Genomic DNA, 239,563 nt, shown 5'->3' with positions numbered 1-239,563 from the left:
CAGCGTCATCCCATCCGCCATGGATTTAGTTTACCGTATTTTGCAAGTACTTAGGCAATTCGCGTAGCGTCGGGACGTTGGATAGAACGGTCTAGTTTTCCTGGTGATGTGTATTTAACTAAAATATTTACTGCTTACTACAAATATTGGATGTAAATAAAATAATTATGGCGAATATTAGTGCTATATTTTTACTATTAAAGTGAAAAATTATGGCCTCGACCGACGAGTTTAAGGGTCCCCGGCAAGCTCAGTTCTCCATTCAAACGTAGTAACGCTCTCACTCTAAAACTTTGTACTTACAATAGGATAAGTAAGGCATATCTATGTCTGTAATTAGTTTATGTAGCTTCAAATACCATACCGTAGTTTAAAAAAAAATACAGTGAATTTAAGTTTTTCATACAAAACTATTTCTTTTCTTTTATAAACTAATTACAGACCTAGATCCTCATGTCATTGTATGTGCAAAGTTTCATTACAATCCAATACGTAGTTTGAAAATGAGAACGAAACTTTGTTTCAATGGGAAGGTGAAATTCGGCCAAGCTTGCCGGGGACTCTTAAGGTCTAGTTTCTGCCTAAAATACAAAACAACATTTAAATGTCTAACTGTTTAATTTTTGTTGACTGTGACAAAGTAACAGTAACGTGCTAATATGTTGAAAAAAGACGGTTCGAGCCTGTGGTGCCTGAGTTTTGTGTATTTCCTAATATTACTGGATTTGACGAGCTACATACAAGCCTATGGACGTAAGTAAAATTGTAGCACTTTTTTTTTAATTAGATGTACACTCGTCGCTGACGCATGTGATCAATTCAAAAACATAAACAGGAAATAGCGGGAGAGCAAAAATATGATAAATTTGTTAACTGCTTGAAAAATTATTTAACGAGTAATTGTTTTTATTCTATACAAGAATATTTTGATTGTAATAAATACCATAAATAGACATATAAGTAATGCATAGCTTAGGTAGGTATTACTTTTGTGTAATGTTATCTCTGTGTTTAATTTACATATGTATTAGTTTAGAGTAGATAGATAAAATTGCAATACCCTTACAGGGTGTCATGTTGTGATACATTATCGATTAAGAACATCTGTAATTTTACCAATGTGAAAGCAATAAATATATATATTATATTATTATACATTAGGATAAATTAATAAATGTAGATATTAGGTACTAATACACTGCACAAATATTATCAAATATTTTTTATTAATAATGGAACAATATCAAGTTAGATTCTTATCGGAATATTCGGAATTAGCATAACGTTCTAAATTTAAATGAATTACCTAAACGAACCTAATAACCAGGGATGTTACAGAGCTCCGGTTTCGGTTCCGTTTAGTCGGAACTACCGATTGGTATTCCACATCCGCTTCGATTCCGATTCCGTTATTTTTGAATCGGAAGTTATATCGGATGTCAAAGCTTAGCGGCATCAAAAACAAACAAGTCATCACCTACCTCTTATTCTCTCATCGCCCCGAATTTTTAATTTTAATAGACCTTAATACCCTTATGTAATGTTAAATATGCGTTGTAATGTTATGTGTAAGTTTGCTTTTGGTTCTTCTTGTGTTATAATGTGCCACGATAAACTATTTCCATTTATAACATCTCTACCCACATCTCCTTAGGCTCCGATTCTGGTTCCGGTTCCGATTCCGGTTCTGGTTCCGATAAACTAAATTTAACATCTGGTTCCCGCATTCGGTTCCGATAAAACCACATCCGTTACATCCCTGCTAATAATCTATCTGCAACTGATGCAGTTAAATTTAACTAATAATTTATTCTTTAGTTTATTTTGACAAATAATTTACTTTCATCCTCCCAAATAGTGAAGTCCTATAAATACAAATTGACAAATACAAATTGAATCAAATTTTTAATTATTTTTTCAAAACCAAATCTGCAAAAAATACTCGGGGAACTAATTTGCACAGTCAAGTGTAAAAATATGGGTGCATATAACTTACTCAAAAATATGTCCTATAATTCGCTGACATAAGAGCTATATAGGCTATGGGACATATTTTTGAGTATGATGTACCCATATTTTTACACTTGACTGTATCTAAGCAAATTCCTGTATAATTAACATAATATAACGTGAGTTTCATTCAGGTAATTTGCGGCGTTGTCTGTACCCGGAAAAGGAAAACACATGTTTATTGATAAATAAAATAACATGTAATACGGAAAACACCGATGACAAATTATAATTACCTATTTACAATTAAATGTTCTAGTCCACAGACGCGCAGGGTTGCCGTTTAAAGTTGACCTTTGTGCATTCCAATAAGTTTCACTATAGTTAGGTAGTAGTGTTTTTTACATACTTAACGTTTTACAGTTACAATGGGTTAACATATAACCCTGTTCCCCTAGGGATCTGAGCGACGGTCGGGTAAAAATATTGCCAGTGGTGTAAACGCGCCCTTAATTAGATTTAATCGGTCATTAGTTACCAATCCTATCACATATTTTAATGAAACACAACACTTTTGAATTAACAAACACTCGTTCAGATGAGGAAAACGTACTAATTAATATACTTACTATATTAGTAGTACCACGTAGTACTAATATGTCGTTGAATGGAGGTCAATGATTGATAAACCGAACTTTTTCTTGCAAAATTCTACCTTAAGTTCATGATCATAAAGTCTACCATAGTCACTTACATACATAGTTACAGTATAATAAAATAATTAGTTTAAATGTCAACCTGTGTGTGCATAATATCTGAAGGAATAGGCAAAACAAATATAGGTATCCCACTATTCCTGCTGCTAATGTAAACCGTAACACACCATCGCACAGCATCAAGGTCATTGTGCGACGAACCCATAAGTAGAGCGAGAAAGCGATATCTCTTACTCGCTCTTACATTACTTTAAACCATATTTATTATTCATAGAATATGCAGTTAGTATGAAAGCTATACAAATGTCAAATGTGTAGCGGGAAGGAAGTGACCGAAAGAGAAGCCAAACTAGAGGATTGCAATTTGCATCTCGTTTTGTTTGTTTGTTTTCTCGTTCTATCTAATGACATCATACCTCCCTGATCACTAGTGCGCGTGAGACAGTCACCTAGTTTGGTCCTCTCATTCGAACTGTTTTCTAGTCTCCTACGATCAACTGTTTTGGCAGTGATAAGGGTCAATTTGGATTAGGAAGAAAAGTGAGGGTACTATCGGGTACGGACAATGTACATCCGTACTGCCAAGTCAGTGCAAAATAAATGAAAGCAGGTAATGGTTTGTACGCATATTGTCTTTATTGTTGAACGGCCACTTATTATGATTATAGATTAGGCTCAGGTAGGGTAAACACAAGACACGGGTAAAAATAAGACAATTTATTTAACACTCATAAACTTATTATATTTCATTCCTATTCCATTTAAAAAGAAGTCTACACACAAGACTTCTTTTTAAATGGAATAGGAATGAAATATAATAAGTTGTTGAGTGTTAAAAACTTTGTCTTATTTCTACCCTTGTCTTATATTTATATTTACCCCACCCTGACCTAGTCATATGTAGTTAAAACATTGAATACATCCAAATCAATAGACAATGAGGTTATCGCAGGATACACTTATCTACTCTTTTTTTTTGATGTTTGAAAATTATATATTGATGGTAGGTATACTTGGTATTATTGTAGGTACAATATATGTGTCACCAACGGACCTATTAGAACTCGTTTTCCATCGGCTTGCCTATTTTGTGAAGAAGCAAGAAAATGGACATGGACATGTAATTTTGAAGTTCCTTAAGTTTTTTTTTTTGAGCTGGTGAGGTGATTCCCAGTTCTACTATAAAAATATGTCACAAAATACATCAATATCTTTAAACATTTATCCTTTCTTTATTTTAACATTTATGTAGTACCTATGTTACCTAACAGGTAAATAATAGTAAATATTACCCAGTTCGGTATTGTTAACAAAGTTACTATTTGGCTCATTGGACGTAGTTAAACAAAAAGGATATATCCTTTTAAATTTGCCATTTAATTTTTTACCTTTCTTCTTGATAAAAAGTCCAAATTCTATTGACAGATCCTTTTACGTAAATTACGTTCAACTATTGACTAAACATCGCTCAATAACATTTAGTATATCATCAACATTTATAACATCAATATTTAAATTCGTTACTCCATTAACATCAAGCCGCGGGCGACGCGGCCCCTACTAGTATCAAGCGGTGGTTGCGGCTGTGGGCTCTATTGCAATCATTGCACTATTATTAGTAATTGTTTGTTTGTTTGTTTTTTCGCTTTTGTTGTTTGTTTGTTTTGTTTTTTCTCTTGTGCATTTTTTTTTGCTGGTAGTGGCAATAAAACACTTTTTATTTATTTAATTATTACTACGTATAGAACCGGCACAGAGAACCAGTATTTTGCGTCATGATGTTTTGAGCGTGAATCTCGCGACCTAAACGCGTAAGCGCCATGAATTTTTACGACGCTTACGACGTTTTGGTCGCGTGATACAGGTTGTGATTGCGACAATTTCAATTGTTTGGTATGGCTTCTCTATATTAATAATAGTTCAATTAATGCAATACTCTATTTTACTGCTATACAGTAATGCATAACATCAATTTTATGTAGCCTAATACATCAACATTTTATTTACCTATAGGCATCCTCTGCCCTTAGTGCTCACGCTTGTAGCATTATGCCGCCCGTGGCGAAAAAACTGTGATTACTTGAACACGCGGTACATTTGTAATAAATGTTTTCTAATAATTTTTGATTTATTTTATTCTAAAAAATATTACGATATGATTTTTCCATTATTTTAAACAATAAATCATGTTGAGTACGGGCGGCAAAATGCTCCCCACGCGGAAAACCGCGACTATAGTAAAGACTCCAATAATGAGACGTATACCACAAATCCTGTAAAATAAGTACCTATTTAACATCAGTTTTTTAAACACTGGCAAGTTTAACCATAAACATGTGCTTAACGCGGGACGCGGTAGAACGTTTAGGTACAGGGTACAGGTGTCGGTGAAATATCAAAAATACTAAAAATTTTCTCTTAAATGACTCATGATTGGTGCCATTACTAGTACTCTAGTGTCAATCACGTCGGACGGACTGTCACTGCAATCATCAATCATTAACGTGTCATTTTCCGTTGTTTCTTTCTTCCGTTTTTCGCAATATCTCTCTTTTTCTCTCTTCCAGTGTGGCGTGACATTGACATCTCTTGTCTCTATCTAACATATAAACGTCAAAATGCTAACAACAAACATTTAACAGCTGTTACATTTGGCAAACGTTTATAAATAGCGCCATAAGACATTAAGCGAGACAAATTAATTTCGGCTATCCCGAACTACTTTGCCTGTTGGCATATCTTCTTCCGAGAGCCTCTTAATTACTGAAGATTCCAGAAGTTTCCTTATTTTTTTTAATCAGTAATTAGGAAGCCAAGCTTTCTCCTTTTAAGTCGGATAAGTTCCAGGTTGTATCCAACTATGCTTGCTTAATGCGACCAAGAGGGTGCTTATATGCTGCTCTTTTGTAAACCTTGTTGCGAAGCCGTAAGGTCTACTGGTGTTCATTTTTTTTTGGTGTTACATGGAAAGGAATAGCTCTTGGCTGAATAGTTTTCCCCGAATTCGATGATCATCCACGGGAATTGACCCTTGAATGGACAAAAATGATAGAGTTAGATGGGATAACACAGAATAAATACCTATAAAGACCGTGCGTGTTGGAGGTTCTGTCATCTCGTGACCTGAATCGAAAGCGAAAACAATTTACGCTTCAAGCAGGTGCTGCCCCCTAAGTACACTTAACGCTGGCTCTTTTTCGCATAGTAGGTTCTGCCATGGTCCCTTTTGTTTGACATAATTATTGAAAGTCATAATGTAATGATTGTCATATTATCATTAGTCATAATTCTGAAACCGTTAACTTTTCAGGATTTTCCTCAGGTTATCCTATAGGTTAGGTTAGGTTAGGTTTGTTTTATGGCAATCCTGTAAAGTTACGCGTTTCTGAGAAAAACCAAATTATGACTAACGAAAATGTGGACAAACAATACATTATGACTTAAGACTATATGGGAAACAATAGAGACCCAGGTTCTGCCATCTAGTGGCTTAAATCTAAAACTTGACATAATGCTTCGCGCCAATGAATAGGGAGCTTCTGTGCTGCCGTCAACAGTTCATGCACGCTCCCTATCGTAGACTCCGAACTCCGACCACATAGGAGCGCCATACTTGACGTAGAACTTGGCATGAAAACTTAAGTGTGGTGTATTCGATACAGGTGGATACAGGTGCCCAAGATATGTCATTTTGTACGATTTACGAGTGAAACTGACACTTGGGCACGTGTATCAATTGTGTTATACATTTGAGTGGTAACAACAATAGGTACTTAAATAAAAATATTTACTTGTCAAAAATGTCTTTCGATACGAGCATTATTAAATACTCATCAAGATAACTAACAAACCCAAACACACACAATGAGATTGCCCTGTTTTATCACAGAGTTCATATGGCCACCTCCGGTCTCCATCATCAGATCAGCTCGATGGTACCATAATAAGTATTTGACACCCAACTTTGAATTACGGGAAGTCTAATTTAGCTTGCTAGATTTGATAACATACAAACTGAGACAATGGGGCAGATGAAAGTAAATAAAAGCTTAATGTAAAATGATAGAGTTATATGATTTAGATTTATAGATTATAGATCTACCACTATCTCAGACGGTTCGAAAAGAAGTTATGAGGTGATTTTCTATTAGAAGGTAGCCGAGGTCTAGGACAAAAATTAGCATAAATATACTCAGGCACAGCGACCTTGTCAGTAGAAAAAGGCGGAAAATTAAAAAAAAAAGTGTGGTTTTATGAAACCACGATGCAAGTGAAACTTTTTTTTGGATTGTAGGTATTCAACTGAAAATTTACGTTATATTATTTGATTTAGGGTATCGAAATCGCGTTAATCTTAACTGAATAATTACCTTACAAAAGCTCGCCCAACGCCTATGTGATTCAGCTACTCAACACGGAAGGGCGCTGTAATTAATTTAATCGCTTACTTATCATACGCGAGTCAAGGACTAAAGAAACCGGTATAAGTAAACTCTCCGATTACGCATAGGTTGTTAAGGATCTCACGGTCACGTTACACTGGAGTTTTCGAGTTGTCTACACGCTTGCGAGTAGCCAACCGTTGGGAATTGTTTGACGGAATCGTGGCGTCCGTGACGTTCGAAAACAAAAAGTCGTATGTAACTGTAAACTTCCTATTATGGTATGACTATGTGCCATTCACCGTATCATTTGACAGATAGAGAGTTTGACGTATTAAACTTACCGTATTTAAGGTTAATAAAGTCTACTGTCCTTAAAATGTTGTATGAAATTACAAGCAAATATCAGCCTTCGTGAATTAAGTATTGTAAGTTGTAACCTATGAACTCTAAGTACTAGAAATAAAGTAAAATTTTACTTATGTTGTAATTCTGTAATGCGACATGCTAAAGACGGACCTAAAAATTTGAGGCGATAGAATAAAAGTTTCACTTGGCGCGAAGAGTTGACTTCCCATAGAAAATATGAATTTCGCACCTTTTTCTACTGACAAGTTGGGTGTGTTTCAGTATATAGTTTCATAATACAAACCAGATTCACGCAGCCAAGCCTTCAACCACTCCCAAGTTACAATCATAAATTCTTACCAACCGCCCCAGTTAAACGGCAGACCTATAACAGTTCACTTTGATGCATGTGCGCAAAATGTGTCATTTTGCACGAGTCCCGAGTGAAACTGACACTTACACACGCATTTCAAATACGTAACTTTATCGCATATGTATTATAATACATTTACAAAAGACATTCGCGATAAAATTACAATTAATAAAAAAATAGAATAATTTTTAACCCTTTTAACCCTTTTCCAGGCATAGCATAGTAGTACGATTTATCGACCACATACGGGCCAATATAATTTCAACTTTAGCATTACGATTTAAGGTTCAGATTAAATTGCACTTTCGTGAAACTTGAGTCGCCTTGAAAAGATTCATACAAACTGGATATATTTGAATTTTTAGGGTAAACCTTGTAGATTGGTGCGTCCTGGAAAAGGGTTAAGAATCTAGAAATGAGTCTTACCTCCTCATCGTCCTCGACATACGTGCACTCAACTATCAATCGCAACTTCTTGTTTCGGACAGTACGCGCATTTGCCACCTCTTCCACTATGTCATTCGTTATCCCGTGGCAGAAGGACAAGTCGAGCCACTGAAACCAAACAAATTTTACCTTTTAGGTATTTATTTATTAGGCACACGAACCTTATTACATTCAATAACATAGGCAGATCGAGCGAATTTAATACGTGCGAGCGAGTTTAATAAGTATCTCAAAAAAACAAAACAGTTACACAAATCACATAGTCTGAGGGACCTTTGCCTTTTGTCTATGCAAGTGACTGCACTTATTATTGAATAAAAGATCAAGACATAACATTACGAAAATAATGATAAAGGTCGAAATAATTAGATAGGTAAGTCTATTATTGCAAAACTTCCACAACTCTCATCAGCGCTGGATCGACTTGAAAAGGGACAAGACTCACCACGAGGTTGGGGCAAGCCCGGACAATCTCCTCGATGTAGGAATTAAACAGCTGCGTATTGGAGCCCAGCTGCAGGCCTTGCAGCGCCGGGCCCGCCGCGCTGCACGCCGTTCTTGCCCCCCGGCCGGTAAAAGCTGGAAGAAACTTATTATCACTAGACCACACGGATCGGAGTTATGGCAAAACAAACTGTAACATGATACAGAAGCAAAATAACTTGAAAGTATAAAAAGATGTCGTACCGTGGTCACAGAATTTGATCATTTCATTAAATGCCATGGTAGAATTGTTAGGTATGGTATTATGGTTGGTGGTAGGTTAGGTTTGACTTTTTCATTATGTGGCCAACTGATCATTTTATGAATTTTTTTTTTTTTTTTTTATTGAAAATTTAACAAAAATTATAACATTATAAGTACCTTAATCTAATGTTCGCCAAACTGTGAAACAGTTTGTTGGCGGTGCGCTCTAAAATAATCTTAAACTAAATACACATCATGAAATGATCAATTCTAAGATCTCGCCATGACATAGACAAATGAAACTAGCATACATTTCACCCACCAATTTAATCATAAATCGTAAATATTTATTGGGGGACCAGCGGATAGAATTAAAAGGGGAATGCCACCTAACCAGGCCTATGGAACTCTCCGCGCGAGCTACCCTACCTACACCTAAGACTCGCTTCCCGCTGGCGGGACTCAAGCTAGCCAGTTGCAGTTGGTTACCACACGCGCTCACGCACGCACGTCACCGCGCTATGCCAAAGAAATGTCTTCGTCACGAACAAATAACACGGCTTTTAGTGTGGATGAATGCAGAAACAACAAAACAAATAAAAAATATAGTTTTTTCCTCTTTCGACGGATGAGGAAAAGTAAGTAGACATTCTCAATATAGGTACTTACACCTACTGTTATTATTTTTACGATAGTTACAAGCTACGTAGGTACTATTAAATTGTTTTAAAGATGTAGGTAATGTTTTTTACGACACATTTATAGCTAGATATCTACCTAGTGTTTGAAAGAAGCGTCGGCAACCCTAGCGTTGTGCCGGTGCGCGCGGTGCGGGGAGCGGCGCGTTGAAGGTATTGAAGGTATAACTCCATTGTATTTTTGTGTAGGTATCAAAATGGGTACCAATTTGCGTTTTCTTTGAGAGATAAGTATCTCTAGACTTATATTGACCGGGATATAGACCGTGATTACCTTTTGTATTATTTGTGAGCTCCCGATATTTCGACGCAGTTACATGCATCATGTTCACGGGTGACTACAAATAATACAAAAGGTAATCACGGTCTATATCCCGGTCAATATAAGTCTAGTGAAACTAACCGTGAATCATTCAAAACTCTAAGATAAGTATCTGTTCGTAAGAACTATTATATAATCTGTGACCTAACATAATCAATATGATGGTCCTACTCACTACTCACCCACACAGCGTTCTAAAAGCAGTTCATTGAGTTGACCGAAGCCACGGCACGCCCTCGCCAGCCACTCGTCCGTCACATTAGGGTTGAAGCTCACATCCAGCCGCCGCAGCCTCATCCTTCCAACTGCTTCGGCCCAATCGTATCCCAAGTCCAACCTCTTTTCCCAACGCATACACAAATCCTCTAAATCTGGCAACTGGTCTAACAATTTATGAACATTATGGTAGATTTCTTTATAACAATATATCAGTTCCAATTTCCTTAAATGTGGTAGGTATTTGACAGCGGAGAGAAGACAACGGAAGTACAAGCCCCTGCAGTCTTTAAATGACAGACGCTTTAGTTTGGTGGAGTGTGAAGATAGCAAGAACCTTCCAGTAACTTCATCGGCTTCCCAAACTAATAGCTCCTCAATGTCGTAGCTTGCCAGCCACTGCCTCACGCTTTTATCTGTCAACTGTTTGTTATAAATACAGCACGTATTTCCAAAATAAGCCTTAAGTACAAAGCAGTACACCACAAAAAGCCAAGCATGTTGTTGTGATTAATGTAATGTATGGTGTATTCTTACATAATTGCATCCTTTGAAATGTACTCGTTTCAGCTTTCTGAAGATTTGTGATGATCCACTTACTAACACATCATTGTGTACTCCATAAAACTGCAAAATAATAGGTACAGATGACTTTATGTACCATATTGAGGAAACAAATAGAAGTAGGTATTTTTATTTATTAGTTTTGGTATTTCCCTGTCCCAACTTGAATCTCATACTTTATGGTCAAGAGGACTAAAGTTTTAAAATAACTAATTTAGACTACTCATACGTACTGTAACATCTTTTAAATTGGGACAGCACTTCATTATAACCTCCATAGTACTGTTTACACAATCCGCTTTCTTGACACATGGACCCCATTTCTGTAGTAAATACTTAAGTATTTCTGGATTGTCTTCCTCTATCCTCAGTATGCGGTAGGTGTGAGAAAGCTTGTGGTTCTGGCCGTACCAGAGCTTGGGACGAGTACCATATTCTATGCTCATACCAACACCTGGAAAATATTTTTATGTTGATCATTTAATCTAATAATAAAGTGAAGTCAAAAAATATTTAGGGATGGGACCTGATGCTAAACACTTTTCTATCTGATTCCTAATGGATTATTAGTGTCAATAGATCTTTTCATAATCATAATCTTTATTGTTTGTGAGAAATGGGTTACATTGCCAGTATAACAATTTTACATGGACTCACCAAGACTACCTTTACAGGTATACAAACAAGCATTTCCTATGTACTCTTACAATGAGTATATTGAATCTTTATTGGATATTGTATATTTATAGACCACATATGTGTAGACATTGCCGTCAAATCCACATGAGATTATTATTGTTGAGAGAGCTCCACATGAGATTTTTACTTTTACTTTGTTTTGTTACTTGAATGGTCTTTAAAAATAGTACATATTGATATCAACTAACCGCTCTTAAGTAAGAAAAATACATATATTTTCACAAATGCCATATCACTACTTCAAATTGTTTTTAAAAGGGATAGAAATAAAAATATAAAATCACTCAGACTTACAAGGATATATTCAAATTGGTGGTTATTACTTTTTTCACAGACCACTATTTTCCTTAGAATTTTTTTATGTTTTTTTCTAATCAAAATCACAAGCTCTCTTTAGGAGGAAACAAAAACAAAAGAGTCCAAACATTTTTCATTCCATCCATCCATGACTGGCAGGGTAATCGAAAGGTTTAAAATTAAATAGTAAGTATGGCTATCACCAGCCTCTTGTAATCAACATGTAACTTACCCTGAAGGTACCGGTATATAACATCCTGCCAGTCTCGGCTGACTCGCTCAGACCTAATAATGTCATCAGTGTGCAGCCAGTCCAGTACGAGACGCCAGACGTCTTCATTAAACACGTCCAGTATAGTAGCCATCCTCTGTAAGTCATTTAATTACTCTAAGTCCGGTTTACATTCGCGTGCGAGCCACGAGCCGAGCTGCGAGCAGCGCCACGAGACGCGAGTGTGTAAACGGTGGGCTCATGGCTCACGGGGTAGAGGGAGGGAGGGAGACGAGCCAAGCTCGTGGCTCGCACACGAATGTAAAGTCCGGTTAACAATTTTACAATTATTTTTGTTTGTAAAGCCATTTAATTAATAAATAAATGTTATTTGACATACTTTGAATCATTTATTAAATTTATGAATAGCGTAAACTTTCGTATTCTTCACCGTTAGCAAAACTAGAGATGTTTTCAGCTTACCTTTGAAGTATGTTGTAAATTTTATATATGTATATAAAAACTTCTTTGTTTTCGGGCCCTTTATGTTACAAGCCCTTTATAATACGGACTTCCTTATAATATTCTTACAACCATAAAGACTGTTATAAATCGATCTTAAATTATGAAATTGTTTTCCTTATAAATCTCTTTTCCTTATTAAACCTGTTTCATAATTGCACCAGAATTCGGAGCACGTCTGCCAGTCCAGTTGAAAATAGATATTCACATTACGTTTCAGAAGTTGCTTATCAATGCAATGTCACTATTTACCGTTAATTAATATGTATTAGTATTTATTTATTGTCTTTTAACACAAGATTATTAAGTATGCTCGTTTACTTAACGTAACATAAAAAAATATATAGTATACGTATTACGTTCAAAACTTGACAAGTTACTCTGTCAATCTGACATCTGATCCTGATCAATATTAAAGTACATTACACACCGTGCGACGCATCCACAAGTAAGAGCGAGAAAACGATATCTCTTTCTCGCTCTTCTAGAAAGCGATATCTCGAGATTTGATCGACTCAACACGGTGACGCGTCACGTTTTAATAAATGTTGTTATGTGTTGTTACAGTCATAGGAAAAAAAACTACATATACTCTGGCACACCTACTTTGTCAGTAGAAAAAGGCGGTAAATTAAAAAAAAAAAAATTAGTTGACCTCATAGATAATTTGAATTTTGCGCTTTTTCTATTGACAAAGTGGGTGTGTTTCAGTATATAAAACATTTCGGATTTGGAGAGGCCATTATTGATTGCGCCTTCGCGAATTATTTAAAGGCCGTAGCTCTACATTTGGTGAGTGAAACTACTCCATACAATAGGTACTATAATGAGTAGGTAATAACAAAACAAATTATTCCAAATGGATTTTCCATTTTATTTAAACAGGCACCTTCGAAGAGTTCGAAGGTGCAAACTATGACCTTAAATATTGTTCGACAACCACAGTGCAATGAAAACCGGCAACATTGATGCTTGTAGCCACTTATAGCCATATGAAATGAAGGTAATTTCGTCGTCGTCTACGTCGTTTTGCGTCATTCACCATTTGCACTATATCTCGATGTAGCTTCAGTCTCCGAAGTCCAAGATTAGCCACGGGTACTTATCCTGCCATGTAACAAAAGTAGACAGATAAATATATAAATCATGCACAGGCTTATCTTTCCTATAGTATGTCAAAGGACTCTCATTTCAAACATAGACAGAGAGAATTATACTATCTTTGTCTTACACTAGTACTAGCACCCAGAAGAAAAGGATGAGTAGTTTTTTGTTCTTTATTTACTGACAATTTGGTTTGACCAACTAACTATATTATCTAATTTTACTTTGCGCGTAAAAGTTAAGGGAACACACGCAGAAAAGCGTGCAATGAAATAAAAAAATAAAAATAATGAGAGAAAAAATCAAACTTTTGTTCCCCTTTAATACCCCACGCACTGAATAACCAATCACTGATGAAGCAATCATCATCATCAAATTTTTATTTCATTGCAAGTATGAGAAAAGCACTATACAAAACTCGGCGAGAAACAGGGTTGCTGGCCGCGTATCTATCCGTCCGTCCGTCTATATTTACTTGACCTGCAACCCTTCGTTTCCCGGCCTCTATAGTAATGTACTATTTCAAATCCCTCGACCACGGTGCCCTGGACTATGAGACGCATATTTCTGTCTCGAACACTGCGCGCCTCTCCTAACCGCGCCACGATGTTTTCCGTTATACCGTGGCAGTAGGATAAGTTGATCCACTGAAAAGAAACAGGCTTATATTACAGGATTATTTCCTAGAAGGTCACAGGAAAACGATCATACCCAACCTTTTTTAAATTATAATAATCTGCAATCGAAGATTTATGAAAAAATAACGCTTATATTTTATTAATGTCACGATATCTTCAGCATATGGAATTTAGGGTCTCCGGCAAGCTCGGCTCTCCATACAAACGTAGCTCCGCTCTCATTTTAAAACGACTAGCTAGATTTCTCTGAAACTTTGTACTTACAGTAGGATAAGGTATATCTATGTCTGTAATTAGTTTATGTAGCTTCAGATACCATAGTTAAAAAAATACAGCGTATTTAAGTTTTTATACAAAACTTGTTTTTGCTCTATTTCGTTTGTTTTAGACTGGAGCTATGTAAACTAATTTCAGACCTAGATATACTTCATGTCATTGTATGTGCAAAGTTCCATTACAATCCAACACGTAGTTTTAAAATGAGAGCGGAACTACGTTTGTGTGGGAAGGTGCAATTCGGCCGAGCTTGCCGGGGACTCTTAAGAAGCCTCAACTTAGGTACTTGGGCTACAAATAAAAGCGTGTCAGATATTTATGTGGCCTTTGCTGTGAAACATGTGACTGCAGCATCTCTTATATAGAACTTACCACGAGGTTGGGACAAGACCGGACAATGTCCTCGATGCAGGCATCGTTTATCTTGACATTGGAGCCAAGCTGCAGACCTTGCAGCGCCGGGCCCGCTACGCTGCATGCCGCTTTTGCCCCGCGTCCGGTCACACCTGATTTAAATAATTTTCGTCATTTAGTAGCCACGCGGTTTGGTATTACAACGTAGACTCTCAAATTCAGGGATGTCACGAATGGCACATTCTTCACATTCGCGAATGCGAATACGAAAGTTAGTGCTATTATCAATCCTATTTAGAAAAAAAATCAGTTAGTAAGTAACTAAATAAAGCATAATATATGTTACCTCAGAACGGGATGTTATAAAGGGTTGAAAAATGCTGTCTATTGGTCAAAATGCATTACTTAAGAGGCCGTAGTCGATTTTGGAGCCAGAATTTTAAATTGATAGATTTAGTCGTTGAAATTATACACGTTTTGTTACGTAATATCTAAATAACAAGTATTGGTTTCTATTAGCACGTTTTCTCATCTTGCCTTTTAATAATAAGGTCGCGAGCGTGCGTCACCAGTAATATATGAAGAGAAGGGTTAGTTTTTAAAAATTCATTAAAAAATTATGGTGGTATTAATATACTATATATATTTTGTATAATTACAAATTGGTGTATAAGAATAGTTTTAGCAAATGTTGTAGATTGTTTAAGTATCAAAATTACGTTGAAATTAAGTCGATTTTCAGAGAAATTGTCACTTGTTTTGAAGTAATTTCTGGAAAAAATTGAATTCGTTTAACTTTCATTTCCTCGAACTCTAAGTCATATAACAAAAATGTAATCTGATAAAGGTCAAGTACAGAATATGCATAGTACAAATTTACCACTTTTAGCAGTCCAAACTTTACGAAATTTACAAATAAGAGCGTCAAAATCAGTGATTTACGCGCGTTTGCCTAAACGTCCTTCAGAAAAAAAAACATTACTAATTTAGTGAGTCCGTTTTCAAAAAAATTATCTGATAAAAGGCAAGATAAGAAGACGTGCTAATAGAAACCAGTACCTTGTTATTTCAATTTGGTAACAGTCGACGAGACAGGGCACAACCTACAGTACCTACTACCTGCGCACATTCGCATTCGAAAAACATTCGCTTCATTTGATGCGAATATTTAAAATTATGCGAATATTTCGTATATACGAATGCGTATATTCGTGACATCCCTACTCTCAATTAAAAGGCCAGAAGAACAGCAGAGCAGCTGAGGGTGGCGATCACAATAGGTCAGAAATGGTCACAATGATACAAAGGCTTAGGAGATATTAAAGCCCTTAAGGGCTTTGCAAACAAACTCAAACTCAAATGATGTATTTGTAAACATAGGTAACAGTGTTGGTCAAAAGAATAGAAAAAGCCTGAACAAGTAAAATAAGAAGATATTGGTATAGTCGTACTATTTGTAGCTGGCCCCGAACAGCCTTCAGTCCTTTGTCTATTGTTAAGTAAAACCGCACGTGCTACTACTGCAAAAAAAGGGTCAGTCATTGGCGTTTAATTCTAATTAGCACCTGAGCGCGGACTAGTCCAACGCTCGAAAAACCAGTGCAAGTGCGCTCTCCGATAACGCGCCTTTGTTACGCATCTCGATGACACATTTTAGACTAGTTCTATAGCGTTCGACTGTGGTTCGACACGCCGGCACTCAGTAACCGTAGAGAGACCACACAAGAAATCGCAAATTACTTATTGCAATCTCCATAGAGTGGTAATTCAATAACCGGTCAAAACGGCCCAATCATTTTTTATGCAGGTAAGTAGGACGTGCGGTTTCACTTACAATAAAGAAAAAATTATCCCTTAGGGCCAGAGCTACAGATGTGTAAAAGTTGCGAAAAGTTTACGTAAAGTTGGAAAAGTTCTCGAAAATTTCACAGGAAACATAAGAAACTCTCATTTTGGAAATGGAAAATTTCGATCCACATAAAAAAATATGAGAAGTCTCCGCAATTTTTCTACTTTAAGAAACTTCAAAGGCACATCAGTAGCTTTGCGCTAGTGAAACTTACCTAAACAACCTTCTACATGCAGTTCGTTGAGTCGTCCGAAGCCACAGGAGGCCTTTTCCAGCCACTCATCTGTCACATTAGGGTTGAAGCTCACATTCAAACGCCATAGTCTCAACCGTCCGATAGATTCGGCCCAATCATCTCCCAATTCCATCTTCTTTTCCCAACGCAAACATAAATCTTCTAATTCGGGGAGCTTATCCAACACCGAATGGACATTCTGAAAGATTTCTCTAGGAACATACACCAGTTCCAACTTCTTTAAATGCGTTAGGTATTTTGTAGCGGAAAGTAGATGACGGAAATCCAACGTCTCACACTCTTTAAAGCATAGACCCTTTAGTTTTGCAGAGTGCGGAGTTACCAAGCACTTTCCGGTCATTTCTTCAGCGCCCCATACTACTAGTTCCTCGATGTTGTAATTCACCAGCCAATGCTTGACGCACTTATCTGTCAACTGTTTTTTATTCATACAGCATGTATTTCCATAATAAGCCCTAAGTATAAAGCAGTAGAGACCACAAAAAGCAAAGCATTCTTTGAAATTTGATGTTTTAACATAAGGTGTATGAAGTATCCTTACAGAATCGCAGCCCCTGAAATGTACTCGCTTCAGCTTCTTGAAGGTCTTCATAGATCCACTTGATAATGTATTTTCTTGTAATCCATAAAACTGCAACATGAAATTTATTACAAATTAGGCCGAGGCATTTATTAAGTACACCTACATATTTCTTTATCTTATCAGAACACAAGAAACTAAAATATGTACATAGAAATTTCCATATTAAAGTTTTTGTATTTCCCTATGATTTTATTTGATAATATTTCCTGTCACTTGTAAATATGTATAATCAAAATAGCTTAGTTGTGCCATACATCACTGAAATAAATGATCCATTATACATATAATTACAATAGCTAATAGTTACCGTAACATCTTCTAAATCAGGACAGTTCTTCCGTATAACCTCCAAACTGTCTTCATTAACACAATCCGTTTTCTTGATGCATGAGCCCCATTTCCTTGTTAATTCCTTAAACTTCTGAGGATCATCTTCCTCCATTTTTAGTATGCGTTGGGTACGAGAAGCCTTGTGGCCATACCAGGGATACTCTATGCTTATACCAACATCTGAAAAATATATTAGTATATTTTTTAATTTGCAATAATTGAGGATAGAACGGATGCAGACTTCTGATTCAAAAATTAACCAATGTATAGCAATGCAACTGTGAAATAGCATAGCTTAGACTGTGACTGCAGTCATCTTACCCTGAAGGTAACGGAAGATTACATCCTGCCAACCACGGCTGACTCGTTCGGATCTTATAACATCATCAGTGGACAACAAGTCCAGTAGGAGCCGCCAGCAGTCCTCATTCAATATATCCAGTATAGTCACCATCCTCTAAAATTTATGAATTAAATTTTGAATGAGTGCCTATTATTTAAGTTGACTATAAAAATGTATATAATTTTTTTTGCAGCATTATGTATCCTTTCAAGGGTTATGGTTAAAAGAAAAGTAGGTAACAGTAAAATAAAATTTGTTATGTAATTCAATTTAATATTTCTTATAATATAAGATAGCTGCATCAATAATTTATAATGTAGAATTTTACATTAATTACTGTTGGATAAGCTGGCAAGTGGCAAGTAGACTTCTGCTTACCTTCACAATACTAAGTAGTAAATTTACCAAAAATCTTTGTTGTTTCCGTAATTCTTGTATCAGAAACTAGTACACGACTTTCTTATTGTAATATAACAAACAATTACAGTCTTCTTTATTGTTTCCATAAATTATAGCACTGTTTTCGATAACATATAATCCAAATATAATCTCGCAGACATAGCATTACGTTTGCATACTGCATACCTATGTACCAGAAATTAAATAAATGACAAAACTGAATTACTATATATAGAAATTCAAGTTCCTTATTAATCCCATATCATGAATTCATTATCATCGGTATTTATTATCACTCACATGTAAAAATAACGACATAAAAGGCAAAGAAAAATATGGCAAAAACTTTCGGAACCGGAACGGAACTTTGCTTTTTTTTTTTTTTTTTTTTTTTATCCTATCTGGCTTTTACTCCCCGCAATTTTGCACGGGGTGAATTTGCCAATGTCGGTTTTTGACTTTCACACGTGAGGAGAATGTTCGGTAGTCTGGGAGGTTGTGGTTGGGAAGACCTAAAAACGAATAATTGTTATGAACATCACAGACAAACACATGACGAATACAAAAATTAGTAGAAAAAAAGCGGGAAGTGGGTGACAGAACGTTAATAGTGCCAACATGAAGGAAGTGGAAGAGAAGAAAACGATATATAAAATAAATATGAAGTATAGAATAAAACATAAATAATTAGACGCATTAGATTATAAAAGATAAGACGCTATTTAGAGTTTAATGTTGTTCGTTTGTAAATATTTAATGAGTATAGAAGTAAGCCTAGTATCCATGTGACAAAGCAGTGAGCTAAAGCATATAGGTCGTGGAACATTTTCGGGTAATACATCGTACAGTGAATAACTACACCCTGAACAAGCAAAGAAGATGTGGTCCAAGTTACCCTCATCCAACCCGCATTCACACAATGAGTTCGCACGGACACCAATCATAGCCAGAAATAACGGAGTACATACTTTACCTAAGCGTAAACGACAAATGGTCGATATTACCCATTTCGGAGAAGTACGAAAACGATAGAACCACGGTTTTCGAGTAATTCGTGGTTGTACACAGCCATAATGTTTACCTGTCTGTATTCTAGAGGTATCCCATTGCTTCTGCCATGTATTAAACATATTGGATAGCGCACAACTCAATAAGTCAGTACCGTAAATTTCCTGCTTCATTACGTTTAAGTAAATTTACCAAAAATCTTTGTTGTTTCCGTAATTCTTGTATCAGAAACTAGTACACGACTTTCTTATTGTAATATAACAAACAATTACAGTCTTCTTTATTGTTTCCATAAATTATAGCACTGTTTTCGATAACATATAATCCAAATATAATCTCGCAGACATAGCATTACGTTTGCATACTGCATACCTATGTACCAGAAATTAAATAAATGACAAAACTGAATTACTATATATAGAAATTCAAGTTCCTTATTAATCCCATATCATGAATTCATTATCATCGGTATTTATTATCACTCACATGTAAAAATAACGACATAAAAGGCAAAGAAAAATATGGCAAAAACTTTCGGAACCGGAACGGAACTTTGCTTTGCTATGACAGATTGTCAAGTTGACATTGACATAATAAATCCACATCTGTCATTATTAGGGTGCGTTCACGACTCACGACCTAATTGTAATTTGGCAAGATCTTGCCTGTATGTGTGATTTTTTAATGTGACTTAGATCTTAAGCTAGCCGCGTAGTCTGGAGCGTGGTATTTTAGTTTTAGTTTTTAGTTTTTATTTAGTTTTATTTTATAGATAAGTTCGTTTTTAAGAAATGTATTGTTATTTTTTAAATAATAAAATTACAGTGACTTTAAGTTTTAAATTATTCTAGACAATACTAAAATGTTTATAGTTAAACACAATGTATTTATTGCACCCCTTGATGTTCACTCCAGTAAAAAAAGGCTTATACCTATTTAGCTGGTTGTAACAATTTTTTATTGTTTCAGATCCCACAATGGACTTCAGCAAACATAGTGTCGTTAAGCCCAAATTGCAGCATGGCAGACCGAAGAGAGAAATCACATCTATTACGGGTGTAGGTATAATAATAACCGGCACTGAAGTTAAAACAGTTTATTTTACTTAAAGAACACGGTTTATAGGGCTCTCCACACTCATGCGTTAGCGAACTAAGCTCCACACTCGCGTTCTCGGCTTCGCGCCGTGATTCGCGCATGAGTGTAGAGGGCCCTTATGATACAATACAGTCCACTATACTTTAAAATATATTTGGTCAAACCAAATTGTCAGTAGGGTGAGGGCACCTGGTGCCGCACCAGTCATGGACATGTTAAGCACAGCAGTACCCAGTAATGGATAGCAAAGTTGTAATGCCTTATCGCCCACCATTTATGATTACTAGTTATTTTGGCCATCAGTTAATACCTGAACAGTGATATTACTTTAAAAATATAGTGTCTGTTTCTTAAAAATGGAGTGTACGGGAAAAAAAATTCCATAATTGGTTCTTGTCCATTACTGGTGCCACCACCTTAGATAAGCACAAAAGAAACTACTCATCTTTTTCTTTTGGGTGCTAGTACTAGTGTAAGACAAAGATTAGTATTATTCTCTCTGTCTATATTTGAAATGAGACAGTCCTTTGATAAACTATACAAACTATTACAATTCAGCAAAGTTATGATCGGTCGTAGGGTCGGATACGCGCACACGTTTAAACCAAAAGATACCGGCTACCGAACTAAACTCGCACGTAGCGCTGTTAGCGTCTGCGCGATACAACAAAATGGCCGCGCACTCGCCCACTATAAGTTGACCCGCGGCTTCCGGGGTCTACTTAGACTGGCTTATACGGCCACTAGGAAAGATATCTCTTTCTAACGCACGCGTAGGCGTGCTGTCTCTGTCACACGCTATTCAACTACAAAAAATATGGTAAGCACCATTATTCCTACATTATAGATACACAACACAACTAGCTATCGCTACGCTAATAGCTATATCAATGATACTGCTTATGTGTATAATCTTTAGTCATTTATTATGTTCATCTTACAGACAGGAACCCATCACCGCGAGGTGACCATAACTGTGTGCATCGACGGCGAGGAGCAAGAATTAGAACTGCGGCTTAACGAAGCGCTGGTGCCACGAGGACACTCTCTGAGCTATCAGCAGGATGTCCGGACTATAGTTCACGTGCCGGAGAAAGAGGTAATATAAATCTAATTTTCGTTATCTGCTTCTCTTTCGCTCTTACATACTCATGCGATAGAGACCGATAACGAAATTTCGATTATCGTCTTTCGCGGTAGGCCCTCAGATGTACCTAGTAACTTTAGATCTTATTGCCTACGAACCCCCGTCACAGTACGGGACTAACGCTAGGAGGATGATGAGTTGGTATTGTTGGTGTTGGTAGAGGTATTGGTTGGTTGGTTGGCCTACGCCAAAGGGCCGTATGTCACCACCGTGGTGTCCGCTTGGTTACAAAATCAAGTTACAATTAACCCAGTGGACAAAACTGGTTGCGCCAACGCGGTGTCGCGGTGAGAGCCCCAAAAGTCATGTGTCAGCCTTTGGGATTCACATTTGGTGCGTTTGTGATTGCAGGAGTTAGACTTATGCCAGTATTCGGGACGTGTGAGCGGTAAGCCGGGCTCGTGGGTCGCGGTGTCAACGTGCGACGGAGTCAAGGGCGTCATCTACGACGGACGGCAGCTGCGGTACATCGAGCCTGCACACGGTCTTTTATGCATTCTACTTTATTACAAATACAATTTGTATTTTTTTTTTATAAAAACACCAGTCGTCATCAAGCTATGGACTGTCTTTTTCGGCTCATTTGTATAATTGTAACAGCAACAGCTTGATCTTTTGATATCAATCCTAAGGGACAATTACGCCAAACTATCAAGAAACTTATGTAGTTTATGCATGCAATGCACCGGAAATCTCTTAGTTCTCTTCTAAATTAGGTACTTTAAATGGGTCCACCGAATGTTGTTGGTGTAACCAGATTTTAATATTCAGGCCATGTGTATTAATTGGTATCAAGTATAGAGCAGATAAGTCTCGTATTCCAGGTGCCATAAACGGGGAACACTTCCTGTACTCGCACGAACATCTAACGAAGAAACACCGCTGCGGTTATGAGAGCGGCTCCAAGCATAACTCCAGCCACAACCCTCACAATTCTATGCTGTTTCAGCAAGGCGATGAGTTGGCAGGAAGATCCAATCGGGTGGGTAGATCTGCTCCGTGAAGTATGTGGAGTGTGTATAATACATACCTGCCATCGTCCATACAGTTAACTGACAATACATATAGTATCGTAGTATCTCCTTTAAATTTAAAATTGGCTAAAAGCTTGTGTACCTAATACATCCGCGCCTGAGCAAGGTTTCCTGGGTATCACAAAAGAAAGATAGGTATTGTATGGTATACCATTCTCATTGACATCGAAAACTAAGTAATACCTAGTTCACCCAAAGAGAGACCTCGTGACTCATAGATACGTTAATTTTGACCTATCTAACTCCTTAACCTTCTGCCTTCAAAATTGTATTTTATATATTATGAACTATTTTCTGCCAAATTTCATGAACTGGCTAAAATTACTCAAGATATGTTAACAATAATAAAACTAACAATCATGACAAGTGCACCCCTACATCCCTAATTGACAGTCTCACTTGGTGTTCGGTTGACTACCACATAGTTTGACACAACGCACACATTCCAGAACAAACGCTACGCATTTGTCGACGCTGTAGTCCAAGAGCCTTTCAATGCCAACCGTCGCTCGCGCTACCTGGAGCTCGTGCTGGTCGTGGATCACGGCGAATACCTTGCCAGCGGCGGAAACATACGCCTAGTCCATCGGCAGATGAAGGATTTGGCGAACATCATCTATTCCGTAAGACCAAGTCGTAAAGTTAGTGATAGATTTTGTTTCTGTATACATTCTGGCACTACCAAGCCTTTTTTTATTTTTTTATTTTTTTTTTATTATTTTTTTACCCAGGGGAAATCCGTTAGGGATCCCACCCGGCCCGGGAGAGGCCGAGTGGGTATGTCCGACTCGCACGGACTAAAACCCCTGGGGTGTTCCGACGCTCGCTTTTGGGCGGGGTTACGGGAACAACTCTGCAGACCTCCGAGACCCCGCCGGCGTTGCCCTTGCGGACCCATCAATTTGGGGCTGCTCCAGCAGCCTACTCCGCTGAAGGCACCTCGGAACACTTGAGGGCCTTCCAGCTCGGAAACCTCTTCAGGCGAGTGATGGGGCTTCCGACCCATCACTCGCAGGTTCTGTCACTCGCAGATTCTGTCACGCAGTTTCTGTTAGGGTGGCAGCATTCGGGCTGCGAAGGCTCTTCGCCGCCTGCCTGGCCTCCTTCGGCGCTGAGGAAGCGAGTTGGCGTCGTCCTCGCGCATTCGTTCAGCGGCCTCCTTTTGCGTCAGGACGGTGACGCTAAAGGTGGCCACTGCCGCCCATGGCACTACCAAGCCTATTGTATCATACGACACGATCCATTGAATTGTAGTGTTTTGTTTGTAATCTTGTTCATAGAGATAGTCGATAATCCGTTGGACCTTTCAAGATAGTTCTAACGACTTTTTACTACCGTGTTTTGTGGTAAACCTAACAATTGCTTTGTTTTCTAACGTATGTCGACGGGACAAAAATGAAAACGAAACACTCCCTATAACTCTAACTACATTATATTATTCCACTTTAGTCAAATCATTCTGATAATTTATTTCTACTTAAGCCAAGGGCATAGCCAGCCAGTGAACTAGGGGAGGGGGGCAAGTTTATATCGCCTGAGGCCGGGGGGAGAGGCCTCAGAGGGGCATACATTGTATGTAAAATTTGAGCTCCAGGTGCCTGTACCTGCCTTTACCCATGACTTAAGCCCTTACTTACTTATTTTGTCCCAGGTGTACGCTCCTCTGAACATTTTCATATCCCTGGTGGGCGTCGAGGTGTGGACGGAGGTAGATAAGATCACGCTGGACATGGACAGTCAAGCCACACTCGATAACTTTAACAAGTACCGGAGCACGGATCTCATCCACAGGATACCCAATGACAATGCTCATCTGCTCACGTGAGTTACAAACCTTAAAAAGTATCAAGATCAATAAGTAAGCCATGGGGACCAACCGCGAACATCGAAACTAGAAATTTCGTTAGCTTGTATAGCCTGCTTATATTTCAATGCTGTCATTATTATTTATTATATAGGTCTGTAACATTTCATCAAAACCTGGCTTGATGTAAAAGCCCCTCTACACTCGTGCGCGAATCGCGGCACGTAGCCGCAAACGCGAGTGTGGAACTGTGGAGCCTCTTTAACTGATTAGCGAACTAGACTCCCACACTCGCGTTCGCGGCTTCGCGCCGCGTAGTCTGGAGCGGGCTTGAGAATAATATACTATTTATTGAGTTAATCACGAACAAATAATCACGAATGAACGTAACCAACTTACTTATTGACGTTTAAAATAACACTTGCACTGCGTTTGCTATCAAAATTGTTGCAGACTTTTCTTGGTCTAACTCTAATAACCTAATAACTAACCTAAGATAAATTAATATTATTATTGGAAATAAATATTATATTAACCTAAGCCTTGTTACGATTGTATCCCAATTTGAATCATAATTATTTTTGTTTAATTCAGCCGGCAAAAATTCAACGACGACGTCGTTGGCAAGGCACACGTGGGCATGATCTGTTCAAATGAGAAATCTGCAGGTGTGGAGACCAACCACTCCAGGGTGTTTGGGATCGTGGCTATGACCATGGCGCACGAAATGGGGCACAACTTTGGCATGGGCCATGACGATGAGAAGGTATTTTTCAAACCTGCCGTATGGCCTATCCTTAACGGACATCTATCCATTCGCCGGACGCGTTGTGCTATCTTGCCGTTAATTAATCTTTATCTGTCCTTCTCAGTAGAAAGTGTTCAGAAAAAGGATAGATGATGTATACTCTGGCAAGCCAGCTTTGATAGTAGAAAAGAAAAATTTAAAGATCTAGGCGCGAAGTTTGGATCTTCTGTACTAATTTGACTTGACATAGTTGACTTGCCAGAGAACCCTTTAGATTACACATTAAAAATACGAGTAGGTAAACAAATACCAATCCCTGTAAATATAGGTACATAATGGAACCAACCGGAATTGATAAATATTTAAATTCGATAAGGTTATTTAATTATAGTTTATGTAGCTACCTATTTCCAGGATGGCTGCGTGTGCCCAGACAAGCGGTGCATCATGAGCTCGTATACCAGTGATTCAATTATTCCCGTGCGCTGGTCTTCCTGCAGCCTGAGGAATCTCAGTCGTTCTTTCGAAAAGGGCTTTGACTACTGTTTACGGTGAGCTAGCTGTGTTGTACTGAAAAAAAATTGAACTTATTTTAGCTTTATGGTTAATTGTGGTGTCCTGAAGACTATCACGTTTTGTTTGAACGGTTGCCCACCTCTGTCCTAGAGTTAAGCTCGCTCCAGACTACGCGGCGAGAAGCCGCGAACGCCGCAATTCGCGCACGAGTGTGGAGGGACCATTATATATTTAAATAAAAAGGCATAGCTCTGATAAAATTGTAATTACGAAATATTTTATCTACAGTAACATACCGAAGAGGCTCTTCGACTCACCAACTTGCGGAAATGGGTTCCTAGAAGAGGGCGAGGAATGCGATTGCGGGACATCACCGGGAGCGTTCACCCCTAAGGACAGTGACCACAACGCGTGCACCGCGTGCTGCAAGCCCGACTGCACGCTGCGAGCCAACGCCACGTGCGGCCACGGGCAGTGCTGTGATATTAGGGTACACTTCTCTTGTCTAAAAGCATACCGGTTTGCTTAACGTCCTTTGTCATGTTTCAAAGGTATCTCCAGTAGCATGCAGCCTTGTAAGTATATGAAGTCCGATTTAGACTGCTATTTCTCGGGCCCTATTTCGCTGCGATTTCATAGTCCGGGTCCCTGACTCATCCAGTTGAGAGTTGACTGCGTTTTCTCCTCACCTTAATCTTAAAGCCTCTCCACAAATTTAGTAGTAGGTAGGTAGTTGTCATTTTTATGCCGCGACAAAGAGTGCGGAAACTCTCCGAAATCCTGTCGGTTTGTGTCCATCCGGTGGCTTTCGTTCACGCCTTTAATCTACGGGGGTTTTTGCTGATTTCTGCCATATGTTGCATTTATTTCAGACATGTCGTCCCAAGGCGCCTGGCACAGAATGCCGCGCCGCGAACAGCGAGTGTGATTTGCCGGAATTCTGTAACGGGAGCTCACCATTTTGTCCGCAAGACGTGCATAAGATGGACGCCACGCCTTGTCGGAAGGGACAGGTAATTTTATTAATTATTATTATTTATTTATCTGCCTTTAAATCCAATATATTATCGTGATACTGATGAGCGAAGTAGAGTTTTGTTTTCGTATTTGACTGCTCCGTTCTTCCGCCTTATACCTATTAGCCATATCATTGTTTCATATAAGTATAGGTAGGAAACCTCATTTTTCCGTTGCCTAACCCATATTCTATCTGCATAAAACTTCCTACGCTCATTCCACAGCGCTTGATCGAACTCCAGCCGTCTTATTTAAAGTTAAAGTAGTCAATCAATTTAGTCAAAATAGTCAGGCGCAGCATGGCTTAACCTGAGTTATCACTAATCAGCCTCAGGCCTCTCTGGTTGACGCCGCACGCTTCGTAAATCGTACCTACAGCGTCACTTGGACAAAAGAGGCTGTACGCAGGCGTTGTCAACCAGACCAAGGCTTAACTCCGGGGTAGGCAAACCTTGCGTCACGAGTCGCATGCAGGTCTTTTGAGGCACAATTTTGGTTTTTCAAGCCACCCAGAAGATACAATTAGATAACGGAAGAGTATTTACGGCTCTTTGAGATTCTATAAACGGTGATTTCAATTGCGATTGGCATTTCTTCTCAAAACTTGTCTTAACTGAAGCTTTATATATTTCTCAGGCATACTGCGTGCGAGGTTCGTGCCGCACTCACACGGACCAGTGCCAGCTGCTGTGGGGGATCACGGGCGAACGATCCGACGACGCGTGCTATAACGAGCACAACGTATACGCCGCCGAGTAAGTACCCAAGGTTTAACCAGAACCAGAAATACCGCGGACAACCTTGTTCGTTCGTCTATTTGCCTCTATAGGGCCCTCCACACTTGCGCGAATCACGGCGCGAAGCCACGAACGTAAGTGTGGCGTCGGTTTCGCAGATTGTTCCCGACTTCGCGCCTTGTTCCCCGTTTTTTGTCGGTTTTTTGGCCCGCGTCAAAGGAGACGCGAAGCGCGAACTTACAGGACTCCACATTACACACTATTTTGGCCTATTATACTACATTAAGTGGCTAAGAAAAATCTCTGCAGACTTTTTTTGGTTTAACTCTAGAAGTTGCTTATATATTGCAACAGATACGGCAACTGCGGTTACGATCGAGTGTCGCAGAGGTTCCGCAGCTGCTCGCCACAAGACGTTTTGTGCGGCATGCTGCAGTGCACCCATCTCGGAAAAAATAAAATCCACCTCGGCGACATTTATACTGCGAGGATGATGAATTATTTCGCGCAGAAGGGCAGGGGTGAGTTATTGTCGTATGTCTTACTTAACAGCCGACGATAGGCCTAGGCCCTAGGCCACTGGCGTTGTTCATGTACACAGTACAGTACGTAATGAATAGATAGTGACGGTCAAAATGACCAAACGGAACACAAGTCACAACCTTATTTCTATGGTAACAAAGGTGTGTTACGATTTATTTGGCCACTTATTTGATCGTCACTATCTATTGTTGATTGATGCTGACTGTGCTGTATCACTAGTGATAGTATCAGTATTAGATCGAATCAATATATATGCAAACTGTGTCGTCTAGTACCTATGGTCGCCACTCGCACTTTTATCCTGGCCGGGTCGCCATGTAAAGAGACGCGTCAAAGCAAACAAATGCTTAAGCTGAAGTACCTATGTCTAAATATTGAATAATTTTCATGTGCTAATAATTTGCTCTTAAGGTGGTTCGACTAGGTTACCCAAAGCTTAAACCCCGCTATCTGGCGTCACTTTCGCAAATTTTCAGGTTTTATTTTTTTGTGGAATAGTGTTGGTATCTGTATACTTAAAAGTATGTTTAGCGCACTCTTTACATAAATATTGAACTATTATAATAAACATTGAATACTTCATTAGTGCAAAAAACACTTTTAAAGTCGACAGAGTGTTTCTGTCATGCTATTTCCTACTATTACTCACACATGCAAACAGTGTTTCCGTGATGCTTGTAGTAGACAATTTCATGCAGTGTAAGTATGCTGCAATGGCGTTGCGGTATGTTCGTGGAAATACGTGCAAGAGGATTCGGGTTCGAGACTGGTACGTCAGGGGTACTTTTTTTTGTCCTTTTTGTGTTATCTTATACCTTTTATTCTTCGAATTCTTGTCCGATTCCGATATAACCGAAATATATTTCAGTGATATCGGAAACGGCTCTAACGATTTCGATGAAATTTGCTGTAAGGGGTTCGATCTAGCTAGGTCTTATCTCTGGGAAAACGAGCATTTTTGAGTTTTTACTTATGTTTTCTTTTTCTCCCAGATATTCAGTATTATTAATAAATTAGTTTATAACGTTTTATAAAAATATGTGACGTTTTGAACTAAAAGGTACCACATTGTCGGTTGTCGATTAGGTTGATTTCATTTTGAAGCTTTATGGAAATATGACAACAATAAGTAGGTACCCGTTTGGTTGAAAACGCCACATATATTGAAAACCTGACTTTCACAAATCTCACCTTTTTGGGTTCTTCCAACTCAGAAAGGATGGAGAATACTGACGATTCTTAGTAGCACTAGCCCAAGGAAGTCCAGGTTTGTAAGTGTCAGGTATCAGTTTTTTTTTAAAGCGCTAAATATAGTTCTACAAGTAAAGCAATCCCTTACTGCCCAGCCTCTATAGTATTTATCAAACTGGAAGGGTACGATGATAGATTTCATCTCCATACAATTTATAACCTAATAATGCCAAATGTTGCAAAATTATATTGAATTGAGATCTATCATCGTACCCTTGCAGTTTGAAATAGTTATTTACGATACAAGTGCGGAAAAGAGAAAATTCGAAACGAGTGGCGACAGATTAAAACACGACCGCAGAGTGTTTTAAATCGACACGAGTTGCGAATTACCTATTCGCACGTGTATCGTACAACGTTTTACAGTACATATGGCCCTTTAAACTTTCGACATATGCATGAAAAGTGCTCTTTACGCACTAGGGCGAGAAAGTTGCACCATATGTACTGTAAAATACTTTTTAGTACATATGGTGCTACATATACGTTACCGCCCTAATGCGGTAATTAGTACAATACGTGCATATGTCGAAAATGTAAAGGGCCATAATTATGTACTGTAAAACGTTGTACAATACACGTGCGAAAAGGTAATTCGCAACTCGTGTCGATTAAAACACTTCCTTCGGTCGTGTTTCAATTTATCGCCACTCGTTGCCAATTTCCTACTTTTCGCACTTGTATCGTAATATACTAATAATAAAGTAGTAATTGTATAATAAAATTAAAACTTTTTTATATTTTATTTTTTGGATTCAAGTAGGTACAGTGAGTAACAACATTGCATGGCCTTCTAATTATAACTATTATAGAAAACGGGATATTTATCATGTTTATTTATATTATTTATTTCTCGATATTTTGGCCGGTCTTGCAAGACCAGTCGTTGTGGAGATCCCTGGGGAGGCCTATGTCCAGCAGTGGATGTCTTGTTGGTGTAGATGGATTCACACAACAAATGAAATAACATTTTTTCATATTTGTTATCCGTAGTTGTCCCTGTACCTGAAAGAAAAATAATATCATGATAGCACAAAATCTCTAATGTTATATAGGAAGAAAGATGATGCAACAATATGGATTCTAATAAAGTTATCATTTACTTACCTAGTAATAATTGTGTTTCTCATTCATAGACAAAATTCCATAATTTTCATCCCCAGGAAATGTTTTATTTTACTTTATTGCAGTGAGGATGTCCTGATTTTTTCTGGCTAATGAAGGAAAACATTTTATTTCCAAGAATGCCTCTTCATTTTGCACAATACCTAAAAAAAACCTAGAGTTAGTGACACATTGACTATTCGGCAACCAAAACAGTAATAATTACATAATATAGGTATTGTTCACTGCTTATATCTACCATTACGGAAGAAGTGAGAATTATTTTCTAAAAAGATCGGCACGAGAAAATTACAATGTACAATGAAGGAATGAAACTGTACCTACCTTACGAAACTTTGGTGAAGTCCGCTTCAATTGAGTGAAATTTTCTGGATTTTCGCGGACCAGAACACTGATGATTTTTGTAACTTGATTTAGACGTTGCTATCATTTTCAATTTATACAAACAAATTGATGTCACAATAAACATGACCCTATGTGTCAGTGTCGACACTGTCAAATAAAAATGCACTAAACATGACGGCACTGCAAATCCTGCCAGGTCGGCCAGGCAACGTCGCCAACGTCATAGAGTGGCAACGCCGCACGCAACGTATTTGTACACGACATTTGTGACACACACATACGTAAAATTGATGAAAAAATTACGTTGATTTATGTATGATTTCTGTATGAAACAAAGTTTTTCTATTAATTTAGCGCAAACGAATATTCGAAAGTAGATAAATGAGCAAATATTTGTGTAGTAATAGTGTGTAGTGCCCTAATTAAAGCAGATTGAATTTTGTATGAAAATCGAACCACCTTAATCTAAGTTTTATCTAGGTATGTTTACGGCTACGCGAGTATTTGCGGCGTAGTTCACACTATAGTTTTTTTTTCGTTTGTTTTCAGATAGGATGGTCCCGTGTCACACGGTGATTATCGACTTTGGCCTGAGGGACGTGGACCCTGGCCTGGTACCCGACGGCGCTAAGTGCGGACCCGATAAGGTACTTATAGCTAGTTAAAGTAGTCCGACATTTCTAGAGGTAGAGGTAAGGTAGGTACGTCCGGATCTAGAGGACTAACTGGTCCTGTGCGTGCTTATAAAAGCACAATTTACCAGATATGTGCCATAAAACTCATATTTTTCGTGATTTTTGGCCCTCGTCTGTGACATGTGCAACAATGTGCGTGCTGCGTGACCAGTGGTGCGACACTCCTCCTTTCGGCTCAGCATTGCTCCGAGCCATTATTAGGGTTGGCACAACTTGACGTCCCTTTGTGTGCACGACCACAGATGAAATAATTACTTGAATTTTGACAACCCTAAATAGCCGAAAGGGATAGTGCCATACATAAGAAAGGGACAGCACGATTCGTCCCTGAATCGCTGGCAAACTTCGGTTTTGTAGGAAGTTTCCTTTCTGTACGGTAGTATTATTATTTATTCTGTGGCGTGACTATGATTTGGCCCCACTTGGCGCAGAGTAAGCTTCTGACTTTATAAGTTTCTAACAATTTATTTACCTCCCCAACTTCCCTGCTCTTTTTTGGAAGCCTTTTGACACTGCGTTGTTTCCCAGTTATTCATTCGGAAAAATATTACAGATGTGCATGCAGCAGAGATGTGTGTCGGTTGAGCGAGTGAGAGAGATAGCGCAGCGAGCAGCGGGCTCTGTCTGCCCCTCCAACTGCTCTGGACACGGCGTGTGCAACTCCAATGGTATGGCAATTATAACTATAAAACAGAAGTTTAGCATTAAGAGCCAACAGGAGGTGAGCCCGGGTTCAATTTTGAGATTTCAAGTTGAATATCGCCGTCGCTCTGACGGGGGCGGTACCGCGTAGCGAGGGACTATTCCAGTGTGTGTGGTGCACCCACACAGACGCGAACGCATTTTGCGCTCCTCGCCGGCCTCCGCTGGCCGGCCCGCTCTACGCTATAGCTATGCATACCAAATACCACGCCACACACCACCCAGTTCTTTTCTTACTTTATTCTTCGATTTGAACTCGTTCGCTCGCTACCACCACTAAGCGTTTGCTTATTCCCTGTTATTGTGGTTAACTCCTTGATTTTAAGTAACTGAATTCAATATCCTTCTACAACCTGCAATCTAATTAACATTTCGAGGTACAGAAGGGTAAAAAAACATAACATAACATGGACATACAAGAAAACATTGTTGTATAAAACATACAAGATAACGGCTGTTAAATTAATCCAATTAAATATTAAATATAAACAAAAATATTAAATTATAGTCGTAAGTATTTTAAAAGTAAAACTCCCTTATACCTTGACTTTAAACAAAGTATTTTACTTATAACTTACTTGGTTCGTATGAATTAGTGACATACCTAATTAAAAAAGAAAGCTATAACTCCCGCGGGAACATTAAGGCCTTTTCCCTTCAGTACACCTGCATAGAATAAGATCTTTTCGAGCAAGTGTGATTAAAAACAAATTTGCCGCTCTCCGGCTACGTGGAATAGAAAAAATTAGCCTCAGGTTAGATAAAATATCATAACAAAGAAACATGTGACATGTGATATTTCTTACTTTGATGTAATTATACAGTTTTATTAATTGTCCGTTTTTTATTTATGAGTCAGATTTTGATAAAAATATTTGAAGAGCTAATTCTGGTCGGAATAAATATGAAACCCCAATTTGGGACAATAGTCTAGTCTACAAAACGTTCAAGGTGGTGAAAAATATAGTGTAAGCTGTTCGCATAAAAAAACCGCAAATCGATGTACAGGTTACCCGTTTGGTACACGTATACTAGAGGTCAAAACAATTTTTTTGACCCGCAGTTCCTAAAAAAAAATCCCTTAGGAGGGAGTGCTGAAACCTTTTTTTTATATTTTTTTTTTTCAAACCTATCGTAATCTTCTCTTGTCTATCATACGAAAGGGCTTTTTGAAGCGATTCTGAAAATACCACATCATTACATTTTAGCCAGTTTTAGGGTTCCGTACCTCAAAAGGAAAAACGGAACCCTTATACTTTATAGGATCGTGCGTCTGTCTGTCAGTGTGTCCGTCTGTCACAGCCTATTTTCTCTGAAACTACTGGACCAATTAAGTTGAAATTTGGTATACATATGTAAGTTTGTGACCCAAAGACGGACATGTAACGTAAACAAATGAATTTTAAACATGGGGACCACTTTTAGGGGGTAAATGAGAAAATTAAAAATAAAGTATTTTAAACTATAATAACTATATCGTGTTATATATCAAATGAAAGAGCTCATTGTGAGAATCTCTAATACATTTTTTTATAATTTAGGATAAATAATTTAGAAGTTATTCAAGAAAATAGGCAAAAAATGATCATTCCCCCCTTTATCTCCGAAACTACTGGATCTAAAATTTAAAACAAAAATACACAAAATAGATCTTTACCAAAAGATTACAGGAAAACCTATTGGAAATTGCAGTCAAGCGTGAGTCGGACTTAATTACTTAGTTTTTGATCCGACCCCTACGGGTTTTTTAAAGACATTTCACTCACGTTTCATATAAAAAATACATTGTTTAAATTTTGTAATGTACAGAACCCTTGGAACGCGAGTCCGACTCGCACTTGGCCGGTTTTTCTTAAATTGAAACAAAAAGAATTTTCAAAACATACCAAGTTTGGACTCCTCCAGTTACGATATGGCTGATTTTTTTTTGTACAATATACCACAAATGATACGTGATATTCTCATATCGAACCCCAAAAAAGCAATTTTAAAAATAATTTTATTTAGTTTTTTTTTTTTTCAATACAAAGTGACACAATCTACTTCAATACCTATTTTACGAGACTTATGGAACTGTACTGCAGATACGGTACATATTAATCATACAATGATACGTAATATCCATATATCCAACGGGAAATACCTCTTTAACCCTTTAACTTGACCCCAAACTTGGTATGTTTTGAAAATTCTATTTGTTTTAATTTACAAAAAAAAGGGATTTATTTAGGAACTGCGGGTCAAAAATTTTGTTTTGACCTCTTAGTATGCGTGTGCCAAACGGCTAACCTGTACATCGATTTGCGGTTTTTCATTGAAATTGGGCTTGTACGGCTGCCACTAATAGAGATACTAATTCCTAAAAATACGTATGATACCTCATTGGATTCGGAATGATGTCTAGAAAAATGTATTCGAAGCGTTAATTTATTCCCACTTAAAAAAAGTTCAAAAGCTATTAACAAAAAACGGCCAAGTGCGAGTCGGACTCGCGCACGAAGGGTTTCGTACCATTACGCAAAAAACGGCAAAAAAATCACGTTTGTTATTTGGGAGCGACATTTAAATATTTATTTTATTTTAATGTTTCGTTCATATATTCAGATTTGTATATGAAAATGTGAAACTATTATTTCTAAAATAAATTATTCGTCCCTAATTTACACAAAATTTATACCAAATTTGATCTCATAGATCATGATCAACAGATAGGTAGAAATAGAGGCAAACTGGACCGCAGAAGCCGACTTTTCCCCTTCCTTTTTGGGGGGTAGCCAGGACTTAATCTCGTAGCTAGTGCGTCAGCTCAGCTTTGTATGAACCAAGGAATAATAAATAGTATTAAACGATATCCCCTGAGGCCAAAGTGCATACTCACTTTACTTACTTCGCCTACTAAGAGGCAAATCGCGACTGTTATGGTTTATCGATCTTATCACATCACTAGATTATCGACATTCAATATCGACTATTGCCCGTCACTTTTCTGTCTGTGTACGTATTTAGAAACTTGACCCCGCCCCTAAAATTAGTACGATAAGGACAACTGCAGCTTAGGCGAAAAATCCTGCGTAAAAATCTCAAAAATCGAGGTTTTGTACTCGACTGTTTCCTCCTCCAAAACTTAACCAATCGTAACCAAATTTGGAAATCTAAATGATTATGAAATTGTCTGTGTCGGACTGTTTTGATTTTTTGGCTAATTGATATCAGTTTTGAATACCACGCCTCTCATTGCGGCATAGTCAGTGAGGCCATTTTTGGCCATGTTTGAAGGGCTCTAGCGCCTTAAAAAACAAGAATATCAAAAAAAGCAAAACACACCGACACAGATATTGACAATATTAATCTGTGTTGAAAAAATCATTGCTCTAGCTTCAAAAACCACGGAGGAAACAGTCGAGTACGTTTGTATGGAGAAATGACCACTCCTGTTGGCTCTTAATCGAATAGTATTCTATTCCAAAATGTCAAATTTCCTTTAATATTGATAGGAGCAAATAACTGAACCCGGTTCGAAGGACCATTTTCAAACAGGTTTTAGTTGCCGCATAGAAAACCGAGAATAGACGCATTACATGGGTTGAGTTTCTAATTATTTCATTCAAGAAACGGGTCCCATGGCATGGAATTAAACATCTGAATTTATTCCGTGGCCATACAGATTCCGGTGCTGTATGGCCACAAAACTTCTTTATAATAGTTACGTTCGCAGTAGATTGGAATTTGCTTCTGTAGTGTGGAATCCTCTCTTTAATGTCCATAAGACCCGAATTGAAAGACTCCAGAAAAAATTCGTTAAAGCACTGGAATTTCGAGTGGGTCGTAACTATGTAAATTACGCTTCCTCGGTTACATATCATAATATCCAGCCACTTTCACTTAGACGGTCCTGTACAGATTTAGCATTTTTATTCAAAATTATTAATAATGTTGTAGATGCCCCCGATTTATTACATAAAATTTGCTTTCGTGTCCCCCGTAGGAATGAACGTAGTTGTCGCAGTAAGGCATTATTTAGCATTCCTAACAGCAGAACAAAACACGCACGGCATTCGTATATTGGGCGCGCGTGTAGGCAGTACAATGAAAAGTGTATGGACGCAGATTTGTTTAGCAGTTCATTAGGCTTGTTTAAAAGAACTGTATATTCTTTATTAAAATAAGGGTGAAATGTTGCAAGCAACCCGATAGTAAGTACTTGTAATCTTAGTAATTTAAGTCTAAGTAAGTGAAAAATGTAAGTATAAGTCTTTTCTCTTGTTTATACATTTATATGCTATTGTATTAGTTGGTATACTATTGTTTTGATTATGTACAACTACTAGGTACTACAAGTTTGCACTATTTATCATTACTTTTTAATCGTACCTCGATATGTGAATTAGGAAACTATAGGTCTATAAAACATCAATTTGTAGCTATTAGCTAAGTTGCTTATGTTTACTTTAAGACTGTTTGTTTCTCAATAAATTAAAAAAAAAAAAAAAAAAATTGACTTACCTCTAGTATGCGTGTGTAATGGCTAAACTGTACATCGATTTCCGGTTTTTCTTAGGAATTAGGCTCGTACGCCGTCCACTATTATGTCCAGCCCCTGTGTGGTGCGTCAACTGTTTGGTTTTCGACGATGGAAAATTATGTTTCGTAGCCAAGCCCAAACACATTTTTTCTTTAAATAAGGGAACTGGCTCAATTGCAGGTAACTGCCACTGCTCGGCGGGCTACGCGCCGCCGCTGTGCGCGCGGCCCGGCGCGGGCGGCTCGCTCGACTCCGGCCCCACTGCAGACACTAGCAGTCAGTACCTTCTCTACCCAAGTCTCTACTTCCTATTCCTACCTACGTGTTTTAAACAACTGGTCACGCTCACTGTGGGCACTTTGATCGATGGCTCTGGCACAATATGATGCATATAAAAGTTCTGTCAGACGGGAGTACCGGACCGCGACCTGTTCGATCGAGTGGAAGGTACTATTAGTTATTCTGTGGTGGAAGGTGTTCCACCGTACATTCGTTAAGGATGCAGCTATAATTGAGAGCGAGAAAGAGATATGCTGACCTTACCAAGGTAGCGCGTGCTATTACTACACATGTTTGCGCAATTGCTTGCACAAGTAACCCTCACAAGTTACATGCACGTTGTTGCAAAAGTACATGGCCACTTTATGCGAAATGAGCGAACGTGTATGAGGAATGTTATGCGAAAGAGGTATGTCAGGATCGTAGCAAGTGGAAATCCGTAGTCTCTGCCTACCCCTCCGGGAAATAGGCGTGATTTGTTACGTAACGCCTTGCTCAAAACCCCCCTCCCACCCATGTAACGCATCGTAACGTTTTACAAGACCCCTTCTCCCCCCCCAAATTGCGTTACGTAATATTTGAACTCCTCCTGTAAGTGTATTGACTTGTAAAAGAGCCCTTGAGGCCTACTTGCAGAATATTTTTTTGAACTTTGAATGACCGACTACAATTGGCATAGACAAAAAAAGGGATAACCAACTTTATTTATGTTGTTTTCAAGCAAAAGGTGCCACATTGTCGCTTATGGTAAGGGACAATGTGGTACCTTTTGATTGAAAACGTTACATTTTTACAGGTTTATGGCGATTCATGGTGGCGATGTACGTGATCTTCCTAGGCATTGTCCCTGCAATTATATTGGCGCTGCTCCTCATCTACTTCTGTCCCTGCTGCTCTCCTCTCCGCTTCAAGATTTTCAAATCACACTACTCAAAACCTACCAACATTGGTTCTAAGTTTGCACTTCCTAATATTAACTCATTTAGGAAGTGGTTTCATGATAGTGATAAAGTTAATCGTGATAACAGTCAATTTAATGTGACAGATGAAAAAGTGCGTAAAATTGTTACTGTGAAGAATGAAATCAATGGTCACGAGTACACGGAAATATGTTATGTTGATATACCTATTACAAATGTAGCTAAAAGTGCAGTGCATGATCAATCGAATATAAAAAATGTTAAAGAACCGATAAAATTAAAACGTACTATAAATAACATAAATAAAGAAGATATTGTTATTGTTGAAAAGTATAATCATGCTCCTATTCATAATAAAACTGTGGCAAATAATGTAGATGTAATCAAACCTAAAGTTAATGATATGAAAAATATGTATGAGTCGCTTACAGAAAAATCTAACTCCAAGACTCCTAATTTTAAAGACTTAAATAAAGAAATAAATGTCCCGCAGACAGCAATTACAAAAAACGAAACCAAAATCACGGTCCATGAAAAACGAGCTTAGGGCGTTATACAAAATAACAAATAAATGTATCAAAAACGACTACAAGAACTATAAACTTAGAATACTAGAAAAGCATCTCACCCAAACAAGCAGCTTAAAAAAGGCTTATAAACAATTACAAACACACAAAACCTGGATTAAAAGTTTAGCAAACCAACAAACAACAGCTCATAACCGCAAAGAAGTCTTGGACGTAGCCACAGCATTCTACAAAGATTTATATAACACAAAAGAATATGAGAACACAAATATAAGTACAATCCAAGATCATACATCTCTGCAAAACAACAACATACAACAACAAGATGAATTAGAAAATATCACGAAGAACGAAGTATCAAAGGCCATCCAACTTCTGAAACTTGACAAAAGCCCAGGCCCAGACAACCTGAGCAACGAAGCCATAAAAGCCGCAGAGTCTCTCCTGTGTACTCCACTGACATTCTTATTTAACCTTATATTGAAAACTACAGAGATTCCAAGTCAATGGTCAGAATCAAACATAATACTGCTTTACAAAAAAGGGAATCCTAACGATGTTAACAATTATAGACCGATAAGTTTAATGCCCATCCTATACAAACTCTTTTCATCAGTTATAGAAAAAAGAATAAGCACCATCCTAGATAGACACCAACCACTTGAACAAGCGGGCTTCAGACGGGGTTTTTCAACAGTAGACCACATACACTCGTTGGAACAAATCATAGAAAAACACCAAGAATTCAACACACCACTTTATATAGCCTATATTGATTACAAGAAGGCTTTTGACACCATACTACATTCAGCCATTTGGGAAACACTAGAAAACCAACAAGTTCACAACACCTACATAACAGTAATTAAAAACATTTACATGAATAGTACCAGCAAAATACAACTTGACAAAATTGGCCCATCATTTCCCATTAAGAGAGGGGTAAGGCAGGGAGACCCACTATCCCCAAGAATTTTTATAGCCGTGCTAGAATCAGTTTTCAGACAGCTAGATTGGAAATCACTTGGCATAAATATTGGAGGAAAAAACCTGACACATCTAAGATTTGCGGATGATCTGGCCCTGTTTGCAAGAAGTAGTAAAGACTTAGAATATATGATGAACACATTGAACATAGAGAGCAAAAAAGTTGGACTTGAAATGAATTATAGCAAAACTAAAGTTATGTCAAATAGCAACAAAAATCAGATAACTATAAAAAATGAAAATATAGAGTATGTCGACCAATACATATACCTGGGACAACAAGTAAGCTTCAACCCAAATGCAAACGAACAGGAAATTGAGAGAAGAACTAAAAACACCTGGAATAAGTACTGGAGTCTAAAAGAAACCCTAAAAAGCGACCTACCTATCAAGCTTAAGAAGAAGGTAATGGATATGTGCATACTCCCAACAATGATCTATGCATGCCAAACATGGAAATTCACTTCAAAGGCCAAAAGGACGATAGTTTCATGCCAAAGGGGCATGGAACGGAGTATACTTAAAATAAGAAAAATTTACAAGATCAGACATTCCATAATCCGAGAAAAAACTAAGCTTATAGACGCACTAAGCCAGGCCCAGAAACAAAAATGGAGATGGGCTGGCCATGTTGCCAGACTCCAAGACGAGAGGTGGACTTTTCACACAACGGCCTGGAAAGGTCCAGACGGAAAGAGGAAGAGAAGACGGCCATTGGCACGATGGTCGGACGACATAATTAAAACAGTGGGGGCCAACTGGATATGGGAGGCCCAAGACCGAAGAAAGTGGCAGATTCTGGAAGAGGCCTATACCTCTTAGGAGGGTTCTGGAGTGATCATTAGATATTAGACATTTAGAAAAATTTAGATTAAGTTTCAACCCAGAAATAAAAGGCTTTTTTATTTATTTATTTTATTAAATAAAGAACTTGCAGTGCTTAAGAATAGTAAAATGTCACCCGTAAATAGACCTAAACCTGCTGTTAGTCAGAAACCTAGTGTAAGTCCTAAACCAGGCGTCAGCCCAAAACCTAACAGGCTAAGCCAGAAATAATAAATGCTAGTCTCGCTTCTACAACTAATGAGTTCCTCAATCAAAGGTCAAAGCTGTGAAAAGTTGGTATTAATGTAAATGTTAATAAATAATTTCGGCAATATAATTAGTATTTACATTAGTAGATTGTGTCACAAGGGAGCAAAATTACATATTTACGGCGAGGGTGGGATGTACATTGAATCCTGAACGAAGGAAAGGATTATAATATAATTGAATCCTGAGCGTAGCGAGGGATTCTAAAATACAATTAAAGTGTTAACACCCAAGGTGGAAATAATTTTGCTACATACTGTTTTTCACATCACCTAAGAGGACATTGTTATATGTTCCAAAATATTATTTAACCTAAAACAATTGTATGCAAAAAAGAAAAAAAATTGTGTCCTAGAACAGAAAAGTGTCACAAAAAACACAAAAAAACCTTCTTTCGAATAGGTGATGTGAAAATTTTTTTGGAGCTTGCTATTAAATTTACATAGAGATTATACATTCCTTTACCAGTAGAGGCTGTGTTTTCAGCATCTATATAACAGAACTGTTTTGTGCATTTAGATATAGCTAGCAGTATTTCTTTCTTTTATTACCTTTTCTTTTATTACCCCCTATCGCTCTAAAAGGTACCATCCCCCAATATCTGTTAAGACTGCATCCTCCAAATATAGACAGAATAGCTTCCTGGTTCGCGCGAGTCGAAGGCTAAATGAGCTATCGAAAGAACTTGATATCGATATATTCAACTGTAAAGTTCCTAATGTGAGGCATAGTTTGGTTGAGCGGTGTTTTATGTGAGCGACATTTCTATTAATGTAATGTTACTCGTAGATGTAATCTTTTTTTTTTTTTTTTGTTTCGTTTTCATTACGCGATGAAATGCATGGAATTTATCAACTTAGTGTATTGGCGCCTTGTCACTAAATATGTATTCTTCATTTGAATCTGATCAATTTTACTTTAGAGTGTTTTTTATCTGGAACTATGTGACCTCTGTTGTTATTGAATAAGTATACCTATAAGTAGAAGCCCCTAGAGGGGCTAATGAACTAAGTGTTCAAAACTTAGGATTATTGTAAGGCTTCCATCGCCATTAATTTTCAATTTGGTATGTTTTTTATTTTATGTTATTTTTTCTCTCTTTTTTGTACGCATGTGTGTGTGCGTAAGTGTTAGCATTAGTTTAAAATTGAATATTTTGTTACTACCTGTGAGTTCCTGTAATTGGCTTCCTGTTTTAATCTTGTTGTTTATTGTAAGTGTATAGCTGTTGGTTCTCCTTAACATAAATAAATAAGTATTTTTGTACGTAAGAAAAAACTATGCTTAGTATTGCACTCTTACCTACCTATAGAAGTATTGATTTAAATATGTTGTAAGGCAAAAAAACTTATAATATTAATATAATACTCATAAATGCATTTAACAATTAAACTCGTTTGTTTGTAAGTCACAGACAACAGCAGAAGTGGTTGCGAGGGCTTCATAATGTCTTGTATGGTGCAATTGAGTTCGCAACATCATTACAAGACAAGGCCAGGGGGGTGTCACTGCGCAGTTTAGGTATATTTGGCCGGCGCACCGCCCGAGACGGTGTATGGTAGTGGGCTGCCGCTCGGCTCGCACGATAGTCGTGTCACGTGGCGCTCGCGCAAAATTGTAAATAAGCAATGGCTTCGAAACCTAAATCGCGATCTAATCTGTATAAAAGATAATGTTCTGTTTACGGATGTCTGAATAAACGGAAGAACAAGGAAGCAGAAAAAACCTTTTTTTTAAATTCCGGACTATATTGACCGACATATTTTCAAAGGAATAAGTACTTCTAGGGATCCCTTATAGGGATAAGTCCGCCTTTGTACATTGTATATTTTTTTGGTGTTTTATTGTGTTTGTAATCTGTCTTATGTACAATAAAGTGTTTACATACATACATACATACTTCTGTGGCATACCTACTTCCGTGAGAATCAGACATACTATCTCCGGCTAAAAATTTTATGTTTACAGAATCAACGTTTGTAATTCCTACATATTTATCTTAAAAATAATAAATCAGTAGGTTACAAAAACTTGTCAAGTGACAACCCCGTGCCGACACTCGGAGCTCGGTCATAAAACTGCGGCGCGCAAAGAAGATTCAGGGTTCGTGCGCGGTTAAAAGTTTCAATTTTGCTTGCAGGCGGCGAGTGTAGGTATAATTTTATACCTAAATCTGGCTTTTGTGAAGGAGTGAATTTTCTGTACGGTAGTACTATTAGTTATTCTGTGACAAGGCCGTGTAAAAATATTTTTGGAACATAGGCTTGCCTCTAGCCGGCCAGAGGCCCATAAAAAGGTCTCCCGTTCCATTGTATTTTGAATCTTTAATTTGACAAATCAAAATTGCATTTGTCTTGGCAAGTTTTGATTCGTGGGTGAGGCCGTGTAAAAATATTTTTGGAACATAGGCTTGCCTCTAGCCGGCCAGAGGCCCATAAAAAGGTCTCCCGTTCCATTGTATTTTGAATCTTTAATTTGACAAATCAAAATTGCATTTGTCTTGGCAAGTTTTGATTCGTGGGCGGCTAGAGGTTAAAGATTTCAATAAAACAAAAAGGAATAATTATAAACCTTATATTGAAACTTATAAAATTACATCTAATGCATCCATTGCAAAACAACCACATGAAAATTGGTTGAAATAAAATTATATTGGAATCTCATTTTTTTTTAATTCACCACATTATTTAAATTACATTTAGATATTGATAGCGGGTTAGAAAATTGTGGCTTTTTGACAATAGATGACTTTGGTACCTTAAACTTAGTTTACTTTCCCGCAGCGGTGGCGAGAGGATTCCTTAGAACCAGGATGACAGAGTCTCCGCGGAGGAACATCTTGGAAATGAACTTGTCCTTGTTAACAGCTTTGCCCTGAAAATGATGTCACAATATGTTAAATATACATTATAGCCTTTTATTTACTTATAATCTAAAGCTACTTTGAGCTTAAAGATAGGATGTCGTAAACCTTTTAATTCAAAATGCAGGGCTAACTACCTAAATGCAAGGAAAAAAATAATCTTTCAAGTATTTCTTTCTAGCAACTAGCAACTTGGCAGAAAAGCCCATAACACAAACAAATTTAAATAAAAATGTGAAGTTCAAAAGCGTAAGATACATTCTTTGCCAGTTTTAGTCCGAGGGCCTATCGCGACAATCGAAATTTCGTTATCTGCCTTAGGTAAAACGACGAACGAACGGCAAAGTGGTTTGCTTTTTGTTTCAGTTTGATTTCTAATCGTAATTGTATCAACAAGTAACCTATGGTATATTTTTCTCGAGAACCAGACAAATGTACAAAAAATTGCTAGTAAATAATTAACATCCAACATAACCTCAAACTATTTCAGCACTTTAAGGACCTTACCCTAACTTTTTTTTAAATGAATCTGCTTACCTTCTTTCCTTTACCAGTCCTCGGCACTTCAGTCCACATTTCCTTTACATTTTCAAGAACCATGTTACAATGCCGGTCGAAGGCCTTGACACGGCCCAACAACTTTTTATTGTTCCTGCAGTTGATCAGAACTTGAGTATTGTTCTTCACGGACTGTGTTAGCACGGAGAGAGGACCTGTGCTGAATTCTTCCTCCTCAATCTTAGCTAACTCTTCCAAAGTCATCTCCGAGCGTGGCTTGGCCGTGGTTGCCCTTAAAGTAGGAAAGTCTCATGTATTAACATCAATTAAACAAAATTTATGGTTTAATTAATAAGTATAGTAGTTAATCACTTACATTATGATAGTTGTGGATCTAAATTTGTTGAAAAATACAAGAAAAATGCACAAATCAGAAGTAATCGCCTCGATAACGCGCTTGTTGTGTGCCACAGATAACGTAATATAATAACGTCCCGTCCCGCGTTAGTGTTGCCAGGGCTCTTGTCATAAGTCATAAAGAGCTTATTACACTATCTAATTTAGTGACTAACAAGAGGGACGCCGCTATACGTGAGAAACGGCAAGTGTCTTCATAGGAAAACTGCGACTATCGTCTTTCGTAAAGGGCCCTCCACACTCGTGTGCGAATCGCGGCGCGATGCCACGAACGCGAGGGTGGAGTCTAGTTCGCTAATCAGCGAAATCGACTACACACTCGCGTTTGCGGCTTCGCGCCGCGTAGCTGGAGCGGTTTAATGGGCGTACCACACCATCGCACCACACCGCGACCTTAGAGCAGTTTTAGGAATAGGTAGTACTGGCGTGGGCTTCCACGTTATCGCACCGAACCGACAAAACGGTGTTGCCAAGTGTCCATATTTCCATGTTTTTCATTTTTTTTTTTTGGCACGTGTGCGGCAGTCTGCAAGGTAGGAAGGATCGCACCGTTTTGACGGTACGGTGCGACCAAAGAGTATTGTAATGGTGCGACAGTGTAGAAGCCCACGCCAGTACTACCCATACCTATTCCCAGAACTGCTCCAAGGTCGCGGTGCGGTGCGATGGTGTGTTAGGCTTTTGAATGTAAGTATGGTCACAAGAGCCCTCTACACTACACTACGCGGCGCGAAGCCGCGAACGCGAGTGTGGAGTCGATTTCGGTGATTAGCGAACTAGACTCCACACTCGCGTTCGCGGCTTCGCGCCGCGATTCGCGCACGAGTGTGGAGGGCCCTCTACAGACTACTGCAGTAAAATAAAACAAAATATTTACGTTTGGAACTCAAACAAATTTATTCTAATAAAAATAACTGTCTTTTATCACGTCTTTGAATTAAGGCCCCTCCACACTCATGCGCGAATCACGGCGCAAAGCCGCGATTCGCGCATGAGTGTGAAGGGCCCTTTAAATGAATTTGGAAACTCAAATAGATGTTTACTTGACTTCGATTGTGGGGCCTTCGATTCTGCTTCTCCTAGGCTTACAATCCATGGTTGAAAATCCTGATAGATATTAATCTAGATGTTTAGTCGACTTCTTCAATGGTGGGACCGTCGTTCCTGCCTCCCATACCTCCCATGCCTCCTGGCATACCGCCGGGCATACCTCCTTGGTTGCCACCATGCATCTTGGTCATAACTGGCGAGCACACCCTCTGCACCTCCTTCAATTTATGCTCATACTCATCGACTTCCGCTAGCGAGTTATTATCCAGCCATCGTAGCGCCTCCTCGCACTCGCTGCGAGCGGTATTCTTGTCCTGCTCGCTCAATTTGTCTCCCGCGTCATCCAAAGCTTGTTTCACACTGAAGACGTAAGCTTCCAGTTGGTTCCTGGCTGCTACTCGCTTCCTTTGCTTCTCGTCTTCGTCTTTGTATCGTTCCGCCTCTGCTAGCATTCTGTCGATATCCGCTTGAGACAATCTACCTCTGTCGTTCTTGATGACGATGTTCTTGCTTCGTCCCGTGCTGTTTTCTTTCGCAGAAACATTTAAGATGCCATTAGCGTCGATGTCGAAGGTGACGTCGATTTTAGGAACACCTCTAGGTGCCGGCGGTATCCCAGTTAAGTCAAACGTGCCTAATAGGTTGTTCTTTTGTCATAGCACGCTCGCCTTCGTAAACTTGAATAGTGACAGCTGGCTGGTTGTCGGAATAAGTTGTGAAGGTTTGGGATTGTTTGGTCGGAATTTTAGAGTTGCGCTCGATGATTTTGGTCATGACTCCGCCGGCGGTCTCGATGCCGAGAGACAATGGTGATACGTCGACCAACAGAACATCTTGGATTCTTGAATCGTTCGATCCGCTGAGAATAGCTGCTTGGACTGCTGCTCCGTATGCTACAGCTTCATCAGGATTGATTGATAGATTCAACTGCTTGCCGCCGAAGAAATTCTGTAGAAGGTTCTGGATCTTCGGTATGCGAGTCGAGCCGCCGACGAGAACTACGTCTTGGATTTGGCTCTTATCCAATTTCGCGTCGCGTAGAGCTTTCTCGACCGGTTCTAGAGTTCCTCTGAACAAGTCGGAGTTGAGCTCTTCAAAACGCGCCCTAGAAATGCGAGTGTAATAGTCGATGCCTTCGTACAACGCATCTATCTCTATCGTCGCTTCGGTGCTAGATGAAAGGGTGCGCTTCGCTCGCTCCGCGGCCGTCCTCAAGCGACGCAGTGCTCTAGTGTTACCTCGCAAATCCTTCTTGTATTTCCGTTTGAATTCATCAGCGAGGTGATTTACAAGTCTGTTGTCAAAGTCCTCGCCTCCAAGATGGGTATCGCCGGCGGTGGCTTTTACTTCAAACAGAGAGCCCTCGTCGATGGTAAGGATGGATACGTCGAAAGTGCCTCCGCCGAGATCGAAAATAAGCACATTGCGCTCTCCTTTCAAGTTTTTGTCTAAACCGTACGCGAGCGCAGCTGCGGTAGGTTCATTAATAATTCTCAAAACATTCAAACCTGCTATAGCACCCGCGTCCTTTGTAGCTTGTCTTTGAGAATCGTTGAAATAAGCCGGGACTGTGATGACGGCGTCCCGCACGGTTGAGCCTAAATAAGCTTCTGCAGTCTCCTTCATCTTCGTCAAAACCATGCTGCTGATTTCCTCCGGCGCGAACCTCTTCGTCTCCCCTTTGAATTCAACCTGAATCTTAGGCTTCCCACAATCGCTGACGACTTTAAACGGCCAGTGTTTCATATCCTGTTGAATCTTCGGATCATCAAATTTGCGTCCAATAAGTCGTTTTGCGTCGAACACCGTGTTGTTCGGGTTTAGTGCGACTTGGTTCTTCGCAGCATCGCCGATGAGTCGCTCGGTGTCCGTGAACGCGACGTAGGATGGTGTGGTTCGGTTGCCCTGGTCGTTCGCGATGATCTCCACATTTCCGTGCTGGTAAACCCCCACACAGGAATAAGTCGTTCCAAGATCGATTCCTACAGCTGGCATTTTTATTAGATTATTTTAACTTCAATAACTTCTTGACTTGATACAAGAGATATGTCGTAATAACTCGATAGGTTTTCACCACTCAACTTCGTTCGTTCGCTTTCGTGTTTAGTTTTATACTGAGTTCCCGCCAACGCGCGGTGGCTTATATACCCCTCGGTTAACGGCCAATCACGGCCCAGAATTTTCTAGATTTTTCTCGGCAGCTGTTCGGCGGCCAATGCGGTCGATGCCGGTTCTCGACTGTTCGGGGTTGTAGAGCAAGGTAGACAATCGATTTGCAGTGAGTATGAAAAGAACGGCTGATCTTGTAGTAATACCAGGCGAATAAAAAAAACCTAACTTTTGAAAATATTTTGAAATAAGTTACATTATTCAAATTTATTTAAGGTAACAAATCAAAAAGAATAGGATAGATTCCAATATTGATAATGTGCCTAGATTGATTTCAATCAGTGATATTGGATTCTGTCAGATATTATACGTGTACGAGTGAGTCTATGTAAATAATTTTGTTATTTGTAATGAAATAAGTTTTCTTCCAACACAAGACTTCATATAATGTTTTATACTCCAGGACTCCAGTAGCAAACAAGCATACAGCTCGCCTGGTAGAAAGAAAGTGAACATATCATATGGATGTTTGAATGTTTGCAAATTCAGCAGTGACACTTCAAGCGAATTTCTGATACTTTATAATTAGGTAACAAGGATTCATTGTGTTAACAGGATAATTGATTTTATTGACTAAAAGAAATGTGTTAGAGTTCTTACTCTTCTACTCTCATAATGCATAGTAAATCAGTGTTTTAATTATTATTTGTTTACTTAACACGTGGGTATAATGAAAATTAATTGTGGTATAATAATTGGATACGAGTATTTCATAGTAGGACAACTATGAAATACTCGTGATTTGCAGAAATTTTACTTTTTAGTCTGGTAACACCGACCCATTTACGTCATGAATGTTAATCTCCAGCGACAGTACAAGATAGCGCTATCTGTGTTTACGTATGTCGAAAAGAGAATGCACCCTTCTCGATAACGCGGGAACGCGGGATTTGCAGTTTCTAGAAAATTCTCGAATACAAACTATGCCTGGGGGAAACTTCGGGCGCGGCGGACGCGGTGTTCTTTCCCTAACTTTTAATTCCTTTACGACCTGACATTGGCTAACCTAACAAAAGCCATAACAAGAAAAAAAAACTATGCCTGTGACCTAGCATTACGTCTTAGAATTAATTTCAATATAGTACCTACACTACATGTGTATATAGTTTGGCGAGGGACTGTCTCATTTCAAACATATATGTACCTAGATAGAGAGAATCATACTGTCTTTGTCTTATGAGTATTGTTTTTAGGGTTCCGTACCCAAAGGGTAAAAACGGGACCCTATTACTAAGACTCCGCTGTCCGTCTGTCACCAGGCTGTATCTCACGAACCGTGATAGCTAGACAGTTCAAATTTTCACAGATGATGTATTTCTGTTGCCGCTATAACAACAAATACTAAAAAGTACGGAACCTTCGGTGAGCGAGTCCGACTCGCACTTGGCCGGTTTTTTTCTTCTTATTCACTGACAAATTGGGTTTGCCAGATTGTTTAATATAATATTAGGACATTAATACATTTACAACTTACAACGGCGACCGAAAATGGTTGTATGGTAAGGCAACATATGCCCATAATGGTAGAAAAAACTCCGACAAAACCAAGACAATAGTGATAAGAACATTGGTACTTATTGATACTTAATTAATAATTACGTACCTATTGAACTCTTGGACTATAGTTGAGTGGCTTGGTGGTAGTTAAAGTATGTCAATAGGTCAGTGGTTGGATAGTTGGCAAAATAAAACAAAAGATAAGTTTAAATTTGGTGTATTTTCAAAAACATCCGCGTCACTTGGAACCAAAGAAAGACTTAGGTTATAAAGTGACCATTATTTACATTTAAGTAACATTTCCTACAAATGTGAAATGACTAAACGTCACTTGCACCATCCGACTAACCCGGGGTTAACTCCGGGTTAGTGGGATGGTGCAAGTGGCGCAAAGTGGCTTAAGGTCAAAGTAACTTAGTGCTTTTTTAAACAATATGTGAATGTTTCACAGTCTTGAGTATAAAATAAGCTTATTTATTATATTATAATCAACCAAACATCACGTTAGCTGTCAAATTGTGAAACGCACTTATTTATTCTTTGGTTGTATTTATAACTAGTTATGTACTTTTCGAGCTCACTTAGCAAAACCTATGGAGAAACAGAAGTAGCACAGACTTATGATGTTATTTCTGTTTCAACATATTACACAAAAACACTGGGTATAGATGGCAAAATAAAAAAAGGTATTCATGGAAAAATATTTGAACTCACTGGTTATCGCCGCATATATAACAGCTATCCTTTTCTAACAATCAAAAGCTCCATAAATATTCCGTCGAATCTAATGATCATAATTAGGTTAGAAAAGTATAGATGACATTATATCAATGATAAACATGAATGTTATAAAATTAGGTATTGAACCTTCATACACAGGTCTCAACCTTTTTAAAACACCCCAAATAATATAAATGCGAATCTTTCACCATTCTTCAGTGCGATTTAGTAAAATACAGTCACATTGCTTGCCATTTATATTTCTGTAAATACTTATTTGGAATAATATCTATAAGCAGCTAAAGCATCACTTTAATTTCTTCGACGGGTTCAGTCTTCATAAGATATCGCCATAAAAGCCAAAATAATTAATAATTTCTAATTTAAGTATTATATACACATTCATTAATTACCTATTTGTAATTTGCTTCCATACATTTTATCCTTATATTCTTAATGATCCAAAAATCAGAATTTGATTAGTTGAAAAACGCTAGTTAATGCCTTAATTTGTCTACATTTTAATCGATTCCGTTGTGTAACCAAATACATTACCACAAATTAAATAAGTTATTTTTCGTTACGCAATGGAATATCTAAATTGCTAAAGAATAAGTAAGGCGGATTAAGGCCTTAACTAACTAATATTTTCAAACCCATATCTTAGTTTAGTCTCCTGTTGTGTTACACATACATTGCAAGTACTAATTTCGATGTAATGGAATATAAATTATGTGCTTAAGTTATGAAAATAATTACTTTCCATTTTGTGACGTCACGTCAGCACCATCTGATTTATACATATACAACAATCTGGCAGTGGGAATTGGAATATCACGACTACATGAAAATAATATCCCGTTTTTTTTTAAGATTAGAATTTTTCTAACCTCAAAAGTACACTATAGTGGTAATTAACTTTTTCTTCAGAAATGCTAGTACAATAATATGTAGGTATATATAAAAATAGTAAGCCTTTTCATCTGTGCCAAATGTTTTAAGCAGCATCCTGGTGACGACACTTGCGTTCGTGGCTGTATATAGTCCTATGCGAGAGAGGATCCCTCGTCCACACGCGGCAGGTGCACCTGCCGACCTAAACAAAGTATATATAACAATACTATAATTCAGTGCATAGTTTAGATTTGATTTAGGAGGAAAAAAGTTACCACTACTTTTGAGATTATAAAATTTGTAATCTAAAAAAAAGGGATATACATTTTATTACGATTTAGATATTACTATAAGAACAGATTAAATTATTTTCTATGAAAATATACATATACTTGTGAAATTTCGACCCATGCCACCGTGACCGGATAGCCGAGCTGTTCAGCCACCTGTACGGTAAACGGGGTACGCTGGTTCGATTCCAGCTCTGGACACTGGAGGCTTTGCTCATTTTTCGTTCGTATATGACATTTATTTCGATTTAGATATTTCTATTTTAAAGTTACATCGAATCTCACAACACATTACATGTATCATGTGTCATGCCAAAAAAAAAAAAAAGTTAATTAGATAGAATACAACTGTCGTATAGAAATAAACTATTGATTACCTTAGCACCAGACTGAGGATGAAAAAAGAAAGTAGGCATGGAAACATAATGTTACTATCACCAGAGACAACAGTTAATAAAAACTGGTAATCTCTATACAAATTGAATGAATTGGTGTCTAAAGTTCGTCTAACCTAATTGTGCATCGACTTCAACGGAACAAAGTGAGGAGTGTCGTTATAAACCTCATGTTTTTATAGAAAATTGACATTAATGATGGTATTGCCACACTTTGTCATTGCAAAAGCCATGCAGAGTTAGCTTAGTCCGACTCGACAAAATGAATGGGTTTAATAGTGACAAAAATTTGTACTGGGATTATCAGTCACTTCATATCTCTGCTAAAGTGATAACTTTATACTGTTTTCAACAAACACACATCTAAATGTATATCTTTAACTCACAAACGTTACTTATAGTCTTCATAATAATACAATTAAACCATTTATTGTATGTACGACTTTAAGACACTTCATGTTGAAAATCACAAACGCCAAAGAAAATTTACAAAATTACAACTTAATTATTTACAGAGATCTCTTAAATTATCCTATTTTCGTATGAATTTTACTGCAATTTTAAAATGCTTACAAATCATCAGGTAGCAGTTAAAATCCATAGAAATCTTAACCGAAATATATTAAGACGTTTATACACTTTAATTTTAATAATTATCTATTCTTCAAAATGCTTTTCCACTATCAAAATATGAACACTGAGTTAAATAGGCTATATTACATTAAAATAATGTCAAATATGGTTAATATTCCAAAAATATTCCGTTAAATCTAATAACGTAAACTCGATAGATTCCCGTTACTAAAATGATGTTTATCGAAATAAACTATGAAGCTCATGTTTGTATATTTATTTTGTGCCAGAAAGTGATATTTTGACAAAAAATTATTAGAATGACGCGTCACACAAATTGTTCTTGGGCAACCAGCAATTATATTGATTATTTCATAAAGGACATGAGAAAAACACACAAAATATGACTGACACGTTATGTAAGATACAAAAGGAAAAAAATGCTGAAGTTTATTCACAAGTTTCATAACTGAAATCTATTTCATTATGTAACGAGAGTATTTTTTTGTTACACACCGAAATTAATTAAACCGTAAGTAGACGTACTAATAGGTAAGTGTCATTTTAGTATCGGGAAATTACAGAGTTATGTCGAATTGTCTGTGTCGGTTTACTTACTATCAGACTAGATGTATTTGTTTCTTAGCTGCCACTTGTTTCCTTACTTATGTATTATGTATATGCTTAAAGTCATTCACATTGTCTCGACGTTTTGCAGAGATACAGTCGCGCTTCATCATTGATGGTTTTATAAAAGAAGTAAAAACTTAGTTTAACAAATTAATTGATTCCATTGTTTAACGAACGTTACCTATAATAATAAATATTCGTTACAAAGTGGAATCAATTAAATTGTTGATAAATTAAGACTCAAAGCCGATGGATAAAGTTTTCGTATATAGTTAAGGCTTAATTTAATAGATTACATTGTGCAATTAAATTATTTTATATAAATTGAATATTCATATTGGTAACACAATGGAAATAAATTGTTAATTTATTAAGGTCTTCAAGTATATTTTTTTTTTGGATTCGTGCAGCGCTGGTTGAATCGATGCAAAAATTCGCCGCGTAATAAAACTGTTCAAGCCATACAAAACGATAGCAGTAATACTTTATTTCTTAGCTACCGGCTCTTTGCCGATCGATTTTCTATTTTCAAACTTCTGCTGCAGACTGGCGACGTTTGACGGTTTAGACGTCAGCCTACTAGCGTTAGGCTTTACATTCGAGTCTGTTCTTTGCAGTCCCGTAGGCTTTGGGACCACTTTAGGTTTGTTTTTATTCATGTTGTCTGCTATGGCAGCTATGTTAGAGTCTACTTTGGAATTTGTACGGTTTATTTGAGGTTTATTTATATTAGCGACCGGTTTTAGTGTAGGTTTGATTGTTGGTTTCTTATCGACAGCCGGTGCGGGTCGCAAAGGTGGTCTATTGTCGTTCAGTTTAGCTGTGATGCTAGGTTTTGCAGCTACTTTTGGAGTATCACTTATTTTATTGTTATTTATAACATCGGGTGCTTTAACAGTTTTGTCAGCCACAGCACAGCTTGAGACCACATCTGGACTATTCGTTATTTTCTGATTTATTTTATTTGCAACTTTAGGTGACTGTGGGACTGTTTTAAAAGTCTTTAAATTAGGAGGAGTCACTTGTCTTGAGAATTGTGGTATTTTTGAGTTCGCTTTTGGAGAAGGCGGCGCTTTTTCTTCCTGCTTATTATCTACTTTATCTTTGTTCAAATACGTAGGTACATTAACTGCTGATGGATGTAAGTATCCACTGCTAGTGGTAGAAGCGACACTTTTTCCTCCAGAGTTGCTATAAACGCTTTCCGGCGCTGTGTTCATATACGTGCTATCTCTGTCACCCTCATTTTCCTTCGCCCTCCCTTTCTTTTTTCTCAAAGTAGAAGCCGAGTATATAGAATCGAAGTTTCTGTTTTGAATCTCGTCAACGATCTCTCCAAGGAGGCCCATGCTTTCTGTGCTCCCAGAAGTACATGGGATGGGTTTGGGAGTGTTATATCCTACAGGTGGTGCTTGGGGTATTGTTTTTATAGGCGGGGGGACTCCAGGGAGGGGCTTAGAGTGCTTCTCAGGGCTTTCCTCAATAATAGCATAGATATTATCGCCTGACTCTTCATCTATATGTGCGAGAGGTGCTTGTTTTTCTTCTATACAGTCAACATAGTCTGTTTGTTTAAGATCTATTGGTTTAGGGTTCTGGTAGACTGGAATTTCTTCTATAGGTGCTGGAGGGGGTGGGGCAGTGGGTCTGCCAACTCCTGAAATAGGTCGCGGGGCACCTGAGGGTTGCCTCATAGAGCCAAAAGTTTGTAAAGGCACTTTAGGCAGGCCAGGAGCCGCTCTCATACTTTGAGTCCTATTCACGAACGCTTTAGGATCTTCCGCGTCTTCAGAATCCGACACAACCGGTACTGTAGTTACTGGGAGTTCTATTCCCTTCTGTAATATAGGATTCGATATCTGCAGGTTCCTTAGAGCAACTTTATCTACTGATTTTGGTATTTTTATCTGATGGATAGGGTTTTTTGGGAGCGAGTGGCTTCTTTCAACAGGATTGCGCTCCTTTTCCTTAGGCTTGTCATGTTTTAGAAAGGAAGCTATCCTGTTTAACGATATACCTTCTTTGACCTTCTTAGGTTCTTCGGGCAGCGGTTTCTGTGGGACCGTACTCGCGTGCATGCTTAATGGTCTTTTTGGTAAATCTGGTGTTATAGTTGGAACATTCGGAGCCGCTCGCACCGGGCCTAGAGTCTTCGAGCCGAGCGGGGAGATCAACTCCTTCGCGGTACAAGTGGAGGCTTCTAGTATAGGACTGGATATGACCGGCCGCGGTGGCGGGGTCGCCATGACGGGGGTGCTATCCTCCTTCTCAGCATTCATAAGCGCTTTGATCCTCTGGACGGAGCTATTAGTCCTTTTAATAGACGGACTGGTCTTCGGACTGTTTGGGACGACCGGTAAAGGCGGCGCGCTGCGAAGAACAGGTTTTAAAACGCCTTGGTTGACTAAATTGTTACTGTTGCTTCCACTCCGATGTACGGGGGTGATTTTCGCGCTTTTGATGGGTTCCTTGACTTGTTCTTTTTCCTCCTCTTTGTCGATAGGGGTGAGAGAGAAGCCCTTGAAATTGCCGAAGAAGTTGACCGTGGGGTTGACGGGTGGGGGGCTGGTGTTATCGAGGAGGCTGGAGCTCATGTCGTCGGGCCTGGCGGTGGGGGGTGGTGGGGGTTGTTGCGTGAAGTTGGCTGCCAGCTTGTGCGCGCCGAGGGAGATGCGGTGCTGGAGGCTGCTCTTTGGTGACTGAACCCTACGGAGATACAAAATATTTTAATGAAATGCTTAGTTGGATTTTAAAGTGGATGCTGTCTAAAATATAGGGAACCGAGATAGATACGCAACGCGTTAATTTCTAAAATTAATATTAAGCTTCAAAAATCATTATAGGACTCGTAAATTCTTTCAACTATTCTAATGCTTAGTTTTTACTTCATAAAAGAAAAACTAAACAATTTTTACATGCTAATTCTTCCAAGTTTTTTTTTCACATGCACATAAATGTGAATTATATTTTAAAGACACCCATAATGCCTACATTATAAGATTCTATAAGAATGATTTCAAAATTTACATCCTTATGGCAGGAAAACTGTACTTAGACGCAATTTCAAGTTACACATTAAAAATTTATTACCACAATGCATACAAAAAATATATAAATGCTAATTTATTAGTACATAAAAATATTAAAAGAAATAACTCGTTAATATAAGTGTGTATGTATGTATGTATGTAAACACTTTATTGCACATAAGACAGGTTAAGATATACAATTAATCAGAAAGTATACAATGTACAAAGGCGAACTTATCCCTGTTAATATTATATTAATAAGAAACATGCGCTGTCAAAAAATTTATTTTAAAAATACGTAAAATTCAACCCAAAAGCATGCAGTATGCAGTGTTAGTAAATTAAAACATTTTGTGTAACAACTCACCACAGTGCAGAAAAACCAAACCACCAACTAAAGATATATTCAATACTAGGTACCAGTTTTTTTTAATGTTAAATTTGTGTCTAAATATGTACAGGTCTCCAAACAACATTTGGAATTTACAAAATACATGTACAGTTGTAGTGCATAATTATTTTCCATCGTATTATCACGGAAACGTACGAACGTGTCTTAAATTGCTATTTCAGTCAGTCTCGGTACAAAAAGTACTGAGGTTGAGTGAAGTAGCATGACAAATACGAACGTTTCCGAGAAAATACGATGGAAAACAATTTATGCACTACATCTGTATATGTGGTTGAAATATTTAAAGCTAGTTTGTAGGGTTTTAAATTGTGATTATTAAAAAAACTGGTAACAATTTTAGGAAGAAGGAAAAGAAGAAAGACAAATGTTATAAAAATTTAATAGAAGAATATCTACACTTTTAATAAAAACATTCGTAAATCTTTGGCATAATGACTAATTTACAATTAATTGTGAATAGGGAATATAACGCAAAACTTTGCGTAGGGGCGCCACTAGCACAAACTGTAAACAAACCGCCTTGATGCATCAATGTCATTTACTCGTAACGAATAATCTGTGAAAACTTGTCAAAAAACTGTACCATAATGCATAGTATACATTAATTATTCTATCGTTTACGGTTTGTGATAGTGCTGCCTCTGGCGCCAGAACATTGCAGTATTACTCCCTATTCCGTTATGTTAAAGCTTATTTTTATCCACATTGATAATATAATAGTTATAATACAATGAGAAAAACTTTTTTAATAATAAAGCTAATCGTTAACGCACTATAAGTTGAGGTCTCGCAACTAGCATTTTTAGTTTAATGTGTGTTATTTTTAGGGTTCCGTACCCAAACGGTAAAAACGGGACCCTATTACTAAGACTCCGCTGTCCGTCTGTCCGTCTGTCACCAGGCTGTATCTCGTAATCTGTGATAGCTACCTATACCACGTCGGTGGCAATCAAGCATACGGCCCGCCTGATTTTTGTTTTTAGAGTTCTGTACCCAAAGGGTAAGAATGGGACCCTATTACTAAGACTCCGCTGTCCGTCTGGCCGTCTGTCCGTCTGTCTGTCACCAGGCTGTATCTCATGTACCGTGATAGCCAGGCAGCTGAAATTTTCACAGATGATGTATTTCGGTTGCCGCTATAACAACAAATACTAAAAACAGAATAAAATAGAGATTTAAGTGGGGCTCCCATACAACAAACGTGATTTTTGACCGAAGTTAAGCAACGTCGGGCGGGGTCAGTACTTGGATGGGTGACCGTTTTTATAGATAATGGTACGGAACCCTTCGTGTGCGAGTCCTTCTCGCACTTGGCCGGTTTTTTTATACCATCGCCCACACTGTTAATTGACAGTTCGTAAACCTTATTACAAGAGGCATAAGGTTCACCGACGGACAGTTAAGAGCGCTGCCCCATACAATCATTTTCGGTCGCCGTTATGACGCAAATGTGTCGACAGCGTTTTTTCCGGTCACAATTCCGGTCGCAGTGTCGTCGCCGTTACGACACCGCTACCAGAAATGGGGAAGAGTCGACACATTGTTACCAGTTTTCTTCGGTCACAATGTTTCGAAACAGCGGTTACGACAGATTGAGCTGGCTACAAACTGAACGCAAAGTGTATAAAAAAATGTTTCGACACTTTGTGACCGAAAAGTGTACACACGGCGACCACACTTAGTTACTGAAACAATTCTGGTCGCATTGTGTGCACACTGTTACCACACTAAGTAACCAAAACTAACACAGTCGCAAAGTGTAGTAGCTGTTACGACACCGTTACGACATATCTAACATTTAGTTACTACTTTGATGATTTCTGCGACCGGAATGGTTATATTATAAGGGGCTGTTTGTACTACCGTTAATGTGTACGTAAATACCATTCGTTCCATTCGTGTCAACTTAAATTGCGGTAACTACTTATTGTCTTACAAGCTAATTTGGACGACAACGCAAACCACAAATCCCACAAAACATGCATGGTCACTAACTCCACTCCCAACGATTTCTAAAGCACTAATTAGTAACTTTGCGTAACTTAGACCTCTGGTTCACAAGCTCATTGGTTGTAGAAGCAAGACCAGTATTTATTATCTCCACTTTAGGTTTATTTTCGCCTGGCAACTTCGGTTTCACATTAGGCTTAGGATTACCGCCAGGCTTCGGGCTTAAATTAGATTTTAGAATTATAGTTTTTTGAGCTGTCACTGGTGATTCAAAATTCTTAACAATTTCTACCTTAGGTTTATGTAGGTCATGAATATTTGAGTATTTGGCGTTATTTTTTGCCAATTTCTTAGTTAAATCAGCTTTAGGTTTAATTTTAACATCTAATTTAGCAACAACATTACAATCAGCCATAACAATATCTTCTTTATTTATTTTCCGACTAAATTTGCCTGTCTCTTTATTTTTCTTGTTATCAACAGCCGTTTTTACTTGCACAGAAGCTATTACCGTTTTATCCGCATTTATAACACTAGATATATTCTCATAATGCGGCGCATCAACCAACTTATACTTAGAACCACTCGCCTCTTCTACAACCAATTTTTTAACACTACTTTTATCATCATTTTTTAGCCATTTACCCAAAGTAGTGAAGTTAGGAAGGGACATGGAGGGAGTGTGTACGTACGATTTGCGGGGCTTCTTCCACCAGAGGAGGACGTTGTGGCGGGAGTAGTACACGAGGAGGAGCACCAGAAGGATGCCCGGAATGATGCCGAGGAATATCACGTACATCACCACCATGAAGTTTCTTTGTACTGTGGAGAAAACAATAATGTAAATAAGTAATCTATATTGATTTAAACTAACACGATTTTCACTCATAATTTTAACCTAACGCGGGACTTAATCGCGTAAAAACTTACGTTTATTTGACGTTTCGAACGTGATGGTACGTTCGTGATCACAAGCAGACTGGGGAGGAATTGTATCAACATCTTCTTGCTCCGCGGGTTTCTGCGGGGTGCGGATAGTTCGCAAAACCCGCGCAGCAAGATCTCGATACTCTCGGTATTTGACTACTAGTCAAATCGGTTTCTTTTTTCGAACTGTCAAAACGATATTGCTAGTACGGAATTTATATGAAACACTAGCATGTGACGTCACAATCAAATTACCTACTCTTTATAGTTTTATACGAGTTTTAAAATGGAAATTGTGTCTAAAAATAACTGCTGTCTACGTTTATCTATTAATTTTCTGGTGCTTTATTCAATGCATGGTGTAAAATAATTTATTTTAAATACAGTCAAATACCATATTCCTCGCCAGTCTGCCTGTGACCACGAACGTAAAGTCACGTTCGAAACGTCAGGCCATAAATAAACGTAAGTTTTACGCGATTAAGTCCCGTGTTACTTTAAAATTATAAGTAATCTATTACCTATTATTAGTTATAACGGTAATGAGAATGGATAAAAAATACTATATTAACAACAGCGGGTATTTCGTGGTACTATTGCTGCTTTTCTAGTTACTCAAAAATGATTTCTTCTCTTAGACAGACCGATTAATATATATTGGTGTACTTTAAGATGAAAAGACTGACTACATTTGACTGTCAATCGGTGTAATCTTGCCTAGTGTCATATATAAAACGTGATGAAGTCTTGCTAAACTGACACCATATAAATTGTGTTCAGTCAGCAAAACTACTAGCTTAGCATTACATTTAAATCATGTATATAATGCTATTATGCACTCAGATTAGCAGTGTTTATAATATTATTTCTAAAGCTTTTACGATTAAATTTAAAAATGAAATGTATGTTACCGACAAAATGCCTTATCTATTACGTAACCTAACAGTAAAACCAAACACATGAACATGAAAAATAAAGTATGCAGTCACCACTCGGGTCAGTGGCCGGGCCGGAGTCGTAGGAGCCGCCGGCGCCGGGCAGCGCGCACTGCGGCGGCGCGAAGCCGGCCGAGCAGTGGCAGTTACCTGCGAGTGCAAACAATATACATTTTTATCATCAGATGTACCTATATGTGGTGTATTCAAAAACTAACTAATCTATATAAAAAAAAACTAAATTAAAATGAAAAAATCTTTTATCAGGCAACAAGGCCCATATTACAAATACTTTACAGACTAACATATACACGGTGGCTAAAAAGTAAGTGAATTCCCGTTACCAGGGAGGTTTTTGGATTACACTCAGCAACTTTTACTGTGGGACCGACACCGAAATCGCAATAAAAATTTGGCTGTTTAATACATTTTGGCTGGTCCATTTTTAATGGTAATTTTTTTTTCGCGATTTCGTGCTTGTTGGTACCATAGTAAAAGTTGCTCAGTATAATCCCAAAGCCTCCCTGGCAACGGGAATGCACTTATTTTTTAGCCACCCTGTATGTGCATAATAATACCAGTCAAAACTAAAATATGTCCAGAATATCGTCACGATATCGGCGAATACTTTGGGCGAGAAAGCTGCCGTTTGACACATCATGTCAAAAGGAGCTGGCTTTGGCAATATGGAAGATTTAGGAAATCCTTGCTCAGACAAGCACTTTACCAAGCTTTTTTGGCTTCGTCCAAGTCCGCAGCCTCATAGTTTGAGTGAAGACCCCGTAAGGTTTTACCTAGCTTGCGACTTGCGAAACTGTGGATTGAGGACAAAAAAACTGACAAGGATACATCACAGGATATTTCAACGGGGTCACTTATACATGGTATTTCTTACCGTTAGAATTACAAATGCCCTGTCCGGAGCAGTTAGAGGGACAGACGGAGCCCTCTCGCGTCGCCATCGCCGCTCGCACCCTCTCCACCGGCACGCACTTTTGTTGCATACACATCTGGAAACATATCAAATAATTGTCAAACAAATACGGTAGTAAGGCGAAAGTTTTCTGAACATTACATCCACTGCCACTTAGATCTAAAATTTCCATCTCATCTCTATTCTTCAAGGTACTGTAATGTCGATAAATACAATGTTGTTGTAGTTGAGATGCTTATCTTATCTTATGGTTTTCGGGGGCCCTTGCGGATACAGTACGACCCATAGGGATCTTTTGTGCAGTTACCCCCTAGGAAAGATCCCTCCGCTACTCAAGAGCTTTTTGACCATCTCCATATGCCGGATGATGGAGCTCATGGGTAGCATTTTGAATTCCTTTGGTTCCAGATAGCATGCTCCAAAGTCCTTCATTCTTTGTCTGGCGAGAGCATTAACACATTAGATGTTTGACTGTCTCTTCCTCTTCGCCACACATACGACAATCGGTGTTGTCAAAGTGTCCCATCGTGGCCAGAATTCCTTTGACCCCGTAATGGCCAGCAAACACCCCTGCTCCAACCGGAGTCTACTCCTTGTACAAAGAGGTTTGAGTGCTTTAGAACCGTTAGACTTGCCCATTATTTTTGATGTTCAGTCTTAGTGAGGTTTTTGATAGCCGTTCTAATGGTTCCCTGAGCCGACCTGTGTAACGATTTCCGCGCCTCAGATTGTATCACTAGATGTAGCGGCGGGAGGTCTAGCAGTACCTCCATCGCCGCTGTTGGCGTCGTTTAAAACGTTTAATGTTTACCTAGTCGGCTCATAAGTTCTGTCACTGGCCTTTAAAATTTAAATTTGGAACTCCTAAAACAAAAACCGTTCTGCATTTGAATTTCGAATCTTTATTAAATATTTGAGTAGTATAATTTTGCAATTTTCTGTTTTCTTCAACATGGAGTGGACGCTTAAAGATAGCCGTACCGCAATAATTGCACTATATCGTTGTGGTCACTCGCCGACTAAATTTTTTAAGCTACTTGAAAATTTAAAATTCTCTCTAAGATTTGTGTATCGTACCATAGAAAGATACAGTGAGGTCTCTAGTTTAAATGACAAGAAAAGAAGCGGTCGTCCGCGTACAGCTAGGACTCCAGCGGTTGTACAAGCAATTAGGGCACGCATTGCCAGAAATCCCGCTAGGAAACAAAAAGTTATGGCCCTCCAGATGGGTTTGAGCAAAAACACGGTGAAAAGAGTGCTTAATCAAGACCTGAGACTTCGTGCTTATAAACGAAAAACTGGCCATCTTCTCAATGGTCGGCTTAAAGCTTTAAGGCTTAAAAGATCTAAAGCTTTATTGAAGAAGTACGCTAAAAATAAGCACCGTTGTATACTGTTTTCGGACGAAAAAATTTTTGACATAGAAGAAAACTGTAATAAACAAAATGATAGAGTGTACGCTCGCAATAGTAAAGAAGCGTCTAATAGCATTCCCCGTATTCAAAGAGGTCATCACCCTTCATCTGTGATGGTTTGGCTGGGAGTTTCTTATGCGGGCGTCACTAGTATGCATTTTTGTGAGAAAGGAGTAAAAACTAGTGCCAAAGTGTACCAAGACACGGTGTTGACTAATATTGTGAAACCACTATCCCATACGATGTTTCTAAACCAGCATTGGGTTTTCCAGCAGGACTCTGCTCCAGCCCATAAGGCAAAGTCTACACAAGCCTGGCTCGCCTCCAATAAAATCGACTTTATACGGCATGAAGATTGGCCCTCCTCTAGCCCAGATCTTAATCCTTTAGACTATAAAATATGGCAGTATTTAGAGGAAAAGGTGTGCTCAAAACCTCATGCAAATCTAGACTCGCTGAAAAAATCTCTTGCTACGAGATATGAAAGTGGTGCGTGAATCCATTGACGACTGGCCACGAAGACTTCAAGCCTGTGTAGATAATTATGGCGGTCATTTTGAATAAATGTTATACATTTAGATTCTCTAGTTTATAAGCTTTCAAACGCTGTACAAATTATACGGAATAAACTTAAACTTTTGATTTTATTTGATACTATGTATATGACAGAACTTATGAGCCGACTAGGTAGATGCTTAATGTTTATTTAAATTATTTGTTTTAGATTTGGTCTCAGTGGTACTACTCAACCATATTTAGGATATTAATTCGTTGATATAAACTTGTGGTATGGAAATAGTTATCTACTATACAAGCGCGAAATTAGCAACGAGTGGCGATAAATTCAAATACGACCGAAGGGTATATACCTATTCGCACGTGTATCGTACAACGATTTACAGTTCATATGGCCCATTAAACTTTCGACATACATATGCACGTAAAGTGCTCATTAGCTTAGTAGCACGATATCAACTGTAAAAATCATTAATTAACAAATTAATTAACAAGATAGTTAATAATGAAGTATTACATTTAGTATGTCGGGATATTGTTATTGGCTACCTTGTCGGGCCCACACTTGGCGCCGTCGGGCACGAGGCCGGGGTCCGCGTCGCTGAGCCCCAGGTCGATGATCACGGTGCGGCACGGGATGATTACACCTGCAACAATATACGACTATGTCAATGAGGGCTACCGCGTTTAATTTAGCCGCTAGGGGCGCTAGTGTAGATGGAGGTCTTTCAAAATGTCAAATGCATAGAAGTTTTGACGGTTTCAAGCTATTTTATCGGGAATTTGCGCTCCTTATTCATAATTATGGTAAATCTTTGTCCATCTTTGATTAATCATGGTAAACAACTGATTTTATAAAAATAAGCATAGATGAATTTTAAGATCTGTTTTTCTGGACCTACATCTACAGTGACGCCAACTGGTGACCACAGAAACGGTGGCCCTCATTTAGTTGATTTTTTTACCGCTTACCATCCCACACAGTACGGTAACGTCATACGTGTAGTCAGCCATATGAAATTTTCTTTTTAGATATTATCTATTAATTGTATAAACTAGGAGTTTATTTTCCTTCCGAAAATTGACCAAAAAAATTGTTGTGTGTGTACTATGCCTCACCCCAACATGTATGTAGCTGTAGGATATAATAGCATGTACGCGTTATTTTAACTTTTAACAGAATATATTCGTATTTAGACACCAACAGTCGTACCATTGACGCCCCACCTTACATGGCGACCCTGCCAGTGCGGCCTTGCGCTGAGAACACATCTCGTGCAGGCAATTAAAAGCAGTGAAAGTGAATAAATCGGCAGGACGATAAACAGTGAATTTAGAGAACTTGTGGTGAAATGACGGCTTTTTTTTGTGTGTGCTTTGGCAACACCCATGGCATGTGCATTTTGTGTGTTCACTGGCTGGCTACGCCCTTGTGACCTGGTGACGTGTTCTTGTTATGTTATGATAAAATATGAGTATAGGTACAACAGGTATATTAGTCACCGTTTGCATCACCTTATTATACAAACAGCAACATTTAACTGTCCATTGGTGGACTTTATGCCTTTTCTAATAAGGTTTACGTACAACGATACACCTGCAACTCACCGTTGTTGTTTATGAAGGTAGCCGTGAGTACTGCCGCGTTCTCCATGCCGAACTCGAGCCGCTCGTTAAGATGGCGACACTGCAGCATGCCGCACATGACGTCTTGCGGTGCACAGCGGCGGTAGATCTGGTTCACGCGGTCGTAGCCGCAATTGCCGTGGCTATAAAACGGAACAGTAAGTGATAATACATCAATTATAGATTATATTAGATTAGTGACATGTTTGAAAACCATTGTCTAAGTATGATTCGAATTGATTATACGAAGATATTTAACCATACATTTCGAGGCGATTATAATCGATAATGGCATATAAGAAGCGAAAACCTCGTACCATGTAAATGGCATTTAACAGCTTTAATTCAGTAGTAAACTAACTGTAACGTAACTACATTGCCTATTATTTAAAACAAGGTAGGTTAGTATATCTCTCAATTTGGCGCATTGGTTAATCCCAACGGGATCCTCAAAAACTCATGATGACCATCTTCTGTTATGAATGCAGTGTAAGGGTATAACTGAAACCAGGCCTATGGAACGGTAATAGTAGGTATTTGCGTTTTCTTTGAGAGATAAGTATCTGTTCGTAAGAACTATTATATAATCTGTGCTGAAACTACGGACGGAGTATAGGCGACAGAGTGAATCTAAACCTTAATGAATACTGAACACTGAACACTTACTCATCGCCCTTGATGTTGGAGTTATTGTAACACTTGTCGTCAGAGGAAGCGCCCGTGACGCCCCACAGCAGCCTGCACTGGTCCGTGTGGGACCGGCATGAACCCCGCACGCAGTAAGCCTGTAAAAAGATAACATTTAAATGAAAACTCTGAATTTACACTGATGAAGATCTATCAGCCGTCAGTACACTGAAGAAATTCTATTAGCCATAAATGTACATTAAAATATACACTGTTTCTATGGAATTTAAACCTCTCCTAAAACACAAAAAGTAATGCTACTTTTGTCTCGTTACATCATCGAACAACAAAAGAGACTCAACCCAGTTTAAAACATTACTAGATTGAAATTTCCTTAGCAAAAAATGTGTATACGTTGGGTGGTACGACGCTATACTTGTGACAGTATTCTACTAACATCAGCCAATTGTGAACATTGCTGTCTTATTTTAATAGTGTTTTATGACGTTATTCATAAACGAGTTACTGGCCTGAATTAGCTAAGAATCGTTTGTCTTTATCTGTCATTTTGACTTATGTATTTGTAAGAAAGGGATAAAGCATAATTGAACTAAATCAGGCCCGTAAAGTTTATTGAATAAGGTGGTTAGAGTTTACCTGGTCTCTCCCGCATGGCGTGGCGTCCATCTTGTGAACGTCATGAGGACAGAACTGCGAATGTCCGCTGCAGTACTCGGGCAGGTCACACTCGCGGTCGGCGGCGCGGCATTCTGTACCCGCTGCTTTGGGACGACACGTCTGGAAAACAAGTTGGTACAATTAATATTATTAATATTTAACAAAATGTAACAACAAATCGACAGCTCCACTCGCTTTCACAAACGTTATTTTTTTCAAGTTTAAAAGTAAAGATTTGGTGGAGGATCGATTGTCTACACTAACTTTACATTATGTGTTTTAATATTTACGCAGACAAACTTTAAAGTGACTTGAGATGGGATAAAATACTGCAATAGGGTGGTTGACACATGTTGAATTTTATAATTAAATCTAGTTCAATTTTGTGACTTTTGTATTGCTTTAATAAGACAATGGGTCCCATATAAACATTTGAACCTCAAAACAAATCTGATCGACTGATTATTATTCACAACGACGGGACTTAACCGCGTAAAATAAGTTTTAAATTTACCTCCGACGTTTCGAGGACGGCGTTGTCCCCGTGGTCTCGGAGAAGACTAGTAAGTCTAGTAACGTCGTTGTGAATAATAATGAGTAAAAATCGTGAAAGTTTAAATCAGTGTAATCGACTGATATCATTAAAAAAATTGTCAAATACCCAATTACGTTTGACGCGTAGTTTCTCAACCAGACTAAAGGTTACCGATACTCATTAGTTTGAGAGTCAGTTTAAATAAGAAGATTGATATGAGCAACTTACCGTGAGATCACAGCACTGTCCGTGGCCACAAGTAGCATTAGCCCGTAGAGTACAGTCGGGTTTACAACAAGCAGTGCAGGCGTTGCGGTCGCTGTCCTCAGGAGCGTACGCGCCGGGAGCGGTGCCGCAGTCGCACTGTTCGCCTTCTTCCAGGAATCCGTTGCCGCAGGTCGGCGATTCAGCCAGCTGCTTGGGTTTGTTTCTGGAAATTACAAAAATCTAACTATTTGTTTGTCATTTGTAATCTTTAAACCCCTAGCTAAGATCACAATCGTTTGCGTTATGATATCGAAACGCTTTGTCTCTCTATCACACTTCCATATTAGTGCGTTTCGTCAGTAAAGTGCGGGTGCCAGACTTTGACCATCATTTGTGACTTTTGTATTGCTTTAAGGAAATGGGTCCCATATAAACATTTGATCTTCAAAACAAACCTGATCGACTGATACCATTAATTTAAAAAAAACAGGCCAAGTGCGAGTCGGACTCGCGCACCGAGGGTTCCGTACTTTTTAGTTTTTGTTGTTATAGCGGCAACAGAAATACATCATCTGTGAAAATTTCAACTGTCTAGCTATCACGGTTCATGAGATATAGCCTGGTGACAGACAGACAGACAGACGGACAGTGGAGTCTTAGTAATAGGGTCCCGTTTTCACCCTTTGGGTACGGAACCCTAAAAATGTCAAATACATTTTTGTATTAATTGTCATAAATAGGCTTACCTCAGACAGTAGTCCATGCCTCTCTCAAAAGACAAGGCCAGGGATTTGAGACTGCAAGAAGACCAGTGCACCGGCGTCACCGAGGTACTCGAGGGACTCATAATGCATTTCTTGTCTGGACACTCGCAGTCCGGTTCCTGTGGAAATAGAATGATACTGTCATGGAAATCTATCTGAAACACTAAAATATAAAGCACAAATAGTTTTCAGTTATTTTAAAATGAGTCATTCATGTAATTTTAGTCTAATCGCTCATCATGTTCGCCGTAGATGTTGCTCCAATTGAAGATCCTCGAAACTGATCGAAAGTCGAAACATATCGAGTAATAATAGTAGACTAAGATTACACGAGTGACCCCGTTGAAAACGATTTCAAGTCTTTATTTCACGGCGGTTTTATAGTTAAAACTATGTTGTTGGTGTTCCCAAAACACTAGTTAAAACATTTTTTTTAGGTATAACTTGTGTAAAATTAAAAAAAGTAAATTAATGTTTAACAAGCAGAAACGTCTGCGAACGATGCTTGACTATGGATGAGGTCTTGGTGGTTGAGTTGGGAGAGCGCTGGAGTATCGATCCAGAGGCCGTGAGTTCAAGTCTCACCCAAGGCAGTATTTTTTCCACTTTTAAATTTATTCTAAGCTAAATGCCCGAGTAAGCTTCATAAACACATTTGTACTACTTGCAGGCGATCACCGTGACGTCGGGACATATTGTTGGTCGGACTCCAAAAAGGTACTCGCTTCAGACCAGGATCTCTAGAACTGTGGTGTACAAAGTTTCCATAATTGTTAGACCGCAGTTTGACTTCCTACTTGTAGTGGTGTTCACGCTTCAAGGAAGCCTATTGGGGTCACAATTCTGGACTAGTATAGAGATTAATACCTGGTCATGCTCCATGCCAAAATTGTGTCCCATCTCGTGCGCGATTGTCATGGCCACGAGTCCTATAACGCGTGAATGGTTGGTGGCGACTCCGGCTGAGTAGTTGTAGGAACACATGAACCCCTTGAGGGCTTTACCGACCACGCCGGCTTTGAAGTTCTGGCGGCTGTGGAAGGGTTGAACTGTTTATATATGTGATTGTAAAGTTTAAAAATATGGTCTGTTGCGATATGACACGAGTGTTGAGTTCATATAAACTTCTTAATGTATAAGAACATAATGATTTACATTATTACGATTTAAAAACAATGAATATCAAATAATGCTAAAATTCGCCTAAAAATTTTAATAGAACATACCTATACGAAGTCAATAAACGCTGAATATCTAAATACATTTTATAAAGAAATGTTTAAGCGCTAGGTATCAATTTATCTAAACAATGTAATTAAAAGTTTTGAACGATTCACGGTTAGTTTCACTAGACTTATATTGACCGGGATATAGACCACCCGTCACCCGTGAACAATAAGATGCATGTAACGGCGTCGAAATATCGGGAGCTCAAAACCAATACAAAAGGTAATCATGGTCTATATCCTATAATATAAGTCTAATGTAATTTAAAAAAAATGGTGTGGTTTAGAAAAAAAAAAACATTTTACAAATATAGAACTCCCCACATTTAAAAGGCCCACATTGTAAATTTTTATGTTTTTGACTGTGCAAATACTGGATCTTTTTAATGTCGAATTATTTACCTCTGACCTGCGTTTCCTTTGCAAAACAACAGATTACCAATATTACACTCACAAATGGGGCTTCGTGTAGTCGTAGTGAAATTCTTCTTTTTTGATGAACCGAGTTACCCTGCGGTGAGATTAAATGGCTGAAAGACTATGCGTTAAACATCCCAAGCAGCTACTAATTGACATGCAACATCTATAAACAATCACCAATACCGTTAGGAGGATATTAGAAAATAATAGGTGAAAAATGCACTTTGTGCTTAAGTTTGCACGTAAAATATGCTCAAGGGATGTCACCATTAAATAATGTTTGGAAAGGTATAGAAAAGTCAAGTAAGTATGTGGAAAACGATTTTTCTTCGTGGGTGTTGTGTTAGATGTTTGTAAAAATAAGTGGCTATGGGTAGTTGGGTAGCATTCGACAGTCGTCTGTATGGCAAACAGATTGGTATTGGTATTCAGAATGGCAGTGTGAAGCATGCGACTTATTTTCTTATTATTATCTAATTAAAGTCTCAAAGTAATTCCAAATACCATAAAATTATTTGTGAGTAGCAGTTAAAGAAAAGTGGTTCTAACACCTCATGACCAGAACAATTGAAAAAGTGGACTCTCGCCACCAACCTCGCACTTAAGGGGCCCCGTAAAGCTAACCTTTTTAATATCTTGGCAATAAACATTGAGAAAAAAGGGTCTCGCACACACAACTTCGCCCACGGCTAATCCTTGTTGTTTTAGCATTAGAATAAACTTCGCAGAAGTAAGCTTGTGGTTCCAAATCGTGCACTTTTTGCGATAATATTATTGACCATGCTACATTTGATTATTTTTATTAACAATTAAAGAGCCTGATAAAAACTGCACGCTTACTTTAGTAGACTACTTTCTAATGCTAAAAAACGAAGTATAGATTAGTTTACACTACGCCGCTGTTCACACGTCCAGTATAATCAATGAATTGCCTGAACCCAAACCCAAAAGCACTACAGCTTTGTGACTTACATGCAATGTGAAAAATTGTAAACATACCATAAGACGAGAAGAGTTGAGTATCTCTGTCGATGAAGATATTTCTTTAAATACCACATTATGTTCTACTTTAGGACTTACGTAAGCAGTTGAGCGTTGTCGTTAGGTATCCTAGTGACTAGTACAGTCTTCCGATAGTGTAGGAACTTGTTGAGTGTGGCGTCTCCGTCCTCTTCTAGCACGATTTCGTCGTTTTCTGACCATATCTCTACGCCCACGAGCGCTATGAAGATGTTCAAAGGTGCGTACACCTGAAAGCATTAATCTATAGTTAATTAGTTACCGTCAACAATGTGTACCAAGAACACCATAGGGTATTCAATTTTTTTTTTATTCAAACAAAATTTATACAGTCTGACAGGTCAGGATAGGATTTGTTTGCTCCTTAATCAAAAAAAGATCACTCCCCCCCCAGGTTCAAGGCAAATCTTCAGAGAAGCTGTAGAACTCTTACAGAATTTATGATATTAGCGAGATCCTTCATCTGCCGATGGACCAGCTGCAGGTCTCCGCCGCTGGCGAGGAACTCCCCGTGGTCGACCACCAACACGAGCTCCACGTAGCGCGAGCGACGGTCCGCGTTGTACGGCTCTCGGACTAGCGTGTCTTCGTAGGTGTCGCGTTTGTACTGGAATTAAGTTGATGAATTTTAAGAGAGGTTCATCTAAGGACTCCAATGCCTAGGTACTGAAGGAAGTTTTTGAATGTTGGTGCCTGAGCCAGATTTGATGCGGTTATTTTTATCGGAAATCTTCTTCGCAGCTGTGTCGCCTTAGGTATTCTATTTCGTTCACAGTGTTAGTGAATTTAACACCTATTTTTTAAATGGCTGTTGGAAAAGCCAACAAGTAATTAACTGTTTTTTTAATAACCTTCAATATTTTACGAGGTGAATATATAGGTCATACTGAGCAACTTTTACTATGGGACCCCAACCCCGAAATCACTAAAAAAAATTATATTTCATACATTCTGGCTGATATTTACTATGGGATTCGATTTTTTTTCGCGATTTCGGGATTAGTCCCATAGTAAAAGTTGCTCAGTATTACCTATATATTCATGTCGTAAAATATTGCAGGCTATTAAGAAAACACCCGGTATGTTTACATTTTTCGCCTTATTAGAAAGGAATAAGGTGCAAAAGTGTACACATATGTTTGACGTCGACATAGGATGAGCATGTTTGGCCTTTAAGATCTAAACAGAATTTAACCGACTGGATAAAATAAGAGAATAGTCCTTTTCAGATGGACTCACCCGACTAACTCTGGACCTCTTCCGTGCTAGTTCTTCAGTCCGCTGCTGGAACAACATGGGATCGTAGCTGGAGTTGTGTGTGGTGCCGCCTTCGTAGCCACAGCGGTGCTCTTTCGCCAGGTGTTCGTGGGAATACAGGAAGTGATCCGCGTTTATGTCGTTGTCTGAAATAAAAATAAAAGTAATAAATTGTAACAAGAACCTCGGTTCTTCGATGCCTCATGCGACAGCTCGCTCGCTTCAAAAAGGTAATGTTGCAGACTTTCTTGGTGTCTCTGTTTCTGTTCAGTAGCTAAATCTGAATTGATAACCACAGTCAAGTGTAACAAACTGACGATCATTGCATACCTAAATAAATGTTGAAATCTCAGTAAGGATTCAGTGACAATTTGTATAGTAGAGCCTTAACGCCTCCAAGAATCAGGAGTGATTATATCATTTATATCTTCTCTCTTTGTCAGTTTATTAAGGCTAAAGAACGTCATCATATCAAATCTAAATATTTAAGGCTAAGTGGAACTAGATTGTACCTAGGTTATTAACTTTTGTGGCATCCTTTCGTCGCCTATGAACTTTGCCTCTGCTTCTATTTCCGTTCACCACAATACAGTCAAAGTCTTAAAAGTATGGGTTTAAGCATTGACGTAGAAATGAATGAAAGACTGACCGTGCAGGTTCAATGTACCGCAGCTGCCGTCCATCGTAGATGACGCCCTTTACCCCGTAAAAGGTTGATACCGCGGCCCATGAGCGTGGCTTGCCTCGCACACGTTCGGAGTACTGGCATATATCTAGGTCATGTTTGTATGTAAGACTGACCGTGTGCTGGGTCGATGTACCGCATCTGCCGTCCATTGTAGATGTGACGCCTTTAACCCCGTGGCAGGTTGACACCGCGGCCCATGAGCCGGGCTTGCCTCGCACACGTCCGGAGTACTGGCATATATTTAGGTCGTGTTTGTATGTAAGACTGACCGTGTGCTGGTTCGATGTACCGCATCTGCCGTCCATCGTAGATGACGCCCTTCACCCCGTGGCAGGTTGATACCGCCGCCCATGAGCGTGGCTTGCCTCGCACACGTCCGGAGTACTGGCATATATCTAGGTCCTGGAATCACGTGAAGTGTGATTTAGCTAATGGTTCGAATAGTTAAATAAGTATAGCTTAATGTATGCTTGTAAGAGATGTTTCCTTCAATTGAATGCCCACCTCTTTCTCCGGCACTTGAACCCTAGTCCGGCCATTCTGCTGGTAGCTCAGCGAGTGTCCCCGTGGCACCAGCGCCTCGTTCAGTCGCAGATCTAACTCGTGCTCTTCACCGTCTATGCTTACTGTTAATGTCACCTCGCGATGATGTGAACCCGTCTGAAACGTAAAAAAATATGTTAAATAACCATCAGTCCTAGTAGCCAACCAGTCCAAGAGGCATAAGTTACAATTTTACAGATGTAAACAGGCGCCTGTTTCACGACGCTGTCAATTGTCGTCTGTTATGGACAATTCTCCGTTTAATAAATATTAGAGAATGGATTTCCTTTGATAAAAGCAAAGATAGATATAACTCCGTAATAGATGGATACAGTCTAAGGAAAAAACGTGCCTTGAAAATCACGAAAATTTGATTCTCGATCAGATGGCGCCACTAGTTTTGGCCTGCTCTCGTATAAAGGGCGTTGACGGCTTCGTTTGTTATTTATATTTTATCGCATATCCGTTGAAGAACATGGGTCAAAATCATATAAAAATATTGTCTTCGGTTACCGCGATAGTTACTCATGAAATAAAACTATGAAAACGGATTATATCGCGTATATTGAACTTATAATACATAATAAACGCTTATAATATACGCGAAATAATCCGTTTTCATAGTTTTATTTCATATAAAAATAATTAATGCAAATAAAAAAACATTTATCCATATTTAAATACATTTGAACGTATTTCTATAAATCTTCATTTTTAATTTTAAAGTATGTCGATAGATGGCAGTGAATTTACAGTGGTTACAAAATTTACTATGACAGTACCGCTCTATCTTATTATATCCTCATTGATAAAAGGGAAGTACAAATCAAAAGAAAGAGAAGTTGGAGAAACGCAAGCTACTTCTTATTAAGGAAAACTTTGAATAGCTACCGGATTACATCCGATCATCCGAATTACAAGAAGACGGCGGGTCATAAAAATAGTTATTTATATACATACCTTTATCTCAAATTTACGTAGGTAGGTATTTCTAAAGGAACTGTTGAATACTTTTTTAATACTACGTCGGTGGCAAACAAGCATACTGCCCGCCTGATAGTAAGATGTCTCCGTAGCCTATGGACGCCTGCAACTCCAGAGGTGTTACATTTACATGCGCGTTGCCGAGCCTAACACTCCGCACCCTCGTTGAGCACTGGCAACCGTACTCACCGGCAGGAACACAACACTATGAGTAGGGTCTAATGTTATTTGGCTGCGGTTTTCTGTAAGGTGGAGGTACCAGGTACCTACTTCCCCAGTTGGGCACGGTTCTAGATCCGATGACATCCGCTGTGCTGTGCTGTGCCCTACCACACAAAGCGAGATTACTTACATTCACAGTGCCCATGTACCTCTCTTTTGGACATAGTTTAAGGACATACCCTGGTCCCCTATTTAAAACAATTTCATTGGAACTACTTAATGTACTAACCTCGTCTTGTGTCGTCGTAATTTCTCTTTTCGTCCTAGTGTGGTGAAATTTCGGCCTAACTATACTATGTTTACTGAAGTCTGAAGAGGGATCTGCAACAATACAGAAATTAATTATTAGAAGGAGTTTGACTATTGTCGAACCGAACCGTAAGAAAAATAACGTACAACATATAACAATAAGATGTACTTGTATAAAACGTACGATTGACATCCTTTATTGGAGGAAGGGTTACGTTTTTCTTATAACTAGCTGATTATAGTGAATGGATGGTAACTTCAATCTTATTTTGTGTCAACAGTCAATGGAGATGGTGACTTTATTTAAAATGCACTTGTAATTCTTTTTAATAGTGAGTCTTTATTTTAACAATAGTTAAATAGTAATGGTCGCGGCAGTTCGGTGGTTGCGGGCGGCACAGGATCGGTCGGAGTGGCGAGCCTTGGGGGAGGCCTATGTCCAGCAGTGGACGTCTATCGGCTGACATGATGATGATGATGAAATAGTAATGATTAACAACATGTAAGGAAACTTTTATAGCGACATCATAAATGCAAATGTAGTAGGAAATGGCCGTTGCCAAGAAAGAAAATGAATCAGAATCATGAGACATCGTAACTTACTAAGCAGCAGGAAATACAAAGATATTCTTTGTATCTCCTAAAGTAATATTTCACATAATACTTGGTAACCTTGTTTGGACTATGCTTTTTTTACAAACTTATCGTGTGGGTATTGTATCTATATAACTAACAATGTGTATGCGCACCTTAATAATACTTAGACTCTAAGGTTGCTAAGTGTGCGTCTTATTGTTCTATTGTTTTATATGCATTTGTACAATCCTATCCCCTTATAACCTTTGAAAGTATTGAGTCAGTTGACGTGAATAATAGATTAATAAATAACCCAGAAGAAATAGCAGAAGCATTCAACAACCATTTTCTGAATGTGACTTCGGGTAAATCATCTAAAAAGCCGAATACAGGTAACATAACACCTGTAAGCGGTAGTATTTTCATCGCTCCTTGTACCGCGGATGAAGTAATTAAACACATAAAATCACTTAATAATACAAAAGCCGTAGGTTTTGATGGCATATCAACTCAAATCATAAAATTAAGTGCAAATCTTATAGCTCCTATACTAGCACATATGATAAATGAGTCATTTAGTCAGGGGAAATTTCCCACAAAATTAAAACAGTCAATAGTAAAACCGTTATATAAAAAAGATAACAAGGAAAATATGAATAATTATCGGCCTATTACACTTATTTCGATCTTTTCCAAAATTTATGAAAAAGCAATGCATCACAGAATTACGGAATTTTGTAATAGGCATAAACTTATGTCTGAGGAGCAAAACGGCTTTCAAAAAGGAAAATCAACTGCTTTAGCTTGCTATTCATTAATAAGAAATATAACTGAAGAGATAGATAAGGGTAAACATTTAACAGGTGTTTTTTTCGACATGAGCAAAGCGTTTGATTTTGTGAATCATCATATTTTGTTGACTAAGTGTGAAAAATATGGACTAAGAGGAAATGCTTTAGAATGGCTCCAAAGCTACCTTTCACGACGAGAACAGTGTGTAGAGTTAAGCAGAATAGACGAAAATAATGAAGTAAGTTGTGTGTGTTACAGCGTGGTTAGTCAAACGGCGATGAGAAGGGCTGTCTGTTGTATGACGCGATCATGTGCCATCTTTGTACACGGTTGCGTCTTCTTTGCACAAACACACAGCCTCTGTGTCATTATACGTCGTTGTCCGGCAGACGGCGGGTCGCGAGACGGGCCGATGCATGTCGGTGGCTGCGATGCAGGCGCTGCACCGGCTGCGCGAGTGCCGGCTGCTGTGCGACGCGATCGTGCGTGCCGACGATGGCGCCGCGTTTCCCGTCCACCGCGCCATATTGTCGGCCTGCAGTCCCTACTTTCTGTGAGTGGCTCAGTAAAGTCTGCTAGTTTTCTTTAGATGCAGGTAAAGAAGGTAAGTGGGGCATTATCGTCCGCGACATCCATTATTATTTTTGTAAACAAGACTTTTTTGCGTATAATTAAGTTTTAAAATTACCTCTAACGTTTCGAGGACGGGCATTGTCCCTGTGGTCTCGGAGAAGACTGGCTAAAGATGACATCAACATTTTCTAGCTGCGCGTTTGTCGCCGCAGCGTCTTACGAGCGAACAACTCGCGAACGCGAAGCGAAGCGGCGCGGCGCGGCGGGCCCACGGCGTTCGCGTTCGCAACGAGGACACTTAATGATTGATGAGATATCAAAGGATTCAAAGGAGTCCCCCGCGGCATCACTTCGCTTCGCGTTCGCGTGTTGTTCGCCTACGTAGTACGCTGCGTTAGCCAGTCTTCTCCGAGACCACATGTTTTACTAACTAATAATAATTATGTCACTGTAACTGTGTACTCCTGAAAGTTTAAATCAGTGTTACCTGAATTTAACATGGAGTGAAAGTGAAGGAAGCGAAAGGGTCGTAGCAAGTGGAAATCCGGGGTCTCTGCCTACCCCTTCGGGAAATAGGCGTGATTATATGTATGTATATTTTGTTAAATAAAAAAACATTGTTACGCCTTGTACCATACCAACCTTACAAGACCTACCTACAAGCCCCCCCCCCCCCAATTGCGTTACGTATAATGTCAACGCCCCCTTACAACTACAAAATTAATTTGAACAGGGCTCTGTTCACGACGACGCTACACTCCCGCGAGCAGAGCGATGTCCTGATCTCCGGCGTCCGCTCCGAGATACTGCTCCTCCTCATTGAGTACGCCTACCTCCGGCGCATCGACGTCACTGACGGCAACGTCCACGAACTCCTCATGACTGCTGACTTCCTTGCGTTCCTTGGTGTGCTGCAAATCTGCTGCGATCATCTCCGCACCTCGCTTAACCCTAGGAACTGCCTCGGGATCATGACGTTTGCCAGGTAAGTGACATCAATACGATCTTTGAGACCCTGCTCCTCATCGAGTACGCTTACATTGGACGCATTGACGTCACCGATGCTAACGTCCACGAGCTCCTCATGAATGCGCACTTTTTACTCTTTCTTGGTGTGCTGCAAATCTGCTGCGATTTTCTCCGCACCTCGCTTAACCCTAGGTACTGCCTCGGAATCATGACGTTTGTTAGGTATGTGATCGACAACAACACAATCAGCAGTTTCAAGATCCATCTCATGGAGTACGCGTGCTCGCGGCGCATCGGCCTCACTGATGGCAACGAGGAGTTCACCTCATGACAGCGGATTTCCTTGTGTTCATTCATGTTTGTAAATATTTTAAATACCTATAGTTGTTAGTCTGTATAGTTAAGGCATAAAAAAAAAAGTTTTTGCATGCTTATTATTAGCTAAGTGTGTGATCTAATTTTACATATTATGACCATGAATGTTACCACACTTAATGCAAATAAATATATTTCATTTCATTTCATTTCATTTCATTTCATTTCCTTCTGTTAGCTACTTTAGCACACACTGCAATTAAAACTGGCAGTTTTGTATGGAAATTGTCATAGAGAGTATTCATTCCTTTTGCGTTATTCACACGCAACTTATACCAGTTATAGCTACTTATTTACGGGTGGTTTGCACCCATTATTAATTTGATTATGGGTATCCTTTTTTTCTCTAACTAAAAAAAAGTGCTCAACTGTAAGGTAAGCTGGCGGAAATGGAGTTCTTCGTACGGTTCGTCATTGCGACCTATACTATAAAATTAAACAAAAGGCGGATATTAATATGTCAATGCGAAAAAGATAACTTATACCAAGGATCAGCTGTGTGTTAGGTATGTTTATCAAAAGGTCATAGTAATTGTTAATTGATTGTATTAGTCCTTGCTATAATCATGTATATATTTACAAAGCTCAAAAACAGGAACAGGAATGCAGGAAACAAATATCCTGCGAGCTGTCATTTCCTTTTGCATGTTTACGCCGTTTGCCACAGGATATGTAGGTCGTACGGAGATCTAATTTGTCTTTTCTGATGTACCCGAAATTTAGATAATAATAAAAGCTTTAATTGAAATACCACCAGATCAGTTTTAATTAAAGCCTAGACTATATTGGGAGTGTCCTTAAAGCTTGTACATATAATAAATATAGCTATTTATGCAACAAGTGCGGAAATCATCTTTACGCACGTGTGTCATACAATGTTTTACTATGCATTGTGCGAGTAAATAAAAAAAACATATAATGGCAAATAAGTTTAATTATTAAAAAATCGAAAACAAAAAGCACTAGTGCGGAAAAGTGCTCTTTTCCGCACTAGTGCGAGAAAGTAGCACCATAATATGGACTGTAAAAAAAAATTGAAAACAAAATGCACTAGTGCGGAAAAGTAGTACTTTCCGCATGATATGGCTCCGTAGGAAACGCACTTTTCGATGCATTGTAAAAACTTTAGAAGACAACATTTTTTTTATCTTATAGACCACCAGTGATTTTTAAACAAGAGCCTTCGGACCACGTAGGTACCTTCTGTACCTACTACCTAGTCCACCAATTCGCGAATTTTAAACAGAACAACGTTTGATTTTTCACTATAAATGTATTTGTCTATAACCAGAGGGCCTACCGCGAACCACGTTCGACGTGTTGCCTCTCTGTCGCACTTGTAAATTCGTACGTAAGCGTGACAGGGAGGCAACACGTCGACGTGGTTCGCGTTAGGCCCTATAAGTTACCTAGTGTTGCTTGGCAAAAACAAATTTCGAATAATCCCTTATCACTGAAAAGTTAAGAACTATTACCTTACTGCCATCCATATATAGAGGTTCCCAACATTTTTGGAATAATTATTTTATTTTAGGATTTGTGCTAATCGTCTTCGTTCTCAAAAGTCAATAATAGTTTATGCCTATTGTTTTCATCGAAACTTCAATACCCATGAATGGTTTTGGCCCGGGTACCCCACGCGTCGCGTCCAATTTCGGCATAACCCAGTTACGCGTTATTTTTACGCCTTCATTTACGTCATTTTCCCGCAGGTTATGCAAGTTGTTAGATTTACGCGAAATGCAGTTATTGGTTACGTTACGTTTCATTGAGTTGCGTGAGTTGTGATTGTGGTAATAGTTACATCTTGCATCTTTGCTACATTGCAATGTAATACATACAATGTAACGTGCGCCGGGGTTTCTATTCTGTTCCGTCTAAGAAATTGTTCAAATACCCTATATTTAAGCTTACATAATTTTTACACATTATTAAATTCGATTAAATGGCAGTTAATGACAAACAAAAAATACATTTCTGGACCGATATCGCTGCCGATTCTGGAGATAGACGCAAAAAAGAGTACTTGTTATAAAACAATTAAGTAAATACTTAATAAATACCAGCAATTAAAATGAACCAAGATTTGCGTAAGGAAAATTCTCATAAAGACTATAAAGTGAGTATTATGAGTATGTTAGAAACGAAAGAAGTTGCAAGCACAATGTAGTTATAGCAATACGTATAACCTAAGGACGATTCCCTAAGGAACTTATAATATATCTTACAAAAAGTGTAAGTTTTGAGTGCTTAGGTACACAATCCCACGTTTGTGCACATGTATGGTTCCAAAAAAACATTGATAATAAAACTATATATAAACATCCGTTATCCTGTGGCGTCCTCGAGCCCTGATCTCAAGCACTCGGTGTCCCGATTACTGATAACGAATGATTTACGGTGACTGTTCCCTGTTCTGATATGAGATATGAGAGCAAGTACACGAGAGATACACTGTTTACCTAGAGATGTGCAACAGACGTTTTAATCCGAAGTTTTGAAGAAACCAGGCCGTGTATCGGTTAAACCTCGTGTCGGCATTTCCGACTTCATCGACATCGACTGACTAAATAACGGACATCTAAATTTACAACCGTTTCGAGTTACGACGAAACATTGACAGTACAGAACAGACAGTCAAAGGACTCAGATGACATAAACAACTGAATAGCTCGTTCACATTGTATTCTCAGAACAACAATAATTGGCATTTTAATTATCATTTTGCTAATGATAATGGTACTATGTCGCATGTTGTTAATGCAACTTATGTGGGAGACCGTACCCAATGCAACTTACGCAGCCTACCGTACGAGATCGCATCATCGACAGCCAATCAGCGTCGATATCACGACATCTACAGCCCCTGTGATTGGTCCAGGACGTTGCTACGGAGGAGCCGAACCCCACTAAAGGCATTCGCTATTCACTGCATTACCAGATGCACGCATACGTGCCTTTTTTATATATATAGTTACTTTTCCTCTGATTTCTGAACAAATTGTACTAGTTTGTAATTAAAATATTTAAAACGAAAGGCGTCGTCTACATTATTGCTGCTGAACCCGCTCCAAGAGGCTACGAGCTGAAACTAGCCATATCCACGCGCGTTACACATGTGAATAAGGGGGATTTCAAATTTCAACGTCACGAGTTAACTAGTAAAAAAGCCGACCTTGCTCAACAAGCATTACCCTTTAGCTAATAGTGGCTCCCCCTGACATTCGTCGGGAGATAGCCTGATGCGCTATCGAAAAGCACAAACAGGAGAACGTCCAACGGCACCCCTTGCATGGTTATATTTCGCCACCTGCTCGTCTTAAAAGTCGCAGGAGTTTCATTCGGAGCACCAGTCCCCTGCAGGGTGAGCCGCTTGCTGTGGCAGACCCGGTGCCATACACTGGACGTGTACGTGCAGGCTTTGGAGCAACTACCGCCTGGCCATAAAGAGCCTTGGCCAATTTGGAAGTCCTTAAACAGGCTCAGGTACCAAGTTGGCTTGGGGTTAAGCAAAACATGGCCAGATGGGGACTGCTCCGTAGCCTCTCGACTCAGTGTACCTGCGACACAGCAACTCAAACCATGGCACATCCACTGGCGTGCCCCGCATGACCTGGATCTGAGGGACGCGACAGCCAGGGCTGTCAACACCGCTGCCTACTGGGCATCCATCGTATAAAAATGGAACCACAACACGAAATGAAGTCGTAGTAGTAGTACACTAACTAGTAATATATAGTGGGCCCTGGAGGGAAAGTGCCTTAAACCTTAAGTTAGCTCACTTTACTTAAAGGGAACATTCTTTTATTATTTTAAAGAAACAAAAGTACAATCAAAGTTTTTTTTAAATTCGCTTGTCTCGCCCGGGAATCGAACCGGTGGACGCACAACTTTTGAACTAAATAACTTATATTTTACTTACTTCTGTTGTTTCTCCAATAAAGATATATATGTATTTCAAAAGCATTATTTTTCGAACAGTTTAATCGGTATCGTGGGCTTAGTGGCGTATTCATATTATTATTTCAACTTGGTTTCAGACTGTGTTGCATCAAAAACACTTTAGTAAAAAAAACATCCACATAAGCTTATCTCAAGGCCGTCGCTACCTAAATAGATTACTCGTACCTTATTGATTGTTGGGCTAGCACTAGAACTTGTATTATCGTATAAATGGTAACTATTCATTCCTGTCATAAACTGATCTGGTCATATCTAATTTGCGACCACTAAGCAACAGTTATAGAGACATAACTTATCCGCGTAGATATAAATATGGCGTTTCCAGATCAACTTTCTATAAAAGTACTGAAACTTGTTCAAAGGGAGATAATAAGTGCATAAGGACTTATAGAGTATTCTATTACGAGTGTACCGTACGATGGACGGAGTTATCGATGGTAAAGTACCTGTCACTTTTTAACACCGCGTGATAAAAAGAGATGGACACTGTCATTATCACGCTGTCACGTAGACAAGTACCTACGACACGACCAATCATATCCGTACTGGATTTAAGTAGCCTGCTTGATTCGCATTGCTTTCGAAACTTGGCTAATCACACGCTCATACGACCATGTATCAGCATTGGCTCATACAACCAATGCAACAGCAGTAGCGAATGAAACAACGCTCCAAAAGTATCTACCAATTCTACCATCAGGGAATCCTTTTCCTAATAGAGATAAGCCTTCTAAAATATCTGTCACAGTCTAATTTTTCCACATACAGAAGGCGGTTCCCTGAGCCAGAAGGCGAAAAATCTCCTTACATGATCATGTTTTGCTAAGAGGCGTTGATATTAGTAGACGTGGAAAAAATATATGTAGTTCTTGACTATATTGTCTTTAATAACATAGCTTCCGATACACGAATTATGACACTTCGCTCGATACAATTAATTCCCATAGTAACCTCTAACTCGGGCTTTTAATCCAACTCTACTCGGTTATTTATTATGTGATACTATAAACAAGAAAAGAAGAAATAACAATCTTAACTTAAATAGTAATTTCATAGCTTTCGAATTTCGATATTGTAAGGTAACGTTTTTAAAATAAATAAAAATCGACAAAATTCGATCAAAATTGACACTTGGCGTGCATTATCTTTCCCGTTCTTTCTTGCGAAATGTGACAGTGACAGCGGCAAACCGATCATCTAGCTATCAGAGAATGGTAGATACTTTTGACGCGTAGCCTGATCCGTTACTTTTGATGCTGACTGTAACTAACGCTGTCATCACACCCACGCGGATCCGCACGCCGCTTAGGGAGAAGGAAAACGAGGAAATAACAACGCTAGTATTTAAAAAAATCATCAGAAAATAAGAAATCTTAACCTTTATATCCCAATCAAGCCCAAACAATTGGCGTGGAATCGAATTCCTCTTAACCAATCCATATCAATAAAACCAAAGAGAAAACTTCTTTGGACTGCCTATTTATTTGTTGTACAATAGCCAATTTCTCGCTATTGTACCTACCTCCAATTGTCTTAATTATACCGTGGGTTTATTGGATAGGTTTTTTATTATGTGTATTTTAAACATAACAAACATACAATTGAGTGCGACTTTAAACGATTGCTCATCGAATGATCAGTGTTACGATGAACGCATGTAGGTATTGTAGACAACAACTTAACTACGATACATTTTAATCGATTTTTCGACAAACGCTTGAAAAATACTTTTGGGCGACACATCCTTAGGTCCACACTCAGGTCCACACACTTTGGTCTGACACTTTTGGTCCGCTTAAAATCGTGTAAATGCTGTAAATTGGCTTAAACTTTAATATAAAGGATTCTCCGGTATGTTGTAGGTACTTATTTACTCGTAACATAACGAACATACCAATTATGCGATTGTTTTGTTCGAGTCTCTAGTTTAATTAGTACAATCAGTCTAGCGACGCGTATGGGACTAATTAATTCGTGTGAAGACTAATGAAGGTCTTTCGAATCTGATGTTTTGTATATACCTACCTACGATATCTAGGTTCTTAGCTTTAAAAACTTCTATATACCTGGGAATAGGAGTCTCAGGGGTTTAAGCAACCTTTAAATTACCAGTTTAAAAAAAATACATTATCTAATAACAAATTATAACGTTAAATTACCGTTACATTAACGAAAAGCTGCGTGATTTCGAATGATTGAAGAACTTTCGTGGAGCTTTTAACCAACATCCGAAATGGCGTACAAAATATCAAATTCGAATATTTGCGTAAGCTAACCGATAATAAATGATTTATGTTCTAAAGCTTAAAAAAATCGAAGTCATAAATTCATAAAATACAAAGCACTTAGGTTTAAGTGTCTAGACTGCATTTTCAATAAAAACTTTCTACGTTTGATTGAACATCATTTTTTTCGACTTTATAATGCTTTTTGGTCTACTCAATCTAATGTGCGCTTTCTAGTGTTTTGATTACTCTTAGGTACTAAAGTAGCTAGTATCAGCCCCTGTGCTTACGGCTAGATCTAGTTTAGAAGTATGAATCACCATTTCTTACATTCCTGTCCTTAAATACAACAAAGGAATTAATACCGTTTGGATTCTATGTCGAGTTTAAATTGTGTTCTAATTGGAATTGTTTTAAGCTCGGTCGTATCTTGAAAGTCTATTTCCTTGTTGTTTTCAAGGTTTTTAGCAAAGTATGCCTAAATTCTAGCCTTTGTAATTATTTCACTTTTAATTGTGTGATCGATTCTATTCATCGGAATATTCTGGCGACTCTGGCGTTCTTTCTGCCCTTTTCATTATTTAGCTTAATACAAGTGAGTGAAAGTGTATTACCATGTTACGTTGCTATTGACACATTCTGGTCACAAACAACACCACCGGTTTTATGTCTCCCTGGTCACGAATACCATAAAACTTTCAAATTAAAATATTTAAACAATGGTATGCTATGCGTATATTGTAGATTTGATCGTCTGACTGATAATAACGAATGCGCTATGAAGACGTTCATAATATTGTGACTATTGTGTATTGTGACTCGACAACTGGTTTTGTTCTGTGTTTGAAGAAGGTCGTCTGAAAAACATAATATATCTTATCTGTAACTGCAACCCTGATTAAGAAACCGAAGTAGTTTTGTGGTTTTTAGTTAAAGTTAAGCTTAAATACTTACCTTCTAAACTGATATGGGCCATGGCCGAGGGGAAGGGGACGGGCATGCATACATTTAGTTACAAATTTTAATCTTGGAGACGCCATAAGACTGCTCCCCATAAGAAGCACTAAAGACTACTCTTAATATGTTCACAAGCCCTGATAAATTAGGTGTTCCCTTCTACAACAGTATTTTTTTGTTTTGTTCAGTTTGTGTGTCCTGCTCATTACGATTCGCTGCGCACACGGCCAGACGGCGTGAGTAACGCCGGTGCATAATGCATTTTATGCATTTCAACGACACGCATCGACCCATGACCCCGGCTTAAATAGTTTCCTAAACATTGTGTCTTGGTTGTAAGCTTGTGTCTAATACAACTTGACCTGAGGAAGTATTGTGGACACGGTTGTCGGCGATTAAAGTATTGGCCACAAAGAGAGAAGTATGTATTGTCATTCTCTCTTTATAAATTAGATATAATATGATTCATATGATACAGGTGACGCCCAACAGCCTAGCCCATTGAAAATCTTGAATTTGAAACATTATATATTATTTGTAGGACTCCACAAAAAAAAGGTTTTTTTTATTCAACCCCTAAAGTGGTGAAATGGAGTATAGTTAACGTGGTTAACATTAAATTAGGTATGTATTGCAACTATAATAATAACACAGCACTGAAATCAGTGATCATCTCATCAATGTCGGTCTTTACATTGGATGCAGGTCTACTCGGCGGTATCTAGCTCACACATCAGTTTGATAACCGCGTACCTATACTGGTCAGACTAAGACGATATGCTGTGACAAGTATTAAGAATAACACCCCATGATGGTTCAACCCTACCAGATATGCATGACCTACAACAATGAGCCGCAACATTAAAACCAGGGCTCTTATCATTATGGTGGTTTTATGGCGTCTGCCGAACCTTGACCAAACACTGGTTAGCATATGAATCGAAACGGATGTTAGGTTGACAAAGAAGTGAATCATGTTGATGTAGTCCAAACATCTGATTAGGATTCTATTGTCGATCAGTTGAATGCGATCGATTCAAAGGTGGGTCACGATCTCATTTATGATTGAATTTATTGGAATTATTATGATCTAAGTACCCAACAGCAATAAGCAGAGTTAGCATTCCACTAGTAGTGTTACTTATCTGTTATCTTTTCTTGAGAATGCTGTGAATAGTTTTGATTCAACGCTCAATTTTTAAATCAAACCATGGAATAACATGTGAACATTGTAAACACTTCACCAGAGAATAAAAAATCTTAATACAAAATACAAATTATCAAATACGTTCCGTAACACAGTTTCTAATATTCGGCCAAGACTGGAAGCAAACTGTATTTTACTGTATAATTTGTACATTTATTGGCGATCACCGTCAATACTTGTTTTTTTCCATCCAATCTAATAACAAAATATCGTGTCATTCATCCGTACAGCTAATGACATAATTCCATTGATATCATTAACCAAGCGGACCCCAGGCTCCTATGAGCCGTGGAAAAAAGCCGAGATAACACGAGGAAGGGTTTACTAATGTATTGCCAAAAATCGTTTCCCAAAGTATTACTTCCCAAACTATTTTACGCAAATTATCATTTGGCAAAATTTCATTTCGCAAATTTTCATAATCCAACCTAGTACGTCATTTTTATTTCGCAAGTATGGGGTTGGGAAATGAAATGGTTGCGAAGTAAAAAACTTGCTAAAATTTCATTTGGGAAATGAAACTGATGCCATAATCAATTTTTTTAACATGCAGATACGTCTGCGAGCGATACTCCAAATACGCCACCCCAAAGGCGTGTATACGTAAGGGAAGGAATGGAAAGATTTGCAAGGTTCTGGTAGGCTTCCGTAGCTCAATTGGTTAAGAGCAACGCACGGATTGCGGAGGTTGCGGGTTCAAATCCTGCCGGAAGTGTAACTTTTTCCATTTTTTCCTTTAATATAAAATCTGATGCCATAAGTTTGTTGGGAAGTGAAATTTGGCAAAAATATTTTGTCTTCGGTTACCGCGATAGTTACTCATGAAATAAAACTATGAAAACGGATTATATCGCGTATATTGAATTTATAATACATCCCGACGTTTCGAACTCTTTACAGCGTCGTGGTGACTGAGGTATTTTTGCATTTTGTAATTTTTCCTCAGTCACCCGTTGACCACGAACGCTGTAAAGAGTTCGAAACGTCGGGATGTATTATAAATTCAATATACGCGATATAATCCGTTTTCATAGTTTTATTTCAAAAATATTTTGGCTAAACGGCGGTATCCCACGAGGAAGATGATGATCAACCGAGAGACCGAGTTCTGTGGATTTTTGTTTACACTCTTTTTCAATCAAGGATTTAAGGCAAGGCAAACAAGTATTTCGCTTTTGGTAAAACTGATACAAGAGTAAAAGCATGTCAAATATTTTTGCTCGCTTCCCCGTGTTAGTTTGAGCCTTGAGGTTATCGCACGTTTAGTCTCGCATCTAAATCAATTTTGCACGAAACGAAACCAAGGCGTAGTTACCCCAATCTCCATTTTGCATACAAATATTTGTCCCGTTGCGGACATTGAACCATTATTCAGTAAAAAAGTTTGTTTGTTTTTGTAACTTTTTCACTTCTAAATTCGACTTTAAGCTTACTACACTAGTTTTATTTCAGATCAGAGAGGTTCATACTACATATGGGAACATCAAATTGCATTATTTGAGGCTGAAGAAAAGTGTGAAGTCTGAAGTGCCAGGGCCCACTACCGATATGATGGGAGTGTTTTAAATCGACACGAGTTGCAAATTGCCTATTCGTACGTGTATCGTACAACGTTTTACAGTACATATATGGCAATTAAAATTTCCGAGTCACGTAGTGTTAATAAAATAACATCATACATAATATGTACCATCAGCCGGAAAATGCATGGCGACTTTATAAATGAATTCATTCATAATTTCTCCATGTAATTTCGCAGGTCACTGTACTCACTGTAAAAAATATTGAGAAGGCATAGACTTAGACATAGAGCCAAGTAAATCACGATAATTCCACTACATATGGGGCATTTTCTATGAAAAGGGACTTTATTGTCGATGGCGCTTACGCTGCACAGCGTCGCGCGGCATTGTATTTATTTCGGAGCATCGTTTATAATGGCGTAAGCGCCATCGACAATAAGGTCCCTTTTTATAGAAAATACCACATATGAGACCTTACTTGTATTATAAATTTTAAGTTTGACAATGATGTGCTGACGGCACTACTATTTTATTGATCTGTTATTGTTAATGGATCAAAAGTAACTTAGACGTTTAACTCACAAAACCAGTAAATTTTCAAAATAGTTCAGTTAGTATGATCGGAAATATTCAATTTACTAAGAAGCTTAGCAGCTTGACCTAACATGCCCTTGGTTCTAAAAATATACCGTTTCAACAACAGAGTCTGGAGTTACATGCAGTTTGTTAATTGCATGTGTGGACGTCAGTACGTCAAATGTCTAAAGTTATAATATTTTTATGATCCCGACTAACTATAAATAAATCCGAGAGGTAAATATGGGACTCAGGCCAATATTTTGCGATTTCGGGTTTGTCCTATAATAAAAAATACTTAGTTTATCACCACCTACATTATTCACCTCGAGGAGTCTGAGAAACGATTGAAAAAACACCCTGTATTCACAACCCCCAACCCGATTGACACGAATCTATACATACCTGATACATACCTCCCTCCCCTCTCCTTTTTTTATGATATAGGAGGCAAACGAGCAAACGGATCACCTGATCATCTACCCATGCCACATGGTGAAATCCATCAAGCAACAAAGATAAGGTGAGTAAGAATTGTTTTATGTTAGGGGTACTGGGTACTCCAACAAGGAAATAACGTTTTTAAAGGGCAGATAACGTGTATGTGACATCCCACACTCTAGGTTACATTTTGATGATTTTTGTTCAATTGTTCATAGATTGCGGCGACCGCTTACAATCGCGCTGGTCGAGAGCGCAAAAAGCTATTTCCACTTAAAATGCACAAACACGCCTCGCCAACAAAACAAACTTGCAAAGGGTCATAAATCTAGTATAACTGGATCGGTCATGAGGGGTGGGGGGAAATGACCGAACGGGATAGTCTTATGTATCTTTCAGTAGGAGTAGCAGAGAAAGCGCTGTTATTGTTTGTCCTTGTCACAGTCTCACATTTTTCTTTATTTCCCACCGTAAATTTAGTATGGTTTAGGTGGGCTACAAATCTACTCGACCAATCATATTGTCGCATTGCGTATGTTTTGTCCCTCACGGGCGCACGCGTATAGCTGATCTATGTAATGCTAGGTCTATGCCGAGGGTTTACTTTTTATCTCCACTTGTCGGTTTCAAAACTGGAATTCAGAACTTCAAGGCCATCGTAACCGTGTTTAAAAACAAAAGCGGACCATAGATAATATGCACGGGCATGCACCAGTACCAAAGATATGTGTAACTCCGTATAAGATAAGTAAAGTCTAAGGAAAAAACGTGCCTCGGAATATCAAGTAAAAGTTATACTCGAATAGATTGGGATCGAGAAAAAAAATGTACCCTCCCATAGAAAATGGACCAGCCAAAATGTATGAAACAGCCAAATTTTTTTTCGCGATTTAGTAAAAGTTGCTCAGTATAATCCCAAAACCTCCTTGGCAACGGGAATGCACTTATTTTTTACTGAACACTACGAAATTTACTATAACAATAACCCTCTTTACTACTTATTCTCTTTGCCAGTACTAACATAAACACTTAACTAACCTTCGGTGAACCTTATTCCTTTACAATACGGTTTACAACATGTCAATTTACGACATGGACAATATGTGCGATTTGCGATTTGCATGATATTTGAATTCTGCTCTGTATGTTGGTAGCGCAATGATCTGAATTCTGAATCTAGATAGTCAAGGGTGTAGAATCCAGAGTGATTTAAAATTCGGAGATAATTAGAATGTAAACGTGTTATCCGCGAAACCGGAATTAAGCAAGGTAAATATAATATAATGAATCTAGGTAAGCAAAGTGAGTCATACTTTGTATTGTCATAGTAGCATTTTTGACGGTATTGGACTGATTTTTCTTGGTACTGTGACTTATGTACCTAGATGACTAATATTTAGGTGACAATGCAATTTTATTTCGAAAAAAAAATGGGGGGGGGGGTGAAGGGGGACATTTAGATTACACGGATCAACTAAGCCACTAACTATACATTTTTTTTTTTTTTAATTTATTTATTCACTTTAAATATTCATACAACTTTTGCCAGTATGCCACTATTGTAAACCTCTTTGGTTTATGTAATAATTTGTATGACGATATACATGTAGTACAGCGGCCAGATGGCCTGAAACACCATTCGATGTGACTGTACAGTATACTACCGACAAGTGGTATCGTTGTGTTCGGTAGAGTCTACTGAGTACGAAATAACAACTTGTCACTTTCTAAGAGTGTGGGGGGGATAACTGTGACGTCACAAAATCGGCAGTACAAAGTTTTTAACTTTTTTCTTTTAAACATACCATGTGGGGTACCAAATGAAAGGGCATTGTGAGTAGATTACAAATATATAACATAATCTAACATTTTCACTTGGTCTAACAAATTATTAGAAAACGCTCAAAAATTTCACAATCCTGAGTTGACTTTGAACTGCTCTAAATTGAAAATGGCTGAATGGATTAGTCCAAATTTATATACAATGACTGTGAATATCCTGTATATTATATCGAAAAATAATTAAACAGATACATCCAAAAATAAGAAAAGTACAAGAAGTATACTGTACAGTCACATTGAATGGTGTTTTAGGCCATCTGGCCGCTGTACTAATGGCTCAAGAAACTGATATCTAGATTTAAAAGAATAAACTGACAGCATTTTGAAAAGTTACTTTTTGTTTTCGGAAAATTTATGTTATAGTAATTGAGAAGGTATGAATGAATGAAGCCACGTATTAATAGAAACAAAAGTTTTTTTTTTAAGGTAGGCTCTGTAAAAAGTCGATGCCGACGATGGCATCATTGCAATAACGTTTTGTATTGTACACAATATTTATCGTTGTTTGTTTACGTTTTAAAGCAAATACAAGACACAATAGTACTAGTTGAACGTTTAATCAAAGTAAGCAATAATACTATTACTCGCTACTGCCCGCGATTTCGACAAAGTTACTTATTAAGAGTTACGAATTCGTTTAAGTTTCCATTTCACTGTACCTATTGCTACCCAGTAAACGAATGCATTATTAAATTACACGCCCACCAGGGTAACAGGGGTCAAAAGGAGGTTGAATAGGATTCACAATGGAAGGAAGTTCACACAGGCAAATGACTCATCGTCCCATCCAGTCCCATCGCAGACACAAAGACGTTTTGACCACAAAAAGGTTTTGATTTTTGAGTCTGACAGCGCAATAAAAATTATAAGGGACTTGTAATAAAGTGTCATTTATTATGAGAATTGTGACAGTATTTTTTGCGCTACTCCACATTACATGACTACTTGAATGCTTAAAATTTTCCTCAGCTACTTTTGTCGTAACATAACTCTTTAGTAAAAAAATCCAAATTAAAGAAAACATCCGAAATTGTTTTTTAAATACTAAACAAAGACCCGTTGGGCAGGCATGATCACTTTGTCATAATTAACATTTAAAATTCTAAATCCTTATTTAATGCAAGGCACCAGTTCTTATTTGGAACGCTTTCAATAGGTAGTAATTCATGCAGTCAAGTAAATGATACCGGACGGGTTCGGACCAAGAAAAAACCAAATGAATGGCCTAGTGGCCTACAACATCACAACCTTACTACATTAAAGTTGGCTCGAAAAAAAACCAGCATGTCTAATTTTAACTTATTTTCAGTTTTAATATTGTTACCCTGCATGCCCTAGAGTTGATTTGTCCGAGCTTTTGGCCATATAGATGAGCGGTATATACAAAACCCAATAAAACACTGTTTATATTTAGTCCAGCATCTATCGCCAAACTGTGCACACAATGTTAACCCCTATTTACAATCTTCTTCCGAACCAGGTTAGATTTTATCAACGCCAAGAATTCCCCGTTCCATTTATAGCCACTTTCCTAATCTACCGGCAAAGGTCGGGGTGGCTTCCGATCTAAGATTTCTATTTTTGGAACCTTTCCCGATACCAACCTTAAGTTGCCTTACCTTTGCCAAGGGGCTAAATTTTTAATGTTGTGGAAGAAATCTACGAGATTGAGAAGGAAAGAAATATGAGATCAAACTCTAAATAATGTAAGTACATAGGTTTGGTTTAAGTATGTCTATTTAACTATATCTTGACATATACAGCAAGGTGCGAAAGTGCATGGATATATAATGAATGGAATTCATTCATAATATGGTCAGCATGCACTTTTGCAGCTATGTAGTATGTCAATTTGTCGAACCAAAATCGAATAAAACATGATTATTTTCATGATTAAGTAGGCAAAGCCATTCATTGCAAGACATTCTCATCGAAATTAGCATTCAACTATGTAAATAAGTGCAATCTGTATCTACACACACTTATTACATTAGCATGAAGTTTTCTCGCTGTTTAAATAACGGACGCATTGAATAAATGTACCTATAGTGAGTAGTTCTCATGATTTCCAGTAAGATTAGCATAAAGGCACGTTTTGCACGTGTGTAAACAAGAAATATAACCAATACGCCATTCGACACGACTGCAAACTCAGAAATTGTAGTAAAACAAGTCCTGATCCGTAATTAAATAACTGGGTATTATAATAATACTGAATGGCGTAATTATAGAGTAGAAAAGCGGGCAAAATACTACGGTCCTAGTCCTCACTAATACCTATAACCGAAAGGCCATGAGCACAGGCCTCCATTATAACAACGGCTACTGTTTGGGCTACCACGCTTTTGTAGTGCATCAGGTATGTTCGGTTCGCACGCGTGGACAGCTTTATCTCAATAATACTCAAGAGAACCGCTTCCCTGATGCGCGGCATGCGCCGCGTGCGGGAGAGTACCAGCAGCTTAGTGAATCTGCGGTGTCAGCACGGTTGCATTTTTATCACCTGTCACTATGCCTGTCACTTGCACTTACATATACTTGTTAGAACGTGACTGGCATGGCGACAGGCGATAAAAATGCTACCGTGCTAAGCCTGCTGGTGTCACAGTACCCGGCTAGTGCAGTCTGGAGACACTGGAATTACATTCACTCGGAGAGGAAATGTGTAGAGCATATTTTAAGTTAAAATTATTTACGTGTTAAAATTTTTAACACGTAAATAGCTAACGTAAGAAATAAGGTTTAGTTTGTTACTAACATAAATATATAATTCTATGGACTAGACATGTCTGATACCAATGTGTTTTTTAAGGAAATCCTTGCCTGTATTCCTTAAAAAACATGCTATATTTTAAGATGAACAATAACATACCATTTTATTCACGAGGTAAATCTTTATAAAAAGTAGATAAATCAAGAAACTAACTGATAACAGTACCGGTTTATACAAAACTATAAAAAAGTATAAAAAATAATAAACACAAGAAACGTTTATTCACAAAGATAAAAATCCCAAGCAAACATTGATAAATGACATAATTAAACTTGCACTAATTAAACAATAGATAAGATAGATCGTGCATAAAACACATTAAAGAGTTGTGATAACAGATATGTATCAAAACAAGCGTAAGATGCCGATGACTCACTTTGACGTGTCTATGACTCAAGCATTTTCCGATGATACTCATGTTTTTTCCCGATATTTAAGATGACTCTTTGCTAATTTGCACTTGCTACAATACACACCAGTGTAAGGTCACAGTCACGGACTTTAAGCCATGCATTTACGCGGTTATCTCCCTGACGCGGTTCCGCACGCCGCCATTTCAATCATTTGGCTGTTAGATACTTGCGCTATGAAATATATCAAACGTAAAAAAACCTTAATGGCTTATCATTATCAATAAAGTCCGCGACTGGACAAAAACAGACTTTTGTTCATAATGAGGACTAGAATCGATCGAATCAATGACCGATGCACCCATACATGTTACACTACCATAAAAACCGATAATTTCGTAAGTAATAGTAGTAGTAGTAGTAGTAGTAAAACTCTTAGTAGGTCATTATGACATGGCCTGACCTGACCTAGTCTTAGACGGTCTAATTTACTAGCTTTAATAACGGTGACTCGTATATTTATGAGGATTCTTGAATAGCTTCTAGTCTATATAGTATTTTAATAACACAGATGTCATTTGAGGATTTTCAAGGATACTGAAAGCAAAACTTAATTTAGAACTTACTTCAGACTGCACTTAATTTGCACTGCAAAGTAATGTCTTCGAACTTAATTTAGACTGCAAAGTATGGATAGGTATGTTTCTGTAGATATGTCTGGAGGTATGCTTAGTTTGGGGCAAGATTTATTGTTTATTATTCAAAAACAGTGTAATTACAGCGTTCGCCAATACATTACAATCTTAGGTTGATCTGTGTAAGATTGTCCCCAAATATTTATATTTATTAATTATTTGAGAATACATATTAATTACGAGCAGACAATGTTTTTAAAACTTTTGCGTTAGAAAGAAGCAAAGCTGACAAGCTGGGGCATGCATACGGGACTGTTGTAATTTATAATGTTTTAACTTGTACTAATGCGGCATATTAATCGCTTTATTTCCGCTCGGCTCCCGCTCGGCGCTTAATGCGACATTTTCCACAAAACTTCGAATATTAAAGACAGCCTACTGCGCACCGCGTTTGCAAGATATTAATATTAAAGAGATAAAGTGAAATTATTTAAATGTATTACAATAGACACCTGCTACCTGCTGGTCAATGCGACAAAGAGTAAATGTTGAAAGTGCGAATCTTATCAATATACTACATCCAGAAACTATCACTGTCACACATCACCACATAACAGCAACAATTACAATAGACACCTGCTAGTCAATGCGACAAAGAGTAAATGTTGAAAGTGCGAATCTTATCAATATACTACATCCAGAAACTAATCACTATCACACATCACCACATAACTCGGCAACAATTACAATAGACACCTGCTAGTCAATGCGACAAAGAGTCAATGTTGAAAGTGCGAATCTTATCAATATACTACATCCAGAAACTATCACTGTCACACATCACCACATAACAGCAACAATTACAATAGACACCTGCTAGTCAATGCGACAAAGAGTAAATGTTGAAAGTGCGAATCTTATCAATATACTACATCCAGAAACTAATCACTATCACACATCACCACATAACTCGGCAACAATTACAATAGACACCTGCTAGTCAATGCGACAAAGAGTCAATGTTGAAAGTGCGAATCTTATGAATATACTACATCCAGATACAGATACTATCACTATCACACATCACCACATAACTCAGCAACAATTACAATAGACACCTGCTAGTCAATGAGACAGCTGTTCGCTGACTCACTTGCGTAGGCGCAGCTTGCAAAACCCACTGATACACACCTCAATTTCAACTGTATCATAAATGTTTTAAGGTTGAATTCAGATTACAGTTTTCGGTGGCTATGTTTTGTATAGCTAAAAGTAAATTAATAGGAAATTCGCTTGCGTTATAGTTATACAGATTGGCGATAAATTATTTGAACGCAACGGCCGGTGGCGATCAGTGCGAAGCGAGTAGCGATGACTGATTTTTAGGGTTCCGTACCTCAAAAGGAAAAAACGGAACCCTTATAGGATCACTCGTGCGTCTCGTCTGCCTGTCTGTCTGTCCGTCTGTCACAGCCTATTTTCTCCGAAACTACTGGACCTATTAAGTCGAAATTTGGTATACATATGTAAGTTTGTGACCCAAAGACGGACATGTAACGTAAACAAATGAATTTTAAACACGGGGGCTACTTTTGGGGGGTAAATGAGAAAATTAAAAAATAAAGTTTTTCAAACTATATCGAATATCGAATCGAATATACTATATAACATATCAAATGAAAGAGCTCATTGTGAGAATCTCAAATATATTTTTTTTATAATTTTATGATAAACAGTTTAGAAGTTATTCAAGAAAATAATCAAAAAACGACCATCCCCCCCCCCTTTATCTCCAGAACTACTGGGTCTAAAATTTTGAAAAAAATACACAAAATAGATCTTTACCTATAGATTACAGGAAAACCTATTAGAAATGTGCAGTCAAGCGTGAGTCGGATTTAATTACTTAGTTTTTGATCCGGCCCCTACGGGTTTTTTAAAGACATTTCACTCACGTTTCACATAAAAAATACATTGTTCAAATTATGTTATGTACGGAACCCTTGGAACGCGAGTCCGACTCGCACTTGGCCGGTTTTTTATAGCACAAGTGCACCACGGCATTTATCTAGTGCGCGCGTGATTTTGTCTCGGCCCATTCGTGTGGGTTAAGGTTTAGTGTATGTAAGTTACAATTGCTAGAAAGTGTAGGGTCAGGATGTAAGAGAAAAATACTCGCAGGATTAGTGATAGTTTTATGGCATTATTTATAATTATAAACGCGCTACAAGTCTCAATTAGCTAATATTAATCGTTCGTCTTAATCTATCATTTTAGCTCAAATGACACATAGGTATTATTTATTCGACAAAACCAAAATAACTAATTCGGGCACGTAAAGTTTTATAAATAAGGAGGTATGACTATTCTAAATAATTTCTCTATATATCGTAGTGCTGATCTGACGACGACTTAGGAAAAGTACAGTCGGCAAATCTTTTTAGACTCTAAAAAGCGACATCAAAAGTGCATACTCACTATTAATCTTATACCTTCTACTGCACCTCGCCGCAGCAACGGTACATAATTCTAACCGCTTTAATCCGTAATGCAAGTCCACTGCAACCTGCACTAATTACACTAATCTACTTTCTTAATAGCGGAAACGTCATTGCAAACTCTACTTTATCATCAAGCAATAAGACTACATTACGCAATAGCAATTATTTACGAGTTACGACATTACGTAAGTAATGGTTTGACTAGTTCTTGACCTCTCTACCTCTAGTCTTGAGACAATAATGAATACCAAGATGTAAATGTGCGTATGTTGCAGCTCGTATGACAGTGGCATAGAGTTCAAATTTTCGTGTTTTAATCATTTGTTTTGCTGGTCTTTCTAAACGTAATTAAACCATATAACCGCGAAAAATGCGTATGTGAGCGTGTATGTGCATAAGCGTTTTGGCATCCTTAGCTCTGTAAGTTTATGCATGTGACTGAAATAAAAAGAAGTATTGCTGTAGTTAGGGTTACAGGTCTGATTTCCTATTTTACGGGACAGTCAAATTCAAAATTCGGGATTAGGGGTTAAAATTCAACAAAATATATTACACATATTTACGACTTAATAGCACTGCTCATCTGCCTATTTGAGAGTTAATAATCAGGAAAAGAGAAACCATCAATGTATATTTCTATAAATTGAAAAATTAGCTTATTAATCTATAAAGTTTTCAGACAGTGGTTTGTCCTCAATTATGTAGATATCGCGAATTTCGGGACTTAAATTTAGTAGCTGAAAATCGGGGGCGGCCCGCAAAGATCAGGACTTCTGGTCGCCCAAGATATTAGTACAAATTTACAACGATTTACCATGATTAGCATGCACGCAAACCATGGAAAGTGAGCGTCGGTCAAACTCCAATTATTAAGTGAAACTGGCGCTGCCGCGCGTGCAACCGAAGTCGATGGTTTCTAATTGAAAAAGATTTTTATCAACAATAGTGCTAGCAGAAAATATTGCGGAATATCAACCGACTGGACCTAAGTTTTCAAGAAATTTAAAGAATAAATTCAGTTCATACAAATATTTTAAATTCAATTCAGTTATTTATTTCAGACAAAGGCCCATATTATTTATTAGTAATACAATTAAATTAATCTTAATATGCCTACCTAATCTTATCTTAATGTTACCTATTATAGTATCAGTTGTTGTACCTACATATATCTAACTTGTAGTACATCATGACAGTGCAAAAGTGCTCTTTACCACTTGCTCTATGCTCTATAACTTTATTTATACTTGCTGCTGTAAATTGGTGCAAGAAAGTGCGTTGTGCGCACACGCAGTTTTCAGGAAAGTTAAAATAAGAGTGTCTCTTTCTCTGACAGTGTTACAAAAGTTCAGAAAAATAGTCATCGATTACATATAATTAAAATAAAATGAAAATAAAACAAACAAACAGACATGTAGCTTGCAATGAGTCGAATGGCTCTAAATGTATTTTTGGACGTAATTCCCGGAAAGACCTATGTGTACACATATCTTCGGGACTCTCCACACAATGCCCCTTACCAAAAACTACCATTTGTCCAAACAAATCACACTCGAGACAAACAAACCAATCTTCACCCTACCCACCACCTTCCTGCGACAAGGTTCCATTATTAACAATCAGTAAGTGAGATGGAACCCTGTAACAGTAGTGTAGTGTGAAGACAATTTCAATTTGTCGCCTATTGTTGTCACAATTCGTGTAGAGTGGCTTCATTGTTATTATAATAGATGGACATGTGGCGTCCAGTTCGAAGGACCATCTAGTTAGTAATTAATTAAAACATTATTTTACAGTACATATGGTGCTACTTTCTCGCACTAGTGCGTAAAAGAGCACTTTCCGTGCATATGTCGAAAGTTTAAAGGGGTTTATGTACTGTTAAACGTTGTACGATACACGTGCGAATAGGTAATTCGCAACTCGTGTCGATTTAAAACACTCCCTGCGGTCGTGGTTTAATTTATCGCCACTCGTTTCGAATTTCCTCTTTTTCGCACTTGTATCGTAAATAACTATTCTCGATTTTTATGTCGCGATATGACGTTTCAGCTAGCTATCAAATAAAAAAACCGGCCAAGTGCGAGTCGGACTCACACACGAAGGGTTCCGTACCATTAACTATAAAAACGGTCACCCATCCAAGTACTGACCCCGCCGATTTCAGCTGTCTAGCTATCACAGATCACGAGATACAGCCTGGTGACAGACAGACAGACGGGCAGCGGAGTCTTAGTAATAGGGTCCCGTTTTTACCCTTTGGGTACGGAACTCTAAAAACCGACTAAGTGCGAGTCGGACTCGCGTACGAAGAATTCCGTATCATTACGCAAAAAAAAAACGGCAAAAAAATAGCTCGAACTCGAATGCCTATCGAAAGGCTCGTGGCAAGATATCTCGGTACTTGTGAAGTAATGACATACTTTCCGCACTAGCATCGAAATGTACTATTTTTTTATAACAAAAAGTTCGGGTCTCGATCTCTATCGTGACCCCAATTTTGCAACAGCCACTTATTTTCATTATCGTTATTATTTAATTAAAACATTCAAACGGAAACCGATACTTGACAGCCAGTTTTGATATCCGTTTCTTTTTTGATATTGAAATTAAAGTTTCAATTTGCAAGTTAAAGAGAATATACAGTCAATACAAGAAACAATACAAAATATAGAAGAACACATTAAATTAATTAGACTTATTAACAGAAAGACAATTATAAAGATATTTTATTATATTTTATAGTTTACGGAAATTAATAATCTTAAAAATCGTACTATACCTATATATTAGGTATTGTCATAGAAAAAACTACATTTAGGTCGCTTAAAAGTCCAAATAAACACTACACCAATATTTGTAACACATCAACAAAAACAGATTATGAATGTCTTCCATTTAAACAAAAAAAATGCAGTGTCATTCATAAGTATGTACATTCTAGGGATTTTATTTCTTTTAATTTATACAATCAATATGAAAACAACTAGGGATCTCATAAAATTGTCACGATATTGTCAATGAGAAAACGGACAGTCAGACAACTTGCACAAAAATCAAATCCCTTGGCCGTACTTATCTGATATGTATTTTTAATTGTCATCATGTCTATAAAATTATTTATTACTATAACGTAATAAAGAGGGCCAGTATCACTATAATTGGCATTATCAGTCCACGCCCGCGGACAGGTTCAACTTTCCCCCCAATTCTGACATTGTACAGTTGCAACATCCACTGCAATATTGCATGCGACCTTTAATATAAACTTATCAGTAAGCTAATATTATAAACCGTGTTTTGTGAACCTTAACCTAACGAACATAGGGTCATAAGGTACAAAAAAATTAACCCGAAGGTTTTTGTTTCTTAATGGTTATACAATCCTCATTAGTGTTCAATTAGAATTTAGGTAACCTTTTTTATAAACTTTTTTTCTCATTTAGGGAGCATTAAAAAAATTCTACAGTTTGAATAAAATATATCTACAATGTAAAAAGAAAACACCAGTGACAGACATACATATAAGGAACACTGAGACGAATCTATAAGTGTCCCGTTCTGCCAAATTTAGCCCTGCAAAATAAAAATAACAAAACGAGAATATTTTCTGTGTTCACAATTGTCTTGCGGTAAGCTCCAAAGCGGCCATAATTCAATTTGTTTGACATATTATGTTTTTTTTTGCGGCAGAGAAACCGTATACTGCCGTGCTACTCACAGTAAATAAAGTGGATAGAAAACAGCCATAAGGGACTGGTATTGTGTACTCAGTAGCGCCCTTTTATTTAAGTACCTAAGGTTAGAATTTAGAATACGATCGAGATCTAAAAATAAGTTGAAATAATGTTAGCTTGCGTATTGTAGGTAATCAACTAATCATACATATTGTCTACCGCGATATTTCGCTATATTGCTAGAATAAACAAGAAATTTTACGTATAGTAGGAGAAAAGAGGACTTTGTTAAGAACTATAGATAATAGAAGAGGAAAGATGCTTGGGCACCTGATACGACACGACGAATTTATCAAAAACATCATAGAAGGGAAAGTTGAAGCAAAGAGGAAGGAGGGAAGACCAAGGAGAGCGTACATGCATCAAATAAAGGAAAAACTCAACGTCGTGTCGTATCAGGCTGTCAAAGAGAAGGCAGAGGACCGCGAAACATGGAAATTGCTCCACCGACAAGAGACTTACTCTTAAGTATATGATGATGATGAAACAAGAAAGCGAGTTAGATATGTAGATAACGGAATTTCGATTTTCGTGGTAGGCCCTCAGCTACGGTATTCTTAATAATATGTATTGGGATTTTAAAATCATATTTCTTATCCCTCTCAGTTTAGGGTGCTCTTGGCCTGACCTTTACAATTAAACAGTAAGATTCTATTACTGTTTAATTAATTTGAACAATTTAAGTCGACCCACTTTTGAAAATTAAATTGTTAAGTTTAAATTATGTTCGCGAACTGCTAGCAGCGCTGCGAAACTTGCGAATTAATGAAACATCTGTTAATTAAATATAAACTTATAAAGTGTGCCAATCGCAATATGTCCTGCTAAGATCATTGACCCTCAAACAAGAGTTTTAAAACTTTGGTTATGTACAATTTTAGCATTAAGTCCGCCTTTTGTACGATTGTATTTTCTTTTGTGCAATAAAGATTAAATAAATAATTCACCCTAATGTTCCTAATACAAAATTTATTGTTCTACTCTGTATTCTACTATTTATACTAAACCTCTATTCTCTGTACAAATAGCTGGGCAGAAAGAAAATAGTAGATTGTTAACCAAGGGATGAAAGGCACTCAATTCTGCCGAGGTATTTTGGCGCTCGAACGCAGTGAGAGCGCCAATAGTCCGAGGCAGAAATGATGCCTTTCACCCGAGTTAAACACTCTACTTTTCATTTCGAATACGAGGAAAGTAAAATGCATGTATTTTGTTAAAAACATGGTTAAGTATACATTTTCATAGTATTTCTTGAGGTTACTTTCAATTAACAATTCAGGCAAAAGTATCGTTATTTATGGAATGGAGAGTCAAATGTCAAAATGGAAATTTTATAACAAATCCATTTAAAAACTCAAATTTCAATTGCGTATCGTAAAAAAATTAAAAAAATCGTACTTCGAACGTGAAATGCTCTAGTGCAGACACGTATCATTTTCTGCGCACCTTTTAGAACAACAATGACTCTCTTTCAGAGCATGAGAAATGAAAAGGTATTTTCCCAACATTTTTAACACATGCCATATAAAAACCTTGTAAAAATGTGCATTAAAAAACCATAACCGTGCGAAACATGTTGGCCGTGACAGCAGGCATTCCTCTCGAGAATGACGCACACAGCTGTTTAAATGTCGCGGAGATAAAAATACGAGATTTAAGACCAATGCACTGTACTAAAGCATAAAGTCTATAATAGAAGGAAGAATAGAAAAAAGCAGAGGCAGAGGAAGACCGAGACGTGCGTTTTTGGACCAAGCCAAAGAGAAAATCAACGTAGTGACGTATCAGGAGCTCAAAACAGCGGCAGAAGGAAGAACGGAGTGGCGGTTACTCCACCGACAAGAGCCAGGCTCTTAAGAGTTATGATGATGATGCACTGTACTACACAATTTCACCAGTATGAATGAGTCTACCATTTATCTCAGGCGGTCCCATACAACAAACGTGATTTCATTGCCGTTTTTTTGCGTAACGGTGCAGAACCCTTCGTGCGCGAGTCTGACTCGCACTTGGCCGGTTTTTGCCAACCGCCTCAGTGAAAAGGTAGCCCTGGGGGCCTAGCCAAGAAGCCAATACTTTGCGCCGTAGCGAACGAAACGCTAACATCATCGTCACACTGTCGCACTTCGTTTATTCGCTACGGCGCCAAAGATTGGCATTTTGGCTAGGCCCTCGGATTATTTATGTATCGTACTCGACCGACGACATCAGGTGCTAAATGTTATTGTAGATATTTTATATATTAATAGGTAAATTTAAGTGGTTTAAGTTAACAATAGGCCCGCAGGACGCGCACTTCCCCCTACTTCCCACGGAATTACGCCACTTGCACATTTTCAATTTGTCATAATCATAACGTACACAAATACATTGTTTGTGTTTATATCTAAATACACACACAGGTAATACAACCAACGACTACTGGTGCCTATTTCATCTGGCACTGACAATTTCCTGCACATTTCTGGTACCTAACCTACTATGATTGTAACTATAATCTCGAAGGCGGAAATGTTATTTAAGCGTAACGCTCCATTCCACGCTATCTGCAAATTGACAATGACAGGCTAAATCCATTAAACGCTCAACCCAGGTACGAGTCGTTGACCTAAAACGGAGGTCGGTTAACTTTTAAGAAGTTTTTTTATACTACGTCGGTGGCAAACAAGCATACGGCCCGCCTGATGGTAAGCGGTCACCGTAGCCTTTGTACGCCTGCAACTCCAGAGGAGTGACATGCGCGTTGCCGACTCTAACACTCCGCACCCTCGTTGAGCTCTGGGCAAACTTACTCACCGGCACAGGAACACAACACTATGATAAGGGTCTAGGGTTGTTTTAAAAAGGTGCAAGCTTAAAGCTTTTACAAACGTTGCGACAAATGGCATGCAATTTTGATAATTGTCGGTTAAGTAGGAGCAATGAATTGAATCGATCGAGACCCCCAGATCAGGTTGAGAACTTGAGACCGCTCAATTGATCTGCGCTGGAGCGAAAACTCTTTAGGAGTATTCCAGCGTAGCAAAACCGTCTTGTGTGATGCGGAAGGGTCCTGGATTTTCCCCAGGCTACCTTCCCCCGACACAGTCCTACCGCTCTAATTACCGTACTGTATTAGAGCCCGTCAGGTAAAAAAAAAAAAAACAAGCAAACAGTAAAAATCATGCGTTTATGAAACTTCAAAGGGCTAGAAAACCACGAGAGCCGATTTGTACTCTGAAATACGGCTTGCAAGCCGCGGTTTGCCTACCTCTGCCCTAAAATGTCAAATGCACTTTACCCAGGCGATGATATGTTTGTTTGTTTGTTAGACAAACTTTAATATACACTGAACGCGGAGCCGATGTCATGAGTGTCCCTTCAAGAAATACAGCCCGTTTCCAGACAGATGAGCAGAAACACAATAAAGCCCAAAGGGTACTTATATTCTAGCTCTACTTACACGTAATTTATGATGTTTGATTGCGTTCTGCACTTATCAGAAGTCCCAGTACCCAATAACTGATATGTAGTTACTTACCTGAAATAAAAATGAAATATTAGTTATAATATTTAAGGTTCATTAAAAGCAGACGTCAAATTAGTTAAATTACTGAGATGAAACAGTTTGTTTTGCCGTGGCAATGGCAATCGCAAAACTAGCGTCTTCTATAGTACTGGTTTTGGGTCTTTGGGTTTAACAGTAGAAACTTAATCCCGTCTACAACAGTTAATCAAATGGCAGTTAGACAAGGGGAGACGACAGATGTTTATACAGCTGTCACTTATCATAAACCACGCTCCATTCTAGCGACCAATTTAGAACTATTACAGTAATTCATTTTGCATCCCTTTCAATTTGCATATGTGTGATAAAGATAAAAGCCACGAGGTGCTGCGCTTATTTTAGTTATCTTCACAAATAATCATTTCTTTGCGCTCCTGTTATTTCAGCAACAGTAGGTGAATCTCTAAACAATACAAAACAGACTTTGCGCTCATGTAAATAAACATCACTTTCCATTGTATGACTCAGACGCTATTCCTTTGACGACTTTATATCGCGAAAGTAAACATGGTCATACTTGTTATGGCCATTTTTTGCCCGGATGCTGCACTTCATGATAAAAGCAAGCCGCTTTGCACAGCGCTAGTAGGGATCAAACTGAGTGATTTGACCCGCAGCAGCGCAAGTTTCACCCCTTAGGAACAGAGATGGCGCCACTTCTTTAAAAAATATTTCAAAAAATTCTACAAGCTAAACCAATGAACCGATTTAAATGTTTAATATCTCAAATGAAAGCTCATTATATACATTACTTTTAAAAAAATACTCAAAAAATATATACTGATTACTTTCGACAAAAAACGGCATCTTAAGTTTTTTTTTTTTACTCGATTGATAGTTTTTACTTGGTTTCTCAAAAAAAAATGTATGGAACATGAATAGCTTAATGCATGTATATATTACTGAATAAATAACAAGTATAATAAAAAAACCCGACACCGATACCTCTCATACTTCACGAAATATAAAAGTTTGAATGTGAGTGTAAATTTCTTCAAAATATATTTCAAAAAATTCTACAAGCTTAACTATTTGACCGATTTCAATGTTTAATCTCTCAAATAAAAGCTCATTATATACATTACTTACAAAAAATACTTATAAAACATATACTGAAGCCTTTTGGCAAAAAACGGCATCTTAAGTTTTTTTTCTTACTCGATTGATAGTTTTTACTTGATTTCTTACTCAGTACTATATATATATTTATTAAACTATTCATGTTCCATAATATTTTTGTTATGGAACATGAATAGTTTAATAAATATATATATAGTACTGAGTATATAAAAGTATTACAAAAAAACCCGACACCCATACCTTTCATTCTTCACGAAATATTTAAGTTCAATTATGCACGTTCTTACAAATAAATCCTTTAAAAGAAATCTTCTACCGCAGTAAGTGCACTGGTTTTAATATGAAATGTGTCATATGAAAAGAAATCACCCAATTTATTTTAATAAATAAAAAAATTATAAATAAAAACTGAATAAAGTTTTTTCCTGGTGGTGAATTACAAAAAAATATAACAAATCTAAAATTAGGAATTATTTTTATTTAAAGTGACTACATTTGTAAACAAAAAACTTAAATGTCCTCTTCGGGTTCATATTTCATATTTATTTATTGCAACCATGGTTTTATAGGTATTACAAATTCTTGGTAGTTCCACATGGACCCCGTGGGGGCATAGCAATATTACATGCATACTTAGGATCTAATCTTAAATCTATGTGTATAATATAAAAGTAGGTCAATTTAGTAGTTTTTATACATATAAGCCGAATTGAATCAGATAATTGTCAGTGTATTAAATACAAAAATAAACGGGCAACTAATTATTATTAGGTGATGTCAAATTATATGGTTCACCGGTAGATGTAAAACTGAAAAAGAAAAGTCGTTTTGTTAAGTACTCGTACCATTCCAATACTACAAAATCACTGATCATACATGAACTGGTTGCTGTAGATTACTGTTGAATTATTTTTGTGCCTAGTTGATAACCATTAAACCTATAATTTTGTGCCAGACCTATAATTAGTGGTCAGCATGCAAAATAACCCTGGATTGAAAATTACATTAACTTACTTTTGATTTGTACAGCCACCTTTGCATGATTTACACTGGGCTGTGCATGGTAAGCTGACGCGACGACACTCACAACGCATAGTTTCGCAGCCAGATTTGCAGCCACAATGGTCCAAGAGGCTTAATTGCGACCAAATCGCTGTAACTGCCGACCATTCCGGAGTCCAACTCTCTTTTTCCTCAGTCCATCCCCAAGAAGATGGACATGGTATGGAAACTTCTGGTTTCATAGCGTTTCCCCATATATGGCCCTCTTGGTAAGCTGCTCGAAGTGCATGTTTATAGGGAGCAGGTGATGTAGGTGGCAGGGTTGGCAGGTTCTAATTTCTCGGCCAAATCAGATTTGTTCCCTGAACGACGCCCTCCATTGACTGACAACGAAGGTGGACAAATTTGGTTTTCGTACTGGAAGAATTCGTTCAGATCAAGCTGCCTTTCTCTGGCCACTATAAAAAGACGGGAAAATAGGAGTATGTCAACTTTTAAGTTTTTGATTTTGTCAGTTGTCAGGTGTGTAACTACATATTTTCATTTTAGTATAAAGTAACCCTAGATTTCTGTTATTGTTTGGCCAAACGGAACACATAAACGTAAATGAAGTTCACAAATAATTGTTTGCTTCAAAAAACAAGCTTGTGTCAAGCCTGCCACCTACATCAGCTGCTCTCTATAAACATGCACTTCGAGCGGCTTACCAAGCGGGCCATATATGGGGAAACGCTACGAAACCAGAAGTTTCCATACCATGTCCATCTTCTTGGGGATGGACTGAGGAAAAAGAGAGTTGGACTCCGGAATGGTCGGCAGTTACAGCGATTTGGTCGCAATTAAGCCTCTTGGACCATTGTGGCTGCAAATCTGGCTGCGAAACTATGCGTTGTGAGTGTCGTCGCGTCAGCTTACCATGCACAGCCCAGTGTAAATCATGCAAAGGTGGCTGTACAAATCAAAAGTAAGTTAATGTAATTTTCAATCCAGAGTTATTTTGCATGCTGACCACTGATTATAGGTCTGGCACAAAATTATAGGTTTAATGGTAATCAACTAGGCACAAAAATAATTCAACAGTAAATCTACAGGCACAAAAATTATCCAACAGTAATCTACTGCAACCAGTTCATGTATGATCGGTGATTTTGTAGTATTGAAATGGTACGAGTACTTCTCAAAACGACTTTTTTCAGTTCTACATCTACCGGTGAACCCGAAGAGGACATTTAAGTTTTTTGTTTACAAATGTAGTCACTATAAATAAAAATAATTCCTAATTTTAGATTTGTTATATTTTTTTGTAATTCAGCACCAGGAAAAAACTTTATTCAGTTTTTATTTACAAATTTTTTATTTATTAAAATAAATTGGGTGATTTCTTTTCATATGACACATTTCATATTAAAATCAGTGCACTTACTGCGGTTGAAGATTTCTTTTAAAGAATTTATTTGTAAGAACGTGCTTAATTGAACTTAAATATTTCGTGAAGAATGAAAGGTATGGGTGTCGGGTTTTTTTGTAATACTTTTATATACTCAGTACTATATATATATTTATTAAACTATTCATGTTCCATATTTTTTTTTATGAAATCAAGTAAAAACTATCAATCGAGTAAGAATAAAAAACTTAAGATGCCATTTTTTGCCAAAAGTATTCAGTATATGTTTTTTGAATATTTTTTTATAAGTAGTATATATAATGAGCTTTTATTTGAGATATTAAACATTAAAATCGGTCGAATAGTTTAGCTTGTAGAATTATTTGGAATATATCTTGAAGAAATTTACACTCACATTCAAACTTTCATATTTCGAGAAGTATGAGAGATATCGGTGTCAGGTTTTTTTTTATAATACTTGATATTTATTCAGTAATATATACATGCATTAAACTATTCATATTCCATACAATTTTTTTGAGAAATCAAGTAAAAACTATCAATCGAGTAAAAAAAACAAACTTAAAATTCCCGTTTTTATCAAAAGTATTGAGTATATATTTTTTGAGTATTTTTTAAAAAGTAATGTATATAATGCGCTTTCATTTGAGATATTAAACATTTAAATCGGTTCATTGGTTTAGTTTGTAGAATTTTTTGAAATATTTTTTAAAGAAGTGGCGCAATCTCTGTTCTTAAGGGGTGAAACTGCCGCTGCTGCGGGTCAAATCGCTCAGTTTGGTCCCTACTATCACTGTGCAAAGCGGCTTGCTTTTATCATGAAGTGCAGCATTTTGTTCATAACAAGTATGACGTGAAATTTTGTAAATGGAATTATGACTGAGGATTAAAACATTATTACTTTAAAAGTAGCCTTAAAGTGTTGACAATAAAGCTTATTTTTCCTAACCTGTCATCAAAGGTGCTGCCATGATAATGATATTAATGGCACCCTAAAAGTGATCTTATTTTTTCTGCATAAGGTTTATGTTTCGTAATCTGTTATAGTCAAAGGTGTTTTTCGTCGTCTAAACTGACTCGGCCCTTAGCCAAAGACAAGACTAGGGCAAAGGAAGTCTCAATTTAACGTAACTCGATAATCGTAACAGTTTCCTCCGCTCTTCCGTACGTTAGATCAGTTAGATGGCATGCTGGTTCCAATTTTTGAATTTGTGTCGAGGATTGTGTGACAAAGGCTATTTCCTGTCTATGGTTTTTAAAAGAAATGAAACGAAAAGAGGCCAGTGATGTTTTCTCTTCTATTAATTTACGGTTTGTTAGGACCAGCAGCGGAATTTTTAGTTTTATAAAAATCTAATAGGTATAATATCACTAGAAAATATGCGGTTAATACAAAAAAATTGGTGTTTTAATTTAGATACCAAACCGATATATGCTCCCCGCTCACCTAATTAAAAATTCATTTTAAAAATAAACTAAACAACCTAACAAACATCAAACACTGTCATAAAAACCGGCCAAGTTCGAGTCGGACTCACGTTCCAAGGGTTCCGTACATTACACAATTTAAACAATATATTTTTTATGTGAAACATGAGTGAAATGTCTTTAAAAAAACCCGTAGGGGTCGGATCAAAAACTAAGTAATTAAGTCCGACTCACGCTTGACTGCAATTTCTAATAGGTTTTCCTGTAATCTATAGGTAAAGATCTATTTTGTGTATTTTTTTCAAAATTTTAGACCCAGTAGTTTCGGAGATAAAGGGGGGGGGGGGGATGGTCATTTTTTGCCTATTTTCTTGAATAACTTTTAAATTATTTATCCTAAAATTATAAAAAAATTGTATTTGAGATTCACACAATGAGCTCTTCCATTTAATATATAACACGATACCTATAGTTTGAAAAACTTTATTTTTTAATTTTCTCATTTACCCCCCAAAAGTGACCCCATGTTTAAAATTCATTTGTTTACGTTACAAATCCGTCTTTGGGCCACAAACTTACATATGTATACTAAATTTTAACTTAATTGGTCCAGTAGTTTCGGAGAAAATAGCCTGTGACAGACGGACAGACAGACGCACGAGTGATCCTATAACGGTTCCGTTTTTTCCTTTTGAGGTACGGAACCCTAAAAATTACCATTAAAACGAGTAAATTTCGTTCTAAATTCAAAAACCTAACGGGACATTTTTACCAAAACTCGGCAGACGGCAGACGTCCGTAAACCCCAAGGAGTAAAAACATCGTAAAATGTACGAAAACTTTTTACAACATAAGCTCAACCTTTTCGTTGTTAAGTGATGCAATGAGATAACCAACATCTGCTGCTCTTACCATAAATTGAGCCAAATTAGACTCAGATGACAAACTGAGTCTTTTTGCGGTCTCAGAATTTTTTTTTACCACCTTGGCACGTGGCAGACTTCGTGAAAAAAAAACATTTTTTAATTTTAATATCTTACAACTGGAGCATACAGCCATTAAACCGAAAAGATCACGATATTGAATTAGCCAGAAACATCTGGTTTTAATCGCCACCTGGCTGTTTAAAATAAACGGACACTAAATATCAAATGAAACAATGCAGTCGACCAGTCATCCACTGGCCACTGTAATTATTCCAAACACTTATCTGACATTCGTCTCATGCGCTCCAGGATAAGTGTGACCTAAAGATACAAAACAATGTTTATTTCGCATTTAATTACTAAATAGTATTTTTAATATAAATATGTGGGACATAATATATAGGAACACCGGAAAGTAGATAAACTGCTATTTGGGGCATTTTTTATGGAAAGGGACCTTATTGTCGGTGGCGCTTACGCCGCACAGCGTTGCGCGGCATTGTATTTATATCGGAGCATTGTTAATAATGGCGTAAGCGCCATCGACAATAAGGTCCCTTTTTATAGAAAATACCACATTTATTCTTCTGATCAGCCAAAGTGAAACCGCTTTTTTTTTTCGCTATTTCGGGGTTGGTCCCCGCTAACGTAAAGCTACACAAATTATATATTTCACCTTGCAAAATATAGCTAAAAGTTTAAAAGACACCGTGTATGCATTAACATTTAATTTTACTTCTAATTATATTATAAAATTCGACAGGGAGAACGTATTTATGTTTTTTTTTTATATTTCACCTAAGCCTTCGCCTCGCCCAAGCTTTGTAATACTTTGGAACTTTACCACTGTATTTAGCTTTGCCTTTTTGCCTTGCAGTTGGCAACACAGCATGCTCAGACGCGCTACGCAATTTTAAATATAGAACGCGCTTGACAGTTCGACGGTTTCAAATATGGAACGGACAATGGTTGGGCCACTGTTTTCACGCAACAGCTTATAAATGACCATTGGTCGACCTTACTGTCTTTGTAATACGGTTTACAAATGATCAGTTATTTGAGTCGATGATAGACATGATGGTAAGTGTCAGTTCAGCAAACGCTTGACGTAATAGAGTACCATTTTTCGTTGTGGGTTATTTAACGATCCATTTACAGTGTAAATATACAAATCAGCGTAGAGAATCACACTAAAATAACAATTTGTTCCGGTTCTACGGATTTGTTTACGTTTAAATACGATAAGCATACCGTCTCATGGATATACCTAGTTACTACTAAAAAAAAACGTTTTTCAATAAAAAGACACGTTAAGATTGTTTACCTTTTTCGAATCCTAAAAAAAACGAAATAAGTATAGAACAGTTATTTCTGTTAGTAACTACTCCAAAAGTCCGAACAAAGAAATCCTTTCTGCAAATTTCTTTCTTCTGCTGACTGTACTGTACCTGTATAAGACGGCGGCGGACGCTAAGTGCAAGAACGAGTTAGCTATACAGGCTACTAAAGAGCTGCCGATCGATACACGTGACTTATATTTCTATCTCCACAATACCCTACAATACTCCTACAATATTTGCGCAAGATTGCGCCCGTTTCCGTCCAGGCTCTAGTTTTCGTCCACTTGACGGAGTAGGTAGCAAATAATACATGTATTTTTTAATTCGCAATCTAATTTTACTTTAAGGCAAAACTTCTTCGAAAAACTAGCGCCTGCGACTAATAATTTAGGTATGTTTGCCGCAAAATGTAACTGCCTACCTATGTAAATTAAGACGATTAGAAGGAGTATTATTTTCCGATTTATTCTACTTACACCAGGCATCCTTCTGAGTGGCTCAACATGGCAGACGACAAAGGCGAATTCATCAAAGCAGCAAGAGAAATATAGCAACTGGATATAACCGACAGCGAATCAGACAAAAAAAAACCAACACCTCGAATCAACAAGCAAACGACATCTCAAGATGATATCGACCTTGCTTGATACAAGATATTACGAAGACCGAAACGGAAACGACGAAAAGCATATCACCAGGCGTGGCTCATTCCGCGATTTTGTCGCGTCGCTACAAGTACATGCGGCCCACACCAATTTTGGTGTCTAGCCATAGTAATTGCCGCGCACCGCTACGGAACGGATGCCTGCTCGCGCTTGCGCCACGTAGCGGTCATATCTGTTGTAATAGACGCGTTTTGTTAGAGAGTGAATCTTCTGTACCTTTTACTATTATTTATTCTGTGATATCACCAACAACGCTCTCCCTCGACGACTTAACCTTAACTTTAGGCTGCATAGCCGGCTTATTATAACTATCCCTTCCCCATCCCAGAGCGTGTCACTTCTCACAAAATTTCGTCCCCTGTAGGCCGAGCACATGATTGGCGCGAGAGTATCTCGCCGCGAGATAGACTACCCGTCTTTTATTAACTGTATGAATTAAAGAGGGACGAATAGTCTATGTCGCGGCGAGATACTCTCGCGCCAATCATGTGCTAGCCCGGCTGGTATGCCGGCTGGTCCGGAGCAGGTTACTGGCTGGATGAGGCGCATTCTTGTCTTGACAGTCGAAAAAGTCCGACACAAATCCTTATTAAAAACTTAGCAACACCAAAAATAATTATAAAAAACAACAGACTTTCAAAATGACCGCATAAAGCTAAGAGCAAGTTGCCAAACTTGATCGATAGCAGTATTGCATAGCACGATAACGATAACACATGGTCTCGGCCAATTCGTTGTGGGTGACCTTTTCAATCAACGGCATAAAAAATGCACAGTTAAACTATAGCAGTATATCAAAGTTCAATATTCTGTAACTTTATTAATATTTTCTAAATTTATGAATGCATGAAACAAAGTAATGAATTAATGATTTTCAAATAAAATATGACAGGAAAAGGTACACTGGTAAACATGCTTATTATTACCTATCTTTTTCTAATGCAATCAATTTCAAATTGAGACAAACTGTAAAAAAAGTGTAATAACTATATGTGATGTGTGTATGTGCTGCAAGAAATAGTAGATTGTACAACAAGGGCACAAAGCGATAGAGATAAAAATAGGCGTTTGTGCCTGTGTTATACACACTGCTTTTCACTTCAATTGTGAAAAAATAAAACAATGGCAAACAAATAAAATACATTTTTTTTCTCTTTTTTTTAATCTTTAACACGTCATATTTACCTTAAGCTAAAGTGTGTAGTGGACACTCGTGCGCGAACGCGGCGCAAAGCTGCGAACGCGAGTGTGGTGTCGATTTCGCTGATTAGCGAACTATCCACACTCGCGTTCACGGCTTCGCGCCGCAATTCGTGTGGAGGGGGCTTTAAGTCTTTATTCATACTGCCAAATTATAACTACATTTTGTAGTTTATTTCTATAATAACTATGCTGTATTGCAAGATTTTAATGATTTAGTAATATACATATAAAACACGGATTATTAAATAAAAGGGGCCAAATTAAGTGGAATAACAATATTTTTCGATTATGTTTTATTGTGTACTATGGCAGTGATTTGATTGTCTTAGTCCTTAAAAAAAATTACTTTGTGCACTAGAGCATAAAAGTAGCATTTTGTGCAGCCTACATCTAGCACAAAGGAGAACTTTACGAGCATGAGAAGTGAAAAGGATTTTTTTTATCGAGGACATTGATACTATATTTGACGTTTAACGCAGCATGGCAGTCTTTAATAAAAACAGTCGCTTCTCTAGCCGCCCAGGGACCTCTCAAAAGGCCGTCCATTCCTGCAGACGACGGCATGCTGTCGCAGTTCGATTGTTAACTTTTAGACTTTCGAGGCAGGCAAAAAAGAAAGCAATAAACTCGTCGAGTTTGTAATATTCCGTGGTAATGGTTAAGATACTGGTTTTTAAATCATAACCTGTATTATACTGGCACTATGCGTATACAGTAGTTAGTTTAGCATGCTTCTTATTAAGAGTATTAAGACCTTGTGAATGAGGGCTATCGTGTTTTTGCTCACCAGTTGGCGCCTCTGTTGATGGTGGTCCAAAAGACTAAAGAACAGCTGTCAGTCATTGAAGTGACATTTGACATTTCGAACTATGGAAAAGACCACCATCTACACTAGCGCCCCTAACGGCGAATTCATACGCGTTAGCCCTCATTGTGATAACAGCGAGCGCTTCAATCAACACTTATTTACACAAAACATGACACGCATGCGCGTATTTATACGCTTGAACTGATGTGTGTATATGTTTTTAAGATAATTTATAATGTAATTATATACTATACATTTGAGTACCTATTTTAATTGTATTATATGTATTGTTTAAAGTTACACAATCATGCTTAAAATTTGACAGGTAAGTGGTAGAACCGCATGTCGAGTTCATAAAAAATAATTATAATTCTTAATTCAACTAATTTAAAAACCTAATTGCTTTAACAACTTAAAAGCTGTGCAGGAGCTTTTAAGCTCGCACCAGAGCAAGGTCACGAGATAACCGTCTACATTTATGTTATGATTGATAATTACATGTTGTAACTTGGTTTTACGATCTACTAATTAACTGTTAGAAATATTATACCACAATAGAACGATCACAACTAAAACAATTTGCTTTTAATACTCTGAAACATCGCCAGATGCCGCTGTAATATACATACAACATACAAGTCTAAAATGTCTCAACTATGCTTTCATAAACGAAATAAATATCATTATACAAAGGAAAAAATTACCAAGGCCTCCAGGTCCCGGGGCTGGAATCGAACCAGCGTCCTCCGTTTACGCGACAGATGCCTCAACCGCTCGGCCACCCGGGCTCGGTGGCATAACTGACATGGGTCGAAATTTCCAAGTATATGACAATTTCCGAGGGCTTGAGGCTTGTGGGGCTTGTAAAAACACAAATTAAAATATTTTCATAAGAAAGTAGGTAATTTCATGTGCTATTTATTTATGTTAGGGAGAAGTAGGAGAACCAACAGCTATACACTTACAATAAACAACAAGATTAAAACATGAAGCCAATTACAGGTTCTCACAGGTAGTTACAAAATATTCAATTTTAAACTAGGTAATGCTAGCACTTACGCACACACACATGCATGCATGCATGTTCTTAGAGTATGCTTTCATCGTAGTTTTGTGTTCGGGATGGAGATCTAACAAATTTTAATATAAACGGCTGTAGGACTCTACAGCATTAGGCCGACTGGTCCAAGCTAACTCTGCACAGACTTTGCATGTACAGTGTGGAAGTGCAACTATAAATTAAACGTTGGTAAAGCCTGTGCAGAGAGTTAGCTCAGATGAACTCTAAGCGCTACTTGCGGGCTAACCGGTTAAACCTGGAGTTACCATTGTTACCAGTACAATTTGACACTGGATTAAAGGGTTAACCCCAGGTTAGTGGGATGGTGCAAGTGGCTCTAAGATAAGTTTTAATATACAGAAAGTTAAAAAGCCAAGCAACAAATCTACAATATGATGGTGGGGCAAGCAGTGGTGTAATAAGTATAAGATTATCTTTAGTTCACTCTTAATTAATATTTTAGCCTCTGCTACTATTATGAATCGTTTTTATGAACAGCTTAAGTCATAAGACTCATAATCATAGCTCGTAACAGTAAGTGAATTAGCAGCAACTAAACGGCACTCAAAGCAAGGACGAAGATAACGACGGCCATTCACTGATAATGACCAGCCTGTGTGTTCCAATCGCGCATATAGTGCAGAAATGCTTATCCTATTCGTTATCTCCCTCTTTATTGCACTGGCATTATTAGAGCGAAAGAGACGCATATAAACACACAAACTCACAATAGCAAAATTTCAATTTTCTACGTTCACGGTAGCCGACGGTATCCAGGCGACGCAAGCACTGAGATACCTTGCGAATCTCTGATCACAAACACAAGCGATATTCAACCTTAACCTTAGATCAGATTCAGATTATAGTTAGTATAGTTTTTACGATTCGGGGTCAGGTTATATAGAGCCATTTTGTGAATGATAGACAAGCTAGAGTTAGACCAAGATAAGTCTGCAACGATTTTGATAGCACACGCAGTGCAAGTGTTATTTTAAACGTCAAACATCTATGAAATTATGACATATAAATAACACTTGGACAGCCAGTGCTATAAAGATCGTTGCAGACTTATCTCGGTCCAACTTTACACCACAAGCGCTTGAGATATAATAACGATCATTATGTGCTAGCTCTTGTGACACGGACTGCGATCTAAATAAGTAACGCGTCTTAGATAAGGACTAGTGATTAAGTGAAGGGCTTAGCCGACTTTGACTGGCCACCCACCACTTCATATCTATCCTATACCAATTGCGAGACATAAAATATTACGGATTTTTTCACTGTAGATCTGTATAGAATCATAAATTTAAACGCTTCGTTAACGTTGTGCAATGTTACTGCACTTCTTGTACATATGTACATTTTAACTAGACATAATTATAAATAGTATTCGTCTCTAAACGGTAAATAGTCTTGCATGACAGTCCACACTGGTTCAGGTTCAGGGTCCATGTAACAAGTGCTAAAATACAAGCAGTACTTAGTTTAATATTACTTTTTACTTGAAGACTTTATTATTTAACTATTTGTTTTAACTAAGCAAGTTGGCACAGCGATCCAAAAAGAAATTTCGGCCTCGAAATCCAGGAGAGCGCCACTCTTACCTTTTCATTTATCAAGAAATTATTCGCCTAACACTAACATGCTTATTTTAGGGTTCCGTAGTCAACTAGGAACCCTTACAGTTTCGCCATGTCCGTCTGTTTGTCTGCCTGTCCGTGGCTATCGTAGTGCTAGAAAGCTGCAATTTGGCATGGATATATTTAATATATACTGGGCCAAAGTATTTTATTTCGCTTCTTGTCCATTCCATTATTGACTCGCCATTTACCAAAACAGAAATTTTATACGAAATCTATCTGTTACAAAGTTGCGATTCGTGTTCAAACGAAAACAATAATATAATATCGCCCACAACAAATGCGTGGGCCGGGATACAAGCAGTCTGAAACTACCAATACAGACGTATTAACTGTTATATTAAAGTCTTAACTTTAATGTATAATGTAGGAACATTTAAGACGATTCTCGCTGATTTGGCCTTGAGCGTCTCAGCGTCTCTGTACCCGCACCCCGCTCACTGCGATCGTACGTGAATTTCGTCTCGGTGCGGCGACTGCGGCGGAACGAGGTTCAAAGAATAACCTAAGCCCAGAGCCCAGCCCAAAAAAATAAATAAGGACCGAGTAAATTGAATCATTCCCATAAAATAAGAAAAAATATGTATATCCTCTGGCCGTCCAGAGGCCTATCAAAAGGTCTCCCATTTTATTCCATTTTGAATCTTTATTTTTAGACACCAAAATTGCATTTGTCTTTGTATTATATTTTTATATGTGGGCAGTTAGACGATTTATGAAATAAGTAGAGGTTATAAACAGATGGTCTGTGCAGTCATATTTGCGTGAAAGAGTATGAAACATGTATCCATCCTCATCCCCAAAACCTTCCACGTTTATATAAATAAATGGCTATAACTAGTTATGTGTGCAATAGAATTTTCACAACACCAGTGGCAAAGGCTCTATTGATTGTTCAAAAACTGACAAGAAAGTTGCATTTTTTTCACATGTGATGTGAGGCAAAGTAATCAAATGCAAATTTTCAGTTGTTTTCTTATGTTGGCTGGTAGAATTGACTTTTAAATGATGATTTTGAATGATAAACATTTAATAACATTTGCTTTGATTTTATTTTATTTGATATTTTACAGTTAGTATTTTCCTTGTTTTGTTGTGGTGAAAATTTTTGTGTTTCACTCGGTGGCAAAATTTGTTTAACCCTCGTGCCTCGATATTAGTACGAGAGGTTAAACAACAACTTTGCCCCCTTGTTAAACAAGTAAATATTAATACAGTTTTCTTTATTTCCGTATTGCAATATGTTAAATCATGTGTTCAATGCTGTCTGACACTTTCCAACAATACCTTCAATTCCAAATTGTCAAACGTTACCAAGTCAAGGTCACGACCGTAAGCCTGTTTTAACGCAGTGCTTAACGGATTTCCGCCATAACTGCGCGTTCTACTTTCAAATTAATTTAGTTTCAGAACCGTTAACGGCTTGAGGCCTTAAGATTAAGGGTCGGTTGCACCAAACTGTTTGTCATTGTTAAAGAGTTCGCTAAATTTAATTGGTATGGAAAGTTTCATTTATAGTAAACCGCTGTGCCGCAGCGCGCCGGGTAACATGATCAGTCTGTCAAGTGCTCAAGTGCGGATGGTGCAACTGGCACTAAGTGTATTTGATTATGAAATAAAACTATGAAAACGGATTATATCGCGGGTGACACCCGTTGACCACGAACGCTGTAAAGAGTTCGAAACGTCGGGATGTATTATAAATTCAATATACGCGATATAATCCGTTTTCATAGTTTTATTTCATGAGTAACTATCGCGGTAACCGAAGACAATATTATGTATTTGATTACTTTAAAATCCACGAGAACGACAGTTTTTATAACCGACTTCAAAAAAAGGAGGTTTTCTCAATTCGCCGAAACCGCTTTGACGTGTGACTAGAGACGGACCAGCCAAGATGAGATTCTCTCTTCTTAGTACAACCACCTAGCAAAAAACCCGTTCAAAAAATTCTCGACACTTATGTATGTTTTTAATCTAATATCAATATTAACCCTTCAAACTCCTTCCGTCGCGAGTTCCCGTTAAGTTACCTTCTGCTTTCCACCATCGCGATAGTCGCACATGTGATTTACTGATTTTATACAAAATATAAGATATTGATTTCTTTCGAAATAAAAAATAAAAACCGGCTAAGTGCGAGTCGGACTTGCCCACCGAGGGTTCCGTACTTTTAGTATTAGTTGTTATAGCGGCAACAGAAATACGTCATCTGTGAAAATTTCAACTGTCTAGCTATCACGGTTCATGAGATACAGCCTGGTGAGACAGACGGACAGGCAGACAGACGGACAGACAGACAGACGGACAGAGGAGTCTTAGTAATAGGGTCCCGTTTTTACCCTTTGGGTACGGAACCCTAAAAAGATGAATGAAAATAATGATTTTAAGTTATAAAACAAAATGGCTCTGACAATTTTAAATACAGGACGTGTGGCTAGTATAGGTAGTGTAATAATTATGGCCTCTCACTTCGGTGCAATACCTAATTAACTAAGCTAATTTAGCTCTAGCCTTCATGAGATACGATATTAACTATGTCAACGTCGTTCATGATTTTGATTAGACACAAGTGACACAACTATTTGAAGCAGGCAAATTGGTGCGTTCACCGACCCGCACGATTGGTCAACTATGGCTGGAGGCATGCCAACGATGTCAATTTGTAAAATCATCAATCCGTACTCCGTGTTCAAAGTATGAGGGCTATCGTTTTTTTGCTCACCAGTTGGCGCCTCTGTTGATGGTGGTCCAAAAGACTATAGAACAGCTGTCAGTCATTGAAGTGACAAGTGACATTTGACATTTCGAACTATGGAAAAGACCACCATCTACACTAGCGCCCCTAGCGGCGAATTCATACGCGTTAGCCCTCATTTGCAAAGCGTTACCATTTATATTAGACCAGTATAATCGAAATTCGTGTATCGCCTCCCGATATCTAGTTATACCAACCTCCTCTATACAGCTGCTAGTCACCCAAAATATTAACACATGAATGCTGAATCACTGAAAATAACATTTACGGCTCTATGAGAATTCTAAAACTACGGTTGCCCCTTCTACAACGTTTACGAACCCTGATCTATCCTACTATTTCAAATTAGAATAATTACAAAATCTTAGGCCAAGATGAAAAGCCTTAGGCTGTTACTGAACAAGTTAGTGATGAATCTTCGGTATTTTCGTCAATTACCAAAACTTGTCCAAATTTGTAAAATCTCTGGGTCAGATTACTTATACTAGAAAACTCAGATGCAATTATACAAACGCTTCGTGAAGAAGTGCGTCGAGCCAATAGACCTGTACCAATAACTTCTGAGGTTATAAGAATATTAATGTTGCTTATTTTTTATATATAGTTTCCAGACCATATACTAAACCTAAAAATAATATTTTGTGTCATCCTAGGTATTTGCTTGGGTAGAAATTTAGGTATTTCTTTTTTCAATCAGCATTCTGTAAAAAAAATATTAGAGACGAAATTCTTTGTTTCCCTGTAAAGGCAAAGTGGCTTCCGACCTACACACGCATTTTGTGTCATTTTCATCCACGGGTATAATGGCATTTAATAAATACCTAATATTGATCCTAAAACGCCTAAAAAAATATTAGAGTCGGTAAGTGAAGTGTTGTACTTTATAGAACATTGTTATATGTTATTCAAACAAATCTGTGTCAAATTCATCCACCGCTTTTATTTAAAAAAAATTTTTTTTTAATTAACACCCTGTATCTGCCACAAAAAAAAATTCATGTTATTAAGTTTACGTCTACAATATTATAATACCACATTGAGACATCATTCATAATTTGGGTCATTTTGATCCACGGTTTTTTTTACTATCTGGCAAAATAAAACTCAATTGAGCAAGAAGGGCGTGCGCGGGGAAGGGTACCTACGCGGGTGGGGTGCTTATTATACTTGCCGCAATATCAGCTTGCGACTGAGATCTTAATACTATCTCCTTTACCCTTGTTAAGACCAACCAAGAGTGAAAGAGATGGCATTATGAGCTGTCTCGCCACTTAGTTTTGCGATACAGTGTATTTATTTCATTCGGAGGCATAATTACATTGTCTTATCAATCTTACCGTAGTAGGTATATAAATATAATTAAAAATAAACTGTAGGCTGCACTCCTCATACTGACCAACATTTGTGACGTTCCTAATCAAAAGGTACCACTTTCTCTGACAGGTTATTTGTATAAAGATATAATCAAATTTCGTCTTTATGGTAAACGACAAAGTGGTCAGCAGATCAGCGACTTAAAAATTACTTTTGTTTCGATTTTTAGTAGACTTTTTAAGTTTATTTTAAGACGCAATTTATTGTGATTTTTGTTATGTTTAAGCGTGGCAAGCAACATTAATTACAATGATGATGATGTTCATTAAATACAATATTTTTTCATACTATACTGAACTGTCACCCTATACATGAGAATGAACAGCGCCCTCTTGACAATGATCATATATTACTGGTCAGGCTTTAATATGTGTCATAATTTAGTAAAGTCCCCTTTGTGGATTCTAAGTTTCCGAGTTACAGCAGTTTAGTGAAAGCGTTTTTTTTTAAATATAAATTAAGGGTTGAATAAAGAGAAAAGAAAATTTGATTATTTTTGCGCTACGACGCACGGTTTAGGAGATACATCCCTTAAGTTTTTTTGTTGTTTTTTTTTCTTTTTTTTGTCATTGCGTTTTTTGTTATTACTTTGGGGTTTCATAAAAGGGAACGAAAATATTATTATTTTTGCGCTACGACACACGGTTTAGGAGATACAGTCCTAAAATGATTTTTTTTCTCTTTTTCTTTTTTGCGTTTTTAAATCTTAATTAGGGGCTTCTTAAAGGGGAACGGATATTGATTATTTTGCGCTACGATGCACGGTTTAGGAGATACAGCCCTATAAAGTTTTTTTGTTATTATTTTTTTCTTTTTTTTTCTTGTGTTTTTATATATTATTTTGGTGCTCCATAAAGGGGAACAAAAATTTTATTATTTTTGCGCTACGACGCATGGTTTAGGAGATACAGCCCTATAAAGATTTTTTTTTAAATTTTGCGTTTTTTTAAATATAAATTATGGGTTGCATAAAGGGGAACGAAAATTTTATTATTTTTGCGGTACCACGCACGGTTTAGGAGATACAGCTCTACAAAGTTTTTTTCCTGGTTTTTTTGTTTTTTTTTTAAGTATTAATTACGGGTTTCTTAAAGGGTTTTTTTTAAATTATTTTTGCGCTTCGACGCATGGTTTAAGAGATACAGCCCTATAATGTTTTTTTTTTTAATTTTGCGTTTTTTTTTTAAATATAAATTATGGGTTGCATAAAGGGGAACGAAACTTTTATTATTTTTGCGCCACCACGCACGGTTTAGGAGATATTATATATATATATATATAGCTATAATAGCTCTATAAAGTTTTTTCCTGGTTTTTTTAAAGTTTTAATTAAGGGTTTCTTAAGGGGAACGAAAATTTGATTATTTTTGTGCTACGATGCACGGTTTAGGAGATGCAGCCCTATAAAGATTTTTTTGTTGTTTTTTTTTTCATTGTGTTTTTTGTATATTACTTTGGGGTTCCGTATAGGGAAACGAAAATTTTGTTATTTTTGCGCTACCACGCACGGTTTAGGAGATATAGCTCTATAAAGATTTTTTCCTGTTTTTATTTGTTTTTTTTTAAGTATTAATTAAGGGTTTCTTAAAGGGGAACGAAAAATTGATTAATTTTGCGCTACGACGCACGATTTAGGAGATGCAGCCCTATAAAGATTTTTTTTTGTTTTTTTTTTTCATTGTGTTTTTTGTATATTAGTTTGGGGTTCCACAAAGGGGAACGAAAATTTGATTATTTTTGCGCTACGGCGGTTTAGGAGATACAGCCCTATAGTTTTTTTTGTTTTTTTTTTAAAGGTGTTTTTTTGTATATTACTTTGGGGTTCCGTAAAGGGGAACGAACATTTTATTATTTTTGCGCTACGACGCACGGTTTAGGAGATACAGCCCTAAAATGATTTTTTTCCTCTTTTTCTTTTTTGCGTTTTTCAATCTTAATTAGGGGTTTCTTAAAGGGTTTTTTTTTTTTTAATTATTTTTGCGCTACGATGCACGGTGTAGGAGATACAGCATTATAAAGTTTTTTTGTTATTTTTTTTCTTTTTTTTCATTGTGTTTTTAGTATATTACTTTGGGGCTTCATAAAGGGAAACGAAATTTTTATTATTTTTGCGCTACGACGCATGCTTTAAGAGATACAGCCCTATAATGATTTTTTTAATTTTTTTTTGCGTTTTTTTTAAATATAAATTATGAGTTGCATAAAGGGGAACGAAACTTTTATTATTTTTGCGCCACCACGCACGGTTTAGGAGATATTATATCTATATATATATAGCTATAATAGCTCTATAAAGTTTTTTTCCTGGTTTTTTTTAAAGTTTTAATTAAGGGTTTCTTAAGGGGAACGAAAATTTGATTATTTATGTGCTACGATGCACGGTTTAGGAGATGCAGCCCTATAAAGATTTTTTTGTTGTTTTTTTTTCATTGTGTTTTTTGTATATTACTTTGGGGTTCCGTATAGGGGAACGAAAATTTTGTTATTTTTGCGCTACCACGCACGGTTTAGGAGATATAGCTCTATAAAGATTTTTTCCTGTTTTTTTTGTTTTTTTTTAAGTATTAATTAAGGGTTTCTTAAAGGGGAACGAAAAATTGATTATTTTTGCGCTACGATGCACGATTTAGGAGATGCAGCCCTATAAAGATTTTTTTTGTTTTTTTTTTCATTGTGTTTTTTGTATATTAGTTAGGGGTTCCATAAAGGGGAACGAAAAATTGATTATTTTTGCGCTACGATGCACGATTTAGGAGATGCAGCCCTATAAAGATTTTTTTTTGTTTTTTTTTTTCATTGTGTTTTTTGTATATTAGTTAGGGGTTCCATAAAGGGGAACGAAAATTTGATTATTTTTGCGCTACGACGGTTTAGGAGATACAGCCCTAAAAAGTTTTTTTTGTTTTTTTTTATTGCGTTTTTTTTAAATATAAATTAATGGTTACATAAACGGGACCGAAACGTTTATTTTTGCGCTACGACGCACGGTTTAGGAGATACAGCCCTATAAAGATTTTTTCCTCTTTTTTTTCTTTTTTGCGTTTTTAAATCTTAATTATGGGCTTCTTAAAGGGGAGCGAAAATTTGATTATTTTTGCGCTACGATGCACGATTTAGGAGATACAGCTAATACAGCCCTATAAAGATTTTGTTTCTTTTTTTCATTGTATTTTTCATGTATTACTTTTGGGTTACATAAAGGGGAACGTAAATTTTATTATTTTTGCGCTACGACGCATGGTTTAGGAGATACAGTCCTATATTTTTTTTTACAATGCATGTGCTCGAAAAGTGCGTTTCCTACGGAGCCATATCGCGCGGAAAGTACTGCTTTTCCGCACTAGTGCTTTTTGTTTTCATTTTTTTTTACAGTACATATGGTGCTACTTTCTCGCACTAGTGCGGAAAAGAGCACTTACCGTGCATATGTCGAAAGTTTAAAGGGCCATATGTACTGTAAAACGTACGATACACGTGCGAATAGGTAATTCGCAACTCGTGTCGATTTAAAACACTCCTTTTAATAATTAAACTTATTTGCCATGATGTTTTTTTATTTACGCGCACAATGCATAGTAAAACATTGTATGATACACGTGCGTAAAGATGATTTCCGCACTTGTTGCATAAATAGCAATTTTTTTTATCAAAGAATGAAAGAAAGTCACGGTATTAATAACCAAATTTTACTTTAGTGGTACCTTTTCCCTATCACTCTCACAAATGTATGTGGCGTTCACGTAAACGCGATATTTTTAAGATTTCCCTGCGCAATGTTGCCAGCTCGCTCGCAAATCAAACATGTACTTACAGTTCTTGTGCATAATGGTGACATTGTACAATATCTATAAGTTTTAAATAGGTAAAAGATAATTCGACGCATTCTTTGCTTGCTTGTTGCTTGTTGTTGTGTTGTTTGCGTAACTTCTTTGAATAAGTTGCGTTAATTTGGCGCACAGGCGAAGTAAACATGCGTTACGTACGGCAAGGTCACGCCGCGGCCCCACCCTGCACGGCCTCCGTTGCCCATTCAGACCGCCCGCTAGCTTCGTTTGAACGCAAATAATATTTTTGTAATATTTGTTTATGCAGTGGATGCAAGTGACACAAATTCATACATCTTATTTATCCCGCATTTCAAATTAATAAGATGTAAACTCTAATATCTTTAATATTCTTTTGTAACGGTGACAGCCTGTTACAACAAAATCATCAAATATCTTATGAAGCTATGCCTTAATAAGACACAAAATCATTTAATGGACCTATTTAAACGATTAAATTCGACCTAAGTAAATTTTTTTAACTCTAATTTTTTTTTTGTGTCATTTAGAATATTATGACATAGTATCAGATTGCAGTGGACGTAATTGACACAAACTATGTTTTCACACTAAAAACACTATCCTAAATGCAACACAGTTACATGTTTTCTCTCGAATATTTTTTTCTCCAAAATAATTCAAAATAAAAAATAATTACCACAAAATAACAAATTACTAGAAAAGCAAATTATATATATGACACAAAACAAAATGTAAGATTTACATCTTAACAAAGTATTCATAAGCGAAAACAGAATTGACTTTAATATTTTTATAACCTAGGGGTCAAAATATAGCCAGCGGTACAGGTCTACAAGAAAAACTACCCTATTTGAACCTGCACTACGGTAATTTTTCCAATAACACACCACAGATAATCAGTAGGCACGCTTCGGAAGTCGCTGATTGACGAAATGGCACCAGCAGAATGAAATAGGAAATAAATGAAGAAATCGTTTCTATATTGGCGCTCGTGAAGTTTAGATTGTGAATTGTGCGAATGGCTTGTGCCGTATAAATTACGCAGTATCTTGTTTTAATAACAATTTAACTGTATGAGAGCTATGAAAGATATTAATGTTATTGTCATCGTGACGAAATTCAATGAGGCCCATGAGCATCGAGTGTGTGTTGGGTAGGTAACTCACAAACAAGCTGGTACGAAAATATGATCAAAATCCCAGGGACGCGATAGTTAGATAAGATCAATCGTTAGAAAATTTCTTGAGAAAGATTTGGCAGTGCATGCGGCCAATCATTGTATAATTTCTCTGAGAAAACTTTTATGACAAGTGACTGCTGCGGAGGACTGGAAAGGAAATCAGTTTTGTAATAAAAACAGATTGTAGGACAATCTACAGGCTCTTAAATAATAGAACATCAATCGACCTACAGAAAGTGTTACCGTCTAGATAGATATCTAATCGCAAATTCTTGAGTTGAAGTCCTTGCTTCCGAATGTCACTAATTATGGCATATGTTTGCCCCAGATCAAGGTTCCTTCCGCGAATCCGCGATGATTCAACATGGTAATGTGGGTAATCAAGACCAATGCCTTGATGATGCAAATTGGAACCAGTTTTTGTTAGATAATCTTTGGAATTCAGCGCCCACATATGTTTTAGTTGGTCATAGGTGATATAGGGGTAAAAGTGTGAATTTTGCTAGTATAGTGATCCCTACTTCTCGCTTCCTATTAACGCGATATCGGGTCAGGAAAGAGAATCACAATTAAATTCTAAGTATAAGTAAACTTCAAGACTAAAGCTAAATTCTAAGTCAACTTCAAGGTCGTTTTTGGCAAAATTTTGACCTTGGGCGTTGAGTAATAATTAAATCACAATGTCAATGTCATGTTGCAGTAGCTGAGGATGAAAACGGGATAAACAATAAGATGGAGAAGAGAGGTTGGTTGTTTGTTCGACAAAAAAAAAACCATACATGCGTTCGCTTTTACATGGTTACAACATAATTTAGCGTGGAAATATGCGAAAAAGTTCAATGGCTCCAAGTCTGCTATAACAAAACGGTTCTAATTACAAATTAATTCAATTACGAAGAAAGATTAGACTATTATATTAAGTCCATAAAACAAATTACTTTACTCTACATTGTCTATTGTCACGCGAACACAAAACTTACAGAAAATTAGAACAGAAAATACGTAGGTAGGTATAGGTGTAGCAGTTAGTTATTCATATACGTTTCGAGGTCAAGTTTAAGGCAAAACTGTTTTATTATGCAGGATAATATGAATCCTCCGACAGTGAGGCAACGCGAATATTTGATGGGTACGCTCTAGATTTCCAAACATTAGACCGATTTTTATACAAAATGTCACATAAAGTAAAGCCCTTTTTTACTGGGACGTCCCTTATCTTACGAAAGACAGCAGAGTTTTAATTTGTCACTGATATTTTTTTTATTCCAAACCATGTAATATCATCAGGTAAAAAAAAAAATAGTAACCGCTACTCTGGCGGAAAGCCCCACTCCAAATTATGATCTTCGCCTGACCGGAAGAGCGATAAAAAAAAACATTTCAAGAGCAATTAAATGCCAATTTTACACCTCAAGAGCTGCGTGGCGCTAAACTGTGCTAAACGGTTGCAAAAAACGTAAACATACGCCTACGTTGGTTCTCTGTTGTCTGTGTGTGGCGGCTTGGCGGGCAGTCAAGCGAGTTTAGAGGTTTAGATAACGTAGCATATTAGCATTTAGCATATGTCTAGTTACGTTGGCAGATGTGGATTGTGATGTAGTAAGTCGATATAACGACTATAAGCTTAAAATTTTATATTTGGAGTAATTTATAAAAATAAAAATAGTACATATTATGTATAATCATGGAATTTGGATCGCGATCTCATCGCAATCTGATCTAGCATAAGATCTACAGATACTCTCTTTGTCTACTGCCAATGCCAACTGCTGGCATCTCATAAGGCATAATAGCAATTATATGGTTTATTTCTTTTAAGTTTTGTTTTTTTATCTTAATGTTGCTTTTTTGTATCTCCTGTGTTTCTTCTGTTTTAATATGTGTGTATTGTGGCAAACGAATAAATGGTTTATCTATCTATCTATCATAATAAAAAAAAATACATGTATGATTAATATTTTAATGTGCCTATAACAAAATGCACAATTTTAAGTGATGTCATCACGGTGGACCAAGGGCCGGTCTTGCGCTGCCAAATCATACCCAGATTTCGGTCTTGTCGGGGGCTTTTCTGTGTGTCTTCCGGCATTATTTCTGGCCTAACGGTCTATAGGTTCTTGAATCACTATGACCCCGTCCACTACAACGTACGTCTGCTAACACTGAGCTAAGTATATTATCATGTAATATTTTGGTTCTCCTGCAGAACTCCTCATTTTCGATTCAAGCTTGCGAGCCTTGCTTATAGCTCGCTGCGATAACTTCTGAGTACAATGTATCTTTAAGCTTTTTACCAAGGACATTACTTTGGAGAAGATTTATAAATATACTTAATTACCGCGAATAAATACTAATCGATAAGCGCCGGATGCTGATAGCCCTCATCAATTCTATTTACAAAAAATACTCCCTCTTACGCGCAAAGCAAATACTGAATTATATAACGATTGCACTTGGCGCCATTATGCATTAATAATTACTTTTCACAAGCAAACAGATTATAAATGCGTTCATCGTTAATAAATTACATTTTTACATACTATACTTTAACCAAAATCAAATATAAACAGCAATAGTATTGTCAAGGCGTTAGAGTGCGTGCTGTTTAGATATTTTTGAGCACCTTGGCTGCTCCGATATATCTGATGACGACTGTACGCATAGACAAAGATCAAATCTACAATGTAAATCTACAACGTCAATGTAAAAGATCCGTACTAATACTCTTGAGTCATCAAAACGTGAGAATCATTACGATTCTGTAGAGACGTTATTGATGACAAGTATCGGTGAAGGAATGTTTATGCCTTCCGATCGGTTTGTGGACGGTTATATTTGACTTTTTGCGAATAATAATTGACGGCGGTTGAATATTTAATTTTGTCAATGGAAGGTAAAAGACGAACTCCTCTCTTAGCGGTAAGACCGTGCGACTTTCAATCCGGAGGTCGCGGGTTCAAACCCCGGCTCGTACCAATGAGTTTTTCGGAACTTATGTACGAAATATCATTTGATATTTACCAGTCGCTTTTCGGTGAAGGAAAACATCGTGAGGAAACCGGACTGATCATAACAAGGCCTAGTTCCTCCTCTGGGTTGAAAGGTCAGATGGCAGTCGCTTTCGTAAAAACTAGTGCCTACGTCGATTCTTAGGATTAGTAGTCAAGCGGACTCCAGGCTCCCAGGAGCCGTGGTAAAATGCCGGGATAACGCGAGGAAGAAGGAAGGAAGGTAAAAGACGAACACCGGAACGCCTTATATTAATGGCAACTCGCGAGAAACTGCAGTAATGGGGATAAGTTCGAGCAAAACATTGTTTACGACTTGTCTGGGGTAACGTGGGGGTAACATATTAAGCGTATTTGTCTCTGATTTTCTTTTGTCTTTGGATTTTCTGGAATGTTTGGATGTTATAGAAATACAACAATTCTCATCTACAAGAAATCTAGTTATTAGTAGATATATGCGAATGTCGCCGGTGACCGAAGGTTCGCTTCGGGACCAAGCACGCAAATAAAATAAAAACATATTATTTGCTCAAACACAGCAACCTAACCCCAAGTTTTCGTCGAAAAACAACCGAATATAGACAAACTGTATATCGTGTACCTAAACCGACTTTACTCAGACCTGATTGGTCAATGAATCCCCATTTATTCCATTAGCAAAAACATTTCAGCATTCCGGCTAGAATTTCAGTTCAATTATCTAATGGAACAACACCTTGTTTTAGGCGTTTTTGGGTTCCCTGACCTAGGCGTGTCGGGATAACACAGATCGCTTCGCTAGATGGCACATTTAAGATTTATGTGTTTATCTTTATGTGTTTTCTGTCGTGGCCTCACCGAATGGGCCCTTCTATACGGAAGACGAAGATAGAAGAGCAGATATTATGCTGAGTTGGGTCCATTTCGTAATGCACACTTTGTTGTTCTTTTCTGCTATTGTTGTCTGTACATGTTCGTACATGTATTGTTATCTTCACGAATAAATGTATTTTATCTTTAATACAAAACACTCATCAGCATAAACATTTTATTATAGTTTATAATATACAATGGTGTTGGATGCAATTAAATCGCGTTCACTGATTTTTCACAAATAAAAAGACTGCCTGTATTTGTTGACTGTTAAGTTTACTAGTTACCATTCTTCACAATGCGAAGTTCATGGGGGGTTGTCTACGTCAGCCAAAACAGGCCAAACTGATTTAGTGGTCGTTTCCCCGTAGATTTATTTAAATGAGCAATAAATTGTGTTTGAGGCGTTTTTATGACCTTGGTGTAATTGAAGCTACAGTGGCCAATTATTAGGAAATTTACGATTGTAACAGCAATAAAACATGTCACGTCAAAGAGCCATTGTCAGTCAAGATAAGGATTCTACATATATGATTATAAAGATATGTTTAATAATAATAAAAATGGAAACTATAAGTCTAGATTAAGAGAAGAAACTGTAGCAATATTTTTTGTATGACCGTTTGTTTTATATTTGAATAGATAAATAAACTTTTTCAGTGTGCCTAAGAGGGCTATTTTATCCTGTGCCATTGTGGTACTTCCTAACAAGTATGAGATCACTCGAGCTCTTACGACACGATCTGATAGAAGGTACACACAGCTGCAAAAGTGCACACCCACTTTATGAATGGGATTCATTCATAAAGTGGGTATGTAGTAGTAACTCTTTATTGTATAAAAACACTAAAAGACATTAAAAGTAACATACAATTAGGAAAAGCTATACTTTTGTTAGCTCAATGTAAACTTCAACAAATTTTTGTTAGTATATGTACCATCTGTTTGTTTATGGTCGTCATCAGCAGTTCCACGCTGTACGAGAGGAAATGCACGAGTTATTATATTTCCCAAATTAAAGAGTTTACTCAATATCCCCAGGATACCATCATCATCTCTTCCTTCCTCAAAGTCAAACTTAATAAGTTTTTGGCAATTTTTTTATTGTTAATACATTTGCAACACATTTGTCGTCAGAGTGGACTGTCTCCATCTTCAGATTAGCTCCATGTCATAATAATATTGCATTGTCATCCGTTTTACATATGTATACAAAATTTCAGCTAAACCGGAAAACGGGAAGTGGGTTAAATTTAGCTTCCAAGATTTGACTTACACTAACAATACATACATACTAACAGGGCAAGCTAAATAAAAGCTTGTAAAAATCAGCACAGGATTATCTTAATACTTACGTACAATACAAACCCAAGGCCTGAAATCCAACAGTATGAATTACAGCCTTGTATCTGCGACAGATGTTTAGATCTAGAACCGAACCCAGAACGGAAACGCGTGCACGTGCACAATTGTGTCAGCTACGTAACAATGGTATGATTCGATCGAGATAAACTTAACATTGAGACGGCCTATACCAGCTGTTTTGACGGTTAGTGTTAGGAATTAGGAAATTATACGCAATCTAATCCAGTCTGATTTCCGAAGTCATTACTTGCAAAAAGTTATACAAGCATGACTCAAATAGATCATAAATAACAACCAACCAAACTTTAGACATCCTATTGAAAGGCTTACTTAACCAGGGATCAAACTTCAAATCTACGTAAAATCTTTTCATTAAGTCATCAGGTCATCACCATCAGCAGCATCATTGGCCACAGCATCTTTGCAGATGATGGTTGTAGGCCTCGTGGTCGGAGGCCTAAACGGTGGACAGACCAGGTGGCGTCAAGCCTGGAGATGTCGGTCAGCACGGCTCTCCACGAGGCAGAGGACAGAAGCCGATGTAGAGAAGCCATCTCGAAACTTCTTCGAAGGAGTCACGATCCTCAGTAATGAGGGAACGACGGAGGAGGAAGAAGAGTTGTAGCGTCTAAGGAGGATTTTGTAGTCCCAGCCAGTTCTTTGAAAGAACAGCTTCATTGGTTACCCAATTTTTCCAAGTTACGCCTTGGTTCGGAGACATTGTTAAATGTGTTTAGGTGACGCTCTTGCCTGGAATAGGTAGTCCACCTTTCTGAATCGTACAACAGGATACTAAGGATAACTAAGGCTTGATATACGCGAATCTTGGTGGACATGGTAAGATGTTGTTTGTTATTCAGTAAGGGTGGAAAAAAACTTCCTGAACAGTTTGTCCAGACAACTATTACTAAAACTTTCTCAGAGCATTCCCTCACCTCCCTTTGACGCCAGCACTATCACCCTAAATAATGGTTGAGTGTTTTTACGCACATTGCATCGACGAACGAACTGACACACACACACAACACACAATTTGTTGCGACTTGCAATAGTCCCTAAAACTAATAATATTTTCAAAAACAAATGACTATATACTATCGATAATACAAGCAGGTGACGACTACAATCAAGTGTCTATGCGTAACAGTCATCTTTAATCTTCAACCAAGATTGTCGTCATACCGGCATTGTCTTTTTTTCTCAAGTGCAATTTGTGTTACATACTCTTATACGTCGCGACCACATGTCCGAACACCCAGGAGATAACGGACGTAAGTGGCATTGAATGTAGTATGTTTTGACGACGTTTTGATGATGCGATCGTTGGATATGACGTTTATGGGGCAATGTCAAAGGCGTGGGAATGAGGAAGCTTGTGAAAGTGTTACGGAGTACAGAATGATCTCTTACTCGCGCCTTTATATTCAACGATCATCGAATTTTCACAGATGATGTATTTCTGTTACCGCTATAACAACAAATACTAAAAAGTACGGAACCCTCGGTGGGCGAGTCCGACTCGCACTTGTTTTAAAGATACTATATATCTTTCGGGTTATAACTTTGTAGTTGTACTTTTGTACTTATAACATTGTGGTAAATTTCTGAGCTATCATAGCAGATAAACTGATCAAATATATTAAAACACACAAAACAGTTACATTCAGATGTACTAGTTGTAGTCTTAGTAACTAGCGAGCGAGCTAGACGCGTCTATGAGTTCAAAAAAATAACAGTATGATAACCGCGCAAAAATTAATGTCCTCGACTATACCAAACCAACGGCCACGGGTTACAACTGAATGGGAAGTGGACTTCCCAACTAATTTCCATGACCTAATGCGTGTTCCGTTGACGAATTAGAGAGCTCACACAAATATGCATACTTGCCTAGTCCTACATTATCGCAGTTATACACCAACATAATATATTTGCAGTATTTTGACTAGTATGGCTGACCGTCATGGGCGTTAGGAAATTATCCAATGACACTTATCCATAATCCTTGCATTTTTTTGCGGTTACAATTTGAATACTTCACATATTTTTGTATGGGTATCAAATTTTTTCCATTGCCAAAGTGAAAGTTTCCTTTCTTTACTATGAAATTTTGCTGAAATTTCCGAGAACTTTTCGAATTCTGGAAACTTTCCGCAACTTAAATAATTATGAAGCATTATACTCAAAATCGCTCAGAAACTTATTGTGTTCCCATTTTGACATAATTAGAGAGCACGTACAGTTATACATAATCGTAGTTTTATAGTCACATTACAATTGCTAGCTTTATTACATTTGCACAGTACAATTATAAACAGTTAAATGTCTGGGGGAGACTGACACTACTATTATAAAACGAAAAGTTACTTGGTCTGTCGGTCTGTTAATGTTACCTCTTTACGTTTAAATCGCTGAACCGATTCACATTAAATTTGGTATGGAGATAGTTTGAGACCCGAGAAAGGACATGGGATAGTTCATCATCATCCCATGCCGACGAAGTCGCGGGCTTTTGGTGTTGTAGAGGTACTAGTAATTTCTGTGTAGTAATCCCTTTAGTATATAGGTAACTAGGTCTGCAAGTGAATACCCTTAAAATAAAATCATTTTTTTTTATTGCCGATACCAGAAAAAAATAAAAATTAAATTGCACAAGAGACAAAACAAAATACACAATACACTTAATTTCACAAAAACATTATAGAAAACATGCACAAAAAGAATTTTTTTTTTACAGTAAACTACATCTGGGTCTGTTTGTGGTATAGGCAATAGTACCAATCTCAGCTTTTTGCTAGATATATGTGGATATGCCCAGCGCTGATTTTCAGACGAGCCCCTTTTTTTAAAAGATTTTTAAGTAGTTTATGATTATGACTATTTACCTTTCTACCGTATCAATGTACTGCGTGTGGATTATATACTTGTAATACTGTTACTAGGTCTCCGAGTGAATGCCCTTAGTTTATGGCTATTGTTCGACGCCCAGTGGAATAGATTCGTGGGCGTGTTTTCGCTTGGTGATACTGATAAGGCAGTTTTAAGATTACATACAATTTACTATTGCTCTCTGTAATCACACATTATTATCGTTAAATTATATGTGTAATTGATACTTGTATTAACTGCGACGTTTTATTTAACGTTATAATCATCATCACTGGCCTATATAAATCCTATTGTATTCTCCATACAATAACAATAGCTAACTCCAACAAAGTCATACTTAGATGGGTACCAGGGCACTCCGACATTAACGGAAACGAAGAAGCGGACGAACTTGCTAGAAAGGGCGCAGACACACCCCTGGTCGGCCCAGAACCGTTCTGTGGAATCACAAAACGGGATGCATACTCTCTGCTCAGCAACATAGAGTCACAATAGATCACTGCTTGGTCGACGTGACACTCACAGGCCCACAACACCCCAACAATAATAATAATATGAATGAACTCCTAGTGGGAATTGTGTTAGGATGCATGCTAAACCTATCATTTTTTAATCTTATCTGTGTATTGTCACTGGCCTGTATCTGTTTTTTTCTCCAATAAAGAAAATAAAATAAAATAAAATATATAAATCCTACTACTACTAAACTAACGGGGTTATCACACTGATTCGAATCTGCACGTCGCGTCGCTCCGATGTGTGAGCGAGACAGCGCTTTACACGTATACGACGTCCTACTCGCACACAGGAGTGGCGTGTGAAATCCAAAGAAGACCTAAAGAGAGGCCTAAGAGAGTTTAAAATCCCCACGCTAGCCAAGCGCGGATTGGAGACTTCACGCATTTTTAAGTTCTCTGCAGTTGTATGCAGATTTCCTTGTTGTTTTTTTATTTATCGAAAAGCAGTTCGTAAATATTAAATGATGTTCCGTACAAAAATTTCGTTAAACGCATTGGTACTTTAAACTCTCGCGTTTTGTACACATATTTAGTTATTTTAACGGGTTTATCGTAAAATAATTCCATTATTTTTACTTTATCCGACGTTTGAACTGGGTCGCAATATGGACACTGAATGGTACTTGGTACGAGCTCGGGGTTCGAACCACGATCTCCTGTTTGGAAACCGCACGCCTTACCGCTCGACTATCTGTTTTTCCGGTCCAGTTATTACAATATCTTTTATTTAAATAATCTATAGGTAAAGCATTTCCTCTTTATTGTACTTCACGATGCATAATAAAAAACAATACAGGAATTTATTTCATATGCATTTGGGTGAATCTACATTTTATTGTTATTCGTTGCCATGGCCACGTTAAACATTAGGCGCTGTTTGTAGATACATTTTAAATATGCTTGAGCAGCGTAGATATTCCAAGTGTACCACGATAACTAAGATCTCCATATGCTTGTCATTTCCAATAACTCCCATACAAATGCCAGTACACTTAAATCGGACGTGACGTGTCCAGAGGAAACGCTCCGTGTCCCTCCATGGAAGCCGTTCCCATCCTGGTCCCATCCAGAAATAACCTCCACCATACACTATCACAAACTTAGTAAACCTCAACCTTAACTTAAAGACTTAAGGTGCACTTTTGAGCAGTTATCTGTCGATACGTGTGATTCAAAATGGCGGAAGCGGCTAAGGCGTATTTCGAAGTTTTGACGTTTCGACATGAGACGTGAATACAAGAAAACTTTACCACCTTAACTCAAATGCATAAGGCATACTTATTTGAACAGTTTCTTAAGAGTATTAAGGTCGTAAGTGTGTAGACTTGATAACAAAATAAGACGTTTTTGTGTAAGTTAAATTGTAGAAGGATCAATGTACGCTGGCGTTTCTAAAAACAGCTGTTGATGCGTTGGCTTTAGTTTTTTCTTTATTGCTAGTGATTTAATTAAAGTTTAAGTGTGCTTGGGAAACAATCGGTACTTGTCGATGTTGGTACAGTCAGCTGGAGTTAAATCTACATAGACAAAGCTCAGAACAAAGAGTACAAAGAATTTGTAATGTCAGATTCTTACCAAGCGCATATTAGCTAATATTAGGTACTAGATGTCAAAGCTTTTTGAAGCTTTTATACAGTAATTACAATGCTATTTTTAAGAAAAATAACTACACTGAACACCCTCAGAAACTTAGAGAAATGTCAATTAAATAGGAAAATATACCTTTTGTACAAAGCTTTAAATTGTTTAGGTAAACTATTGCAATTATAAAAAAAAATCGAACTCCAATCTTGATATGTATTTAAATCATTTTAAATGGCACAGCTCTGTAAGTAACTCTCAAAATGATAAACAAAGAAATAACGTCTTTCAGTAAATATTAAATCCTGTTTTAAATACATATTTTACCAACCTGCTATAACATAACTGTTTAAATAAAATACGGATACATGACTGGCAGCTGCTGGAAATGACTGAAATATAAAATGGGATGTGTTTATTTACATTACCGAGCAGGGTTAAAGCCAATGATAAAGTTATCTTTCCAAGAATATTTTACTGTAAAACCCTGATATCTACTTTTTAGTGCTAATTACTTTACATACCAAGAATTGAGTTCATAACAAGTTTATCAATATAATTCGACGTACAACTCATACTCATTAAAAAAAATGTACCTAGTTATACTTCTTGTACCTACACAGTTTAAACAATAAATATTTCTGATTTCTGATAAGCACGTTAGGGCAAATTTGCCTCTGATCTGATAAATGCGTATATTCTAGAATTACAACAAGAATTGTAAGGTTGATAAGTAATGAGGTTTTCTAAATGCGCCGTGCTAAAATAACATCCAAGTAATTTAAGTTTTTGTAATTCTAGAAAAAAAAAAATACGAAAACTTAGAATAACTGCGAAGCGTTTACTGAACTCTGCCATATGCGCTAGTAGCAAAGGCAAACAAACATAAAGTGCATTGGGTTATATAGATACAGCCCGCCTGATGGCAAATAGTTACTGTAGCTTACGGACGTTTCGCTAATATCGCTATAATCGTTTTCGAAAACAGAGCCTGAAATGCAAGCCACTGGGGTATTTGAATGAAACCTATAACACTGAAATATTATTATTATTGTTTGATGTTTAAATCCAAACTCGAAAAGCTTCCTCGAGTTATCAATGCACTTATATTATTAAGATAATTTACTTTAACGTCATGGTTTAATCAAAACTGAACTCTAATATGTGAGCAGAAAGAACAAAAACACTTGAACTCGAGAAAAACATCTTCTCTACGATACGACCACGAGACGACATTTACGATTCGACTATAACATCATCGAATAAAAACAGTCTTAAGCTACATTGATTTCAGCACTTACCTTAACTCTTATTTCTAAGTTATTAAAGTATAATTTCGATTGAACTACTAGAAATCATGAAATGCAACTTTAAGTAAGGATAGTGCATCAGTCACCGTGCTACGCTCATAAAAGTTCCTGGCGACTAATAAATATAAAGCTACGTTAAAAAATAAACAAAAGAATACATTACACGCACATGTGACGTAGGCACAACGGATGTCGGACGCGTTTTGTTTTTAGAATTCGATGATGCATTTGAAAAAAAAACGGTTGCTGGTGCCACTTCAAACCGTCTCCTCGTAGTTTTAGTTGCATAGAGTTGGACCAAGCTAACTCTATGTCAAGTGAAACTTCTATGAAAATATTAGTCAAGAAAATCAATGCAAAGCTTAGGGCCCTGAAACATAAAACGATAATATTTTATGCCCCCTTTTAGAACGGCCAAGACGTGAGTCCCGAATTTGGGAGATTTTGTTAGATGGCTCAGAGCCCAGTCAACAAACTTTAGTAGTAAATAGGTATACGTTGGACTGTTTGTACGCCTAATGGCAAGACCATGGTGAGTATACTATTATTATTAGTTAAAATGCCCTAATAGAACAACTTTAAAAGCAAATCTATATGAAAATCGTGACACTTTCAGGCTTTGTCACGGCAGAGACGATGTAGAGTTTGCTAAGACGGACACTTACATATGCAGATATGCATATAAGTGCAAATTAATAGTCGATTCTTATTCTTTTATGCACTTTTAGTAAAGATGCCCTCTGGGACCCTAATGATCATCTTTCGCTTAACAATTTAAAGCCGTGGCAATAATGATTGATTTCACTTAGAGCAGGATATAAAAAAAAACAATCAATAACTTAAAAAAAGTAAATAAAAAAAGTTTTTTTTTGGGTCTAGCTTAAACTAAACTGGCGTAAACCAAAGACAGTTATGTTTAAAATGAGACCCTGGCCAAACAATATGTCTGGCAAATGCATAATGAATCAGCCATAAAAACAATTGTTAGCCAATCGGAAGCCATGATTCATAGAGGAAATACATGATTGTATGCAAACGGGAGGCAATTACAACATCCGAGGTATACAGTTATATATTGGCAACTTTGGCAAGGTTTGCCTCCGACTTCGCAAAGAACTCGTTAGTTGAATTTTCGTGCCTTACACCCTGTTATGTGTGTAAGATTTTTCGGGATAAGAAGTAATGTGTGTTAATACTGTTAATCCAGATCATAAGGGACTTTTAAAAATGTACGATACGAACGATACGATAAATATACAAACTATAGTGGATCGGTATTCCAAATGAGGCCTGTCTTGCGGTAAAGAGTAGCATACAACCTTCTATGAATACTCAGAAAGGGTCCCTATGTGTTGCAGAATGTTTTTTGACATATTTTTGTATTGCATAATTTTACTTGGTAGAAATATCGTTTGGCAGAAATACTTTTGGCATACTGTTTTTCGCATAATGTTACTTTGCAGAATTTCTTTTCGCATAATATTATTTGCCAGAAAACCCTAATCTAACCCACTTAGAAAATTCTGCCAAATGAATATTATGTCAAGTATATATTTATGCGAAAGTATCATTCGACTACAAGTTTTCTGCGCTACGTGTCATGCGAAGTGTATTTCTGACAAACAATATTATGACAGATGAGGGGAACCCCTCAGAAAGTTCCGGAATTATAATATTAGCGTTGGGTGGCGTTCAGTGTTCGAGGCCTAAGGAGTAAGTTAGGGTCCTACGCCAAAGGTTGAGTACGTACGTAAAGGCTGCAGATCTGAGGGCCTACCGCGAACACCGAAGTTCGGGAATTGCGGGCATCTTTCTATGTCACTCTAATTACGCCTTAATTGGAGTAAAAGAGAACGATGCCCGAAATTTGCGAACTTCATTTTGTATTGTAGGCCCTCTGTTTTGGGTTGCTATAGCGATCAGATACAGCGCAAATCTACCGCGACACTAATCAATCAATCAATCAATGTCTTTATTTTGCATAAAAAGTGGTACAGTCCGCCATCAGATATATCAGAGCGCCCGAGGTGCTCAAAATATCTGAACACTCACTCTAACGTCTTGACAATAGAGGCGTATTCAGATATTTGTGAGCACCTCGGGCGCTCCGATATATCTGATGGCGACTGTACATAGAAGTAATTAAAAGATATTTACAGGTTCAGGTATATATTTCCATTATTAATAAATTAGGTATATAATTCGTTTCTTTATCATCTGTCTATTCACATCATGATATTCATGATACTATAAATTATTGTTTAAACTTATGGGCGAGACTTTAAATTGGCTTATCATTTATTAATCTGTTTGTTATTCTAATACCTACCGAAATAGGCTAGAAATCATCAAACATAGTTCGTTAAGTCAGTTAAGTGAACGAACGGGACACTGAATACTTGAATAGCTAACGTGTGTCGCGTTAGGCATCTTAATGTGTCTCGCTTTGGCGCGCGTGTATCTTGTCCTTAAAATGTACTCTTACTAATACTACTTAATAACTATGCCATATTAATTACACACGGTGTTAAACGAAAGCCAATGACAGCTTACCATGAGAGCTACCGATTTGACCTACATGTATGTTTTGCAGAAATTTATAGTTTCGGAGAAATCATCGAATTTTGTTTCAATACACACCGCGCTAACGCTATCCTTACTTTTGTACTTTAATTATTACATAAATTAAAGTTGAAAATTAATTTACAAAAAATATTCTGTAATGCCTAATATTAACGGTTTGATTGATTAGAGGTTTGACTAGTTTTTGTGGCTAAAAATAAGTGTGTGGAAGTTTTGTATGTAAAGCTTCTACTTGCTTTAATTTCTTAGTATTACAATTTCTCCACGAAAAATAGTACCAGAAATAGATGTTTGTTTCTTGAATGTGTCATGTCAAATTTCATGTTATTTCAAGAGTGTAACTTCTATTGTATGGCGGGAGCAATGTTAACTGACTTAGCATGCTACAGCGTCGACGAATTTGTTGAAACGTGTACTAACCCTAAGTAATATATCTCCTAATTAATATGTATAAGCAAATTTGTACCTTTTAAATTAAAATGACGACTTGTTAAGCCATATGCGACCCTATTGTCTACTGTTTACGAACCTGCTTTGCTTAAAATATGTTTTATTTAATAATAATTAAGTTTAAGTGACATAAATACTTACTCTAGAAATGTTGTACCTACTATGTACCTACCTATTTTACTGACCTGTAAAACATACTTTTACCAATAAATGTCTTGTATCTTGTATCTTGGAGCTAGGTTCGTGTACTCTTAAGCTGATTATTCGCAATGCATCATCTCAGAATCAGTGTTGTCAACAGCAATATATTCCAGCATCATTCCGGAAATTAGTCCTTAAAGCCAATAATGTGTACCAAAACAAAATGTCGTAGATACACAAGCCTTCTAAAGACGTACGTCGATTCTACTTACAGTCCACTTCGGAGTTCTTTAGAACATGTGGGCTGTCATGTCAGTGCTAGACTCGGCTTGACTCATCAGATCGAAATACAACGGGTATTTGTAGCAATATGGTTGTCGATGAGACGCGGTGCGTTTAGACTGTTTAGAGGGAGAACAACGGTCACAGTTTTGTTGTATTTAAACACATTAGAGATTGTATAGTCTTGCAAAAGTTGCTAACCAGCAGTGCTTCATATAATTTCCATTTCAGATGCAGAGGAATAAGTAATGGTCCAGTCAGCCCGAGCAGTCTGTGTCAAGCTAAGAAAAGGTAGCGAACATTATGGTTGCGTTTATCGCATTATAATGACCATACAAAGCTTGCGTCTCTATTACTAGCAAGCGATGTTTATTGTACAGCTATATAAGCTGGCAGCGAAAATCCTTATCTGCCTCTCTATGCAATCGCATATTCGAGAGATAGAGGCAAATAGACGAACGAAACAAATGGTTCACGCTAAGCCGTGGATTTAAAGCCATGTTTGCGAGCTCAGTCATTTAATGAAATCTAAACATTCCCTTGATTGACGACGCGACGTTACTTAAGGATCTCGGAAATTTAATCACGAAAACAAGTACCTATTACATAAATTATGCACCAATGCAAAAATGATTTTTTGCTATATAATTAACTATCGGAAATGCTGTCAACTGACCATTTTTACACGCCGCCATATCAGTACATCTGACAACTTCCTTTCTTACAAATCGCGTATGCAATGCGTAGTTATAGTTATGGTCAGAGACTTGTGAGGATTCAGGAAGGTCATTCAACTTAAAGCAAAGCAAAGGATAATAACGAGTACATACTTGGTGCCATATCATATCACTGTCAGCCTATGGAGCCTATTAGCATGGAATAGGAAATAGGAACCTAAGTATAGATATATATAGCCTAAGCCCGATTAGGTAGGGTAGATGGTACCTAAGGGCGTCCGCTAGCTGGCGCGGTTGCACAGAGCGGGTGAGTACGTGAGTAGGTTCACGAAAAATAGTATGAGCAACGCTAGCTGACGCGGGTGAATGGAGCGGGCGCACGCACGCGGGTGCCATTGTACTAGGCAAAATCAGTCGCACGCGTCTGCGCCAGTTAGCGTTGCTCGCACTATTTTACCAAATTTTACGGACGCCTTGAATGGGTGGTGGTTTTAGCGATAACTTTATAACAGCGTACGAAATTTAAAAAACCGGCCAAGTGCGAGTCGGACTCGCGCACGAAGGGTTCCGTACCATTACGCAAAAATACGGCAAAAAAATCACATTTGTTGCATTCTTTATACGTTTATTCTGTTTTTAGTATTTGTTGTTATAGCAGCAACAGAAATACATCATCTGTAAAAATTTCAACTGTTTAGCTATCACGGTTCATGAGATACAGCCTGGTGACAGACGGACAGACAGACAGACAGCGGAGTCTTCGTATTAGGGTCCCGTTTTTACCCTTTGGGTACGGAACGATAAATATTATTATGAAAATGTGTTAATGAAAGATGTTAATAGGTAATTGGTCATATTTACGACTGCATCCAGTGGCACAGCAGGCCATATCTCCGGACATGTCAATGACACGGCGCTTCGCAATAACGGAAGTTGTCCCACTGTTCCACATCCTTTGATAATGGGCTTTTACTCTGCTGGTACTTTTTGTAATATACTAATTGTTAATATAAATTACCCTGTGGTAATTAGCTGTAGCAGAATGATAGAGTTAGACCAAGATAAGTCTGCAGCGATTTTGATAGCCCGGGGCCCGGACTGTGCAAGTGTTATTTTAAACGTCAAACTTCTATGAAATTATGACGTATACAAAACTCTTGCACAGTCTGTGCTGTCAATATCGTTGCAGTTATCTTGGTCTAACTCTAAGACAGTCTTCACATTGGAATCATTGGATGTTTATGATGAGCGGAACATAGCTACGCTACGCTACGTCTTACGTAAGCGAACGACACGCGAACGCGAAGCGAAGCGGCGCGGCGCGGCGGGCCCACGGCGTTTGCGTTCGCAACGAGATCGCCTACGTAGGATACTTCTATAGGTATCGAAGGATTGATTCACCCCGCGGCCAGTTCAATTATGTTTTATCCCTTCCTTACAAATACATAAGTCAAAATGACAGATAAAGACAAACGATTCATAGCTAATTCAGGCCAGTAACGCGTTTATGAATAACGCCATATTTCTTTTCGCATAATATTATTTGGCAGAAAACCCTAACCTAACCCACTTAGAAAATTCAGCTAAATGAATATTATGCGAAATCACTATTATGGCAAGTATATATTTATGCGAAAGTATCATTCGACTAAAAGTTTTCTGCGATACGTGTTATGCGAAGTGTATTTCTGACAAACAATATTATGACACATAAGGGTATCCGAATCTTACATATAAGTCTAAGCACACATTTTTTTCCACTTACAGTAAAGCCATAGATTGCACTTTATCTTTGTAGACTATACAAAGAGGTGCATCATTAAATCAATATGCATATCAACACAGTAAGACTTCACTGCACTGCAATAGTTTGCGTAGGTCTACAATTATCATAAAAATGCATGATAAACAGGTTTACATTTCTTGCTTAGTACATTATTAATGTATCGATGTCAACAATTGTTGGTAAACCTTAAATAACTAAAATAAATAAATAAGTCTTATTTGTGCTAATTTTATTTATGAAATAAAACTATGAAAACGGATTATATCGCGTATATTGAATTTATAATACATCCCGACGTTTCGAACCTTTTACAGCGTGATGGTGGTGGTGATGGTGGTGGTGGTGGTGTGGTGGTGGTAGTGGTTTTCATAGTTTTATTTCATGAGTAACTATCGCGGTAACCGAAGACAATACTAATTTTATGTGTTTCAATTGTAACTTTAACTGTGTTTTGATGTAGAGAAGCAATACAAAATGACAAAAATGGAATACATCATGAACAACAGCACAGATGTTCAGTTTTAAATTAAAATTGCAAGTAAAAAAGCCGGCCTAGTGCGTGTCGGACTCGCGCACGAAGGGTTCCGCACCATTACGCAAAAAACGGCAAAAAAATCACGTTTGTTGTATGGGAGCCCCGCTTAAATGTTTATTTTATTCTGTTTTTAGTATTTGTTGTTATACTCGTAGCGGCAACAGAAATACATCATCTGTGAAAATTTCAACTGTCTAGCTATCACGGTTCAATACGGCCTGGTGACAGACGGACAGACAGACAGCGAAGTCTTAGTATTAGGGTCCCGTTTTTACCCTTTGGGTTCCGAACCCTAAAAAACAGTGCCTATGTTGACCCTTTAGGAGAGAATTAGGGTTGCCAAGTGACGGGGAAACCTAGAATCCTCTAATTTGAACTTATCCCATATTAAGAACCAGGAGTTACATTCTTAAGCTTGCTTTCCTAAACTTTAATAGCTATCAATAGAGTTGAAAATTATAACTGCCATATAGGGCTGTGCATGCGGTAAAGGGTTAAGTAGATAAGTTTACGGTTTACGTTACATATAGTTTAAAATTGAATCTTCTTACATGATTTTTAGGGCAAAGACTGTCTGTTAAACAAAAGCCATTGTTTCCTTTTATGCGAGCGCGTGGCCTTTGTGACTGAGCGCGTGGCCATTGTGTCAGCGCGTGGCACACAATGCACAATGCACAATGGCCACTCGCTCGCATAAAAGGAAACAATGGCTTTTGTTTACCAGATTAGGGTCTTTGCCGTAAAAATCATTTAAGAATATTCAAACTATACCTATCAAGTACCTAGCTTACGTAAACTGACAGGAGCCTCGTCTGCCAACAAACCACTTTGTGGTTTGGCAGAAGCACGGCAGAAGAATATATGTAATTAATTGTAAGCAAGATTGTGAATAAACATACTTTTTTTTAATTACATTTTGACTAGAGGAGCATTCCAGATAATTGTTTACCGCTTTCCTATACAAGAGAATTTTCTGAAGATTTGCAGGTACAGGAGTTTTTTTTTTTTGTTACAATGGATTTGAAAAAATGCTCAGTAAAATAATCAGTCTTGAAATGTTGAAAAATGTAGGTAATATACCAAATAAAATGCATTTGTATGGGATAGCTCATGGAATGCCCCTACATGTCCAAAAAATCTGACTGAGGGACAGCAGGACATTTTTTTTTATTGAAAAAAAAAAACAGATACACAGATAAGATTATAAAATGATAAATTTAGCATGTATCCTAACTCCTAACACAATTCCCATTAGGAGTTCAGAAATTAATTTTAGGACAGCATTGTAATCGGAACTTAAACAGATATCAATAACAATAACATCGCCTTGCCAGCGAATATTCGTCTGGTTAGTTAGTAAGTTAGTTAGGTTAGTTATTTATTTAATAACTTAGTTTAGAATTAGCTTTAAGTTTTTGGTTGGGGACTGAAAATCAGTGGTCTCGCTGAGTCTCATCCATTTTACTGCACAAATATTTATTTTGTTATTATATCTGATTTTTATTGTACTCACTATTCATTGTTTTTTATTTGTGTTGGTAAGTAAATATCTTTTTTTTTTTTTTATATCCTTACTTATACTTAAACATTAACAATAACGATATTTACTGGTATCACAACTGAAGCAGCTAAAAACATTCTGGATTTTGTGTTTGTTATCCCAGATTCCCAGGTCAGTGGATGACAAATTTTACCTTGCAAGGTAGCATGGCAACTAAGGACAGAACTATTTTGGTCAGTTGATTGATATATGAGGCATTTTCTATGGAAAGGGACGTTATTGTCGATGGCGCTTACGCCGCACAGCGTCGCGTGGATATCGGAGCATAATTAATAATAGCGTAAGCGCCATTGACAATAAGGTCCCTTTTTATAGAAAATACCACATATTGTATTATTTATCATGTCACATGTCATTTATTATTGTTTATGTATAATGAAACTTAATCAACAGTAGGTATTTCGGAATTGTTTTATAGAGTAATAATAACAAAAGTCAGTTTTTGTACTTACCATTAACATTTGTGAACTTTAACAAAATTCCAATAAGAACAACAGTAATCTTAGATTTACCAAATGGAATTAATTTTGAAGGATGTATGAAATAGTATGAATTTTATTAGTAATTAACTAATTATAAAAAAAATACTTAAAAATTACACACTTGTTAAAGTATATTCAATAACAAATCACATCAACAAGTGTATTGCAATATATATACCTATTATTCCCAATGGAAATACGTTTATTAAGCTATTTGTTTTTGTTTGAACTCCGAGGAGCGTATGAATGTTGCTAGTGTTTCTGTTTATTGACAACAAATTTTAAAAAATATGTTTTTTTCAATGCTTTAAATATAGCAATGACTTACTTCCATAAGCTTCCGTACAGCGCGTCGCCAAGTCCAGTAATATCAGGAAATACACAAGATACCAGCACCAGACACATGAACCATCACCTCTAAACATTTTAGCACTTCTTTTTGTGTTGCGTGACATGATTAACAACCAAACACTATTAGGGCTGTAAGCTACTATTTACACCATAAATATCAACTAAACTTTACATTTTTATTATAAAAAAATAAAGTTTTTTGTCTAACAAAGCAATTCACGACACAACGTTCATAAAAACAACTCGACTGTGACTTTGTCCGTTTCGACGCGCACTCAGTACGAAACAATGCGACGCACTCGCCACACTTCACAACATTTGCTCACGTCAATGTCAACGTCAAAGAATACCACGAATATGTATGTTATCTGTGATCAAAACTTCAAAGTGTTGGCTTTTTGTTATGTTGGTGAAACTGAATTTTTGATCATATATAATCGTACGTGAAATCATAGAGTATATCGTGAAATCCTAGTAAAAATGGATCCAAGAAGCTTATCTGTGGTAGTTACGCTTCAGTGTTGCTAGATTACTAAATACAAAGAGAAACGGGGAATTTTCAAGTTATGTAACCATAATTGTTCTGATATTAGAGTGTATTAACAGATTAAATTATATTAAATTTCCTATATTTAACAAGTTTATAAAGTAAATCTTTTGTCTATAAAGAACACGGGTTGGAATAAAAGAACTGTGATGTAAAATGTTACGGACAATTCTATAATAGTAACTGGCAACTTGATAAAACTGTCTTTTCTGTCATTGGCATTTTTCAAAATTACCCTTATCTTATTATTGTTTTAAAATAAATACGTTGTAAAAGAAAAGCTTGTTTAAATGTGAACTGTGTCTTAGAATTAATAAAAAATACTAAAAATTAGGCATCTTCAAGTGACCGTTTTAAAATTTATGTAAGGAAAAAAGTTAGTAAGCAAGGGGATTTCTGTAAGCGCAATTGTCGCCAAATGAAAAAAATATAAATTCAATGAAATTACAGTAGGTACAACTGCTTTTGTCGGGTTTGCTGGGCATTATTGTGAGTATTAGAACATTACTTATCATTTAAGAGTACATATGCTTTTCTACTCTAGACAATATGTTTTGCTCAAGAAAATAAGAAATTAAATTATATTTTTTACATAGGTAGATATGCCCCCTAGCTTGCATTCCAAGGCCCAGAGGCATGCTCACCTACCTAATTTTCAAAGTGTTCAAAATTGTCAGTAGCATGACAGTCTTTAGTGTCGGAGGCCAAGATCCACCTCGGGTTGTTGCACCAGAGCAGTAAGTAAGTAAGAAGTCTTAGTTAGCCTTGGAACTATACTACAGTTACTCCCATCTCTCAGTTTGGTAAAGAAAAGTTTCTTCCATATTGTCCTGTTATTAGGCAAGCATGTGGAGTGGAACAGTTGGCTGTAAGCTGCAAGCCTCGGGACAGGTTTAGGCAGCTATGGGGTAGAAACCTTAGTCCAGTGTGCAAATCCTACAATCCTCTTGTAATCGAAATTAATCCATTATTAATCTCTTGTTATCGCAAGACACATCTCAAACTCAAACTCAAATGATTTATTTGTAGGCATACAAATTTGAAATTAGGTATACACATACCAATTAAAATACATTGTTGTATGCAAATACTAATACTTAGATCAGTATGGTGTCACTCACTATTATTTTTAATCGCTTTTGGCAACATGTTTCGGATTTGTCTGGAATCCTTCCTCAGGCACGACTGTCCGTGGTGGTTGTATTGCGTGTACTCGTGCCTGAGTGTTCAGTCGTGCCTGAGGAAGGATTCCCAATGAATCCGAAACATGTCTGTCGCCAAAAGCAATTGAAAATAACAGTGAGTGAAACCGTACTGATCTAAATATTTTGAATCCTCTTGTACTTTAGTACCTGTAGCACTGACTAACAGTTGTTGATAATGTTACAGTTAAGTAATTTAATCATAAATTGCATTTTTTATCTCTTTTAAGATGGCTTATCACTCTGTCCATTGATATGTAGTATATATACTTATACAGCTATATTGGTTGTTAAAATTATTGATAAAAGAACATAAATTGCATTCCAAAATTATCAACATCACTGTTGCTAAAAAATGAAACTATTATCCCCAAAACTAGGTAGGAAAATCTATGTCTGAAATACTAAGATTACCTACAGTACCGGCCAATAATATATCACCTCCATGTTTTTACGGTATAACTTTTTGTGAGTGACTTCCACCTCACTGTTTTAGGTAGTCTAGTAGTATTCCTTTGTACGGGCGGTGAAAAAAATTGGTCTCATGTAATGGTTTTTTCATAGTGTTTTTTTTAAATGTATTGTTAACTTCATTTTTTTACTAGAGGTTTTTTAGTGTATATATATATATATATATATAGTCCTCCATGTTGCGTCCGACAACGGCGACCTTTACAAAATCCGAAAAAATCTGAATCAAATCTAATGAGCATGTATATGGCTCTCAAAACCGAACTTTGTTTTAAATATCCGGTCGCACTGTGCACAATAAAGCTTCCCTTGTTCATTATAAATGTATGCGTAGGACGGCTTAGGTCGAGACTTCCGTTGAAGGCGCTTTTGGTCCAGGTGTTCAAGTCGAGCTTTTTCGAAAGTAGCTACACCTTCTCTTACCTTATTGCGCCATTCCGGTCTCTTAACCGCAAGCTCCTCCCAACGCTCAGATGGGATGTCGCAAACTTTGAGATGGCGCTTGAGAACGTCTTTATACCGCAGAAACTGCCCCCCGTGGCTATGTTTACGTGGTTTTTTAGTAATATGCTGAGTATCCTATTGTAATTCACAGTATTTCATTACAATATTCATCATATATTTGTATAAAATGACTAGTAAAATATGCAATCTACAAACTAACCCATATTTTTTACTCTATGTAAGCTCATACAAAAACACTCAAAAGTGATATATTATTGGCCGGTACTGTATATAGTTACTCTAAATGACATTCATATATTGTAAAGCTTGTTTGTTTCTTATGCCTTGAATCCCTAGAAACATAACACTTGAAACTTTTTCCTAATAACACCCAATATGTTACTTTTTCATCTTATCCTTTCAGCTTTCAATATAAGTGCACACAGTAAAGTTAGTGTGTGGCTGCAAGTTAGTTTGTTACAATGGGGAAATCCCCATTGTAACAAACTGTAACTTGCAGCCTCAATAAATTATTTCTGAATTAAATCAAAGCAAAACATTCTAAAAACATTTGATATAGGCTATAAGCATAGCTTGCTAAATATCCTATTGAACCACAGCTCTTAATCCAAAGAACTAAAGTCTATATTAAAATGAACTAACTACATTGTTGATAAATGAGCTCTAATACAAACTGTTGAGTCAGTAAAGGACTTTGTTTTGGCTGAGTGGCTGCTTATCAAGACTCATTACTTAATGTGTTTTTAAATATTGTTAGTTGTACTACATGTTGTCAAAATGAAGGTTAGTTTAGTTATAATACTGATGCGGTGGTGTCTAACGTAATCCTGTATTGAATTTGGTATGTTACATGTTTTATATTGTTATATTGTGTTTTAAATAAAAAGTGTCACCAAATAGTTTTGTGTCAGCAATAAATATTTTTGTTTGGGTCATTTTCATTTCTTTAAGTATCATCACTATCATCTAACTTAGTAAAAATATTATTGCTATATGCTATATTTTTTGTTGAAATGAAAATCCCAGTTTTTGAAGAAAAGATAAAATAGAAAAAAAAAGTAATTGACTTGAATTTGTAAAGTCACTTTGGGGAGAGACTTCAAGTCACGACTTGATATATACCAGATTCACCAGACTGCGTAGCATGATTTGCGTTCTCGCGCGCGACTCCATATATCTAGCACGACTTCAAGGATGGAGTCGCGCGCGACAGCGCAAGTCATGCTAGACTATCTGAGTAGAGTATATTACTAACTCTTTTCAACAACAGGTGAACATGTCTTCGTTATTCAATAAAAACTCGATACTGACGGGATGTGTGGATTACTTCTGCCTGGCCTGTGAGTCCCAGCTGCGGAGTGATGAGGATGCCATCCAGCACATCGGCAAACCCATACATAAGAAGAACCTGGATGCAACTAGCTTTCTGGACAAGCATAAGGATGACCGTGTTAGGAAGGTATGTTTCTACATGTCTATATGGGGCATTTTCTTTAAAAAGGGACCTTATTGTCGATGGCGCTTACGCCGCACAGCGTCGCGCGGCATTGTATTTATATCGGAGCATCGTTTATAATGGCGTAAGCGCCATCGACAATAAGATCCCTTTTTATAGAAAATACCACACATTGTTTATGTCAGTGGTGGGCAAAGTACGCCCCGCGGGCCACTTCCGGCCCGCGATAGGATTTCATACGGCCCGCCGTAAGTCGTTCGAAATAATTAGTATATGCATATGGTCCGTGATCCCGTGGGTGCATGGAATAATAAAAAAACCGGCCAAGTGCGCGCACCGAGGGTTCCGTACTTTTTAGTATTTGTTGTTATAGGGGCAACAGAAATACATCATCTGTGAAAATTTCGACTGTCTAGCTATCACGGTTCATGAGATACAGCCTGGTGACAGACAGACGGACAGCGAAGTCTTAGTAATAGGGTCCCGTTTTTACCCTTTGGGTACGGAACCCTAAAAATCCATTTTTGCTGCAATTCTGGCCCTCCTCTGAAATTACTTAAACTTTCTGGGCCTAGATTGTATGAGGGCAAAGCACGCATTGTTATGAGGATGTAGATATCCATAGGCTGATATGATGATGATGATTCTTAAATAATTTCACAGAAAACTGTCAAGCTTTATATAAAAGCAATTTAAAGCAAAGTTCGGTAATGCATTGCATCTGTAGTGCATTGTAGCCGGTATAAATACGTTTTTTCCGCTTTGTGGCGAAAATGGCCTACGAACACAGAACTCTCCTAGCGGGTTCGTAGAAGCTTAGGTAGGTAAGAGCTAAGGTTTAAATGCCTTTTCCACGTTAGTCTTATTTTGATTTGCGTCCCACTTCGAAAGTCTTTGATATCTAAGAGTTTTAAAGTGGTTTTGAACTGTCACGAAAATCAAAATAACACTAGTGTGGAAAAGGCCTTTAACCTTTCGTATGCGCTTGTCAAAAAATTGCTATTTAAATAGAAATCTAGACACCGTTATGTTTAAGTTTGTTTAAGTTGAATACACATGGAGCAGATCTGCTACTAAGCATACCAAAGGTTAAACCTAAGCTCTTCCATAGACTGATTAAATTATATCACTGACCTCTTCGTTTGAAACATTAGGTACTTAGATAAATAAAAATGATAAGATAATATATGTCCGGAACTGATACAAATACCTAATTAATGTAAACAATACTATCTTATAATTGTAAGTTACAAAAGGCGGACTTGATGCCATGTGACGTTGTCTACCTACAGACGGACCTTGGCTTCTGCATTTATTGGATGCTAACCCTGATAATGCCTATATTTTCACGTTCTCAATCGATTCTGTTTGTACGTATCAACATAGAGTAACTTATACTAGAGCGGTACTGTCATAGTAAATTTTGTAACCCCAGTAAATTCACTGCCATCTGTCGACACACTTTAAAACTAAAAATAAATATTTATAAAAATACGATAAAATGTATTTAAATACGGAGAAATGATTTTTTTTATTTGCATTAATTATTTTTATGATTTTGACCCATGTTCTTTCACTGATATGCGTTAAAATTGTTAAATAACAAACGAAACCGTCAACGCCATCTATACGACAGTAAGCCAAAGCTAGTAGCGCCCTCTGAACGAGAATCAAATTTTCTTGATTTTCGAGGCACGTTTTTTCCTTAGACTGTATCCATCTATTACGGAGTTATATCTATCTTTGGTATCAATCATGCACTGCTTTTATGCAAAACAAAAGTCCATGTTCAATATTTTGTCAGAGTACCCAAAACACTTCATAAGTTCATATTTAATGGCCGTGCGCTGTGACGTCACAGTAAATCAAGTTTCCCATACTTCCCAATATATTTCTTCACAAGATGACATAAGGCTACATATTTTATAGACTATCCATTATGTACCTATGTAACATACTGGTATGCAAATAAAGATCTCTATCTCTCTAACAACCAACTTTGTCACTAGAAAAAGGCGAGGCGAGGTCGAGCCTTCGTGCCTGCATTTTTCAATTTTGCCGCCTTTTTCTACTGACGGAAATGGCTTGCCAGACTATATACAAATATTATGTCATGTCATACAAGTATTATGTGTTGCTTCAGGTCAAGAAAGGCTACTACTGCGAGTACTGCAACGTGTTTATGCGAACTGCCGCCAAAGTGGGCCCCCACGTGGCGGAGCCCACGCATCGCGAGAACAAATCCGCGCGACCCTTGAGGAGAGAGGGTAAGCAATATACACGGTGCCTAAAAAGTGCATTCCCCTTGCCAGGGAGGTTTTGGGATTATACTGAGCAACTTACTATGGGACCAACCCCGAAAAAGCGAAAAAAAATTTGACTGTTTCATACATTTTGGCCGGGCCATTTTCTATGGGAGGGTACATTTTTTTCCGCGATTTCGTGGTTGATCCCATGGTAAAAGTTGCTCAGTATAATCCCAAAACCTCACTGGCAACGGGAATGCACTTACTTTTTAACCACCCTGTGTAAGTGTAAACTAGTGGCTCTGTGAGCTGGAGACCTCTCGAACCCGCTTCGCCATGTTAAACAGTTTCCAAAAACTGTTTTGACAAAAAAACTAAATGTAAGTAGACACCTATCTGGGGAACAGAATATAATTATAATAGTACTAGGTACAGAAGATTCACTCCCTAATAAAACGCGACTACTACGCGCAAGGCGGCGCAAGCGCGTGCAGGCGTCCGTTCCATAGCGGTGTATGGCAATTACTATGGCCTATGGCAAAACCTCTAAATTGAGGCGGCCGCAGGTACTTGTAGCGACGCGACGAATTCGCGGAGTGAAACACGCCTGTCTGGGGGTTTTCCGAAAAAAGTTTACCATTTACTTTTTTTCGAAAAACTAACAACTTTTGGGTTATTTCGACTCAGAATCACGAGGACTATTGATCAAAGAAAGAAAAAAAGATGTCCCCAGTTTTTAATACAAATTTTGGGAGTCAGTTTTGTGACAGTTCATACAAAATGTGCGTCAAAAATATGACAAGACACTTTTTTCCTCGTGATTCTGAGTAGAACCAACCCAAATGCTGTTAATAAAATACGGAACCCTAAAATAATGATACACTTTTTTTCTAAAAACGCCCATCTACATGACCATCCCACACTGTGGCGGTTAAAATCTATCTATTTTATAAAACCGGACAAGTGCGAGTCGGACTCGCCCACTGAGGGTTCCGTACTTTTTTGGTATTTGTCATTATAGTGGCAACAGAAATACATCATTTGTGAAAATTTTAATTGTCTAGCTATCACGGTTGGGTTGATGAGATACAGCCTGGTGACAGACAGACGAACAGAGGAGTCTTAGTTATAGGGTCCCATTTTTACCCTTTGGGTATGGAACCCTATAAACAATAATAACTTTGTCATACAGGCAACGGCGTGCTAGCGTTCGACAGCGTGTTCATTAACGAAAACGCGTGGCACGGACTCATTGACGACACGTGTGCCGTCTGCGACGCGGAGTTCGACAACGCACAGATACACAGGACTGACACCTGGCACGCTCTCAATCTGGTGTTGATAGACATTGAAACCGGCGAGGGCAATAATGTGTATAGAAAGGTAACAATATAGTAAACTTGCGTCACGATTGACATTAATATCATTAATTTTAATTGCACGAACTTACTGAAGACAAATGTGTCGTTTTGAAACAAAAGGTACCATTTTTGTCGCTTACCATAAGGACGCTCTGAAAGGTTTATCGTATTAAGATACAAGCAATTAGCAATTTTGATTGAAAACGTCACAAATGATCACAAGTCATCACCTTTTTTTGGTCCTTTGGCTTAGTCATCAACTTCATCACTTTTTCACTGATTGGTTTGTGTTATATTATCAATACTATCATCATTCACACTCACTCATTCAAAGTATCAGTTTCTACCGTAATTAATAAAACCGGTTTCCTATAAATACCGTTATTTAAACTGCCACTTATTAACCGTTAACCGTTTTTCAGTGCAGTATTATCATATATGTATCCTCCTAATTATTTAAATATTATTTTTAGGTTGACGAGTCCACATTCCAATGCCTGACGTGCAACTTGGTTTGCGCTCAAAACACAATGGCGGATCATTTCGAAGACGCCGAGCACAAGAAACTGTACCAACAGTGCTGTGTAACTGCCAAAAATAAAAACAATGAGAAACAAAACGGTACGGAAACGGCGAAAAATGACGCCGCGGATAAATCCTCGGAAAAAGAAGTAAAGGAAGAAAAAGCACAAAAGACAGTTGAGAAAGAAACAACAAAGGATGATAAATCTAGCAAATCTCCTGAAAGTCCTCCAATGAAAAAGTCAAAGAAATCGCCTGAAAAAGAATCTAAAGAGGAAATTAAAAAAACAGAAGTAGAAAAGAAGCCCGAAGGTGTCGAATCCGAAAAGAAGGAAATTAAGATGGCTGAAGTTGCAAAGAAGGAAGATAAAAAACGAGGAAAAGGAGGCAAGGATGCGCTTGGCAAAACCGATAAAGACATTGTCAAAGGCTTAGGAGCCGTGAACTATATCACCAGAGATGTCTGCGGCCAGCAATGGTGCATCCTCTGCGACTGGGCCATGGACGACAGCACTGTTAAAGGTCACATCGAAAGCAGGCATCACCAAACCTTACTCACGATGCACAAAGATAGACAAGCTAAGAATCAAAACGGTGAACTCGAAAATGGCGAAGACCTAAATGAAAAGCATATCAACAACGATCACGATGTGATTAAAGATCATATTGAAGAGCATATGAAGAAAGCGGCCAAAGAAACAAAAGAAGTAAAGGAGGTGAAACCATTCTCAACTGGAAGTGAAACGAAGTCTTCAACGAATCTCTTCACGGCCCCCGTTCACAAGAACGACCCTAAACCGAAGCAAGAAAAAAGAGAATCTCGAGCATCTTCAGTAGCTTCCAATCGCGAAGAAGATGAAGTGGACGCATTCGCAAAACAGCACAACTTGACACACAACATTGGCAACAGCAATGTATTTTGCCGCCTCTGCGTGACCAAAATACCGGCTTCGATGAGAAACATGAGAGAGCATGTAAACGGAATGGGACACAAGAGTAAAATCGCCAAAACGACCGTCAAATCAATGGTCAACGCGCCCAGTATGACGCCTTCCCATGTCTTCATAGACACTGTTATAACTGTTGAAAACATGTTCTCAAAAGACATTGTGATAAATGAGAAATATGTGGTGAATATACTGAGTTTTCTGATGATCACGAAGAACGGTGCTAAGCTTAGGTGTCAGGCTTGTGAGGTTAATGTCGCCATGTCGGAAATAGACAGGCATAAGAACACGCCGAAACATGAGAGGATCATGAATGACGCTATGGTCGCTTCGTCAGAGGATTCGGAATTCATTAGAGAGGTATTTTTTAAATCCTTTTTTATTTGATTTTTTCAAATACACCACCACAATTTGTTATACCTAACCTAATCTATTATGTTCAATGAAAATTTACCGGTTATTTATACCGGTTAAAACATGGTTTACTTAGGTCAAACCGTAAAATAAAAATCGTTTTTTCAGCGCATACAATATTTTTAGTCACTTCTTTTCTCATGGCTGCTTCCTTATGATATTTTCAACCGGTTTGAATGTTACAGATCCGTACAAACCTGTTCCACTGCGGGTACTGCAACCTGCTGGAAGCCACGTGGGCCACCATGAACTCGCACCTCAAGAGCACCGCGCATCGTGAAGCTAAGGTTCCTTTACCAGATTTATCTATTTTACGTGGCCCTGATTTACTCTGCGACTCTTAAGGGGCCTCTAAAGAGACACACGCGCTTCTAAAGAGGCCCACTGACTATCAGTCCGCCGGACGATATCGGCCTGTCAGTTGTTCGGAATTGTCAAATTTTTGTTCTAACTGACAGACTGATATATCGTCCGGCGGACTGATAGTCAGTGGGCCTCTATAAAAGCGCGTGTGCGAGAAACTGTATTAATATACAGTTCTTAAGTAAGCCTTTAAATGGCGTTTCGAAAATGACCAAATTGTTTGTCTGGAATTGCTGCGAATGGGAAACAAGTGGTGTTCAATAAAAACAGAATTAAAAGGTTATGATTTAAAGATATGGGAGGGTAACTGCCTTTCTCTCTCTCTCTCTCCCTTACTTATCGTATGGCATCTGGAAAAGCGCATACAATTTAACCGGCTATACCGAATCGGTGCTTAACACGATTAGTGCTTGAAAACATTTTGTGCGGTTGACTCTGGCAAGCAGGCTTTGTCAGTAGAAAAAGGCGGCAAACTTAAAAATGTAGGTGCGACACAAACTTCGCGGCTTTTTTACTGTCAAAGCTGACTTGCCAGAGTATAAGAATGTTATTTTTGTTTTTCAGACGTCGGCTTCGTGGCGCTTGCACGAGTACAAGCCGATGATTGCGCAGCACAAGATGCGCCAGCGCATGCAGCTCGACCTTTTTACCAGGATGCTCGTGGGACATATGTTCGGAGACGACTCAGACGACTAAACACGTCATACTGTTAGGGCCTCCCCACACTAGCGTCTCCCGAGCGCCGGCGTCTAGTCAACTCTATGGCTGCTGCTCGACACAACGTTGGCGCAACTGCGCAATGACGTCATTTTCCATAGCGCTGACTAGACGCCGACACTCAAAAGATGCTCTTAAATGCCGATTATGATCGACGAAGCTTGTCTCTAAAGCTAGATAATCCGGTATGTTTTGTAATTTAACTCGTTTATCAATTAACCGGTTAAACCTGTAGATTTCGTCATATTTATTGGCCGCAGAAATATTTCCAATTTCTGTTTCATTAACCGGTTTATGTACAAATGAAATCTCTTTTAGACTAATCCGTCATTACGATATTGGTTCCTACTGTATCATTAGAGGATGCACAGTTTGGACACTCAAGGTCTAAAATATCGAAACGAACAAAGCGCCAAAAATCATCAGATATATCAGAGCGGCCGAGGTGCTCACAAATATCTGAACACGCCTCTATTGTCAAGGCGCTAGAGTGCACGTTCAGATATTTTTGAACACCTCGGCCGCTCTGATATATCTGAGGGCGACTGTACGTGCCGATGATCGCGCAGCACAGGATGCGCAAGCGCTCTTCACCAGGATGCTCGTGGGACAGATGCACGGAGACGACTGGCCGTCGAAACCGTATGTTTTTTTATTTGAAATATCTCAAATATCCGTTAATCCAACCGGTTCAGACACCTGCTAGTTACTTAAATCCGTAGTTTGAATAAGTTAAAAATTTTCACATTTACCGGTTGCCGAAATATTTCCGGTTTTTGTTGATTTACACTCTAAAACCGGTTCCAAATCACCTTATCGTAATTTACTGTAAGATTTAAAATAGGTATTTTTTTATATGATTCAACTGATTAACATTAAGTGTATTATAGATTTAAGTCTTCTATGTTTTGTTACGTAATTTAAGCGGTTAAAATGTACACTAGCTTTTTCTTTTATTTCTATGGCCGATTTCTTATTATTTGGTACCTAAACGAGATCTAAAAACTGACTTGAAAGTTTTTCAATGGCGACGATGTGATTTATGACTACTCAAATCCATAATGACGTACATTATGGTGCTTGCATTTGCGATTTAATGTTATTAATAGTTACCATGAGCAATCTCAATTTACGTTGTAAGGGTTTAATTATAATGTCAGTTTCTTTTTTCTTTCTTTCCATGCCTTTAGGGTCCTTATGCACATGCAGTATAAGGACCCTTAAGGCATGGAACGCCACATTTTAGCAAAAAAACCTACCGCTCGATTTGTGATTCAGACAAAAGATACAGCTGCGTGGGTTGTCAGTAAGGATCACCTATTTCTGATTGCATCTCTATGTCACATTGGAGCTTATTGACAACCGCCAAAGTGGTCCCTTATCATATGAAACGACACATTTGTTAATCTGTAATTATAGTGTACTTCGAACACATTATTAAAGTGATTTTGATTTGATAATTATTTGATATAATGGCCTATAGTTAGTACGTAAGTTCAACTTAATATCGTTATGTACCTTAATCGTTTGTAATGTCTAATGGGGGCAATATTATTTTTAATTTCGCCCCCTAAAATCCGATGTCAGTACTAACGTCGTAGATTTAAGTATCTTGCTATGTCTAGAATTGCCTTTTTAAATATCATAAGCAATTTCTCTGTTGTTTTCATCCTATTACCTATATAAAATGTTGAACACTTGTTTTATGATTCGTGATTAAAAATTCCAAATATTATGATAATCAATACTGGTCAATTTCTTGTGATAAAATTGATACTTTTACTAAAATGAAGATTATTAATAATACTTTTGTTTTATTTTTCTTTGAAGATTGTTTTTATTAGAAAGTATACATGCCTACTACGAAAACCGCTAAGTGTTGCTTGTTAGTCTCCATATGCTACGGTGGCCAAGATCGAGAAAAAAATTGTCCAAAAATTGAATTTTGCAAGGAGCAAGTACCAGGGCCTTATGAGTTACGACTTACGAGGAGGTGTCGTTGACCAACCCGCCGGGGGCGCCGGGCCTGGCGGCCGGGGCGCGTACGAGTATGAAGGTATAAGTATTTTATACAATCGTGATATAATAGAAAGCTTTTTAGTCGAGTACCGTGTTTAGGCCACGAAGCTTGCTGAGTGGCCTAATGAAGGTACGAGATTGAGAAGCTTGATTATATCACTATTGTATACAATACTTTTTCTACGAGATCTAAAAATAATACTTTTTCTACTATAAAACCTAAATAATTAAAGAAAATTATGTAAGTAGTACAAAAGGTACGCGTGCATAATATATGAATAGGTATTGCTCATGAAATAGTCGCGCGTTGGTGTCTTTTCCATTGGACCGCGGCGCCACGTGATTGGTCAAATTCATTATAGTTGACTGAACCGTTTCGAAATGAATATTATAGTTGAGTTGGGAGCCAATACATGAAAAGTTCCCAATTAAAGTTTGGTATAAGAAGTCTTAATTCAACCATTACAGTCGAAGAGTAGAAAAAAAGTTTGTATACAATAGTGATATAATCAAGCTTTTCAATCTCGTACCAAATAAGGTCAGCAAGCTTCGTGGCCTTAACACGGTACTCGTCTGAAACATCACGATTGTATAAAATACTTTTGTACTAATATTAAGAATATTGGACAAAGATAATAAAAAATAACATTAAAAAAAAAGAATCATAGACAAATTGAGGTAACTGAAACTAAACTATAAAAATTCATACTCATATTCATACATGTTAAAAAAAACCACATGCATTTTACTTTCCTCGTATTCGAAATGAAAAGTAGTGTTTAACTCGGGTGAAAGGCATCATTTCAGCCTCGGACTATTGGCGCTCTCGCTGCGTTTGAGCGCCAAACTACCTTGACAGAAGTGAGTGCCTTTCATCTCTTGGTTAACAATCTACTATTTCTGTTTCTGTTGTAGTAGCAGGTGGTGGTTCCAATACTTTCGGAGGCGACGCCGGATCTACGTAAACACATTTGCCGTCCTTGTCTCGTACGTGGTTTGATAAACAGTAGCAGTGGCCATCTGCTTCGTTTTCGCCGTCGCATTGGAAGTACTCGTTTTCGCCGGGGCATTTGTCTGAAATAGACAAGGCAAGGATTGTTAGGGTTGCGTACACAAAGGGTAAAAACGGGACCCTATTACTAAGACTCCGCTGAACGTCTGTCCGTCTGTCTGTCACCAGGCTGTATCTCATGAACCGTGATAGCTAGACAGTTGAAATTTTCACAGATGATGTATTTCTGTTGCCGCTATAACAACAAATACTAAAAAGTACGGAACCCTCGGTGCGCGAGTCCGACTCGCACTTGGCCGGTTTTTTTTAACAAGCAGAAACGTCTGTTATAATTCAGATTCCAATATTTCATGCAACGATAAAAGCAGAGTAAAAATATAGAGTTCTAATAACCCGGTATACTGACCTGGTGGACATTCCTTCGGAGCTGTAACAGGCGGCGAAGGCGTTATCGGTGGTGGCAGTGGTGGGTGGTTGTCAACAGGAGGGGCTGTGGTAGACACGCAGGTGCCGTTAGCGTTGTGAGCATAGCCGTCGGTGCAATGGCAGCTACCTGTGCAGTTCTGGCTGTATGGCCCATCGCAGGCGAAGTATTGGTTGTTGCCGGGGCATTTATCTGGAAGGCAGGACCATAATTAACCTTTTCGACGTCGTGTCAAGCCCAAAAGCTGTCATCCAAACGCCACGTCACTGAAGTGTCCAAACTGAAATTGAACTTTATGCATATGCATGTAGGTCTATGTTGCTCTGTGGCGTATGACCTATATTAATTGTCTTTGGCGTTCAACCTACGGTGCGTATATGGGGCATTTTCTATGAAAAGGGACCTTATTGTCGATGGCGCTAATTGGCGCGCGGACAGTACCTAACATGCTATCTTCAACTTACCGCACTGTGCGAAAGTGACGCAATACCCTCCATACTTGTTCTTCGCATAGCCATCAGCGCACACGCACTGCACTGTACAAGGTCCCATAGGAGGTACGCAGGGAGGTTCAGGACCTTTCTTGTTCTGGCACGTTCGTTCTGGAGGACAGGGGACGCGACATTGGGCGACCAATTGTTGCGACGGGTCGCACTGAATTTCTGAACCTGCAAGGGCAATTAATATAGTTGGTCAAACCAATTTGTCAGTCAGTAACAATCAGGAAAATTATACTCATCCCTTTCTTTTGGGTCCTAGTACTAGTAAGACAAAGATAGTATGATTCTCTCTGTCTATGTTTGAAATGAGAAACAGACAGTCCTTTGACAAACTATACTTATTATAGTCGTTGGTGTGCCTGTTCCTGTTCATGCATAAAACCATAGAAAGACAGATGATTTGCAATGCAAGCCTCTGCACGCGACTTCATTCGCTTCTGAGATTCGCCTTAATTATCCTGTACCAAATTTAAATACCTATCGAATAAAAATAATACCTATAAAGACAGGTAAACACCTTTTCTTATATATTTTCTCTATGCCGGTACGAAGTTTTGTCATATTTATCACTTACGGCGAAATGAGTTGGATATTGTATGTCTTACCTATATATATCAGACTACGGCGGTTAACCTTTTGGACACCAATGACGGATTGGATTAATCGGTCACAGACCACAGAGCAACATAGACCTACGTGCATGTGCATAAAGTTCAATTTCAGTTTTGACACTTCGGTGACGTGGCATCCGAGTGACAGCTTTTGTGTTTGACACGGCGTCGAAAAGGTTAATAGATCACTTACCTGCTCCACACAGCCCCACCAGGGCTAACACCAGTAAAGTCAGACCCATTGCCCCCCTCTGCCTTTGGAACCAGATTGAGCAACATTGTGCCTGCAGCGGTGTATATTTCATTATTTTCCCTTCGTCGTTATTTAAATCAACATTATACTGGTAATACAGTCAGCAACATTTTGTAATAAATAATGATTAATGAGTATAAAATAAAATAAAAGATTAATTATCAGGTAATTCCGAAAATCACCCATTATCTTAATCTATTCCGATTTACCCGAATATTTTTTACGAGACTAAATCAGAGCCCAGGCATTTATATTCACTTACGGGGTCACTTGGAACAGAAGGGTTATAGGGTCAATGCGCTAGTTTTCGTCCACTTGACGGAGTAGTAAATGATATATTTAATTTCATCATCATCATGTCAGCCGATAGACGTCCACTGCTGGACATAGGCCTCCCCCAATAATTTTTAATTTGCTACTTGCGAAATATATATATTGTTTAGACACCATGCAATGTGGCAATGTACGTAGGTTTATATTCAAATTTCGTCAAGTGGACGAAAACTAGCGAAATGACCCAATTTAGGTACTAATTGGGTAGATACCTACCTACCTAAATCTTGTTTACCCTGTTTCTAACAAATTTGTTCAGTTTGTCTTAAGGTAGAAATCCCAAATGTACAAACACTATATTTTTTATATATTAGAATTTCTCCTAACTGTGAAAAACATATACATGTGGCGTCAACAGCAGCTGTGTACACTTAATAACAAGTGTGGTAGTTGTGTGTACATTTTTATAAAAAAGTGGAATATTATTATTTGCTAACTCGTCTGCTGCTAGAACAAGCGTTTATTATCACAAAGAAAACATAACATAACTTTGGGTATGTTGGTAACTACCAAATAAAACACGCAAATCAGATATAAAAATTTATATTATAGGAAATATTTTGGATTCAACAACACTTCCCGTGGGAACGCCGCGCCCCGCTCATGGCACATACTGACAGTCCTTCAATCCATCAGTACGTTTATTGGCAATACACTTGGCAAATCATGTTTTTAACCCTTTATAAGAGGGAATATATTTCCCACCATGATTTTAACTTTATTGCAAAGTAAGTTATGAATAATTTCTGACACACCTGCCTGGTAAAGGGAAAAGGTGCGTCCAAATTTGGCGAACGCCTTTCGCGAAAGCATCACGAACTCGCATGTATTTCGTAGCATTCGACAAATATGTACGTACCTAAACCTTTTGGCCGCCATGCAACCTTTGTCGACTATGGCAGACTGTTGGCAATAAAGAAAGTTATACAGACAAGTATAAAATAATATATAAATACAATAATAATATAAATACCAAATATAAATGATTGTGTTCTTCATTATTTTTGTATATGGCGACTTGTTATTTCAGACTTGTTGTTTAGATTTCAGTATATAATATAATGTATTGCGCTTTGATAATCCTCTCATAGTGGGGTCAATTAAATGGTTATGAACGATGCTATACAAATATAAATGGGACTAAGACAAGTCATTATTTTAAGCATAAGGTTGGCAGAAATTATGCAAAATTGAGTCCTATCAGTTTGAAACAAAGTTCAAAATCACGTGGGAAATATATTGCCTGACCTTAAAAAGGCTTAAACAGTTTTGAGGATATCATACCAATAGACGCACTGAAGCTTTTCCTACATTCAACATTATTGCATTGTAAAGCTCTTGGGCACAACATAGACAGATAACGGTGTATAATAAAGTGACAAGCATATAAAATTCACAAAAACGTGTACATATTGCCAGTTCACTGGTTTTAATTTGAAAGTTTAGCTCTGCGTAGACCAAATGCTTGTGACCACGTACCGAAGTTGCAAGTTCTGTAGAACTTTTCAAATCAATTCTTTGATCGTCACATTAAATACGCTGCAATTTTGGAATGCGTTTCAACCAGGGATCGGATAGCGGTAATTTTTGTATGGAAACGAAAACGGTATTTTTTCGTTCTTTGTTAATTATTTAATTTCTAATTGGGCAATCTAATAATATGAAGTCGTTACCTAATAAAAACACAACTGAGTCCTACAGTTTGAGTATAAAATAATTCGAAATATAATAATATTTATGCGAAAAACCGGTTCCTTCCCTGGTTTCAACATGGTCACGTTACCGCAAACATCAGTAACTCGTTGGTTCAGATTTGAGCCCTTTCAAAGCTTCCATTTTATTTATGTTTGCGTTCGATACCAATATGAGTCACATTTTCAAGTAGCAGGTCCTTTCATAGCATTCAAAGAAAACATTAGTCCAAATGTTGGTTAGTGTCACAAACATTGGCCGGGCAGGCGAGGCGCGGGTCCAGTGGCTTCCAATTCGTTGTCCAAGACCGCACTCGAGGTCTCCCTACCTAACACCGCTCAACTGCGATTTTATCACATTTTATAAGCCCTCCGTTGATCCCTCGATGCAAAAAAAAAACTGATTTCTCTGTCTGCGTTCTCACAGTTTTTGCCTAACTATTAACTAGACTTAAACTATCTCAGTCACTCGTCGCCTCTCGCTCGCACACTCGCACAACTATACATGTCTTTGCTTGTACGCTACAAACTCACAGTATATTACATTGATATTTCGGGACTGAGTCAATTCCTGTACTGTCAAGCGATGTCTAAACATAGCTGCAGTTAGCTTTTTTTGAATTATCACAAATCGTTTTTTTTTTTAACTTACATCTATCGAGCCATGGCTATGTAGCGAACAGCGTTGTGAGACTAAAACTAGTTTTTTTGTAGGAATTGACTGCGCCCCTTACATAAGAAAATAAACTAAAACTTAACACATCCTATACAATCGATCAACATAAAAAATGGAGATTTTTATAACGATCCCAACCTATGGAAGTGCCTGAAATTGAGATAGGGCTTAAGCAAACGCTTTATACAGAAGTCTAAACATGGATCACAGGCCTCAGAGGTGCCTAGAAAATATTTTACAAAAATCAAATTCATCACAAATACTTTTTCCAACATAATTTCACAGAAGCTTTACACAATTTAAGTACAAATATATATAACTCTGTACATTAACATACATTGTGACAAAATATACTATATTTATATTATTCAGGCCTCCATTCGTTCGCTATATTTACATTCTAGGAAATGTTTTATTTAAGCTTTCCCTTGCATCTTGTTCAAGAAACGGTACCACGTAGTCAACCGTTAATATTTTTCACAACCGACAAAGTGGTACCTTTTTTTTCCAGAGACAAAAACATTTCAGGGAAATTCCATTTTGCAAAAACAATGAGACCCAGTAATGGGGCACGGGCATACTTGGACACTTGTTTATCGAAAAACATTTAATAGCTTTCTCACTACGAAATTAAAAAGTTGCGTTTATAGCAACTTACGAATTCTTAAGATATGAATAACGCTATCACATCTCGCGGTCACCGAACGCCTCGCCACCTATGCCTAAGCGACATCATAAGTAAAAAAACGATCACAAATATTTTAAATAGTACAATAATAAATAAAAAAACGATTAACAAAAACTGTACGCACCCTTAGGCACGAGCCTAAAGGGAGACGGGGTCCATGTAAACAAAAGTGTTACGTATACGTAGGTAATATCACTAAGCGCCACTTGCACCATTCCACTATCCCGGGGTTAACCGGTTAAACTTGGGAGTTACCATGGTTACCAGTACAATTTGACACTGGGTTAACGGTTAACACTGCGTTAGTGGGATGGTGCAGGTGGGCCTAACAAATTTATTTTGCTGTTAGTCAAATTTGGAAAGTATCATATTAAGTATTTATTGTGGAGTTTGGACATATTACCAGCAAATTTAAATTTGTAGTGTTACAGTTTTGAATGATTCACGGTTAGTTTCACTAGACTTATATTGACCGGGATATAAACCGTGATTAACTTTTGTATTATTTGTGAGCTCCCGATACAAAAGGTAATCACGGTCTATATCCCGGTCAATATAAGTCTTGTAGTGTTACATTTAATTCCTACATAAGTCTATTTTGAAATTAAATCATAGATATAGAGGTATGACTGCTATTGCAACATTGCATTTTTGTAACTGTGTAGCAAATTAATTGAGTTTTTAGGCTAACATGTCACATTTAAAGATGCAGTGTAATAACAATGCATTTTGGTTTAAGTTTAGTGTAGTGACATTCCAAGGCAAAACTGCTGGTACCAAATAGTTTGTTAGTCGAATTCTTGTTGAATTTCTATGAGGTACCGTATTTTGTCTGAAAATGACACTTGTAATTTGCAACACCATAATAACTGTGATATTTTAAAATGGAAGCCATAACTGTGTATTTTTTACAAATTAAAGAAATTCGTCAATAGCTGATATTTTCTAAGTTTAATTCGACATAGCAATGCCTAAAACCATTTTATGAAACTAAATTGTATCGGACAGAAGAGGCATTTGCTTGTACAATTACGAGCGGCGTTCAATATTAAGTGAGAATGAGATGCAAACTCTTTCAATATTAGAAAATTAAATACTGGCCGGTAAAGCTAATCTATCTAGTTGGTTGCTAGAAAAAAAAAACGAACTGTCTTTTGTTTAAAAAAAATTACGGTCATTTCTTTGCATTGCTATTGAGTACGTTAGCGAAAATGGAGAAAATTGAACTGCGCGCCGTTTTCAAATACTTGTTTGAATTTTTTTTCTACGGACCAAGTCAAGTTAGATTTGCGGGACACTTAAAATCAGAAATCAGAAACATTTATTGTTCAAACTGTGTAGGTACAAGAAGTATAGCTAGGTACATTTTTATGGGTATCAACAGTTTTACCCTTTTCGGGCATACCATTAAGGTCTAATGCTCCTCCGTATTCGACAGTCGCACGTTGGTGCGCCGAATTTAGACGTGGAAGAACATCGACCATGGACGACCTCCGCTCCGGACGCCCTACTACAGCAGTAACTGAAGAAATTGTGAAAAAAGTCGAAAACTTAGTTAAAGCGGATCGTCGTGTCACGGTTCGTTTTATTGCTGAAAATGTAAAGATTTCAACGGGGAGCGTGAATATTATTTTACATGAACGCTTGGGTATGAAAAAGGTATCTGCGCGTTGGGTACCAAGAATGCTTACTGACACGCAAATACAAACTAGCTTTGGACCTAATACAGCAAGACCGGGAACTTTTTTTGGCGCGATTTATAACAATGGACGAAACATGGCTACATCATTACGACCCTGAAACGAAACTGCAGTCTATGACATGGAAAAGGCCATCATCTCCAACTCCGAAGAAATTCAAGGTGGGCCCATCTGCCGGTAAGGTCATGGGCTCTGTTTTTTGGGATGGTAAAGGGGTAGTAATGATCGAGTATCACGAGCATGGAGCTACTATTACGGGCACTTCATATGCCAAACAAATGGCAACATTGCGCAATGAGATCCGCGAAAAACGGCGAGGTAAACTCTCGAAAGTTGTGCTGTTCCACCAGGACAATGCCCCGGCACACAAGTCCGCCGTTGCAATGGCCGCAATTCGTGATGCTAAGTCAGGGGCGTATTTACCCTAGGGCCAAGGGGGCCATGGCCCGGGGCGGCAGGCTGCGGGGGGCGGCGCAGGCCGCCGCTGGCTTTCAGTTTCGGGTGCCTCAGTGGTGCCCCAATATAAAAAAAAGTGGTTACTGGTACTATACATAATTTAACTTAAGGTAAGTAATTATTCGTTGTCTATTGCCAGTAGTCACATCAAAATTTTTACAGCGCGTTTGCGCCCCTTTGCCCTACCTTAATTCTTTACTCACGTCGGATTGTCGACGAGTTCTCATGATGTCGCCCTGTGACGTCGCTCTTCATATCGCCCTAAGGCCGCTAGTTTCTAATACAGGTTGCACTTTCTCTGTGTTTGCTTTAGCTGTTTCATTGCTTTGTGGACCAGAAAGAACTGACACAGCAAATTCTGGTACATCCTTTACACTTTTACTTTTAAACATATTGATATTATTAAATGTTGGTATTTCATTTTTAGTTTCGCAAGTAGTTGCATCGATTTTGTCTTCTTGTGAACCTTTAGCACTTTTACTTTTAAACATATTATTAAATGTTGGTAGTCCATTCTGATTTGTTTCGCTAAGATTTGATTGAGATGTAGCTATGTTTTCATTAGCCGGTCTATTAGTTCTAGTTCCATTAAAATTATTATTTTTCTTTGGAGAACACTTTGGAACATATCTATTATAGTTAAAGCCACTGCCTGGAACATACTCTCCGGCGTTAGGGTTTAGCTTACTTATTCTTATTTCATCTGTTGCTCTATTTCGGAATAGAGTCATTGGCTCGTTATTATCTCTTGTATCATGCAAATCGGTCACCATTTTCAGCATAGTCGTTTAGCCGGCCAGGTCGGGGCCCGTGCCGTCGTCTCCGGACGTCCCGTGGCTTCTAAAGTAGCTCATTTCATCCTCATTGGGCATTTCATTGCTCATGGCAGATAGGCGGAGGCCGTTCCCCGGCCACCACATGTCGGTCTACTCGTACGTCCTCAATCCCTGTCCGGCGCCCGTTCACCTCGCCAAGGTCCTTCAGGAGATTTGCCTTTGTCCGCCAGCCGCTCATTTTGACACTTTTTTACAGATGAAATTCACTTAATCACAATCGGTAAGAAATTACTAGAATGTTAACAAGCCAGTTTATAAAATACAATAAAATAATAGATTAAAAGGAAACGAAATAATTTAAATTTCAACATCACTATGACACGGCTAATTTCGATATCCTTAAGCATCCTCTGTATTCACCAGATCTTGCCCCCAGTGATTTCTATCTATTTCCGAGATCGAAAGAATACCCGAGAGGCCAGAAATTTCAAGACGACGACGCGGTAGTCGCTGCAGTACAAGATTTTTTAAGTACTCAAGATGAGACCTTTTTTAAAAATGTAATTTTAAGTTTAGAAAAAAGATATACTAAGTGTATTATGCTAAAAGGTGACTTTGTCGAAAATTAAAATGACATTTAAAAAAAGTTGTTTATAACATACTCATTCTCACTTTTTATCGAACTCCCCTCGTATATTATTATTTTATGGCATAACGTGATCATGATGCAGGAATGCACTGCTATACCGGATCCTATTTACTTATAGCCACTTGAAATGTACACAAACTGTTTCAGAGATCAATTCCGGAGTATGTTTTTATAGTTTTGACATTTAAACCTCAATTTTTGATCGATTGCTCAACAACTGCCGTTGCTCTTTCGCACAGTACTAATTAGAAACGTGTATTTTTTTCTTGTTGCGCGACTAGCGTCATATGTTATACATCCGTTCTTTGTAGTTTAAGCTTTTTTAAAGTGTACACGAGGTCGTTGGTAAATTGGTGCCAGTCTCCATACATTTCAAGCTAGCAAGCATCGTTATTTCATAATCCTAACTAATCTCATTTTTACTCGGTTAAGGTAATTCACCTTATGGTGTCATTAAACAATAAATACTTAATTAATCGCTTAGAACCTTAAGTTATTACAAGCGTATAAATTATATCAGAGTTTAACTAACGGACTTATATTCTAACTAGATATTAGAACATTGTATAGTTGACAATTGGTATAATATCCAATTTAGTCTTTCAACGACGCCATTTGCCTCGGGATAAAACCACATCAAGACAAGAACTAATACATTTGGACAAAAATAATTACTTATGTTATATATATTATAAAACATTTAGATCGCCAATAAGCAATGTGTCAAACGCTAAACCCTTTACAAAAGAGCGAAAACACAGGGGCCAAGTAGAACGAATGTCGACTATACAATGTGCTAGATATATTTTAACAATACTGCAGTGGTAGCTGTCAAAACGCAATTTCATTGAAGCAGACTATAACGGTGACTAGTTTTAGAGGTGGCAATCATGTTTACACTTTTGTATGAAAATATCTGGTTATTTTTTTATGGACTTATCATAGGAGTTATGTCCAATAATCCATTTGAAAGTTTGCACATTACTTCTATCTCTAGAAGAAGTATTTTTAGTTGGGCTTGTATTAGTATTATTTAATCCCAATCTCACTTCTGATCACAACGCTAGGCAAGATAATGCTACCATATAAATAGGGGCTTTTAATTTTATCGTATATCAATGTAACACAACTTTAACACATTCACTGTCAACGTTTTCGTACCGCTACGCTCGTAGCCGATCCCAGCGTTTTCCCGCTTTGTAGAGGAAAGCGATTACGAACAGAGAACCCGCGGGTTCCCGGCACTAAATGTGTTACCCCCTGAATGACGGGATAAGTTCGTCTTTTGACACACACAATCTGAAAGAGAGAGATAGTCGTAAAAACTAGGGGACCAATGTAAGATGACGAATTGATAGCTACCACTGCGATTTCTACCGTAAGTTTCCAACAGTACCTGCCTTATCGACATCGTAATAAGTTCACGTTTCGAGTTACACAGAGGAAGAACAGGCCTTGATTAAATTGTCCATATTTTTTCTGTTTCCCCAACCTTATACTTAATGTATGGGGATTATTACGAGGTACAAGATTACAGTATGTACAGGCGTATTGGTGGTTGACTGCAGTGAAAAGTAACTCTGTATTTGACCAATTAGAAGTGCATGCCGTAGTGGTGGTGGTTGCGAGTACAGTCAGCCTCAAATAGATAGTGACGGCAAAAGTAGCCAAATATATATACACCATAGAAATGACGATGTGTTTCGATAGTTGTGTCGTTTCCAAGCAAAAGGTACCACATTGTCGCTTGCCATAAGGACGCTGTGACAGGTTATTCGTATAAGGATACAAGCAAATTTCGCCCTTATAGTAAGCGACAATGTGGTACCTTTTGCTTGAAAACGTCACAATTATATTTTAGCCACTTTGACCGTCACTATCTATTTGATGCTCAGTGTACACTCTACAGGTTCCAGCGATAAATAGATGACAGCCCAGCCTTTCACTTATGTTTATATGTTTACAGACATTCTGACAGATTGACAGTTGTAAGTTTGACAATCTTAAATCTACCCATAACAATGGAAACGCAATCAATCGATTAGACATTTGCCTCCAGGGCATATCAACTCGCACGTAAGACGTAAAAATACCAGGTTTACTTAGAATCCTATTTGTGATAAGGCTAAAACTAAGGCCTTCGCCAAGAATTCAGTTTCAAGGCTCTTAAGCACTGTATCTTCCTCGTTTTGAACTCTAAACCTTTGTGATAAAACTCAAAACTCAAGGCTTATTCCGGTATCTTGCCCATTCAGGCTCAGTTGAATATACCTCGAAGGCCGTTGCATTTTGAGCCGTATTACCCCGTGTCAAGGTCCTCAGATGTGCCTGGAAGGTTCCGACAGGGTTGGCGAAGGCTAGAACTTGTCCTGGAAGATGAAGAGGTTGTTGGTGGCGGCGACGGCGATGATGCTCTCGTGCGGGTGCCACGCCGTGTGGAGGATCTTTTTGTTGAAGTCCAGGCAGTCTACGCTGATTTCGTCCTGTGGAATAAGTGTTTTTGAGTAAACAAAATATCAGTAATTTGCCAGTTTTATTTCTTTGGATATAGTTTTGGCGACGTATCTTCGGGTCATTCTCCAAAAATATGTCTGTGGTCTAATTGCCGCGACCCATACAAAATGAGACTTTGGAAGTAGTTGGGTGGTATGCTACTGTTTTGTGAGGAAAGTAGGTTAATCTGATTAAGGTTTAGTCACGGAGTAGGATGGAGATGGCAAGTGGGCGTTCCCGTCTATCCGACAGTTAGTAGCGACCGACTCACTTTATGCACAGACTATGCTCAGTTGTTGTGTAAACTTCATGCTCGAATGACATTCACGTCGTACGTACGCTCGTCTAACAAAAATTGATAATTAAATTTAAAATGCCGTATTGTGCAGTATTAAGCTGCAGAAATCACAGCGGTTTAAAAAATCTTTCACGTGGAGGTATTTCCTATCACCGGTGGTTATTTATTTAAATATAATCCGATAAATACGAAAAATCTGTTTCTATTGCATTATTTACGAATGTTCGTTAAGTAAATCTATATTTTATCAGTTAGAACTTAGAGTTCACAATCCTTTGTCACTATTCTTTACGTTTATCTGGAATATTCGCTATCCTAAATGTCAAATAACTTCGCTACTCAGATGCTGCGCAATGTCGATATTTATATCGATAAAGTTAAAGTTACGATATTTCAAGTTTGATGTTTGGTAGTTCGGTAATAAATTATTATTTTAGACACGTTTCTAATTATTATTTGGGATAATCAATGTCTTAGTAAATATGGCAGCTCTGGTCATCAAGCACTAAGTTAAGTCGGGGTCATTTCATGGCAACCTTTCAAACCTTCGTATTCCTTTACATACGTTTTTGTTTTTTACACCCATCATATTTTCATCGTTAATATAATTAGACTAGGTACTTAATGCACTTATGCGTACAATGCATGCAATGTGCCATGAATAAACGTTTTATATTTTCTATTTCTTTATTATTAATTATTGTAGGTTACCACAAGATGCCGATATTAATAATAAATGGGTCAATGCTACTGGGCAAGAAAATTAGTTTCCGCAAAAATATAGCACCATTTGCTAGGAGCATTTCTTAGAGAAAGATTTCTGGGGATAAAATTGCCATACATCTCATCTAGCGTCCACACGCCTAAAACTTAGTTACTAATTTAGTAATTATTAGTGACATTCGGGCTCACTTAATTAATAAAAAGTGTTCCGTACCACGCAAACTAGCGTGAAATATTGGAATTTTGCCGCCCCCCTTCCTGATTTGATAGGTCACAATCTTACAATCAAATCAAGTGGGATCGATGAGCCAGTTTCATGTATGCTTTCACACCATACAATTAATTTGACAATTTAATCAGGTTGTCCCGTCTAGATTGGCCTTAAATAAAAAACCAAGAAAGCTGCCGACCGTACTTTAAAAAATTTAATATTTTAACTCTACCATCCCTCTATATATTAGAAACATGTAAATTTGTAAGAAAACATCCTGACCTATATTTAAAAGCTAAAGATCGTCATAATACTTGTACCTTAAATTTAAGACACCAAAACAAAATAGCCCTTCCCGCCAGTAACTTACAAATAAGTAATAAGAGCCCCTATAATATGTCAATAAGAATTTTCAATAGTCTCCCAAAGGAAATAGCGGGAGAGCAAAAATATGATAAATTTGTTAACTGCTTGAAAAATTATTTAACGAGTAATTGTTTTTATTCTATACAAGAATATTTTGATTGTAATAAATACCATAAATAGACATATAAGTAATACATAGCTTAGATAGGTATAACTTTTGTGTAATGTTATCTCTGTGTTTAATTTACATATGTATTAGTTTAGAGTAGATAGATAAAATTGCAATACCCTTACAGGGTGTCATGTTGTGATACATTATCGATTAAGAACATCTGTAATTTTACCAATGTGAAAGCAATAAACATATTATATATTATTATTATTAAATGCTGCTACAAGTAAATATATTGTTAAAGACGAATACTTACCTATGTAAGTAATTGCAGATTTGTGATCACAAAATAACAGCAATACCGAGTTAATAGACATTTAAAGAACTATGATTTTATCTGTTTGACTTTAAGATATATTTAATGTTCACATTAACAACCTAGTTGGTCAATTAATAAGAAACAAATTTCTAGTTAGATATTTGTTGTACTGTACTACATATTATTTTTCATACAATCACGATTATCACTACCTATATTATAATCATAAATAAAGTATCATCTAAATGTGTTAAAACATACGGTAATGAAATATCAATACCTAACTGAACACACAAATATCGATAAAACACTCCGATTACACTGTCCCCTCCCTATATCGTCGAATGGAAAGAAGTTCCAACGGTTAGCTACTCGCAGGCGTGTAGAGGTCTCGAAAACACCAGTGTAACGTGACCGTGAGATCCGTAACAAACCATGCGTAATTAGACCTTACTTATACTGGTTTTTTAGCCCTTTTCGCCTGTAATAAGTAAGTGATTTTAAAATTATATAAAATAACGCCATCTGGTGTTGAGTAGTTGTATTAGGTGAACGTTGAGCGAGCTTTTGTGAGATGAATGAGATAATGAAAGAGTCGTATGTCATATAGCTTTGACATTATAATTTAAACCGTCACTCATGTAGTCTACAGTTGATATTCGTTCGAAAAATGTCCACCGGTAATAACTTTTTGGTATGGAAAGTTGCTACGAATCAGAGCAATTTTGTAAGTGTGTGACGTATTTTAACGTGGCTATGAATGTGTGAGTTTAGCGACACTGGTTTTCATACTAAATAGGAGTCATTTCACATCCACTAGTTTATTAATTCGTGGGTTTAGTTTTCTGTTTGGGTTGGAGAGTGAGAAATTTACGTCTAGGGCTCATATGCATTTCTTCACGGCTACCATCAGTTTGGTACTGACATAAACGCCAGCGAGAACGTAATTTACTTTCTATGCATCTCGCTCGTACTCACATATTAGTGCGAGCGAGGTGCATAGAAAGTAAATTACGTTCTCGCTGGCGTTTATGTCAGTACCAAACTGATGGTAGCCGTACTTGTAGTTGTAATTGCGGTGACGCGATGGAATCGATTTTAGTACGCAAAATTGTGTGATTGTATGTATTTATCTGCTAATTCACAGTATGGCGGTACGCTGCTATGGTTGTAACAAGGCAGGACGTGGTATATAGTATGTTACCGGTGATGCCCATTTAGATTTTGTTGGAGCTGGAGGCGGTAACGTATTATATACTCAAGCCGTTCGTATCGATTTATAAGTCTCTTTAGAAAACACCTGGTAAACAGTAAATAGACGAAGTGTTAACTCTTTGCCAGGCCGCACCAGTTAACAAGGTTTTTCCAAAAGATCCAAATATATTCCAATAGATCAAGCTTTGATGATTCATTTGAAAACAAGTCACATTCCCCGGTCGCGCAATATAATTTGAACCTTAAATCGGATTGCTCCAATCGTATTGATGTGTTTGATAAGTCGTATTAAGCCTGGAAAAGGGTTATAGAGCAGTACTAGCACAGTATAAGGAAGGTTTTCTGTTTAGCATAGTTGCGCAATAATTAACTTGAATAAGAACTAGTAGCTCTGTCACCTGTAGACCTCGCGAGCATAGCTTAAGATAAGATGGATGTGTGGAGCAGCTGTCCTGCCGACTAACCACCAAAAGATCAGTAGATTCGTAATGTAAAGTAACCTAGATAGCGGATGGAATGTTTATTGTTAAAAAAGATTAGAAATTAAATTAAAATTCTTGTTTGAGACTTTGACAAGGCACTGATATTTTCAGACATTAATTGTCATGTGCTTGTAGCATCCGTAATCATTTGTTTGAAAAAAAAAAAAAAAACTGATAATAGCTGAGATACCTACATGGTTCAAACCCCGACGGTGCTAATTTTTTTTAAATAATATTAACGTTCTTTTTCAAGTTAAGCGTATGTTATTTTATTATCAATTGAGTGTCGCGAATTCTTCTACCGATAACTACAAAAACGCTTTTTTTGATAGCTTAGTGCTGTTGGCGTGCGAGTCACATTATTGAGTAGGTAACAAAATTTTACATTTACTATGAAGAAAACGTGAAATTTTATTTGCATTTTTCTATCTCGCCAATCAGTCCTGTTACGTTTGAGAGGGTAGAATAGCTACAGAAAATAGGTACTTTTTTCATACAATTTCCATTTCGGGAGAAAACGGTTTCCACTAACTAAATCTTAACAAATCACTTTGATTTTGATGTTGATCGCTTCAGCATAATATATTCTAAGTTTGTAAATTTCGCTTTAAAAATAATTATCATAAAAAATAGCATGTGAAAAATAAAAGTTTTCATTTTCATACAAACTGTGTGGGAAAAGTTTTCCTCGATAGGCTGTAATGGGATACAAAATTTTTGTTCCCCAATAGCTTTTGTTCCATTCGCGTTTCTCCCCATTCTGCTTTTTAACCAGGCGTTTATTTTTTCAGTAGTTAACTTAATCACACGCGAATGTCCCAGTCGCTTTTTTCCCCAAAGAGTAATATTTCCGAGAACAAGCCCTTCTTACCCTGAGCCGACGGAGCCTATTTCCGGGCGGTTTGCCCTTCGGGCATCTGAAGCTACCTAACGAACCTAACCTACCTATCTATCGACTTAGTGTGACTATCGTGAAAACATTACTCTTTGGGGATAAAAATGACTGGGACATACGCGTGTGATTAAATTAACTACTGAAAAAATTAACGCCTGGTTAAAAAGCAGAATGGAGAAAAACGCGAATGGAACAAAAGCTATTGGGGAACAAAAATTTTGGGTAGCTAATCTAAACAGTCATTGCGAAGACCGCATAGGGCCGCTTAGGGACCTCATAGCGTAAAGCAGGCGCCCTGTATGTAAGACTTAAATGTTGGGCTTTACCCTAACCTACAGTGAAAAGGTTGTAGGCAAGGGAAAAAAGGCGCCTTGTATGTAATCTTTACAGTGTAAAAGGCGCCGCAGGCGCCCTTTACGTAAGGCGCGCTTTTGATTGTCGGACTTCGCTCGACCCTGCAGTGTAAAGCCTGTGTGAAAGAGCGCGCTTCGCACGCTTGAATGTCGGGTTTCGCCCGACCTTACAGTGTAAAGGGCGCCGCAGGCGCCCTGTATGTAATCTTTACAATATAAAAGGCGCCAAAGGAGCCATGTATAAAAATCAGGCTTTACCCGACCCTATATTGTAAAGCCTGTAGGTAAGAGCGCATTTGAGCTTTTTATGCCTTAATTTTCGCACACGGTGGCCTCAAACAAACGCAGTCGTGATATTCCTGTAAAAATGCCACATTTTAACTCTTTTCCAGCTTTTTATAATACCGTGTATTTTATTTTTATAATATTTCAGAAAGATCTATCAAATGAACTCAATTGTATCGAAATCGGTTAATGGACTGATGAGTAATTATTAAATAAACACTGCAAATAGGGATCATTTTAGCTCCGAATGCGTCATTTCTAGCGCAGAATCAGCGCCATATATGTAAAAGTAATGGCTACTTTCGTTGATACACTGATGAACCAAAAACCAAAACCATTCATAATATACCGCCACCGCGCCATAACACTTTTTTGTTAATATCGGTTTTCGATCCGAGCCCCTCTACGGGTTTTTAAAGACGTGCACCTTACGTTTTACGGGTTACAAAATTTACTATGACAGTACCGCTCTAGTATAAGTTACTCTATGGTAGTGGAGATATGTTGAAGGGAGCCACACGAAATCAAGCGCACGAAACTCTAAAAACCGCACAAGTGCGGGTCGGACTCGCCCACCGAGGGTTCCGTACGTTTTAGTATTTGTTGTTATAGCGGCATCGGCAACAGAAATACATCATTTGTGAAAATTTCGGTTTATTAGATACAGCCTGGTGACAGACAGACGGACAGAGGAGTCTTAGTAATAGGGTCTCGTTTTTACCCTTTGGGCACGGAACCCTAAAAATCGGCCCGTTTCGACCTGACGATGTCATCACCTGTCGAACAAATTAGGTACTACTTAGTTAGGTCACCTGTGTTAAAGTGACATCTTTGTTAGTTATTATTAAACAACACAAACAGGCGTTGAGTAATATTTTCTCAATTTTTTATTGAATTTTTCTATAATATTATTGAATAATTGGCTCCATAAACCCGTTCAGACAAACGAATCTATACTACATAAACCTCAAAGTTTATGGTGCAGAAATCTACTTATTTTAAAAGAAAAACTGTAAATAAAATTGTATGAAATTCGGAAAAAGGAGAGAACCACTTAAAAATGCCTCTGCCGTTCAAAACACTTTAAAAAATTAAAATAACAAAAATAAAACATATTTTTTAGGGCTAGTTAAATAAAAGCTTGTAAATATGAAACGAATACGCTAAGACCGCGCTTGATCAATTAATTTCAAAATAGAAAAATAAAAAACAAATAAAAAAACAGTACGAATTTTAACTTAAGTGTAAAAAACAAAAAGTTATGTAGCAGCATAACTTTTTGTACTGGGGATCGAACCAGGGACCACCCGGTGCAAACGAAAAAAGCGAATGTTTTGAAAAACACGCCATGATAGTGCTTACCTAAGCTGACGAAATTCAGCTACTCATTCTCGAGTAAAAACTAAATATCTAAATACCGCCAAAGCCAGCAATACAAACTTTCTGCATTTTTCGACATTTAATCTGTAAACTTATCTTAAAAAGAAAATACTGTTATGATATCGATACGACTATTTGTTTAGGCACGAGCTATCACGACTCCATTCTCGTCGCCATTTTGAAAAATTTCCAAAAACCGGATCGACAAAAAAATTCTATTTAGTCATAGAATTTGGTCACAAAATTTCACGAGAATCAGTTGAGAATTGCGTCCTGTAGAGGAGAACATCTGGACATACAAAAGCAAAATGCGCGAGTCAAACCGTAGACCTTCGCTACGCTTCGGTCAATAAAAACAAAATTTTTATTCTTTTATACCCAACCCAACACTGCTTTTTAGAGCCAGGAGTTCAACTTCGAACATTTTATGAGCCTCGTTTGAAATTCAAAATGTAGACGGTATGAATCGATGTAGTGTGGTAGTGTGGGGTGGTGTGTGTTACCTTCTTCCTCTTGGCGGTGGTGGCGACGCGGCGCGGGCGCAGGGGCTGGCGGGGCCGCCTCCAGCGTCAGCTCCCCGCGGCGGCCGCCGGCGCACGCGCGCTCGAACATGTGGTGTGGTGTGGTGTGGTGGTGTGGTGTGGTGGTGTGTGTTACCTTCTTCCTCTTGGCGGTGGTGGCGACGCGGCGCGGGCGCAGGGGCTGGCGGGGCCGCCTCCAGCGTCAGCTCCCCGCGGCGGCCGCCGGCGCACGCGCGCTCGAACATGTGGTGTGGTGTGGTGTGGTGGTGTGTGTTACCTTCTTCCTCTTGGCGGTGGTGGCGACGCGGCGCGGGCGCAGGGGCTGGCGGGGCCGCGCGGCCGCGTCGCGCGCCGCCTCCAGCGTCAGCTCCCCGCGGCGGCCGCCGGCGCACGCGCGCTCGAACATGTGGTGTGGTGTGGTGTGGTGGTGTGTTACCTTCTTCCTCTTGGCGGTGGTGGCGACGCGGCGCGGGCGCAGGGGCTGGCGGGGCCGCCTCCAGCGTCAGCTCCCCGCGGCGGCCGCCGGCGCACGCGCGCTCGAACATGTGGTGTGGTGTGGTGTGGTGGTGTGGTGTGGTGGTGTGTGTTACCTTCTTCCTCTTGGCGGTGGTGGCGACGCGGCGCGGGCGCAGGGGCTGGCGGGGCCGCCTCCAGCGTCAGCTCCCCGCGGCGGCCGCCGGCGCACGCGCGCTCGAACATGTGGTGTGGTGTGGTGTGGTGGTGTGTGTTACCTTCTTCCTCTTGGCGGTGGTGGCGACGCGGCGCGGGCGCAGGGGCTGGCGGGGCCGCCTCCAGCGTCAGCTCCCCGCGGCGGCCGCCGGCGCACGCGCGCTCGAACATGTGGTGTGGTGTGGTGTGGTGGTGTGTGTTACCTTCTTCCTCTTGGCGGTGGTGGCGACGCGGCGCGGGCGCAGGGGCTGGCGGGGCCGCCTCCAGCGTCAGCTCCCCGCGGCGGCCGCCGGCGCACGCGCGCTCGAACATGTGGTGTGGTGTGGTGTGGTGGTGTGTGTTACCTTCTTCCTCTTGGCGGTGGTGGCGACGCGGCGCGGGCGCAGGGGCTGGCGGGGCCGCGCGGCCGCGTCGCGCGCCGCCTCCAGCGTCAGCTCCCCGCGGCGGCCGCCGGCGCACGCGCGCTCGAACATGTGGTGTGGTGTGGTGTGGTGGTGTGTTACCTTCTTCCTCTTGGCGGTGGTGGCGACGCGGCGCGGGCGCAGGGGCTGGCGGGGCCGCCTCCAGCGTCAGCTCCCCGCGGCGGCCGCCGGCGCACGCGCGCTCGAACATGTGGTGTGGTGTGGTGTGGTGGTGTGTGTTACCTTCTTCCTCTTGGCGGTGGTGGCGACGCGGCGCGGGCGCAGGGGCTGGCGGGGCCGCCTCCAGCGTCAGCTCCCCGCGGCGGCCGCCGGCGCACGCGCGCTCGAACATGTGGTGTGGTGTGGTGTGGTGGTGTGTTACCTTCTTCCTCTTGGCGGTGGTGGCGACGCGGCGCGGGCGCAGGGGCTGGCGGGGCCGCCTCCAGCGTCAGCTCCCCGCGGCGGCCGCCGGCGCACGCGCGCTCGAACATGTGGTGTGGTGTGGTGTGGTGGTGTGTGTTACCTTCTTCCTCTTGGCGGTGGTGGCGACGCGGCGCGGGCGCAGGGGCTGGCGGGGCCGCCTCCAGCGTCAGCTCCCCGCGGCGGCCGCCGGCGCACGCGCGCTCGAACATGTGGTGTGGTGTGGTGTGGTGGTGTGTGTTACCTTCTTCCTCTTGGCGGTGGTGGCGACGCGGCGCGGGCGCAGGGGCTGGCGGGGCCGCCTCCAGCGTCAGCTCCCCGCGGCGGCCGCCGGCGCACGCGCGCTCGAACATGTGGTGTGGTGTGGTGTGGTGGTGTGTGTTACCTTCTTCCTCTTGGCGGTGGTGGCGACGCGGCGCGGGCGCAGGGGCTGGCGGGGCCGCCTCCAGCGTCAGCTCCCCGCGGCGGCCGCCGGCGCACGCGCGCTCGAACATGTGGTGTGGTGTGGTGTGGTGGTGTGTGTTACCTTCTTCCTCTTGGCGGTGGTGGCGACGCGGCGCGGGCGCAGGGGCTGGCGGGGCCGCCTCCAGCGTCAGCTCCCCGCGGCGGCCGCCGGCGCACGCGCGCTCGAACATGTGGTGTGGTGTGGTGTGGTGGTGTGTGTTACCTTCTTCCTCTTGGCGGTGGTGGCGACGCGGCGCGGGCGCAGGGGCTGGCGGGGCCGCCTCCAGCGTCAGCTCCCCGCGGCGGCCGCCGGCGCACGCGCGCTCGAACATGTGGTGTGGTGTGGTGTGGTGGTGTGTGTTACCTTCTTCCTCTTGGCGGTGGTGGCGACGCGGCGCGGGCGCAGGGGCTGGCGGGGCCGCCTCCAGCGTCAGCTCCCCGCGGCGGCCGCCGGCGCACGCGCGCTCGAACATGTGGTGTGGTGTGGTGTGGTGGTGTGTGTTACCTTCTTCCTCTTGGCGGTGGTGGCGACGCGGCGCGGGCGCAGGGGCTGGCGGGGCCGCCTCCAGCGTCAGCTCCCCGCGGCGGCCGCCGGCGCACGCGCGCTCGAACATGTGGTGTGGTGTGGTGTGGTGGTGTGTGTTACCTTCTTCCTCTTGGCGGTGGTGGCGACGCGGCGCGGGCGCAGGGGCTGGCGGGGCCGCCTCCAGCGTCAGCTCCCCGCGGCGGCCGCCGGCGCACGCGCGCTCGAACATGTGGTGTGGTGTGGTGTGGTGGTGTGTGTTACCTTCTTCCTCTTGGCGGTGGTGGCGACGCGGCGCGGGCGCAGGGGCTGGCGGGGCCGCCTCCAGCGTCAGCTCCCCGCGGCGGCCGCCGGCGCACGCGCGCTCGAACATGTGGTGTGGTGTGGTGTGGTGGTGTGTGTTACCTTCTTCCTCTTGGCGGTGGTGGCGACGCGGCGCGGGCGCAGGGGCTGGCGGGGCCGCCTCCAGCGTCAGCTCCCCGCGGCGGCCGCCGGCGCACGCGCGCTCGAACATGTGGTGTGGTGTGGTGTGGTGGTGTGTGTTACCTTCTTCCTCTTGGCGGTGGTGGCGACGCGGCGCGGGCGCAGGGGCTGGCGGGGCCGCCTCCAGCGTCAGCTCCCCGCGGCGGCCGCCGGCGCACGCGCGCTCGAACATGTGGTGTGGTGTGGTGTGGTGGTGTGTGTTACCTTCTTCCTCTTGGCGGTGGTGGCGACGCGGCGCGGGCGCAGGGGCTGGCGGGGCCGCCTCCAGCGTCAGCTCCCCGCGGCGGCCGCCGGCGCACGCGCGCTCGAACATGTGGTGTGGTGTGGTGTGGTGGTGTGTGTTACCTTCTTCCTCTTGGCGGTGGTGGCGACGCGGCGCGGGCGCAGGGGCTGGCGGGGCCGCCTCCAGCGTCAGCTCCCCGCGGCGGCCGCCGGCGCACGCGCGCTCGAACATGTGGTGTGGTGTGGTGTGGTGGTGTGTGTTACCTTCTTCCTCTTGGCGGTGGTGGCGACGCGGCGCGGGCGCAGGGGCTGGCGGGGCCGCCTCCAGCGTCAGCTCCCCGCGGCGGCCGCCGGCGCACGCGCGCTCGAACATGTGGTGTGGTGTGGTGTGGTGGTGTGTGTTACCTTCTTCCTCTTGGCGGTGGTGGCGACGCGGCGCGGGCGCAGGGGCTGGCGGGGCCGCCTCCAGCGTCAGCTCCCCGCGGCGGCCGCCGGCGCACGCGCGCTCGAACATGTGGTGTGGTGTGGTGTGGTGGTGTGTGTTACCTTCTTCCTCTTGGCGGTGGTGGCGACGCGGCGCGGGCGCAGGGGCTGGCGGGGCCGCCTCCAGCGTCAGCTCCCCGCGGCGGCCGCCGGCGCACGCGCGCTCGAACATGTGGTGTGGTGTGGTGTGGTGGTGTGTGTTACCTTCTTCCTCTTGGCGGTGGTGGCGACGCGGCGCGGGCGCAGGGGCTGGCGGGGCCGCGCGGCCGCGTCGCGCGCCGCCTCCAGCGTCAGCTCCCCGCGGCGGCCGCCGGCGCACGCGCGCTCGAACACCCTAACGAACACATCACACATTACTATCGGTCAAAGGCGAGCGGGCGACGATACTCAAATCAGAAATAAACGGCCTACGAAAACGACGGAGCGAACCGTCATCATAATCTGAAGAACGACATAAGATACTCTATTATTTTCACTTCTCATGCTCATAAATATCCATTTTTATGCTTGACTGTATTGATCCTCGCTGCGCTATGACCAATAAATTGCCTCGGATAAAAATAGATTGCTTTCTTGCTATTTATATCCGCTTCCCAAAAGTGAAGTACCGCAGTCCGAACAAACACACTGATCAGATACACGAAGCCCCAGAACACAGCTAAAATAATACTAACCTAAAGAAACCGTTGTATGAGCCAGTCATGAGCCGCTGGTCATCTCCACTCCAGCAGCATTCGAACTTGTCGAAGATGCAGTCATTCTCGTACAGCGAGCACAGCTTCGACCGCAAGTACTCGTGCACCTAAAAATTAGAACTATCGTACACAAATTGACCAAACCCTACAATTATTTGACTTCGATTTGACTACAAACAACAACATTCGAAATGAAAAGGTGACTACTTAAATTATATTTTAAATTAAATGACCTTTTTTTGTGTCGTACCATACAAAAAAATATATACAATAAAGTAAGTAAATCAAATGAATGCTAATGGTGAAGCATAAATTCTCGATACTATTTGAGTAGATCAAAGCAAAAACAAGTAAGTTGAAAAAAAAAGCATATAAATTGTCAAGTAACAGAAGCACTTACTGGATATGTTTCTACTGGTTTTGTTTCCATTCTAAGATCCCATACTTTTAAACCTAAATAATCTCTTGACATCATATATCTGTAACAAATAAAAAAAAAAATTTTGATACGGGTAGAAAAGGCAAGTGAGTGTAAAATAAGGAAGGGGAATTACAATTTGGTGCCGTGACCAGGATCAAACTCGGTATAGCCCATACATAATTTCCAAGTTGTTGGAATTTAGATTGTATTTCAATTTGTCAAATTTTAAATTGAAACGTATTCAATCGACCGGGACACCGGGAGCCGATGTCCTGCGGCTTGAAGGATTATGCAATTTTAATTAATTATTGATTTAAGAGTGTCAGTGCTAGTTTCTCTAAATAGTAACTGTAGGAACTGAAGCTCGTGTCAAATTGATCGGGGGCAATAGGGGTTTGTTTGTGCTCGTACTCTCAGTCAAATTGGGGCCCCTTTCGGGCCAGAGATCAGAGGTATCTTGCCTTCTTTGCAACCCTACTGCAAACGCGTTACGTTCGTTCCCTTTTGTTTAAAGAGGTAGCCATAAAACCAGATTTTATTCTGAGTGATCCAATCACTGATGTTCCCTCTTAATTGAATAGCCTTCTCATACTCACCGTCCCGAGTTGCTGAGCTTGACATCGGAGATGGAGGAGATGATCTCTGAGAAGAAGGAACGCGCATGTGGGTCTTCCGGCTCCTCGAAGAGCTTGGCGTGGCGGTCGCACAGCGCCGCAGCTCGCATGTCGCACAGCCTTATTGTACCTGCACACAGTAAACACATATCAACACTACATCGCTAAATTCTATACTGAAAAAGACTTCTATTTTTTTGACAGCTACCTGAGTGACAAATAAGAACAATTTCTGCTGCAGCGATAGTTATTTTTTGAAACGGAGGACTAGCAACTACACTTTTTTTTCGCGATTTCGGGGTTGGTCCCATAGTAAAAGTTGCTCGACCTTCAGATTCACCCCGTAAATTACTGAAGGTGACTAAATAAACACCCTGTACAATAGATAAATTTTAGATTTACAAAAGCTTGGTAACTACAAATATTCCTTCAATAACTACTCACCCTTACTACTAGAATATACAAAGAGATTGCATTCAGTCGGATGAAACTCTGCCGCGGTGATCACCTGAAAAAAGATAATAATCGTTTAAAAACACTCTCTCGTTTAAGTGCACTAGGATTTATACTGTAAGGTATAGAATAAAAAACGTTTACAAAAAATTACCCCACAGAAATACCGCCGGAACGACTCGGGAGGTACTTTCACGTTTAGTGTCATTGTCATTTTAAGAGTATCATTGTACTAAATACTATTAATTGAGTAACTTGAATAATATAGTAGTGACGTAATTTGGTGCCACATTTTGTTTGGCTCTATGAGTTTTATTTTATTATACATCAGTGTGAAGCCAACATCCACAAGTAGCTTTTGCGTTTTGAAGGGAACCTTCCCAACCGATTCTGACTTGGCCATCCTGAAAGGCGCGTGTCCTCGTGTGATTCAATTTTTAATAGAAATAGTATTGTTTCCTCTTCCCCTGTAAGCTCTATAGCTCCTCCATATTGGCTGGCTTGATGTCCACAATGTTGAAGCTCTGGTCCGTGATTCCAGGTGCCACAGGCACAGGTTAAGACGAAAGTGGAGGACCCGCGCGAAATCGCCTTTTCATACAAACGTAGTTCTCGTTATCCTCTCTGGATATTGGATATTAACATTATTGAAACTATTTGGACACAATTTGTTGTATATCAACCACAGCTATGCCCCTACATTTTTTTTTTAATTTTTAATTATTGTAAAAGTTAGGAGCATTTAAAAATTTGTATGAAATCTATTATATTTTTCGCTCCTAATTTATGCCATAATAAAAAAATCGAAAAAAAAAAAATCTAACGTAGGGTAATAGCTATGGTTAATATACATCCAATTATGTAAAAATATTTTCCATAATGTCAATATGCGGAGAGGAAAATGGGGACTACGTTTGTATGGAGAAACGGCAGTCCCCTTTCCTTTTAAAACTTATAACATAGCGATTCCGGTTCGGCCATCCCGACATAATGCATGTCCCTGTGTGTTATCATCTTATATAGAAAAAATACTATTTCCTCTTACCTCTGTAAGCTCCTCCATATTGGCAGGCTTGATGTCCACAATGTTGAAGCTCTGGTCCGTGATCTCCAGGTGCCACAGGTTGATGCGCAGGTCGTCCGCGGACAGGTACGTCTCCTGGTCAGAGTTGAGCGAGATCGAGTTTATGTGGTAGGTGTGCGCGTTCGCGAATATCCGCCTGTAATGCAAATAAGCAATAATAGTACAAAGTTAACGGCGCTTATTTGTATCTCGGTAAATAGCCTAAACGTTTCTCTCTTTGAAAGGCCACACACTTTGGGCGTATTTTCGAGCGATTATTTCCTTAAATAAATAATGAATAAAACATTAATTGAGTGAAATGCCTGGGAACTAGACATAGTCCGGAGGGCAAACGGATATGACAAAACTAGGTTTTTGACTTTGAATGCGTTATTGTAGACATCCTCAAAACTGAGATGATGGTTTTTTAGCCTTGAACTTTTTAGACTCAATTTTGAGCTGCACTATAATAAGAGCGATATAGATGCATAAGTTTATATAATACATCAGACGGTGTATAATTACATGATACCAACGCAATAAAAACCTATATATACAATTGACGTCATACATATGACTTCATTCGTGCATTTAGTGATAACAAAAATGCCTATTAACAAATCAAGTTCGTTGCGTTTGTTTGGTAGATAAGACTGATATAAATTAATGAAATATTCATGCCAATTGTTATCGGCACTTGGGATGATATTAAATATAAGTCCTTAAAAATTGATAACCACAATTGAGCCAATCAAATGGAGATAGGAATACTCCTTCTTTATATCTCTTTTATTCGGAATGATCAGATTTGCGTATGCAGTAAGAACCTTTTTATTTGTTCAACCAATGTCCTCAACCCCAATTAGGTACAATTATAAATCGTGTACTATCGTCGAAATGAAACTGACCATTCCTAAACATTCCGGTGTCTAAAAGAGTATGTTTAGTGCATTGCTATCAGTTATTCCCAATAATCCGAGAGTTGCTTAACAATACACAGACTGGTTGTGCCTTAGCATACTTTAGTAAATCTTAAATCTTTCTTTGTGATAACGCGGCGTATAAGTTAAGTTACCGAGAGGAGGCCTCGACCATGGGTTCGGCGGGGCGCCACGTGGGCACGCGGAGCTGCGTGATGCGGGAAGGGTCCCGCGCGCGCCCGCTCTCCTCGCGCGTGTTGTAGCCCGTCACGCGCTTGTCGCGCTCCGATACCTAAAATATACCGGAATAAAGAAATATTTTATGAGACAATCCTACACAAATCCACACAGTTCCAACAGGGATCGGAATTTTCACGGCAAAGCATAATACTGTCGCAAACTAGCTTTTTGCCGTGGAAATTCCGCCTTTGCTCGAGGTCGGAAATTCTTAAGGATCGAAGGAGTTAACCGTTTTAAAAATTAAGCTCGGAAATTACTACTAGATTTAATGACTTCAACATTTCATAACTTAAATTGTGGAAACAGTAAATTTTACAGATCTAAAGCTGGAAGTTTTGGAAATATGTTTATTGAGATTAAGTTACTTTAAAATCTCATTAACTTATTTAACCTTATAGTTTATTTTAAAGGTAAAAAGTAATGGGAACATTTAGTGAAGAAAAAGAAAACTAGGAAGGGTAGCTACAGTTTGGTGCCGTACATGCAGGATTCTCATATAAAAGAAACCATTTATTAATCGTATCGTATCTCGTCTCGTTGCATGCCGGTTTTCAAATCCGTACTAATATTATTGCGAAGGTAACTGTCTGCCTGTCTGTTATCTCTTCGCGCTTAAACTGCTGCACCGATTAAGATGAAATTTAGTATGGAGATAGTTTAAAGCTCGAGAAAGAGCATAGCATAGGATAGTTTTAATCAATCATTATCATCATTCCACGCGGATAATGTTGCGGGCAGAAGCTACTGGTTACATATGTCGCATCGTTAGGGTCTTTATCATCATCTTCCTCGCGTTGTCCCGGCATTTTGCCACGGCTCCATGGGAGCCTGGGGTCCGCTTGGCAATTAATCCCAAGAATTGGCGTAGGCACTAGTTTTTACGAAAGCGACTGCCATCTGACCGTCCAACCCAGAGGGGAAACTAGGCCTTGTCGGGATTAGTCCGGTTTCCTCACGATGTTTTCCTTCACCGAAAAGCGACTGGTAAATATCAAATGATATTTCGTACATAAGTTCCGAAAAACTCATTGGTACGGCCGGGGTTTGAACCCGCGACCTCCGGATTGCAAGTCGCACGCTCTTACCGCTAGGCCACCAGCGCTCTTAGGCGTTAGGCTCTTAGCGCGTTAGGGTCTTTATATTAAATTTAATTGGACAAAAGCGAATCACAGGAAAATAACTAGTTTCCTCACCTTCCATAGTTTAATAGTCTTGTCGTTAGTGGATAGCAGGAAATGAGCCTGATTCTTGCGCTTGAGCCACCGGATCTTGTTGATCTTCTCTTCGATCTCCAGCGACTTGAGGTAGTCGAACTCTGGCTCGTGTGACTGGAATGTTGAGTACACGTTGTACTCCCCCTTCTTGGGCACGCACTGTTTTGATGCTGGGTCCCTCTGAAACAAAAATAATATAGGTAAAAAACTTCCGAGTAATTGTCTTCGTATTTTTGCGTTGTTCCCGAATATACATTATACAATAGCCGATATAATGTAGGCCTAGAACATGAGCGACGCGAGAGTAGCTCGCTCGTGAGATAGACTACCCATGTATTTCTCACTGTATTCATTAGAGGGATGTGTAGTGTAGTCGCGCCGCTCCTGCGCTAGGCCTAATGGGATTGTGGGAATGTGGGATTATGGATATTTTTATTGATCAATGGAAGACTTATGCATGTGCTACTTTAAACCTACACGGTATTCAAGCAGTCTTTTAGTCAAGGTGACTTTTTCACTCACGTGTGAAAATATTTTGTCTGTACCTAGTTATAAACACCGTGGTTGATTGACCATGAAAGTCACCTTGTTGGAGACATCGGGTACGATCTACGATTGTGTAGCATTTTTAGCTTCTATCCCACACATTTTATTTAGAATATTAAAGAGGACGCTGAAAAGACGTTTGTCTACTCAGATATGAAAAACAAAAAACAGTTGTCGTTAACTGTTGTGAACTGTTACGACAAACGAGTAAGTACATAATATGAGAAATATCATTAAAAGTGAATAATATGAGAGATGTCAGGGTTAAAAAAAAGAAATCCGGGATATCTACCTCTTCGTAAAACAGGAACGATTGTAAGTATGCAAACAACCAATTAAACCATGTTAACCAAGTGCGACTGATATAAAACGCAATAAGATAACAATCAAGATCCACTTAGGAGGGCATCTTATCAGAAAATTATGGTCAGTACGTTTTGCAATGTCTGATCTTTTATACTCTTTATAAACAATGGATGTAAACAAAAGAATCAAACATCCATGTTAAACCGGCGCTTTTGAAACGGATTGAAAACGGAGATAAAATCGGAATGAACAATAAAACGTTTATAGCGCGCGAGGTGAATGCTAATTCGCGTTACTGGGTAGTCGGTGTCACTGATCTGCGACAAAACGAGGGATTACAGCTGAGCTTAGGGGTATGTCAGTCGAAGTGCCGTCTGCAAAATCTTGGGCTCAGTAATATACGCTTCCTGTTTATCGAGTGACAAGACAAAGATTGGGTATTCTATCCTTCAGGGACGAATAATTATTAATTTTATCATTTATTTGTCGAACGAGAAAGGATTATAGAACAAAGCTAAGTTTAGGGTATGCTAGTCAAGAAGCGTTGTTTTTAGAGGAGGATACTTTTGCATTTTTTATCTGGAGATACACAAAATCAAAATATATTCTTTGACGATCAAGAATAGGTATAAAGTAAGGAGAGATATTCTCTTTGGATAAGATATTTTATGATTTGGTTACTATGAGAGGCAAATCAGTTCACAAATCTCATTGTTGATAACTGAATTGTTGATTCGTTTCGTGTACTAGCACATCTATTTACTTCAGTGTTGATAACACTTTAATACTATTTAGACTACATTGGAATTAATACTTCCAAGGACTCTTTTAGCTGAATAACATGCTAGAATAAGAATTGTAAATAGTTTAATTTAGTGGTTAAGCTAGACAAAGCCTGTTGCGGATTACATCATTTGTAAGTCGATGACGAAGCCTGTTGCTGATTTGCTTTTGTGTCCACTTGACGAAGCCTGTTATTGTAAGATCCCATTTTAATTCTAGTTACCAAGCGTTTGCCTTTAATATAGACGTGCCATAAAATACGCATCTTAGATGCTCGCACGTTCATTTGACGACTTTATTACCCATTAAACCAGTGAAACGCCGTAAAAAGATATTGATCACGTAAAGCTTGTTACCATTACATGGATTTGTCGTAAATAACGTTTGCGATAATCTGATAAAATACCTACTGAGCAGGTGACGAATGTATGCGTGATGTCAGTTCAGGTTCAGATAAGGACTGATTAGATTTTTAGACGTTTGTTACAAGTTTAACATGGCCAAGTTAAAAGATAAGAGAAGTATGCAGAAAATATAACTTACAGAAGCGAATGATTGTAATCTATCTGCAAAATCTTGGCTGCGCTATAGTTTCTTAAAGGGGAGGTAGTTCCTAGTTAAGATTTTATTTTATTTTACTTTACTTTATTAGGTACACTTAACAGATAACGTACAATATCATGAGAAACATACAATTCACATTATGGCTTAAGAACTAGCACGAAATTCAAAACAAGTGTACACAGCATGCAATTGAAATTCAGCGGAAATGTTACAAGTTTGAGCATTTTGAGCGACATAAGAGGCTCATAAAACGTCGAACGCAAGAAATGGATGTCCCGATAGGTCACAACTCTCAACATTGGGATCTCGACTCGACGCAATGTATCTTCTTCTTTGTCGTATCCTCATGACCGAGACGTGAAGACTGTGGACACTATTCACCAGTGCTCTACACAAGCAGCTCTATCTTGGGTCCGGTGTACGTTAGCCTATAATGTGGCTTTAGTCTCTGACGTTATTCTGTCCGCGTGGCCATACGTCTATCCCTACGCTTCCTTTCCATGCGGCCAGTGATCATGAGCTTCTCTAGACTATCTGGTCCTGTACTGCTCAGATCAACGAACAACCTAAGTTCACGTTGGGTACAAACAGTGGAGAACCTCGTTTTAATCTTAAGTTTGTCGAGAATGCATTAAAAACAAGATAAATACCTGGAATATAACGACTCGGCCACCCTTGTCCCCAGTGGCAAGCAGCTCGCCATCGTGGTTGAACTCCACGCAGGAGATGAGGTCGGCCTCTGTGACGTCGTCCTCGAGCGTGCCTTTCACCTGGCTGAAACACCATGTCGTCTCCCCACCATTGCCTGAAAACATAACACGTGTTACAATGGATCCTCCAAGTTTGAAGCCGTGATGGGCATAGGATGGTTTTACCCCGAAAATTGTATATTTTTCCCTATATCGTTATTGTATATTCGAGCAATAGAGAAACAAATAGTAGAACCAACTGGTTCGTTGTTATAGCCCCTGGGCTATAGCCCATATAGGCCTTTTTTTTTTTTTGTCGGAGTGGGAATGCACTTACGCACGGTGTGTGGGACTCGCCGCTCCTTTTTCCTCTCTTGGCGAGAGGGGGGGAGAACTGGCCCTACCCACTAAACCCACTCCGGCGTTTCGCCCTCTTGGCCGTTCGTGAGGGCGCACTGGGATCGATAACATTCCACCACGGCGCCCTCCAGGCCTATAGGCCTGCCTCTTTTTACTATGCTAGAGGACCTAAGAGCATAAAACCTTTGTGACTGTCTAGTCTAATTGCAATCAGATTGACGAAAAACTGTATTCGGTTGTATGAAAAAATAAAACCTCTGCTATTTTTGGTGTTAACAGATTTTAATCTGTAACCTTTCTCAGTTTAAAACAGCTCATCTTCAATTACTAACTGTCATCTTTAGGTACTTTTCCTGTATGATAAGATAATAAGCATTAAGCAAAAGGTACCACCTTTGCCGGTGGTTACCAAGGCGCGACTGATATCATCTGCATATCAGTCGCGACTTGGTAACCGAAAACAGTCCTTTATCGACATTTTACACAGTGAGATCTATTTAAAGATCATAGGTACTAAAAAGGTAAGAATAGACTGAACCTCGACCTTGAGTTTGGCGTGCAGATGTGTTATTCTATTAAGAGTTGCTGACATAGTGAATTAAATAAATGCTCTGGCAAATATGAAAAGCATTGCCTTCCTTTGGCTAAATTCATATGCCCAGAATGTAAAAAATATTTTTCTCAAAATCTAAGTCTGACAATATTTCTCATGTACTGGCTATAATAGAGGAGGCATCTAGTTACATAAAATAAATGCAATTGAATGATAATTAGCAGCAACTAGCAATTGAAATGGACTTCAGTTCAATATAATTGATCGGTTGATACAGAGTGACCTTAGAATATACATAAGTTATGTTATGTTATTTACTTGTGTTACGCATTATTATTGCTTATGCTGTATATAATGCTGTAAACCGAGTATTTTTTTAATTGCAAGTTTTTAACAAGGAGATTCAATCTTATTTTTAAAATTAATACAAAAAGAGGGGTGATGTAAGTATAACATTCGTATGCGTGTCTGCCTGTGGCATCATAGCTATCAAACGGATGGACAAATTTAAGTATGTTTATCAGTAAAGGCTTTTTGATACACCTATAATGGTTCTTTAATAGATGATAATATTTTAGGGGTTTTAAAACACGAGTTTTTACATAATAATGAAAATTAACAAAAATCGATTTTTAGACTCGAGTCCATTTGCATTCCTGCAAAACTTCAATTTAATTGTAGTCACGAGTGAGTAGGACTAATTTATTTTTATTGCCCCCATGATGACAATGATAAGGATTGTTACTCTTAGTAATTGTTTGTTGTTGTTTGTTGGAATTGTTGATAATATCAGAATTATGATTAAGTCACCTATATCTATTATTTACAACTATTTGATTTAAAATGAAGCATCAAGGTCATAATAAGCTGCATCCAAAAAAGGAAAGGATTAGTACCAACTAAATACGGAGATTAATAAAAATACTTCATAATAATAAGTCTGTTAGTACACATTGGTATAACCAGTATTTATCAATTCACAAAAGCTGGTATTTAATGTGTTTTTTATAAGTATAAGAAACAGCCACTATATTTTTAAACTAACAAGACTGTTCAGATAACTAATGGACATAACTAGTGGAAATCATTACACCTTTGCTGTCCATTACTGGGTACTGCTGTGCTAAAATGTCCATGATTGGTGCTGTCACTGTCACCCTAATATTTTTATACCATGCTGATGTAAATTGATTTCAATAATAAAGGAAGTTATTAAAATTATTCGTAAATGCAATGTACTCTAAAAAGGTAGAAGCTAAGTAGGCTAAAAATTAAGAAAACCACACCACTTATTAACATTGAAGTTAGTTGAAATTTTATGCCACAATACTAAAAAAATTAATTTCGCAAATTATTTTTACAAGTATTTCGTCCAATTAGCAAAAGAATTCGTCCCAACAGTGATTTCCTCACCGATAAAATTAGTACTATGTGAAGTAGTAATGATTTAGTAGTATTAAATAAAATACTGTAGTCGAAAACTTTAATTTGGGAGCCACTTCTAAATTTTATTGTTGTTGTAGAATGATTAAAAAGGCCAAAATTAAAATAGAGACCATACAATTACTACTATCAAACATAAACTAAGAAATCATTGTTGGGTTCAAAAGAGGAATAATTCTTTATATACAATCGCTTTACACTATAATTAAATTTAACATACAATCACACACTGTGTTCCAATGGAGTCGGCACGAAGGGTTCCGCCAATTTGTAAAGTTATTATTTATCCGAATCCGATGATTCGAAAACCACGGCACTTCTTTCTTTTTGAGCATTTTAACTTGTATAAAGAACCATATGAAAATCCTAAATTTTTAATAGTACATCTCGAATTAACACCAGCGTTAAAGTCAATTAATTCTTCTTATTTTTTAACAGTTAAGAAGTGAGGTCTCTGACGCACCTAAACAACAAATGCCTTGCAAAGATGTCTAACCTGTTCCTACTGTAATAGAATACTTTAAGAGATGAATACGAAACATTACACCACTTTTGTGATGTTGGTTAATAGACGAGCAGGATTTCCAGTTACAGGTTATGGGCAGGGATAATAGGTGGCTATGGATACTATACCCTGCTCTTTAAGACATAACAAGATAAGGATGAAAATTGTGGTATAGTTTCAGGTATCACAGAAGGTATTGTTCTTTAAAGGTACTAAAAGCAACACTATTGACCGACTATTTGTGGACCTGGACCTTATAGCCTTGCAAAAAGGTTTAGAATCTGTCAGTTAGTAGATACATACTCTAGATATACTAAGTGGAACCAGATTAGTCGACTTGAATGATATAAATATGGGGAAACGAGTTGGTAGCATCATTTTATGAGTAGACACTGATGTAGGTTGAGGTCTCTGTCAAATTAGTTAAACTGTCATCTATATTTAGACAAAATAATAACAAAAACTATTATAAGCTTGGTTAGAATAATTAGGCAAGTGAAAATCGGCTTATAAATGACTTGTAATAAACAATGTATGTATTTACAATATTTTACCATTGTAATAAAGTTAAGGTATGTTGTTTGAGACTATTTACAAATTACAATAGTACCTATTGACATGTGTTACAACAATTGAGCATTGTTATTGAAACTAAAATATTTTTTTTAAATGCCTATATATATAATAACTAATTTAGTTTCTTAGAAGACTATTTTAATTTTCTAATGGCCAGACAGCTAACAATATTCTCAATGGCAACAATAGCACAACACATGCTCTTAATGCTTATAAGCAGACTTGATTGATTCATTTATTGTTACATAAGTGCCTTAAAAAGGTCTAGGTGTTTAAAATGTTAGTGTCTAATCTCAGGAAATTATAGTTAGGTACCAGTACCACATTTATATCAAACTTTTTTATAATTACTCATTATTTTCATCAGGTCATAGCCAAAAAGTGTAAGGATTTATGATGTCTTTTAAATTGTTATTATTAATTTAAGTGGTAGATATCTTAAATAAAGTAAACTGATGTTTGTGGCCATGTATTTAATTTGTTTACTAAGCAACAGGGTGCATAGCCAACATGCCAATCGTTTACACTTCATAGCGAACGAAACGCAACTGTCACAGTCACACTAATATGGAAGAGTGATAGAGAGACACAAAGCGTTTCATTGTCGTAGTACAAGCGATTGTCACCTTGGCTAGGCACCCTGGTCAGAAGGGAGTGATTTTATGATCTTTGTGGGAAGATACAAAGGCTATCAAAATAAGATGATACTAAAGAAGACTTAAAAAGGAAAATGCAAATTTTGTGAATCTGTGCTCCATTTAAAACATACATTAGATTGTATGATTGATTCCTCTTTGCTCAGATGCTCAGAAACCTTATTAGTAATCCATCAACCGGCAAATCAAAGCTCGATATGTTTTATAAAGAATAGGTCACACGGAAACAAACAATTTGGCACTGGACCAAGCGCTGTCTACACATTAGGAATGTAAAGATCCCTGTCCTTGTTCATATGTGGAATAAATGTAGACATACAAACAGCAACGATCTTAACTGTCCATCCGTGGACCTTATGCCTTTTGTTATAAGGTTTACGAATTGTCAGTTAACGATCTACATCTACAAGATAGGTCCATTAGTGGTCAGTGTTGCTGAAATATATATCGGAGTGGCTGAGGCGCTCAAAAATCTGAACACACACTAACGCCTTGACAATAGAGGCATGTTCAGATATTGGTGAGAACCTCTGCCGCTCCGGTATATCTATTGCGGCCTGTACTTGTAAATCAAGCAATTACTTACTATAAAATGTAATTGATGTCATATATTAAAGAAAAAGTGACGAAGCCCTCCAGTGGTGAAGGCCGGATTCGAACCGGCGTCTTTAGCTATCGCGGCTAACGCCATGAACTTCTAGGCCACCTCGCCACGGCGGTACTGTCCCAATTTCTCGACTATATGCCATCTTAGTAAGACTAGGCGTCTTTGACCAGCTCAAAGGGCAAGCAGTGCGCGCTTGCACCTCCTAAACGAATTCCTTACGGAATTACGTTATAGCGAGAGAGACTGACGCTGCCATCTATGAACAAGTTTTTGGAAACAAATCAAATTATTTCTTTTTTTTTTAATGTTTAATAAAGTATTTTGATTTGTTTCCAAAAACTTGTTAATTACTTACTAATTTTAACATGGTCTCAATTACCTTCTGGATTGGAAGGTCAGATGGCAGTTGCTATCATGAAATACTCATGTTTAGGTAACCTGTGACCATTGGCACTGTCATTTAATGTCAGCGTAATGCAAAAATTGATTTTTGACAGTTATGAATTGACTACTACCTACGATTTAATAGCCTTATGCCTTATGCGCATAGATTTATTTGTGTGTGGTGAATGAAATTCTTCATATACCATAGAGTAACTTATACTAGAGCGGTACTGTCATAGTAAATTTTGTAACCCCAGTAAATTCACTGCCATCTGTCGACACACTTTAAAACTAAAAATGAAGACTTATAAACATACGATAAAATGTATTTAAATATGGATAAATGTTTTTTTTAATTTGCATTAATTATTTTTATGATTTTGACCCATGTTCTTTCACTGATATGCGTTAAAATTGTTAAATAACAAACGAAACCGTCAACGCCATCTATACGACAGTAGGCCAAAGCTAGTAGCGCCCTCTGAACGAGAATCAAATTTTCTTGATTTTCGAGGCACGTTTTTTCCTTAGACTGTATCCATCTATTACGGAGTTATATCTATCTTTGATATACAATAGATTTCCCGATTCTTAATTTAAGATCTAAGTCCTATGGCCCTAATACTTTATGTGAGATACGGTTTAGACGGGTGCTTGAGAAAGGAGACCTAGGCTCTCCGAAACATGTCGCGCGAGTGACTAAAACAAGTAAGTCTAAACCGTTTAATTATTTAATGATTATACTATCTTTTAATGTTTGTTTGGTTGTTGTATTTAATGTACATTCAACACATACTACATATATTATGTGTATATCTAGGGACGAGCATAGATAATATTGTCTTCGGTTACCGCGATAGTTACTCATGAAATAAAACTATGAAAATGGATTATAATGCGTATATTGTAACGTCGGGATTATAAATGTTGAGTTGCATGAATACTACATAGAGACAGCACAACTGTGCAATTAGTGCATACAATTGATTGCAGTTCATTATATGACATGGCATCAATCTAAATTATGATGCACACTGAGCCTGTGCATCATAACTGTCATAAAAGGAAATATGACAATAACAATATGGTATGCATGGTATAATGTTTGTGTTGTGTGTAATTTTGTGATAGGTTTCTTTCATTACATTTGCAATTTTCAACACCGACTCACATGTGTAAATTATTAATTTTCCCTACCTAAGGGGTCATTCATTAATTACATCACACGTTTAGGGGGGGGGGGGGGGTCAAGAAAATGTGACATATTGTGACAAGGGGGGGGAGGGAGGCACAAAGTTTGGGACGTCACTTCTTCTTCAGTCGGTCCCTCAATGCTGAGGATCGTGACATCATGTCCTTCTGTTGAAGATCAGGTTCCTCCATAGGCTTCTATTCTTCGCCAAGTGCATGGCCTCGTGCAGTTTTAATTGCATAAGTGTAGTGATTTGAGTTTTAATTGCATAAGTGCAGTGATTTGGGACGTCACTAACTGATTTAAATTATTTTATTCGCTGTACAGTTATACAAGTTTTTGGAACGGTAGTCATTGTTAATCATTTAATTTTCTTTTCTAATCTGTTTTGGGTTATAAAACTACTAATATATTTATTTTTTCAAAAATATTTAGATAAAATATTAATAATACTTAATTCAATTTGCCGATTTCATTGAAAAAATGTGACATCACACCAGGGGGGGAGGGGTTTGCCAAATGTGACCAAGTGTGACAAGGAGGGGGTGAGGTGTCAAAAAACCTCGAAATTCGTATGATGTAATTAATGGATGAACCCTAAAGGTTGTCTGGAAAAGATAGCCTTTTAGTATTAACACCACCTGGTCCGCCTGTGTTGTTTACCTTTACTTGTGTTGCTGTTATCTATACTTTTTTTCGAATGAAGTGTGTAATGAGTATTTGTACATACATACATACATATAATAGTGCCTATTTCCCGGAGGGGTAGGCAGAGACCACGGATTTCCAGTTGCTACGATCCCGATATACCTCTTTCGCTTCCTTCACTTTCATAACTATACTATATTCTTCATACATGCTCGCCGGTTTAGTGTTTGTATGCATATTAATTAATATCTTTATAGTAATGAAATTAATGTTTGCTAAATTTAGGGCTGTAAAGTTATTAAGTGTCCAAGATTTTAAAATTAATAATTGTCTACAGTAAATAAGTGTACATAGGTGATCGGTTGAGGAGGACACTGGCTCAATTGGCTGGAAGCTGGATAGGGCCGGAAGTAGCCGCTCAAGATTGCATCAAATGGATATTTTTTTCAGCAAACCCTATGTCCCTAATGAGGGAAATTCTCATCATCATAATCAATTTTCTGTTATATTTGGGAAAAAATGTAATTTGTAGAAATTAGTTCACACAACAAATGTTATTACTCTTAAAAGCATGCTCTGTGAATATGTGAAAAATCTACCAAACATTATTACTGAAAAATGAAAGGAAAAGACAATATGAAGTCTAAATTCACTGAACAAAAGGTCTTACAGAAAGGGTAGATGTAAAATAAAGGTATTTTTAAAGAATACCCTAGAATTTGAACAAAACAAACAAGGTATGATCTCTATTAATAGGTAGGTATGTGTTTACCTCCATTCAACTAAGCAAAAAGATTGCAAACACATGTAGGGAGACCAGTAAACCAAGGCAATCTTCATTGTATGTTACCTAACATCAACATCTGGCCACAATATGAAAAAAATCTTAGCTGTACTGTGTCTCAGGCAAATACGTATCGATTTAAGCGTTCATCTCGTATTTAGAAGGTTTACTTAAGTGTATTATAAGCCTTACATGTTAATGAATTGTGTGATCGACGTCAAACGCTAGGCGCTTCTCTGACCTTCACAATCAACAATTATTTCAATCATCTGTTACATTGCAAACAAGTCTCATTTACAGAGTTTTACACAAAAATATGACTTCAATAATGTAAAATATACCGTAATAACCGTTGCGAGAACCTTCCCCGTGCTCAAAACTCCAGTGTAACAGCGAAATGTATTAAGTAAAGGTTAAAAACGATCGGCTTTGTAAGTTGCGACAAAATAACCAAACACTTCCACTATGCTATGGACACTGTTATCAAAACACTAAATACAAAGATCACACCAATTACAAGAACATTGCATTTACCGTCGGAGTTTGAACGATAAAACATCTTCGACTTATTGCGATTCTCGATTCCGATTTCGCCCTTGAGTAGCGGGCGCTAAAAGTCACCACTTACCGGCCATGACAAAGCCCAGCACAAAAACTTAAGAAGTTCGATAGTTTTAGTACACAATCACTTCAATGTTTTGCTAAAACATCACATAGATTTGCAGATGAAAACAGATTAAAATCATTTCAACATTACATCGGTAAAAAGCAATGGCGTTCAGAAATACAACAAATTGCTACTGCAGAGTTCAGTGTTGCCAGACTAAAGGTTACAGTTTCTACTATTTCTACTATTTTTTTTCTGGTTTGAACTGCCATCAGTCGGTAACGACTATAATCAGTTTTGCTGTATTAAATATATTTTTTGGGTTTTGGAGACCATCGTCCAACTTAACCACTGCTTTCATTATGCACGATGTGCTTCTTTTTGAGTCTTTGTACTGTTTCAGTTTTGTCCAGTAATTTTGAAGCCAGTGGATTTGGATGCATTTTGCACGATGTGCTTCCTTTTGAGTCTTTGTACTGTTTCAGTCTTGTCCAGTAATTTTAAAGCCAGTGGATTTGGAGCTTGCCAGGCGCTCAATATAATTCTTAGTGAATCTTTTGATCTCTTCCTTTACGGTGGTCATGTTGAGATAGTCGTGCACTTCATCGTTTCGAGTGAACCAGGGAGCGTTGGCAATCACACGAAGGATGGCGTTCTGAGCTCTTTGAAGGCACATTATGTTACTGTCGCTAGCAGTTCCCCATAGTTGGATCCCATAGGTCCAGGTGGGTTTAATGATTGCGTTGTATAGGAGTAGTTTATTGTCCACTGAGAGGGTTGAGTTGCGAATTTCTACTATAGATTTTTTTTTCCACTAGTTGAGCGTTATTATAGTTTGTCAAAGGACTGTTTTATTTCTCTGCATGCTGCTGCATGCTCCGATTGTGCGTGAGCCTCGGTGAACAGCGCGCCACGGCTCTGTTATGCAGGGCTTTTAGCTTAGACCTTTGTTATTGTTATTAAGTAATACTAACTCATTTTAGTTGTAGTATCTTAGTTTTTAGTATTTAGTATTAATAATTTTAGTTTAAATTTTTAGTTAAGAACTTACTAACAATGACCTATGAGTTGTCTGAAAATAAACGCATTTTATTTATTTTAGACAGAGATAATAGATAATCATACTACCACCCAAAAGAAAAGGATGAGTATAGTTTTTTTTGAATGAATGATTTGAATGAATGAATGATTTATTTGCATATTTTGTTCTTGTTTACTGCCAATTTGGTTGGACCAACTATAAATAAGCAGCTATAAACTAAAAAATATCATATAATACTCATATCGACGCGATTGAATGAACAAACTCACAACCTACAAGTTTTTTTCTTTAAAAATAAATTTCTTTTGGAATTGTGCACGTATCTACTGTATAGAAACACGAATATAATAATAATTATATTATAGTTTGTCAAAGGACTGTCTCGTTTCAAACATAGACAGAGAGAATCATACTATCTTTGTCTTACACTAGTACTAGCACCCAAAAGAAAAGGATGAGTATAGTTTTTTTTGTTCTTATTTACTGACAATTTGGTTTGACCAACTATAATTATGTACTTCAACGTCTGATTTTTATTGAAACTATAATATTAAATACACTTTAGTAGATTTAATTAAAGCTAGTAACACTGGTCAATCAACTGTCAAATAGAAATATTTGTGTTGAATTGAGTCGTTTGAAAGCCCGCAATTCATTATGTAGATAGTCCTGCCATCTATTAACAACTTGGAAAATTACGACGATGCGAAGCCGGGCCGTATAGTTGGCAGCATTGTCGTTATTCCCGCCAACATTGTATGAATTCAATTCAATACATCTATGTATATACCATGTATATACTAAAGTTTTGATTGAAACCTTTGAAAACATTTATCTAAATTGAGGAATATAGGAGATTATTCTAACGAATTTTCATGTCATGTTTGATATGTATTTTTATTGCTTGCTGTCAGCATAATATACTCTTTTCATAATTTTTCTATCAGAATAAAAAAAATTGTCAATGTCAAACTTTTAAATTGTGCGGTGGTTATTATTTCCGGAGCCTTAATTTGTTGAGAAGTAATAAAATGGGTGGGAAAAAAGACGAGGAGGAAGAGGAAGAACAATTGGAACTATGGAGTGCAGTAAGTAATTATACCTATAAACTAATTTTCTTTTCTTTGTAAATATATTGGTATTGGTGGTATATTGGTCTGTGGTAAACGCACAGGTAACTACTGCCAAATCGAGACATTGGATACATTATTTTAGATCGCACGGGCATTTCGTTCAAACGGCAACAAATCGAATGCGATTTCCGAATTTTCAATCGCTTCCCCCCCTTTTCGCCCCCTTAAATGATGACTTCTGGGATAAAAACTACCCTATGTCCTTCCCCGGGACTAAAACTATCGTTATACCAAATTTCAACTAAATCGGTTGAGCGGTTTTAGTGTGAAGAGGTAATAGACAGACAGACAGACACACTTTCGCATTTATAATATTAGTATGGAAGTATGGATATGGATATATATGGATATATGGATATTGTATGGTATGGATGTGAAAGAGCGTTCATTTTAGACTTTCGTGGAAAAGGGTTCAAATTTTGTTATGATCAGTGTAGGGGCGCTCATTATTTGTGTATTTTCGTGGAAGAATAAATGTCCCTTTTACGCCTTTTAGTGTAGAAAAAAAGGGAAATGTCTGACGTCCCGCCTATAGTTATTTTATTACTCACCATTCTTATGCGAGTGGTCAAATATGACGCTCAGCTTGTGCAGACTGTTCTGCCGCGCCTCTGCGAACAGGCGTCGTTTGTTCTTTGGCGAGGACTGCGTAGCCAGCGGCGATACTACCATCGTGGTGGTCGCCATACTCGCCATTTCACCATCACAGTTGTTCTGGAAAAGGTGTAGGTATATTTTGAGCACTATGTTTTGCCGGTTGACATACAAATGTCAAAGAGAACGAAAATCTAATTAATATTGAAATGCGCAAAATGTTATCATAAAATAAATAAATTACAACTAAAATTAGCATTAAATTACATTTAAAATTAAAATGCAATTTTATTAATATACAGTTCAAACGCAATTAAAATATATCATCAGTCATGGTTATAATTAATGCTTATGTCATATGTCGTAGTCATCTAGGTACGCTAACGTACGATTTCCACCGATCGGGCGCGGGCGGCGTCGGAGCGCATTTCACATTTGTATGGCCGCAAGCTGGTCGGCTCTTCGAGGACACGGTCGGCTCCGGCCGGACGGACTTCATCGCGTCTGCCATAGATGTATGAAATGCCACTCTGGCGCGGCTTGACTCCAGCCGATCGGTAGGAATCGTACTTAAGGTAGGGCGTTTTCGTCCACTTGACGAAATTTGAATAGAAATAGAAACCTACATTGCTGCACAAATTTGGACTTATTGCAATTCTTAATGTGTAAATAATATATCTATCTACATAAAAATGATATTTCGCAAGTAGCAAATTAAAAATGAAATATAATATTTGCTAATCCGTCAAGTGGACGAAAACTAGAGCATGGACGGAAACTAGCGCAATGACCCTATCGTACTTAAGTGATTAGATCGCGTTCTTATGGACGCGGTCATCCGATCGGCGGTTGTAATGACATGTAATGAGTTTATATGCCAGCTACCACATCGATTTGACAACGGACATGCAATTCCTTAAATTACAACGGGCGCAAGCAAAAGCCAGCGATTTTACTTACTCAAATTTCTAGGCTATCTCGGCTTTACCCGTGGAGCGCCCTAATATCAGACGTGTAATACTAATTCCATAGCCATACTGTTGTGATACTTGGCGCTCCACGGGTTAATAGAGATATCTAAGGAAAACAAGGCCAAAGTAACTGAAACCTAATTAATTTTACGAAAACAATGCGTCAGTAAGTGCTAAACAAAGAAATAATATACGAGTAACGAGAACTGTCAATATAATTATGACATTTAGTTTGCCATTCGCAAATAATGGTTTATGCAGTGCGAAATCGTGTTGTGTGTGTTTGTTTGTGAATTAGGTGAACACGACAGGGGGTGTACTTACTGCAGATGTTTTGTTGTAACCTTTCAAAGCACTTAGAATTAATTGTGTTGGAGAAAAGAAGCCATGGTTGTGTCTACAAAAATCTGCTCCTTGATAAGTTTTTAAGAACAATGTATGAAAATTTAATAGCAATGAAAATTAGTAATTTTTAATGTAAAGTGGCTCTAAAAGTTTAAAAGCGGTCGAGATTGGAATGAGAATTGAAAATTGACTAGAACGTTTGCCTTTTTGGGCCTTTTATGTTTAATATGTATGATTTTGAACCCCAGACGCAAAAAGACCGGTTCTAGAATACGTTTGACGCCAATGTCTGTCTGTGGCATGCTCTCAAACGGATGGACCGATTTTGATGCGGTTTTTCACGTGAAAGCGAGTTTCCTTGCGGTGGTTTTTAGCTATGTTTGATAAATATCGATCCAGCAGTCTGAAGAGTATTAGCTCTTTTCCAAAATAATGTATAGCGTTTTTGTGCGTACGTATACATATATATATTACATCATTGGTCATCATCATCATATACTTAAGAGTAAGTCTCTTGTCGGTGGAGCAATTTCCATGTTTCGCGGTCCTCTGCCTTCTCTTTGACAGCCTGATACGACACGACGTTGAGTTTTTCCTTTATTTGATGCATGTACGCTCTCCTTGGTCTTCCCTCCTTCCTCTTTGCTTCAACTTTCCCTTCTATGATGTTTTTGATAAATTCGTCGTGTCGTATCAGGTGCCCAAGCATCTTTCCTCTTCTATTATCTATAGTTATTAACAAAGTCCTCTTTTCTCCTACTATACGTAAAACCTCTTCGTTGGTTTTTTTTTCAGTCCAACTGATCTTTGCCATTCGACGCCAGCACCACATCTCAAAAGCCTCCAGCCTCTTCCTATCACGTTGCCTCATTGTCCACGTTTCGCTTCCGTACAGTGCAATGCTCCAGATGTACACTTTTATGAGCCTTTTGCGTATATTGTCTGATATCCGGGCTTTAAATAGGCACTTCTTTGTGTTAAAAGCTTTTTTAGCCATCGCTATTTATTCTAGTAGTAATATCTTGTGTACATCTGGAATCACTAGTAATTATGCTGCCTAAATATTTAAACGATTTTACCTGTTCTATTGGACTATTATTTAAGTTGATTGGTTTTTGTCTTTGCAGGTTATTGGAGGTATGTTTTGAAGCTACAAGTATTTTAGTTTTCTTAATGTTGATTTTCAGTCCGAACTCGTCAAAAACTGTATTCATTTCAGATAGTAATTCTTCTAGCTGCCCAGGCGTATGTGCCAGTGCAGCGATGTCGTCAGCAAATCGGATAAACTGTATGTTCTTTCCATTAAATGTAACTCCTCCTTTTCCAGACTCTACAAGTTTCCTGATGGCACACTCTATAAAAATGTTGAAAATAAGTGGCGAAAGTGGACAGCCTTGCCTCACCCCTTGTTGGATTTTTGCTTTTCTTGTCTCTTCTCCTATTTCTATAGTAGCTTCTTGATTTTTATAAAGTTCAAAAATTACTCTACGGTCTTTATAATCTATTCCAGCTTCTTTTAAAATTCTGAACATTATTTTCCAATTTACTTTATCAAACGCCTTTTCTAAATCTATAAATGCTATATATGTATTCTGACTCATGTCTATTCTTCTATCTATAACCGTTCTCAACGCAAATATTGCCTCTCTTGTCCCTCTGTTTTGGCGAAATCCGTATCGATCGGCGCTTAAATATTCTTCTGTTCTTGATCTTATTCGGTTTTGTATAATTTTCAATAATATTTTACTGGCCTGTGATATTAGACTTAAGGTCCTATGTTCTTCGCATTTTTGAGTATTTGGTTTCTTTGGCAAAGTAACTATTTTAGCAGTAACATAATCTGTAGGAATTGTTCCAATATCATACATTTGGGCAGTGATTTTATAAATTTCATCTTTAAGTGGTTCACAATTGGCGTATTTTATGAACTCTATATAAATCTTATCATTTCCAGCTGCTTTCCCGGTTTGTAAACTGTTCAGTGCGTTATCAAATTCTCTTCTAATTATACACGGGCCTAAATCATCTAAGTCTACTTCTTCTTCTCTTTCAATATTGTCGTCAGTTAACCCTTCCCCTTTGTATAATTCTTCTATATACCTTTTCCAACGTTCTGCAACCTCTTTGTTGTCTAATAATATATTGCCCGCTTCATCCAGTACAACAGTACTCTTTGTTTTGTAATTTCTTTCTAATTGTCGTATAATATTATAGGCTTGATTCATATTACCCTTTCTTATGAGATGTTCTATTTTGTCACAGTTCTTAACTATTTCTCCCTCTTTTGCTTCTCTGCACATCGTAGTGATTCTATTAGTAAGTTTCTTATATCTATTCAAACTTTCATTATCTGTCTTATTCCTATGCTTCCTCCTCTCTATCATTAAGTCCATTATTTCTTTTGTTAGCCATTCTTTTCTCGGTATTATTTTTTCTCTTTCTAAGCATTCCTCTGCAGTATTTATAATTATGTCTCGAATATTATTCCATCTTAATTCTACACTAATATTAGGTTCATTATTATACGTATTATTTCTATATACTTCTACTTTGTTACCTAATTTATTACTAAATTGCACTTTGCTATCACTGTACGTTTCTTTTAGTTTACTGAGATCTACATCATTGGTAAATATCACAAATAGAATTGGGCCCAAAATGGATCCCTGTGGAACATCCTTATGTACAGCGGCAATTTTAAATTTAACGTGTGTTGTTGTTGTTGAAAGAGGGGTTTTTCAATTTTTTTAATTTAATAGTTATCAATTATGCTCCGACTTCCGGTACCTTGGGCCATTGATCCAAAGTGATGGAAGCATCAACCGTGAGGTGAAAAATAGAATAAATGCGGGATGGATGAAATGGCGACAGGACTCTGGAACAACTTGCGACCCACGAATGCATCTAAAACTTATGGGAAAAATTTACAGGACGATCGTGAGATCTGTTGTAATGTATGGGGGTGGTGGGCGACGAAAGTGACGGATGAAAGAAGAGTGCACGCAGCGGAAATGAGAATGTTGAGATGGATGTGTGGAGTGACGAGAATGGATCGCATTAAGAATGAGTATATTAAGGGAAGTTTGAAAGTAGCACCGGTAACGGAGAAGATGAGAAGTAGGTTAGCGTGGTATAGGCATGTGATGAGGAGGGATGAATGCCATATAGGCAAAAGAATGTTAGGAATGAATGTTGATGGACGGAGAGCGAATGGTCGACCCAAAAAACGATGGCTGGATTGTGTGAAAGAGGATATGAGAAAGAAAGGAGTGAGTGCGGAGGTGACGAAAGATAGAGGAGAATGGAAGAGAACAACATGTTGTGCCGACCCCACATAACGTGGGATAAGGGCAGGAAGGAGAAGTTACATCAATTAAATGGTTGAAATATGAACGATCTAAAAAAAAATTGATATTAGTAAAACTAAATTAAGTAAACCACATCATCATTAAAATGAGTTTACGGCACAACTACGTTTCCGTAGTGGACACGCGACGTGATACAAATCGATTGTAATTTGTAATGTATGGAATTATATTTAAGATGTCACATAACTTGCGTTGCGAGACCTACTCTTGTTACAGTTGTTATGCATACGCGCATGCACGATTACTTACAGACTTGCAACGCAAGCAATGTAACTTTCGGCATATAATTCCATTCATTAGAAACCGTCGTTGATGACAATTTATTGTTCACCTCAGCAGCTCGAAGAAGCCAACTTTCGTCACTCCCTGGAGTGAGGAAAGTGCGACTTTCGTCACTCCAGGGAGTGAAGAAAGTGCGACTTTTCCCTCGCTACGCTCAAGATTCTAACTTAGAATCACTCGCTTCACTTGTGATCCAATTATAGAATCTTTCGCTTACTCGGGACTCAAAATCAACACTCGCAAGAAAATCCAACTTTCCTCTCTTGTTGCACAAATAACTATTACGTATATTAGGTTGGTAATAATACACGGTCAAAATGTTGCTATGTGATTAATCGAATTAACTACCGTCCCCTGCCCCACATACTAATTAGTTTTGCCATTATTGATTACAGAAACCGCAAGAATGCTCTCAATGTCCTAATTAAGATTTAACACGATCACAAACAGAGCCTTCTCAGTGATAATCTGTCATGAACAAGTTAATAATCTAATCACGTCTCCCCAGTGGATATAATTTAACCGAAGTTAAGGGCTTATAAAGCCTAACTTTCTTATTTAACCCTTATTCTCATAAAGGAATAGGTATCATTTTTCAATAACATGTGTTATATAATAAAATAATTATTACTTAAGTACATAAGTTGTTAACTATTGTCCACAGCAGTGATAACGTGTTTTTTTTTAAATCTAGGTTCTCGTATCACACGAATATTCATAATAGGAAAAGCGGAAATCCAGCCAATAACTGTCTATGTGGGTTAAATATAATTTATTTTAATTTAATAATGAGCGCGAAGTTGTAGAAGGCGTTAGGATGACAATTTAGGAAAATTAGGCCAAATCTAATTAAAATAAAACACTCACACACAAACCTGGTGACATACAGACGGACAGACGAACAGTGGAGTCTTAGAAATAAGGTCCCGTTTTTACCCTTTCGCAAACGGAACCCTAAAAAATAGTAAGTAGCTATTTCGTTGAGTTTTTATCACAGCGAACTTACACTGGTCTTAAAGGTTACCTCGCTATTGGTGCTTAAGTCCTTTATGCCAATTTCCGCCATAAAAAATTATATCTATCTAACTATCAAATCTGCTGCATACACAGAAGTGGCTGCATAGGAGAACATCCGACCGGACATACGAAAGCGTGTTTGCCCTGAAACGGAGACCTTCTCGAAGACTCGGTCAAAAATTTATTCACCATTTAAGCTAGACCATGTATAAAAATGTAGGGAATAGGTACCCTTCATGGGACTTGTTATTTCCCATCAGTACTGCAGCGCGTCGCATCAAATCGGAAAAAATCGGTTATGATTGGGATCGCTCATTAAACTTAATCAAGCCGAATGCCACTTCCATTTACTCACATTAAATTTTAATTGTTCGGTGGTTCCTTTTACTCGACAATTTTGTTGGTACCTAATTTGATAAAAAATAAATTAAACCACGTGACTCGGTCATTCGGCAAGTAGGTACCTATAATTTTGTGCGGAATTTTGTCTTTGGCGGAATGACTGATTTATACCCTTTTGACCTACTGAGAGTCTGAGACGTTAGATGTCGCCTAAGAAATAACTCGCGTTTTGGTAAGAAAACTGATGCATAGAGTTAGCACTCTTTACTTATATTTCTCTATGGTCTGAGCGGCGTACGTACGTATACAAATACAAGACCCTAAGTGAGAGTTCGTGCCCTATGACGATGACGGTCTTTCCTGTAATAAATTGTATATGCCGGTGACCTTAAATTAAGATAATAAATAATGATATACATACTCAAATAATAATCATTTTTTAGGGGAGCAACACAACCCATAATTTGATTTCTTATTAAATTAATTACGTACTACTATAAATATTTGCGCCAAATTGTAATTAATCGTGTAATTGTATTTAATTCAAATTTTATCAGACTGAGTGACATATATATATCACTGACAAATATTTTCACACGTCTATCTTGACTGAATGTATAATGGGAAGCAATGTACCTATAAATTAAGATCTTATGTTACCATATGTTCATTGTGAATAAACGATATCATTCATTCATTCATTCATTCATTCATTCATTCATCCTTCATCATAACATGATATAATGTACCAGTCCCCAATTAATTAATTATTTTTTCTCATTTCAGGAGGCGAATGACCAGTTGGTCAGAGAACGTGGAAAATGCCTGACACGTACGTAAACCTATTATGTGTTACAACTGTAATGCCAGCACCACACTTCGCTGTATTTGGCAAATATTCGTGTTGCATTCCTTTTGTTTTGTATGTCAAAGGAAAGAGATGCAACACGAATATTTGCCAAATAAGGCGAAGTGTGGTGCCAGCATTACAAGCTTTTATTTAGTTTCACCTGCCCTGTTGTCTGTGTGTGTCTGTCTGTAATCTAATAATCTTGCAAGTTAAATTTGACCCACCTTCCGATGAAGCTGAAAATTTGCATAGGTACATATTTAAGTCGGGTGCAATGCAATATTACAGTACTCATCGAGCTGATCTGATAATGGAGACAGGAGGTGGCCATAGGAACTCTGTGATAAAACAACGCAACCGAATTGTGTTTGGGGTTGTTAGAATTGTCTCGATGAGTATTAGTTGCCTGTGGAAAGAAAAGTACAGTCAGTGATAAAAGCTTGTATCAACAATTAAATTTTTTCCCAAAAAATGTATCAGTTGGATAATGACTACCTATTGCGGGTTATGACTATATTAGTCTATGTATGTATGTAAAATATACAGGGACAGGTTAGTTGGGTCCCGCGGGACCTTGACACCTTTAGGCCTTTATAATTGAAATTATGGAACTTCTTTAACTTAAATCTTGATACAGTCCGTGAGAATAAAACGTCAGTGTTCGTCACTGCAATGTCTATGTCATCTTTAAACTTTAAAGTCATTATCAATAGAGGTGACATCATGATATGATCGACATGCTAATGCCCGATAGATGACACTGATGCATCAGAGTCATTAATTAAACGAGTTTAACAGCTTGTGATATAGTGTCCGTAAATCTGTAAATTCGAAGTGTAATCGACAAAAAAAATGTAGTGCTGGAAAAAAGGAGCTCACAGCAGAGGTCTTCTCGAGAAAAACAGAAAAGGAGTGTACAAAGTGGCAGGCGTCCTTAGGTCCAGGTCCAGGTAACCGCTTACTATTAGGCGGGCCATATGCTTGTTTGCTACCGACGTAGTATTAATAACAGTTTTCTTTTTAGAGAACCATCACGTGCAAGTGATCTTTAAAGAGCTGGAAGAATGTCAGAAACGAGTGAAGGGTAAGGACTACACAGCGGAGACCTGCCACCAGGAGATGAAGGACCTGATGGAGGCCGTGGACCACTGCGTTGGCGACAAGGCGTTCCTTTTGTTGAAATAAATCTTTTACGGTGTTTATGCTTTTCTTTCTTAACATGTTCATCCCAGCCGAATCTTCCTCTCCTAATCAGGGATCGCAGATGCGCGTGGACTGTTTTTATGTGACTATGCGCAAACGATGCGCGGGCCAGCCCTAAGTTGGGGGTTGGGGAGAACTATAATATAATCTGTGGTTGGGGCCCCCAACGTGCCCCAACGGCCCAACCCTATCCTGTGTTTGATAGCGGACAGACTTGACTGCTCGTATATGAGACACTGCTGCGAAATGCATGTTTCCAGTAGTGTTGTATATTGTAAAGTCTTGTAAATAAGTATAGAATAGTTAATTAGGCTTAGGTACTAACATTAGGAACTTAAGTCTACTAATAAATCTGTACGAGTCCATTGCTACTCGAAATAAATATTTTTCATTTCATTTCATTAACGTCGTCCTACATGGCTTACTTGAGTTAAGAACAACTTGAGAAGATCCGTGTGCATAGCCAATGTGACAATCGCATCCTTATTAGTGCGACAGTGACAGTTGCGTTACGTTCGCTACGAAGCGTAAACAATTGGCATGTTGACTTCGCACCCAGATCTGTAGCCTAAACCGAATAGATTTATTTAAATATTAAAGATAATTTAGTAACACAACATATTTCAACATAATCATACAGAGCCGGTTCCTACACTAGGCTTTGCTTGTCTCGATTGTCGAATAAATTAAATGTTTGTTGTTTATAGTATGTTTGTGGCTTACTACAACATAAATTTACGTAAGCGGGCGTAACGTTTTCTAAATCTAAATTCGCTCGTCTTAGCGCCACTTGCACCATCCCACTAACGCGGGGTTAACCGGTTAAACCGTTAACACAGTGTCAAATTGTACTGGTAACCATGGTAACTCCGGGTTTAACCGGTTAACCCCGGGTTAGTGAATGATGCAATTGGCCCTTAAAAATGAGATCAGGGTCTATACTTCGGTAACCCATATTTTTATTCTCACATTTATATACCGTTTATACTCTTATCGCCCTACGGGGAAATTCAATATGGTTCAGAGGGTACCCTCATATAATACATATACATATATATATGCTTTCGTGACATTTGTGCGGCAGTGCGGACCTGGGATAGCTAGGATCCTTAAGTATGACGGATGGCGTCCCTGGGTAGGTAACGGTTTATTTGCGCTATTCATTTCGTTGACATGTGGCAAATATTTCTGGAAAGTGTGGACTTTTGAGTATTAATTTAAAACCATTTTTAAATTGGGCATTTGTTTTAAACTGGCGATATCCCCCCTGTCTATTATTATTGTATTATATTATTAAGCTGCTTCCGCCCTTGTGTGTGTGAGGTGGTCAAAAATGATGGGTTCTAACCTCGATTCTGCTGAACTTAAAGAGAACAGATTGTGTCTAACCTAAACAGCAGAAAAAAATAGTTCTTGAAAAAAATTCAAAGAGATGACTGGGCCAGTTGCACCTTTCCACTCAACTAACCCGGGGTTAACCTGTTAAACCGAGTTACCATGGTTACCAGTACAATTTACTTTCTATAGGTACATCTCTCTCGCACTAATATGCCAGTACGAGCGAGATACATAGAAAGTAAGTTACGTTCACGCTAGTTTATGTCAGTGCCAAACTGGTGGTAGCTCTACCTACTTTAATTGAAAATCTAACTTCAACGTTGTTTAAATAAGCTTAGGGATTACAAACTAAAGGGTACTTAACTTACACTTTGAGGGCTTTGAGTTTAGTTTTCTCTACGCATTTGCCTGAAATTACAGATACCGAGATACCTAGATATAGACCTATACGACTGTCTAGTATTCCACCTAATTAACTCATTAGAAGTAGCGCGGCTACTGGCTGGTTACACAAAAGATGTATAGAAAAACAAATAACTGACAATTCAGTGTCATCAAAAACGTGATAAAACTAACACGAAACCAAAATAATACTCGGTAAAAACCTATTTAAAGTGCTCCACCAAGAAAGGATATCACCAGGCAGCCACCAGCAGAGCCCTCTGCCAGCAGCAGACCCGAAAACCATCCGGTAAGCCTACCTAAATCTTCTGGATTAATATAGTACAAATCACCAATTACTGTCCACTGGCTTTACGCCACAAACAGTGGCGGTACTTTCCATACAAGCCCAAAAGCCGGGCTTGCCTTAGTTGCCTTACCGAAATTACGTGATAAGATCAATATAGATTATGTTTAAACCGCGAGCCAAAAGAACCCGTATTATTAAATTCAAGCCTCAGCGCTCGGATCGCGGCGCCACTGATAGACGAGTCGAGTAGGAAACATTTGTTACTGTTACTGGGCCAAATTAATGAAAAAAAAATATTTTTTTTGTAATACTAGTCTCAAGTTTCAACTGAACCCTAATGATAAAAAAATTGAGACATCTTTAGTCTCAATTTTTTTAATTCCGTTACAATTTTTCATAGACTATAATTTTATTGAAATGGATGGATTAAAAATATACCCAATGGAAATTTTGGACGACGTGGGACTAGGTAGATTTGCGTAACGTCTAACCCATATTTTTTTGAATAAAGAAATATTTTAGGACATTATTACACAAATTGACTAAGCCCGCTGCATATATATTTTTATATTTAAGAATTAAGAACGCCCGTGTGTGCTGAATGTGAATCTTCTTCACAGTGCGGAGTCTATGAGGGTGCATATACCTTGAATACCTTCAAGTTAATATTGATTCTGGACGAAGCAAATTCTTTTCATTTTAATTGAAATGCCTCGACGTACTTAGAGCATAAGAATTCGCTTGGGCGTGTGCTGCCCTTATACAGTATGTTTTCCCTATGGGCGCCGCCAGGATTACTTTCAGGGAGGTGCATACCTTATGTGAAATAGAAGCAGTCGATGCCTTTCGTTTTTTAAATTTTTAAAACACTTCCACCACGAGGCTTTAAATGCAGGGCTCGATTCTACTAGCTAAATCGAGCTACTCTTACTAAGGGACCAACCGCGAAATCGCGAACATTTTTTTGGCTTTTCAATAGAAAACATCGACATCTAATCTGAATCATCTGGCGGTCTAGCATGAGTTGTGTTCTCGCGCGCGAGTCCATAACTCCATACTGGAAGTCGCGCTAGATGTATGGACTGTATGGAGTCGCGCGCCAGAACGCAACTCATGCTAGTAGGTTTAGACCTCAAAATGTATGAAAAGCCAATATGTTTTTCGGGGTTGGTCCTATTATGGAAGTATTTCAGTGTAGCGAGTAGAATAACACTCTTAAGGTCCTTTATCACTGACCTTCGTTTAATCCATACTGAACGCGATACCTTGTATTGATGGTAAGTATTAAAATATTTTATTAAGTCGGTAACGGTAATATGTAATATTTTTGTCTATGCGTTCAATATTACCTAATACGTGACTAGTTAGTGACGTAATCATTGACACTGCAGGCATTTTTATGCTGACTTTTATTATATTATTTAACTTATTATGTCACTCTACTAGTCTGTGACGCACGATGCATAAAAAATGTAAATGGTATGTTAACACCGAATTAAAGAGAGCAGTTATACCTGTTTTTTAAGCATTTGCTTATGTAGTAGACACTGGGCAAAGGTTGGTAATTAAAACTACATCAATAATTACCTAAATTAACAGGTAAAACTATTCAAATACTTAGATAGGTAATACATATATTCATATTAAGGTAACTACGAACATATTTATTTTTAAGGAAAAATAATGTCAAAATATATAATATCATTTTATAAATTCAATTGTTTTCAATTTTCTAAATCTTGTACACTGCATAAATAGTAGCGGATGAAACAACGCAATGCAACAGTTATTTGTGCATCAAGAGAGGAAAGTTGGTTTTTCTTGCGAGTGTTTATTTTGAGTCCCGAAAAAGCGAAAGATTCTAAGGTAGAATCTTGAGCGTAGCGAGGGACTCAAAAACACGAGATGTAAAATAACTTTGCTCTCGTGTTGCACACATAATTTTTCACCTCAGTAGTGAGAACATATTAAAGGTTAAAATGTATTTCGAATTACACAGAATAAACAGAAAAAAAAGTATTATAATATGTACGATACGATAAGATACGATACGATACGAGACGAGACCGGACCGGACCGTACCGTACCGTACCGTACCGTAAAAGTATGAAGTTCATGGCCTTCACTAAATTAAAAAGCTACATTGTTCCACTCCCTGGAGTGAGGAAAGTGCGACTTTCCTCACTCCAGGGAGTGACGAAAGTAGGCTTGTTCGAGCTGCTGAGGTGAAAAAGTTTCTGCCATCCTGGAATACTTTTCCAAATAGGGATACCTATAATTATCTCTACAGTTCGCGTTTATAAGTGTCTGTTACTTGCTGTTACAGTCAAATTGTTCTACATATAGAGATATCTTATAAACTGAAATAAATGTCATATATTAAAGAAAAAGTGACGAAGCCCTCCGGTGGTGAAGGCCAGATTCGAACCGGCGTCTAGCAATCCGGGCTAACGCCACGAACCCCTAGGCCATCCCGCCACGGTGGAACCGGTCCCATATGGGAAATTCCCATGCTATTTACTATAGGAAGCTCGACTTTGCTCCTAGTACGAGTAAACCGGAATTCCTTATAAATATGTTTACGACTAGTCGAGGTCGTACGTAGTCGACCGAACTGCGACTTTATTAGTGGGTAGTAGAGTTTATTATGGTGATCATAGCATGGAGACCTACGTGAGAATTGTGGAAGTGGATGCGAGTATAGTGCTACTGCTAAATTGGCATCAGCTGTTCTCATTCTTTCTACTCTGTGTTTCGTACGTGAGAATTGTGGAAGTGGATGCGAGTATAGTGCTACTGCTAAGTATTGGCATCAGCTGTTCTCATTCTTTCTACTCTGAGCTTCGTACGTGAGAATTGTGGAAGTGGATGCGAGTATAGTGCTACTGCTAAGTATTGGCATCAGCTGTTTTCAATCTTTCTACTCTGTGCTTCGCAGACCGCGAAACTGCCACTGTAAACTAGTCAGCCCTGCTGCGTGCTGCCGCTAATAGCACGAGTGGCGTTCTCGCGCGTAATTTCATACATCTTGCGTTACATCAAGTATCCAGGAGTCGTAGCACGGTACGCTTATCACCATGCCTGTCACGTTCTAACAAGTATGTGAGTGCGAAAGTGACGGATTTAGGGATAGGGGAAACCATGCTGCGCGGGCTGGACTCGATCGGCTGGAGACGGTATGGAGAGGCGGACAAAGCTGACTCTGCATGGCATTTGCAATGATAAGGTGTGGCAAAAAAAAAATTGATACTCCTTTATTTTGTTCTGCTGAAATCGGTGCCAAGTTAACTATTAAAAGTCGTTAGAGGCGGACCCATCCTTCGCAGCTGAGGATTTGGGCTAGCCACAGACCAGCTATACCAAAAAATTTAGAAACTAACACCCCGACAACACAGAACGCATACCAAATGTACCTACCAATCACATTATGACACTCCTGACTTAATTAATTATATTATTATACTCTTTGCTCCTGCATTTAGCGGGTGTGCCATTCCCAATAGGGAATATTAGGCAAAACTCTGACTAGAGGGCGTCACTAGCACAAGCACTGGGCCTACCGCTAAATGACACGACGAAAATCGAAAGTTCGGTTTCTGCCTCTTTATCATTTTTGCAACACACATGATCACACATCTCATTGAACACCTATGTGTTCAATCGATAGAGAGGCAGATAACGGCAGATAACGAAATTTCGATTTTAACGTTTCGCGATAGGCCACCTCTAAACAAACCACCTTGATGCAATGTCATAGTGAAAACTCATTTCATTTCAACATTCACGAGAATCAGTTAAGAATAGCGAAGCATTTTTGCCCAAACTGAAACGGAGACCTTCGCTAACGCTCGGTCAATAACGGCAAACCATTAATTTCTTACCCACGATTAGTCCCAAAGATGCCGCGTGCAGAAACGAGGCGTTCCTAAACTTTCTTCCTTCTACAAACAACTTAAGGATGACTCACGCTAGACCGGGCCGGGCCCGGGTCGAGGCGTCCGACATGACCTTTTCTATGACGGCTGATCGGTGATCACGTGGTGCTTTCCATAGAGAACGAAGCGCCGGAAGCTCCGGCCCGGCCCCGGCCCGGTCAAGCGTGAGTCATCCTTTACCTGTGGATGTTGATGTTTTCCTTCTATATGAATCAGTTGATGTTTTTCTTCTATATGATTCAATTTGTTACCGTGTTTGTGTAAGTACTTACTTACGTTTTTTTGGGAATAAGCTGTTTTGAGATTATATACAAATAAAGACAATGGCGTTATGAAATTGAAGTGCAACGAACTAGTTCTTGGTGACCATTCATGCATGAAGTATCAATATACACTGTCAATAAATTAGGTCAGTCACGCTCTGTTGAACATTGCAGTTACTTATAGCGTAAGGAAACAATGAGGCTGAAGCCACAGAACCCAAAACAATCACAATGGCATGATATATCATTCAATGGCATGACGCGTCACTGTTGTGCCTACAAGAGTCGTCAGTCCACTGTATACTTTTCATCACACTCGCTCAGTAAATGTGGAATTACACGCAGGCTTAGCGGGAACTAATAGAAAAAGCGTTTTCCCTAAGGAGTTATGAAGTTTCTAGTACATATTATAATTAACAGTTTTTTGTCTTTATACTTCTTTTTGTATCGCAAGTGTGATAAAAAGCATTGTGTGTAACTCGGGGCGTAATAATATTGCAAACTCGAGTCTATAAATCGCTCCGGCAAGCCGTCGCGATTGAACTATACTCTCGTTTGCAATATTTAACTTACGGCCCATGTTGCACAATGTACTATTTTTACACTTTGACAGTAGTGTGTCTGCCAAGTTACGAGTTGGCTAATCAATAATCTATAGGGGCATTCCAGAACTGTGTCGGGTACGTGGGTCAAAATCCTTTTAGTTGTCTTTTTTTTGTCCCCAAAATGTGACGGAGTGGAGCTTTTTGTAAGGGGTGAAATTAAGTTTTCAATTTGGTCGTGTGAATAAGTCATAAGTCATTTATTCAACAGCTAGGAAGACATGCAATAGCACTCGACTTTTTTTATTTATTTGATAAAAGACAAAAATAAGCGTGACATAGTGGTCAGAAACAAGACAACAAAAATAATTTTGACCCACGTGACACTTCTGTTATATGTAGTAGATTGTTAATCGAGAAGCCAAGGGTTGAAAGGCACCCATTTCTGTCGAGGTATTAGTTTGGCGCTCGAACGCACGATTCACGATTTTTTTTCATATTTTTTTGGACCTATAAGTTCAAAAGTTAGATGGGGCACAAACAATAAGGGACATAATTAGAACGGCATGTTATGTGTAACCACGCACCGTCGTCGCGACATTATTAAATTATGTATGAGATTCCGCAGACTATGGAAATACAAGTCTAGTGCGTGTGATAACATAAGAAAATCAACGGTTGCCACTAGAGTAAAATACAACGTTTTCATAGGTCCCCGGCAAGCTCGGCCGAATTGCACCTTCCCATACAAACGTAGTTCCGCTCTCATTTTAAAACTACTTGTTGGATTGTAATGAAACTTTGCACATACAATGACATGAGGTATATCTAGGTCTGAAATTAGTTTATATAGCTCCAGTTTATAAAACCAACGAAATAGAGCAAAAACAAGTTTTGTACGAAAAACTTAAATTCGCTGTATTTTTTTTAACTATGGTATCTGAAGCTACAGAGCTACGGAACTACGTTTGTATGGAGAACCAGCGCCAAAAAGCCGCTCCCATATAAGTGCTAAGAAGAACGTAACTCCGATTGTATGGCGGCTAGGTTCTTCTTGTGACTATTAAATAGCGTTTTTGTGAAGAATTTAACCGATATTGCGGATTTACAAAAAATCGTTTTTACAATTTATTCATAAAAAGTTATTTTGATATATCATTAACCCCAAGTATTTTATGGGATAATATAAACATCATAAACACATAATAAAAGAGATAATGGATTCGACCTTTAGTTTTTTATGTCCGCCCACGTAGCATCTAATGACAATAGCATTAAGTTGTCACTTACTTACTTTATAGCGGCATTATTTACTTACCTCTTGCATTTTGCGATAGTAAATAAGCAAACTTCCGTACTCTCCTACTAAGTACTACGCCTACTATACGGATATTCACTTCTAGGGTACAGTCTGGCAAAAAAGAGTAGAAATTAAAAAGTGGCAACACTGTAGTGTCGTCCCTTTCAAATCAATCTAAGAAAAACGGGACGACACTACAGTATGTTGCCACTATTTAATTTCTACTCTTTTTTGTCAGACTGTAATAATATTAACACGTTCACTGTCCCCATACAGTAATATATGTATTGGGGATTGGGAAAGCCGTGAGTGTCTCAGGGAGGGACATCGATAAAATACCGACTTTTAAAGTCGAGAAAAGAAAACCATAATAATATACAATAATATATAATAGATAATATTATATAATAATAGTATTAAGTAAATAATGACAAATTTAAATAATGTTTTATATTTTCTGTGACTAAATAAATCATTGTCAATTATGTCATGCATGAGTTGTTTTTTAAACAGTGTCATTAGGTCACATTACGATAATAACAATTGACACTTGACTGCCAATATTGACAATAACACGATAATTTTATATAATAATGAATAATGAATCTCGCGAACTGAGCGTTCTTTGCCTAAATCTATCAGTCACTGATATAAACAGTGCATGAATTTATACCTAGAGCGGTAATCAGACTTTAAAATCGGTTAGTTTTGGTAATCGCTAATGCCTATTGTGCTCGCAATTGGTACTACGAGTCGTATCATATGGTAGCATCTCCCTCCTTCTAAAGGTATATAGAAAACATTGTCAGGGTCATTAGATTTAGTTTTCCTATAGATGAAAACTAGAGGGAGGGATGTTCATTCAACATTAGTTCCATTTGCCTCTCCTTAAACCTAGAGGGAGGGATATTCAATTCACCATTCGTTCCATTCGCCTCACCATAAAATCCAAGACGTATGTATATTAACGTCTAATCAATTAGGAAGGATGTCATGATCCGTTCGATTGATCGCTTCGAACAAAAGAACAATACTTGGGAGCGTCTCTGATTGCTCTACGTTGAATGTCTGGTATAATGACAACAACACAGACAATCCTACCAAAGGAAAAGCCTTAAAGGTTTAATTTATTCTCCGTCTAGATTGATTGCCGTTTTTGACGTAATGGTACGGAACCCTTAGTGCGCGAGTCCGACTCGCACTTGGCCGGTGTTTACTTTTCGATTGACGTTTTACCTATAAACTATTGGAATATTGGCCCCGGGGGTCTCCAAACCTTTTGACCTAAAAGCTTTTGGCTCTCGCTTTTCGTCGGCTAGCTTGTATGACCGACTTATTCCGCAAACCAAAAAGTAACGGCTCATGCACTGGATGTATAGAATAAATCTTCTCAAATGATTTTTACGTCTAAGACTCTAATCTGTTATGGAGCGGTAAGCCATTGTGTGCCATTTTGTCTCTGAGCGCGTGCCACGGCGCGTGCTATTGTGTCTAACAATGGCACACAATGGCCTACCGCTCGCATAAAAGAAACAATGGCTTTTGTTTAACAGATTAGGGTCTTAGACGTAAAAATCATTTGAGAAGATGCAGACTTTACGAATTCTAATTTCCTAGTATTATCGGGGTGACTATGAAGTGACAAAACTTATTGCTAGTTAAATTCAAAATCGGTAAGTGTATAGCCACTCGGTAAAACCGGTAAATCTCACACAAGCTACGTCACGCTCGTCCGTGGGAACGCTGCGTAATCATAGCTTGCACGCGGTTCCGGTGGCTCACGTCACGTCACGTGTCGTGACACGAGATATGGGTTAGGCTTTGTTAAACTTGGACACTATGTGTAGTGTGTGTGTCAGTTACATGATTGGGGTTAGCGTATAGCCCGTTTTAAGATGGAAGAATAGCTTTGCGATCGTAAATATCGTAATAGGTACTTTTATGATAAAATTGTACGAACGGGTCTACCGCGATTTAATTTCATTGTTTTTACCTTAAATTGCGACGTTTCAGCTGAGAATTGAGCTGCACCAGCTGTGCTCACGGAAAAACAAAGAAATTAAATCGCGGTAGACCCGTTCGTATAATTAAATATATGTTCAAAACGCGAGAGTTTAAAGTGTTTTTTGATGAAAGTTACATTTCGGGAGAAAACGGTTTCCATTGCACTAACTAAATCTTAACAAATCACTTTGATTTTGATGTCGATCGCTTCAACATAATATGTGTCGTTTTCAACCAGAAGGTACCACATTGTCGCTTGTCGATAAGGTTGATTTCAAATTGAAGCTATATGGAAATAGCGCCTTACTGACAACCGACAATAAGTACCCTTTTGGATGAAAATGGCACATATATTCTAGGTTTAGAGGTTTCGCTTTAAAAACAAAATTGCAAATTTTAAAAAAAGGTAGTAAACCTATAAACCTTCCGCTGTCCGTCCGTCTGTCTGTCTGTCACCAGCCTGTATCTCATGAACCGTGATAGTTAGACAGTTAAAACTTTCATGATGTATTTCTGTTGCCGCTATAACAACAAATACTAAAAACAGAATAATATAAATATTTAAATAATATAAATATCCTATATAACAAACTTGATTTTTTTTGCTGTCTTTTGCGTAATGGTACGGAACCCTTGGAACTCGCACTTGGCCGGTTTTTTTAAAAGAAGAAGAGTTCAATACCTAATATCTATGTTATTAGTTAATAGCTACTTTCAATTATTCTGTGACGTATCGTATAATATGATAACAGTGCGTCCAATCCAATTGTAATGATAAAGCCTATTAACAAATGACTATGTGATTGTCAATCATTAATGACCAGCGGTCAGCGGTCACGTAGGCGCGGGACACTTGCCGTCAAACTGTCATTAGCTCTTGCCGAGATGTCATTAATAGACGGAGACAAACCTGTGATAACTCGGGGCACATTCTAGGGATTTGATATCGATAAAAAAGATATCGATATATATTTTGCATCCGTCAGCCGTCCATTAGTTATTATATTGTCAGAATAATTTTGATGAAGAACTCCTTTCAGGCATATTTTATAAAATAAATAAGGTTTGTCTCGAAACGGTTTATGTACCTAATGGTATTTTCAATACTTAAGGTAAATTTCACTTGTTATGTACTTTTAGCAATAAATGAATATGGAGTAATGTTTAAGAAATAATAAATAACGATATAAAGTGATTAGAATAAAACATATAATGCCAATGTGGAAATACGATTTTGTATAAATATATTTATTTTGTAGAACATTTAGATGTTGACAGTAACATCGATATATTTAATTGTCGATAAAATATTTTGCTACGTCACTTTAGTATAAGTGCCCCGAGTTATCCTACGTTTGGATTGGACTGAGAATCTCAGTCTGAGATGCTTGGGATTTTTAGGTTAACCCTTTCAACGCTAAACTAAATCTTATATGGTGGATCCCTACATCCCTAGAATATGCTGGTTTGTATTAATTATGTTAAAGTGTACGTGATGATTTGGATACGATAAATGACCTTTAAATGCCAATGAGTAAATGTGGCACTCAGATGTATAAAAAATCTCATGCACATACGGCATACCTACTAAATACGTTTATTAACCCGTTTTAGTATGCCGTATTAATCTTTACCTATATCTGTAATATAGTTTGTGGTTCTTTGTATACAGACCAACTGGTCGTGTGTTATCCAACCTTGACATTGGCCAAATCATCATTTCATCAAGGCTTTGATGAAGCCATAAAAAAAACCTGTTCATTCAGTAATCAGTTCCTAATCTCCGCGGCATGAGCATGACAGTGCGCCGCGAGCTTGCGGGCTCTAGTAGATTGATTGATTAGGAATTAGGATTAAGAGCCAACAGGAGTGGTCATTTCTCCATACAAACGTACTCGACTGTTTCCTCCGTGGTTTTTGAAGCTAGAGCAATGATTTTTTCAACACAGATTAATATTGTCAATATCTGTGTCGGTGTGTTTTGCTTTTTTTGATATTTTTGTTTTTTAAGGCGCTAGAGCCCTTCACACATGGCCAAAAATGGCCTCACTGACTATGCCGCAATGAGAGGCGTGGTATTCAAAACTGGTATCAATTAGCCAAAAAATCAAAACAGTCCGACACAGACAATTTCATAGTCATTTAGATTTCCAAATTTGGTTACGATTGGTTAAGTTTTGGAGGAGGAAACAGTCGAGTACAAAACCTCGATTTTTGAGATTTTTACGCAGGATTTTTCGCCTAAGCTGCAGTTGTTCTTATCGCACTAATTTTAGGGGCGGGGTCAAGTTTCTAAATACGTACACAAACAGAAAAGTGATGGGCAATAGTCGACATTAAATGTCGATAATCTAGTGATGTGATAAGATCGATAAACCTTTTCAAAGTCGCGATTTGCCTCTTAGTAGGCGAAGTAAGTAAAGTGAGTATGCACTTTGGCCTCAGGGGATATCGTTTAACACTATTTATTATTCCTTGGTTCATACAAAGCTGAGCTGACGCACTAGCTACGAGATTAAGTCCTGGTAACCCGCGAAAAAGGGAGGGGAAAAGTCGGCTTCTGCGGTCCAGTTTGCCTCTATTTCTACATATCTGTTGCTATGAGATCAAATTTGGTATAATTATTGTGTAAATTAGGGACGAATAATTTATTTTAGAAATAATAGTTTCACATTTTCGTACACAAATCTGAATATATGAACGAAACATTAAAATCATATATAATTTTTGGTCACTGATTTGCTCTTTAGAAGCAAATTGTGGTGATTTGCACTAAAAATTAATTACACAATTTAGTCCATTTATTCGTTATTTAGAAAAGTATCAGTTCTAAGTACGTATTCATACATTTGATTGTAAAAAGAATTAGTAATACTTTGGTTAAAATATTGTTTTATATTTTACAATTTTCACTATTATTCTAAAATTTATTTTAAATAAAGTATTACTTTTATTAAATCGTTTATGACGTGATCTTATTAAGTATGTATATGAAAAGGGCTCCACGAGGCGAAATACTTTTTACGCCAATTATTTTCTTTTTTTTTATTTACAATAAAGACGAAAGTTCGAGAAAAATGTGGTTACTTAATAATTGCCTAACTTGTTGAAAAAATAACTTTACATACTATCAACTTATAACCGTAGTATATTCCATGATATGTTTTAAATGCACCATATTTTTTTCTAATTTTTAAAAGAATATTTAATACCTTTAAAATAATATCTCTCTGTCTGTCTGACTGTCTGTCAATCTATCTGTCAGTCTGTCACCAGGCTGTATCTCATGAACCGTGATAGCTAGACAGTTGCAATTTTTACAGATGATGTATTTCTGTTGCCGCTATAACAAGAAATACTAAAAACAGAATAAAATAAATATTTAAGTGGGGCTCCCCCCGCTCCCCAAACAACAAACGTGATTTTTTGCTGTTTTTTGCGTAATGGTACGTTTGCGTTTTTTGTTAATAGCTTTTGAACTTTTTTTATGTGGGAATGCTTCGAACACATTTTTCTAGACATCATTCCGAATCTAATGAGGTATCATACGTATTTTTAGGAGTTAGTATCTCTATTAGTGGCAGCCGTACAAGCCCAATTTCAAAGAAAAACCGCAAATGGATGTACAAGTTAGCCGTTTGGCACACGCATACTGAGGTCAAAACAAAATTTTTGACCCGCAGTTCCTAAAAAAATCCCTTAGGAAGGGTGTGCTACAACATTTTTTTTTTTGTATGGAAAAAAACATTTTTTTTTTTCAAAAACCTATCGTGTGTGGTATCATACGAAAGGGCTTTTTGAGGCGATTCTAAAAGTATACCAAATCATTACATTTTAGCCATTTTTTTTTGTAAATTAAAACAAATAGAATTTTCAAAACATACCAAGTTTGGGGTCAAGTTAAAGGGTTAAAGAGGTATTTCCCGTTGGATATATGGATATTACGTATCCTTGTATGATTAATATGTACCGTATCTGCAGTACAGTTCCATAAGTCTCGTAAAATAGGTATTGAAGTAGAACGGCCGGTGCGGGCCGTAGCAACTACGCTCGCATTCCATTGCTAATTGTTCTGTTTATAAGTTATTGATATACCCGACAAAAAAAAAACAAAAAAAAGTGTTTTTTGTTTAATTTAGTTCAATTTGTATACTTTTAGTTTAAGTCATATATGTTAATACCTACAGTATTAAGTTATTTGTTATAGGTTAAGTGTGCGCTCACCGATAAAATGTATTTTGCGTGAAAAAACAATTAATTCTCGTGTAAGTGAATATTATGTATTCTTATGAGAAAATAAAGATCTTTAAACCTAACTGTGTCACTTTGTATTTAAAAAAAAAACTAAATAAAATTATTTTTAAAATTCCTTTTTTTGGGTTAGATATGAGGAAATCACGTATCATTTTTGGTATATTGTACAAAAAAAAATCAGCCATATCGTATCTGGAGGAGCCCAAACTTGGTATGTTTTGAAAATTCTTTTTGTTTCAATTTAAGAAAAATGGCTAAAATGTAATGATGTGATATATTTTCAGAATCGCTTCAAAAAGCCCTTTCGTATGATAGATAAGAGAAGAATACGATAGGTTTAAAAAAAAAAGTTTTTTTATAAAAAAAAAAAGATTTTTTATACAAAAAAAAGTTTCAGCACTCCCCTCCCAAGGGATTTTTTTTTAGGAACTGCGGCTCGATAATTTTGTTTTGACCTCTAGTATACGTGTACCAAACGGCTAACCTGTACATCGATTTGCGGTTTTTTAATGCGAACAGCTTACACTATATTTTTAACCACCTTGAACGTTTTGTAGACTAGACTATTGTCCCAAATTGGGGTTTCTTATTCATTCCGACCAGGATTAGGAGCTCTTCAAACATACCTATTTTAATCAAAATCTGACTCATAAATAAAAAACGGACCATTAATAAAACTGTATAATTACATCAACGTAAGAAATATCTCATGTCACATGTTTCTTTGTTATGATAATTTTATCTAACCTGAGGCTTTCTTTTTTTCTAATCAACGAAGCCGGAGAGCGACAAATTTGTTTTTCATCACACTTGCTCGAAAAGATCTTATTTCATGCAGGTGTACTGAAGGGAAAACAAAAGGCCTATATTGTTCCCGCGGGAGTTATAGCTTTCTTTTTTTAATTAGATATGTCACTAATTCATACGAAGTACGAACCAAGTAAGTTATAAGTAATAGTGGAAGTGGAGTGCAAAGTTGTATTTTACCCGCGAGTGTGGAATTGAAACACGAGCACGCGAAAGGATTCTATAGTTGAACCACGAGCGAAGCGAGTGGTTCTAAAATAGAATCCTGAGCGTAGCAAGTGTTTCAACACACGAGAAGTAAAATACATTTGCACCCGTGTGTAACACAAAACTTTTCCTCTCACTATAGCGAGGAAAGTGCAACATCCACAGGCGTTAGATCATCTTCATCACTGGAATCACTTATTTTGTACGATATTATAACAGAAAACACTGGAAATTCTGATTTTTGCGTGAGTCGGTGAGAATTGTTTTTAAGTAAAAAATTTGTTGACAAATGACAATGTTGACATTTCTGTTCTGACCTGACGTATGAAATGTCAACGATGCGTTTTGAAATTGCATCGACTCAACTTGTGCGTTCAGAATTATATTTAACATCATTATAAAAAATCTAACGTTTCTTATGGAATTTTAAGGTTTATGACTTAAAATTATTAAATAAAGCTAAATTTGGTATTTTTTATTAGATTCTCAAACCATTTATTTAATGATAATTAATATCGAACGAACCATTTTTATGAGCGTTTTACGTTTTGTTATCTGTCAAGCTACTTAAACACGCTCCATTCAAGGTCAAATTACTTTCCCCACTAGTGGATAAAATGCGTTTTTCCCCGCTTGTTTTAAAGGATAAAAGACGGCTTTCCGAGCTAGTGAGGGGAAAAATACTTTGTTTAAAGTATAAGGGTGTGTAAGGGAGTTTTACTTCTAAAATACTGACAATTATAATTTAGTATTTTTGTTTATAATATTTAATCGGATTAATTTAATAGCCGTTTAAAATATTTTTACACAAAATTTTCAATCGTGGCTGAATGCCGAAGGTCTGTGCCTTAGATGCCTAACCTGTCAAGAAATGACAATATGGCGGACGAATATTTGAAATGTCACCGTATTTTATAATTATTTCCCTGAAAATTTAGTTTTTCATCACAAGTGTAACGAAAACCATTGTGTGTAACTCCGGGGGTAAGAATATTGTAAACTCCTCCTTTACAAAATCTCACTTACCCCCCTCGTTGCACAATGTAGGTACTAATAGCACAGCGTGTCGAAAGTTGATACTTTCCGCACGGAAACGAGAAAAGAAATGATTGTTTTTTTACTCTCCTGTAAAAGTCAAAATGTTATTTGGATTGCAGGTTGTAGAAGGATATTGAATTCAGCTACCTAAAATCAAGAAGTTAAATCACAATAACAGGAAATAAGTAAACGCTCAGTGGTGGTAGCGAGCTAAGCTAACAGAAAAAGTTTGTAAAAAACTAGCTATAGCCTATGATATGCCTATATAGCGGGCCGCGACCGCGACGCGACTTGCAGGCATAAGGTCCGTGAGCGCAAATGACGTGCGCGTCTGTGTGCGTGCACCACACACACGGGGATATGGCGGCGCCGCCCCCGTCAGCGCGACGGAGATAATCAGTTTGAAATCTCAAAATTGAGAATTCGCTCAGCTCCTGTTGGCTCTTAAGTACAATAGGTAGGGTCATTGCGCTAGTTTCCGTCCATGCTCTAGTTTTCGTCCACTTGACGGATTAGCAAATAACCTGTTTCATTTTTAAATTGCTAATTGCGAAATAGAATTTTTATGTAGATAGATATTTGCGCGGAAGGATTTAGAGTACAATCTATTAGAGTGTAGATTAGACTAAGTCTGTAGTTAAATTTGTAATTTCTTTTTTGAAATAAAATTTAAAGGGTCTACAAGAGACTCGGTCTCTAACAAGTTAAAAAGGACTCGAGCTTCGAATTACATGTACGAGTCTGACAAACTGAGTCGAGTCTTACAACAGAGGATTCAAAGGTCTCTTAACCAACACTACGTCGAACAAAATGTTTAATATTTACATACTATTTAAACCTCCGCACCCATTGCACCCCGGCTTGATAAAAATCCACATGAAATAATGAAATATAAACAAGCCCTTCTTTATATAACGTACGAAGCAAAACAATTCTTTCTACAATTACGTTCTTCATATTTAATTATTTGATATTCAGTCGGATATCACTCGGATATGATGGTTGCCCTTGTATCGTCTATCGTGCCATGCACCACGCATTATTAGTCATTACATTCACATACTTTTCAGAAATGGACGGCCACGATAAAAAACATGGATACTTGGACGGAAATTGTTGATCTTTTTTTGATAGTTTATATGTGGCTTTCCATCAGAAAAGGGTCTTTATGCACATGGAGCTTTTCTATGGAAATCCACATATTAATTATTCTCGTAAGGCCGAGTGTTCCACAATGTACACTCCGTTTCAATCTAATTAGAAGCTTTCATCAACCAAATATAGCATTTCTTTAGTTTCATTCATTTGTTTGAAAAAGAACACAAATAAGTTCATCTCACACGGACGAAGTGCCAAAAACATGTAATACACAACCTTGTTGTCCATAACATTAAGGTAGTGTGTACATATTCTTGACACATCTACAATATTTAATACATTGACTGTCCAACAAGCTTCAAATTAAAAATAGGAAATTTTTGTATGGTGGGCCTTATGAATCCTAGATAGGACTTAGGTAATTCGAATTTCATACACCATTATTGACCATTTCACTACATACAGAAGTACTCGCATTACGTGCTCAACTGCTCACGCCCCAATAAGTGCCATTTTCAACCAAAAGGGTACCTATTGTCGGTTATCAATAAGACGCTATTTCCAGCTTCAATTCGAAATCAACCTTATCGACAAGCGACAATGTGGTAACTTTTGGTTGAACACGTCACAATAAAGTGATACTTACAGCCAACTGGTTCGCAGCAAGGCCTCCTCAAGGCAACACTGATGTTTAGCTTTGACAACATAATGTTTGCAATTTTATAAATAGTTGTAACTTTGTTATAGGTAATGGTGAGTCATTTACTTGTGAAGAGTATACTGGTTTTAATAAAGAAACTTCCGTGAGACACAGACATATTTGAAGATCAAACGAACTTACCAAGTGAAGTTCGATCGAAATTATGTGAACAGCTTCATTCGACGCGTTTAATATAAATAACGGGTCACTCACGTATTTTAAGTCGAAAAGAGTCGAGCGTTTTTTGACTTAAAATACGTGAGTGACCCGTTATTAATATATTTAGTATACTGGTTGTTCCAGGAAGAAGATCCAACTGCCTGCTAATAAATAGTAACTACAATTACATGCAGATAAATGATATTTGATGCGGAGGGATGAAAGTCATGTGACGCGAAAGGTATTAGAAATGAAGATGGAGGGATGTAAGAAGAAAGGAAAACCAAGGAAAAGGTGGATGGATTGTGTGAGAGATGATAAGAAAAGAAATACAAATACAAATTTATTTACTTGTCCAACATGACAACATGATGTTACAGATCAGGCAAAATTCCGAAGAATACCTAATGATAAAATAAAGTAAAAAGTGATTTTCAGAATGTATGACAACAAACAAAAACTCTTCTTTAAATCAATAGTAGTGACTGAGTAAAAATATTCCAAAACTTTCTATATTCGGAAAAGTTAGTGTTAAAACTTACTAAATGGTGATATTTTTCTAGAAATACGCTTTTTCTTAATAAATATTACTAGTACCCATAGTACCTGTTGCTGCTTCCTATGAAGTCTGACAGTTCTTATTATTGTAATTTCTCTTCAATCGTGACAGATGTGTCTAGGACTGGCAGTGCAGGTCGTCGTGCAGGTTGATACCTTATCGCCGAGGCCATCGTATTGTTTGTCTGTCTGTCTGCCCTTGGCTTAGAAACTTTTGGCGTGCGATTAAAATGTTATTGACACGATTTGGTTACTTCCTATTTGTTAACGCTTGGTGTTATTGTAATATTTGTTGGTTTAAAAATATAGCAGCTTATTAATTATACAGAGTTAAGTTGCGATAAAATTTGATCTTTGATAGTCAGACCAAGCTAAGTTGGCAGCGATTTTGATAGCATAGACTGTGAAAGTGTTAAGTATACGTAATTTTATTTGTTTTTTTAAATAAATAAAATTAAATGAAATGAAATAATTTCATAGAAGTTTGACGGTTCTCTAAATCATTGCCGAAAAATATTTTGCCGAATCTCATTTCCCAAACAATTTTTCGCATAATTTTCATTTTGCCGAATGATGAAGTAGTAACTCAACATAATAATCCCACCAAAAACATTTCATGTAAAGTGTTGCCAAGACTAGGCGCATAAAGCTTTTACACTCAAAAGCTATCAGATCCCGTAGTAGGTACCAAGACTTTTACCCTGTAAGTCCTAACTTTATTAGCTCTAACTGTATAAAGCCAACATCTTGGTCAAACGTACAGTACGGCTTGGCTGTTTCGTTGCAGTCACATAAACACTCACTCGGTGGACTTGTTGTACAAAGTAGTTACACAAGTCTTTCAAATTCTGAGTGTCATTAAGGGATTGTCCAATTTGTCTATTTGACAGCAACGAAACGGCCAAGCCGTACTATCCGTTTGACCAAGATGTTGGCTTTATACAGTTAGAGCTAATAAAGTTAGGACTTACAGAGTAAAAGTCTTGGTACCTACTACGGGATCTGATAGCTTTTGAGTGTAAAAGCTTTATGCGCCTAGTCTTGGCAACACTACATGAAATGTTTTTGGTGGGATTTCATTCATTTTTGTAAGAGTTGATATACCAGCTAGAAATGACTTATTCGTTTATAGAATCTACGATAATACAGGATCATATATAAGCAGGCATAATTCTAAAATATTTTAACATTAGATTTTATCAAAATTTTATAAAAGTTACGTATTGCTAGCGCCATCTATGTAGAGCCTATATAAATTATAAGTCAGGAATTTTATGTATTATAAATTGTAAGTTTCTAGAAATTTTAAAGCATTATTATCATAATCGGAATTGTTTTCAATGACCTAAGCGTTAGTTAAGATCTCCGATTCAGCTCACTCAACCGATTTTTGTGAATTTGGTGTGGGTACGTACGTGCTATCGCAGTGCTGTTGGAAAACCGCGGCTTTGTAGTGCGACGATTCGAGTTTGATCCCCAGACATGTATTTTTAAATTAAAATTTGAATTTAGCGAGTGCGAAGTGCGAGCTAAGCGTAGGTATTCGTTACAGTTGGGCAAAAATATTTTCATTTCTCATGCTCTGAAAGAGGGTCGTTGTTGTTCTAAAAGGTGTGCAGAAAATGATACGTGTCTGCACTAGAGCATTTTACGTTCGAAGTACGATTTTTTAATTTTTTTTAGGATAAGCAATTGAAATTTTAGTTTAAATGGATTTGTTATACAATTTCCATTCTGATATTTGACTGTCCATTCCATAAATAACGATACTTTTGCATAAATTGTTAACTGAAAGTACCCTTAAGAAATACCATAAAAATGTATACTTAGTCATGTCTTAAAGAAAACACATGCATTTTACTTTCCTCGTATTCGAAATGAAAAGTAGAGTGTTTAACTCGGGTGAAATGCATCATTTCAGCCTCGGACTATTGGCGCTCTCACTGCGTTCGAGCGCCAAAATACCTCGGCAGAAATGAGTGCCTTTCATCCCTTGGTTAACAATCTACTATTTCTAGTCTCCGGCTGTTCTTCTGTGTAAGTCGTACGTCTTACTCAACTTATTTTCGGGAAATTTTGTGAGCAGAATTTATTTAAAAAATATTAAAATAGCTCACTTATCACACGCGAGTCAAGAGGTAAAGAAACCGGTATATAAATGAGCTCTCCGAATATGCATACATTGTTATGGATCTTACGGTCGCGTTACTCTGGTGTTTCGAGATCTCTACACGCATGCGAGTTTCTAAATCGTTGGGAACTATTTGATGGTACTGTGACATCCGAAAAAAAAAGTCGTATGTGCCTGCAAACTTCCTATTATGATATGACTACATATATTCACCTTTCGCTGAATACTGCACAAATAACTTGTGCAGCACAATACGGAAAATTTAATTTAATTAACAATATTTGGTTACGTGAGAATACGAGTCACATGAACGTCGTTAGTCGAGTATGTAATGTAGTTTATAAAACAACTGATCATAGTCTGCTCACAAAATACACATAATGTTCCAAAATGGCTGTCACATATGGACAGACAGACGGAAGACCGGACGGACAGACGGACTAAACAGAACTGTAAGGATTTCGTTTTTGCCATTTTGGCTACTGAAGGCCGTATGCCCGGAGCGTATGACAGGTAGACGCTACCCGCAACGTCTCCAAGTATCTTCATGGCGAACGGTTTGGCCGAAGGTCGAGCTCCGCGAAGATATTAAGGTCAGAAGTGACCAAGAGAGACGCGCTTCTGTAGTGTTCAAACACAAAACTTTAGTACCTACAAGTGTATGCATGCATGGTTCTTGCGACTTCCACAAACACCTACTTGCGAAGTGCTCGCTATCGGCCTTCGCATTCAGACAATTTAATTGCTAATCAAGTTCGGTAAAATAATTTTTGTATCAATACAGTTTTTTTTTCTAATAGGCTACACTTATTTAGGCTTTGTTCGCGAGGTTATACAGCTCACAGAACCTCCCTTGTGCTTAAAGTTCATCATCTTCCTCGCGTTATCCCGGCATTTTTAGCCACGCCACGGCTTATGGGAGCCTGGGGTCCGCTTGGCAACTAATATCAAGGTACAATTTTTTACGAAAGCGACTGCCATTATTAGGATTAGTCCCGTTTCCTCGCGATGTTTTCCTTTCCGGAAAAGCACGGAAAAGCGACTGTTAAACCCCATCTTAACAAGGTACAATAAGTATAGGTATTAGACCATACAAATACCAAAGCAAATACCTAATACTTACCTAATCTAGATAGATTAAGTATCTCAATTCTATGATATAATAATTAAACTAATTAAGGTGACATCTACCGAAACTCTTGTGTACTTGCAGAAATACTCTATGAGCTTAGTTTAGCTATGTCATTATATGTAATAGTTCATAACAAATCCGTAGTGTCATAGTGTGGCACTGCACTTAGCTATATAAGCTTCTACATGTATGTAGATACGATCACTTTTTTCAACCAGCCTTCTGTTAACATTAAGCCGGGCCGGGGTTTGAACCCGCGACCTCCGGATTGAAAGTCGCACGCTCTTACCGCTAGGCCACCAGCGCTTGTGTTTGAAGTAAGGTTTTGAAAAGTTTACGACTAAAAATAGTGCCAATATAGAGGGCGCTATTTTGGCTGGTTTACGTGAACCTGGTTCAAATCGATACTTCGAAAACTTTTTGGTTTTTTTTACTGTTGTTTTTGTATTAGCATTCCGATCACTGCTACCACACAAAATTTCACGATTCTAGGACTTCAGGAACCAATGTTTTCAGGATTAGAGGTATTTTTAGGTACCCCCATTTTAAGGGGTTGCAGGGCGAAAGTTACAGATTTCTGGTCACCATATGTGTCTGCATACAGACCCATCCCTACATGCCCAATTTCAGCCTTCTAAGACTTCAGGAAGTAGTCTGTATTTTCTATGACGCGAATTTCATGTGTTTCGGACAGTGAAAATTAAGGTACTATAAAATTTTAAGTATAATAGGTAGCTTAATAAAACTTGGTGTTTTTGATAAGTCTACTGAGTACATGGTATACAAAAAATTACAGCTCTCTAGCATTGTCCAAGACGAAGCTACGAGAGTTCGAAAATACGGCGAAACGTGCCGAGAAAAGATATGCACTGCCTTTTGCCCTTTGTCTCGTCTTGGCGGGGGCACGGCTGTGCCCCCAGATTCGTATTATTTCCCAACCTAACGGTTCGCAACTGTATGTTTGGATTAAAACTTAAAAATACACTTTTCAAATCGCAATGTTCTAGGTAGCAGAATGACTTCGTAAGTCTAATATGAAACATAAAAAAATTATGAAATGAAACTATGAAAACGGATTATATCGCGTATATTGAATTTATACATCCCTATGTTTCGAACCCTTTACAGCGTTCGTGGTCAACGGGTGTCACCTCACCCCAAAAGTTGGTTGGCAAGTGAAATTCGGATAATAAAACTTCGGCGAAAAGGCAGAACACAAAGTTGGGCGTTTAAAATAACATTTGCACAGTGTGTGCTATCAAAATCGCTGTCAACTTAGCTTGGTCTGACTTAGGTTTACTGGAGCCACGGGGTCTAAAATTTCTATCGATTGGCTTATAGTGTTGTAAACCACGTCTTGGAGATCTTAAAAACATGTTTAAAGGTCATCTGCCGTATTAACTATAATAATATACAGATGAGCTAGACAAGGTTAGTATGGGAAATCTAAAACGATGGGAAATTTGGAAATGGAAATTATCATTCCCTATACAAAAATGAGGGATGATTTCAAAACTTTTCGACGTGGTCATTTTTGCAATTTAGATTTTTTTTCGTTGGTAATAGTCAACTCCGTTGTGTACAAAATATATCTTTTTCATGTCTCATGCTCTGAAAGGGGGTCATTGTTGTTCTAAAAAGGGGTGCAGAAAATGATACGTGTCTGCAGAGCGTTTTACGTTCGAAGTACGATTTTGTTAATTTTCGTACGATAAGCAATTGGGTTTAAATGGATTTGTTATACAATTTTCATTCTGATATTTGACTTTCCATTCCATAAATAATGATACTTTTGCCTAAATTGTTAATTGAAAATACCTTCAAGAAATACTATAAACATGTATACTTAGTTATGTTTAAAAAAAAACACATTCATTTTACTTTCCTCGTATTCGAAATGAAAAGTAGAGTGAAAGGCATCATTTCAGCCTCGAAATGGTTAATAATCTACTATTATATTTCTGGTTTTTTTTTTTATAAATCTTTGTTTATGGAACCTTTAAAAGGTCGGGTATTAGAAATATTGAAAAACAACTCTGTCCCTACCGTGACAGCAACGTAACCTAAATGATCTTTTATTATTATTATATTTTTTTTAAATTAAAAAAAAATAGTTTTTATTATTTTATTGACATTTCTCTAGCTAGTCTTTTGTACTCAGTGCTATATTTATCTACTGTTCTTCATCAATTCTCATCTACTCAAAGTTTAACTGGAAGAAATCCCTTAAAGGGATAAGTTCGCCTTTGTACTGCCTATCCTGTGCCATATTTGTGTTTTGTGATACATGATCCATCAAATAACAGCAAATGTTTGTCGAAATGTATACTTGTTGTTTTCATTCCAGTAAGTGGTGGTCGTAGCCATAAACACGGATGGATATACAAGTGTTGTATTGTATTGTATTGGCTATGTGAACGAATATGTCGCTGCCCACAACTATGAGACACATTAGTTATTTGACAGTTGACATTTGTCCAATAGCAAGAAAATTTGGACCCAAAAGATTTCTTTTGCACCGTCATCGTGCGTCGGCACTATTAACTTCATTACTACGCATAATCCACCTAGGAACCTTATATGGTAACTATACTAGGACAAATTTAGAGGAATGCAAAAAAAAAGTTTAATTACTGGATTACAGTACCTGAAGGGTACACGGGAAGAACATGTCTAGTCACTTATTTTCGGAAAATGAGATTTTCATTTCAAAATGTAGAGCTCTTAATGAACTATGTTATATTTTTTGCTACCACTGTATAATATATGTAACACAACTGTTTTTTTTGTTAAAAAAGACCTGGGCACGGAATTACCATACATTTTGACATGGTTCGAAATTTTAAAACCGCGATTACTCAAAATGTTACCAAAGATGTAATAGATGGATACAGTCTAAGGAAAAAACGTGCCTCGACAATCACGAAAATTTGATTCTCGTTCAGAGGGCGCTACTAGTTTTGGCCAACTGTCGTATAGATGGCGTTGACGGTTTCGTTTGTTATTTAACAATTTTAACGCATATCAGTGACTTATCGTACTTTTATAAATCTTGATTTCTAGTTTTAAAGTCTGTCGACAGATGGCAGTGTATTTACTGGGGTTACAAAATTTACTATGACAGTACCGCTCTAGTATAAGTTACTCTATGATGTTACTAAAGTGACTAGACATGTTCTTTTCGTGTACCCTTCACCTAAAGTAATTTCATTTTCAATTAGTAATTAGTAATTTGTTATGCGTTCTTCTAAATTTGTCCATGACGTGTAGGTAGTTATGAGTGTAACCAAAGATAGATATAACTCCGTAATAGATGGATACAGTCTAAGGAAAAAACGTGCCTCGAAAATCACGAAAATTTGATTCTCGATCAGATGGCGCCACTAGTTTTGGCCTACTCTCGTATAGAGGGCGTTGACTGTTTCGTTTGTTATTTATAATTTTAACGCATACCAGTGAAAGAACATGGGTCATAATCATATAAAAATAATTAATGCAAATAAAAAATCATTTATCCATATTTAAATACATTTTATCGTATTTTTATAAATATTTATTTTTAGTTTTAAAGTGTGTCGACAGATGGCAGTGAATTTACTGGGGTTACAAAATTTACTATGACAGTACCGCTCTAGTATAAGTTACTTTATGGTGTAACTATGACTGTAATAAAAGAGAAAAGTTTTCATTGTAAAATACATATATTATGTATTATGTAAGAGTACATTACATGCAGCTATGTTATTAGAAATAATTATATGAAACCGTACTGAGTCTTTTCATGTCGATAATTATTTGCAAAAATACTTAGTCAGAAAATACTCATCAAGAAAATATGAACTAGTTAGGTATCTCCAATTTGATGACGAAATAGTTATTTGTGCAACAAGAGAGGAAAGTTGGTTTTTCTTGCGAGTGTTTTTCTTGTGACTCAAAAACAAGAGATGTAAAATAACTTTGCTCTCGTGTTGCACACATAATTTTTTACCTCAGTAGTGAGAATATATTAAAGTTATCATAGTTTTATTTCATGAATATATTAAAGGTTCAAATGTGTTTCGAATTACACAGAATAATACAGACAAAAAAAAAGTATGAAGTGGCAGTTAATGGCCTTCACTAAATTAAAAAGCTACTTTGTTTCACTCCCTGAAGTGAGGATAGTCGCACTTTCTTCACTCCCTGGAGTGAGGAAGTTCGCACTTTCCTCACTCCAGGGAGTGAAGAAAGTAGGCTTGTTCGAGCTGCTGAGGTGAAAATATTATATATCGTATAATACAGGCAAGGAAAGTAAAAAAAAAAACGAGGTTAATACAGGTTAAACTTACCTGTTGCTGCTGCAGGTTAAACGTTCTGATGAAGGTCTGATGTTTCTGTGAATCCAGCAATTTGCAGTCTTTAAAAACGCCACAAAAACAAAACAAAACTAACAGGAGAAAACAGTCAAATAATTATGTTTCAAGACTAAATTTTCAAATCACTTCACTTAACCAAGTTCAATAAGTGCACGTAGATATTTTTTTAAGTTTTTGGTTTATATAGAGAACATATATAGTCACAATAACTCAATATTAATTACGAGCCAAGCCGGCAAACCGCGAACGCGTGTTATCGGCGTGAAAAACGTCTCTACAATGCTTTAGTAAAGAGCGTATGTAAACATCTGAGTGGCGTACACCCATTAACCTGACTTTTACATTTAGCAAGCAAAAATGGACTCTATTACTTGAGAATAAGACATTAAAGATGTTGTAAATAACTTTGTACTGTACGCGATCGCACGTAGTGAGTTTATTTACATCGAGGCTATTGAACGGTTAGTTCGGTGGCGCCATCTATTGAGAAATATTTAAACTGGATTCATCGTTGAATTAAGACTAAAGTGGGCACGTGGTGGAGGTGCAAGGCTTAACTAACATGCCTGAACATGGATTTTCTTGAAAGTAAGTGTAGATGGCTCTGTTTATAGTTATGAATTTGGCGGAGCGTTGACACTTGACACTTCTTACTCTTCTTAGTCACTGTATGGTTCGCCCTGTCAACATATGGGATATGGGCGAACATAATGTAGAGTCCGTGTCAGCTAACTTTGTACCAACTTGAACAGAACAAAGTGAGGAAGTGTCAATAAACGTTATATTTTCATAGAAAATTGGTATTAATGATGACCTAGTCAGACTTTGTCTTTGAAAAGCCATGCAGACTTAATTTGGTCTTTGGTCCAACTCTCTAACTGCTAGGGTTAAATGAATCAGGGAAAACTAGTTAAAGTTGAATATTTTTATTCATAAATACCCTCAAATCACATTTGTATCACGAAATGCTATAATTACGGCAATATATTGTCTGTTTTACTCTCTATACATTTTCAATAACAACATTTTCTATATTCTAATAACTAAGTAGACATTTATTTATGAATACCATCATTATATTTTGGCAAGCCAGCTTTGTCAGTAGAAAAAGGCGGCAAATTTGAAAAACGTAGATACAAATTTTAAATTTCGTGCCTTTTTTGTCTACTGAAAAGGTTGGATTTCCATAGTATATGGTTTTACGTCACCTACGAATTTGTTTCCATCGATTTCATACGAATTCCATACGAATTTGTTTGATCTCTAGAATATCAACCGTTTGAATGCCATGCATCATACTGAACAACGTCACTTACACGCCAAGATTATCGGTATGAACCTTCATCAGAATAATCTTTACTTGAAAGCATAAATATTACTCGGTAGCTGTAATATGTAAGGCCTGGGTGGACGCTCGACTTGAGCGTGCGTTGGGGCGGGGCTTGCGGCGTGCATGTTAAACAAATGCAAACGTATAGGAGCGGCCTTACGGCCTGGCCACGACATCGCGCGGCGGCGGCAGCGGCGAGCGGGGGCCATAGGTTGGAGCGAGACACAGCGATCGGACCTTTCATTCCCACCTATGGCCGCCGCTCGCCGCTGCCGCCGCTGCGCGATGTCGTGGCCGGGCCGTTAGTGCTCGCTGCTCACATCACTTGTGAGCCCGACGCCACGCTGCACGCCCCGCTGAACGCTCCGCTTCGAGCGTCCACTCTTACACTTTTGCTCCCATTCTCATGACTTTAGGTGTTCATGGCGCCCAAAGGGTTTAAGTTTATCCTGGTCTTTTAGTTTTTCAGTTAGGTTTATTTCCTGAGAACATCCGTTATAATGCAAACTTCAAAAAAAATATCGTCATACAATTATTCTACACAAATAAAATAACGAAACATTTCGTTGCGCGATCACGATTTTTACCCACCCAGCTAGTTGTCAAAAAAAATCATAACTTTTTGTAAAAAATGTATATATTGTATAGATTGAATAGATAAAGAAGTTGTATATATACTTGACACCGGCAGTAATATACTGTCTGTGCAATATTTTCAAAATTGTAACATTTTATTTAAAAAATTATATTATTCAAATTCATACAAAGTAAATCCGTATAAAACTTATTCCATAAAAGCTATATACAAGCTACCCGATGAGCTTAAGCTCAAAAACTACCCTTACCTACGAATATACAAGGTGTAACAAAAATCCGCATCAAAATTTTCTACTTTTTCCTAATTAAAATACAATACCGTTTATGCTTAAATGGATTATTAGTATTTTGGTTACAACCTGTATATTATTTACATACAAAATTCGTACAGTACCCAGTTTTGGTTATTAACCCTTGCTTTGCCATACGTTATTATCTAAAAATACTAGGGAATGCAAACCGGTTTTTAATTGTATGGGAATACCGGTTAATTTAATAACCGAAATTTCATACAAATAAAAACCGGTTTGCATTCCCTAAAAAATACCACTAACACGCCAACATCATTGGTACAATAATTATACAGTTTACAAACTTGAAGGTAACTTGAAAGCTTACGCTATAACGCGTATAGACGTTCTTGTCGTTGTGGGTACGACACTTTAAGGGCTCACTTATTGGCATTTAAAGGGTTAAAAACTAGTTTTTTTTTTGTTTTTATAGAGTGTTAATGTGCGGAAAGAGTAGTCGTGAAATATATAGCGGACCAATACATTCCACCACTCTACTCTTTCCGCACAGACTAAGTGTAAGGCCTGAGTGGACGCTCGAGTTGGGCGTGCAGCGGGGCGGGGCGTGCGGCGTGCATGTTAAACAAATGCAATCGTATAGGAGCGGCCTTAGTGCACGCTGCTCACATCACTTGTGAGCCCGACGCCACGCTGCACGCCCCGCCGAACGCTCCGCTTCGAGCGTCCACTCAGGCCTTACACTAACAGTTATGTCGGTTTGTAACATTACAAATGTTGTTTGCCCTTACAGGGTGTCATGGTCTGACTTGTATTTTATTGAATAACAGCTTGATTTACTATGTACATGACTTTACAACGAAATAAATGAAATGAAATGTAATGAAATGAAAATGTGTGTCTGAGACAAGTTATATTAGGTATTTCATATAAAAAATTGAATATATAAGCCGTGCTAAATTGTATCAACAGCCTATTTATTATATTTTATTGCTAGCATAATACACTACTTATCATCTTATAACCTTATTGAGCAATCTACTTAATTCTATTTCACATCCATAATAAGACGGATTACACCGTTTTCAGTAAGCAATTTGTTTTTGACTTTAACACACAACAATATACCCTCATATTCATAAAACTTAGCAAACTTTAGTTAAATTTTGCCCCTTTGAACAAACAAATGTCAAAATGACGGATAAAGACAAACGATTATCAAGGGCTTGTTTTAGGCTTAACCCCTCGAACGCCCGTGTCAAAAATTTGCTACCGAATTAATAACCTTGAAATTGTACATTAAAGTTCAAATTGTCTGTGACGTATACGGGACAAGGCATTCGAAGGGTTAACGAGGGTTTATGAAATGTCATGAGTCTTTTATGTCACTTCAACTCTCTTAATACAATTTTTATTAATACAGTGACAGTCTATATACAGACGGTGAAGGTGCTCAAAAATATCTGAACGAACATGCATCCTAATACTTAGACATAGAGGCGGTGTTCAGATATTTGTGCGACGACTGTACGATCAGACTTTTATTATTAGGTAAGCCATTTAGTGTTCAAGGTAATTTAGTGGTATAATACGTAACATATACCCTAATGAAATGTAAAATGTTAACCCAAAACTCCTTAACAATTAAAGTCCACCAGGTTTTTCACCTGA

At 38.1% G+C, this 239,563-nt stretch overlaps 9 protein-coding genes and 1 pseudogene across 17 annotated transcripts; 4 read left to right on the top strand and 6 right to left on the bottom strand.

Moving 5' to 3' along the window:
* Positions 1-3,505: 3,505 nt before the first annotated feature.
* Positions 3,506-12,808, bottom strand: LOC134750638 (uncharacterized). The gene is made up of 8 exons (XM_063685858.1): positions 12,394-12,808; positions 11,932-12,067; positions 10,937-11,157; positions 10,677-10,766; positions 10,106-10,562; positions 8,662-8,795; positions 8,196-8,324; positions 3,506-5,696 (listed from the first exon to the last, which is right to left on the bottom strand). The coding sequence occupies exons 2-8, from the start codon at positions 12,062-12,064 to the stop codon at positions 5,610-5,612; spliced, it is 1,251 nt and encodes a 416-aa protein (XP_063541928.1). The 5' UTR covers positions 12,065-12,067; positions 12,394-12,808; the 3' UTR covers positions 3,506-5,609.
* Positions 12,809-13,483: 675 nt separating this feature from the next.
* LOC134750612 (uncharacterized) lies at positions 13,484-18,909 on the bottom strand. 2 transcript variants are annotated; one of them, XM_063685819.1, is made up of 8 exons: positions 18,544-18,908; positions 18,144-18,279; positions 17,800-18,002; positions 17,451-17,540; positions 16,868-17,324; positions 14,823-14,956; positions 14,055-14,183; positions 13,484-13,539 (listed from the first exon to the last, which is right to left on the bottom strand). In XM_063685819.1, the coding sequence occupies exons 2-8, from the start codon at positions 18,274-18,276 to the stop codon at positions 13,501-13,503; spliced, it is 1,185 nt and encodes a 394-aa protein (XP_063541889.1). In that variant the 5' UTR covers positions 18,277-18,279; positions 18,544-18,908; the 3' UTR covers positions 13,484-13,500. The 2 variants fall into 2 exon arrangements, with proteins under 2 accessions (XP_063541889.1, XP_063541888.1); XM_063685818.1 differs by having other exon boundaries at positions 16,868-17,540; positions 18,544-18,909.
* A 2,684-nt stretch (positions 18,910-21,593) lies between these two features.
* Positions 21,594-38,602, top strand: LOC134750774 (disintegrin and metalloproteinase domain-containing protein 33-like). The gene is made up of 15 exons (XM_063686016.1): positions 21,594-21,769; positions 22,169-22,301; positions 22,642-22,799; positions 23,301-23,474; positions 24,503-24,672; positions 25,250-25,421; positions 25,818-25,954; positions 26,208-26,409; positions 26,792-26,932; positions 27,573-27,691; positions 28,028-28,198; positions 31,491-31,584; positions 32,186-32,300; positions 37,037-37,132; positions 37,932-38,602. Exons 1-15 carry the CDS (start codon positions 21,599-21,601, stop codon positions 38,600-38,602), a joined length of 2,724 nt encoding a protein of 907 aa, XP_063542086.1. The 5' UTR covers positions 21,594-21,598.
* Positions 38,603-43,219: 4,617 nt separating this feature from the next.
* Positions 43,220-162,334, bottom strand: LOC134750558 (probable small nuclear ribonucleoprotein Sm D2). Its single transcript, XM_063685766.1, has 4 exons — positions 162,331-162,334; positions 44,399-44,478; positions 44,062-44,314; positions 43,220-43,535 (listed from the first exon to the last, which is right to left on the bottom strand). Coding segments are annotated over exons 2-4 (360 nt in total). The 5' UTR covers positions 44,401-44,478; positions 162,331-162,334; the 3' UTR covers positions 43,220-43,430.
* On the bottom strand, positions 45,455-47,605 carry LOC134750615 (heat shock protein 68-like; annotated as a pseudogene).
* LOC134750469 (disintegrin and metalloproteinase domain-containing protein 12-like) lies at positions 49,357-145,740 on the bottom strand. Of its 2 annotated transcripts, XM_063685629.1 has the most exons (19): positions 145,416-145,740; positions 73,802-73,893; positions 72,328-72,483; positions 72,093-72,225; positions 71,118-71,281; positions 70,312-70,485; positions 69,939-70,108; positions 68,893-68,949; positions 68,080-68,245; positions 67,195-67,331; positions 66,470-66,671; positions 65,686-65,826; positions 65,068-65,186; positions 64,384-64,544; positions 63,325-63,422; positions 60,806-60,920; positions 59,965-60,060; positions 58,741-58,870; positions 49,357-55,363 (listed from the first exon to the last, which is right to left on the bottom strand). In XM_063685629.1, exons 1-19 carry the CDS (start codon positions 145,540-145,542, stop codon positions 53,143-53,145), a joined length of 4,659 nt encoding a protein of 1,552 aa, XP_063541699.1. In that variant the 5' UTR covers positions 145,543-145,740; the 3' UTR covers positions 49,357-53,142. The 2 variants fall into 2 exon arrangements, with proteins under 2 accessions (XP_063541699.1, XP_063541700.1); XM_063685630.1 differs by lacking the exon at positions 68,893-68,949.
* LOC134750742 (kelch-like protein 3) lies at positions 75,358-76,751 on the top strand. The gene is made up of 3 exons (XM_063685984.1): positions 75,358-75,390; positions 75,579-75,742; positions 76,496-76,751. The coding sequence occupies exons 1-3, from the start codon at positions 75,358-75,360 to the stop codon at positions 76,749-76,751; spliced, it is 453 nt and encodes a 150-aa protein (XP_063542054.1).
* On the bottom strand, positions 142,150-235,796 carry LOC134750521 (serine/threonine-protein phosphatase 2A 55 kDa regulatory subunit B alpha isoform). Of its 3 annotated transcripts, XM_063685713.1 has the most exons (13): positions 235,691-235,796; positions 200,785-200,947; positions 189,705-189,859; positions 186,835-187,035; positions 185,557-185,693; positions 184,464-184,638; positions 183,410-183,473; positions 182,948-183,095; positions 182,331-182,409; positions 181,910-182,037; positions 181,440-181,569; positions 165,762-170,420; positions 161,829-165,653 (listed from the first exon to the last, which is right to left on the bottom strand). In XM_063685713.1, the coding sequence occupies exons 2-12, from the start codon at positions 200,927-200,929 to the stop codon at positions 170,295-170,297; spliced, it is 1,488 nt and encodes a 495-aa protein (XP_063541783.1). In that variant the 5' UTR covers positions 200,930-200,947; positions 235,691-235,796; the 3' UTR covers positions 161,829-165,653; positions 165,762-170,294. The 3 variants fall into 3 exon arrangements, with proteins under 3 accessions (XP_063541782.1, XP_063541783.1, XP_063541781.1); XM_063685712.1 differs by lacking the exons at positions 161,829-165,653; positions 181,440-181,569 and adding an exon at positions 142,150-142,248 and having other exon boundaries at positions 169,074-170,420; positions 235,691-235,791; XM_063685711.1 differs by lacking the exon at positions 181,440-181,569 and having other exon boundaries at positions 235,691-235,791.
* Positions 146,216-157,609, top strand: LOC134750444 (uncharacterized). Of its 5 annotated transcripts, none has more exons than XM_063685596.1 (7): positions 146,216-146,474; positions 149,394-149,582; positions 151,723-151,846; positions 153,018-153,208; positions 153,660-155,015; positions 155,255-155,356; positions 155,997-157,609. In XM_063685596.1, exons 2-7 carry the CDS (start codon positions 149,400-149,402, stop codon positions 156,126-156,128), a joined length of 2,088 nt encoding a protein of 695 aa, XP_063541666.1. In that variant the 5' UTR covers positions 146,216-146,474; positions 149,394-149,399; the 3' UTR covers positions 156,129-157,609. The 5 variants fall into 5 exon arrangements, with proteins under 5 accessions (XP_063541666.1, XP_063541669.1, XP_063541667.1 ...); XM_063685599.1 differs by having other exon boundaries at positions 146,327-146,349; XM_063685597.1 differs by lacking the exon at positions 146,216-146,474 and adding an exon at positions 146,708-146,726.
* Positions 200,095-209,199, top strand: LOC134750561 (cytochrome b-c1 complex subunit 6, mitochondrial-like). The gene is made up of 3 exons (XM_063685768.1): positions 200,095-200,188; positions 207,939-207,984; positions 209,027-209,199. Exons 1-3 carry the CDS (start codon positions 200,132-200,134, stop codon positions 209,185-209,187), a joined length of 264 nt encoding a protein of 87 aa, XP_063541838.1. The 5' UTR covers positions 200,095-200,131; the 3' UTR covers positions 209,188-209,199.
* Positions 235,797-239,563: the final 3,767 nt, after the last annotated feature.

This window comes from Cydia strobilella, chromosome 20 (assembly GCF_947568885.1).
Source record: "Cydia strobilella chromosome 20, ilCydStro3.1, whole genome shotgun sequence".
Lineage (NCBI taxonomy): Eukaryota > Metazoa > Arthropoda > Insecta > Lepidoptera > Tortricidae > Cydia > Cydia strobilella.
The sequence above is the reverse complement of the archived record's forward strand: the minus strand, read 5'-3'. Positions and strand labels throughout refer to the sequence as shown.

What these genes read in the sequence shown, in the direction of transcription:
- LOC134750742 (XM_063685984.1), top strand. Translation starts at nt 75,358, where the DNA reads ATGGCTCCAAAGCTACCTTTCACGACGAGAACA. An exon ending in TACCTTTCACGACGAGAACA is followed by an intron (nt 75,391 to 75,578) that starts GTGTGTAGAGTT and finishes GTTGTCCGGCAG; the next exon opens with ACGGCGGGTCGCGAGACGGG. An exon ending in GCCTGCAGTCCCTACTTTCT is followed by an intron (nt 75,743 to 76,495) that starts GTGAGTGGCTCA and finishes TAATTTGAACAG; the next exon opens with GGCTCTGTTCACGACGACGC.
- LOC134750444 (XM_063685595.1), top strand. An exon ending in AGGATGACCGTGTTAGGAAG is followed by an intron (nt 149,583 to 151,722) that starts GTATGTTTCTAC and finishes GTGTTGCTTCAG; the next exon opens with GTCAAGAAAGGCTACTACTG. An exon ending in CCGCGCATCGTGAAGCTAAG is followed by an intron (nt 155,357 to 155,996) that starts GTTCCTTTACCA and finishes TTTGTTTTTCAG; the next exon opens with ACGTCGGCTTCGTGGCGCTT.
- LOC134750561 (XM_063685768.1), top strand. Translation starts at nt 200,132, where the DNA reads ATGGGTGGGAAAAAAGACGAGGAGGAAGAGGAAGAACAATTGGAACTA. An exon ending in AATTGGAACTATGGAGTGCA is followed by an intron (nt 200,189 to 207,938) that starts GTAAGTAATTAT and finishes TTCTCATTTCAG; the next exon opens with GAGGCGAATGACCAGTTGGT. An exon ending in ACGTGGAAAATGCCTGACAC is followed by an intron (nt 207,985 to 209,026) that starts GTACGTAAACCT and finishes TTTTCTTTTTAG; the next exon opens with AGAACCATCACGTGCAAGTG.
- LOC134750469 (XM_063685629.1), bottom strand. Translation starts at nt 145,542, where the DNA reads ATGTCACGCAACACAAAAAGAAGTGCTAAAATGTTTAGAGGTGATGGT. An exon ending in CTGTACGGAAGCTTATGGAA is followed by an intron (nt 73,894 to 145,415) that starts GTAAGTCATTGC and finishes GTATTGTTGCAG; the next exon opens with ATCCCTCTTCAGACTTCAGT. An exon ending in CCCGGCCACTGACCCGAGTG is followed by an intron (nt 58,871 to 59,964) that starts GTGACTGCATAC and finishes TTTTCTCCACAG; the next exon opens with TACAAAGAAACTTCATGGTG.
- LOC134750612 (XM_063685818.1), bottom strand. Translation starts at nt 18,276, where the DNA reads ATGGTGACTATACTGGATATATTGAATGAGGACTGCTGGCGGCTCCTA. An exon ending in CTGATTTAGAAGATGTTACG is followed by an intron (nt 17,541 to 17,799) that starts GTAACTATTAGC and finishes TTCATGTTGCAG; the next exon opens with TTTTATGGATTACAAGAAAA. An exon ending in GCATGTAGAAGGTTGTTTAG is followed by an intron (nt 14,957 to 16,867) that starts GTAAGTTTCACT and finishes TATTTAAATCAG; the next exon opens with GTGTGACCGGACGCGGGGCA.
- LOC134750521 (XM_063685713.1), bottom strand. Translation starts at nt 200,929, where the DNA reads ATGGCGAGTATGGCGACCACCACGATGGTAGTATCGCCGCTGGCTACG. An exon ending in AGACTATTAAACTATGGAAG is followed by an intron (nt 185,694 to 186,834) that starts GTGAGGAAACTA and finishes GGTATATTTTAG; the next exon opens with GTATCGGAGCGCGACAAGCG. An exon ending in AAGCTCAGCAACTCGGGACG is followed by an intron (nt 182,410 to 182,947) that starts GTGAGTATGAGA and finishes TATTTGTTACAG; the next exon opens with ATATATGATGTCAAGAGATT.
- LOC134750638 (XM_063685858.1), bottom strand. Translation starts at nt 12,064, where the DNA reads ATGGCTACTATACTGGACGTGTTTAATGAAGACGTCTGGCGTCTCGTA. An exon ending in CCAATTTAAAAGATGTTACA is followed by an intron (nt 10,767 to 10,936) that starts GTACGTATGAGT and finishes ATTATTTTGCAG; the next exon opens with TTTTATGGAGTACACAATGA. An exon ending in ATGTCGAGGACGATGAGGAG is followed by an intron (nt 5,697 to 8,195) that starts GTAAGACTCATT and finishes TGTCCATTCAAG; the next exon opens with GGTCAATTCCCGTGGATGAT.
- LOC134750774 (XM_063686016.1), top strand. Translation starts at nt 21,599, where the DNA reads ATGTTCATCTTACAGACAGGAACCCATCACCGCGAGGTGACCATAACT. An exon ending in CGCCTTGTCGGAAGGGACAG is followed by an intron (nt 26,933 to 27,572) that starts GTAATTTTATTA and finishes TATATTTCTCAG; the next exon opens with GCATACTGCGTGCGAGGTTC. An exon ending in CTAAGTGCGGACCCGATAAG is followed by an intron (nt 31,585 to 32,185) that starts GTACTTATAGCT and finishes AAAATATTACAG; the next exon opens with ATGTGCATGCAGCAGAGATG.
- LOC134750558 (XM_063685766.1), bottom strand. An exon ending in GGACTGGTAAAGGAAAGAAG is followed by an intron (nt 43,536 to 44,061) that starts GTAAGCAGATTC and finishes CATCATTTTCAG; the next exon opens with GGCAAAGCTGTTAACAAGGA.